This window comes from Podarcis tiliguerta, assembly GCF_965153285.1.
Source record: "Podarcis tiliguerta genome assembly, chromosome: 1".
Taxonomy (NCBI): domain Eukaryota; kingdom Metazoa; phylum Chordata; class Lepidosauria; order Squamata; family Lacertidae; genus Podarcis; species Podarcis tiliguerta.
This window is the reverse complement of record NC_139534.1, coordinates 46,955,750-47,244,107: the sequence shown is the minus strand read 5'-3', so window position 1 is coordinate 47,244,107 and position 288,358 is coordinate 46,955,750. Positions and strand designations below refer to the sequence as shown.

General features: G+C 42.9%; 1 protein-coding gene and 1 long non-coding RNA gene across 2 annotated transcripts; one reads left to right on the top strand and one right to left on the bottom strand.

Annotated features, from left to right (window-relative positions):
• Positions 1–55,540: 55,540 nt before the first annotated feature.
• Positions 55,541–246,886, top strand: GLI2 (GLI family zinc finger 2). Its single transcript, XM_083430377.1, has 14 exons — positions 55,541–56,190; positions 100,401–100,566; positions 185,748–185,853; positions 212,457–212,659; positions 214,452–214,643; positions 222,954–223,155; positions 223,784–223,991; positions 225,247–225,360; positions 230,169–230,300; positions 231,937–232,086; positions 233,589–233,753; positions 237,269–237,550; positions 240,549–240,885; positions 242,215–246,886. The coding sequence occupies exons 2-14, from the start codon at positions 100,422–100,424 to the stop codon at positions 244,584–244,586; spliced, it is 4,608 nt and encodes a 1,535-aa protein (XP_083286503.1). The 5' UTR covers positions 55,541–56,190; positions 100,401–100,421; the 3' UTR covers positions 244,587–246,886.
• Positions 235,112–271,904, bottom strand: LOC310673235. The gene is made up of 4 exons (XR_014508929.1): positions 271,819–271,904; positions 264,548–264,667; positions 247,735–247,846; positions 235,112–236,668 (listed from the first exon to the last, which is right to left on the bottom strand). It is a non-coding gene; the product is annotated as an uncharacterized lncRNA (long non-coding RNA).
• Positions 271,905–288,358: the final 16,454 nt, after the last annotated feature.

Below are 288,358 nucleotides of genomic sequence, written 5' to 3'. Positions count from 1 at the left end.
ATTCGAGCAGTTTTATGGCAAGCAGGACATGACAATTAGGGACATTGGTTGGGGGAAAATATATAATCTGTTCATTAGCCTAATAAAGTCTGGCTAAGCTTGCTTATTCAGCGACTAATAATAATCCTACTATTAGCACCGCACTAGGAGCCAAGGTATTAAAATATATACAGCTTACCGGTATCACAATAGGAATATGGGTCAGCATAGGGCTTATCCAGATGATCAGTTCAAAGTATGCCTCTACCACATTTTAGCCCTGATGGGATAGTCCTGCATTCCCTGTTTGAAGGTAACAGTAAGACACCCAGCTCAGCTATAGACATAGTGGATGGAGCAGTAGCATTGATGCACAGGGGACATGGGAGTAGGCATGTTTCTGAGGCTCCCTATTTTTAAATGGAAGCCCATGGGTTATAAAGCAGAAAGACGCATGGAAGTTGATTAAATCTGAGGCAAAGATGCTGTGGAGGGCAGGGGAGGAGAGACTAGAAACATCACACTTTCCCTTGAGTTCCAGTTCCTGTGCAGGGTTCCCACTTAGCAGACTTTGCCCTGATGCTAGCACAACAACACAGTGTGGGCATGTGGGGAGAATCGTTTTGTTCCTTATCATCAGTGGTGTCACTGGCACTGTCCAATAGATGCCCATGGCGCTTCCCCAATTACATTCCAGCTAACAATTTTTTTAAAAAATCATCTAATTGCTGGGGGGAAAGAATTGTATTTTTCAAGCAACAATAACTGCTGAGAAAACGCCATATCCTGAAATAGAAACTCTTCCTTGTTTGAAACTATGAGGATCCTGTTTTGCAACAAAAGAAGAACTGCACATTTGTTGGGTGATGTGCACACAGTTTGGAAAGATTGTTACTTGTTCTTTTGTTTTTGTTATCAGCTCCATATGTCTCCTGAGAAGTGAAAAACAAGCTTCACCAGGCTAACCACAACACACTACAAAAATCCCAAACTCCAAATGTTTTAGAAGTAGACGCCCCCTCCTTGGATTTTTATTTTTGTTTAAAGGTTGTGTGAGGACATGGAAACTGCTTACTTATAGTGATGGATGGTCTTGAAAAGCAATTGATTTTTTTCCATGGGTAATTCACCCAATTTCAGCACAAAAGAGCTTTGGCTGTATATCAGATATGAACAGAGGCTAATTGTCTTATTATATGGCTTTCCTGTGCTGAGCTGCTCATGGAGACACACGTCTCACAGAGTATGATGAAACCAACATCTAACACAAGAACACCCACCTAAACCACATACATGCCGAGCCTCATTTTTGAGGCACATTGCTTTGGTTTTTTGGCTTACTCTGTAACTTTTATTTCCATGGTGGGGGTGGAAAAAAATCCAGCCTGCATGGTCAGCAGCCTTTTATTAGTTCTTTGCTCATTAAAATGACAAAAATATAACTTCATTGTGTCCGTCTTCTTAAAGCAATGCCAAATTGTTAAGGCCTTTCTGGACACATATGTTTAGCATAATCATTGGGTGCTTGTTAGTTGCCACGCAGGATTCAGATGCTTTTTTTATAAAAACATCATTCTGCCATTCCAAAATACACTTTAGAGCAATGCTTATATCAGATCAACCAAAACATTACCCCAAAAAAAAAGTGTGCAAGCATTTGAGTTCTACAGAACCTTCTATCAGGTTAGATCCTGGTAAACAAATTATATTTCTGGAAAGCCAGGAGTGTGGTTTTTGTATGTAACACTCATGTTTCACATTTTGGTACCAGATTTTGATTCCAAAGTGAATTTGCTTAATTTTAGTGCGTGTGAATTTCTGCATTTAAACATGTGGTATTTTCAGTGTTGTGAACTTCTGCCTGCTTTCTAGTTATGGCTGTAATTTTTACCTATCCCATATGTCATTTGCATATTTAACAGAGAAATAAAATTTGACCTTATCCTTGAGGTTGGTGGAAGATCCCCTCTGACGTACACAATAAGAATGACAGCCATGTGACGTGTAAAAGTAAGCCTGATAAAAGTGACCTCCTCAGATAAACCCCAGATCGCACGGCAGGTTTTTCCAAATCCTGTTACGTGTGCGCCTATTGCATAACTGTCAGAATCTAGCACACTGACCTACAACTGATGCTTTTAAACACTCAAGAAGTGTTCGCTCATGGTACTGGCACCACATGGAAAGATCCTTTGAGTCTAGACTGGAGGGTAGTTTTAATTGGATTCCAGTGGCTTTATATAAGTGTGGGGGCTGGGGCTTAATTCCAAGACAATGAAGCAAGAGGAGTAAAGGCCACCTGCTTGTTTGCACCTGGTGGACAAAGCAGCTCTCGATCGGCACAAGAGGAGCAGCTCCTGTATTTCATTTGTTCGTTCCGCAACCAACAGGGAGCCCAGGCTCTTAGCGCAGATCTGTTTTCACTGGGCACTTAGGAATGTTGCATTGAATTGCTTTGTCATTTTCTGTGGGAAATCATGAACCAGTTCTGCATCCAGGCCATTTTACAAAGGCTTTTTTTTCTTTTCTTCAGAAGAGCATCCACAAAATCACCATGAGATGTTATCTTTGCTAACTTTCTGTATCATGGCATGACAACCGTTTCTATGAATGTTTGAATTCCACAATATTCACTAGGACTTGCTTTTAAGTAAGTGTGCATAGGATTGATTGATTTATTACTTGCTTACCACATTCATATTTCACCCTTTTGCCAAAAAGGTTCTCAGAGCAGTTTAAGGAACTGATTTCCCTGCCCTTAAGCTCACAATCTATAAAGACATGACACACAAGGAAAAACAGAATGAAAATATATAGAGAGAAAACAAGTTCAAACACAGGTTCTTAAAACTGCAGTTCTTAATGTAGGTCTGGAGCTGGTCAGTGAGTGGATGAGAGACGGCCTTAGCGCCCTATGTGTTCTGCCATGATGGAAGAAAGGTGGGGTGTAAATAAATCAGTATGCCAGATTCCACACTGGGCTGTGTGGAAGCTACTGCTTCTCAGATCAATCCCATGCATGCCTGTCTGAATACTTCACACAGTCTTATCTGATCATCCTCATCTACATGTTTCTAGTATTCATACACGAAAAAGCTATGGGGGATTAAAACACAGATAATCACTTCCCATGCAACTTGGTGTTTGTCCATGTTCAAACACAGACATATGCAAAGTGTGCTGCAATGAGGGATGGAGGAGAAATTCAGTTCAGTTTTCATATAAAGTTTCATATAAAGTTTTCATATAAATATTTCTCATCAAATATGCTCTTTTCAGAACAACATGAGAACTCTGAACTAAATAATTCTCACTTAGCTGAATTCTGTTCCGAATTCTCCAACCAATGTTTACAAAAATGCATCTGTTAGGGGAAAGTGTGCCTGGAAAGGACAATATAAGTGAAAATAACATAAAATGCACATTAGGAGAAATTGCTTTCAAAAATGTGTACACTAGTCCAAACATGATACAACAGTGGGTTTATTTGGAGAAATTTGCACTATAATGCTGAAGAATTATAATGATTTAAAATAAATAAATAAATAGAATTGCTGAAGAATGAATTTCAGATTGTGTGTGTGTGTGTGTGTGTGTGAGAGAGAGAGAGAGAGAGAGAGAGAATTGGCAGGTCTTTTCATCCCTAGCTGCAACACTTTGGAGAATTTACAGTTGTAAAGAATTCATTCAGTTGCTTGCCAGATGTTGATAAGTGCTTGTCTGGAATGAAAACATGTGATATAATTAATGCTATGGGCACTCTGCTTGTTCAGTATCTGATATCAAGCAACGAGTGCAGGGGTGTAACTTTCATTTATTTAATACTTGAACGAATCTGATTTTAAAAGTTTGACCCCACCCACCCTGAAGTGATTTATTTCTGCATTCCCATGATGTGACTACCCTCATGCCTGAAATCAGCCTAAGCATTTCAGTGCACAACATGAGCATTCCCCCCCCCCCTTCAATTTGTTACTGGGCAAACTTTTCCATGAAGAGGATCAGATCAGTTTCAAGCTGTCCATCAAAATCCATAGTTCAGACAAGGTAACATTAGGCCTCTGAACATGTTGTTTATTTCACAATATATACCTGACATCACCTTAGGCTAGTGTGCATGTGTTTGTATATGTTTTGTTTCCTTAGTCATCCTTATCTCAAATATTTTGCTTTCCTTATGTTTTTAGATTTCCTCTGACAGTGATCTGGGGTCACTGCAAATCAGAGACTTGTTTGCATGGGGTTTGACGTCACCAAAATAGGCAAAGATGGAAAAGATAGGCCATGGGTGATGGTGGAGTTGTGAAACTTACCACATGCCAGAAATATCTCACATACAGTTCTTCAGTGGGATAATCTCCTAATATCCACTACTCCACCAAAGAGGCCTTTTAAAAATAACGAGGAGCCGAGTGAACGGCCTTGGAGCACCTGATGCTCCTTCATCTTCCAGTGCAAGGAAGACGATGGGATTAGGCCAGGCAGAGGCAAACTCGGCCCTCCAGATGTTTTGGGACTACAACTCCCATCACCCCTAGCTAACAGGACAAGTGGTCAGGGATGATGGAAGTTGTAGTCCCAAAACATCTGGAGGGCCGAGTTTGCCTCTGCTTGGATTAGGCAATGGGAACATGATGGAAGGGGTCAGAACAGCCAGCATTGTTCCCCTCCCACATGCATTTGGTATTATACACCTGAGGATGGTACGTGCAACCTCAGACTTGGGGACCAAATGTAGCCCTTCAGACCTCTTTGGTAGCCCAGGCTGGAGACACATCTCCTCTCTCCAGGCCTCAGACATACTTTGAACCCCTTGAGCGTTCTTGCCTGGCCTAGAATAAATCCTTAAACTCTCTGAATGCCTCTTGCTGGCCTGGGTGGAGGGTACTGTGCTGTGGGAGAGCCTGTGTGGAGATTGGCTTACTGTCCAAAGGTAATTCACATCCGTTGTTCTGCCCACTTTTGCCCCTTGCACCACTTACCGTTGGCATATAAAGCCAACACAAGGGTGCATAGAAGGGAGTGTGGCCCTCAGGCTGAGTATGTTTCCCCATCCCTGGGCTGGTGCCTCTGTGTAAACATGGCTGTATGTCAGCCCAGCGGTCGGCCTACATGTATCTGAGGCACTCAGATCAGCACCGCTGGCAACTGTAAACTTGTTCCTATTATGCCCAAAGCTGTGCCTGAAAGATTTTAAAAGAAAGTGAGCAATTCCAGGGAGTGGGGTATACCCTCCAACATTTCTCCGATGAAAATAGGGATGTCCCATTCCATAATGATCATTTTACTATTTATACCCCACACATCTTACTGGGTTGCCCCAGACACTCTGGGCAGCTTCCAAGATATATAAAAGCATAGTACCGGTACATTAAGCATTTATATATATATATAAAAAACCTTTCCGTATACAGGATTGCCTTCAGACGGCTTGTGGTTTGGATAACTCCATACCCTCCGACATTTCTCCAATGAAAATAGGGATGTCCTAAGGAAAAGCAGGACATTCTGGGATCAAATCAGAAACTGGGATGGGTTCTCTAAATTAGGGACATGCCTGGAAAATAGGGACACTCAGAGAGTCCAGTGGTGCAGTTGGATATTTTTTTACTCTAGACTTGACAGTCTTAACACCACTGCTCCCCTTTAGATGGTCATGCGTATCACTTCACTTCCTTCAAGATGTGTTAAGTCAGCCCTGTGGTGTTTGGAGCCCTCATTCTGCTCAGTGGGGGCGTGGACTTTTGCCCTAAAGTTCTGCCCTAATGGCACTACTGACTGCAGGTCTCCAAAAATACTGTTCATCTGGAATGTTTGTCATTTCATTTTGTCTTTTGGGAAGCCAAAATGAAAGTATATCAGCAATTTCCAAATGGTCCAGTTTAGCACAGCAGTATTATTTATGTGGAATGTTGTCTTTTTCTTTTGGGAATCTGTATCTGTGTAAAAGCAGGCTCAGACACAGCATATTGCACCCAGTGCTGGAATAATTAATATAGACTTCAGATTTCCTGTACTAGCACTCTCAATCCACCTGTGGACTGATGGACCAGTGGGGGATTTTTTTCCCCTGACCCTTTCCGGCGAATCCTGCAAACTAGGGTAACGTTCCCCTGCAGGACACCTGAAGTGTCATTTGCCAAGAGTAATATGTCACCCATGGAACACGAGAATTAACAGATGGCACCCCCTAGAAACTCCAGCTTTAAGAAGCTGCCAACTGTGACAGAGTTTGCATAGGGGGACTGTCAAGGCAATTCTGTTTATCGTCATATTAATGTATTTGTAGGAGGGAAATGATTGCTCTTCTCTGCAACCGCTGACATCTTCTTTCACACACTTTACTCCTTGCCCAGTCGTACCTCAGCAAAAAGTTCTCAGCTTGTCAGACAGCATTTATTTCTCTGTGTCCTAAGAAGTCCTTGCAGGAAGAGTTTTTCAGGTCCTTTGTGGAACCTTGCTACAGCATGGACAGTAATGAATCGAGTATATTTAAGCAGCTTGTCTTGCAGACTGCAAGGTTGTTGCTCTTTGGCAATGCAAATGTTTTTTTTTAAAAATTTACTCATTGATTCACTTTCTGTTCACTCAATCTGATTATTTTACAGAAGTTCTTTATTCCCAAATGGTCCCTCAGTGATGTGTTGAGCTGCACATTCTGCAGAAGAAAATATATGTGAGAATGTTATTTTTAAGGATAACATTGATTTGTATATTTTAACTCACTTATGTTATACGGTGACAGTCATGATCTGGGGTATTTTAACTACTTGCCTAGAGAAACAAAGTTTGTGAAGGATTAGTACAGACATTATACTGCTGTGGGAGATGGTAGGCACAAGTTTCAAGATGGAAGGCTGATCAAAAATTGCCTCCCAAGCTTCTTTTATACAAATCAAATGAAATTTGGCCAAGTTTCAGGTTAAAGGATCCCATAGCTACAAAAATGAAGGCTGCCTGTTGCCTGGATCTTCCCCAACTCCTCACAGAACATCTACATCATGAGTGGGGAAGTAGATCTGGCTGGTTCTTTCCCCCACCCCTGTGCCCAAGTTGGGGGGGGCAGGGCTTCCCACCTGTCAGCTACCTGTCACAGTGGCACCCAGTGACCCACCTTTGCCTGTGTGGTTTGAAATCAAATATTGAGGGCACTAGGAAATATGGTGTCAGGTGTACAGAAGGTGAGAGTGACTTGGCCAAAATGGCCTCATGAGCCAAATGAAGAGAGCTGGTGGATGTAAGTTCTTATCCTCACCTGAAACAAATCCTTAATACGGCATCAGTTTGAGGCTTGAGTGGGCCCTTGGCAAAGCTAGGCCCCTTCTCCGTCAGTGAGTTGAGGCCCTAGTGGTTTTACCTGGTTCTGGTGGTAGCACCCCATGCAATGTGGAACAGCTGGATCTAGTCACCATTTTAATTTCCCACAATGCCCCATAGAGGTGGGGGTCAGGGGGCATTATGGGAAATTAAGAGGATGGTTGTTCCAAACATTTTTTTTAAACTCATTATGGGAAATTAAGAGGATGACTGAACAATCAACTTGGCACTGCTTAGAGTGCTGACTAGAAGGAAAGAGGGTAAGGATAAGTGTCACTGGTGGGCCCTGCTAGATTTCTGGGGCCCTGGTAACTGCTCAAGGATTATTATTATTATTTATTATTATTATTATTTATTATTATTATTATTATTATTATTATTATTATTATTATTTATTTATTATTTATTTTTACCCTGCCCATCTGACTGGGCTTCCCAAGCCACTCTGGGTGGCTTCCAGCAAAGATTAAAAACACAGGTGCTGCTCTGTTGCTGAGCCTGCCTACATGCATGATATTGGCTCATCATTTGCTGTAAGTATAATGAATAATAGTTTTGTATAAACATTTCCATTGATAATTCTTTGGCAGAGAAGTTATGCTCAGGGAGTAAGCTTTCAAACACACACACACACCACAATTGGAAGACAATTTATAGTGCCAGGTTTCAGATTTCTGCATTTCATGAAATATCGCTCATGGAAAAGTGAATGTGGTGTTGCATCCCATCTAATTCCTCACCCCCCACCCCCGGCATCTAGTCTAAAATTACATAGTAAGCTTTTGGGGACAGAGACCTTTCGTTTCCTTTCTTTACTCTACAAAGTGCCACATGTCTTGGTGGTGCTATGTAAATAATCATAAACAAACACTGTGATTCTTTTGCTTCATGAGACTTCTGACTCCATGCGGATTTTACAAGGAGAGGAGATGCCATGTTGAAAGGAGGAAATGATAAATGTTTGTGTTCTGATTGCGCAGAATTAAACTTATTTGTCAAGTGCCACCTGGTGGTTCAAAAGCATGTGGAGTTTTGTAGTCTTATGCAAAAGGTGAACCCTTCCTTTACAAATGAAGTGGCTTTCTTGATTGTGCCTGTATGAAATGCTTATCGGGGATTTTTCTTCACACATTAATTTTGTTTCACATACATGACCAGCTGGAACTGAATCATAGGCAGAATAGGTTCCTGAACTGAAACACACTGTAGCCGGCATGATAAGTTCTAGCATGTTGGTATTATTGTGAATACTAGACCAGGGGTTCCCAAAATGTGGTCCATTCAAGTAGTCTCTGGCATGTCTGTGAAGAATGGTGGGCACAGTGGCTGCTTCATTGTTCTAAGAACCTGGTAGTCAACTTGGAAGCAGAGAAGGGTGGGTGGAAAGGGGGGTACTTGAAAGGAGGGGCGAGGATTAGGAGCATAAAGGACACAGGGAGTGGAGCCAGCTTGAAAGGAGTGGAGAGAATGAGGAGACACAAAAAAAGTGAGAGGACGCAAAAACAAAAGTAATTAAAAATAATACAGCATTACAATTGCAACAACAGGCAGACAAATCATGCCAAGGCCCTCAGCAATTTTCAAGTGGTCCACAAAAACATTTTGGGGGTCAGTGTATGAGACAATTGTTGACGTTACTGCCGAGTCAGACCAGAACAGTATTGTCTGCACAAGGGGTGACTGAAAGGTAGATTTGTGATCTCCTGGTGACACGCAGTAGATCAGCAACTGTCTCCCAGTTGCTTAACTATAGTTACAACAGAATTACTCCTCCTTTGCCCTACATTATACTGCTGAAAGGAAGGGTGCTTCCAAATGGAAGGTTTTCCAGCTGTAAGCTACCTAATGCTTCAACAGGTACATCCTGCTATCTTCCTGTCATGTCCACGTTCACCCACCTTTTACAGGGCAAAGCCTGGCCATTCCACTGTACAATATCTAGTGTGGAAGTACCTGAAGCAACCTGGGGTGGAGGGTAAACCTGAAGTGGATTTTTGTGAATAAGGAATGGGTTCAGTGCCAGAACTGAACTGCTCACTTCTATTCCGGCACTCAGAACAAATGGCTAGGCTCAGAATTCTTTGATTCTAAACATTTGTACCTGACTCTGGTTCTAGTAAAAAAGATTATAGCCCACTGGCCAGAAGCCTTAATCGCCCTTGCTCTAAACTGGCAGGCAACAACTTTCCAGGATTTCGTACAAGTACCTTTCTCAGCCTTCCCTGAAGATGCTGGCAGTTGGATCTGGATGCTTTTGCATGCAGAGACTGGGCTATGGTCCGTTTCATAGAGTTCTGTGGAAAGACCCTTTGCTGCTGCTATCCTGCCATGCTAACCCGGTGAGATTGCTCTGAAAAATAAGCCTCGAGCAAATATATCTAAGAGGCGTTTTCTGTAGTAGCCCTGCCTAGCGTGGCCCTTCACCAGTGAGAAGGAACACAAAGAGGTTAAGAAGGTCAGCCCCCTCGGATTCCAGTTGCCAGGTGGGATATGGAGGATCAAATGTTCTGGTTAGGTACAGCTCACACCTATTTAGGCCTGCACATGGACTTGGAGCGGCTTCATACTCGCACAAAGGCAGGAATGTAGCACATTGTATCTCTCACACGAGAGGAGGGAGAGCTGTGACCACTGGTATGTGACCTTCACTGTTGGGCTGCACAGGTCCCACTCAAAGGTCTCCCTCTTCAGGATGTGATATGGAAACCAGACTCAAAGGGAAGAAAGAGAGAAACAAAGGAAGCTCAGTCATAAGAAGGCTGCTCTGTTTTTCTCCCCTCTTTATCTCCAGGAACAATTTTCCCTTTGATTTTGCTTGGGTTTGTGGGCCGAGACACTGTTCCCTTTTCAAGGACTTACCCTTGAACTGTGCATCCCCCCACCCTCTTTCCTAAGTGTAGCAGTTGACTCAGTGAAAAAGGAAATGGAGCAATTTGGGGTGTATTTCTGTTTGTTCCCAGCTCATTAACTATATAGCCCAATGTGGCTCTATGCATTGAAGGCACATACATCTGCAGCTAATGTATCTACGATGTGTGTACTTTGGGCAAGTCTACATATACAGGTTCATCATCAAGCAAAACAGCCATAAAGGGGATATTTTAGAATCTGTGATCTCCTCCACATGACCTGCTTGTTGAGTAGTCATGCTGATTTGCTTACGCAGAGACGAGATTATATCCAGCTTTTATCAAGTCTTCATTCGGATTCATTTGTGTAGGAGTGGAATGGGTGGGTTAATACAACAAAGAGCATTCGTCCTGATTTGCTTGCTTGCATTGATAACCTGTTCATCCCACATTTTTCAGTGCATTTCCGTGTCATTTTCCTAATCACAAAAGTCTGTTTCTTTTTTCTTTTTTTAAATAAAATTTGTTGTGCTAGTTCAGCAGAGCTGCCGGAGCATGATTTCTGTTCTTATCCTGAAGCAAAGTTCTTAACCTGAAGCACTATTTCTGGGTTAGCGGAGTGTGTAACCTGAAGCGTATGTAACCTGAAGCATATGTAACCCGAGGTACCACTGTATAGTGGTTATCACATGTAGGTTGATACCCGGATGTAAGTGTAGGGTTGGAACAGTGATCAAACCCTATAGTATTCCTGCTTATTTTCCCCACCCCACCCCAAAGCAAATGGTGCTTATTTGTCATCTTAAGCTTGGACTATCTAAAGGACTACCTTCTCCCATATCAAGCTACCAATTGTATAGGCTACGGTCATCAATGAAGTACCGTATTGGAATTCCCCATTTTGGGGCTTTCTTTTGGCCTTCGCTGGTAAGGATACTATCAACAGAACTGCTGCCTGCACATTTGACAGCTGGCAGGAGGTTGGCTCAGCCAGCAGGGCTGAACACAGGGACACCACCACTCAATCCAAACCCTGCACAGCTGGGTGTAAAGAGGGCTTAGCTTACATTGGCTGTCAGGGGAGAGAAGCATGTGAAGTCTGCTCTGCTGATAAAAGATGGAAAGCAGAGAAACCACTTAAAAATCAAATGCATATTCTAGCCAACATGGCCTTTAAATCCACATCACATATGCAGAAAATCAAAATAGCTGAGAGTCAGGTGAAAAAAAGTCAGTGGTATCATTATAGTCATTTCACCAGCAAAAGGAACTCTCTTATGCATATGTTCTCACTTTCCTATCTCAGCCAAGCTCTGTATCTGACTTGTCCTCAAGTAATTTAAGAAGCAATAAAAATCAGGGCAGGTGTCCTTTTCATCAAGCAAAATTCTCAGGTATGGGTGATGATGACCTGTAAAGATCAATAAAGAAGTAAACAGATTTATTTTTCAAGGGGAGTGTCTCCAAACAACTCTCAGCACCCTTAACAAGCTACCATTCCCATGATTATTTGTGGGGAGTCATGATTGTTTAAAGGAGTATTATACTGCTTTAAACGTATAGTGTAGACAGAGCTATTGAAATATTTATTCCACCACCTTATTCTAAAGATATCACAGTAGCTTATGTAGGATTCTTGAGCAGTCGCTCATCAGACAGTACTTAAGACCACACTTACTAAACTTCAACAGAACTTCATAACTCACCATTGGACCATTCTCAGGCTAGCTCCAAAGGCATTGTGCATATTGACAACAAACCTATATGTTTGAAGCTGAGCCTGTGGCCATATTTACTACCTGGGCTGATCATATATTAGCTTTGGATCAGGCTGGACTGAATCGATAAAAATTCTATTTCCTCTATAAGCCCTTAATTTTTATTTGTATTTTGTTTTCAACACTGCTCAGTTTTACAGCAATGTACAGTTGTGCTTTGTTTTTAGGACATTTTATTGAATGTTGAATTTGTACTGTTTTTACATAAACTACTTATATATGTATAAATTTATGAAGACTGGTTTACAAATTTAATAAATCAATGATGATTTCTTAGATGGCAGATCTACCCTCTCAGTCACCCATATCATGCTGGCCTTGATTTAGAACAATAAACAAGATGCATAAAGAGCATCCTGTCAGAAAACAAGATGGTGTCTTTCCTTGACAGCCATTTGGAGTGCACAGCCCCACACTTAAGGCTCATCTACACTTCTGTTTGCCCTGCCAATTTTCCCAGAGGTAAGCTGTGATTTATCTCTGAATCGGAACAAATGGCAATGGAGTTTTCCATGGGATGCTGTTTGTCCCGATTTAGCACTAAAGAATGGGTTTTCTGGGGGGAAGCACTGGGGCAAAGGCAAAACTATTTGGACCTGTACCTAGAAAGCACAGGACAAGTGTCTCTCTCTCCCCACCCCCTCTCAGTCACACACACACACACACACACACCTGCCATATAGATGGGTGTGCGAAAGTACAAGATCAAATTTGTGTCCATTTGGAATTCAGTGAATTATATGCTTACTGGACCCCCTTCCCAATAGCCAAGCATATGTGCCCAAGATATGAGCACAACAGCAATGAAGTAAAGCAGAAATAAAATCTCTCTCAACCACTCAAAGAACTAGAACAAGTCTAAATGTGCCAAACTTTCCCCAGGCTTATATAGCTAAGTAGATGGGATTTTTTTAATGGTCCCCAAAAGCCAGCTTACTCTTCTCACTGCACTGGAAAAGTCTATTTCCTTCCTTGTTGATAATGGCAGTGATGGGTTTTATATAGTCCCATAAAACTCCACTGAGGCCCATGTGTCTTATCTGCATGGAACTTAGATAATAATAGCAATCATAAATACTTCTCCCTTTGACAGTTGGTTCCCTTTCCAAGGCCTCGACAATACACTTGGTCAATTAAGTTTCTCAAAGTTCCCTGAAGGGGGAAGAGAATGAACTATATAGAGTGATTTCTCTAAAGACACACAGGAATTCTGTGACAAAACAAGTAGTAAATAGCCATGGAGCGAAAGCAAATACAGTACTTGCAAGTGTTCGAAATTCATGGGCAGTTCAGTCCCGTACAGGTCTATGCAGAGGCAAATCCCAGAGTTTAGTGGGGTTTATTCTCTGGAAATTGAATTTGGGATTGCATCCTAAATTTTCATATTTTGCCAGATTTAGAAAGCAAAGTTGGCAGTCATCAAATCTCACAAGCTAACGCTACTGCTGACATATGCTCAATACTGTTACTATCAAACATGATCAAATATCTTCATAATCAGAGATCAAAGTCAAAGAGGGATGAGCCAAACCTCTTAATCCCTATTAAAAAGAAACTCCCTGCATATAGAATAGGGATGGGGCCCTCTGGATGCTGTTGGGGTCCATCAGCCCCAACCAGCACGCCCAATGTTTGGGGCTGATGGGAGCTGGAGGCCCAGAGCTTTGCCACCCTGACACAGAAGATAAGCATGTCCGGGAGAAGCCTTCTTCGGGCTGTTTTCTTTCCGATATATAGCTGTGGTACAGTTGAGAGAAACTTTACTAAATGATTTCTGCCCCTGAGGTCATGTGTGACCATGAACTAAATCTGAATCATGGGAAGTGTGAATGACTGGAATATGTAGTGGAGGCTACACCTCCCCTGTCCCACCTAGCAGAATCAATTTTGACAGCATGCAGGTCCATTGAAGTGAGGTAAGAGGCTGTTATTAAGTTAGGTGTTAAGCAGTGCTTTTTTTCTGGGGGGACACAGGGGTATGCATATCCCTAAACATTTTGTGAATCTTTGTACTTTTGTCCATTTACTGTATTTATTTTTCCGAATTTGAACTCTAAAATGGTGATTTTCTTGAGTCAAAATGAGAGTACCCCTAAACATTTTTTAAGGAAAAAAAAAGCACTGGTGTCAAGTATTAAGATATTGTGCTGCCAGTGGTGAAGCTGCATGCTCCAGCACCGGGTGCACAGAGCAGGTGGGGGCTTGGCTGGCACGTGTCCCGGGGGCATGGTATGCATCCCGGGGGCATGGCACATCGCTCCTTGGGTGCATGGCATGCGTCCTGGGGGCATGGCATGCATCCTGGGGTGGGGTGTGTTGCCCACAGGGGCATGGCACCCGGCACAGTGGGGAGGGCGGCACATGTATGGGGGGCGGCTGCAATGGTACCCCCTCCATGATGGTGCCAGGGGCGGTGCGCTCCCCTGCCCCCCCCCCGTTCCTCTGCCAGTGTGTGCTGCAGTGCTTACGGGTTCTTTGCAAGTATCCATTGCAAGGGAAGAGGATGGGGGGCCCCCGAAAATTAGTGGGTTCTGCCTGCCATTGGCTCTGGCACCACTTTGCCTACTGTTGGCTCTCCTACCCTCCACTGTCCCCTAATGGGAACCAGCCACTACTGAGACAACTGACTTTTTCACCCAATTTCATGCCAGACTGGATGGACAGTGAAATTCCTAGACTGCTCTGTTTGAAGCATCAGTGTTTTTTTAAGGCTATAGTTAATGTCTTTTAGAAGACTTCTGAATGCTACAACTGGTGCATAACTGGAGGAGAGATTTAATCAAAGGTTGAAGAGGGCTCTTCAAACAATCCTTTGCACACTTAAGCAACCAAATCCCACCAAACACACTGGGACTTCCTTGCAAGTAACCCTGCATAGGAATTCTGTCTGTTTATTCTTAGGGTGGGGAAACAGATACTCAGGAAGGGGCATTGTGTCTGCTTTTTATTTAAAAGAAAATGGCATCACAAGCCCATTCAGCCACGTGGCATTGCTTTTGTGGGGATATAAAGCCTCTACTTGGGGGTCTGGCATGCAAGATCAAAAGCATCTTCAGAACACTTTGATGTTCGGGAGGTTTTTTTGTGTGTTTTTGCTTATGCTGCCTGTGGTAATGTAATGGCACATGAATCATGCAGAATGGCCTGACATTTGCTTATTTTATCAAGTTCATTGTCAAGGTACAAGTGAATGAATCAGTAAGATGTGGGATACTGTAATCTCAGAAAATCCTGTTTAATAACAAAGTTGATATTTCACATTTCAGAAACACAATGTACAATGCTTGCCTATATATCTTGTTTCCACTGATGTTTCTCAAAGAAAAGAGTAAGGGTGTAGCTAGGGGAAGGGTGGTGGCAGCTGCATAAAACAGCATACGTTAAAAACAGATTATTTTCTGCAGTGAATCCTAGGAACTGTAGTTTACTCCTAACAAAGTTGCAATTCTAAACAGTCTTAAAGAACTCCAGTTCCCAGAGTTCTTTGGGGGAAATAATGTGCTTTAAACGTATGCTGTGGATGTTGCTCCCACACCATACCATTTCTGCATCTGGACTGAGGCTATGCTTGTTAGATGAAGAGGTTTGTTTTACTTTCTTTGCTCACACTTATATACAGACTGTATATAATCCTTCCAGAATTCTCCTAAATCCTTGGGTGGAGGAGTCTAAGTTTAGTTCAGAGCATTCTGAAATCCTGGCCTAGATCAACAAATGGATCTAACATAGCTGTTACATCCATCCTTTCCCCCCCGACATATAAAATGCAAACGTAATTGAAAACTCAGAACAATTTTAAACTCTTCAGCAACTAGATAAGAAACCTACAACTACTATAACAAAACCACACAACTAAAGGAGTAGGACAAGACTGGATGATTGGTATTTGGTTCACAGGCACAGCTCTCTATTGACTATCGTGCAATTTATCCTTGTGATTTGATATGGTGCAGGATAGAAGGGCACTGAGAATTTGTTGCGAGGCTGGATATTCTTAACAAGGGACTGTGTGTCCCACTTTGAATGGCACTACTATGGCTCACCTGCATGGATTGGGACCTTGCCTTTTCATAATGTTGGTGCAGGAGGACATCCTTGATTGGTACATCAATTTGATGTAATTGTGTGTGTACCTGTCTGCCAAACATGGTAGCTGATGTCATGCCAGTGGAGCAACGAGTACTGTAGTTTAAAAACTACTGGGAAATTGAAGCAATTCTTGTTTTATATTGGCTCCCTCTGCTGTAGCAATCTGTAGGAATTTCTTGAGTTTTGTCATTAATATCTGTTTCTCCATTTGCTTGAGCACAACGAGGTTTGATTTTTCAGTGTTTGAATCCAAGGTGGTCTGAAAACAGCAAATTGCAGACCTTGAAAAGGTGGGCCATAGTTAATTTTTGCAATAGCAGGTATGATATAAGATTGGGGAGGGGATCTAATTTTGGGGTGACAGCATTTGTTGTGATGACCATTTTTACCTCTGGATAATAGCTGCAGTCATCAGTAACAATCAAAATGTGTCCTCCATTGGGGAGGTTACAGAAATTAATGCTGCCTTCCACCCATGGTGATAAAGGGAAGAAACATGCGGTGCTGCAGTGTGGTTCTGTGGAATTGTTGCTTGGCATAGTGCGCAGGATTTTACATTTTTGTCCTGTATGATCATTAGTAGCCAGGGAACCAGACTTTCTCCCTCAGCAGAGCTTTAGTTTTAACTTCTCTCTGGTGGCCTTCAAGAGCCAAATTGATTGCATAGTTCCATAGAGAACATGGATTAACAAATGAGTGCCACAAAGAAGGTCCTCGTTAGTACCAGTTGGCTCACTCTTTCTGTTAGCAAATTACTGGATGACCGATTTTGCTTCATCCTAGATTATTCAGGAGGTCTTTCCACCATTCGCTGTGGACAGTCTTGATTGTTGTCTGGATGCATGCATCAGCTTGTGTGGCAGCCTTCATGCCCTGCAGAGAAAGAGCTTTAGGAGTGGCCTAAGAGACCAGGAGGTTGGCATGTGCCCCTGCTTTATTTGTAGATGCATGATCAGCAGCCGTGTCGGATATGGGATGCCTGGAAACACCGTCAGCTGGATTGCCTTTACCTGGTTAACAGATGGTGCTGTAATTTAAGCATCCAGTGCTCAGTGTGAACAGGTGGTTTAATAAAGGATGGATTGTGATCGGTTATGATTGTGAATGGGCAGCCGCATGTGTATGAATGAAAATGAAAGCATGCCCGGGCTACTTTGTTTTATTTTTAAAATTTCTATACTGCCTTTCACTCGATGATCACATTTTACAATATATAAACACAAAAATGTATATCATAGTAAAAAACAACATTACCTTCCACACACACTGTTTAAAAGCCATAGATAGTTTATTTAGCCATAGGCCTGGGAGAAGACAAATGTTTTTGTCTGGTATCTAAGGATATGTAATGAATGCACCAGGGAGCTTCCCTGAGGAGAGCATTCCACAAATAGGGAGCCAACACAGACAAGACTTGTCCTTCTGTTGCCGCCGTCTAGATGTCTTGCTGAAGAGACACATGAAGGAGGGCCTGAGATGATGATCTCAGAGTCTGTGTAGGTTTATGTGGGGAGAGGTGGTCCTTGAGGTATTGCAGTCCTGGACTATTTAAGGCTTTATAGGTCAAAACCAGCACTTTGAATTTGGCCTGGAAACTAATTGGCACCCAGTGCAGTCAGGTCAGTATTGGTGTTATAAGCTCAAACCGTCTTGCCCTGGTGAGCAACCTGCACGGCTGAAGTTTCTGAACCATCTTCAGAGGTAGCCTCATGTATAACCCACTGTGGTAATCTAATCTAGAGGCTACCAGATCATGGACATTCTTTCTGTCTAAGAATATCGCTGTACTGTGGGAGAAAGAGCTTTGCTGGCAAATGCAACAGAAACATGGACATCTTGATAGACCAGTGAGAGTACAGGCAACACGGTCAACAAGGCTGGCATCCACTACAAGTTCAGTTCTCTTGCCTGGATCAAGGTATGACATAACAAGGTTACTCACAAGTGCATTTTTAAACTCAATAAAAGCAGTTTGAATCTTTTCTGGCCATTCCCATGTTTGATCCATTTTTGTAAGATCCCAGAGACGCCGTGAGATTGTAGCCTTGATATAAATTGGCCACAATTGTTTGCAATGTCTAACAGGCTTTGAATCTCAGTAGGATTAGTAGGTACGACAGTATTATGTATAGCTGTTACCTTGTGGAGATTAGCATATTCTTTGGAGAATATGCAGCCAAAAAAATTCAAAAGTGGGTATTTTTGAATTCACCTTTGCTTTGGTTTAGTGTCAGGTTCTCCTCATGCAGTCATTTTAAGACTGCTTCAAGTTGATTATCATGGTACTCTGATATGGTAGCAAACACCAAACACTCTGATGTGGTAGCAAACACTGAAATGTTATCACTTAAATTTAGAATTGTCATCTACAGTAGGAGTTCTATGTCTCATTTGTTTCTTGGATGAATTAGGGAGGTGAATATTCACACAAATCTGGATTTTTCCTGGTAGTTTAGGTATTTGGACCACTACTATTGGAGAGATCAAAAGGGTAGGGCCTTCTTGTCAATAATTTGGAGCCTCTCTAAATGTTTTGATTCTTCTTTAGCTTATTTTCTGATGCGGAAGGGAATAAGTCTTATGTGGAGGCTCACTGATTGAACAATGCCATCAATCTGAAATTTTACCTGTTTTCCATTTAGCTTTCCAGTTCCTTGAAATGTTTCTTCATACGTTTGGAGAGTTTGAGTCTGTCTGTCGAGATGTGCCTGGATCATTTTAATCGGTCCTAGCACACTGGCTGTCTTGCAGCTAAGCAATGCATCAATGATATCAGTTACCACATACATTGGACTTGTAACAGATATGCTTCTGGAAAAGGGGGCTCAGAACATCCCAAACACTTATATTAACATGGATTTCCATTGGCATATATATTTACTGCTGTGCTCTGTAGTAGTGGCTTCTGAGGGAACACATCTTTTGCACATTGAGTCGTCACATTCATGGATGCACCCGTGTCAAGTAAAACTTCAGTGTTACGTCCTTGGATTTAAATGTGATGGCAGCGCAGGCAGTTCTGTTTGTAAGCATTTGTTTGTGCGGAGCATACTGTGCAAACATATGTCTCCCCTTTCTCTTTTGCTTGGCTTGTAACTATTTGGTGAACAGCCAATTTGGCGAGTAGCAATTTCTGACCCCCAAATTGTGGCAGATTGTTCCTGTGACTGGACAAGAGCCTTTATGGGGATACAACCCTCCACAGTTGTAGCAGGTTACCTGAGATGTCTTTAAGGACTTCCACTGTGCTTTGGAAAATGGATGGCTACATTGAGGATGCGCCAACAGCTTCCGGTTAGAATGCTTCTGAAGCATATGTGCAGTTTCTTTAAAGAGACTTCCTCTCTCAATTTCCATGGCATGTCTTTCTGACATTTTGTTTGCTTGAGCAGAGTCCAACGTTTTGGCGAGCGACATCTGGGTGTTATGGAAAATTGGCTTCTGGAGTATTGCTGAAGAGCATCCTTGCATTATTTGTGCTCTCATCTTAGGACCTGTGTTTGCAAAGTCACCAGATTGTGCAAGGAGGCATAAATGGGTATGACTTTCGCTATCCTTTTGGTGTGCCTGTCAAAAACTATGCCACTCAAAGCCTGTATTTTTGGGTGGTTTTAAACACTTGCTTTTTCATAATCATCACTGTCTCCTGTGTCAGGGAATGTTTTGAAAGTTTGGTGCACTTCACCACCTGCAAATTAGAGACATGGCTCTTTTGGTATTGAGCTCATTGTCTTTCATCACAAGAATTAAATTTTCCAAATATTCAAGCTAGAGTTCCCATCCAGGCCATATCATATACATGCAACAAGATTCATGTATAGGAAAGTCAGGAAAGGTGGGGAACGTGATGAAGGCAGGACCTAAATGAATAGGATTGTGAAGAATTAGGAGAATATCCTACACTCTGACTGAAGGTCTAGGCAGGGAGCAGGAAAATCCCATGGAAAATGTCTCCTGTCCCACCTCTGCATGCAGGACTAAGATTATGCGGTATGGAAGATGGCTCCTATAATTAGAATAATTGGGTAGCTTAATGTGAAAGCTTCATAAGCAAAATAGCAAATAACTCATTGGGAGGTGCTGGCACTATGGGCACAAAATGCTTGTGTAAGCAGTTGTCAGGGTGATTCTGTTATCTGTTAGGGTTAGGTAATAAGGATTCCCTTTCTTCCTTTCTTTGAACCTAGACTGAGGCTGCACTTGTTAGATGAAGAGGTTTGTTTTATTTGAGAGCTCTTTCCTGCCCCAGTGTGGTGAAAGCCATTACATTCAACAAAACGTTAGCTCAGTTGACAAAGGAAAACTCTGAGCCGCTGCATAAAAGCAGTCTTTTTTATTTCAACAGGAGCTTTAAATATGTGGGGTCAAATGTTTCTCACTTAGAGATAGTTTATGTGAGCCAACTACATGTAATACTAAATTGTTTTGCTGAAGGGTGGGGATGGGGGAGAAATTTGATGCAGTTTATATTTAAAGGTAAACCTACCAAATTCACACTCCCCCCCTCCCCCCAAAAAAACCAAGCTACACAGCTACCCTGTGAAATTCACACTTCTCTGAATTTTGCCATGCAGATCTCCAGCCAAGTAATGTGTACAAAAATGCATTGCCAGGATTAAAATATGCATTGAAATGCATATTTTAATTTATTTTATTATTTTATTTATTAAACGTATTTTTTATTTTTTACAAAAAGTAACTCAACTTCGTGAAAAAGTGTTTGATTATTGCTGAAAATATCATACAAAAATGCATTGTATGAAGGGGAATGCTTAGGAAAGAGTGTGTGTGTGATTTGTGTGTGTGTGTGTGTGTGTGTGTGTGTTTCTGTTGCTCTAAGGAATCTTCTTACACTTCCAGTGTGAGCAGAAAGTGGTGAACACAATTTCTCCAAGCCAAATTTATAAAAGCTTCTCAAAGCCAAATTTATATACTCAACAATGTTGCAAAAGAGAGTAGTTGGCCTGGCAACTGTGTCAATAGAACATGCCCAGGTTACAGTATCAGCACTTGACCTGAAGGGATCGGTGACAAAACTTGCAAAGGAAAAGGCATACAAAGTGAGATTTTGATGTACCTGAAATTGCAACTTTTAAGGGACTAAACCTTTAAACAGCATCTATTCAAAATGATTTGTTTGCTAAAACTTTTTATTTTGTAATTGAGAAAGATAGTGAAAGATTGTTGTATTATTGTTGCAATTTAAAATAAATTTAGCAGTTTTGTCCTTTTCATTTTTTCTACATCTGTTTTTAAACACTGAAGTTAGCAATTTGTTTTGGCAGGGGGTAGAGGTAGGGCTCTTTGCCTAGGGCACAAAATAGCTTGGCACCTGCACTGACCATACACAGAACCCCGTTTTTGTTTTTTCTTTAATCCAATGAAAAGCTGAATAACATTTCAGTTAGAATAAAAATTAAGCATGACACTGCGTAAGTGAGGCCCCTTTTCTTACCTTTTCCCTCTTTTACTATCAGGTGCTGAAAAGTGCATCTGAACATAAGAATTGTTATGTTGACAGAAAGTACGTATGTTTTCGATATCCCCTGATTTTCATCCAAACATTTTGTCTTTTTAATATATATATATATATATATATATGCTTTCGTAGATTTTCACGGGTACAGGAATGCAGGTTTTGGTGTCTTCGGGTGTCTTCCCGTGTAAAAGTTGGGGTGTCTAGGCGACGTTTCGACGAGGTCTCACTCGTCATCTTCAGGCTGGTGCTTTCGGCTTCTTGTTACTGGAACAGAGCAGGATCTCAGTGTTTGAGTTCCTATAAATACTGTTGAGGAGGTGTGGTGTATAGCCTCCAATGTTCTGGGCAGAGAGGAGGTTCCCAGGCTAGTGTGCCTTTTCTTCTTTTGTTCCTTAATTACTTGAGGGATATCTTGAGTGATTTCTTGAGTGATTTCCTGAATCCCACTTAGGTGGGTCATTAGGTGTGGATTAGTTGCTAAAGCCTTCGTGTCTTGAACTCTTGAACTTTGTGAAGAGTTTTTCTGAGAAGATGGCTGTACTGCACTTGGTTGTGCTCTGGCTTGGCTTCGTGTATAGGGGCGAGCTGTGGTTTTGTGGCCTGTGCCAGCCAGATCTGTGTAGGGATTGCAGGGGGGTGCAGCATCCGGAGGTGCCACCCTGGTTTGGCTACTGGATGGTGTCTGTAATTTATCTGTGGAGAGGGTCTGGGTTTGGGTCTGGTGTGGTTGATTGGTGATGGCGTTCTGTGTGCCTCTGGATCTGGTGTCAGATTTTGTGGGGAGGGCTAATTTCCAGATGTCTGGCAAGCGGGATGTGTCGTCACGCTTGTTCATGTTGTGAGGGTGTTTCTCTATCTCGATGGCTTCCATGATTATTCTCTTGTGGTGATGTTCCATGTTAAAGAGCAATTTGGAATCTGCAAAATTAATTTCGTGTCCTGTTTCTTTCATGTGTTGGAAAAGAGAGGAAGTTTTTTCTTCTTTTTTGACGGCATTCTTGTGTTCTGCGATCCGTGCATTTATTCGTCTGTTTGTTTGTCCAATGTACGTGGCTGGGCAGACTTTGCAGGGTATTTCATAGACCCCTTGGTTTTCCAACTGAATTTTATCCTTGGGGTTTCTGAGGATATTGGCTATTTTTTGGTTGGTGCAAAAGGCTGTTTTGATATTGTGTTTATGGAGGATTTTGCTAATTTTATCTGTAGTGCCTTTGATATAAGGAAGGAGGGCTATGCCATTGTTTTCTTCTGTGTCTTGGTTTTTGGGGGGTGTTTCTTTTTGGATTAGCTTCGTAACCCTGTTTTGCTGGTATCCATTGGCAATTAACACATTTGAGAGATTCTGTAACTCAGTTGTCAAGTGGTCTTCGTCAGCCAGGCGTTTGGTTCTGGAGATGAGAGTCTTGGCTACGGAGTTTATTTGTGCAGGGTGGTGGTGTGATTGTGCATGTAAGTAGCGGTTGGTGTGTGTTTTTTTCCGGTAGATAGTGTGTCCTAGGGAGCCATCAGGTTTTTTGTAGATTAGGACGTCAAGGAAGGGAAGTTGGTTGTTGGCTTCTATTTCCATAGTGAATTGTATTTTGGGGTGTAGGCTGTTGAGATGTGTGAGGAAGCTATCCAGTTTTTCCTTCCAGCCTTGACAGCCATTCAAAACAAATACAATCCCCCCGAATACATCTTGGACCTGACCAACCACTGCCTAACCAACACGTACTTCATCCACAATGGACAAAGATACAAACAGATAGAAGGAGCACCTATGGGATCACCCCTCTCACCGGTCATCGCTAACCTGTACATGGAACACTTTGAAACCAATGCTTTAGACAAGTCAGAACACAAACCCAAACTTTGGCTCAGATATGTTGACGACACCTTTGTAATTTGGCCACACGGGAAGGAAAAACTGGATAGCTTCCTCACACATCTCAACAGCCTACACCCCAAAATACAATTCACTATGGAAATAGAAGCCAACAACCAACTTCCCTTCCTTGACGTCCTAATCTACAAAAAACCTGATGGCTCCCTAGGACACACTATCTACCGGAAAAAAACACACACCAACCGCTACTTACATGCACAATCACACCACCACCCTGCACAAATAAACTCCGTAGCCAAGACTCTCATCTCCAGAACCAAACGCCTGGCTGACGAAGACCACTTGACAACTGAGTTACAGAATCTCTCAAATGTGTTAATTGCCAATGGATACCAGCAAAACAGGGTTACGAAGCTAATCCAAAAAGAAACACCCCCCAAAAACCAAGACACAGAAGAAAACAATGGCATAGCCCTCCTTCCTTATATCAAAGGCACTACAGATAAAATTAGCAAAATCCTCCATAAACACAATATCAAAACAGCCTTTTGCACCAACCAAAAAATAGCCAATATCCTCAGAAACCCCAAGGATAAAATTCAGTTGGAAAACCAAGGGGTCTATGAAATACCCTGCAAAGTCTGCCCAGCCACGTACATTGGACAAACAAACAGACGAATAAATGCACGGATCGCAGAACACAAGAATGCCGTCAAAAAAGAAGAAAAAACTTCCTCTCTTTTCCAACACATGAAAGAAACAGGACACGAAATTAATTTTGCAGATTCCAAATTGCTCTTTAACATGGAACATCACCACAAGAGAATAATCATGGAAGCCATCGAGATAGAGAAACACCCTCACAACATGAACAAGCGTGACGACACATCCCGCTTGCCAGACATCTGGAAATTAGCCCTCCCCACAAAATCTGACACCAGATCCAGAGGCACACAGAACGCCATCACCAATCAACCACACCAGACCCAAACCCAGACCCTCTCCACAGATAAATTACAGACACCATCCAGTAGCCAAACCAGGGTGGCACCTCCGGATGCTGCACCCCCCTGCAATCCCTACACAGATCTGGCTGGCACAGGCCACAAAACCACAGCTCGCCCCTATACACGAAGCCAAGCCAGAGCACAACCAAGTGCAGTACAGCCATCTTCTCAGAAAAACTCTTCACAAAGTTCAAGAGTTCAAGACACGAAGGCTTTAGCAACTAATCCACACCTAATGACCCACCTAAGTGGGATTCAGGAAATCACTCAAGAAATCACTCAAGATATCCCTCAAGTAATTAAGGAACAAAAGAAGAAAAGGCACACTAGCCTGGGAACCTCCTCTCTGCCCAGAACATTGGAGGCTATACACCACACCTCCTCAACAGTATTTATAGGAACTCAAACACTGAGATCCTGCTCTGTTCCAGTAACAAGAAGCCGAAAGCACCAGCCTGAAGATGACGAGTGAGACCTCGTCGAAACGTCGCCTAGACACCCCAACTTTTACACGGGAAGACACCCGAAGACACCAAAACCTGCATATATATATATATATATATATATATATATATATATAAAATATTTCTGGCTCATCAGGAAATATGCCCCTGTCTAGAAAACTGAGTTTGTATGAGGTGGACTCATGTGAGCGGTTACCAGCGGTCAGTGTTCAAAAACACGATGAGAGATTAAAAGACTGTCTTAAATGCAGTGAGTGAGTTCCAGGAATGGACTCTAACTGTACTTTATCTCACAAATAAATCGTCTTCTGCAATGCAAGTGCTGACCTGAAATGGTGCTAACTGAAGAAACAATAACAAAACAGCAGTTCGCTCGAAGATCATTGGGTGAATATTTCCTTCTCATTCACCTGCCATGCGTTCTTCCAACTTTTTCCAGCGTTGCTTCAGAATGAAATGAAGCTGAGGGGGGGGGGGGATGGAAACAGATGACTTTCCAAACTGTCTTTTGGGCCTTTTGAAAGCCTTTTGCTATGGGTCATTCATTCTTCTCCCCCTCCACCACCACCTCTCTCTGGTATTGCATGGGTTAAATAACGTAAGCAAGAACAAGAAAATGTTGTCAAAGAAAAGTTCTTGGTGAGGATGCTGGACTAGATCCACCAGGGCTCTCTTCTTAAAAGTACGTGCCTCGAGTACCTTCTCTGCCACTGCCAACATCCTTGTGACAAGCAGCTATTGCACACTGTGGAAACGTTGAGATATTTAATTTTTTGGAGTTTAAGAAAGTCCAAATAGCTGAGCAGGGTACCCATCCGATGGAGGCTTGACATGGTCGCAGAATCTTTCTACTCAGAGTCAAGTGTTAATACAGTGGTACCTCAGGTTACAAACGCTTCGGGTTACAAACGCTTCAGGTTACAGACTTCGCTAATCCAGAAATAGTACCTCGGGTTAAGAACTATACTTCAGGATGAGAACAGAAATTGTGCCGTGGTGCCGCAGCAACAGCGGGAGGCCCCATTAGTTAAAGTGGTACCTCAGGTTAAGAACAGTTTCAGGTGAAGGACAGACCTCCGGAACGAATTAAGTTCTTAACCAGAGGTACCACTGTATAACCTTTCTGGATGTAAAAATATGTATGAAACACGTGCACTTCTTTATATTAAAACAACACAGGCTTTCAATGATACTGAAGGAATATATTCATGGAGTCCCCAGGGTCTGACAAAACTGATCTACCAGCAGCTTCAGAAATACCAAGGGCTTACATTTGTGTGTCTTTCAGCCTCTGCTTGCTTGAACTGAGGTTCTTCCTTGGGGAGCAACTGAGTGCTGTGCTATTCTGTCCATCTGCTGCTTGAAATTTCTCTTAGGAGCACTCATTTCACTTCCTCATAACTTCCCTAATAACCCTCTCCTGTTGTTACCATTGGGCATCATAAACTCTTGTGTTACGTTCCATGAAACACTGAGGCGAGTGAGTGTCTGTCTCTCTGTGTGCATGTGTGTGTGGTGGTTGTGAATATCTACAGTTTTTGTAGACAGAGGGAGTCTTGAGAGAATCCAAGGGTCAGGAGCCAGGCTGGGAAATGTTGATTCATTTTGGCAGTCTGTGGAGCAGCTGCAAAAATAAAAGAAGCTTTTTTAAAAAATAAAATAAAAAGCGCACCTCGAATAACTCCACTATGATGCCCAGAATATTCAGGACCTATGAAAGGGCAAGGATGTCCACAAATGGAGGGTTGACAGGGTTGGACCATTGTCTAAAGCAGGGCAGCCAATGTAGCACCCTCCATAAATTGTTGAACTATATATCCCATCATCTCCTTCATGGATCACTGCCTTGTCATGGCAAAGGGGCTTGAATAACTCAGAGAAGCTATGAGCTATGCCATGCAGGGCCACCCAAGATGGACAGGTCATAGTGGAGAGTTTTGACTAAACATGATCCACCTGGAGCAGGAACCGGCAAGCCACTTCAGTATCCCTGCGAAGAAAACTCCATGGACAAAGGCTGATCGCTGAAGAATTGACGCTTTTGAATTATGGTGCTGGAGGAGACTCTTGAGAGTCCCATGGACTGCAAGACGATCAAACACATCCATTCTTAAGGAAATCAGCCCTGAGTGCTCACTGGAAGGGCAGATCCTGAAGCTGAGACTCCAATACTTTGGCCACCTCATGACAAGAGAAGACTCCCTGGAAAAGACCCTGATGTTGGGAAAGATGGAGGGCACAAGGAGAAGGGGACGATAGAGGACGAGATGGTTGGACAGTGTTCTCGAAGCTACCAGCATGAGTTTGACCAAACTGCGGGAGGCTGTGGAAGACAGGAGTGCTTGGCGTGCTCTGGTCCATGGGGTCACGAAGAGTCGGACATGAGTAAATGACTAAACAACAACAAATCTCCCATCATCCTGATACTGGAAGGGGCTAATAGGTATTCAACTTCAAAAGCATCTGGATACCTTAGTTGATTAGAGTGTGCTGCTGATAACATCAAGGTTGGGGGTTTGATCCCCTTATGGGACAGCTGCCTTTCCTGCTTTGATGATCCTCAAAGTCCCTTCCAACTCTACAATTCTATGATTCTATTATTCTTTCTTCCACACAGTAAAAATATAATAATAATAATAATAATAATAATAATAATAATAATACTATAGTATTATTCCTGGTGTGTTTACAAATCAGTTAACTGGAAGGAAGCAAAATTGGGGGCAACATGATGCTTGGGTAGATTCTAGCAAATGGCCTGCATACCCTGACTTTCTCTCTGCATATTTAGAATCCATTTTGGCATGATTGAATAGTTTTTCTCTGTTCCCTACCGGCTCATTTGCTGCTGATGCCCCCAAAACTTTGAAATAGCCATGCAAATCATAGAGTTCCTAATGTACTTGCAAACCTTTAAAAAAAAAAAAATCATCTCACACTTCTCCTAGCTCCTAAAGTTGCTGGGTAACTCCTAATTCTTCACACGTTTCTCTCTACTTGTGTTAGGCTAGTCATTGCTAAAAACAAAAGTTCCTGCAGGCCATTCTGTTCTCACCTTCAAAGCTGTGTGACTTCCTTTTCTTCCCTATTAAGTTACAAAGCTCAGGTGAGGTATTTGTGAGAGGGAGAGAAAGATCTGATTCTTTCACTTCTGATCTCAGAAACTCAACTAAAAGAGAGAGAGATATACCATTTTGAACAGCAAAAACAGCCTGCTGTTTTAAGGAATGCCTTGCAAATGTAAATAGCTTTGTTGTCCTTCAAGCTCCACCCCACCACCCTTCCCGCTTCTGTGATAACACCAATGATGGTGCAGGGTTTGGTTCTGGGGTTGAGCCCAAACAACCTTTCTAATGTGCTTCCTACTGTGCAATAGGTCATTGGGAAGTATGAGCATACCCATAGCCTGAGCAAACTTAAATGTCTTCCACGCATACTCTCAGTGCACACTGGATTACTTGGAGAAAGAGCTTCTGTGAGTGCTCTTTCATGTGCAAGTTTTAAAACAGAGCACCCTTGACCCAAATCCAAAGGATAGGGCAACACTGCCATTCTAATCTTGCACATGCCTTGCCCTCCCACTTCATCTTTCTCATTAACATTTATTCCTGTTTTCGTTTCCGACACTGTTTGCAGCCAGCCTGTAAGATTAGTTACCTCTTCACCAAGCTTCATGATTATCTTCTAGGGTTGTTTTTCTTCCTGGAAAAGCTTCTTCAATCCACGGCACACCATTTGTCTGCATGCATGGCTATGGGCTGAAATCAGATTTTAGCACACCAATGCAATCCATCCAAAACGTGAATGAATTCAACCCATGAAAGCGCAAACAAATTAAATGTGTTGCATTCATATTTGCACACATTTATATTTGAATGAACCTGACCAGTTAAGGAGACTGAAAGCAACCCCTGGTAACCTTTTTTAAAAAAAAAAAAAAAATGATGGGTAAAACATCCACTAGACACATTTTTAGCAGACCTTGAGGAAAAGCCAATTCTGCTGTGTAGAAACGTATGCAGAATCTGGAACTAATTCAACGGTGTGGCTTGGACTCCAAGTGGAGCATACATGCATGGTGAGGCCTAGATCATATCTCCACATTACATTAGACCTTACTGTCCAAGTAAGGAGACTTCCTGCTCTTAAAAGATCAATAGCCTTTTAGACCCTTTGACCTGTGGGCAGGTGTCGCCATGTTCCTGAGGTCTGCTGGGACATCTTGAAACCCTTCTGGACTTCCGTAGATGAGCTTGCCATTGAATTAACCCAATAATTTCCCCTTCGATTCCTCACAAACATCAAGGGAGAGAACAGAGCTTGGTCAGGAGAAGGTTACAGTTCAAACTGCAGGCAAAGTTAAATTATGGTGTTTCCAGGGGAAAAGTTAGTGAAATAATTCATTCCCCCTGCTTGCCCGCCATACTTAGATTAGAAGCCCTCTGGTGGCAATAACTATGTCAGTTCTATTTTCTGGGTGGGATTCACCTAACAAGCCCCATCAGCAATGGGGTTTTGCTCCCTCTCCTCTCCCCACACACCCTCACTCCCTGCATGCTGGGGGAGGAGAGGGGGAATTATTCCCATCTGGCAAACTGCAATGCTTGCACAGATGAAACATTTGCCACAATGTGACACTAAACTCCACCCTCTGTACATATCAGGGGTAGGTTAGTGATGTTGCCAAAATACACAATTTCCTGATCCAGAAGACAATCTTCACTAACTCCTGCTGTTCAATTCCAGCTGTCGGCAAGAATTACAGCCCCATGACAGGATTGTAATTCCAGCTGGCAATGCCTACTTACCTGGCACTGGAGACTTCCATTCCTTCCTCCCTGAAACTTTAAATGGTGCTGCTACAACATTCCAGGGACTGAAATGCAGTTTTCCCAGGATGATTGAATCCTTTGTCTGTCTGACAGGCTCATTGGAGACCTCCGGTTTCCAGGGTGCCTAATAACCATACAGAGAGCTCAGAAGCCATAGGAAAATGACACTTCCCAAGGTCCCTGGCATCTGGGGCATTGCCATAGCGGTGTTCCAACAGGCACCATGCCAGATATGTGAGAAGGACATGGCCTGGCAGGCTACAGGGCTTTATAGGCAAGGGATAGGGGCATGAGTGCAGCCAAGATTTTTGTTGGGGGGCAGGACTTTTGTTGGGGGGCACAGAACCGACGCAATTGGTCAGTTAGTTAAGTATTTCTATTGTTTTACTTGACCATGGAGACAGCTGCCCCCTGCCCCCCCCCCCTTGGCTATGCCCATGGATAGGGGGCTTGTGGGCTGGGACATACACTGTCCTGGTCATACCTTCATAGTGATGTAATTGGGAAAACGGGGGGATTAGAGTTATTTATCCGCTAAGCTTGTTTGTCACTTCACACAACTTACAAAATAATAATACAATAGGTAGTACAAAAATATTTAAAACCAGTGGTTTTTTTTCCAAAAAAAAATGTTTAGGGATACTCTCATTTTGACTCAAGAAAACCACCATTTTATGGTTCAAATCAGGAAAAATAAATACTGTAAATTGACAAAAGTTCAGATTCACAAAATGTTTAGGTGTATGCGTACCCCTGTGTGCCCCCAGAAAAGAAGCACTGCTTAAAACCTATACACAGTGGTAAACCAAACCATAAAAACAATCCTTCTATCCTGCCTCCCACCATCAGATACCACCATTTGCCTACTGCAAAGGAAATTAACACTCAGAAGCTTGGAATAAGAGACATATCTTCACCTGATTCCGAAATGATATCGGTGTTGGTCCCAGGAGAGTCTCCCTGGGGAGAGCATTCTATAAGTGGGGGCCACCAAGGAAAAGGCCCATTCCCTTGTTGCCATCATCTACTGCTGGCTGGGGTTGGGCCTCCTTTTGAAAGGAGTTCAAATTTGGGCTTCGAATTTTGGGCTGGTTTCCCATTTCCCCCCGCTGAAAGAATAGCTGTTTTCCAAACCCAATTCCATTGAAGGCAGGAGGGAACACCACCCATTTCTAGTACAACTGGAGTTAAATGCATGTAAAAGTGTATTAGGGCTTGAGAGTGGCCTGCAGTGGTGTGACTGGTGCCAGTCACTAAGTGTCATTCCAGGGCTTGCCTTGATTAGATCTGCACTGTAGGCTGCATGTGTGTCAGCCCCCATAAGCTACTAGGCAAATCTCAAGGTCATTGGGTCTAAAGGCATGGATTCAAGGGAAGGAACTATCCTGACTCGAATGCACTTTACCCAGTGGTTGAGAAAACCCACTTTCCTTTAACTCCCAACAGAAGCAGAAAGTGAGCTGTTTGAAGTAGCAATATAATCACAATGAACAATTCATCTTCATTTTATAGTCCCATCCCCCCGCCAAGGTGCTCAGGGCTGTAAACATTTGTGTGAGCCAACATGAAAACAAGAACACCATATAGTCCCCTGAAATTAACTAGCGCTGCACCAGGTTTCTTCCATGCAGAAGTTGCCTTGGAGAATGGGTGGAAATAAAAGAAGCTTTCCTTTCTGCACTTTGCACAGGTTTAGACTTTTTAGCCACAGTCTTCCAGGTCTCCCATTTTTCAATAAATACTTCAAATGGCTTATTGGATGAGAGAGCCCAGCCAGTCATGGATCACATAGGGAACACAGGCATCGTGATGAGGTGTAGCCATCAAATGTGGCTGTGATGCCACTGAGGGCCGAACAAAGCTGTCGAGATAGGGTGCATTCCCATTGGTCAGGCAATCCGACTGATGTCAAGCTCTGTTGTGCTGATAGTTTCATGGCCTGCCAGCGCTGCTCTTTCACCCAGTTGACAAGATCATCCATATGCCTTACTTTCAATTGGGTGTGCACTGGGATGCATACATTTCCAGCTGTTTTTTGCCCCACCTAATCAATTGTGCACATCTAGATTGGGGTGAGGGAGTTTCAGCCCAGTTGCCTCAATATTTCCTCTGTTATCAACAAACTCCCTGTAAGCAGTTTCATATACTTTCACAATAGGATGCAAAAGGGGGGGGGGGGAATCACCAAAAAGGGGAAATACATTTCACTGGAGGTAAAATTTCACACTCTGCCATTTTATCTCAGCACCAGCGCACACATTCACCAAAATAAGTATCGTGGAGTACAAAATAAAACTGTTGTCTTAGATTCTTATAAAAGCCACAATCTATATCACAGCAATCTCTATCACAGAGTGTATTTTTTAATGAATTCAAGGTGCTAACCTTTATGTTTAAAGTCCTTCCTGGTTTGGGACTTACAAACCGAGACTGCTCCTGCCTCCCTCCCTTTATGAACCCCTATGCGTTCGCTGCTTCTGGGCTTTCTCTGAGTTCTCGCCCAGGACCCCTTAATACCTAGCTCAGATGGCTTTAAAAGAGACTGGACTGTGTATTTCCCTGTTCCTACCTCAGGTAATTAGCTACTGGTGTCAAGGGAACTTGCAGTGATGACATTGCATCACTGTATGACTTGCATAAAAGTAAGAAGAAAAGAGGTTTGGAACAGTGGCTGCTCATGTTTCCATAAAGTCTAGGTAAGGGACTGAATAAACATGCTTAGAATCACACTGTGTGGTGTGACTTTTTAAGACAACTGTGATGACTTCTTTTCGGCTAAAATAGGGAAGCTGTGGCCCTCTAGATGTTGCTGAACTTCAGTTCCCATCAGCTCTGATTGACATAGTCAATGATCAGGAACAATGGGAGTTGTGGTCCAAAAACATCCTTAGCTTCCCCATACCTGTCCTACACACTTAAATTTCTGCTTCTTTTCCTGGAATGTTCCCAGGTTCTTTTATAGCTATACTTTAGTGCCACCTCATGGTCAATGCAAGGATTTTTGAAAAGAAAAATGAGCAAAGTTCCCCCGCTTCTGGTTCTGTGGTCCTGGTACTGTAAGAAGAGAATAGCTTCAACATTCAGGAGCTGGCATGAACTTCCAGAAAAGATACTTGTTTAATTTTCAATCCCCCCCCCCTCTTTATATTCACTGCTAGGAAGGACATCACAGCACTGCACTGCACTGATTTCCCAGTCCACATCTATATAATCTATGTAAACAGTGAAAGGTCAGGTGTAATGTTATGCTGGTTTTATTTGCTCAGAAATCAATAGGAAAGATAGGTGTTGATATCAAGGAGGAGTTTAGATCGGGCACCTGGAAATGATGGCCAAATCAGCCATGTGCTCTGCAGAGTGCCCAGATCTAAGGGAGGTCAGAGGTTTTGCTTGGGAGAGCAAGGGACTTTCTTGGGTTTTGCAGAGTCAGGAATGCTTCTCCGCTTGAATTTGCAGTCTGCACTGAGATAGAATCATGAAGAGTTGGAAGGGATATTGAGGGTCATCTAGTCCAACCCCCTGCAATGCAGGAATCCAAGCTGGAGATAGAGCATGTTTCTGTTTCAGAATGAATAAAAAGTTGGACTGAGCAAGTAGGATCTGCAACAAAGTGTTGCCGTGTGGAATGCTTCTGTATACTGTTCCAAGCAGGCCGGCACACCTCCCCCATGATACTCCATTCCACCTGATCCCCAGGATGTTGCATCACTTTGCAGGCGGTGAGGTAGCTGCCAGAAAAACAGCTGCGACAAAAGCCAGGCAGCCAGGCAACAACACATGAAACAAATGTGACTTCTGCACTTGGATTAGCAAATTAATGGAGGATCAAAATGAGCAATATTTCTGTGCCTCTTAGGTAAATTGGACTAGAAGCTTGGTTCTATTTGCATTTACTCAGTTGTAAGCCCCACAGAATTGATGCCACTTATTTCCAAATAAGTGTACCTTGGATTTCAAGTTTGGTTGAACACTGGGGAATTCTTGGCTGGTAGTTGTGGGATTTACAATTTCTCTTTTCCGTGCTGGGTGACTCATTGGAAGTTTATTCTCTGAGGGGACATAAAAAAAACTCAGCTGGTTTCTCTAGGGCCAACTGAGGACCAACAACAAACTCTCATCTGCACCCAAGTGCAAAGCTGAGAGAGAGAGTGTGTGTGTCTTGACAGTGAGATGCTACTGCTGAATCTTTAGAGATATGCAAGAAGCCATGAAAGAGAGAGCCAGAGAAAAACAAGCTAATTCTGCCAGGAGATATGCTTGTGTGCATGCTTTAGACTGTAGTGAAATCCTGACACTAAGGCTCCCCTTTTCCCTTCCACTCCCTCCTGTAGTTTCCCTCTCCCAATACATAGCTTTGAACGGAAGAATGAAACACCTGTGCTTGTGAGACTCCCACCTGCCTTTCTACATCCAAGGCGCTGTTCGATCAGAGAACCCAGACTCAGGCTGCGACTCTCTGGAGCTTTGCACATCATTGATCTGAAAACAGCTCAGAAGCAACAACCAGGAGAGATGCTTCTGGAGCACCAAAGCCATTCCAGTTCCAGGAAAAAAGAGACACAGTGCATGTCTAGATGGTCCTTTCCTCTTGGGCCAAAGAGCATTCCAAATGCAACATTTGGAATGCAGCAGAACTCTTACACTGGGAGAATAATGCCTTTGGAAAAACACCCCCAAACCTAGATGTCTTTGGTGCCAAGTGGTACTGTTGTTCCCAGTCCAGCCCACTCTCTGAAGACATTTTTTTCCCTAAGGAGAGAGGGACGATGCAGTGTCATAATTATGTGAAACACAGGCTATGTGGTATCAAGTCTTCTCTCTTCACTCCACCTTCCTCAAGCATGTTCTTCCTAGTAATAAAATCAGCTGTCCTCTCACCATCACCACCACCTCACCCCTGGGGAAGGGATTCATAGGCATCTGATAGCTGCAAAACAAACAGAAGGTGAAGCTGTCCCTATCATTGCACTTGCATGCTGTGTGCCAGAGCAAATCGTGTACTGCATTTCCAGTTGTCACACAGCTGCTGAAGGCTGAGGAGGAGCCCGTGTCAGGAATGGAAGCTGGCAACAATAGCCTCTTCTTGACCTGTTTGCATGTTCTCTGCGGTAATGCAGGTCTGTTGTCTGCTAGTAGTTCTGCTTTTCTGAATACTGTGAGCAGGATGCTGACTTTGGCATTCTAGGACTGCATAATAATAATAATAAGGAGCAGCAGCCAGGAGTGCCATCCTTCTTCCTGTGGGTATAAGACACATTTCATAGAATCAGAGAATTGTATTTGTTGGATCTCACATCCCAGACCTATATCCTCAACTACTCGCTTTCACCTGAGGTTGCTACCACCTTTTAAGTACCTTAAAGACATGTCTGTGTCCTCAGGGCTTTTTTCCATCTAGAACTTGCTGGAACTCAGTTCTGGCACCTCTTTTCCTAGAAAAACAGCACTGCGTGTCTTTAATCAATAGTTTTGTATTGTGCAGAACAACAGCAAAATATTGGGAGTGATGCTAAGCTGATTAGCCATATCCAAACGGGTCCACTAGGGGGCAGAGTGGAATCATTTATTTCTTTTTAATGACTGCCGCTGTAGTTGCAAAACTAAAGGGGAGGGTGACATTAATCTCTTAGAATCATAGAATTTTTATTCAGCAAAGAGAGTTACCCATGGAATAGCGTGAGAGTGAGGAAATGAAATTGTATAAATTGGCAATGTGTGGATCTGACTCGCCAGATGCAGTAAATTCCAAGCCCACTTTCTATATTCTGAGTTTTATGAGCTATATCACAAGCCGGGGAAGAACTGCTGCATCTGGACAAAAGCAACGTTGGATATCTGTGGAGTGCTGGTGGGGGGGTGGAGGTATATAAATAATACATTCCCCCAGCACATGACATCCATTCAAAGAATTGGGCTGTGACTGAACTGAGCTGTTAACATCTGGCTGAACTGCTAATGACCCTAATGGGAATCCAAGTGTTGCAAACCCACCTGTGTATTGCAAACAATATATTTATGAAGCACATTGCAAAACAATCACAGTCATGCCATAAAACAAAACAATCAAGCCTAAACCCCTTCCCTCTAACCCGGTCCCTGTCTTGGGACACACCCCAGAGCTACATTCTTGCCTCACCCCCATCTCCTGTGCACCAAGTGCACAAGCCCACCTGTCAGTAGCCAGAACGGAAACCCTCTTTCCCTTTTGCCAAGCATGCAGCACAATTTAAAGGGTGGAGAGGGGAGCCAAGTCCTGCACAGTGAAGCAAGTGCAACAATTATGTGGGAGGAAAACCTTGGAAAAACAAACTACCTGTCTCTAAGCCTCCAATCTTTTCAGACCCAGAACCCACATGTAACCCAAACATGCATTTCTTAAGCTTTTACCGTTTATTTGCATGGTGGTAGTGCTGCTGTCAAGATTCACCTTGGATCAGGGCAGATGACTCATTAACTTTCTGGTAAAGCTTCTGATCATATGGACTGGACCAGTCCTATCATTAGGCAGACTGAGGCAGTTGCCTCAGGTGGCAGATTTACATAGGCAGGGAGCGATGTTGGCAGGGATGGAAGAATCTATCAGTTTTTATTTCTCTTGGTTTCTCATGTTCCTATCATAAGTTCAGTTCTACACATTTCTAAATCATTTTGGGGGGTGGGGTGGAGAATTAAGTTATTGTGAAAATTTGTCAGCCTTCTAGATTAATATTAATCTGTATATGCCTAACCTGTACATTTTGGGCATGTATTCCCCCCCCCCTAATACATTTGTTGTGTGTTCCTTCACTAGTATGTGGGTTCTTATGCACATTGCCCCTAACAAGTGCATTTTCACACACATTATTTGGTTGGAAGGCTGCATTGCAGATTTCAGAAAAGTGTGACAGAGAACTGCATTTCATTTTGCCTATTCAGGAAGTTCAGTTTTGGTGGGTTTATAGTAAAATGTGAACCACACTGAGGTTATGCCCCATCCCGCTGTGTGCCCCATGTCCCATAAGCTAGTTTTCAGGTGCAGTGGAGAAACAGATCCCATTACCAGTGCTGGCAGAGAATTAAACTGGCAGCCCAGTTAGCTTTTGTGAATGGAATGGGGGAGGACTCAATCTTGTCAGCCCTCCAGATAGGTAAGCAGTCAGAGTTTTTAGCTTTTGCATCCTTCCTAGAAAACATTTCTTTCTCTAACAGATACACGTAGCCGTAAAGGCACATCCTAGGGGAGGGTCCAGATCAGGATGCTCAGAATGGTCCACTGTTAACCTGGCTTCTGATTGGCTCCAGCAAATCTCACAAGTGGTCAACACACATTGATACATAGATTGAGGGTGGCCACAAGTCCTGCTTTACTGAGGACAGCTCTTTCTTTGAAGGGCTGCCAGACAGAGGGCAATCCTTTCCTTAAAGAACTGTCCAGTCCAGGTTTGGTTTAAAGATGAAGAACTATGAGATGACACAGGAGGGGCAGTGAAGTTGTCCATCAACAGAGGTCACCTGGTCAGTCTTGGCAAGATGTATTGCATTTCTATTTAATTATAGTAATTTCTAATTTTGCATCAATACATATAAGATGATTTTGTGAAAATCTGTGTCCTCTTTCATCCTATCTGAGTGACCAACTTCATGTTCAGGCCTTCAATCTGAGATGTCCATATCAATGAAACTTACAAGAATATCTTCATGTGCTAATTGCTGCCTCGGAAGTCATACTTTTCTTTTGGCACAGGGAAAGATGCATGTTGTTTGTTTATTGCTGTAACACTTATGTTTTCAGCAAACAACATTTCATTTATTTTTCAAAATACAGTACACTTTTGGAATATTTTGTCTTCTCCACTAGGTGGCAGATTATCATAGTACCTTGACTATTAGACTCTGAAACTTCCAATTAATACAAAGGTAAGAAAGTAAAAACAAAAGTGGAGTGGCTTAGCAAACAACATTTTAATCCAAGTAAATCAAATTCCCAGGCTCAAGTTAATTGAGAACTAAGCATCACTGCATTTATGTCAGTATTCATCCTTCTCTCTCTCTCTCTCTCTCTCTCACACACACACACACACACACACACCTCCATTTACCTAGGAAATACTGAAATATATACAAGTGACTCTCTGCTTATGCTGGAGTTAGTGCATAAAGCCAAAATGGTGTAAAGTCAAAACACAATGGGTGCAATGGTGGGTGAGATTGCCAAAGGTTTATTATTATTATTATTCCTTGATGTTCCTCTCCTGCTGCTCCTGAAGGACGCCAGGGTTGATGGTATCGAAAGGTGCTGAGAGGTTGAGGAGAATTAACAAGGACACATTTCCCCTGTTTCTCTCACGCAACAGACGTCATCATATAAGGGGCCCAAAACAGTTTCTGTCCCTAAACCCTGATTGAAATGGATCTAGAAAACCAATTTCCTCCAAGAGTGCCTGGATCTGATCATGTTTTATCATGCATATTTTATGTAAGTCTTGTGTACATTTTGTAAGAAGTTGTGGTATAAATGAAATAATAATCACAACAACAACAACAATATTTATGTTTCACCGGTGGTCATGGAATAGTTCCAACATTTGTTTTACACATAGTACCACATTGTAGCAATCAGAGTATGTTTCAGAATATACTACTAGTGGTATTTGGCCATGTAGCGAACTAAGCAAATGAGAGCAATAACTTGGATCATTCGTTTGCTGCTCTGGCCTGTAGGAGTCATGCCATTCTGCAGAGGGAGTCATATGTTTCCCAAGTGTGGCATCCACAGGCTTTCCCTCGCTAAAGTCATGTCCCTTATAGCTTTGTGGGTTAATTGGCAGTGATTTATCATCACTCCCATGACAGGATAGAATTCCTCTCGTCTTTTGATGGCCGGGTAATGAATTTAACAGTTTGCAAGGAGGCTAATTAGAATCTCTTTACAGCTTAATTGATCTCCGTTGCTATTAATATGCTATGGAGGCTGTAACAAAGTCTTTCGGGACAGAAGATGTAACGTAACAGACCAACACCCTCAGCTGAATGGAGAGCAGCTCTTGTGTCAGAATTGGGAAACTCTCAGTTTTTTATGCGTTGCACAGTTGTGAACCATCCTGGAAAGTGTTCTCAAAGGCTGGTATATAAAATATTTTTTAAAAAAATTGTGTGTGTGTGTGTGTGTGTGTGTGTACACACAAACATAGATATATCACAAACATACAAACTTTATGAAGGAAAGGTCCCAAAATAGACACAAAGGAGACCACAGAGGAACAGGATGGAAGAATAGACAGCAGTAATCAGGAGAACACTTATTTCTCCCAGTTTCACTTTCACTTAAGGGAGAGTCACATGGAACACACACACACACACACACACACACGGTAAAGCATAGCAGTTCAGCCAGTGTGCCATTTCCCTTATCAGTTATAATGGTTCTTATAGGAAGGAAGGAATTCAAAATGCAACTTTTAAGAATAATAACCCTAGAGTACATTCACATGTGAATAATGTAATCACATCGGCTGAGGTATTCATCCCACAGGATGGGGACCTTGTCACATGGTAACGGTCTCTATGCCACATGGGCATGTCTGAAGGGGGCCTCATTTAAGAGGATTAAACGCTGACACACGGAACATAGCACTGAAAATATGCATCTACAGTTACCTCATTGGTTTTGCATGCCTGCTGTTTTTATGTTTTCTAGGGTGACATCCACACCATACATGTGCTTTAAATTAAAAAAGAACCATGGTAACTGTAGTTTACCTTTCAGAAGTCTACAATTCCAAGCACTCTTAACAAACTACAGTTCCCAGGATTCTTTGAGGGAAGCCATGCACTTTAAATATGCTTTAAACATATGGTATGGATGTGAGAAAAGTGAGGATTTGGCTTTCTTGGGTACAGAGTTTAATTATTCTTAAGTTGACGTAGAGAATGAGTGGGCGAAATTATAGTATGTGAGGGTGTGTGTTTTTTAAGTTGGCTTCCAAAAATTCATGAAATGCATTTATGTAACATAATTATAGGAAAAAGAAAAACACAAAGGGCGATGACATACAATTCTGTTTTACATAATTGAAATTTAGGTTAGACTGGCAGCTGTGGTTGAGGTTTATTTGGGAACAGCAGTCTAAGGATGTTTTCACACGTGAAACTTAAATCAGCTCATGCTTCAATCAGCTTGGGAAGTCTTCTGTTGGCAGAACACCGATTCACATTACAAAGCACCACTCTTGCCACATCAACAATGATTGGAAGATTACAATAATGCTTTAATAAATAACCAGCAGCGGGAAGGGGTTTCAAAGGTGAGTTCAGCCTCATACATAGACACAAAATTGAGCAAAAACAGGGCAGGCAAGGGACAGCCAAACATGAATCCCTTAGGGTAGTGCTTCATAAAAGGAATATTGGACAAAACTCTGGCAGGAAATGAAAGTTTTCTGTAAAGCAGCACTAGTTTGAAAGCAACAAGCAGGCACTTGAACTGTCATCAAAAATATTTAGGTACCCACAGGAGCATCTATTAAAACTCAAGACAATGGAATAAGAACAAAACCAAGAGAGAAATATTAGACATGCACAGCCAACACATTACAGCTTCTCCTTCCTGACAATAACCCAAAATGTCATTTGCTGATGGAAAAATGGGTTATCATAAAAGGAACTCCAGAAATGACCTGACACCACAATCCCAGCCTTCTGTATCACAAGTTGGTGAGAAATGGCTTCTTTACTGCCTAACAATTCAAGGAATAATGACCTAGCCATGCTCCACTGTGTATTGGGGCCAAGAGAGAGATATATTCTTGCAGGGAGCAACAAATAAGAACAAACGCTCATGAACAGCAAAGATGCGTAAATCCTCCAGCACACCAGAGAATTCCCATGTTGTGACAGAAGCAATCTATAAACAATATAACCAATCTGAAATATATTAGGCATGATTGCAAACATTATTTGTCTCCTTGGCAGAGACAAGCGGAACTCTGATTGGCAGAGGTGGGTTAAGGGCAAAAATAAGTAGGTGACAGGGGGCTTCCTCGTGTTTACTGGGCATTGATCCTTGTTGCTTCAAGGAGAACTGGGAGATGGAGTATTGGGCTGAAGGGAGCTTCTTCTGTAAGCACAGCAGTTCCTCAATGAGAGCTAGTGTAATGCAATGGCTAAGAGCCAGGAAGGTCTGGTTCATATCTTCTATTGTGAATTCTATAGGTTGTCTTAGGCATGCTACTAACAACCAGATGGGCAGGGTGTAAATAATAAAATTATTATTATTATAACATTGCAATTATTTACATGTCTGTTCAGATGTAACAACTGGGCTATAGATGTTGAACCACTGGGTTCAATAGGGCTTACTCCATCTCCTAGAAAGTGGGTGTAGGAATGATGGCATTCTCATTCTCATTCTCTTCTACCTCCAGTATAATAAATAGATAGATGATAGATAGATGATATATGATAGATAGATAGATAGATAGATGATAATGATGATGATGATGAGATAACAATATTTTTCCTCTAAGAGTTGTTGTAAGGAACGTCTGTGAAAGAAACACTCTAAAGCAGAGTTGGATAGAAGATAGACTGGGTTCACTAGACGATCACTAGACATCCTGCAATAAATCAGCAAGAGTTTCTGAATTCCAATTGTTTTACAACAGCAGTCAGGAAAGGCATTCCCACCTCCCCCCCCCCCCCCGGCAAATTAGGCTGTTAGAATCTTTGGATCAGTATGAAAGGAAAGTGAAGATTTGTATACAAAGATCATTTCATACAACTGGAACCTGCAACGCGATGTTGCAGTGTGGAGTGCTCCTGTTCACACCCTCTCCAGGGCATTCTATCCCATTACCCCTCATCCCTGGTTCCCATCCCCCTGCTCCAACCACCAGCCAGTATCCCATGATCACTGTCCTTTGACTGTTTGGGGCCTCCCCTTTTAGTCTACCCCGTCCCTTTACTTCAACTTCTGGTATTTTTTGCAAACCTAGGGATTCCCTATATCTTGGAAATGCATTCCTTTTGTGAGTGGATGGTGCCATTTGGGGTACACAATGATCTACACTCAGAGAACTGAGTTTGTTATTGGTGTAGAGGATGCTGAGTTTCAGAGTACTGCTTGAATTGAATATGCAAAAATATACTGGCTAAAGGCTGACTTATGCCATGATTGCCTTGTCTCTAGGACTGGATTCACATGACGCACAAAGAATTGTTTGGGGCATTTCCAAGCATTGCTGGCCCTCAGAGAAGTATGGCACTGGTGGAAGACCCACATGTTGGCCATGGTTTTAACTATGGAAAGGCATCATACAAATAAAATGATGGTGATTGTGATAATGGTGGTGGTGGTGATGAAAATGGAAGACCCTACAGGAATAATTTCTCCCAAACGTGCATCATTAGCATAAAGGGTAATATATGTCCTCTGTTAAACTTTGCATAACTAAATAACAAAGCAGGTTCTGCATCTCTTTAAAGTTTTGTCTTCAGCTGGTGTGTCTGGACCCAAAAGAGCAGAAGTAGAGCCCTGCAGGATCAGACCAAAGCCAACCAGAGTCCTCTGGGAAGTTCACAGGAGGGACCTGAGCACAATAGCCCTCTCCCACTTTTATTCTCTAGTATCTGGCATTTGGAGGTCTCCTGCCAATTCTGGGGCTACTATACAGCCATTGTGACTAGTAGCGAATTGATAGCTAGATCCTCCATGAATTTATCTAATTCCATTTTAAAACCATCCAAGATGGCCACAACCATTACATCTTTTGGGAATGAATTTGACAGTTTAAGTAAACTCTGTGTGAATAAGTACTTCCTCTTGTCTTTGCTGAATCTGCCACCATTCAGCTTTATGGGATGATTTGGGATTCTAATACTATGGAAGAGAGGTTTTTTTAAAAAAATCCTCAATTTACTTTATCCATTTCATTCACCTCAGTCATGTGTTCCCGAACGTTGCAGCCTTTCGTCACAGGGGAGTTGCTCCAACCTCCTGATAATTTGAGTTGACCTTTTCTGCCCTTTTCCTCTCTACAATTACCGTACCCTTTTGCAGTCTATTGCGGTTCACAATAGCCACACTATCACCATACAAATATATGGTTAAAAAAATTAAGAGGTGGGTAAGACTAAATATGGTTCCCAGGTCAGATAAGCTTCTACACACACACACACACACACACACCAGCAGGGACATTTTGAAAATTATGTAAAATTATTATTATATTGAATTATTTGGGGGGGGTTAAGAAAAGGTTTGTGAAAGGCTCCCCACCACCAGCAGAAACTGTACTTGTAGCAAAATAGATTTTTCTTCAGAATATCACAGTATGTATGCCTGCTCCATCATTCTGTCTGATCCTCCTATGCCAATATCCCTGTGACAAGCCTGCTTTAAGTCTACCTAAAAGGGTGGAGTATATTTGTTCTCTTAACAGCTTCCTTATCTCGGTCATATTCCAACTACAGTAGCAAACTATGTTTAGATTAGTCTACCAAAGGTAAATGTTGTTTTCTCTCTCTCTCCAATATTTAAATTACACAGATAGATATCAAACTTTCCTGCCCAAGGCCACATTCCTTCTGTACACCATGCATCATCCCCAGTATGAGGGAAGGCATTCAATATCACACACTTCTGGTTGTTCAGCCAGCGCAAGCATTTGGGCTTGCTAGATGGAGTGGTTCCCCCTCTTCTCCCCACTGGCGTTCTTCTGACTGTCCCCAAACCAATTTTGATGTGGGGGGGCACAGAGAAGAAGGAGAAAAGCCCCATTGCTCAAGTGGAAGTATAACACCCTTCCTCAATCAGGCACAAACCACATCCTATTCTAAGGGATATGAGCTAATGCTTCTCTCAAAGCATTTTTTGCTCTACAAGACTCACTTTTTCCCTCCTAAAAAGTAAGGGGAAATGTGTGTGCGTCTTATGGGGCGAATGCAGGCTGCGCAGCTATCACAGAAGCCAGAACAGCAAGAGGGATTGCTGCTTTCACTGTGCAGCGATCCCTCTTGCTGTTCTGGCTTCTGAGATTCAGAATTTTTTTCTTCTTGTTTTCCTCCTCCAAAAACTAGGTTTGTCTTGTGGTCTGGTGCGTCTTATAGAGCGAAAAATACGGTAATTTATTTTGGGGTGAGGGGTTCCTTTGGGTACCAAGGAAGGTCTCTGCAGGAACATGTGTGCCCACAGCTGCCACCCTGGCAGAGGAGAAGGCTAAAGAAACTACTCATTAAAAAAAAAAAACACCCAAAAGGTCTGAGTTTCACAGGCTCCCTGCTTTTTCCTACACAGAAGGGTGGGATGTGCATGCATGAAAAAATAAATAAAATAGAAACAAGCCCCATTGGAATGAAGTAAACATAAAGAGGAAACAACTGTGCTCAGATATTGTTCTTGGCTGTGAATGTACACGCATCCCTTCCGACTCTAGCATTCCGCATGGACAGTATTGGTTGCCGGTTGAGTATTTGTAATGTGGAATGGGAGCTTCATTTATGTGACAGCTTTGGTTTCATGAGGGTCTGCCCAAATGAACAGGCAGCTCCGGGGCTTAGGGCCAGCATTCTGCCACTGACAGCCATCCAGCTCCAAGTAAGTGGTGAAGCTGAAACTAACCTCTGTATGGGATACTATACCACATCCATATTGCCCAAACAGTACATCTGTTGTGAGGGGTGGGAACTTAACAGCTGCAGTTTCCCAGCATTTTGGAACTTGAGTGAATGTGGGAAACCATTAACACTACAGGTAAGAGAAAAGCAGTTTTAATTTGTTGGTTAATTTGAACACTATATGGCAGGGACTATGTAAGTGGTTGTTTTTTTTATTTTCTTCGTTTTAGCCTTCTAAAATATTTGGTAATCGCTTGAGCCATGGAATAATGGCATAATGGTTGTATATACTTATATTTTCTCCCTTGTGTTGTTTGCAATCCGATAAATACTTCATTTACAATTTACAATTTTATTTTAAATACACTGGAAATGATGTCTCTAGTCTGTCAATGGCCCCCCTCTGGTCATGTTTAGTTTGTAAATGCGTGTGTGTGTGTGAGTGTGTAACACACACAAACAAACACAAACTTAGGGCCAGAGAATTCAGCTGCTGTTTTATTTCCTTTCCAGTCCTATGAAAATACAAATTTTAAGAAAAAGGAGAGGGGGGAACAATGTTCCCCTGGAAGCAAATATGCCATTGCACAATATGGAAATGCTTCATTTATCCCCAGAACTGTGTCCTCAGTCAATGGAGCAAGTGGAGCTACAAATGGTCCCATTTACCACTTTGGGGGGCCTCTGTTTATCTGCGTTTTGTCATAAGAGTAAAAGAAGAGCCCAGCTGGATCAGATCAAAGGCCCACCTAGTCCGGTGATCCAGATGCCAATGAGAAGCCCACAAACAAGGCCAGAGTACAAGAACTCTCTCCTCACTTGTGATGCCCAGCAGCTGGCATTATTGATATGCACACTGCCTTCCAACACTAGAGGTAGAACATAGCCATCCTGGCTAGTAATAATAATAATAATAATAATTTTTTATTTATACCCCGCCCTCCCCAGCCAAGGCCGGGCTCAGAGCGGCTTAGTAGTCACTGATAGGCCTCCATGAGTTTCTGTCATTCCCCTTTAAATTCACTTTTGAGTTGGCAGCTATCGCTCCATTTCCAATGGTTATTTCCATAGTTTTAACTATTGCTGTGTGAAGAAGTACTGCATTTCGTTTGTTCTGAATGTCTCACCATTCAGCTTCATTGGAGGACAATGGATTCTAGCACTATGAGAGAGGGATTAAAAAAAATCACTAGACCCAATCACTAGGCATATTCATAGATCCAGTGTGACTCATGCAATTCATTGGCGATTAATATACCCAGAACAATACGTTATACATTCTTTATCAAACTTCTGAGAAAAATACAAAGCATTAAACAAAGCCACAGAGACTTGCGAACTACCCAACCTAAGATGAATTTATAATGTCTGGTTTCAATAGATTTTTCAAATGCTTAACTCAGTCTTTTAGATAAATTCATGAAGATACCAACAAAAGGTAAGTGTGGTGTTATTCACAATACCAAGAGATGCTAGTGGAGTTGTAGATAGATGTTAATGAAGTTGTAGATGACAGGATGCTGGCGTTTTGCACCTGTTTCGCCCTGGCAGTCCAAGTAATCAAGAGGCCGCTGTTCATCCCCAATGGGGCCCTTTTACTGGGGCTTGCAGGTAGCACACTCCCAAGATAGTTTTCTGGGCTTCTTCAGTGGTCTAATCTCAAAGTCTTGATATGTATATTGATATTCAATCTTATAGAGAAAACTCTTTTTTAGCTTAAGCTTACGAGACTGATTTGCTTAGCATATTCATAGATCCAGGCAGAATTTTATATATATATATATATACATTTCCAGTATGATGTCTTTGTCAAAGAATGTTGACCAACACTCTTTGGTCAAGATAACTCACACTACCAGCCCAAATTGTTGGAGGGTGTGTGGAGGTCTAGGGAGTACATTTTACCACATGTAATGGACCTACCCAATGACTGAGAAGTTTTGGTAGAAGTTTTTTCAGGAGCTCCAATTAATTACAGGGCAGCTGTTGACAACATATACACTTATGGCACTGTTGCCCATTTTGGATGATGGAGGCAAATAGATGCTTTGTAAGAGTTCATCAGCTTCCTTAAAAAAAAAATATATGGCCCATTTGGTGGTAGCATCCAACTGGGAATTAGTAACAGTTAATTTGGTGAAGGAGTGGTATTCTCAGATTTGATTGGTGGCCTTATGGAAAAACTAACTTTTCAACTGAGGGAAAGGAAGAATCCAAGGAGAAGAAAAATATGTTTTATGTGAAATTGTGTTGTTTTATTAAATATAATTCAGTCAAAGAGCATGATTGGCTTCCTCCATCAACTGCTGCGGCTTTATGGAGTGATATTATAATAGGCTGACTGAGTTAATTCTGTCGTCTTTTTATTGCTTGGCTAGCTGATTATTTCTGTGATGGTTCCCTGATGGCTTCACACAGTATTTATTTGTTTGAGTGTTACAGATTGTATATTTGTGGGAGATTTTCTGATGTCTGCTTGTTTAGCTCTTAGGTCTGCTGTAACCAAATGTATATGTGTATATGCTCCGAGTTTATAGTGTTTGTTTGCTTGTTTTTCGTTGATATGAAAAGTCTTAATAAGCTGTTCTTAAAAACAAAAAAGCATGCATATTCATTGGTTTGTAAGGGATTGGAAAGGATTCTAAACCAGCTTGGCCAGCGCTTGTCCTTCTTTAGGAAGACATGCCCCATAGTTGGAAAGTTCAAACTCCCCAGTATGTATGTTTGTTAGCCAGTGTGAGTTACTAATGGAGTTAAATTAAGGATTGAGGACCTGTGACCATCCAGATGTTGTTGGACTCCATCTGCATGTAGACCCAGCCAGCATGGTCAGTAGTCAGGGATGACAGAATTGTAGCCCAAAAACATCTGGAGGGCCACAGATTTCCCATCCCTAGGCCACGGGGATGTGAAACAGGGTCTCGCACTACCAGACCGTGCATCTGTTGAACAGTTAAAGGTAAAGGTAAAGGGACCCCTGACCATTAGGTCCAGTCGTGGCCGACTCTGGGGTTGCGGCGCTCATCTTGCTTTATTGGCCGAGGGAGCTGGCATACAGCTTCCGGGTCATGTGGCCAGCATGACTAAGCCGCTTCTGGCGAACCAGAGCAGCACATGGAAACGCCGTTTACTTTCCCGCCAGAATGGTACCTATTTATCTACTTGAACTTTGACGTGCTTTCGAACTGCTAGGTTGGCAGGAAGTTGAACAGTTAGACTACAATATATTTCAAAAACTGAAGACCCACTTGGGAGCATTAATGTGCTGAAATGGTCTTTAAAACACAACACATCATCAGGCCTCATTCACAGTAGAAGCTAAACTGAATATTTTTTAATGGTTCTGAGTATGAAGCATCATGTCTGCAGTTCAGCTTAATTTACTTGCTCTGGCTTGAGAGACATCCACAGCAATAGGAAAATCAGAATTTTGCAGAAAAGAAGGTAACAGTTAACAGGGCTGCGGTGATCTGGGGGCTGAAAACAGGAGATCTGGATCATATTTAGATGTTGGTCCCAAAGCATCCCCTGAAGGCACATGACACAGCAATTTTGCTGAAGTCAATAGAAGTGGCTGGTGAGGAGGGGTGGCCCTCAGGAACTGGCAATGCAACAGGGGCGGGGCAATGGTAAGGTTTGGTCTCACTGTCAGAAGCACCAGATTGGGTGCATTAGCAAAGCCAATGTGCTCCAACCTCACAGTATGTGGCTGTGCCCCCAATGCTGGGGGCCAGGCCTGTAGCAGCATCCCTCCCCTCAAACCACTCCTAAAAGATAAACAGTTCAGAGCCCTGTCAATGCCTGGACAAGAAACTGCTTTGAGAAATATGATGGGGGGAAATAGACAGGGTCTAAACGAAGTAAATAAAAGGTTATGAATTTTGCCGTATTTGAAAACAGTGGATGTGCGATTCCCTTCAGACTCTGATATCCACATTTGCACTCCAATTGAATTCATTTCATCAGATCACAGGGTGTGTACATTATATACCTTTAAAACACATTCAAAGCACATTTATCCTCCCCCCCCCAAAATAATAATAATAATAATAATAATAATAATAATAATAATAATAATAATATGTGCACTGTAGTTTGTTACGGGTTTCTGGAAGTTGTAACTCTGTAAGAGGGAAACTAAAGTGCCCAGTATTCTTTTAGGGAAAGCATGTGCTTTGAGTATGCTTTACAGGTGTCCGCAGTCATAAATGACATCTAGTCCAATCCCTGCTGATGCAGGAAATCCACTGCAACTTCAGCATCCCTCCTAGGTGACCATCTTAGAAACATCTAACAAAGAAGTCTGTTCCACTGTTGGACAGTTCCTTCTCTCAGGTAGTAAATTCTTCTTCCTATTGAGCCAAAAACCCTCTTTCTTGTAATTTGACTCAGTGGTTCAGGTCATACCCTTGAGAACAAGAGGAAATAACTTTGTTCCTATCCAAATATTTGAAGATGGCTATCATATCACTTCTTGGTATTCACTCCAGAGTCTGAAATGTCAATATGCTGTGGTTGAATTATACGTTGGAGATGTTGGCTTCAGAGATTAACAGGTAGGGAAATTTGTTGAGAGTGGGTGATTTTAAGAAGGAGCTGGTGGGTTGGGGACCTTGATAGGTTGTTTTTAATACAGATAAATAATACCAAACAAACTTTAAAAACAATGGAGTGGGTTGAATTCAATTATATAATAATATTATAACAATGCTAACCTGATGCATCCCTTTTCCATCTTTGTTTTAACCTGGCACTGAATGATAGATAATAGAATCCTGATTAACTGGTAATGGTTAATGAGGGGCAATGGTTAATCAGAATCTTGGAAGAAGAAAGTGGTTCTCCATTTTGGGAACTGTAATTTTGGGTGCTGCTGTTGATTTGGAGCAAAAACTGATTTGGGACTACTTGTTACTATATGAATCATAGAATCATAGAATCATAGAATCATAGAGTTGGAAGAGACCACAAGGGTCATCGAGTCCAACCCCCTGCCAAGCAGGAAACACCATCAGAGCACTCCTGACATATGGTTGTCAAGCCTCTGCTTAAAGACCTCCAAAGAAGGAGACTCCACCACACTCCTTGGCAGCAAATTCCACTGTCGAACAGCTCTTACTGTCAGGAAGTTCTTCCTAATGTTTAGGTGGAATCTTCTTTCTTGTAGTTTGTATCCATTGCTCCGTGTCCGCTTCTCTGGAGCAGCAGAAAACAACCTTTCTCCCTCCTCTATGTGACATCCTTTTATATATTTGAACATGGCTATCATATCACCCCTTAACCTCCTCTTCTCCAGGCTAAACATGCCCAGCTCCCTTAGCCGATCCTCATACGGCATTGTTTCCAGGCCTTTGACCATTTTGGTTGCCCTCCTCTGTACACGTTCTAGTTTGTCAGTGTCCTTCTTGAACTGTGGTGCCCAGAACTGGCCACAGTACTCCAGGTGAGGTCTGACCAGAGCAGAATACAGTGGCACTATAACTTCCCTTGATCTAGATGCTATACTCCTATTGATGCAGCCCAGAATTGCATTGGCTTTTTTAGCTGCCGCGTCACACTGTTGGCTCATGTTAAGTTTGTGGTCAACCAAGACTCCTAGATCCTTTTCACATGTACTGCTCTCAAGCCAGGTGTCACCCATCTTGTATTTGTGCCTCTCATTTTTTTTGCCCAAGTGCAATACTTTACATTTCTCCCTGTTAAAATTCATCTTGTTTGTTTTGGCCCAGTTCTCTAATCTGTCAAGGTCGTTTTGAAGTGTGATCCTGTCTTCTGGGGTGTTAGCCACCCCTCCCAGTTTGGTGTCATCTGCAAATTTGATCAGGATGCCCTTGAGTCCATCATCCAAGTCGTTGATAAAGATGTTGAATAAGACTGGGCCCAAGACAGAACCCTGTGGCACCCCACTAGTCACTCTTCTCCAGGATGAAGAGGAACCATTGATGAGCACCCTTTGGGTCCGGTCAGTCAGCCAGTTACAAATCCACTGAGTGGTAGCATAGTCAAGACCGCATTTTACCAGCTTCTTTACAAGAATATCATGGGGCACCTTGTCAAATGCCTTGCTGAAATCAAGGTAGACTACATCCACTGCGTTCCCTTCATCTACCAGGCTTGTAATTCTGTCAAAAAATGAGATCAGGTTAGTCTGACATGACTTATTTTTCAGAAATCCATGCTGACTATTGGTGATCACAGCATTCCTTTCTAGGTGCTCACAGATTGTTTGCTTAATGATCTGCTCCAGAATCTTCCCTGGTATTGATGTTAGACTGACTGGGCGGTAATTATTTGGGTCCTCTTTTTTCCCCTTTTTGAAAATAGGGACAACATTTGCCCTCCTCCAGTCTGCCGGGACTTCGCCTGTTCTCCAGGAATTCTCAAAGATGACTGCCAGTGGTTCTGAGATCACATCTGCCAGTTCTTTTAATACTCTTGGATGCAGTTCATCTGGCCCTGGAGACTTGAATACATCTAAACTAGCCAAGTATTCTTGTACTATCTCCTTAGTTATTCTGGGCTGTGTTTCCTCTGCTGAATCATTTCCTCCAAATTCTTCAGGTCGGGCATTGTTTTCTTTATCGGAGAAGACTGAGGCAAAGAAGGCATTGAGGAGTTCAGCCCTTTCTGTGTCCCCTGTTTGCATTTCACCATCTTCTCCTCTGAGTGACCCCACTGTTTCTTTGTTCTTCCTTTTGCTACGAACATACCCATAGAAGCCTTTTTTGTTGCTTTTAACCTCTCTAGCAAGCCTGAGTTCATTCTGTGCTTTAGCTTTTCTGACTTTGTGTCTACACGTGCTGGCTATTTGTTTGAATTCCTCTTTGGTGGTTTCCCCCCTTTTCCATTTTTTGTACACATCCTTTTTTAATCTTAACTCAGTTAAAAGTTCTTTAGATAGCCACCCTGGCTTCTTAAGGCACCTTCCATGTTTCCGTCTCATTGGTATTGCCTGAAGTTGTGCTTTTACTATCTCCCTCTTAACAAACTCCCAGCCATCATGAACTCCCTTTCCTTTTAGTATTACTGTCCATGGGATCTCACCCAGCATATGCTCATGCTTCTTACTTGCTCAACCTGTACAGCTGTAAATAAACAAAAAACAACAATACCATAAATATCAATTGATCTCACACTAGGCACTGATACTGTAAAACAACCCCAAGCTTTCTCACTGTTTAGGAAAACACAACATGATATAAAATCCTATTATAAATTGCAGATTTTGAAAATAACAGTAACAATAATGTGTTACCTGCATGGGAATCAGTACCTTCATCTTTGATCTCAACACTAACATTTCTAATTCAATAGTTCACATCCAACTCAGAAGGCACAGCTCTTAGGTTTAAAACAGTTTGATCCAGTTTACAAGAAATAAGATAGAAGTTAAAAGTGAGAAATTTAAAATCTGAAGGGAGGTGGATTTATCTGTCAATAAAATCATTTTCCTCCTATCAATAATTTTTTTTCTTCTAAAAAAAAAAGAGTGAGTGATGAATGGTTGATTGAAATGGCAAGATCTGTTGCTCGCTTCTTTTTCAGTTCTGACACTCTTTCTCTGATGCCTGCTTGTCTCTAGTCCTCAAAACTTTATCTGCAAATGCTTCAGGTCTAATGCTCTTTGCAGCAGCATTAGACTAGAGGGAGGGGGAACATGGCAGCTCAAGGCTTGCCCAGCCTCATTCCCATGGCACTAAACTATGGCCTAGGATTCTTGCAATAGAAAAGCAACCATCACAACAACTTTGAAACTTTTAAATAATCCCTAGATTGAAGCCAGGTCAGCCTGACAATTTAATGAAGCTTGATTTTAATAGTTGCATGGCAATGTATATTTTCAACAACAACAACAAAATCCAGTGGGAGACTTCCATGTGTGCAGCCTTTGGGGGAGCGTGTTATCTAAAACTGGTCCCAGGTGATCATAGGTAAACTCATTTTACATACCTAATCAGGCTCAGTACAAATGCCTTCAGTGGTCAGCACCACTGCAAAAATGAATGAAGTCCACTGAAGGGAACTTTGAACATGTATGGCATCTTTTCGCCTCCACACGATAACCAGGCTCTAAGTGCCTGAGATCAGATAGAAGATAGTGAGTTGATTTGATCCATCTTCTTTGATCTGCTTCTGCCTCACATACTTCTGTCTTCAAAGTAATTTAAGAGTCATTCCCTATGGCCACTTCAGTTCAGTAAGTATGGTAGCTTGGAAAAGCGGGTTAACTCTAGAAAAGTGGCCTTTTTATGTGTGCTTTCCATCCGCAGTATGAAATATGGCTTGGGTTTCCCATGCTATGCTGTGACAGTGCATCATAAAGAAATTCCACACAGTGAAGCTGCAGCAGAAATGGCACAGCAAATCGTCGCCATCTGCAGCCTCTATAGAATCATAGAATTGTGGAGTTGGAAGGGATCCCGGGGGTCATTTAGTCTGCCCCCTGCAAGGCAGGAATCCTGCCCACATCTGACCCTAGGTGGGCTAAAACCACCAACCTTCTGGTTAACAGCCAGACACACCTACCCATTGCGCTACTTGATGTAGGATAATTAGTTTAGCCCATGTTGAGCTCACATTGAATTAGAATAATAAAATCATAGAGCTGGAGGGGACCACAAGGATCTTCTGGTCTAACCGCCTACCTGCACAAGACATTTGTTGTCTCAGTATCCCTGATAGGAAGCCCTCCAGCCTCTGTACAAAATCTAATGAAGGACAATCCACCCCTTTCTGAGGCAGTCTGTTCCGCTGTTGGAAAACAAATTTGCTCTATCATCTGACTCATCTCACTATCTTCACGTAGGTGAAGCTGCACTATCTTCACATAAGTGAAGCTGCACAGGTACACAACAAACTGGTTAAAGCTTTGCACAACTGCAGCATGTGCCAGAATAGCCATGCTTCCACCAGTGACATTGATGGACCATCTCCACTGGGCTGTGATGTGTCTGTGCATTCAAATCAAAGACCACTTTATTGGTCACCACCTGAAAGTGTTAATCTGGCTCCTCAGTTGCTCACCATTTCCCACTAGTGGCAGAAATCTCCATGAATCAGTTTGATATGGTTTGGGCGCTGCACATCTTTGAGAATCTTTGGGGTGAGCTTTCCATATGGACTGGCCTTGGATTGCATCAGGGGGATGAGGCATCTTTTTCAGTCCACAGGCCACATCAGCCCCTGGGCAACCTTGGGGTGGGAGCACATGCCAGTAGATAGTGGACCAGAAGCAAAATGTGAGTGGGGCTGAGGCAAAAAGTGGGAGGATGAGTCTTTCTGACTTACTTTAGTACACTAGGACACCTTCCATCTACACAAGTCAAAGGTTTATACAGTGATATATATGTGTGTGTGTGTGGTGTTGTTGTTGTTGTTTAGTCGTTTAGTTGTCTCCAACTCTTCGTGACCCCATGGACCAGAGCACGCCAGGCCCTCCTGTCTTCCACTGCCTCCCGCAGTTTGGTCAAACTCATGCTGGTAGCTTCGAGAACACTGTCCAACCTTCTCGTCCTCTGTCGTCCCCTTCTCCTTGTGCCCTCCATCTTTCCCAACATCAGGGTCTTTTCCAGGGAGTCTTCTCTAGGGGTACTCTAATTTCCCTACTCATTGAAATGCTGCCCCTCAATGAGGCCAAACGTAGATACACAAAATGTTTAGGGGTATGTGTACCCCTGCGTGTGTCCCCCCCAAAAAAGCACTGGGTTTATATACACCCACCACACACACATCCTCCAGCTAGCAAGAAAAATGCATTTATCACAGGTCAAGCCAGGCAAAAGCACTTAAGGAAGGACTGTTCAGGGTGTGGCCTGGGGATGAGGAGAGACAGAGGCACCAGAAGGGACACATTTGGCTGCAAACCTGAGGTTCCCCATCCCCGGATTGCATGTTAATTACCCATGCCAACACCACTGGCTCATGACTGGGAAATTCTGCTTTGATGAGAGTATGGAATAACGGGATCAGCCACTCCTCATGGAAGGCCAATTCACACATTCCGCGTGGTGTTCCAGCAACACAGACATTTTACTACCAAAGGTCAAGATAACACACACACACCCTTCATTCCTTGTATAGAAACTGAATGGATTGGTATTTGACTCTTGAATTGTAAAGCGGGGGAAGCTTCAGAAAAGGAGTACAAAAAATGATATGGGCTAGAGCAACTCTGCTATGAGGAAATGATACAAAATGTGTGGGCTTTTTAGGAGAAGGAGAGTAAAGCAGAGGTGTACTGCTTTACTCTCTTTCTCCTAAATGGTGTACAAGACTATTCAGTTTGGAGAAAGTGGGTAGAGTTTTTCTCCCTGTCTCATAACACTTGAACCTGGCGCCATTAGCTGAAACCGAATGTTGGAAGAGTCTGGACAGGCAAAAGGTGTAAAGTTAAAGTATGGAATTCCCCCTGCTGCCGCTGCCCAAGACAGGCTGGCCACCACATCGGATGACTTTAAAAGGGTTTTAGACAAAAGCATAGAGGATAAGCCTATAAATGGCTAGTAGCCATGATAGCTATGTCCTCCTTCAGGTGCCAGAGGCAGTATCATTCTGAATACCAATTGCTGGGCTCCCCATAGGCCATCTGTAAGGTCAGGATGCTGAAGTAGATGGGCCATTGGCCTGATCCAGCTGGGCTTCCTTTCATCTGATGTTCTCCTCTCACTTCAGAAATGGAGGCGGGACAGCATCCTCCACCATAATTGCAGGTGCAGGGTAAGCAATGTGGCACACATGGAATTGCCATCCGGCAGAAGGGAGTACATGGGAGTCAGAAGGAATGGCTGGGCAGGTGACGGTAGTGTTGAGAAACAGTGGCAAACAGACGACCCCCCCCATCCCACACCAGCATTCTGGCTCTGACTGAGCCAGCTGCCCCACTGTGCCTAACGGCAGGGCCTGCCCTGCACAGAATTCATTTCAGCAGCCACTATGCCACTACAGGCATGCACCACTTGGTCAGTCTGTTCCCCTTCACATGTTACCCCATGGTGGGCTCCCAAGTAGCCAGAGCTAATACCTACTTGGGTAGGACCCTTCCTGACACAGGAGCTAAAAGGTGTGCCTGTTTATGGGTTGTGTGCAAACGAAGTCTCCAGCTGTGTGTGCTTAACACTCATCACCTGCATCCCTTAGGAGAGATCAACCTGCCCAGCTGTGATCACCTCTCTGCTCCTTCCAATCCAACCTCACTAGCTGCGTCCCGCTTCCAACTTCGGTTATGTGGAAAAGGAAAAAGTAAAAGCGGAAGGGGAGAGAAAGATCCCAGCCTATCTGGAACAGCTCATGGTGCAATTGACGAAGGGCGGGGAGAAACAGGAGGCGCAGGCGTGGATTAGAATGAAAACAGATCAGTCAATGGATTTGGACTCCGGAGATCATCTGACTTGAGTTAACAAACCCCAACTGGATTTCGAAGTGTGGGAGAGAGAGAGGAAAAGTTTCTTTCCCCCCTCCACCTCCTCTTTCTTTTTTAACTTTCCTCCACTGGCGGCGGCGGCGGTAGTGGTGGTGGTGGGGGAAAAGCAAGAACCCTCCGCTCTCGCGCGCTCTCCTCCCCCTGCTGCGTTCCTTAATTTCTCCCCGAGCGTGCGCGTCCGGGGATGTCCTACGTTGGGATGATGGATGGCAGGAGGGCAGAAACGCGGCGGCAGCCGAAGAAGCGCCCAGCACTTTTTTGAACTCTCCCTCTCTCCCTTTCCCGGACGATCCTCAATGAGTCTTCGAGAAGGAGGAGAAAGGGGAAGCTTGCGCTCCAGCCGGGATTTTTGGTAGCGGCAGCAGCAGCAGCACCACCATCAACAGCAACTCCCGCTTTTCAAGAAGGGGTAGAAAACGACGCACAAAAGGACTGCAAGCGGCAACAACCCTCCCTCCCCCCAAGCCCTGAAGTGGACGATGGGGCGCTGGATTCGCAGCCCTCTCCTGGAGCCGGAGCAGCCGCTGGCCCTTTGAAAAAGCAAACAAACTTCTCTTTGGGTAAAGTTGCTTCCCTCCGTTTCCCTCCCCCTCCCCACCCCCACATTTTGGAATGCTTTGGGATTGTAAAGAGAGGTGACTGTCCTTCAAGTGTCGATTGCCTCCCCCCCCCCGTTAAAGTGTGTTTGTTTGCGTGTTGGAGCAGACGAGGGGGGTCCGCGCGCTCTTTCCCGCCGCCGCGCCCCCCCCCCCCTTGGTGGGTGTGACGGCAAAAGTTGGTAGCAGGCGGGTCGGTGCTGCTGTGGATTGATTGATCCGAAGCAGGGAACCTGCGCACGTGTGTCGTCTCTCTCTCTCGTGTGTGTCTGTCTGTGTGTGTGTGTGTGAGAGAGAGAGAGAGAGAGAGAGAGAGAGATGCATTTTCAGGAACTGTGGCGGTGCCTTGACTTTCCTGCTACAACTAGGCAGGAGGGGAGGAGCAGCAGCAGCAGATGAGAGATTGACCAACGTTCGGCTTGGAATGTTGGGAGAATTCCTCCCCCACGGGGGTGCGTGGGTGGTGGGGAAGGTGGGGGCTGCCCCAATACTAGGGAGGCTGCCGCTCCTTCTGGGGAGATCCGTGCTGCTTTCTCTCTTCCTCGCCTTCCTCCGCCTCCCCCCCCCCCCCCGCAACCTGTGTGTATCTGTTGATTTGAAATCTCCCATCTCCGCGGAAGACGGGCGCGGGGGTGCCTGGGTGGGAGTCAGTTCCTTCCACAAGAAGCGGCTTTCCTTGCGCTGCTCCACTCCCTGCAGCTCCCACCCACGCGCCCCAACTTTCCAGGAGTTTGGCGGACATGTGACGGGCGGTGTTGGTTGCTTTTCCCCGCTGCACACCTTTTGGACTGCAAAGCGTGGCGCGGATATTTCATAGCGGTGTCTTACGCATAAGCCAGATATCCTACGTGCATCTCTCTCTCTCTCTCTCTCTCTCTCTCTCTCTCTCTCTCTCTCTCTCTCTCTCTCTCTGTGTGTGTGTGTGTGTGTGTGTGTGTGTGTACCAATCCCGCAGGGATGCGTGTATAGGCATTTTCCAGAAACAAGACGGTAACCTGGCGGGGGCTGTGAGCCTGCGATTATAACGGGGAGTGAGTGATCACTTATTTGCAACTTAAATTTTGGTGTGCGCGCCATTCCCTAAAATCTTTTACAGGGAGAGATGGAGAGGCTCCTGGGTTTGACTTAACTGCTCGCAATTGTCTCCCTCTGGCCACTTATCCAACCCCCCCCCCCCCCCACTTTCCCAAAGCAATCTTTCGGCAAGTATATTTGCGAAGGAATTTCAAAAATCCACCCTGCAACTTGATCCCTGTGTGATGGGGAGCGGCATGGAGTGAGCTGGGCGCCAATCCTATTAAGGATTTGGAGAGCTGAAGGGGTGCTTACCCCCCCCCTCCAAGAACTCAACGGCTTGAAGACAATTGTGGAAGGAGGGAGGGAATCGTTTCTTCTTGTTTTTCTTGTTGCCCCCTCCCCAAAGAAACCCTCCACACATACTAAATTGCTGTCATTTGTTGAGATTTTCCAGGTGCACCTTTGCCTAAAATAGTTACCTGATTTTCAAACTATTATGCTTGTGTGTGTTCAGATTCTGGCATTAAAGATGTGTTGTTTGGCCTGTGGAACACTTTCCATCCAAGTTGCACGGGGAGTCAATGTAGAGGTTTTCAGGCAGCATGATAAAGAATATAGCCAATAACAACTTTGGAAAGGGTGGAAAAAATGCAGAAGTTTCACATAGGCTATCCCTGGGGTGGGGGTGGAATACAGGGACCCTTTGGAGCCGTAGCACTCAACCAGATAGGTGCTGAGGATCTGCAATGTTCTTGCTGCTTATGGTCCATGAGAGTGTAAAGTTGTTAGGATATTCCTCAATGTAACTCACCAAGAGCACAAGACAACTTTTAAAAGACTGTTGGTCACCTTTTATTGCAAGTGCCACAAAAATAATGTTGCACTGGCCCATCAAAACACCGCTCTTAAGGGGTGTAGAGACTGGCAAGATAAGTCTTCAGTTGTAGGGGGATTCTAGCTTTGTGTGTGGCTGTATGAGAGGGAGATCCCTATGGCCAAGATCCCCACAAAGAGAAACACTCTAAATGCATAGGGCATTTGCCTTGTAATGAGAGGTGTTGTGCAACCCAATACATGTTTACTTGAAAGTTAAGTCCCGCTGTGTTCAGTTAGTTTTACTTCCAGAGAAATGTGTGTGTGGAACTGCAGCTTAGCAGCACAATCCTATGCATTTTTACTCAGAAGTAAATGAAGTTGTATCCGATGAGAGCTTTGGCTGGATTGTGCCAATAAATTAAATAAAAGTAAAATGCAAATGCATAAAGTAATACATTGGTTCCTTACTCTTTTTTTAAAAAAAATTGACAATGCACATAGTCTGTTATGATCTCTCTTATTTTATGTCGTTTTTCAAAACCTGCACATATTGGGGTACCCTTTCCACAGCTGAAGCATTTTGAAGTTTATGTATTATTGACTGTTACAGATAAAAAGAGCAGTTGTAAAACTTTCTCTCCTTTTTATGCAATAGAGGTCTCTGGGGATGTCCAAGAATTTGAAAGTAAACGTTGCACTCGCATGCTGCATAAAATAGCATTTAAACAAATATTGTATTGGCATGTCCCATGGACCCAGTGCCAAAAGAGTAGAGTAAATAAACGGCGAAATCCAAAATATACAGACGTGGAAAAGACTGATTTCTTGCAAAGACTTACTGATTTGATCTGTTTGTTCTAGCTACCTTAGATTTAAGAGAGAACCTTATGGGGGAGAGGGCTTAAAAACAAATTTACGTACCTTTTGCTGCAAGGAAAACAAATTGTGCTGCCTACTTTGACCCGCAAAAGGAAATCTTTTAGATATATAGTACATCATTTACAGCATTGTAAAATGCATGTTGATTGTTGCATATTGCTCAAGCAGTAGTTGTTGGGGTTTTGTATTAATATATCTATATATATCTTGATATTTGCCGGGAGTTATTTATATTTTGTTCAGAGTGCCAGGAAACTTTGACACCTGTCAAACTTTGACTTGCCCTCAACATAAATGGCAGATTGAGTATAACTTCACATCTGGCTATATATAATCTAACAAATTACCCACAGTGGAACTTTTTGTGGGGCAATTAAAAAATAAGGCAAGTTTCCAATTTGACAACCCACCCACAATTTTGAAAAGACAGAAAATCAACTTATACTGAACTGTTTCTCTTTGGTGAACTTTTCAGTCCTCTGGGGTGTGTTTGTAAAAGAGATAATCTTTAAAGCAAGGTGTGGGGGAAGATTCGCTTGATGCTGAATCCTGTTGTTGCCTTAAGCGCATAACTTTGAAGTGCCCAGAAATGTAACCACTGCACTGCATAGGAAAACATATCCCGGGGACTCTCTCCAACTTCCTTTTAATGTCTTTATTTCTTCATGCGTCAAAAGGTTTGTAGGTTTGGGCAGATTCATATGGATAAAAAATGGTTGCAGCTGGACATTTGTGTATATGGTATGTGCACTGAAGGCTGGGACATAACACTTATTGAAATCCGATGGTGCTGATTTAAAAGTGATCATTCTGATTTAAATCTAGAGGCCACTTGGAGGATATTTCCCATCTTATTATGAAAAGCTGCGCGGGCATATGCTAAGCAACTGGTGTCAAATTCTTAGCCTGTTTTATGTGGGAAGAGTCTTGAGAAGCATCCTTATTTGAGCCAACTGGAGCCATTTTAGAAAGGGTGGGGTGTAAATGTTTAAAATAATAAATGAAAAACAGTAATTACAGAAACCAGGCTAGAATTTATATCTGGCTTTAATGTGACAAAGTTTGAAATGCTATCATAAATGGTTGCAGAAATCAATTGCCTTTTGTTTATGCTAAACAAAATTTGAATAGCAACAAACGGTATAGAATATACCGTTCTGTCAATATAAATTGGAATGAAATATTTGAGATACTTGACAGTAATTCCCCCCTTAATTCAGATTTCTTAAAATTATTTAGTTACTTGTTTAATAAGCACCTGACGATGGGTTGGGTGCCGTATGTGGGTGAACTCAAAGGAGAGATCTGTCCGCTGACTTATAATCAAACATGGCACAGGTAAAGGGAAGAAGACATTTATTCTGAAAAGTAGAGCCAAAATAAAGAAGTAGGTTTTAAGCCACTGGAAGGAAAGGTAAAGGTGACGGCAGCGGAGATGGAGCTGCACAGCGGGTTCAGTCCTGTCTTTTAAAACCTGAGATGTGCAGCCCAATCTATGCACGTCTGTTTGAAAGTAAGTAATCTGAATTCAATGTGACTTAGTCCCAAGAAGTCATGGATAGGACTGCAGCCTTACAGCCCAATCCTATACTTCTTTACTCAGACATCCTACTATGAGGGGTGTTGCTCCCAATAAAGAGTGTATACAGCTGCAATCAAAGGAAATCACTCATAAAGAAAATAATGTTGTGCTTTTACAGTACTTTATTTTAAAATAAATGCGGCATACTGCATTGCCACATTGTTACCAGTGCCTGATTGCTATTTAGGATCAGGATGTTAGGAAAAAGGCTGTTCCAAGGCATCCTAATGTTAGATTATTTGGGGGTTTGATAGCTTCTTAGAATCACCCTTCACGCATTCCAAGCTGCATCTTTTACACGGACAATCTCTTTCCCAAGCACATAAGAGTTTTGTAGAAAAGTGCATGGACATTGCTACCCCTTGCTCCCTCAACTCCTGGTGGCCTACTGTAAGCCAGTTGTTTGCACTGCATCCTGAAAGATACACAAATCCTTCAAGCTTTTTGTGCTCTCAGAAGTGCCTTGTTCACAGTGGAGTTTCCAGTACGGATTAGCGAAGAAAGCAAATTCAGCCAGCAATCACACCAAACTCTATATTTATTTGTGTAGCAAACACCCATCCATTGCTGTCCTTAGAATGAGTACACTTAACAATCTTACTCAAGTTGAAGTAGAGGGTTAAAAGGAGAAAGAGGTGATTTTGAATGGTTTGGATTTTTTTTTTAAAATACTCCTATTCCCTAAAAACAGCTTCTCTAACACTTCTTTGGACTGTTTGCACTTGAGCTACTTGTTCTGTTATCTGAATTTCTATGAATGAAGTTGACTGCACTGCAGTGTGTTAATTTACTTGAGCAGTGTTTGACATACACTTGAAAGCAGGGTAAATATAGAAAAGAACTGGGGTTTATTTTGTTAGCATTTCGAAGGAAAAGCAGCAACCCAAAATTGAATCTTGAGAGTTAATTACTTCCTTTACCCACACTGCCACAGCGCAAAAACATCTTATTTAATGGTCTTTGGTTAGATACCTGCACACTTTGTGAATTCCCATTGGACACTTACAGATCTTATATTGGGCAATCATGAAAGCTCGGAACATATGGCTGCATATGTAGAACTCAAGGGTAAATTGCTGGAGATGATCTCTTTACTTTATTTGGAATACCCAATGAATGGGGAACCAACAATAATAGTTTGGATAATTAACAAAAACTCTGTGTTTTGTCCAGAAATCCACTTGAAGTATACCAGAGTTAAAAGCTTTATTGGAACCTGAAGGAATGGCAGGAAAATGTCCCTGAATCTGTTAATCCTAGTGCAGTTGTTGGGCTTTCCTTAAATGAAAAAGTGCTAGGAACTGAAAAACAATAAGCCCAAATTGCAGCTGAAAAAGAGGTGCCTGGTAATACAATCCTATGCATGTCTACTCAGAAAAGGTCCCATTGAATTTGATAGGACTTTTCTTCAACCTTAGTTGGTCACCAGGATCTGTACATACTAGGCATCTGGACCTGAATCCAGAGTCTACTAATGATGGTTAGAAGCTTTGTTTCCACCCACTCCTCCTCTTCTCGATTTATTGCATTTTTTTAAAAAACTGGCCATTACTATTTAAGTTCTTAAGACTGGGTGAAGCAAAATAATACAGGCCAGAGTACTAGACACTTGCTGCTATGTATCATTTCTGTTCCTTTCCCACTTTCAAGGTCTGAAAGGGCATTTAAAAGAAGCCTTAGCCCAGCTCGAGACTTTTCTCCCTGTTCCCTGCTAGAAAGGGGGAGAAATAGAGAACCCACATTAATTTTGTGCATCTGGGAGGATAAGCTTTTAAAGCAGGCTCTGGCGTTTTTGGGTTAACTTGAATAGGTTAATGTTTAAAAAAAGAGGGGGGTGGACACATTGGTGGGGAGTGGGTTTTAACTGAGTACCCAATCCCATTCATTCATTAGCATAAGAAAACCAGTTTTAGTGCATTTACTATTGTATTGAGTGAAGAGTTCCAACAGTCAGGAGGAGAAAGAAAGTGAAAAGCTGCAAAGAAATGATGGGCTATTCAGATTATTCAGCAAGCCCCCCTCCTCCCCAGCTCCGGTCATCTGCCTTCGAGATCGGGGGATCGGGGATCTCACTTTTATCTCCCCCCCCCCTCCACTTTCGCCTTTCTTTTGCCTTTTTCACACGTTCACTTTTGTCAAGGTTTATTGGTCACGTTTTTTTCTTCTCTGCAAATCTGTGGAAAATTTAATGAACCAAAAACAACAGTGACATAAAAGGAACTTTTAGCACCAGGGCTGAATTCTCTCTCTCTCTCTCTCTCTCTCTCTCCACATTTCAGCTAGAAATCTGCCTCTCCTCCTCATTGTGCAGTTACTGTAGGAACATACAGTAGAAACTGGGGGAAACAGCTGCACTGGTAACTGTTCATTGGGGGGGAAAGTTTGTATAATGCGTGTGACCTGACAGAAAGCCCAATTATAAATGCCTTTCTCTCTCCTTTGATACCTTTGTGAGGGTCAGATGCTAGACACTGCTCCTGCTCCTGCTCACAGGACTGCATCTGATAAAGTATTTCCTTTGAGGGGAGAATGAAGCCCATTAGTTGCCTGGCATTTCAACCCAAGTCGCAATGATTGCGGATTACCAGTCCTTATTTACAGCTCCCTCAATTGTTTTAGTGGCCTGATCTTTGCTCGGCCCACATCTGCCCTGCCTCTGTGCTGTCTTGGCGTGTTTTATGATGCAAATGTTTTTTTGTTGCTTTACAAATAGTTTCAGTATCTGGATGATCTCAGGTGGCGTAGCTGAAAAGCAGCTTCTTTTCTCCCAGTTGGACTCAAACCCTGTAATTAAGCGGGGCTTCCAGGGCGATTATATATTTGGTTCCAGTACCCTTTCGGAGCAATTTCCCTTTAGGAAACCAGTTGAACTTTCGGCTCATTAGGATTCGCTTGTGGTTAATCTGAAAGGCTTTGGACAATAGCAATTCTTAGCCCTCCTTCTCCACCCTACTGGCTTTTCTCTTGATTGCATGAGTACCAGAATAGCGGGGAAATGGAACTGAGCATATTTGTGACAAACCACATTAAGATGCATTCACCTGGATATACTGTAGAGTAGTTCTCTTGGAGCTGTTATCTTGCTTGTTTCACAATAACTTCTGAATTCTTGTTTAACTTCTTACTGTGCTTGGTCTTATGTGCTGACTCCCCAAATGTGAATCCATATATTCCACTTGCATACAAGCACACATACTCCTACTGTTACAGATCTAAGCTAGTGAGTGCTGGTGAGTGCAGCTATCTGTCAACATTTGCCAACATGGTCCCTGTTCGGATGATACGAGCAAGATTTGAAGGGCCACAGATTTCTTCATCCTTGGTCCTAAAGTGGTACCTCAGGTTAAGAACAGTTTCAGGTTAAGAACGGACCTGCAGAACAAATTAAGTTCTTAACCCAAGGTACCACTGTATTCACTGATGAGCATATGTTGGGGACGGACAAAGGATATAACTCTCTTTACAATGGCCCCACTTCTTAGCTTCCCAGGAGCATCTGGTTGGCTACGGTTGGAATTACTATGATGGGCCAATAGGTTACCCTTTGGTCTGGTCTAAAAAGGGAATAATTACTGTGGATCATAACTTCTTAAGATAAGGGTTTGAAGCCAGAGGCTTCAGAGGTTCAACTGTAAAACCTACATCACTGGTAACAATTACTTTCAATCTATTCATGAGTGGGGCTAGGATTCTTCCCTGGAACAAATGCATAGCAAGAGAACTGGTACTAGCAAATAAAGCTTTCACCACAGATCAGACTAAGGATGGTGGAATCACTACACCATTTTATGAGTGTTTGTATGTTATTTGCATTTATATTGTATGGCAAATTGAACACCCTCCCATAGAGAACATTGGTTAACTAACCTGTCTTGTGAATGGTCCAGGATATGTCAAGACCAGAATAGCCAACATGGCAGTATCCAGATGTGGATGGACAATTCCCATCATCCCTGGCCATTGGCCATGTTGTCTGCTGGGAATGTATTTATTTGAGCACCTGAACCAAGCCTGAATTTCAAACATCTAGAAAACTTTTAAACATGGACCATGGTGGGAAAGAGGAGCTAGGAAGCTGGCCCAGTTTACTGCACCAGAAGCTCAAATTTCCTGATCAATTCACAGTTACCTCACTACCTAACCACTATATAAATGATGCTGGGGAAAGAACAAAGATGTTAATTTCATAATCACTTTGTTCAGCATTTGAGTATTTCCCTCCTTCCCCCGAGGCCTCAAAAGGTGCCTGTCAAAAGAGACTGAATGTTCTACAGGGCTAGACAAGTGCTGAAGTTGAAAATGAAAAGAAAATACTCTTGCCTGTATGTGTGGAAAGGAAAAGAGGCTACAGCTCAAGGAGTAGAGCAGACGCTTTGTATGCAGAAGGTTCTGACCACAATCCAGTTAAAAAGAGAATGAGCAGTCCCTGCAAAGCCATGGCTAGATAGAGTAGACCACTGATCACCATATCAGATGCTAGAAGGCATTATTTACCTAGATTAATTAGGCTATTAATGATGCCTTTTTAGGAGATACCTCTTCCTCTCATAGAGCTACAATTCTCAGAGTGGTTTTATTAGTCAGTACTCCTTCCCGGAGAACTCTGGGAATTGCTGCTTTTTGTCACCAGGGGCTGGGGTCCTTAACAACACTCAGAATTCTGAGCAAATTTTTTAAAGTGGTATGATACTGCTTTAAATGTAAAGTGGAGATGGGGGCATTGGATTCTATGGATGAATGTAAATGCCTTTTTCATCATCCTGCATCTGCCCTTAATACTTATTTTTCTGCATTCATCTGTGAAAGGAGGAGTGGGATCAAGCCCACAGGCCTCACCCCTCACTTGCCAAACTTTTACCCAAACGCAAGCAGAGCCTAAGGGCAAGCTGTGTGAGTGTAGGCTCTCCTTAGAGGTTCAGGTGAACACTCTCAAGTGGTGCCAGCAGGCATGATCTTGCTCTCTCAGTATTCATCTTCTACATGAATGAAGATATGGCCCTGTAGCAAATGATTCTTTGTACCTCCTGCATGGCAGTTCGAGGCATTCAGAGATGCGGTCAGTCTTCACTAATGACCTATTTGGATCATTTTTTCACCACATAGACTGATGACAAAAAATGTAGGGGTAGTCAAGTACGGTAAGTTTTACTCAGAGTAGATGCACTGGAATTAATAGACCTAACCTAGTTGCGCTTATTACTTTAAATAGATATACTCTGACTAAAACTCACTTAAGTGTGACCTTTGTTGTACTTTTGTAATGCTGTACATGAAAGTCATCAGAACCAGTAATGAGTGATTTGATTGACTGATGTTTATTTCTGAAGCTCAGGGCAGTTTATGTGGAGAGGCCATCTCCCAGTCCCATCCAGAGACCTTTGATGCTGAAACAATAAGACTGTTCAGAGACAGCCATGCGTTCAGCTAAAGCAGCAGTAGGCTGGGCTTTTTTTCAGCCAGAACTCAGTTCTGGAACCTTTCAGGTGGGCGCCGTTGCCATTATAAGAGCAAGGAAGGCGTTCATGGTGAGTTCTGGCACCTCTTTTTCTAGAAAAATAACACTGCCGGTAGATGACCATGTTTCTTGGGCATCATTCACCTTCAGCAAGGTGAATGGGCGCAACCAAAAGAGGGTAAGGCCACAAGGCACTTTCCTATGCATACTCTTGCATGCACACACACAAAGGCCACAGAGAGCCCCTGATGTAGCAAGTTAGTCTCCCCATGTTAAAGCATGAAGGGGAGCAGGATTAGATTCACTAGTCTTTCCTCCCTGTAGTCTTGGCATTAGTCCTCTCAGTGATGAGTGTACAGCTGCTAGGCTGTGGTGCACTGGCACAATGGCAAGTGAGCATGATTCTGTTGGATTCACTGAGTGCATGGGAATCATTCATGTAGATAGCCCTAATGATTGGTCTCATATGCTCACAGACCATACTCTCTTTAGATTGATCGCAAATATTGCATAACACTAAAAAAAAAACCAAACCCCCTCCCCACTATTTTTATTAGGCTTTTATGCTGAAAAGTAGTTTGATGTCACAAATGAAAAAACATTCAAATATCCATTCCACTTACCCCCACTCTACATGAAAAGAAACCACATTAATTAACATACACACACTAATCTGCGGGGCTTTATTACAGCCCTCCTCTTCTTTTTCTTGGTAGCTGAGAAAAAAGAAAACCCTGTTGATTAAGGACATATCTGTTAAAAGAACATCAGTTTTAAAAGACTGCGGTTCCTTTTCAGGGGGACCCTTAGCGAGCCCTTTTTGTGTGCGGAGGACAATGCAATAAGTCAGACGGGACTTTTTGAGCTGCATCTGTAAGGAACTGTAAGGGCCCCTGAAGTACACTTGTGTTAAGTTGAATTGATTGAGATTTAATGGCCGTTAGTGGCTATGAATGGTAATGATTTTCTTGAGTGTCTTCAGTGCGCTTGACATTAATAACTGGCGGACTTGTATATGTGCATGAACCAACTGCATGATTTACTTATAGAGATGCTTTCGCCCACCCTCCTTTTTCATAATTTAGTTGTTTTGATGGTTTGTTGGGTTCTTTTTGTAAAAAACAACAACAACATTGGCTTCAAGGAGCATGTACATCTTGTCAATTTAATTTTGTCCTCTTGATATTTCACCCGCTTTCCAGCATAAATCAAGCCATTATATAGCCGGGTGTGATGAATTTGTTTTACATGCCATCGTGAATTAATGTTATGCAAATGGAAGCTTTACAGGTACCATGATTTACTTAATAACAAGTTCCAATATTTAGGCTCATTCATTTTGTTTTGAAGGTTTATAGGTTGTATGCTTGTGTGCCTATGCGTGTGTGTGTTTGCACACAGGTACATAATTACTTTTTCAAATGTGAGATTTGTTTGTGTTTGGTGTGTAAGCACATATTGATGGTTGTGAATCATGGTTGTAACATGCTTTGCCTACCAAGGCATTTCAAAGAGAATATTCAAATACTGTGTGTGGGTTTGAGAGAGAGAAAAATGGCACCCGTGATTATTTTAGGTAACATTATGAAGAGGCATCTCTTGTATATCATTTGAAGCTTTTCTTGTAGGTCACTTAGATAAACAGCAGATTTTTTATTCTTCTTTACTCACCATGAAGGCTAGCCTAAGACAATCCATGGAACTGCCATATATTCAGAATGCTTTGAAAAATCTGCAAGAGCTATAAGAATGTCTATATTATTGCAGATTTTCCAACTGATCATACCCCCACCTGTTCTTACTCAAGGTTAAGGACAGTGGAGAGTGACACCTGACACATAAATACACCTCAAATTGCTGAAGATGAGAATAAATTTTTAGCTTTGCTTTCAAAAAATTGAGGTCTTGCAAATCCAATGATTGACAGTCTTTCAGTCTGTCATTTTCCTTCTCCAGATATACAGACACAAGGCACCTTGGCTTGATACATTGGTCGTGTTTGGGCTTGTGACAATATATTCTGGTCTTGATATTTCAGTGGCCTCAGGCTCAAGGTTTTAAGTCTGGTTTTCCCTGTCCATCTAGTATTAAGTCTGTGACAGTTTCTAAAACTTGCAATAAAGTTAAGAATACAAATAAAGTGAACAGTTTGTAAAATTCAGGACAAGGGTCCAAATCAGTCAGCAACTTGACCAATAGAAGCCCAAGGAAAATGACTGAGGGTTGTCTAACAACACATCTTACCATGTGCTTTTGAATGCAGCATTTGTTCCAGGCGATTTGAACAGAAATGGATCCCCGTGCATTTTGTCTGCTGTTAACACATCAACATTGGGCGCATGTGATTATGAATCATACCTATCACCCAGATGCTGGAAGCTTGTCTGGACCTGGAACAGGCACATGCAAATTGGATGTTGGGGGGATACTTGTAGAGCAGGATACTGTAATAAGTCAGGATGGGTGATCACTAAATAGCCTTAAAAGTTATACAATAGATTTAATCAAACAATAAGCAAAAGAACATGCCAAACCTGTGAGGGGGAGGGAGTTGCACCGCTGGAAACTGGCTATTTGTGTGTGAAAGGGAGAGTATAGGAAAACTGGCAGTTCTTAAATACAGCAAAATATTGCTTATCCGGTGCCGTCTAATCCAAACACTTCCTTGTTCTTTATGGACACACTTCACTGCAAACTGTCCTGCTTTATGAACCCTCTTTTGGACATCCCGTTGTAGCAGACAAACTTCATGTTCTCCCCGCTCTCTCCCTCTCCCTCACACACCCCAAGGACATCGGGGATTTCTATTGCAACTTGTTTTGCCCTTCACCTCCGAGGTGACTACCCTAGAGTAGATGTAGTGCCTTATTTTCTTCCGCTGCGTGTCATTACTTGCTAAATTAAAAGCTGTGTTTCCTATACCTTCTGGGTGTACTAAAACCACCCATCCTTAAGAACGGTTGTGTAACTCTTGCTGTGTATGGGCTGGAGGAGCGCTCAACCCCTGGTGGAGAAGTTCAAACAAAGTGCATTGCTGCAGGGGCCGCTGCTTTTATTGGCCAGCTTATGCTCAATGTCACACCTTCTTTGTTCCTTTTTATATCAGTTGCGTGATACCATCACACAGGGATGTGGTGGGCACCCTGTGCTGCTTCGCCATCTATTTCCTCCTGGCGATTACTCTCTCCTAAGCATATTTGCATCAAAGACACAAGTTGGCACTTTTAGGTTGCAAAACTGCAGCGTATGGCATCCCCATCTTCTCACCGGCTAACTGCATGACAAATTAGGGGTGTCATGTTATCGCATTCTTTGTCCTCCATTGAGTTCTGCTTTAGCATTATGTTTATTCTGGGCACCAAATGTTTCCTAAAGGGCTCATGATCTAAGGAATGAATGCACAATTTCCTGCACTTACAAGTAATTGAGGGTCTCAGAGGAATCCTGGGGAACTTAATTCATTATCAACTGATAATACTTTCTAGAGTCAATATGCCCAGGTAGGTCTTACGTGCATCATTACAAATGCATCCAAGTAATCACTCGAAAGAATTCAAACAACTGCCGAGTTGGAGGCATCTGGGAAGCATGTGGGATCACTGCTGAGCTTAGACTGGCACCATCCAAAGAGCAATGAGAGAAGTTCTCAGGTGCAGTAAAATACCATCCCACCATACACTTGTCATAAGGGCCACCGGAACCCTAGATTTCTATATACTCAGCGGGAAACTGATTTTATTTTAAAGAGAAGCATGGAAACTGAATAAACCATATTTTTAGTGCATTTGTGAGCTTCTCTCTTCTGATCTGATGCCTGTGCTCTGTGCACTGTGAGCCAGTGTGGTGTAGTGGTTAAGAGCAGTGGACTCGTAATCTGGTGAACCGGGTTCGATTCCTCCACATGCAGCTGCTGGGTGACCTTGGGCCAGTCACACTTCTCTGAAGTCTCTCAGCCCCACTCACCTCACAGAGTGTTTGTTGTGGGGGAGGAAGGGAAAGGAGATTGTTAGCTGCTTTGAGACTCCTTAAGGGGAGTGAAAGGCGGGATATCAAGTCCAAACTCCTCTTCTTCTTCTTCTTCTTCTTCTTCTTCTTCTTCTTCTTCTTCTTCTTTTGTCCAGCATTTGCATTGACGCCATTTGTAAGAAGAATCTACACTTCTTTCAAGATGCTATCTATATGTGTGATTGAAACAGCTCAAGGTCTGAGCACAGTTGCGGAGGGCATATAAACGCTAATAAGAGATAATTGATTTTCAGACCCTGTTAAGACTTAGTGACTTAAAATACAAGTTACTTCAGGGGCAACCGCTGGTCTTGCAACCACAGGTAAATTTAGAGGTGCCATTCGTGAGAACGGGCACCTGTGCCTCCACAGGGATACTGTCTTCATCAACACAATCATGGGAATGAACTTGTTCAGCAGGATGGAAAGCCCCCATGAGGATGTTCTGACACCATTTCCACATCTAAATCCTTAAAAAAAAAATCTCATTAGATGAAATCAGAAATTTTAAGCATATCTATGTACATTTCTCAGATGTGCCCCATAACAGACCCTAAATTTAGCCCCCCCTCCTCTTTTTGACTACATGAGGTTTTTTATCTTCTGTCAAAATTCACAGTATTCTGTATTGAATTACATGTTTATTAATGGGTAAATAAAAACCTCATTCGAAAAGCCTCGGACTTGAAAAGTGCTCATAGCGGAAGCGTTGTTAAATCAGAGTGTTGTTAAGTGTTGTTAAATCAGAACGTCTTCACCCAGCTTCCCTTCATTTGCTTACTGCCTACATTATGCCTCTTGGTTTCTCACACCACCAAGAGCTCCCCAGTCCTCACTAACTTCTTTAGACCTGCCCGTACAGCATTGTCTTTTCAGATGAACCTGCCAGCCTTCAAATCAGCCGAAGATCCTCAGTCCTGCAGCCTATTGTTAAGGACTCATGTGGCAGAAGCAGCACATGTTCAGGTTGTGTTTTTGATTAACTCCTCGGCATTTCTCAGAACGCCCCGCCCATTTCTCAGAATGCCCTTGTAGAACATTCCTCCAGGATGGCAAAGGCCGTTGTGGATTATGTATATAGTATGTCGGTCAACGTCAGTTGCCTCTGACACATCCACAACTTGACACAGTATTGACTTCTGATTTGGATAAACTGGAGTTTTGTAGAAAATGAGGTTTTTGTTCAGAGATGCCCTTTCCAGCTAGACAACAAGCTATTCCCAGAACTCCAGGATAATTTGAGAGTGGTCTCTAATGCAGAGTGAGGAAGTGTTGATTGGAACTGGAACTAGGGAGAGGCCTGGTGGGGTCATGTGAGTGGGAAACTGTCATGTGGGCGAGACTCTTGGATCTGTGCAAGCACACAACGAATGAACTTGCATACCTGGGAGAACCAAATGGGACAACTGAGGTTTTAAATGTGCATGTCGGAAAATAGGGTACCATTAAACTGTCCCATTATACCTTTTGTAACTTTATCATGCTGGGCACTCTGCGTATATCAAAGCCACCTGAGCAGTGCTCTTTCCCCCTCCCCTCACCACTTCCTCAAGTTCTGATGACATCTGCTAGTGACAGATGCTTTTTGATAAAGCCATCAGATCAACATGCCTTTGGAGATACCAGGCAGGCAGGTCTCCATGTTGGTACTTGCAGACTAGAGAGGGATCCAAGAGTCTTTCTTTAATCACCTTCTCAAGTAGAGAATTAAGCTCTGCGTTTCAATGGCTGTGGTGCCAAAAGGCTTCTTACGACAAGATCTAACATAGTCCCTGTGTCTTCTTTTCTTCTCGTTTTAAAGAGCCCGTTTCATTTTAATTATGTGAAAAAAGGAACTGGAGCATAAACTCAAATGAGAACAATGACTAATATCATATATGGTACATAAACTTGGATTTTATAGCCCTTCCCTTCAAATGTTATTTGAAGCTTTTCGGCTCCAGCGTTTGTGATGATTTCTCAAATCAAAACCAGAAATCCGAACTTTTGCCAGACCACAGGCTCCTTAGCGCCAGACTTGGGAGACAAGCACCACATGTTTTGGTATGATTTGAAAGCGGAACATGTGTTATTTTTAACCCTCCCCCTTCCCTTCCCATTCCAGCTGCATAATCCCTTCCCCTGCTAATCCAACAGATTAGCTTCAGTGAAAGCATTGATGATTTTTAACAACCCACTCCTGAGCTGCAGTGGCAAAGCAGCCTACGTGCAAGGGACTGGTAGCCTGATTGTATGATATCCCATCAATTGCTCAGGTAAAGATGAAAACTCTCTGTTGGGTTTTCAATCTGCCTTGAGCAGGACGGAGCCTCTTCTGCTATTAATCAGAATGGCGTCAGATTCATGTGGGAGCCCATATTGTGATTTAAGATCAAGAACTCCCAGAGAACTAAATACATATTATAATTTTCTCTTATGGGATATAATTTGTTCCAGTTTGGCTTTAGATCTGCTGTACTATTGTTTTCTAAGTTCCATGTGAATGTTGCAGTTGGAATGACTATATTGTAGCCCTTAAGGCTGGAATTCTCTACACACTGACCTGGGAGTAAGGGCCCTTTGCACCCAGTGGAGCTTCCTTCTGAGTAGGCAAGTAGAGGATTGCTCTGCCCATTGCACTCAATGGGGATTACTTCTGAACAGGCTTGTCTAGGCTTGCAGTAACAGGATCTGAGGTGTTCATAAAAGGCGCAGGTTGTGTCTTGAGATACTTCTTTAACTACCCACCCCTGTTACTCCATCTGTTGTGAAATAATGAAAAAAGACCCTAAATACTCAGAAATCCTTGAATATCTCCAGACCCAAAATTTATCCCGAAGCAATATGGTTGCAAAATGCTTCTGCCTAACTTGTACAACAAGGCAAAAGCTGTATATTTTTGTGCCAGCATTAAACCCATGCTGAATATTCTCATTTTAGGGCATAAACTGGAAATTCCCCTGAGGGGAACAAAAACTTAATTTTTCTCAATCCAGTTTTCTTCCATTACTCCCCCCTTCTGTTCAACTGGGGCTTCCTTGTGAGTTAGTCACATGAGTGATTCTACCGAGAGGAGGTCATGCAGTACATAAGATGACATCACACAGTTATGTAACCAATCAGGTTTCTTTACATTGATGATGTCACTGTTGGTAAGTGGGGGCAAGTCAGAATGAGGCCAAGTAAATTAATAAGCTAAAGGAGAGGGGTGTTAAAAAAATACCCATGCAATTAAAATGCTTTTTAGTATTCCCAATGACGTTCCTGAAAACTGAGTAGTTTTGGCTTAGCTTTCACTAATATTGCTGTAGCTTAGAGACCACTGGCTAAGAACTTTGGTCTATCACACCTTACTAGTGTTGGGCATCAGACAGTGGGCAGCAGTGCCTGCTTCATGTTAGTAAATAATTATAGGCCTGTGGGGGCCAAGTCCCCCTCCCCCACAATATGTAGTTTGGGCACAAAGGGCAAATGTCATATGTTCTTGGGAAAACAACAAGAGCGCAAAAAGATTGTGATATGTGGCAAGAGGTGGGAGAAAGGAGGGGAAATCTACCAATGTTCTGTGAAAAAAATGGTGGGAGATGCAGTAGACCCCAAGGCTGAGCACTCTTGGTGGAATTTCACTCTGTTGGATGTCCAAGCTGAACCTGCTGGGCATCCGTAGTACATGATCTCATTCCTTAGCAATGTCAGTCTGGTGCAACTGCTTTCGCACAGCGAGCAATTGTTTAAATTGTGGTTTTACAACTCATGAACTATTTTAAGGACCGTCCCGGTAATATTTGTTCAGATCACTTAATTAAAGCTAACATGTAGCAGGACTTTTCTTTTTAATTATTATTTTTACATGATGGAAAAAGCAGCTAGAGATTTATGACAGGCCAGGTGTTGGACATATTCCAGGTCAGGTTATGAGCTTACATTATGTGCTGTTCTTTTTATTTTTATATGGCTATTAAGCAGTTGCTTAATAAGCAGGTAAGTAATGTAATGAACTGTGTGTGGATCGAAACCTGCACCTGGGGGTTTCATGGCTCTCTTGGTCCACTTTACACATTTGGGCATTAATAATCGGAATTTTTCTTAGGGCAAATCAGTACTCGGGAATGACTAGGAGTGCATGAAAAGTTGGTTGTGCTTCAGCCTTATCAGTATCTATGGGGCAGGTTAGTAATGATCAACTTAAACCCTATTTAGTTGGATATATGAAACTGCCTTATACAGTATCAGACCATTGATCCATCTAGCCCGGTATTGTCAACTTTGACTAGTAAGAAGCTCTCCAGAATTTCCAGCAGAGGTTCTTTCCCATCCCTCTCTACCTGTTTTAAGTTTTCAGTCTGCGTCAACTTCACATGTGTTCCTTCATGAATCCATTCTGTCTCCTTTTTAGCGTCTCTGTTTTTCTTTTGAAAAATGCACGAAAATTCACATGAGCTTTGTACACATTTGCAAGCAATGCCCTCCCCACAAAATTCAAATTGTATATGCTTTTTCAGTGCTTTTTTAAGCTGAGAACTGCAGAAATCAAGGGATAATTGTGTTCCGCTCTAGGAGACGTGGATCAGGTTCATTCACTTAAATATGCAGACTGAAAACAATCCTCAGGCATCTGTAGCTGTAGTCCTCTTCCTAATTTCAATGTGCCCTAAATGTGACTAACTTTCTTGGAATCAAAGCCAAAATGTTTTAGTGAGAATGATAATTAGTTGCGTGACAAAACTTGCAACACTACTAGACATTTATTTTTTTGTTAAGCACACAAATATCTTTCCAAATTCTGCTTCTGGATGACTTTTTGAAGACCAGACATCTTCTTTCAGCTAGTTTGGAGCCATTTCATATTAATAACTATAAAGAAATCATCACTGTAATTAATAAGAGACAAGTAATAAGCCAACACCCTAAAATTTGAGAGAAGTTCAAAAAATCTGGATCCATTTGCACTCAGAAACAGGATTTTTCTTTTCTTTGCGCTTGCTCAAAGCAAGATAGCACATGTCTTATCAGGAATCCACTTTAAAATATTATTTGACTTTAGGGACTTTGGTTAGAATCCAGGATTATTTTCCCCATCAAAAGTCTGCAGAGACACAGACAGACCTAAGCGCTCTTGCTGTTGACACTTCAGAGCAGATTTCCTGCCAAAGGCTAATGTATTGCTATCAATATTATGCACTGTTGAGACTTAAAATAATCGGCATTGTGCAGTGGGACTACATCGCTGGCTTCCTTACACTGGCTCTACATAAGCTGGTGAGAACTGCCCACTGGAATAGACCATAAGAGAAGCTTCCCTAGGCTCACCTAGTCCAGCATCTTGTTCTCATGGTGACCAACCACATGCTTATGAGAAGCCTACAAGCAACATCCGTTACTCTGCATCAATCAGCAGCCATTCAGGATTTCATGGATAGCCAAAGAATGGGCTGAGAAGCTACTATGAACAGCACAAAGCTATAGTAATGCCTTGCTTGCATTACAAAGCTTGTCCAGAGTCCTAAGACTGGGCATGTCTACCATTCTCTAGTCTACCCACTTCTAAAAACTCCCTGTTTTACCTCGATGTAACCTTGCATATGTAACCTTCCTGAAAATGTGCCACCTGACAGTCATTGTATGGGCTGTTACCCCCTCATCCAGTACATAATGCAGTGACTTTGACCATATATGACCACTCATTATTTACAATGCTAACAGAGCTGCTAAATATGGCATTTAACAGTGGCTTTCCTGCTCCCTCATAACAAAGATTCTCTCTGAGTAGGGGAAATAACAGATGTTGATTGATATGCCGTGCAAATGTGTGTGTGCGTGTTCATCCTGTAAATACACAGGTATGGAAAAGGGTGCACTTCCTTACCATGTTTTCCCAATGGAAACCTTTGCATGTTTCCTTTGCGCTTTGCTACAGACAATATGGTGCACATCTTTTCCTCAATGGAGCTGAAAGTAACATATGAAGTGACCTCAGCAGAGCAAGTAACACAGATTTCTCAGTGAAGGCGGGAGACAGCATGTGTGGTAAAGCACAGGCAAAGCACTGAAGTAGGCAACGTATTTAAAACCCATTATGGAAGACAGTTTTAGCTGTGGATCTAATTTGTGATCTAAGCCAGCCGACACTTTCATGTTTGTTTGCCTGTCTCCCCCCACCTTCCTTTTCATGGAAGAGCCTGAATTACTGGTGTGGATGTTAAGAGCTACGGCTGCATTTGTTTCTCTAATTACATGAATCTCCACCATCCAGCTTGTGCAGAAGATAAACTACCATTTTGCCAGAGATGCTGTAGCTTGATTTAGATCCCTCTTTTTGCCTCATTTCCTCAGTTGAGGTTTTCAAGATATGGAAAAGCAAGGTGCGATCTAGGAGGCACACTTTGGGGCTTCCTGGAATCCAAGAAAGCAGCTCTTCCCTTTGGCCTGCACAAAGGATGTTTTAAAAGGACTGGCAAGGGGTTATGGGCAGCCTGTAAGAGAGGGAGCCTTTGACCTCCGTTTGCATTTCAAGTGGAGCGAAAGGATATTGAAGCAATAGGGGTTTCTGAAGCAAAAGTGAAGGTATTGCATTGTAGGTTTCATAAAAGGCGTGGGGCTTGTTTGTCCCCATTTCTTTGAAGCAAAGTGGAAGATTCCTTAGTCTGAACAAAGAGCAGAACGGTCCACTTTGATTCCTCTTTGCTCCAAAAGTGCCAACTGAACTAAACTCAAAATGGCAACGGTAGAATACCCCAGTGGCCAGAAGTGCAAGATCTGAAACCTTGAAAGGCCCAGATCATTATGGCTTCCCAATGTGTGGCTGAAACTTTTTATAAAGGTGAGGAGGGGAAAGAGCAAACTCTTGAATTCCTTTTTTTAAAAAAACTTTTACCACCAAGTTCTTCTCTTTTTCTCCAGTGTCATGAAATCCTCATTTTGTTAGTGATTGTAGTTTACTACCCTTGTTCTCCTGACTACCTCAGGCCAAATGAAGAAAAGAGGCGCCAAGCTTAAACTGAGGAAAGGTATTGATTGTCATTTATGATTACATTTTTATCCCACCTTTACCCCAAGCAGCTCAAGGTGGCGTACATGGTGCTTCCCTATACTGCTTTGTCCTCACAACAACCCAGTGTGGTAGGCTAGGTTGACCCAAGGCCACCCAGTGAGCTTCATGGCTGAGCGGGAGTTTGAAGCCTGGTCTCCCAGGCCCCAGTCCAAACACACTAACCACTACACTAACCACAGCTAACCACAACTTCAATGGAAGTTGGCTAGAAAAAGCCTGAGCGAGCCAGAAGAGTGTTTGACCACTAGGACCATGTGTAGAGCAGTGGTTTTCCAACTGGGTGCTGTAGAATCAATGTGCTTTGAAGTTGAGATAGGGTGGTCATATGTCCTGTTTTACAGAGGATGGTCCTCTATTTGCAGGTGCCCTCTATTTAGGACTGTCCAGTCAATGTCTGGTATAAACAAGGAACCTATGAAAGGAGAGTGAGCAGGAACCTTGAAGTTGCCCATCAACAGTTACAGGCAGCTGGTCAGCAGATAGAGCAAGTACAGAAGTCATCTGGTGACTTCTTCACTGTGATATGACACATTGTATTTCTATTTCTATTTAAATTATTTCTAAATTTGCATCTATACATAAAAATAACATGCCAATTTTATGCAGTTTGTTTCCATTTTTTTGGCCTCTTTTTGTGGTGCATAACTGGGCAACATAATTTGAGGGAAGCTTGAGAAATCCATCAATTAAAAGCTCTTGGTATGTCCCTTTTCCAGTGAGCTTCATGTAGAAAGAATGGCTGGTGCAGAGGCAATTAAGAATGAGGTGCCCTACAGGCAATACTACCCACCCATTGTCTCTGTGCATGAGTCACTGCTCGGGGTATGCCTCTTTCCCGTTTTTTGTGTGAGTCAAGTGTGCCTCCAATTTTAATTCCAAGCAGCAGCATGCCTCTGTTTAGGGAACACTCTGGTGTACAATGGAATCATGTGCTCTGGGAGGGACTTAAGCAGCATCTGGAGAAGCATCTGGCAGGCAAGCTTTAAGTAAGGGATGGGGAATGCACAGCCCACAGGCCAGATCCAGCCTGGGAAGTAATTTTGTCTGGCTCCTAATGAAGCTCAAGTTTTAATCAAGATGTGAAAAGTGTCGTCTGCATTTTCACCCCCCAAAGAAAAGAAAAGAAAAAATTCTTTTTTAAAAGTTTGTGAGAGATTCAAGTTCATGCACTAATTGTACATCTCCCTGTGATTTTGTGTGCAAGGCTGACTTTACGGTGGAGCTTGACTTCTCATTTAAAGGCTGCATTGTGTAGCAAAGACTCTCTTAGCCTCTGGACCACTGTCCAAAGAGCTGAGTGACTCTTGGCTGGGCAGAAGTTGGTTGCCTCTGATTTCTCAGTGCTTTGACCAATTGGAGGGCCATGTGGGTTAGCAGAGGAGAAACAGTGGCACACATTTGACCCGCAGAGATTGGCAGGACTGAAAGAACATGTCTGACCTCCAAAATTACAGCCAATTATAAATGGTTTATTGATTTGTTTTATGTTTTGCTTTCCTCAACTGCTTCTGTGGTTTTTAAAGAAAATATAACAATATAGATGGAAATGTTGTTTGTTATTTTTAAATGGGCTGTAACTTGGTTTCTGGAAAAGTGGCGTGTAAATATTAAATCAAATTGCCTATCTGGCTCGGCTCAAAATGGCCAGCATGTTAGCCTGTGCCTTGCCATAAAACGATGTGAGGAAAGGAGTGTGGTTGTCCCACTTGTATTCTCCACACTTTGCTTTGTTTTGTTTTGGGGGAAGTCTAATAATAGGATTTTATAAGGTATAGCTAGGTCAGCAGTTCTCAGAGTGGTGGCCACAAGTATAGTCAAAGTAAGATCATGGTGGCCACAATTCTGAAAGATGATGTGTTTTCTGTATGCCTGTAATGGGACATTCTTGGCGTTTGGAAGCTTGTGGATTTTGCCGCAACCTGATAACTATCAGCTTTGTAGTAAGAGGCTGGCTTTTTCACAGGCAGCACCAGTGTTGTGGAATCCTCTCCCTGCTGAAATATGAGAGCCCTGTTGGTATTGACATTCCCCTGGCTCCTGAGGGTACACACCTGCTTACACAGGCACCCCCCTGATCTCCTGACATGAAGTGCCTGTTTTAATTGTTGTTTTAACTGTTATGCCGTTTTAATGGGCTTGTTTATTATGCCTTTTAATTATGGATGTTTTACTGATGTGATGAAATCGTTTTACTATATATTTTAATTATGGGTAGCTATATTTTTATAATTGGTTTTATACTTTTGGTTTATTTTTTGATGTTAGCTGATACTTGTTTGGGAATTGCCTTGCTATTTCTTCTCTAAATGAAAGGTTGTATATAAATCCTAATAATAATGTTATGAGTTTGTGGGTGCCGGCACAATCCTAGCAAGTGTTAAAAGCTATTCAAGCCGGGCTAGCGTCCTGATGAGGTAACCGTCTGGGTGATGGGCCATTAAGAGAACAAGAGGGAGGGGCAGCAAGTTAACTCCTTCTGAAGCTACAGCCCATTCTCTTCACTCCATTAATTTGGATGAGATAGGAGAACAGGGGAATACACTGAATACGGGGTGCCAGGGTGTTCCTCACAAGGGTATTTCCCAGTTGTAGCTAATTCTTTTGCCTGTAAGTCAATAGACCAAATGAAGTCCTCTGCATATCAGGGGGAAAGGTTTGACAGTTGCATGAAATTCCCCCTGGTGAGCGCATTTGAGAAATCACTGTCAAGGTTTGAAAGTAGAAGCAAAGATTCACTTACCCCCATTGAGTTTCCTAGTTGCAAACTCCCAGGGGATTGAAATGCCAGATAAAGTGACTTGTGGGTTGAGGAGACAACCAGGACCAGCTCACCGTGGGGTGGAATTGCATCAATACCCTACCATCATAAGCACCATTTCTGCTTACCAGGAGGAGGAGGGTGGGCAGGAGTGGCAAGACATTGATGCCCTGGTGCTCCTACTGGTGCATCCATGCAGCCCTGATCTCAGTGTTGCCACATTCCTCCTCCTCCTTGTAAACAGCACTGATGCTACTGCTAGAAGGCTATTGCAACTCTACCCCACCAGGTGAACCACAATCCAGTAACAGCTGGGAGTAAGCACAATTCAGCTCCTAGGAACTTACCTCTGAGCAGACATGTATTAGGATTGTTCTGTCGGTTTTGTTGAAAACCATGGGCCTTAATTTAGTCATGGTCATCTTGTTCCAACAATTTCAGTCCACAGATAACCTTTTAGCTGGGCTGGAGCTCCTACCAACAACTCGGATGTGTGATTAATGGGATGCTCTTGAGAATAAAACGCTGAAGAATTCAGCACAGATACCATATCCTGGCTCACATCAGATTATTATCTATTTAACACTGACATGATTCCTTATTTGGCAGTGTTATTCGTGTTATTAAGTTCCGCCCCCTGAGTAAAATATTCATGAAACTATTCAGATGTCCAAGTATGATGTGTATCCAGACCTCCCTTGTTCTGAGTAAGATTTTTTTTCCTTCTCCCCCTTCTTCCTGTGGTTTAGACATTATGAAGCCTGAAACCAGTTTAAGCCAAACTTTATGATGTGAAAATTAAGTTTTCTCTTGTAAGCTGCAGTTTGTCAAAACAACAGCATGCATTCCAAGCCAGGGCTGCAATTTGGCAGGCTAGGAAGAGTTCTCCCTCTCCTGCTGAATATCTCTACAAAATGGAAACCTGGTCTCTTAACTCTTTGTCAGTTTTGATGCATTCCCCTCAACAGCTGGGATCAGCTTCTTGCCATTTCCCCTTTTGGAATTGTGACTCACTGCTTTAACACTGGCCGGTTATCACACAGGATCCTTCCCTGCTTCAAAGCTCCTCTCTTTTGGCTAAAGTCTTTGGGATCTGTTCAAGGACTTTGTGTGTCTCCCAAACAGATTAGATTAGAACATGGTTGCCTTTTGTATCAGGGCGGCCAACCCCAAATATTACAAATAGTCACGAATCCGGCACTTTAAGATGATTCATTCATCTTTTCAGTGGCGTGGGTTTTTTTTAAATAAACAATTATTATTAATTCTTCTTTATAGTTTGACTTGCACTTCCAAAATAAAAAGAAAATGCTGCAGAGTCATGAGGTTCTATCAGTGATCATAAAAACTAGTCTTGCTTGACTTAGGCTCCATCTGCACTATACTTTTAAAGCAGTATGATAGCCCTCTAAACAGTCATGCCTTCCCCTAAAGTTTATTAAGGGTATTGAGAGGCACCACCCAGAACTTCAGTTTCCAGATAGACTGATCATTAGAATGCTCTGTGAAACGTAACTCTGTGAGAATAGAGGAGTATCCTAAGAACTCTCAGCACCCTTAAGAAACTACAGTTCCCGGGATTCTTAGGGGGAAGCCATGACAGTTTAAAGTGCTATGATACTGCTTAAACCCTAGGAAGGAATGTTACATTTTTAGAATCATTCAGTGAATAACATCATGGACGTTGGGTAGAGAATTGTGTAAGGGCATCAGAGTGCCAGTTCTTTGCAAGCTCAATTTGCCAGGGTGTGATTGAATCCCACCGGAAAAATAACAACAGTCTGGAAGCCCCCTCAGCCTGGATCCAACCCAACATATTTCACATCACACTGGAAACGGTAGTATCACACAACATAGGAACAGCAGAAACCACAATTTTTACAAGGAACCGCTGCATTCCCATTTGTGCCCTTTGCCATATGCTTAAATATTTTACAGTAGAGTTAGAAAATGGTCTATTGTGCGTTTAGGGAAAGTTACAGGCTTAGCCAGATGAGCTGTCAGCAAAGTCCTCTGTTATTAACATTTCATTGAGACCTGGGAGAAACATGCTATGTCATGTGTAGGAAAGAATTACAGGCTGTGGGGCTCAGCAACATGCAAGTTACAGTAGCTTCGTGGTGCTGTTTTACCTTCTTACTATTGTGCGAGGGTTCAGAAGTTCACTGGTTGTGCAGTTTGTGGGGCGAGGGGGGGGCGGAGGAGAGAAGAAGGAGAAGTCTGGTCTGACTTATTTGTCCTGTTAATAATGATGTCTGGAGCAGAATAACCCCTGGTGAACTTGTATCCTCCAGCCCAGCTGCAGCTCTTCAACAAAGACCCATCACTAAATCCAGGAAATGGACTGGCGTGTGGGTGAGTTAATGACTCCACAATCACACCCTTTCGACTGTTCCTGAGGGGATGGGGCTCATCCGTTATAGATCACCTGCAAACAAGTGTGTGTGTGTGTGTGTGTGTGTGTTGTGTAAGGTGTGTGGGGAGACTCGTCAAAGTTCGTACACATAACTTTTTAAAAACATTCCCTTCCTGTTTGGCTATTGTAGAATTTTTTTTATTCTTTGATATTTATTCTGTATACAAGCTCAAAGCAAACAGCTGTATATTTTCCTGAAGACTGTATTTATAGACATAAGAGGACTGCACACACTTTAAAGGAAGCTAATACCAATTTTCAATTTTCAACATCAGCATTAACCTGGAACACTGGGGGTATATTTCCTTCTGTTTGATGATTCTCAAATATTTAGCTTCTTGGTGCCCATGTGACTGCATCTACACAGTACACACATACCCCCCCCCACAACATAGAATTATGGGAACTGTAGTTTACCCCTCACATAACTACAATTCCCGCCACTCTTAACAAACTACAGTCCCTACAATTCTTGTGGGAAGGTGCTTTAATCATATGGGGGGGTGCAGCCCATGGCACCATCTTTTCTAGCTCTTCTCTCTCTTGGTATGCCTGCTCTCCTATACTGACGAAGATTGAAGGAAGTGTATGCTGAGATGTAGGCTTGGACAACAGTAACTGGATTTATTCTGGCAGAGAAGAAGCTTCTTTTCAGTGTTTGGGAGGGAGGAATATTAGTACTGTTGACTCAAAAATGCCAAAGGATTATGGTCAGTTGTTTCCCTCCTGGGGGGAATGCAGTGAATACCAGAAATGGGTTTCATGGCGGGGAGCTTAATTGGTTTTTGCTTCACCTATCACAGAGTTTCTTAAAATTCCTTCTTCCTTCCTCTAATAAAGCTTAGAATCTCTTCCTTGGCATCTTAACAATGTTTTTTTCAAAAGAATGCTCTTGATTCCTGCCCTGTCAGTCAAAGACTGGACCACCTATTTCTGGTGATTAACTTGTGCTAGTTCTGTGTGGGCCAACTTGTATTAAATCAGTGGTTCACAAACTGGTCTTTGATAGGTGCCCAGGATGTTAGTGTTCTACATTTGATTCAATCAGGGATGGGAAACCTATGGCCCATCAGACGCCAGTTAGCACTGCTTAATAGCCAAGGATGATGGAAGCTGTAATCCAACATCTGGAGGGCTCACTGGTTCCCCATCCTTGGAACTTGATCATCTTCTTGGAGGTGGAGGATGACTAGACACTTTGCTGCACTACATTACCTGGCGATCCTTCTGACCCTCCCTCATCCCGGTTGCAACTTGGCTGGGGTCAGGAAATTGCCCCCTTTCCATCTCCCACACATCTAAAATCCCATTTTTATCTCATCCTTCCTCCAAGCAGACCAGGGTCACACCTAGAACACGAGTTCACCTGGGAAATAGTGATGGGCCCAGGATCATCCAAGGAGAGCTTCATGGCCCAGCTGGACACCATGGACATGCGGCTGCCACTCTAAAGCATTCACAGCAGGCATTGTAGGCATCTGCTGCCATCTTGGGTTGTGGTTCAGTGGCAGAGTGTCTGATTTCTGTGTGGAAGATTCCAGGTTCAATCTCTGACTTCTCCAAGTAGGGCTGGAAAAACCTGGAGGGCCACTGCTGGTCAGCATAGATAGTACGTAGCTAGATGGACCATTGGTCTGACTCAATAGAAGGTAGCTTCTTATACAAATAACTAGTGGCGGAGCAAAAAGGTGTCAGCAGTGGATTTATTTCCAGAAAGTCTTCCTTTAATCTCCCACCCCAAGGAGTAAGCTTTTAAAATAACCTAGCAATTAGAACTCAGGGCAGAAAAGGGTTGCATGTTGGAGTGATTCCCAATACCCACACCTGCATCTGCATTATATCACGTCAAATTCTTTACTGAGTGATGTTTCCTGCCTTGTCACCTTTATCCCAGATTAATGAATCACTTTAGCAGATCAGCTTAGCGCTGAACTGAGCTCAAAGGCCGTGTCGGCTTTGAGTCACGCAGGGGCCTGTGCCTCTCTTGGTAGGAGATGCGCTTTGCTGTTGCTGATACTTGACCCACTGCGTTCAGTGCCCTGCCACCAGTTTTCTCTCTCCTCCTCCCTTTCCAGATATTAGTGTGTGATTCACCTTGAGTGTTTCATGAGCGGCTTTGCAGGGAGCCTCAAGTATGGAGTGGCACTGGCACTGAAAAATCTCGGCACCTTGTAATTAATTCAGAGACGAAAGGAAATGGTTTTGTGACAGCTAAATGGAGACCAAGTAATGTGATGCAATGAAAGATAAGTTTAAGTGGGCTGAATCAGAGTTTGTGGAATATTTAGTGCTTTGGGGTAAGATGAATGGTGTGTAAAGGAAGCACTTTGGGGAGTCCAACTCTACCACAGATTTTTAAAAGAGCAACCTGACATGGGGGTACGATGCAGAAACTGCAAATGGCCAGTTAATTACAGTATAACCTGAATTAGTCAAAGTAGGGCCGAAAGATGCCCAGGAAAATTGTTTTACTGAAACTCTGTAACCCTAGCCTGGAACTTATAATTCACTGCTTTTGGCCCAGCCATCGTTAAGTTTCTCCCAACAATGCTGAAAGATTGGCATCACTGCCTCTTGAGGGGGGGGGGAGTAGCTCTAAGCAATTTAGCCCTCAAGTACCTTAAGGATGCGGGTGGCACTGTGGGTTAAACCACAGAGTCTAGGACTTGCCGATCAGAAGGTCGGTGGTTCAAATCCCCGCGATAGGGTGAGCTCCCGTTCCTCGGTCCCTGCTCCTGCCCACCTAGCAGTTTGAAAGCACGCCAAAGTGCAAGTAGATAAATAGGTACCGCTCCAGCGGGAAGGTAAATGGTGTTTCCGTGCACTGCTCTGGTTTGCCAGAAGCAGCTTAGTCATGCTGGCCACATGACCCGGAAGCTGTACGCCGGCTCCCTTGGCCAGTAAAGCGAGATGAGCGCCGCAACCCCAGAGTTGGTCACGACTGGACCTAATGGTCAGGGGTCCCTTTACCTTTTTACCTTAAGGACCACCTGGTTCTTTAGGCTCCACCTAAAACACAGTACTTTTGGTGGTCCCCTGCCCCTGCCCCTGAGGTTCAAGAAGTTGCGATGGCCACCAGCTTAGATGACTGAAAGAGGATGAGGCAAATTTATGGAGGAAGAGGCTATTGACAACTACTAGCAGCAATGGCTATGCTCTCCGTCCGCTGCAGCAGTATGCCTCTGAATGCTGGTGACTGGGAATCACAAGTGAGCAGAGTGCTGCTGTGCTCAGGTCCTGCTTGCAGGCTTCTCATAGACATCTGGTTGGCCAGAGGATGCTGAACTATTGGCCTGATCCAGCAGGCTCTTCTTATGTTCTTAAAACATGCTGTCTTAGAAGCAGCTCATTTGCTGCATTTTTATTTTTTGTCCTAGGGCAATACAGCATCTAGACCAGGAATGGCCAAGCTGTGGCCTTCCAGATGTTAATGGGTGACAAATCCCACCATCTTCGGCCATTGGTCATGCTGGATGGGGCTGATGAGAGGTGAATAATACCTGTAGGGCCACCCCTGCTCCAGATTTTCCTCAATGGGATATGGTCTGTTGTGCCACATAAGAGAAGACAGCATCAGTATTTCTAGGAATATAAAAATGATAATGTTGGGATATGTATAATGCAAAATTACAGTAGATGTGGTTTCTTTTCCTAGCCTTGATTTCAGATGTTCCAAGAACCTCTGCTTTTGATTTGCCTGCTTTCCCAGCAGAGGTCTTGCAGTGTGGTTTGCTTTGGTCTAGCAAACGCTGGCTTCAATGTAGCAACTTGACCCTCGGCGATGTTTTATCACAATTGCTGAAAAGAAAATGGTTGAGGAAGATTCCCTTAGGAAATGACACATGCAGGCGCAAACACATGTTTACAAGCCCACACACTCCACAGGTAGATTATGATAATGTTCGATTTCTAAGCAACATCCTCCGCACACCTGAGATAACGATGGTGTATTGGTTAACCAGTCCTACACTACTTCAGCTGTGTATTGTTTATATTGTGTTAGGTCAGGCATAGGCAAACTCAGCTCTCCAGATGTTTTGGGACTACAACTCCCACCATCCCTGACCACTGGTCCGGTTAGCTAGGGAATATTTGTTTTTCTTTTCTTTTCTTTTCTTTTCTTTTCTTTTCTTTTCTTTTCTTTTCTTTTCTTTTCTTTCCTGCCAGTTATTTGTATTTCTGTTTCACTTCCACTTTCCCCTTCTGTGTCTGCTACTGCTTCACTCCTCTTTCAGGCACCTGTAGAAAACAAGGCAGGCTGATTTTTGAGTTCATCAGCTTTAGCTTCCTGTGATTGAATCTGCTGCAATTTAATTTTAATTGAGACACACACTGCTTAAACAGGTGCAAGACAGCTCCAGCTGATGCTAATTAATTTTCCACCAAAAAATGACAACATTTAATAATTATATTCCACATCATTTACATTAGGTATACAAGGTTTAACTCTGGAAATAGTTTTAAGAGGGCATCAGCTGTGAAAGTAATATTGCTGTGACTAGATAGGATCTTTATTACGATAGGACTTGTACAGTGTATTTGGTACTAGGTGAGACATCTTGCACGCTACAGGTATGTTCCGGGTTCCCAATGCCATAGACCTACCCAGTCAACACAAAAGGGGAGCTTTTTGGCCACTGAGAAGAAGGCATCTTTGTGCTCATTGGAGCCAATCAGAGTGAAAGGGCACATCAGACAGTCACTGAGGATTGGCTCCTAGGGTCACTCTGGAGAAGGTGCATAGGAAATTGGGGTGTTCCAGCCAAGTTCCTCTTACCAGAACTTCTCATGAGTGGAGCCCAGTTAACATGTACGAGGTCACCAAGCAAGTGATGTGGTGGCACCTCTCTCCCCTATGCAGGATGCAGTTTTGCCCCCCAGGATGTGTATCCCCTCTTTCCCCCTCCTCAATCTGGCCTGCCAAAAGGGTTCTATGGGCCCCCCAAAACAAAATCTGAAAAAGGGTGAAGTAGGATCACAGCAGGATCACACCAAAATTAACCAAGTTGCAGACTTGAAGAAATAAGGCAAGCAAAGAAGGAGGCATGTGAACTTCCTTGGGGAGGTTTTCCCAAAGATGTTGGCTCACCAGAGAAAAGGCCTTGTTTATAAGTAAGACTTTTGAGAGCTCAGTCGTGTGAGAAAGCCTAAAGCAGAGGCGGAGGTAGCTGAGCCGGCACATGCTGTGCACCCAGGGGCAGGGCCATGGGGGACGAGTGTCCCAGGGGGGCGAGACACCCAGGGGGGCGGAGTGAGACACCCATGGTGGGCTGCTTCCTGGGCGGGGGAGGGAGCCGTGCCACTTTGCCAGCAGCCTTCCTCCCTTCCCTCTTCCTTTTGACAGCTCGGCGGAGGCACCCCCCCGAAGCAGCTCAGGAGCGGGGGGCAACGACACACCCCCTGCGACTCCCAAGCCTCCCCTGAGCTGTCAAAATGAAGGGGGAAGAGGGGAAGGGGCGGAGCTGCGCCGCCTTCCTGGCGACCTTCCCCTCTTCCCCCTTTATTTTGACAGCCGATGGCTCAGGGAAGGCTTGGGAGTTGCAGGCAGGCGCCGTGCTGAATGTCACCCCCCTCAGTGATGACACATGGGGCAGACCACCCTCCCGCCCCCTTCCTCTGCCCCTGGCCTAAAGTATAGGCATGTGGTGTAGAAGTTCTGACTCATACTTCCCCCAAGGTGAATGCAGCCCACTAGCAACGTGCATTAGCCCACTAGAACTTCAGTAAGTCCCTTCGGTCTTCTTCCTGCCTGAGACTGCAAATATGAGAGCTTGCCAACATGGTACCATAACTGGAAGGCTGCACTTGACCTGGGAGCTCACAGGTTGCACAATCCCACCCTAAAACTGTTCCCTAATCAGTTACAAATAATGCTGCAGCAAATATGTGGCATTGGCTGTAATTCCAACAGCTTGTTAAGGAGACTTCACAGAAGGGACACAGTCGCTGCCAACTGTGAAATATCTGTTTTTACTATTCTTATTGTCCCCTCTAGAATGCAGGATGAAATGTCTCATAGGCCTAAGAGGCTCCCTGGGTATTTGACTGGTATGAGGTAAAATGAAGACTAAATGAGGAAGGAGGGAGGGGGCTCAGCTAGTTTGCAATACTGTTATAATGACTTGGGATCAGATGCCAAATGGCTTCTAGCCAACTTTGCTTTAAGTTGGAAAAATGCCCTCCAGGGCTGTTGTTCTGGGTTTTTGTTTGAACAGGGGTATGTATTTATGTGTGAGGGGTGTAATGGAAATACTGACAGAACTCCTAGCCTCAGAACAGAACAGCTCATGAGGTGAACAGATCCAATTACATAATGGGCCAAATTGAGATCTTTTATGAGGGATAATTCTCTGGCCCAATACTCTCCTTTTATGTGCAAATAAGTGAAGGCACCTGTGTGCGTTTGCTTATTGAACAATTCTACTGAAAAATAAGCTTTTTGAGCTTATGAAATACGGTGTAATGGACCTCTCCTGCTCCTTCTCTTCTTCCTCCTACTTCTAGACAACTGCTGCTACATCCTCTTCTCTTTTTCCTATGTTAAAACTTTTGTTCAAGCAAAAGTCATCTCTTATTAAGAATAGTGAACCCTCCTCTTCTTTGGCTTTCCTTCCAGTCCGCTCTTCCCCCATCACTTGATGCCCCAGAGCAGCTGTGATAAAATCACCTTTTCCTCCAGTGTGGTACAGTGGTACCTTGGGTTACATACGCTTCAGGTTACATATGCTTCAGGTTACAGACTCCACTAACCCAGAAATAGTGCTTCAGGTTAAGAACTTTGCTTCAGGATAAGAACAGAAATCATGCTCCGGCGGCGCAGCAGCAGGAGGCCCCATTAGCTAAAGTGGTGCTTCAGGTTAAGAACAGTTTCAGGTTAAGAACGGACCTCCGGAACGAATTAAGTACTTAACCCGAGGTACCACTTTATAGTGGTTAAGAGCGGTAGACTCGTAATCTGGTGAACCGGGTTCGCGTCTCCTCCACATGCAGCTGCTTGGGCTAGTCACACTTCTTTGAAGTCTCTCAGCCCCACTCACCTCACAGAGTGTTTGTTGTGGGGGAGGAAGGGAAAGGAGAATGTTAGCCGCTTTGAGACTCCTTCGGGTAGTGATAAAGCGGAATATCAAATCCAAACTACTCTTCTTCTTCTTCTTCTTCTTCTTCTTCTTCTTCTTCTTCCTCTTCCTCTTCCTCTTCCTCCTCCTCCTCCTCCTCCTCCTCCCCCCATTACTGTAATAATTGTGTCAGATTCATCCATCACAAGATCCCATACTAATTGTGGCTCCCCAGTCATAAATCTTCTCATCCAGATCAATCTTCTTGCAAATAGGGCTTTCAAGCAGAAGTAGAGCCATTCATGAGGACACAGACATGTGGTTTGCTGAGTGATGGAAGGTGACTCAGAGGTCTTGGGAGAATCCTCTACTGGAAGTAAAAGGCCTGGTCACTGGGTACAGCTGCATGCTGGTCCTATAGCAAATACTCTGCACAATGTTCTCTGGGGGAGAGCAGGATTGAGGCCTAAATGCTGAAAGATTATAAGATTTCCTTAAGAAGAAACCCTGTTGAGGCATTTATTAACTTAATGCATAATCTATATTAAAAACTAGCTTATGGTCCACTGCTATGATGAGCCATGACTTCTGCTGGCCCTGAACAACCTTCCTCATTCATGTGTCTTTGTCTTCTATGATTGCCCAATTTCTCTTGAGGCCATTGGTCCAACATCTTCGATGTCACATAAAGTTTGTATTGGTACATGTGGGAAAGGGCACATTTATAAACGTAGTGTAGTGAAACGTTTTCTATAACAAATTAAGTGTTGTATTTTGGATGGGAAATGGATGGGGATGGTGACTTCTGCTTGCTGTCTGGAGGTGATGAGCAAACTTTTTCTTTCATAAGCACAATTTGCCATTGGGAAGCGGAAAAGGTGCAACCCATTTGTCCCATGCTTTTAAAAACAGTGCTTGATTCCTGTCCCTATTCCTGATATGCAGGTTGCATGGCGATCTGACAGCATTTCACTGTCTGAAATCATAAGCTCATTCAGAATGGAATCAATAAGCCCCCTATGCATGTGTGCATGTGCGCACACACTCTGCACATGTTGACAATTGCACAGCAGTTAAAATAATGTCAGCGCCTTGGTTTGAGGTTACACACACACATGTTTTATACCTGATGGGTGTTCACTTAGGTTGACAAAGTTGCTATTATGCAGCCCCTTGTCGTGGGAATCCTATTAGTGTCAGTAGAACTCCTCTGGGGCAAATGGTTCCATTTCCCAGATGCAGGAAAATCCTTCAGTCCATAGCCCTGAGCAGGTATTCTAGGCAGTTTTGCACAAGCCGAGCAATAAGAGAAAATCCTCTGTCGCCTCTTGTCATAATAGTGTAGAGCTTAATGGGAGGTTGGTAATAATGATGCATGGTTTCAGAGGCTAGCTTGCACAGCTTGATGGTAGGAATCCTCTTAAAAGCACACATTATATTAACCATATAAATAAATGAACAAACACCAAAGAGCCTGCCCTCCCCATGAATCCCTGCTGGTCTGCTCCCTCAAACAGTAACACAGTGTGGTTGCCATTCACCCACTTCTACACCCAGAACATGGAAAGCAGGGGGAAGAAGCTGTGGCTTCTGGGGTGGGGTGGGGTGGGGAAGCACCAACCACCGTGGGTTACAGGCAGAGTATATTCATCACCACTAAGTGAATTGCTGACTTCCTCCTTTAGTTGCACCACAGATTGCTGCCCTTTCCCTCAGAGAGCTGAAAAGTTTTACATCTGTTGAAAGAGAGCAGGATCATGCAAGTTCCTCATCTCCGTGGTTTTCCCAGACTTTACCCAGTCCCCTCAAGTTTCAAGAGGTGTTAGCATATGGTGCCTTTGCTATTTTCTGTGCATCCCTCTGCAATGAGGAAAGCTAGATTCCTGCTGTATTTTGGAAATGAAAACCAAGGTTCTCCGGAAAGTGTGTATAAGGTGACAAATATATGGTCCACTTCACCATTCCAAACCAACAGTGAAAGTTGCTCACAAGGTACCATTGCATAAGATTGGGAGATGCATCAGGAAGGGACTTATATCTCCCAAAGAGCAATATACAAATGTCTTCAGAAGACACTCAAGCTTGGCTTCCTGTAGGCACCAGAGCGGAAGGAATTTCATACCTGGGATCTGTTGCAGGGAACGTTTTCTATATGTGGCATGCCAGTGGTCTTTGATACATCATTTTTGATGTGTCCTAGGCAACACACTGCTGTATCTCTTCAAGGCATCTTGACCTCAGTTCCAAGAAACACACCAGCAACCTTGGCTCTCTCTGCTTTGACAGTTGTTCAGCTTGAAAGAATTTTGCAGGGGAAGAATCTTTTATGATTAAGGCATACTACTAAAAGTACAAGTGTGACTTTGTTTTTCCCCGTGTTCCATCACAAAAAGGCCCTTTCCTGCCTCCCTGTTCTCCCTCCTCCCCAACAACCTCTCACCTCTTCCCAAGAAGGGAACAAAGAAACTCCAAAAAGAGAAGCAAAAGTTGTCCCCCCCCCCCCACCTTCCAAGCCTGCATGTCTAGGCAAGGACCTTGGCCTAATCTGTGTCTGTCTCTTGAGCCCTTTTATGTCTGCTCATAGGTTGAGATGATTTATTGCTATAGGTTCAAATCAGCATGTGAAATATAATTTAAGATCACAGCTTAATGCCAACTTCTCAATGGAAGTTGCTGACTCAAGCTTAAGGCGACTTTTCGTTTGTTCTGGGTTGCTTATTCACATAAACTTCCAGATCAACATATGGCTCTGATATTTGCATAACAACTCCTCTACTTTCTAAACATCATGCCTTTCACTCCATTATTCAATATTTGTATGCCTTATACATGCAAAAGCTTACATCCTCCTCAGTTACAGTTGCTGTATTGCTTCCTGGAGGAGACTGCCATTGTATACCTTTGAATTTCTTGATTAATCTTCCCTCTCTGGGCCAGTCATCCTGCACCTCTCCTGCCTGCTGTAGTGAGTAGCGCATCAGAAGTGCTGCAGAGAGGTATTGGACTAAAGCACTAAGCTGCAATTCAGTGCATGATTCAAGGTGTAGCCTCATTTTGGCATACAGCTAATTCCAGCAGTCCTTACTCCTAAAAGTAGAGGGCAGATGGATTGTGGGAATCAGTTTGTGTGTCCATACAGATGTCCACAATGGACTCCACATATGGTTTCCACTTTAAGTCTCTGTTTTGGACATTCTACACACATATAAGCTATGTAGAATGCTTCTTTCAAGCCTAATTTCATCAGGGGGAGAGGCAATGGGGTGATCCTGTGGGCATCACATGAAGCCTCTGTGGGCACATGTGTGGCTCTGGGTGCCATATTAGAGAGCTGTTTGCAACATCATACATCCACTGACTCACCTTGTTTACTGTTGTGGGAGACAGATGAGTCAATGAGCATTGAATACTTTACCTTCTTAAATAACAAAGGCTGTAGCCTTCAAACAAATCCCAAAGAAGTCAATGAGAACCTTCAGCATACATAAGTATGGTGAGGGTTCAGCGGTGTTGTTGTTTTTTATTTAAAAAGGGTACCTAAATTTTCTAAGTTAGTTTATCCATCTATAAGCTTCACTGATAAGGTGTTTGGAAATAAACACTGACAGATTTACCAGAAGCCATGTGGTCAGTCCCACCATCTCAATCTCTAAATTTTAATTTAACACCTACATTTCCCAAGTTAAGAACAGTTTTCTATCTATGAGTTTCAAAATCAGCAATGTGGAAATAAGCAATGACCACTGAAGCCCATGTGGCAAGCCACTCTCCCACCTAATCAAATTTAATAACACAGTATTTATGGGATTAGGGATTAGAAAACCAATCCCAAATCACAGCATTTTCCATACTAATCTCCTTGCCAGTCATACGTACTCCAGCACAATGCCTTATTTGTTTTATTTTGCATGAAGAAAAGACCCTCCTGGAGGTTGTCATTCTTCATATATGACTATTGTGCTGATGTCACCTTAGGCTGATCCTTTCTCCATCTCAGCATTGCAAGTACACGATGCTGTTAATATGTACAGTAAATAGAAAGAAGAGTCCTGTTTTGAGGAACCCAGTAGACACTGCTAAGAGAAATCTGTGAGGTACAATTCTGTTACATTGTACCAAGTTAGATTTGTTTTTACTTCTGCAGTGTATCTGGCATTGCACAGAAGAGTGAGATGAAGAAACGGATTTTGTTCTGGAACAGGATCTTACGAGTTGCAAAAGATAGCACAGCAGTCACTGTGTTGAGTCAGTGTTAAAACACTTGGCTGGAACTTTGCTTTATTCATAGGAAGCTAGAGAAGTATGGCAAGGCCATTTCCTCTTATAAATAGCCCCTGGAAGAGAACAAATGAAATAGAGACGCCACATCCTTTCATTTAATTTTTCAATGAAAATTTTGTTTTGGCATCACTGAGAGTTTTAGTTAAAAAGTCCACCCCCCTATTTATTATAAAAGGTAAAGGTAAAGGTACCCCTGCCCGTCAGGGCCAGTCGTGACCGACTCTAGGGTTGCGCGCTCATCTCGCTCAAGAGGCCGGGAGCCCGCGCTGTCCGAAGACACTTCCGGGTCACGTGGCCAGCGTGACTAAGCGGCATCTGGCGAGCCAGCACCAGTGCCACACACAGAAACGCCGTTTACCTTCCTGCTAGAAAGCGGTCTCTATTTATCTACTTGCACTTAGGGGTGCTTTCGAACTGCTAGGTGGACAGGAGCTGGGACCGAACGATGGGAGCTCACCCCGCCGCGGGGATTCAAACCGCCGACCTTTTGATCAGCAAGTCGTAGGCTCTGTGATTTAACCCACAGCGCCACCCGCGTCCCGTGGCCTATTTATTATACTTTTTAATAAATCCACATTGGAGGAAGGAACATGTCTAGCACGATGAGCTAAAAAAATCACAGAATGTTCACATGTCTTGAAAAAGATAGATAAAGTTGGCCTGGAATATGTCATATTTTCCAAAAATTCACATGAAAGTATTGGCAACATGAGCTAATGGCTGTAGGAATATAATACCCCAAATCATGGTCAAAAGAACAAGCCCTCCATAGTTTGGAGAATTATATGGATGCAGCCAGTGTATGTGGTTGAAATGGAAACTCCTGGATTCATCCATACTTAAGCATAGCTTTGTTAAAACTGTGTCTCTACGAAAAAGGGACTGTTACTGAGGGATGGGCAGTGTCAGACTAGCTGTACTTCAGCAATAATTAAATTGGTTCTGATTTTGTGTCTCTGCTGTGTTTCAGATATCATGGTTCTGTACACTGCTTAGAATATTTTTCATGAATGGGCAGTATGAGAATGTTGTAAACAAATAAAAGACTCCTTTAGCAGGCAGCACATGCTGTTTTGGACAAATCCAAATGACATGCATTCTTCCTAGGTTGCTTGTTGCTCCCTAAACTTGTGATTTGTTTCCGTGCTCAGAAAACCGTTCTGGCCATTATACGCAGACCAAGTGGGCTGTGCTTAACACGCTTTTGTTTTCCTCCAAACGTGATTCTGAGTTGTTTTCTTTGAAATCCCGTTGGGATATCTCTCTTTCATTAAATATAATGCAGCTGTTAAAATAGCTGGGGTCATCCAGGGCAAATCATAAAGCAGTTTCCTTATTGAGATCTTGGGCATTTCTGAATATTTTAGCATCACAACAGATTTATATACTGCAGCTCCAAAATGCCACAATCACTCTTGGTGTCAAGATCAAGTGCCTAGCTTTCTTCCTGAAGAGATGTGGTTAAGATTTTTTTTTAATTTTGAGTAATGACTGAGGAAAGGGTCGTGTCTGAATACCACACAAGGTCTTCTGCTAGGTAGCTACTTCTGAATTACCTTTACTAGTAAATAAAATGAAGGTTCTTTTGGATTTTTTCTCCCCATGCTAAATGGCTCTCTGTAGGGATAATCCATCAGTGGGTTTATAAATTCTGTTTTACATATAGCAGTGGAAAAACCTGAGGACTGAGTGCATAAAAAGCAATGTGTGGGTAGGAGGAGGGATGCTAGAAAGGTTTTGTTTTTGTTTTTGTTTTAAATAAAACTAACTTTATTCCTCCCTCATTAAAAAGATACATTTGGCATCCTCAGAAATGTAGACTGGTCTGATTTTGTAAAAGAGAACTTTGTACATTCTTCAGTAACAGAGAAATTTAGCCACTGTAATGATTGACAATAAAGCTGCCTTAGTATTTTTATTAATAAAGCCACCACAAATTTAGCGTCAAGATGTCAGGCGAGATGAACAATTTTAAAGTCATTTGATGTGTCCTGCCATGAAAAGGAGAAATGGAAAATCCTTGACATGTCAGCTGGCTGCTCATAAGCAGTGTCTCATCGAAATCTGCATGCTTGTCATGGTGCCACCAATCGTGGGGTTGGGAGGCTTCATCAAACAGTTGGCATGTATTCCTTCTCCTAGTATAAAAAAAGCAAAGCAAGACATGTGTCCAGAATTTGGGGGAGGGAACCTGATTGTGTGCAGGCTTGTTGTCCTGGGTAACATTCTGCCGACAGGTGGACTTTGTTTCAATCAGGTCAGGGAAGCCTATGGAAGTTTCAGTAAGCAGAATTATATGATTATCCATAATCTGAACTCCCATTCTATTCCTTAAGAGACTTGTGACATGGATTTGATAGTATTGTTTAGCAAAAAATAATCTCTCACAAATATATCAACTGCACCTCCTATTTCTCTTTCAGGCCAGTATTATAAACTATAATAAATAATTATAGCTTTGGTCAGGATGCTAAAAATTGACTCTTTAAAAAATTGACAGCATAAACAGGCAACAAACATCTTGACTGATTTTGATATTTGCAAAAGTAATTTCTGAAGCTCCCATTCTTGATATGGTTTTGTGATGAGTTAAATATCAAGGATAATTTCAGCGAGACAAACAGGCATGTGGAAGTCCTCAATGACTGGCTGCTTTCCTTCAGATTGCAGAGTGGCTCAATTTGAGCCTCATTGCAGCTGGGTCACTCCTTGGCCCATCGCTCTAATTACTTTCAGTTATTGCTTCTTCGATGGGGCTTGGCTGTCAGTTGGAAAGAACTTTTGGTCATTACTGACTTGCTGACCCCATGACCTAGAGGTGAAAGACCGTGTATTCCCTTTCTAATTCGCTCAGTCAGCCAGTACCCTTAAATCAGCAAATAATTATAGACTTATGTATACTAAGTCGCTTAAATCCCAAAGATTAGGCGACTACATTCTTTATATATATATTTCCTTTCAGTCTAGCACTTGAGAAGGATTTAACTGTTAAATACAAATATTTAATAATCGCTTTATTATTTCTTGATTCACATACCCTGAGCACACTTGCTAAGGTCAGTGGGACATACTTCTGAATACATTTATTTATTTTTGTTTTTTAAAAAAACTACCTCACCTCTTTCTCAGAAGAGACTCAAGAGGGCTAACAAAGGATAATGCAAACAGATTAAAATTGTTCTGTTTGTTTTATAACACCAGAAAAACCAGAAGTATATACTCCAATTAATAAATTAACAATAGCGCTAACAAATAATTCTGCCTATGTGTTAGTAGCTCTGAACAGTCAATTCTTTATAGCCCAACCTTGATGGTTTGGTTTTCTTCTTATTCAGCATTACTTGAAATAAACACATTTAGGACCAAACTGAAAGATGCTGCTCTAAGGCAATCTTGCATCCCCTACAGCAGCAGTCGAGGGTGAATCCTGGCAATCACTTGATGGTGAAGGACTTGAAGAAACACAATTGGGGCTGCAGCTCAGTGGTAGAGCATCTGCTTTGCCTTCTGAAGGTCCCAGGTTGCATCTGCAGCATCTTCAGGTAGGACTAGTCATGACAGCAGCCTGGAACCTGCAGGGTAGACAATACTGGACTAGGTGGATGAATGGTCTCATTCAGTATAAGGCAGCTTCTGATGCTCTGGTGCTTGAGATCATTATGCAAGGATTCACCTACCCCGTAAAAGCTCTCTCACTTCTTTTCAATTTCCTCCTACAACAAAAAACAAAGAAATGGGAGTAGGAGGTGAATAAATTTCTCAAGAACCGTATCTTGTATGTTCAGCCTACTAACCACAAATATAGAAGAAGGGTGTCATTTAGACAAATATTCAGCTGAGAAGCTTGTGCAATCGTATTTCTGCGCCAACATCTTACGGCTTGTTTAGAAGAGCTGATATCTTTTCATTTGGAGGTTAGAATAGCCTCTATGAAGGCTTGCTAATTGTTTAGGAACTAATATCCAGGTGTTAACTCTTTGGATCTTTTTAGGGTTTGTTTGTTGTGGGTATACCAGAAACCACAGAAGATTGCAAAGCCGTGTCATCTTTTTATTGTGCTCTCAAGTTTTGCATCTCTCAACAGTGAAAGTCTCACTTATTCTGACTTACTTCGTGTGCTTTCCAGGAAACATAATGAGCTCCAGTCCTAAGGATTTCTAATGTACTACTGATGTCCTTGGCTAAAATGTTACTCTTAAGAGTTGTGTGTGAAAAAGGGGGAAACATGCATGATCCATTTTTAACAAGAAAAAGACGCTTTCTTCTTTATCTCTTCAATATAAGAAAGAGTGAAGTGTTCAACAAATTTGAAGACATGCATGGTTCCTTTGTAATCATGAGTTTTTGATTAAGGAAATCAGGACAACTCTGCCTTGCTTAGTATATAGTGAATTACTTTGTTTTTTTGTTTTGTTTTTAATATAATCTTTATTAATTTTTCCATTTTAACAATCCAATAAAAACCACATTAAAACGTTCCAAATTATAATACAATCAAAAAAGCCAAATGTTCAGTGCCAAATTATATATCTTTTGGGTGACTTCCCATTCTCTGAAGTTCGGGGGGTGATGATCTAATCTCATACTGCATTTCTTAATTAGTGCAAATAGCCCAAATAAAACATTTCCTATGTTGATCCTTCATTTTATAGTGAATTACTTTGAGTGGTGTGTTTGTTGCTGCTCAGTTGGAAGCTTTTTTCCTGTTCATGCCAGAAAGGAAGTTAGAACCTCTATGGCATCCACTTTGTGAGCACTCTCTTGCAACTTCATTGAAGTCTTTGTAGTTGGTACAAACTTTGGTAATGAATATGTCCTGTACTCCTCATACTACTGATTGGGGGAATAAAAGGTAATGACAGCAGAGTATGTTAACCAAGGAGAATATTTAGAAAGCAATGCATGGCAAAATGCTTTTGGGCTCATACTATCATGCCTGAAGTCCTAACTTTCTGTAGGAGTCCAGCATTGTACAGTGGTACCTCAGGTTAAGAACTTAATTCGTTCTGGAGGTCCATTCTTAACCTGAAACTGTTCTTAACCTGAGGTACCACTTTAGCTAATGGGGCCTCCTGCTGCTGCTGCTGCCACGCCACCGCCGCCATGCGATTTCTGTTCTCACCCTGAAGCAAAGTTCTTAACTCAAGGTACTATTTCTGGGTTAGCGGAGTCTGTAACATGAAGTTTCTGTAACCTGAAGCGTCTGTAACCCGAGGTACCACTGTATAAGTTCTTTTGAAGTACAGTTCCTTATAGCTAGTACTTTTCTGTCTTTCAAATTGTACAGTGAGGGTAGCTGCCTCGGAATTCTCAGTGGGGATATTCCCATGTCCTGCCCCTGCTTGAACCTGGATACTGTCTCTTTTGAGGTTTACATCATGGGTGCTATTTTAACATTTGCAGAAGCAGCATCAGTAGGCAAGAAGAAGAAGCTTTCATCTGGCCCAGGAAGGTTCTCCTTCAGAAAAGTGCAGAGAGTCCAAGTCGGGCAGCCACTCTCAATAAGTAGCCTCAGAGATCACTCTAAGCCTCTTATTTACTAGGTGGATGTACATGTGTCTGTTAAAACAAATAAATACATTGAGGATTCCAGGGAGGCAGTATCCCCCTTTGCTCCCACCTGAGACACCCATGAGTATACTCAAGAAGTTAAATTGCCATTTCTGTTGTGTGTGTGTGTAAGGTTGTGTTTTCTGGGCAGGATTCACTGAAGGACTCCCATTCCACCTGTGCAGGGGGGCTTCACCTTGCCCACTCTCCACCCCCTCATGTCTCTTGAAATTGACTCTGAGGGGTTTGGGGAAATTCCCAGAACAGCACACAGTGGGAGGAGAGGCAGGATCAAGCTGGGATGCTTGTGCAGATGAAACATTTGTAATAGCGTGACATTGAATTCCACCCCATGTTGGGATGCGGATAATTTTTTCACATTGTATAATAATTTCTCTCATATGCTGAAATGTATAAGGCGTGAGGATCCAGCCAAAGTTAAGCAAATTTGCCCTGTCAGGGTTGGCCAGCCCATGACGCAGGGTGAGGCAATTGCTTCAGGTGGCAGATCTGCCCAGCTGCAATGGATTTGCTACACCACTGCATCCCCACTCACCACTGTCTGTCTCATTTTACTCCCCTGGCTGCCTCATGTGTGCATATATACAGCGGCATTTTTAGTTTTGCCTAGTGTGGTAAAACGTCCTAGGCTGTGTCCTGTTCATTCAGTGGGAAAGTTAAAGTACAGCCTTAGTTGAATTATAAGATCTAAAATGCTTAAAGTTGGCAGAATCATGTGCATTGTTGTTCTCCCTTTAAAGTAAAATAAAAATAACAAAACAAAGTGACAGTAAATTTTATTTAAGCTCAAAATCCGTAGACGTGGTTTCCCAGAAGTGTACTTTCTTTACTAATATCATTAATTCCCGCAATTTTATGCAATTGCTATGGCTGCGGAAAGCTTTGAGAATGGACAATTTTCAAAGAATCCCCATTGAAGGATATAAAATGTTTTAAGATTCTTAAGTGATGTTACCTATGCAATTTTTAATAAATAGTCCAGACCAAAAGCTTTTTCTTTTTACCTTGGCTGCTGGCACAAAAGGCAACTTTAGATTTACAAAAGTAAAAATACTGTTGGCAGGAAGTCAACTCTAAATTATTATTATTATTTTAAAGTTGAAAGCTTGGCACTTTTGGGGATTCGTGCTCTTTCTGGTAATAATTACAATAGCTTAACGAAGACTTGGTGAGCAATTAAACAGATCTATGAATGTTTGTGTTTTTAATTATTTTTTGGAATGGGATCAATCGTCCTCCATGAATCCAGTTTTTTTGCATCTTTCACAGAAGAAATGTCTGAACTGCTATTTTTTTCTTTGTTTTTAAGGACTGGGGAGCTGGAATATGTATGTCTAAGATGGAAACATCCACCTCAACTGCTGCTGGAAAGAAAGAAGGGAAAAATGCCCTTCTGGAAGGCAATGGTTTTAATGAAACAATGAAGAAAACAACTCCTTTAGGAGCAGCCGCAGCAGCAGCAGTGACACAAGGAGGTACTTTTTTGTTGTTGTTTTGTTTCCCACACTTTGAAAGCAACAGGGGCTCTTTTTCATTAGACTGTTAGGTTTTAATATGAACAGAGGCATATGTTCATGTGTGAATATGCTGAGTTTATTGGGGCTCTTGGTCTTAGAAAGTTAAAGCAACTGAAAGTTGACAGACTGCAGATCCCATGCCTTCACAGAGAGTATATGTTTAACGAAGCAACCTGGACCTGTTTTGAGACGCATGTGGCTTTTGCATTCAAATTAACTCCAGAGATAGTACTGATTGTCAGTTGTTGCTGTTTCCTGGATTCCTGTGTGGAATGAACAGAGCAATTCATCTTCAGGAGGGGAATGCAAAATGTTCTGTCTTCCAGCAGAGAACACCATAATTTACAGGTTTTGTGGTTTATTTTGCTATTGTCCTGTCCTGTCCTGCAGCAAAAATTGAACTATTTACCCAAACAGCTGATTGTTGTTTAATTTAGGTGTGTGTGTGTTTTTAAAGTTATAGTTAATATAAAAGGAATTCAGATCATGATGGCCCCATGGTGACTAACGTGAATCAGAAAGAATATGGAAAAAGTGGCTAGCCTGAAAGGACTAAAGACTCTTATTAACAGAGGATTATATCCAAAAGATCCATTGAAGTTAGTCTATTGATTTAAATGGCTCAACTCTGAGTATGACTTACTTCAAGGGGCTCATTTTCCACAGGCTGCATAGAAATAGTTGTCGTAGCAAAAGTGAGTGTAGCCAGACACACAACTCTCCACCTTCCATCCTGGCAAGCAAAAGATACTATGACAGTTGAAGGATGCATTCCATCCAGGTAAAACGACTTGAGGGGAATGCAAAGCAGGGCCAGTAATGGTTCTGGTCCAAAAAGAGGGCATAGTCTGGGCAGAGTACAGAGGGCCAGTCTGAGAGGTCTGGGGGGCTGCATTTGGCCTGTGGGACTCATTAATTGGGTATCTCCCAGAGAAACCTAACTCTAGTAAAAATGGGGTTTTGCAAACCGGAACTGCCTGGGAGTATGCTGTGGATTGCTCACTGAACCCTACATTTGTGTACAACTGACTGGGAAATTGTTGGTATTTGCTGTTGTAAGAGAGAATCACACACAGCAAAATCAGAGAACTGTTGCTTGCTCTGGTTAGACACCAACCACTCCTTGTTTTCCTTGCATGGGACAGAATGACCTCTCACAGCAGGAAATGAAGGAACAAATTAGCTGAGACTTGACCGGTGGAATGTGACAAGTGGCATTTTCAGCTGTATAAACTTTTTCAGCTGATTTTCGGCCTTTCAAAAATATTTCTCATTGCTGGACATGACTGTGTTTCAGAATATATCTTTGCCTCATTCTTTTGACACTACATAGTCCCTTGAACAGAAGAATGTAGGGAAAGTTCCCCACCCCCCCTTGCCATCAGCTTTCTTTGTTTTCTTGGCTATTTGGTAGATAACATGGGCTTGCCAGGGGAAGTGAGAAAGTTTCCCATCTCTTTCTTTATAACTACTTACAATTTCAAAAGGTGTAAGCCTATATTTCACCTGTTCAAAAAGAAACCCCCCAGTTGTTGTTTTTCTGTAAAAGCATCAAATATGCAGGACAATGGTTAAGGGGTGGGCAGTGGGGGAAATCTTTTAGAGATCACTGACAAAACAGAACAACAACAAATGTTACTCATAAGCTCTGGACAGAACATTATTGAGAGATGCCTCAAATACAAGATAAAACCATTAAAACCAGCCACACAACTGTATACCATGGGTTGTACTCAACATAGTTCTAAGGCGAATGCTCCATCAATGCAAGGATTTCTCCTTGTGTAGCAGAAAGTTTTTCCCCTACGTTACCTGTCCCCTGAATCTGTTCTGGGGTTTCCCCCATCCTCTGTAGCAGATTTGTGGACAGCGCAGGGGACTAGCAGGGGTGGGAGAAGGAAGGAAATCAACTTGCACTAGCACAAAACATTTGCATAATACCACCCCATATTTTTGAACAACCACATAATACTGCTATGATACAACAGTGTTGTGCTTACCACCCACTACTCTAGGGGAAAGCCAGGCCCAGGTCATGATGCTTTATATTGGTATAAAAGCACTGAAATGTTTAGTGTGGATTATAAAATGACAGCTTGAAATTTCAGGTAATTGGAAATTTAGAAACAGTAGCATCCAAACACCACATTGTGATGGTAGTCAGTCAGCAACATTTCCCAGATCTTAGTTGAGGGCTGTAATATGCCTGAGAGACTCCCACCAAAAGAAGTCAAGAAGTATGACATCTGATATTCTAGCTGGCTTATCCATGGAACCTTACTGTCTAATACAGCTGAAAAATGAGTAACTGGGGCAAGTATACTCCATCACCTACCTCCAACCAAGTAGGTGACACACAGAAGGCATTGCTAGCCCTGCCAGTATGGTTCTAGGCTTCAAACTTACTTTGAAAACCATTTGAAAAGGATCACTATGTCATACTCACCAGTATCTGGTTGGTATTTAGTAGTATTTGATGGCTAATATGTAGTAGTGATCAGTATTTGACAGTTCATATGTGAATTCTGTCAAGCTCAAAACAATCAAGAAATACCATATTAAAAGCATTTATATTTTGAAGTAAAAGAAGAATCACATTCAAAATATAAATTTGAAATTGAAATACCTTGTTTTAAAATCTGGCTGGTCAAATTAGAAAAGTTAATGAATGTTGAACGTTTGTAAATATTTGTTTCAGCTCTTAATTGAAAGTGTCAAGTGCCTTATCGATAACAGTATGCCCCCCCCCGAACCCCACAATAATGCACACCCCTCATGACACAAATACCAGCTTGGAGAATTGATGGTGTTTACGTTGGCAGCATTTCCCCCCTGATGTCTAGCTCTGTCAAGACTAATTTTAGCATTTCTAAAGCTGGGTAAAAATATGGCCTCATTACTTTGATGTCAGAGCATGGTTTACTATTAGTATATTCTGGGGTTTATCATTTTAGTCATGTTTAACACGGCTACAGGAGGCATGCACTATTAAATCTGGCTTATTTTACATTCCTGTCCGGGATTATTTATTTGGAACAATTTCCTCTCTATCAAAAGACACAGCTAATGCTGAGTTTTAATGTGTTATTTACACACAAAATAACCTATTTACAACTTGGTATCTGCCGGAGGGAGAATGAATGGGCTGGTGCTCCCTCCATTCTGTTCTATCGGAGTTTAACAATCTGGATTGCTAATAGAACCATTTATCATGGGGTGGTAATTTATTTTATGTTAGTTGCATAGGTCTCACTGCCTCTGATCTATGGAAATACTTCGTGTATAATGAAGTCCAACAAGTCATTTGGTGTAAACATGGGAAAGCCAGGGTTGGAGCCAGTGAAAACCAAGATGTACTCTTTACCCTAGGTAATATTTCTCAGAAATTAATGCCTTGGTTGATTAAATAAAAACCCATCACCTTGCACATGTGCTTTTAAGTACAGAACTGTTGGAATGGAATATTGTACAGGGTACATTAATGCTGCAGAACGAAGAATATTCTGTGTGGTGTTTTTTAATTTGAGGCTCCAATAGACTGCTTCTTCAGATCAAAGGTCTAAAAGGCTGTTGTAGATGAGGTCAAGAAAGCATTTTCTCCCCTGTCCAATTGATTTGATATCCCAATTGAGTTGATATCCAATGGCACGCCAAGTCCCCCCAATAAAATATTTGAGGGGGCTGGGCCCCCTCAAATTGTGTGCTGGATATTACATGAATTGGCTGACTTCAGATGCACCATCGCTGAGTGGACTGGATGACCAGCATGCCAGTTGGGCAGTGGGAACAGGCACATCCTAACTCAGCTGCATACAGTGGGTCTGATCTGCCAAAATTATTGTCCAAACCTTTCCCTTTGCTGGGCTGAACTATCAGCCCACAGAAATGTAGTTGGTACCCTAGGAGACTCTGAACACTAACATTTCCTGAGGGGAGACTGTACATTTCAGGGGGGACAGACAAGCTTTATTTCAGAAAACCTTGCCCACCATTACCAAGCTTCTCATCAATGAACCCCTAATGTGCTTCTAAGGAATATCTAGTTTTGTGGGACACACAGTTTGCAAAATGGCTGCAGTAAACTCTCAAAGAGCTTTAAAATTATATCCAATGATAAACGGACCAAGAGAGACACTTAGAATCACCTGTTCATCCTCAATGATACAATTGGAGCTAGAAGGAAGCAGCTTTTCCCACTCTGATTCCCAAGCAGTCTATGTAAGCAACACAGATTGAATCGTCCCCCCAAAAGTCATGAGGATTGACAAGATAGATAGGTGGGTCAGCCATGAGCATGGGAAAGAGAAGGTAGAAGGAAGGGAGAATCCCAGCAGACCTCATATAAACAAACCAATAAAAATGTCAACTGTGTGTGTGTTCCTTAGAATTAAAGGAATAAGAAAATAGAAACTGCCACTTAAAGTCGCCTAACCTTTCCTCCTTGGCAAGCCAGTGACGGCTCTAGAGAATTGTTTGCCTGGTTTCGCCAGAAAAGAGCAGCAGAAGAGATACTTATATATTGCAAATTACTTCAAATTCTAGGCCTCTAAAGTTCTTTTCTCCTTAAGCTGTTTTCTGTTGGAGTAGATTGGAATGTGTTAGCCTGAGAAAACTGTGTGAATAAAGTGTTCAGATCTCTCCACAGGGTTCACATTGACTAACATTGTTCAGGCCACCTTCTGGCCCTTTCCCCGACCATCTTTTGGCTCCTGCGACCTCTAATAAGCAGTCTATGCCATCTAAGTTCATTCTTCTCTTATTTTTTCTTATGATGGAACAGCCCAGAGGACCAGGGGCTGGGACAAACCATTGAATCAGGTGCTTTCTACCTCCTACCCTGCATCTCCCCTGAGAAAATTTATTCCTTCTACCCAGTGGCGTAGCGTGGGTTGTCAGCACCCGGGGCAAGGCAAGTAATTTGCGCCCCCTAACCTGTGGGTTTTAGTAGGTGCAGAGAGGTGCGAGTGCCCGCCCCCCCAGATGTTGCGCCTGGTGCGGCCAGCCCCCCCTGCACCCCCCACGCTATGCCACTGCTTCTACCTCAGTCAAGGTGTCAGTGCAAACATTAATTCGGGTTAACCAGGCTTTCAGAACTAGCTAAGTATCTGCTTTAATTGCAGCACTTGATTGGTTTTAACAATGAATCCCTTAACTGCACTGCAGATCAGAAGGAAATTCATTCTAGCAAAGGAGCACTCAGTCTCGTGGCTTGTTCCTAAACTCTTAAACGTAGTTAAGGGAACCCCAGAGTTAACATCAGCACCAGTTCTTCCCCCAATTAACTGCATAACAGATGTAGCTAATCATGGCACACTGTAGAACAGAGGAAATGGCTACAAATTTAGACCAATTCCTCTGGTGTTGGAGTCATGGAAACAGACTGTAGTAAGAATGCAGGATAAGGAGATACACTTTGTGAATTATTGGCAGGCAGCTGAAATGTTGTTTGAAGCTATCTATCTGGCTGTAAAGTGGTTTAACCGATACCCATCCTAGGTGCATCTCTGAAGGCTGAACAGAAATTTCCATGGCCTTACTAAATGCCTTTTCCATCCATCATCTCTGTTGCTTTTAGTATGTCCATCAGCAGCAACATCCTAAAGTGAAGTTCATTCTGTATGACGCATATTGCAAAACATGCCCTTGGCAATTTGGAAATGGACACTCCTAAAAAAAGGTGTGTGAAGTCTTGTTCCATGGCCTAGAGACATTCAAAATGTATGATTTCCACTCTAAGGGTTTATAATCTGCAACTGTGCATTGACGTGTACTGGATTGCCATAGACATGATGAAGCGATCAGCCTCCCAGTGGAGGAGAAGCAGATGCCAACACTCTATGGATCTTGGCTGGGTGTGAAGACATTTTTATTTCAGCATGAATGGGGGGGCATTAATTTTATTTGATTGCACATAATACTTTCTTGTTGTACCTATGACGTTGTCATGTATTTTAGTTTGTTAGAGATTGTAGATGATTCAAAAAATGTTGTAAGTTACAGAAATGTTGTAAGTTACAGAAATAAATTAGAAAAGTGTGGTGTGGAGAAGTGCTATGGCTGCCATATGTCGGGAATACTGCAGCCGCAAGCAAAAAAAAAAAGCTCAACAACTTCTTTTCTGTCCAGAATTTCACTTTTTGAAATATGGCAACCCTAGGATGGACAGAAGTTTTTCTCCTTCTCCTTTAAGACTAGAAATGGGGACATGTGATGAAACCGAATGTTGGAAGATCCCAGAAAGGCAGAGGGAAGTTTTACCTCCATCATCAGAGGCAGTATGACTCTGAGTACCAGATGCTAGGAAAAGCAAGTGAGGAGATTGCTGATGTGCTCGGGTCCCGCATCTGCTTGTCCATTGGGAGAACAAGATGGTGAACTAGGTGGGCCTTTGGCCTGATTCAGCAGGTTTCTTCTGATATTTTTATTTTTTTGCTGCCAGGAGAATTCCATTATCAGGTAATGTAGAAGAGGGAAGAGTGTAATAAGAATGAGTGGGCAGTGAATTTTGCTGTAGATCTATCCTAATAACTACAGTATAGACTTGGGCGGTTCCTGTTCCTTTTCCTTTGCAGTTAATCTGAGGGCTTCTAGACCTTGTGAGTCTTTCTTGATAGAGCACATACTTGTCACATGTAAGGTCCTAGGTTCAGTCCCTGCCATCTCCAGTTATTGGATGTTAGGTAACAGAGCTGGGGAAACCTTCCATCAGATGGACTATGCAGTATTGAACCAGGTCAGGGGTCAGCAAACTTTTTCAGCAGGGGGCCGGTCCACTGTTCCTCAGACCTTGTGGGGGGCCGGACTATATTGGGGGGGAGATGAACGAATTCCTATGCCCCACAGAGATGCATTTTAAATAAAAGCACACATTCTACTCATGTAAAAACACGCTGAGTCCCGGACCGTCCGCAGGCCAGATTTAAAAGGTGATTGGGCCGAATCTGGCCCCTGGGTCTTAGTTTGCCTACTCATGAACTAGGTTGTTCTTCACCAGCATGGTACCCTTTAGGTGTATTGGACTGCAACTCCCATCAGCCCTAGCCAGCATGGTCAAGGATGAAGAGAGTTGCAGTGCAAAACATCTGACACACACCACGTGGGGGGAAACTGAACATAAGTTAAGACAGCTCGCACAATGATATTAATTATGACAAAAATCAAAATAGGAAGAGCTCTCACCAACCCTCATCCATGCTATTTCAGCAATACACCTGGCTGAACATATGAGCTGGAGGCAATTTTATTGAGGACCGGTGAAAGAATCTTATATGGCAAGTTGGTCCTGTTAAAACATCTTCATCTTAAAAAATCACAGGTTACCATGTCCTGGATATCCCGCCCCCGCCCCCACCTTTAAAGAAAACAGATGCTTTTGTTTTAGTCAGTTTTGCTTCACTGAAATTTACTACGTTTCTTAGTCTGCAATCCTAAACCCATTTACCTGAATGCAGTAGGACTTACTTCTTAGTAGAAACGGGGGCAGATTCAACAAAACCAGTTGCACTGGCAGGAGGTCATCGCAACAAGTCCCACTTCCACCCATGGTTAGGATTCGCACTGTATGTTAAGTTCAAAGTTCAGTTTGGTTTCTAAGAGCGGAACTTAATGGTTTAAAGCATTTTCAGAGGCAGCCCTTCTACAAGCTACAAGTCTTGCAAAACCTGAGCTCCTGGATAAAGTACAGCTCCTTGTAAGACCACAGCTCCTTTGCAAGTTAAGTAGAATAAACTCTCTGAAACCACAATTTCAGGGTTGGGATTTGAGCAAGAATATGGCTTGCTATTCTTTTGGAAGGGCAATTCTGTTATTTCTGTACCGGTAGAGTATAGTCACTGATTACTCCCTTGGATTTTCTCCAGCTGTACCATAATGTTACTTAAGGACTGCTCCAGATGTTCAGAATTTCTTCAGTCTCCAGAACTCTGAAGTTGATGTTATGCAGCAGGACAACTCAGGGGCTCTTTGAGATTAAACGTGTATAAAGAAGATTGACTGTGGAAGTTGCCACAGTTTAAGGAAATTATGGGTGCCTGCCCATACACAGTGTTCTCCATAGCATGTGAAAGGCATACATGTATTTATTGGGTATGGAGGCCCAGGACCAAGCACCAGTTTCCAAGATATATGTTTGGCATCCCTTTTTACCTGCTGTCAAGTATCAGCATGGCTCTCAAGTGCTACAGTGAACACTGTAGGTAAATGAAATGTCTTATCTGCTGGTTTTTGTTCCATGTGATGCAGACCTTAACATCCACCACCCTATCTATAGATGGATAACTCCCATGCATGGAATAAATATTTTAAGGCAAAGTTTGAATGAGCTGTAAGACTTGTATTTTTTTTCTCTTCAAACAGTGAAGCTTTATTTGGGGGGGGGGTGGGAATCAATAGGGATTTAGTGGGTTTCCCCTTCTCCTATTTAAAGGCTGCAGCAGATAAAAATAACCCGAGCTGAAGGAAGGCCGCTAACACAAAATAAATAATTACATTATGGAAAAGGCCTGGAGAGATTGCTTGTGTAAATCACTTTTAAACGAGAACAAGCTCCAGATAAAATCCATTCTTTTATCACACAGATTAAGTCTTTTCCCTTTGACGCTAAATAATTGATAGGGTTTGGCAGAGCGTTCCACAGCTGCCTTTGCGGAGCAGTGGGACTGCTCTCGGGGTCAGGCAAGTGGCAAAGAAGAATGCTCTTAAGAAACGCTGCGCTTCCACTACTGACACCTAGAAATGGGGCTTGAATTCCCCACCCTCCTTAAAGAATGGCCGCCGTGCCTTGAAAAGACAGTGGAGCGCCAACAGAGCAAAGGGATGGATTGTGTTACTTCCTTGACACCTAACGGCAAAGCCTGAGGTGGATTTGGTGTGGTTCTTTTTACCCAGTGTGTGAGTTTAATTAAGCACAGTGTAACACCTTGCATAGATTTTGTATTTCGTGTTTCTATTAATGTCGTACCATGTGATCTCTCTCTCTCTCTCTCTCTCTCTCTCTCTCTCTCTCCCTCCCTCCCCCTCTCTTAATGCTTAATGTGGCTCTAGACAAGGACTTGTGGGACCCTCACTTCAAGGTCAGAACACTTGAGAGGATTTATTGAGAATAAATGCAAGTAAGCCCCTCCCACCCGCCGGCACTTTCCAGTTTCAAAAGTGGCCAGCGTTAACCATTACACAAGCCACACTCCTTCCACTGCCACTGCTTTCTCACTCGGCGGCTTTTGCTACCACTGTCTTCATCACAGCAGTGTGGAAGCAAATAACTGAGCAACAAGTCCCAATAAGGGGTGCTTTTTTGACGCAACAAAAACTCGTACAGCTGCTGCACAGCTCTGTAACTTTGACCCCTTGCAGTCAACTATTCCAAAGTGAGTGGTCTCAGGCAACACACCAGTTGCCAAAGTGTGGCAGAAAGCAGTTTGCATGGATCTATCTAGGCCTTTGGCCCTCTAGGTGTTGGTGAACTACATCTCTCACCATCCCTGGCCATTGACATGCTTGCTGGCACTGATGGAAGTTATAGTTCAGCAACATCTATAGGGCCAAAAGTTTCTCATACCATCTCGTACCTCAGATTACATACGCTTCAGGTTACACACTCCGCTAACCCAGAAATAGTGCTTCAGGTTAAGAACTTTCCTTCAGGATAAGAACAGAAATCGGGCTCCAGCAGCATGGCGGCAGCAGGAGGCTCCATTAGCTAAAGTGGTGCTTCAGGTTAAGAACGGACCTCCGGAACAAATTAAGTACTTAACCCAAGGTACCACTGTAATAATTTCCTAAGGGTGGGTGGAATGATTGACACTTCAGTGCATAACATTTTCTCAAAATGGGGAGGGTGGAGAAGAATTTGGCAGACCAACCTTTGTTAGCCTTGTGCCCTCCAGATGCACTGCTTGGGGCTGTTGGGAGTTGTGGTCCAGAACTTCTGGAGCAAGGGTCAGCAAACTTTTTCAGCAGGGGGCCGGTCCACTGTCCCTCAGACCTTGTGGGGGGCTGGACTATATTTTGAAAAATATATATGAACGAATTCCTATGCCCCACAAATAACCCAGAGATGCATTTTAAATAAAAGCACACATTCTATTCATACAAAAACTCCAGGCAGGCCCCACAAATAAGCCAGAGATGCATTTTAAATAAATGGACACATTCTACTCATGTAAAACACACTGATTCCTGGACCGTCTGTGGGCCGGATTGAGAAGGCGATTGGGCTGGATCCGGCCCCCAGGCCTTAGTTTGCCTATCCATGTTCTGGAGGTTGGTGAAGGCTGATATATGTAAAGGCTGAATGATCCTGAAAGTTTTAGAAAACTGGCAGGAGGCATCCCGTGATCTGGTTCAGTGGAGGCTCTGAGGCGCCTCGTGGCTGTCTGATTGGCGGGCTGCTTATTTATGTAAACAGCTTCAAAACTTTTTAGCATCTTTCTGTTTTCACAGAGTTCCAAGGGGAATTCTGAGCAGGCATTCTCCAAGTAACATCCTGAGGAGATCAGAATGCTGTTTGTAAAAGAGCTTTTCAGTCTGGGGATCCACAACATTTATTCCAAAAGAAGCTTTCTGCCACATGAATTTACTCTCTGCTCTGAAACAGATCCAAGAAATGCTGCTCAGAGCAGATGCATTTCTAAATAAACAGCTAAAGTCAAGGTTTTGATAACTTCCTTTGTATCACTATAGAAGTCCAAATGTGGAGTTTAAAAACAAAGCATGCCGTACTGGGGGGGCCAGTAGAGGGCTTTTTTTCTCCCTCTCCCCTTCCCTTGAAGCTTTCACCCTCTTTCTGTTGTGCTGAAGACTAAATGGACTAAAAGGTCATAGAAAGTTAAAACCAGACGTTAGATATTTCTGCACATAATTAAATTATCCGAGCCTAGCTTATGTCTAAAAGGCCCAATGCTATAAGTGGCTTCGTAGTTTCAGATCGGTTTGTAGACATAAAGGAAATGTCAAATCATAACGATGAAAGAGGTCAAAAGTCATGTAATCCAAAACATACGCGCCACCGCTGAAACCAGAGATCCACAGAGCTCTGGATCAGGCTCCTTAGATAACAATGTGCTGCAAACAACCAGTAAGCAAGCTTAGAATCAGGGCCCCAACCGAATGCAGAAATACATTTTAAGCCCAACTGAAACCAATGGGATTTAAGCGCCTTTAATTCTGTTTTGGCATTTGGCCAGATTCTCTATTAATCTGTGTGTTCTGGAGGAGTGAATAAAGGGAACAGACTGCATTTCTACTTGCCTTTATATTCCTTCTACAGTGTGCCTCTAGCTACAGTCAGGTACAGCATTCTGAGATAGGCAGGGCTTTACTTGATCTTTTGGATGCGTAAGTTTAATCTAGATCTGTTGAGTGTCCATGAGTCCCAGCTTCTCGGAACTAATTTTTCAATGTAAAATGCAAAGGTTAGGTTTAAATATTCAGCAGAACAGTCCTGACACCCATAATCCATGCAACTGGGGAAGGGTTAGAATGCAATGGAAGACCTTTGCAGGTCAGGGTCAATACTACTGTGCAGGCTCCCATTTCACTAGAGTGGTGTGAGCTGTTGGCAGCCTGGGGCTACAGATGGTAGGTAGACAGTGTAGAGCTGGACCAACCAAGGATCATTTAGATTAGGGCTTCCCAAACTTGGATCTCCAGCTGTCTCTCAGTTGTTTTTGGACTACAACTCCCATCATCCCTAGTTAACAGGACCAGTGTTCAGGGATGATGGGAAGTGTAGTCCAAAATAGCCCAGGACTGAAGTTTGGGAAACCCTGCTTTAGATCCTCAGTTTGCCCAGCTCCTGGAAAGGAGCCTGATCTCAGTCTGCCTCAGCTGCATCAGCCTGGAACTGGTTCATCAAAAATCAAATACTGTCTCCCCAGCCACACCACCATCTTCGATCCTGGGTGGCGCAAATGGCAATGCTTGGCAGTGCTGCTTCATTCAGCCCTGTTGTTCCTTGAGTTAGGATTGCTTCCTTAGATTAGGCAATTACAGTGGTACCTCAGGTTAAGTACTTAATTCATTCTGGAGGTCCGTTCTTAACCTGAAACTGTTCTTAACCTGAAGCACCACTTTAGCTAATGGGGCCTCCTGCTGCTGCCGTGCCGCCGGAGCACAATTTCTGTTCTCATCCTGAAGCAAAGTTCTTAAACCGAGGTACTATTTCTGGGTTTGCGGAGTCTGTAACCTGAAGCGTATTAAACCTGAAGCGTATGTAACCTGAGGTACCACTGTATCTAATAGTTACAATGGTTCTGAGAACGATTTTGCCCTTAGTTACTTTGTACTGCTAGTTTCATTCACAGATAACTGGAGTGAATTTGTGTGCCCTCATATTTTACGTAGGCTTTGCCTGTTTTAACCAAAGTGAGCAACATACAAATTGGTCGGTATCCTGTTTTTGCCAATGGGGACTTGATTCCTCCCACTGTTTATTCAGGTAACATGTTGCATCTTGGCGCTGCTATTCATCGTTGCTTCCTTTTGCATACAAGTAGGAATACACTGAGACAGCTTGCTTGCTAGAACAGTACTTGGCACAGGAACTTACCTCTCTAATGCTGGCCTGTAATTAGAGCCACTGGTGCTCTCTCCAAAGTGTTAGCAGCTGGAGAAAGTAGCAAAACAAAACAACACAAAGGTGATGATTTTGCTAAGTGTTGTTTTTTATTGGTGTGTGTGTGTGTGTGTGTGTGTGTGGGCTTTAGTGAAAGTATTATGACGTACTCTCTCTAGTAAACTTTCCTCCTTTCCAGAAGTTTGCTTTGGGAAAGGAATCAAACTGCATTTGGATCAAACATTGGTGATACTTGTTGTGTTACTTTTTGCAGCTGCAGGATGTGAAGCCTGTGAATTTTCCTGTGTCATCTGTATGCACATGAAAATGTCTTTTTATATATAAAAAAGAAAAGTACAAAAAAGTGCTGTTGGCTCCCTGACAGACCCTTGGTTCAGTCAGGCTCACAATTCGCCAAGCTGAGTGAAATCAAAAGCACTGTTCTGCGTTAACAAAATATGTGTTTTTTTAGTTAGTTAGTTGGTTGTGATCCACCTTTCCACAAAATGGTACAGAAGGTGGCTAACAATAACAACACTTCCTGTCTGACTTTCCAGACAAATCACGTGGGGAATAAGTTTCCAAAGGCCAATCATAGGATCAGAACAGTGGAACGTGTAGCTCTCTTAAGACCAGTTTGTTTCCAGTTGTATCATTAATATGAACAATATAAGAACAAGAAAGATCTGTTGACCTCAACAACAGCAGATGACCAGAACTAAAGGCAGCACATAAGGTCTCTGTATGGAGTTGTACTTGACGCCTAAGAACTTTTTCTGTAGAGAAGCTCAGCTCCCAGGTTTTGCTTTGGTGGTTTAATTATATACCTGACATTAAAGCTAGGTTCACCAAATGATTTGCTGAGGTTCCTGAATATAGGCAAACCCGGATGAGCATATGGTTTTGGGGTCAAAACCACATATGACTCCATGACTTTAGCTTTTAAATGAGGCAGCATTTAGTGGTTGAACGTGAGCTTTTAGTGGTTAGACAGTCTGAGCAAATGCATTAAGGTGAGCATGTTACTTTGAGGGAGAGATGTTCAGAAGGTCAGACCATGTTCACCTTTTGCCAACTCTTTTCAAAGCCAAGTATGAACAGCAGCACCTGATACTTTATCTTTCCATAAGTACAAGGACCTGACAGTATTATCCTCCCCTCTCCCCAGAAGACATCTGACAGATTTCATCATTGAAACAATGCCAAGGTTTAATTAAGCCTTAATCCATATTTGAGGATCCTGAAGGAAAGGGCATGCTGCAATGCTGCCACTACTAGTACTGCCCCTATTACAAATATTGTTAATAATTGCTAACACATAATTATGAAAGACCACCTGCATCCACACACACCTGCCTTAGCTTTATGCACTGCCCTCTGATCCTGTGTTAGGCTAACAAGTACCAAGGACAGGAGCTTTTCAGTGATGGCCCCGCACTTAAGGCTCATGCTTCCTCAGGAAATATGACTGAGGAACACAGGGGTGTTTGGATTTTTTTTAAAGAAACTTTCAAGCACTTTTTAAAGCACTTTTATTTCAGTCAGCCTCTTACTAATTGCTGTTGCATTTATTAATTTCTGCTATGGTTCAGTTCTAAGGGATGATAATGTGGTTTTCATTTGATGGTTATTTCATAATTTTTTAGCAACATTATCTACTTTATGAAATTTTGTACATGACCTTGAAGGAGCAATTGTGTCCAAAAAGGCAGTGTATCAGTCACATAAGTAATAAATGTGTAAGTGGCCCAGGATGGAAGTATCCTGGGAAGCAAGTCTGGGCATCAGATTTTCCAGGGCGAGCTTCTCTCAAGTCACTTACTCCCAGAATCAAGAGACGGAAGGTTGTTTGTAATGAGCACCACAAATTCTTCCACAGGGGAGTGCTCCAGTTTAAAGCCTCATTTTCAAATACTCAGTTAATGCATTAATTGGGACAGTTGTCTGAATGATTGCATTCAGTTCCACAGATAAACAATATTTATAACGAACTGTTTGAATGGAGGAGGACAAAGTGTGCTAAGGCCAATTTGATTGCTGCCTTTTATAGAACCAGCTACTAAAACAGTGCCTAAGCAACATCTGGAAGGCAACAGATTGTCACAGAGTCACTAACATCTGAATCAAACCAAATTTATTGCTGGTTGCTAAAAATATATAGAGGAAAGTAAAAGTTCCAAGCATTAACTATGTGCATTGTAAAGATAAGTAACGGCTGCTATAAGATCACTTTAAAAAATTCCCTTTGGGACATGAAAGAGGTCTTTGAAGGGAGCAAGTTTTAATGCAGAAATGTTTGGGTCATAAATATATATTTGAGATGGACGGAGTGGGGAAAATATTGTTCTTATTAAAGTGAGGATGGGTTTCCTTTTATGATAGGCAGTAACAGCTCTTTAACCTATGTATCACTCCAACAAGCTAGCCTGGGCATTAGAGTTTTCCAGAAGGCCCCATGTCTCTTGTTTCCATCATAGCAAAACTACAAAGTCAGTTACGAAGATGCTTTTCTGTACATTATGCTTTGATATAACCAAAATTTTGCTTACAGGGTATGAAGCTTATTTTGCTTACAGGGTATGAAGTCTTGAATCACTAAGTATTTCAGTTTATTATTAGAAAAGGTGTGTGCATGTGATGTATTTGAATATTTATGTGAAAAAGCAATAAGCATGCATAAGGACATATTTCAAGTGCACAAAGGTTATCTCATGTATTATCTCAGCTTTAATCTTTACAAGACCCCTGCAAAATAGATCAGTATTAATATCTCTACTTCTGGAAACGTAGCTGCTATGCTCAGTTTAATTACAGTGGTACCTCAGGTTACGTATCCCTTTAGATACATAATCTTCGGGTTGCGAATGCGGCAAACACGGAAGTGCATACTTCCGGGTTTCATCATGCGTGTGCCCACAGAAAGGCGCTTCTGGTTACAGACTTTTCAGGATACGGCCGGGCCTCCGGAATGGATCCCGTCCATAACCAGAGGTACCACTGTATATTGTTAGCAAAGAGCAGTAACAGATCTATTGATTTCTGCCTGTGTCATTTTCCCTTCATGAAGAGGACGCTGGGGAAAATAATATTACAATCTGATCATAGACAATGATCCATTCCTCTATGGTCTTATGTATCCAACAAACAAGCCAGAGAATGGAGGGGGGGAGCCACATTGGAGCAAAAGAGAGCTATATCCACCGAAATAGGAAATGTGAACACACAAATTGAAGAGGAAGAAAGATCACCCTAAAAACAGACTATCGAAAGATATGAGCTGTACAGAGGGAATCTTTCCAGCTGTTTATATTAAACTCTGTTCAACCCAGTGGACCCACTGAAAAAATATGTGTTAATTATTTGCTTAAATGCAAGTATTTGCAGGATCAGTTATTCATATACTTGCAGGATCAGGACAATATCACTCCTTAAAGAGTTATAAGGGTGGCAACGTCTGCAGTATCTTTAGCCCAGTCCTTATGAAAGTTGCAGCATTGATAGTAGGTAGTCATCCTACACTGTAGAACTTACTGTCTAGTAAATACCTTCGAAAACTTTGTGTTTTGGATTTTAACTCCCTGATCATTGTTTATTTGTTCTGATAACCTTTCTTACATTCTTCAAATCATCTCTTCAGTGGTCTGTACTCTGCAGCCTCCCTGGGTGCCCACATTTACTGGGGGGGGGGGGACAATGAACATTCTCATTTGGTCTCAGTGTGTGACTTCAGGGAAGTGCTGGCAGCTGGATGGAGGCAGCTGGCAGCCAGAGGTTCCTCACGCCCACTGTAAATCATACCCATAAAACTGCAGTCTGTGCTCATGGTCAGAGCATGCCATCTAAACATGTCTGAAAGGACTCAAGTGGGTTCATTCCAGAGCTCATGCCCCTGTTTGGTTAGAACCAGAAACATGCAGAGAAAACAGAAAGGGAACAAAAGAGAAGCTACCACTGGATCCTGCCCATAGGAAAGGCTACAGAGCAATAACACGGAAAAGCCAATTTACTGGCGTGGTTTCTAAGTATATGTTTTCAAAATCTGTTTGTGACTAAAAGGATTTTTAAAGAGGATGTCATCTGCTTACGCTGTAACTTCTGTGTGGCCTGCAAGTGGTTTCAGATTCTTAGCCAAAACCAAGTAATCTCTCCTCAAGGAAAATTTAAAAGTATGCTCATGTTGCAAAGAGTCTCAGATTGAAATGACATTTGTTCTCCCTGCCCTGTTCTCTTGCATGATCATGGCACTGTTTTTTTGTTTTCTGTAGACCTTGCAGAGCTGTGGTGTGTCTCTTGGATAGCATTCTAGAACCATGATGTTATGATTTGTACTTAGCTCAGATAAAATATAGACTTCACCGGATTGTTTTCCCCCAAAGTGCTAATGGAAGAAAATGCCCAGATATATGTTATGTTTTGGAACGTAACAGGGTGCTTGTAAAAAACAACCCAAAACCCCCCATAATATTTCACATCAGAAAAATAACAGAATGGAGCAAACTTTCTAAAAGGAATGAACATAAAGATAAAGTTGAAATTTATGATAGTAAGGCAGATTTCCAGTGTAAAGCTTTGATGCAGGGATGGGGAACCTGTGGCCCTACAGATGTTGTTGGGCTTCCATCACCCTTGGTCATTTGCCATGCTGGCTGGGGTTGATGGGGACTGGTCCAACCACATCTGGAGGGCCACAGCTTCCCCATCCCTCCTTAATGCCTAATCTGCCTTCATACCAACAAGTTTATACATCTTGTTTGGGTTGACTAACACATTTAGGTACTTGTTATATATTCATATTATAAAAATCACAGCAGCTAGTGGGCTCTGATTGCTATTTGGACCTTTGATTCTAAATATTTTAGTAAATAAATTGCTCCACAGAACATTGTCTTTTCTCAGAACCTAGTTATGAGATCTTTGTAATGTTCTGTTTTGGGTGCTGCACAGCAAGGAACAGGCACACTCTGAGATTGCTGAGGAACAAAGAATGCTTTACTTTGGGACATTTTACATAGTTCTGGTATCACTAGCACTAACAAGTGACATTAACTGTAGCAGCACTTGCTTTACAACTACCAGATCCCATATATTACAGTCTCTTCACTTCCTTAATCTGGAGGTTGGTTCTGCTTGTAAATCTAGACAACTTGTCTCCTCCAGTAGCTTCATCAGTGGAGGCCTATCCATTTCAATTGAGCTTCAACCACTGTATTATTGTTATTATTATTTCATTTATTGAATTTATATACCGCCCTATACCCAGGGGTATTTGAAGGTTGCAATAGGTTTTTTGGGGAGGGGGGGAGAGTAAGAGTTTTCTTGTTCAGGGATTTCCCTGATTTAGAACATTAATAACAAATACAAAGTATCTGTCACTAAAACTTTATGCGATCCAGCTCTGTTTCATTGTAAGCAGAGCATATACTTTTATGACAGGGAGGAATATGGAAATCTTTAATCTGGAAGCTTTTCTAATATCTTCCCACATATTCGCTCCCACAGGAGGCAGTGATGGTCATCAGCCTAGATTAGAGGATAAGGAGAGGGCTATCAATGACTACTAGACATGATGGCTGTGCCCACAGGAGGGGAGAGACCTCTTGTGCTTGAATCCTGCTTGCACAGGCATCTGGTTGGCCACTGTGATAACAGGATGCTGGACTAGATGGGCCTTTGGCCTGATCCAGGAGGCTCTTCTTAGGTTCTTACGTTCACAGTTATTGAAAGCTAAGAAAATGGGTTGGTCCACAAAGAACAAACCAACCAAACTAGTCTCCTTAATATGACAAGGTTTGCAAATGGATGTCCCATCCCATATTCTTCCCAAATGACTCAAGTTATTTATATTCCAGGTGTATCACTTTTTCAAAAGCTGTAGTTTTGCCTGTGTAATCTTTTCGGTATGCCATGTAATCCCCAGAGTTAATGAGTTCTGCAGGGATGCACCACGGTGGCTAAAGATCATTTACCTGAATTGCTTTTTAATTTCTAGAATGTGAAGTCACTTGTGCAGCAGTATAATTATAATATAATTTACAGCAATCCTGAATCTATAAATTTAGTCATAATGGGGCAGTGGAGGAGGGTGAAAAAATCCCCCTTTATTAAATTATCTCACATTCTGAGGTTGATGTTCCAAGAACTTGACAATAAAGTGAGGGCAGTAGGAGGGATGGAGAGGCATTCCTTTAGAAATCCTGCGTAATAAATCATTCCGTGCAGCCAAAGAGCTTTTGCAGTGTGGCTGACAATGCAAAGAAACAAATGTTGCAAAGAACTCAATCTACACATCCATATTGAGGTAATACATAGAAGTTACAGCAATGATTGGGTGAAGGTCCAGACATGGTTGGGGAACCCTTAAACAGTGTGAAGGGTGGTGCAGGGGGAAGCTGGAAGTCAAGAACTGCACCCCCATCTGTTACATTAGTGGACTTCTCTACCAGATCAAAAGCCATTCTACAAGAGGAATCGTAGCATTTGATCTCAGTGGCTGTTGAGTAGTGTGGGAACGATGACGTAAATGCTACCTATGACAAACTCACTGGGCATTCACCCACAGTAGATCTGTTTCCAGAATTGCACAAATCAGACAAACTTCACATATACATCCTGGCGCACCATGCTAGGTCTCCGCAAAGGCTCTGGTATACGCCAGTGATCTCATGTCAGGACCTGGAGCTTAGTGGAGGGCGGGTAAGCAGTTTCCTAAAATGTTATCACTGCACATCATGCTTACTTAACTCATGGTGCCAAGAGGAACAAACAAAAATACCACAGGCATGTGCCTGTAGACTCCCTCCCTTGAAAGTAACATGTCTGAAATGGCAGCTCAGCAGTGCATGATGCCTAGTGGCAATTTCACCTGAGCAGCGCTTCAGGAATTGAGCCATGAGTGCCCACACAAGTGAACAATGCATTCTCTGGCTGCTTTAGGAAGGACTGGCATTGCCGCCTGCTCCTATGAAAACAGGACTTTGTGGCTATGGCTGTGAACAAGAAAGATCATGACGGCAACAGAAATGTTTAATTGCACGTTCTAATACCAAGCACAGGTGGTACGTGCCAACAAATGAGGTCAAACTGGGTCACTGGGAAACAGGAAGAATTGGCATGATGAAGCAAACTCTGAATACTGAAAACTTCTTTTAAAAAGACCCAGAGGAGGCAGATTGCACACACCTATATATGTACCTGCATGCACACAATCTATGGATCTAGTTGAAACCCCAAAGAGCAGCACTCCTGTTAGGAGATGAGGATACCCTCTAATATTTTCCTTGCAGCTATTAAGGAAGACCTTAGATGAATTCACTATGTTGCCTTTTTGATTTGTCATTCAGCTTTGAGCTTTCTTAGATGTCAAGGCAAATGAAAGAAGCTAATCTTGTGGCTCTGCAGAGTACAACAAGGGCACGTTCCTACACCAAAGCACAGCAGGCAGTTGCCTAGGGCAGCAAAAAAGGTTTAATGAATGTGGCCAAAGCAGGCTGTGCCTTTTCCGGTATGTCTAGAGAAGCAAAACTATACAGCCAACACTGGCTGCTGATGACTCTTTGGCATCTGTTCCTTATTCAGCTCTTTACAACAAGAGACCAGTGTTGGAGATGCCACAAACCTCACTCATCCTGGAATTTTGAAGCTTGATCCCTTGTTAAATAGAGACTTGGACTTCTGTTGATGTTTTTCTTGCTTGATGATACTTTGGTAGAACATTTGTTTCTACTCCCCCACTGTTACTTGGCAGAGTCACCAACTCCTGGCCCTGAACGATGTACCTGGACCATGAATAAGTTAATATGGTGCTGCTTTCCCCCATCACCTTAGTTCTTTTGCTGAATGTGCTGCACCTGTTGAACTTCTCCCACCTTATACCTAAAAGGGAGATGTCTTTTATTAGAATTTGATACAGTCTGCCAATAAAGGTCTGGTTGGCTGGGGAGGAGGGGTCCTCAGTTTTTGCAGAAGACTGTACTAAGTGTTGGCAAATTCCAAAAAAGAGAAGCTTTCTACAAGAGACAACAAAAGCCAGTGTGACGTAGTGTTTAAAATATTGGGCAGATCCAAGTTCAAATCCCCATCTCAAAGTTAATTAATTTGCTGCCTGGGGCAAAATGGCTCTCCTATTCCATGTGCAAAAGCTGACTCAGTTGGTAGCTGAATCTTATTTCAACACTGGCAACAGGACAGCATCCTCCACTGCACCATAGGAGGATATCTAGGAAAGTGTAGGTCATACTATCCCTGTCCACCAACAGCTCACCACTGTTCCCCACCATTCATCATATGCAGCCTGAGAAGGTTGTCTCACTCTGCCAAATGGTAGAGCCGGCCCTGGTTGCGATGATAATATGAACGGGAGAACAACGTACACTGATGTGGCTACTTTGAGAAAGGCTGGGATAAAATGATGTTTGCGATCATTCACACTTATACCAGCATTATATGTACTAGTTTAATTCTCATGATTTTCCTAAAGAATCTTGGAAATTTGTAGGTTTTTTGGAGAGTGGATTGCCTTCATTCCCTGTATGAAAAGTGTAAACATACTTGCCTCTTTACTCCCCTGCGTACATGCTCCATAATCTCTGAGCATTGGCCATGCTGACTGGGAGGGCCACAGATCCCCCATTCTCTGTACAGAATGCTGATGCTGGTTTCTGCATTTCTTGGAATCTGGATAATTTAGTGAAACTGCTACAGTTCTTAACAGGCACTTAACAAAAATTGCAATAGGATTGGTGCTCCAGGAGCGGGGTGGGATCCTGTGAACCTTTGCATCAACCCTCTTTAGAATTCTAACAAAACACACACTGGTGAAACTGTTACATCTCTCTTTCAGGACCAGCGAGAGGCCAGATAATTCAAACACACTTGTATGTCGTCCCTTCATTTGTTACATCTCTTCCTTGTTTTTGTTACCCTCTATTCATCTCACAGGAAGGAACTGCGCTTCAGTGTACATTTTTTAGTTTTTCAAAAGCCGTGCCCACCTTAAAACTCAACAGCATTTATTTTTCCTTTCAACCACAGCTACACCCATGATTTCATTGTTTTGAAACGAAATCACTTTGTTGTATTTGAGAAGGATTATGCTCTAGCATGAGCTCATGAGGGCATATGTAGAAATACCAATTAAATCCTCTCCCAGTCTTAAGTGCCTCAGCAGCATGGGTGAGGTTTGTCAAGTCCACTTCTGCTTTTTGAGAGAAGTAAAAATTTTACCCAGGTGTTGTCATTTGTACTAATAATGAGAGACCTGTTAAACTAATGAGACCTCTAATGTTATGAAGCAGGATTTATATTAGCCTTTCCCAAGCTGATGTTCTACAGATGTTTTAGACTCCCAACTTCCATCAACCTTGACCAACACAGCCTAGAGTCAGAGATGATGAGAGTTATAATCCAAAACTTCTGGAGGGCACCAGAAGGACGGCTGCTTTAGATGGACAGAATGTGGAGATGTTCAGCGGTATATTACCATTTGGTTGTGATACAGATTTAGTGTTGCCAATTTCATAACTATTGTTAAGAAATCTAGAGCAAACCAGGGTCTTGTGCTGGTTTAGGGTTACTTCTGCAGTAACAACAGCCACTATCAGTGATACTAACCAGGGCACTGATCAATGGTCTGGTCTGTGCAACCTCTTAAATTTGACCCTCTTGTGCAGAACTTCCCCTGTAAGAACTTTCCCTGTATATCAGTTCTCCTGCCCCCCTTTTTTGGTGGTGGTGCGTTAAATGGGTGCATATGGGGCATTAGGGTATACTGCAAAGTACAATGGTGTCAGAACCCCAGACAATCATCTTAATTTTCAATTTTTTGTGCCCCTAGTCCTTTAAGTATCTAGCAACACCTCTGAATTGTATTTACCAATTATACCTAACCCTTTGAATTATCATATGTTAGGGTTTGTTTGTTTGTTTTAAAGGTACTCTTTTCAGACAAAATAATTAAAAAAATTCCTTCCAGTGTTACCTTAGAGACCAACTAAGTTAGTTATTGGTATGAGCTTTCGTGTGCATGCACACTTCTTCAGATACTATTCTTTTCAGACAGACTTTTTTGTTCTGACCTGAATATGAAGTGCAGGACTTCAGAAAAAGACTCTGAGGCAATCTATACATCTCAGTAGCCATGTGTGACAGCAAACTCCAAAGCCAAAAGTGCTGGCAATGCATGAAGACTACCCATACTTTCTAATGGCTCTATTGCATCGCTGCAAGTTATGCTTAAAGTTATGCTTAAACTAGAAGTGCATAAGCAATAATGAGAGTCAGGGAATGCAAGTCTGCAATTTTTATAAAGGATCACTGAAAATAACCTGCAGCTCGCTGAACTATTAACAATGACCAAATAGTTTATTCAGAAGCAATGGCATGGAGTTGTTAGTGAGAATGAAAACTAGGTTCATTCATTTTGGTTTTCATATTCTTTTAACCTCTAAGTGCTATATCTTCTGATACACCAACATTTAGAATAAAAGGTTCATTATTTTTTTTAATTGTGTATGCCAGAATGCTGAAAAATGTAATAAAACTGGTGATGGGGGGGGCGGTTCAGGAGACAGGATTTAGTAAAAGACCAAAAGTGATTCACTGATTTTAAAAAATGAAAGTCCCATTCCTCTCAAACCAGGCAGAAATTACTGCATGCCGCCAGCCTTTGAAATGAAGCCTGCCTTGCTTCCTTAACGTCCAGATGGGGAATTCCAAGGGTTTAGCCTAATCCAGGCAAATCTGAAATCTAACCCTGTTGGGAGGAAACAATGTGGGAAACAGATTCATATTGAGATCTGCTTTTGTGCCTTGAAAAGTGATTAAGATAAACTGTTGAGTGTCCTTCAATAGAGTTTGCAAACTCAACAGTGCTTATATTTCAGTTTGGTCACAGCCCCTGAAATATCAGATGGAGCTGATCTGGTTACACTGCTAATAGTACCGTCTCCCCCACCGCAATCTACCGTTAATAGTCATTGTTGAAAATGCTGTTGATTTAGATCTGCAGATCATAGAATTACAGAATTATAGAGTTGGAAGGTACTCCAAGGGTCATCTAGTCCAGCCCCCTGCAATGCAAGAATCTTTTCCCCAACGTGGGGCTGAAACACACGACCCTGAGATTAAGAGTCTCGTGCTCTACCAACTGAGCTATCTTGACCTAATTCCAGCCCCTGCTATGTTACTTCAACCTTATCAATCCCTTCTGAGATACGATGGGAGCAAGTCCTCCTCCTTAACCATTGCAACACTGACAGTAAAAGCTGTTCGACAGTGGAATTTGCTGCCAAGGAGTGTGGTGGAGTCTCCTTCTTTGGAGGTCTTTAAGCAGAGGCTTGACAACCATATGTCAGGAGTGCTCTGATGGTGTTTCCTGCTTGGCAGGGGGTTGGAGTCGATGGCCCTTGTGGTCTATTCCAACTCTATGATTCTATGATGTGGCCATCCCATGGCAATTTGCATTACAAATGGACAAGCACAAAACATTTTGCTTTCTAAAGTGTTTATACTGCAACTCACTGAAGCACAAATCGGCAGCCAACAGGTTGAATGGGGACGGGCACAGGTTCCCCATTCTCTTTATACCTTTTTTTTTAAAAAAAGACATGGGAGTTGTCTTTAAAGGGATGTTGTAGTTTAAAAAAAAATCTAAATCAAGTTAGTGTAAGCTATCTATTAATTTCAAAACTGGTAGCTCCAGTTTCCTGGTAGTATAAGACTCTTTATCTCGGGGTTGAATGAAATATTAATTGCACATCTAAAGAATGGTTTCAATTGTTTTTAGAGTTTGTTGGGATGGTTTTAATTGTTTTTAGAATTAGTACCATAATTTTCTTCTCTTGTGTTCCATTTGGATGTTCGAACCCCACATTGGGTGGAAGATTCCTGCATTGCAGGAGGTTGGACCAGATGACCCTCATAGTCCCTTCCAACTCTACAGTTCTACGAACTGAAACGTTGGATATGTACTTAAATATCCTAGTTTAGATGGGCCATTGGTCTGATCCAGCAGGCTCTTTCAGTGTTAATGCAGCACACATGGTTCTCTCCTCTAACAACACTGCTCCCCATGCTACCTAATGGTAAGGCCAAGCCTGTCTCCGCACAATCAGTGACCCTACCTTCCCAGTTGTGCAGAGAGAGGTCTCCCCCTGTACACCTTTACGTACAGGGGCTCTCAATAGATGCTCTAATGAATGTGAATAGCTGTGGAGAGAGTCCACTGGTGCTGCAGTAGCACTTCTCTCACCCCCCCCCCTGCACATCTGTCGAACCCAGTTAAGAGTGTCTCTAAGGAGCTATTATGTGTGCTGCTCTCAACTAGTTCCTGTTCTGTGTGACACTCAATGAACGAAAATCAATGACAGGAGAGTGGCGTTTTATGGAGCAGTTCAGCAGTGTCACAACTCCATGATGAGGCTAGCGGTGTCTGCCACAAAAGAGCTATGCATACACAGTACACAAAGAGTTGAACAGTAAGTGGCAGAGAGCTTTAAAAATATTTCTTGTACACTGTTTACTGAGCCAGCAAGAGCAGGGGGAGACTGAAGGGCCAACTAACTTCTCTTGCCCTCTTGACTCCCCTCTGACCGTCTAACTTCTCACAAATGATTTTTTAAAAAGAAAAACATGGTGTGATTTGCTTGCCAAATCTTATAGCTACATTGGGATCAGTAGACATTTATTTATTTAAAACATTTCTATATGACCTTACATTAAAACAAATAAATTCCAGGCACTTCACAAACACTAGAATAAAATCTGAATAAAATCAACACATAGCAAGCCATAAATACAACAACATCCACAATAAGGATTACATATAGTGATTTCACTGTAAGTCTGCTTTTGTTCTATTTGGATGCAGACTCCAATTATATTCCCCGCAGACAAATATGTAAGCCTCCTCTTAATGTTGATGCCTTTCCTACCATCTTTTAACAGAAAGTGGTTTCATGAGATGTTCAGTCTATCTATCCACCCCGAGTTGGTGGTCCAAATAGAATCTCAAGCAGAATATGAGGACTGGTTTCCCTCTATACTATATTTGCAATAATCTTCTATCACACTGTTTTCATTGACTGTTTCCCAAGTTTCTAAAGGGGGGGGGGGAGGAAGAAAAAATGGGGAGACTTGTCTATAGCAAATGACTGTGGTATGATTAAGGGAAGGGTTTGGTGTTGGGAAAGAAGGGTTTCTCTCTGTGTTAGTCCTCCAATGACAGGGGGAAAGGCAGATGGAATTGGTGAAGGGGCAGGCGAAATATGTGTGGGAATATGGGAAGTAGGGAGGAAGATAGGTTTGTGTCTGTGTGTGTGTGTGAGAGAGAGTGTGTGTGTTTTAGGACATGTGATGGGGGAGAAGAAATCTGGAGAGGAGCTGGAATTGGGGGGGGGTGGAAATGGATGTGGTTAAAGGGGGCACTTGTAGTGGGGCCATTGGGAGAAATCAACAGGAATAGGCCAGAATATCAGTGTCCCTCCTTTCTCCCTCTCAGCTGCCTCATATGAGAGTAATAAAGGGCGCAGAGCCCTCAAATATTCCATAATACTTTCACAATGTATTTCACTCCTGGTACTGTGTGTTGTCTTCAAAATGAAGTTCCAAATTCTATGTAGTAGCTTACAGTGGCTATTTCATTAAAAAGTAAACATCCATGTATGTACACCATCCATCAGCTGAAATTGATCTCTAAGAGTACAGATTCTATTCATCTTAAACATACAGTAACATAGGGTGTGTGTACAAAGGGGGCTGAACAATAGGAGAGAGAAGGAGGCCTGGAAATAGGGCTGGTCTATGTGCAAAGGAAGGGACGCGGGTGGCGCTGTGGGTTAAACCACAGAGCCTAGGACTTGCCGATCAGAAGGTCGGCGGTTCGAATCCCCGCAACGGGGTGAGCTCCTGTTGCTCAGTCCCTGCTCCTGCCAACCTAGCAGTTCAAAAGCACATCAAAGTGCAAGTAGATAAATAGGTACTGCTCTGGCGGGAAGGTAAACGGCGTTTCTGTGTGCTGCTCTGGTTTGCCAGAAGCGGCTTAGTCATGCTGGCCACATGACCCGGAAGCTGTACACTGGCTCCCTCGGCCAATAAAGCGAGATGAGCGCCGCAACCCCAGAGTCGGTCACGACAGGACCTAATGGTCAGGGGTCCCTTTACCTTTAACCTATGTGCAAAGGAGAGTTGAAAGGAGGAGGAAGTAGGAAAAAGTGGGTGTTGGTGATAATGATTTGTGTCATAAAGGGAGGGCTGCAGAATAAGGGAAAGGAGTCAGCATGGAAATGGAGGTGTTTGTACAAGGGGGAGTTGAGAAAAAAGGACCCTTGAGAAAAAGGGTGAAGATGAAGCTAGGGGTGCGAGAAAGGAAGGAGAGGAAAGTGTGGGTGCAAAGGGGGATGCAGAATAGGAGGTGGTGGTGGCTTCATAAATGGGCAGAAGGTGAAAAGGGTGCTCAGTAGGTATAATGTGTGGGAGGAGGTAACTGGGATGTGTGTGGCATGTATGTCCGTGTGGGATTGTGACAAAGGAGGGTGAGGAAGAGACATGGGCATGGGCTGCACAGGTGAAGGTGAAAATGGGTGCAAAGGGGGATTGCAGAATAGAACAGAGAAATAGCTTCAAAAAAACAGAATTGGAAATTTGACAAGGGGGTTCGTGAGGTGGGAAGTGGGGTGTGTGTGAGAGAGAGAAAAGCAAGCAGGTGACAGAGTCCTGCCTAGTAAAGACCATACAAAGAGAGTAAAAACGAATGATCGCAGCCAACAGTTACATATACAATAGTTACAAATCTATTTAATCCTTGTCACTCTTATCTTTATTACCCCGGATAATTAGGGCTGCCTGCAGGTGGTAGAAATGTCTGTCAGTTTGTGTTCTGCAATTTTGCAGTCTGCAGTATTAAAAGCCTTTGCAACAGCTGCGCAACCCCAGCTGTACCACCATGGAAATCCAACGCTTAACCCAATTAGACTGGAATGCTTAGATTTAAATTGGTTATGGTCCCACTTACTTCAGTGGGAGCAAATCAGTTTTAACCTGAGGGTTAACTGGATGCTGACTTGTTTTAAAAAGGCATAACTTACGGATATGGTTAACCCAATACAGAAATAGCCCCAAACCAATTTTATCTGTCTGATTCTTTATTAAAATATTCTTAGTATGCATGTTTCCTGGGAAGATCATTCCATAAGCAGGGGGCCCACCACCGAAAAGGCCCACTCTCATTTTGCCACCCTCCAAAACATCCATGGAGGGGGCACACAGAGAAGGGCCTCAGATGATGATCTTGGGGTCCTGGTTGGTTCATGTGGGGTGAGATGATCCTTGAGGCATATTTCCCAACTGTCTCTACTTTCCAGAAAATAATATTGTCAGCTTATTGGTTTATACAACCAGCCTTTATTGCCCCACCAATATCACATCACACTTTGGGCTGTTGAATTGTTATGTATTTAAATAAACAGTTGCGTGTATCAATCTTTTTTCCTCAGAGAGCCTATAACAAAGTTCTGCTTCCAACTAAGGCAAATTAAGCACTGGCAAATTAAAAGCCAGATTTTATTTTCGCTCTGAAAGGAAATTATCATTTTTACATATAAATTAGCATATACATATTTTATGCAAATTTGTGTCATGGGCCTGTGTTAAGTTCCCTGCCCTGAAGACTCTTCCATTGGTGGAAACCAAAGACCTGCACCCGGAATTACCCGGAATTATGCTGTCAGTTTCAACTGGATTCTGCTGACCCACACCTCACACATTTCAGCTGGAGATGTGCTGGCACCATGCTTTGAAACTAGAGCATCCTGCTGCTATGGAGCCTTTAGAAACTTCCCTTAAATGTTGGAATGTTTTCAGAAAATAAAATGAGCAGCATTGCTTGTGCACGCACTGTAAAAACATGTCATGGTTCTTTGAAGAGCATCTGTGTACCACATTGCTCACATTCCTATGTATGTTTTTTCCCCTATATTAAGGACTTGATTTGCACAGAAGGCTGCATAGTAGCCATTTGCATTTAATATGCTTCCACAGAAGCCATCTTATTCCCACAGTACATGGTTTATATGGCTGGTTCTTTCATCTGGAGAACCCGCTTGGCTGGATGGCGTTCAGGTTCACAGAGTTCTGAATTTTGCAGAGCAGAATCCCACCCCTTACATGGTAAGAACTTCAGAATGCGACCTGCTATTTGTTCTATACAAGATTTGTTTCACTTGCAGTTGCACATCTTGCTCATCGATTGCTGCGGGATCATTGAAAGCAAATCCTTATGAAGAAGACTTTAGGCTTTCCATGAAAAGTCAGCTTAGTGGTTTTATTACGGTAGTTGTTTTCTACCACGAATGACTCCTATCAAGTTCATACTTCCTTTTCTTCTTTAGGTGGAGGAGGGTGTGGAACTGGGAATCAAATATATATTCCAGAATATATCATTCCAGGGCATAATACTTTAGAACTCACCAAAGGGACTCATTTGTCAGGATTACGATCCACATAAAATTGAAAATCAACACCAGCCTCTTCAGAAGCTTTCAGGCAGACTTCCATCTTTCCTCGGAGTGGATAAGAATTCATCGTTAAAGTTAGCATAAAGGGGGGAAAACATATTACCACCTGTGAGGACATCACCTCTGAGTGCAAAACAGTGTAAGTGGAGGTGTTGGAAATAAAATGTTGTAGTAGGATAAAAACATCCCTCTCCATAACTATTTGCACCATGCCTGAATCTCTTCATCTTTTTATTTTATTTTAAATAAAGCGTTTCAGCTTTTACAAGGTTTATAGAGCTACGAACAACAAGAAAATCCAATAGCCAATAAAAGAACAACTGAGGTCTAGAGCTTTCCACAGCTCTGACATGTACTATTCATGCCATGAATGAATGCAACAAACAGCAGCCCTTCCACACAGCCCCCGTCTCCAATGCTGCGGATTTGTTCTACCCACCTCTGAAGCACATGGCAATTTAATGTAGACCAGAGTTGAAATACTAGGTACCTATTTCTGCCTAGTCTGACTCATCATCAAAGCAGCAGAGCTGTTGGCCTGGTGATGCTGGAACTGGAGAAGTACTGCAACCTAAACAAAATAAAGAGCCAGAGGCTGCAAGTGGGGAAAACCACCCTCTGACCTGACTTGGCAAATCCCTCTGTAAGAAACTTCTCTCCCCACCACCGCCACAGCTTAAGCCACAAGGCCTCCCAGACTCAAAAGCAAGAGCAGTGTTACGAGAACACTCGGTTGTTGTTTCCTTTCAACGTGATCCAAGTGGGACCATAAAAAAATATGCAGATTATAGCTAAAAACTAAAGCATAATGTAATTTTAATTTTGCTTTGCTGTCAGCTTGCCTATTATGACCTTTTACACTGCATACTTGCAGTCTGAGGTTACGTTTTCTATTGGCATAGATTTCTGGCAGTATGTCATGCATTCTCAGAGTATCTACTGATCTGGGAGTCAATTGTCCTACTAAATGTTACTGTATGCCAAGAAGTCATACCTGTGAGCTTTCAGGTGTGGCATTTATTCTCACAATGAGGACTAGGCTTTCCATATTGCTACTTTGAGCTGAAGTACAAAGGGATGAAGAGTGGCCAGCCAATCAGGACTACTTTATAATATGACTACTATAGGTCAGCTGGTAGCTCAGAGTCAGAGCTGATATTGGCCAAGAACCCTTTTTCAGCAAACTGTAACCTTCCTCTGACGATCAATATTTATCAATTCATCCTGGCAGGTTTAGGAAGATGAGTGTTGGAATGGAATGGGAATGGGGAAGGAAAGGAAAGGAAAGTTTAACTTCATAAACCTTTTCGGCACCTTTGATGACAGTTGCCTCATGGGGCATAAGAGTTTCCTGGATCAAGTTAATGGCCCATCTAGTCCAGCATCATCATCATCTCACAGTTGCCAACCAGATGTTTGTGTGAAACCAGCAAATAGAATGTGAACACAAGAGCACTCTCCCCCGACTCTCATGATTTCCAACAACTCATATTCAGAAGCATCACTGTCTCTGACTATGGAGGCAGAGCATAGCCATAATAAGTAGTAGCCATTAATAGCTTTATCTTCCGCAAAATAGCCTTATCCTCCATGATAAGCTTTCTGACTTCACTTGTGGTGTTTTGACCCTTTTTGGTCTCTGTGGTCTTGGACTTGACTACATGTATCCTGATAGGCGAAAACTGAGTAAAAGGGAGGAGGTGAACCAACAGTTAATGTATCAATATATGATAACTGAATTTGAACATGTACCCCAAGTATATCAGTTCAGCCATGAATTATACTTGGAGTACATGTTGAATTCAATTATCTTGTTCATAACAAGAAGTTTAGATGTGGAAGTTCCTTATTTAGACTTGCTTACACTGGCTTGGGATTATTCTTAGTAGTCTTAATGAGATATCTAGCTGCTGAGCATTGCAAAAGATTGCGCACTTACAATACCACTTCCAGCAGGTAAGCTAGCCAACCTAACAGAGTTGTTCCCCTGCACATTCTGGAGTCAAGGTTTTTGACACAATAGTTTTCATATTAAGAATTCTTTTACACTGTCAAAGATATTACCGATGGCAAATATTCTTATAAACAAGAAAATTAACACAGTGAGAAGCCAAAGGAATCATCTACTCTGGATTGTGGAACCACGGCTCACAGTCATCTGCTCCTAAGACTGGTTTGCTGAGTGCTTAAAAAATATGCTAGGCAGAAAATAAGTTCCCAGGTAGGACCAGCCTGAGGCTGATTTGGCCCTGTACTATTTGGCCAAGATTGCACATCTATGCTGAAGGTGGAGAGAGGGAAGAAAATGTTTTGGTTTTTTTATGCTGTTACAATGAAAATCACAATTGCAATGAACATCTGATGTAATACTTCTGTCTCAAACCTCCAGATGCACATCACTGCAATCCAATTTTCCAAACGTTCTTCAGTGCTGGGATGTGTCTGTCTCCTTCAGCTAATTTTATTTAAAGCAGCTCTGGCCAGAAACTAGCAAGATCTGTTTGGCTTGCAACTGCATTGCCTTGTAGGTCCTCTTTTTAGTGTAAAAAAAAGGAGGAAGTGAAAGAATCAGTAGGTGTTGTTTATCTCGTATTTCCTGGAGATATTTCTACAGGGCAGGTCACCATTGCTTTTGCGCATAAGATCCAAAGAGCAGCAGGTTTTACTAACCAGAGGAAAGTAATATGAATAATGCAGTATTCTCTGTATATTTATTGACAATGTCTAGGCGACTCCCACCAGTCCATTTAAGGAATAAAAGAAGAGGCTTTGAATTTCTTCCTATTTGCAGCTTGTTATAATTCAGGTTCTAGAGCAACTTGCAGACTTCTCTCACATGTTAGTGAAGCTCCAACCTTTGTCGTAATTCACCTATGACTGGACCACAGCACCCGGACCTCCAGATTTTCCACCTCATTCATTGTGATATTTGCCACCTTCCTTTGGGATATCAGTTCCCAAGTTGTAATGCATCCAAGTTGCGAAAACAGAGAGCAGCTGCAACCTCAGTGCAAGCCACTGGCTATAATGGCTTCTTCACAGAGTGTAAGCAGATACTGGATAGCTAAATGCTTCTTACATTTGCAGTAGCAGTGGGCACCAACAACACTGAAACCTTGCAAGAAAACCTAAAGGAGAAAGTTGCTGTGATGGGAAACACTGATCTAATTGGTTGATTCCAAAGTATTTGCCTGAGCTCCTTTTGCTGTTTGGCCCATCTTTTTTTCTTGTCAGCTTTCAAGTCTCATTTTTCTTTTCAGCCAGAATATTGTCCTTTTACCATACTCTCTCTCTCTTTCATATACCTCCTCCGCATGTTGTCATTTATTCTCTTAATTGTGTGAAGCATTTTAGTCTTCAGTTTGCATGGAGGAAACACTTGCCAAATAAAGTTTGTGTCGTATATGTGACATTGTGGTCTGTAATTTGTATTTCCTTTGCCGTAAAGCTCCCAAGATTTATTCAGATAAGGAATGCATGTTGCCTAGCAGAATTATTAATATCAAGTAGACACTGCAATTTGTTTTTTTATGAGTTCCCCTTGCCAATCCCTCTTTATTACTTCTCTATCTCCCTGGTGATACGGAATGCCTGATTAATTGCATTGTGAGAATTGTAGATATCTGTCCAGCCTATAGTAGTGAGAAGCAGTTTAGACAGATCATTGCCAAACATTTATTGCCCTGACTAGCCAGCTCCTGGTGGAAAAGCTCTGGGGGGACCCCCCCCCTGCCCCCACCACCTCTGCAGCTTTCCCTCTCCTTTTAATTTCCCTTAAATATTCAGACATTCTGTATTTCTGAAATGGTCTTAGGTGGCATGACGAGTTGGGAATGTGATGGCCCATAGAGCTCATTGCTATGGCATGCTGAAGCAACTTTTGTTTCCTGGGGCATTCTTATGACTTGGTGACCCTGACGGTACCCCCGCTAAGGCCTCTGATCCCTGTTCTTTGTTAATGCGGTCGGGGAAGTCATTAAAATTAAAGTCATATAACTGTAATGAAAAGGTTATTTCCTCCTCATGCAAGTTAAGCTCTATTCACTCTTCCTTTTGTCCTCTCTATGTAGAAGCTTCATTATTTGCCTGACCACAGAGGAATTGGGGGGGGGGGGAGTGGAGGGAGGGAGGGAGGGAGAGAAAGAGGAGGAGGAAAAGGAGTGAGGGACTGGACGGGACAGGGTGTCTTTTGAGAGGCAGATATTCTGGCATGAGCTATTTCACCACAATCATATTTTGTCAATTTTTATTGATGAACAGTACCTAATTCAATATAGATCTGTGGGTCAAGCTCAGGCAGTAACAACGGGGACTGCATCTGTTGTTGAAAAGACCCCTTTCTGCCCCCCTTTTTCCCATCTTAATGTTTTAACGATTTATCTTAGAAGACATATTCTTTGACACAGAAGAGGGGACAACTAGGTATGAACAGGAGTCCTTGTTTCCTTCTGTCTAGATCAGCAGTGCATACCACATACAATTCACAAATACCTAGAAGCAAAACAGAATCATAGATGTTATTATCCAGCTCTCTGGCTGTCAGTTGAATATCCAAAAGTCTGAAGCTTGGAGCTGTTTTCTCCCCTGTGAGCCATGGGAAGGATTCAGAAATCACTAGCAGATGGGTAAACCAGGGTCATAGGAACTTGGAATACAAAGAGGGATTAGGACTTTGTCCTGCTGTTGGCCTCTGAGATGGTCCAGACACAAAGTTGAAATGTGTTTCCATTCCAGGGAAGGCTTCAGTGGCACAGCTGTACCAGGCCTGCAAAGAATTCTCCATAAATGGAAGCTGGCATGGGAAACCATCAGGAGCAAGAGCTGTTAAGGGCACTGCCAGCCTGGCACTATTTTGTGGCAAGGATTCAAGGGTATACTGAGAAATATAGGTTTGCACAAGTAGATTAAAGCCCTATGTCGACCTAACACTACAAATTCATTTTTATGGGCTTTTTGCAGTTAGGAATGTGATGGGGAAATGCATGAAAAGGTGTAGAATGAACAAATGATTAATGAGAAGATGCATAAGAACCCCCACTAGCAAATGAGAATGAATTCTCATTGTCGTATAAGCTCCCTGCAAGCAGATCAGAATGAGCGCTCAATATCTAGGTCATCTGGAGGAGTCCCTCAAAGATGGATAATGAGGTAGGGAGCATCAGAAGGAGGGATTCACTCTCTTTAGGTATCAAGGAATAAAACCAGAATAGTTTGGTATTAGCTTTTCTTCCAGATCCCACAAGCCAGGGTGACCCAGGTGGAGAGGCAAGCAGCCACAGCTGTGGAAGAATTGTGCAACATTTAGGTTGGTGTTATTGACAAACAGTCCTGGGTAGTATACAAGTTTGTCAATAGGTCTCCAATTCAAGCAGTACAAAGTTTAAGCATGCCCCATATTAATATAGCCAGTAATTTATCAAGCAGTGGGGTATCTTCAGAGCTATAAGCTATTTGGTTTGCTCTGTGTTGTCTGTTTTGTCCAAATGACTTGTAATGTGCACCCCATAATGATCACCAAAAATCTTCATTAGACCAGAAGGTTATCTCTGAATACCTGGTTCTGTGCTCTTTCTGGCTGTTGTTTTGAGTCTGCTCCCTTATGAGAAAGGGTCTGCATCCCTTCTGATGACAAAAAAGTGGTGTTGAAAGTGTTGAAACAGACAGTCATAAAGCAATCTTGTCGCCCCTTGTAAAAATATGCAGTAAGCACAACAACACAATATTCCTGAAGTCAAGGTCTCCTTTACGTTAGTGAGTGTGCTGTTCCTAAAGCTTTAGCTCGCCTAATAAATGATTCATAATAGCCACACCTTTGTGCACAGACATCCACTTGATGTTCAGTCCATCCTGCTACATCAAGAAGGCGTGTGCATGTGCTCTACAGTTCCAGTTCAGCCACATCTTCCCAGTAACTGTAACAGAGTGAGAGGCGTTGGGGTAACAAATGAGAAGTCAGAGAAAAGGTTTCTCTCCTGCCTCTTAAAAGTGCAAATTAGCAATGCTCCTTTGTACTTTCTGTATAGCCAGAGCAAGATGCAAGCTCATGAGAATTGGGATTTTGGAGGGGAGGCGGCAGCTCAGCTTATCCTCGGAGAATTCTAAAAGTTATGGAAAATAACCCTTCTGTTTCCCCTACTGCCTTGAAAAGCACATGACAGGATTTCCAACAGATAGATTTGCCAGATAAGGCTATTGCCAAACTCCAACTGTCCGTTTCATTACCCTCCTCGACTGCTGCCATTATGGTCATCTAAAGGCAAAGTGTTTTGGGATCGGTACAAAACATGGGAGCTGTTTTACAACCCACAATGAGCAAATACAACAGAGATGAAACAGGAAATCTGTAGGTATACCCATGGCAGGAAATATGAGACAATCCTGGTTGTTAATGAATCCTCCTGATATCACTGGGAGATGAATAAGGAAAATGCATATTCCACCAACCTGATGCCCACGGGGGGTTTTGGACTACAATTCCCATCAGCCCCAACCAGCATAGATAATAGCTTGGAGAGCACCAGTTTGGGGAATGCCGTTCTACAATTTGACCAGACAAAGCCCAGCCCCGTGATCATTTCCTGAACGAAACGCCCTCCAGGCAAGCGTACACAGGATTTTGACTTACAGTGCAATCCCATAGAGGGTGACTCAGAAGTCCCACTGAGTTCAGTGGGGTTTACTTCCAGTTAAGTGGGTGTAGGATTGTCAGCTGTATCAATGCACAGGGACACATTTTCCCACAGCATTTTTGAAGGGCATGTGAGAGAACTTTTGCCAGCACATTCAGGGCAGCGAGGTTGGAGGGCTGAATTCTAAAATGCTCCTCTGTTGCTTTTCTCCATCTATTTATTCATTCATGAATTGTAAGCATAATATAGTTTTACAAGGACAGGTATAGAAAAGTCATTAGAGACTGCCATGCATAAGAGGCATAGCTCAGACTTAGGTGCTTCCAGTTCAAAACCAAAAACAATTTTCAACTACGGAAAGTATATATAATTTTTTTCCTTCCTTGCAAGACCAATCACAAACTTTTGAAGCATGAAATGATTTTCACTGGCCCTTGGCAATAAGATTCTTCCCCCTGATACTGTCTTTTTCTGAAATGGCTATAATATTTTGCAAGTATTGCATGAAAGCTATCCTTTGCAGTCCCACCTAACATTCTTCTTACTGACTGATGGCATATTGGTTTTGAAAAGTAAACCAGTAGTGATTGTGAAGTAGCGATCAAATAAGTCATTCTGGGATGATGTGTCTTAAGCGGTAAAACAAAAACAAAAAAACAGGAGGGGAAAGGTTTGCAACTGATCCGGTGTGACATCCCAAAATAGTGAAGATTCTATAAAATCCTTGTTAAATTTAATTGAACATTGAACATTTATTTTTGTGCATAATTAAATATTCATCTTGCAAGTTTGGAGCCTACCTTTCAAACCTTTCAATTTTACTTCCTCTTAAAAAAATATTATTCAGCCTTCCTTGTGGCACTTGGATGGGGAACCTGTGGCCCTCCAGAGGCTGTTGGACTCCAACTCCCATTAGCCCCAGACAGAATGGTCAATGGCTTGGGATAATGGGAGTTGTAGTCTAACATAGTCATGGGTTTCTCATCCCTTCTTTTGCCTCAGGTGAGTTATAAAGTAAGTGTGTATCTTGCTTCTATCCGTTGACATTTGGTGGTCTCCCCGTCCCACCCCTCTGCCCCTTCCAGATGCCTCATGGGTTTTTCTGTGTGGGATTTTCACAGACGAAATACACCTGTGGAAAAGGAGTACTGTGGCACATGCACTTTACCTCCCCCTCCAAAAATGGGGAAGAAAATTCAGAGCACCAGAATTTGAAGTCTGATGTGCCTGACACTTCATTTTGTTAGTGAAAACTTTGAATTTGTTATTTATATAGCACCATGAGGGTACTCATGAGGGTACGAAATACACCATACCAAAAAAAAACAAGAGAGTAATGGCTGGTCATCTGTCTATTGTGATGTTAGCACTTATTACAAATTCCAAAAGCAGTTGTCTTGCAAGCTACTAAGATGCAATGTAGTGCAACCACCCACGACTTTGATGCTGACCATCTGAATTGCCCAAAGTAGGGCATACAAGATCTAGTTTTATTAATTCCTGATACAAGTGGTAATTCCTTATTCAAGTGGTGTCATCAATAATACCATAAAGACCATTGCGTCTTGTTTATTTCAGTAGCCCAATGGGCCAATTGGCTTGAAATGTGTAAGAGATTGCAGGGCTAGTCCCCAGGTGCTAAGCATTTCTTGGCGATCCTGTAGTTAGTCAATCACCAAGGTAATGCGATACCCCCTCTACTTGCAATTCAAAGTGAGATTCGTTGGGCAAACCCTTTGTTGTCTTGTCTTATAATGAACCTTTTTCTTCCTGGCCTGGATTTGGTGCTAATCTTCACACCGTCAAGCCAGCCCTGATTGGTGGGAATTTGCAAAGGGCCCCTTTTGTTCTCGTTGAGTATCTAACCTCTAAATCTATTTAATACTCTTTCCGTGGTTGTCCATCATTATGACACATGATTTTCCAAAGGATTTACTATTAGTTAGCGGCACGGGGCTTTCTCCCTGGGGTAGCAGCTCCATGCAGTGAAGAAAATGCATGTTCAATGTAGCAATTTGTCTTTTTTATATATTTATTATAAGAGTAAATGAGTTATCATGGGGGGACTTCAATATTATTGCAAATTAGGTGCTACAAACTGAGCTGCACACATTTGTTATGTCTCTAGACATACGCAGCTTGCATAGTCGCTCAAAAATCAGCCGTTGTGAGCAGTGTAGGTCCCTTCCTCAGAAACTATGCAGGTATCTGTGGAGCGGTGTTCATTTTTAAACCTGTCAGAGCTCCAAATAGGGGAGGAACGGGGTTTATAGAATCACAGAATTGTAGAGTTGGAAGGGAAACCGAGAGTTATCTAGCCCAACCCCCGGCAATGCGGGAATATCAACTAAATCATACATGACAGATGGCTATCCAACCTCTGTTTAAAAAGCTCCAATGAAGGAGAGTCCAACACTTCTTGTAGGAGTCTGTTCCACTGTTGAACAGCACTTACTGTCAGAAAGTTCTTCCTGATGTGTAGTCAGAATCTCCTTTCTTGTAAATTGAATCCTTCGGTTTGGGTGCTGCCTTCCGGAGCAGGAGAAAACAAGCTTGTTCCATCCCCCGTGTGACAGCCCTTTAGATAGTTGAAGTTGGCCATCATGTCTCCTCTCAGTCTTCTCTTTTCCAAACTAAACATACCCAACTTTTCCTCATAAGGCTTCATTTCCAGACCCTTTTTAATCTTGGTCAGTGAGAGTACACTAATGTACATCATGCTGTCTTATCATCATGGCTTTATTAATTCTTTTCTGCTTTGCACCTTCTCCAACTGATCCACTCTTAATTGTCATGATTATTTTCTTTCTTTCTTCAAGTGGTCTGCATTCCTCTTATCTTTTTCAGCATTATTGTTTTCAGTACAAGAGGACAGTTGCCAGTTCCAGATGGTTAAAAGGGTAACCATTATCTAGTATTGGCAGTGATGAAGGTAACCTACAGTATTTAAACCAGTCAACTGGAAAAATTTGCTTGCACCAGTGCATTCAGTAATAACATTAGTTCACCCTGAACTCATCGTGTGTGAAGGAACCATCATGGATCAAACGGAAAAGACAAGAATCTACTTCTACATCGCCTCGTACACAATGACTGGAATCCAGTTTGTGGTCTTGCACTCAGGTAAGGGCATTTGATCCAGTGGAAACATCTGCAGATAGAACAGGAGAAGTGGTTTTTGTTGATTTTCCTTCCAGCCTCCACCCTGGACTACTTTTTCATCCTGTTCTGTAGAGTTCCCCAATAATCAGGAGCTGGTTTTCAGGGAAAGAAGAAAGGGGGAACTGACAAAAATTACTTCTCCGTGTCTTCTATTAGTGGACGTCTTCACTAGACCAAAAGAGCACTAATTGGATTCCACCCAATGCCTTTCAGTCAAATCAGTTAAAACACTTAGTTGTGACAAATCAAATGATGGGAAAGCATGTGATGCATGTGCATATGTAAACTAGCCCTAAGCACCACTGATTATTTTGGCAGTATTCAACTACCACATCCCATCAGTGCATGAAGGAGTGGAGGATAATTGTTGCGCAAGTAAAAATCATTGCACTGACAGAACGTTGAGGTAGCACTATGTTGGATACAACCCTTTACTAATTGTTTTCTGATATTCTATGAGTCCTTGAGCTGGTTTTGAGCTAGCCACAATAGCATCCCCTTGTTTCAGGTGGTATATTGCTATCTGACAAAAATCTGGAGTATATTGAGATTTCCCTCTTGCTCTTATTCCTCAATTACATCCATCTTTCAGAACTCTGCATTTTATCCATCTCTTTTGAAATACATATCTTCTTATTCAGTCCACTTCCTCGCCATTAAATATAAAAACTGATTAATATTTTGCATGGGAGAAGGCATTTAGTGGAACTGAAATCTGTTGGGTCTCTCAAGCAATAGACTGATTCATTGGAAAAGCCCACTTCTTCTTGTCTATTTCACTCTCCTCCTCCTCCTTTTTCTTTTCATTTTTTAAAGCCTGGGTATCGTATCTCATATTTCATGTAACACTACTTACATTTATCATAGATGACCTGTATCATTTGTACTTGTTTTTTATTGTCTCCTGACGTGCATTGTTTTCTCAGCGTTGAAATATAGTGCATGTAATGAGGTAGCTATCTCTTCAGATATAGTCAATCAGTTCATGAAAGATGCTTCTGTAAGCCTTGGACTAGTTTGTTTTAAAAAGCCAGCGTTTTGTCAGGTCTTGTTCTACAAGGACTACATTAAACACACACACCAACACAAACACACACAAATACAAATCTACCTTTTTGTAGCCAAAGAACACAACTTTTGCAAACTTAAGCTGTTCTGAACACATATAGTAGAGGGTCCCCTCTCTACTGTGTTTTGGGGGATTTCTCCTGACTAGTGCCAGCATGAACACTGACACTGGTGGTTTCTGCCTGGCCAGGACGGGTGCACTAGTATTCTCTTTGCTGGTGAGACTTGCCTGCTGGTCACAGCTTCTTTACAATGGAGGCTGGCAGCAACAGTCAGGAAATAGGGACACCCCACCTCATCCAAACCTCATGCAGCTTGGCGGGAAGCAGAGGTGTTAGATTGCTCTTCCGGCCCTACTGAGCACAGTCTTACTTCTGAGTAAGCATGCATAGGATGGCTCTGTTAGCGTGTCTGTTCTGAACACAATGAATTTGAGCTGCAATGTTTGTAATTTCAGCTGCACCTAAAATTAATATGTCTTTGTTTCAGTTAAAGGTGCAAGAAATAAAAAACATAGCCTGCTGGTTTGTTTTAGATTTGGGGATTGATTTCATTTTGCACAGCTGTGGGACACTGTGGCCAGAGCCATGCACTTCTGAGGTCCACTGATTTCAGTGGAACTGTTACTCCTGAAGACTGCCCAGAAGCTGAAGTTTAGGACCCAGATACATAAAACAGCATGCACCAGCTCATGTTCTAAGATCAGCAGAGGGGATGCTACTTGTCAGCGGGCATTTATTTTTATTTAATTTCTATACTGTGCTTCATCTGAAGAGCTCAGGGTGGTTTATATTATAAAAACACAAAAATATATAGCATAATAACAATAACACCACCTGGCCTGACTAGTACGTGGAGACATGGGACAGGACCTTCTCTGTGACTGTGCTTGATTGTGGAATTCCATCCTAGAGGTGGTATGTCTGTCCCTTATATTGTTCACTTTCAGATGTCAGGTGAAGGCATGTCTCTTCTCCTAGGCATTTGGGAGATGGATCTGGATCCAGCAGTGTCACTATTGTGCTGTTGTACTATATTGGTCATTTAAGTTGTGTAGCTTCAAATCTTTTAATAGTTGTAAATGTTTTTTACTGAATTGTGCAGGGCCATAGGCTCCTCTTAGAGGAAGGGTGACATCATCATCATCATCATTCATTTGTTGTTGTTTTTCTACATTTTGTTCATTCTTTCAACAATTATTATCAATAACCAACAAAGCTCCAATACAAATTCACTCCATATCACAATATTATGCAAATAAATGCAAATTAGCACATTACAATATTTCTTCTAAAAATATTCAAAATTGGCTTTTGCAGGAGGAAATTGTTTTCATGACAGTATTGTACAAAGGGCAACCAATTTTCCCAGAATTTATTTCTCTATGCATTTGCCATTCTTGCTCTGAAATAAGATTTTTATTTTTTATTTTGCCATTAGAGTCAAATCCCACTCTTTATTAAGCCATTATTTCCAGTGAGGGAGCAATGTAACGTTCCATAAATTATACCATACTGGTCCAAAGGTCTCTTCCTTTGGCTGCATTACCACTCAGGTTGCTTTTCCCCTTTTAGGGCAGCGCAGTTCTGACGATGGGGAGAGGGATAAGGAAGCTGCATTTGTCACATTCTTCTATTGACACAAGATGATGGATACGGCATAGCTGAATAAAGCAGTTGATGCTGAAGTGACAGGATTGATATGTTCAGTAAGGGGAGCTTCAAAGAGCAGCAGCCAGGAAGAAAAATGAAAGGGCAGCGAACAGCCTTGAAAGGCGGCTCTATAGTATTGTTTCAGTATTGTTTCAGCTGAGATCTTAAGAAGGCAAAGGCTCACAGGCCCAGAGAAAGAGAGTGAGTTTGTACAGTCTGTCAACCTCCCAGTACTAGCATGTGAAACACCTCTGCAGCTTTTATTTCCCAGTGGGGTAGGGACTAAACTGTGCAGTACACAGGGCCTAAGACTGCAGCTGCCGGCAGTGTTAGCTCAGTTGCTTCTTCTGTGTTGCAAGGCACCTCCAGGACGAGAAGGGGGCCTTTTGTGGCACAGGAGCAGCAGTTATACAGAACCCCTCTCAGCCTGAGAGGCTGCATTCCCTCTGGTTGAGGCCAGAGGGGGAAATGGGCAGAGCAGTGGATGTGACGCTTCACCTTTCTGTGTAGCCTACATTTTAACCACACCAAAGTCAGGGGGTTGTGCACACACACACACAAGCATACGCGCGCACACAGAGGTGCCAACTTGTGAGGGAGATTGGGCGGCTGACATTGCGCACATGGCGTCGTGGCATTGGAGGAGGCAGGGAGTGGGACACAACAGCAACACAGCTTCAGTGGCCAGTGGCTCCTTGTTGTCGTCCTGCTGCTGCTGCTGCCACCAGCCAGAGGCTGCTACCGCCTGCTTCCACAACAGGCCCTGATTTTTTTTAACATTGGATGGCCAGCCCCCCCCCCCAATATTAGCCCCTCCCCAAAGGGTTGGCCCCCAGGAGTTGACGCCCATGCACATAAACCTCTCTTCATCCAGAAAAGAAAGAGGCATTGCCACAGTTCAAGGATACTTTCCAGCTAGGCAATTTTTTTCAAAGAGGGTTCTCTCTGCCATTGCACCCTCACCACTTTACCACACCCCTGTTGAGAGGTAAGCAGCTTGGCACCACCCCACTGCGCTGGCATCTTCTGGATAACGGGCTTCCCAGAGGATGGTGGACTAGATGTCCTTTGGTTTCACCAAGAAAAGTTATTCTTGTGCTGTCAAGTAATTATTCTACTTCTCATTCCTTACCTTCCATTAGACCAGTGGTGGCCAAACTTGGCCCTCCAGCTGTTTGGGGGCTACAGTTCCCATCATCCCTGTCCACTGGTCCTGTTAGCTAGGGATGATGGGAGTTGTAGTCCAAAAACAGCAAGAGGGCCAAGTATGGCCACCACTGCCTTAGACTCAACATTTAAACAGGGAACTTTCTCAAAGACACTTCTTTTTAGAATGGTCATTTGGACCCAGGGTTTTTTTAAATTATTTTCATAACGTGAAAGACAGGGAAAGTATATTTGTTCCCCCAAGGAATTTAAGCTCACACTGTGAGGTTGCCCACCCTAGCCTTAATCCTACAGTCAAACCTCTGTTGTCAAACGTAATCAGTTCCGGAAGCCCATTCAGCTTCCGAAATGTTCGACAACCAAGGCACAGCTTCCGATTGGTTGCAGGAGCTTCCTGCACTCAAGCGGAAGCCACGTTCAGAACATTCAGAAACCAGAGCATTTACTTCCAGGTTTTCGGCCTTCGGGACCCTAAACATTCCAAAACAGGGTTTTTTGGGATCTGAGGTTTGACTGTAACTTCTATAGTTGAATGGAGATTCAACCCTTGTTTTCTCATACATCTAAGCCCAACCATTTTGCTGACTCTCTTACTGGAAAAAATAATCTGTTGCATATAAGTTATTGCTAGATAATTTGAAGGTTGTGGGTTAAGCAATCACAAAAGAGCACGGCTCATTCAAAACATTGATCTTTAAGTTGAAGGGACTGACTGACTCTCATGTAATTACTGCTCTCAAATACTCTCAAGTATTTCTCTAGACTGTCTAAAGGCCAATGTTGTTCAGTTCTGTAAGTAATTTATCAGTCAGTTGTAATTAAAAGGTTTTGCTCTTCATTTATGGCAACTCATTTTGCAATGTTGAACCTATCTTTTTGTCAGTAGATCAAACAAAATCTGTCACATATTATACAATAGGCTCTATGTAGCCACTTCCCCCCATTCTGAAATCCACTTTGTGGATATATACTTTGCCCTTAAATAATTACATTTTCTTAATTTCTTTTAACTTGTTCATACTTCTTACTGTGGAAGTTGTGATATTATTGATCTTAAAGGAATTACTCTATATAGCAAAGTAAGGGGAGAATAAAAAACTGAAATACCATTTTGTAATTTCTTTACCAAATGTCATAATTTGTAAAATATGCAGTAACAATTTAATTTGTGTGGTTATTGTGAAAGTATTAGGAACTCCCAGCATTCTATATTATCCCAGTCTGTTATTTCATCCTTTGTAATGGACAAAACATGAAGAGCTGCCTTCAGTCAACCCAATATGTTGCTGGGAAGCACCTGAAATAATAGAGTGGTTCTTTAGACATAAATGGCTTTTCATTCAGGTTCCTGACTTTCCAGAGAAATCTGATACTCTGCTTATAATTAGCAGCAAGGAATGTTGCCCCATAATCAGTTTGTCACTCTGAAGTCCACTTAGCTTTCTGAACAAAGGGAATATTCATCCCTGTGAAAACACTTTGCAGTTTGATGTGAATTGCTCAAAACAAATGTTATTGTACAATAAAGGATCATCCCCAACTACAAATAAAGTATCCCCACTATCATCACCAAGATGACCAAATAGAAATGTGTCCTATTTATGGTTTCAGGAAGGCAGATAATAGGAAGTGTAGGACCATGCATATTTGGTTTCTAGTGTAGTGAACATGATTTAATATATAATCAGTTCTCAGAATACAGAAACTGTTGGCTTAAAAATAACTCTAAAGTTCCTGTATATTCACATTTATATAGGTGGACTAAAAATATGGTATATACATTAATATTATACATCTGCATCTAAGGTGGGGGTTATTACTAGCTTAAAATGTTTAGAGCTCAAATTACTGGGGTCTTGTTTATAATGCAAGTTAGTGTAGTGTAGGGCTATCGACTGTCTGGCTCCGAAGCGCCCTCTCCGATTGCATGGAGCCCGAACAGCCCCGTGGTTTTCTTCGGAGCTGAGGGCGATGAAACAATCGTTGAGACGGTTAGAGCGTCGGTGGCAGAAAACTCACTCCGAATCTGACCGGACACAGGTTAGAGCTCAACGTCGAGCCTACCAAGTGGCGATAGCGACGGCGAAGAAGACTTTCTTCACCGCCTCTATTGCATCTGCAGAAAATAGTAGCAGGAGACTCTTTCAGGTGGTTCGCAATTTAACAGAACCACCTTTACCACCGGGGCCTTGTAAAGACCCCAAGATCTCCTGCAACGATTTTGCAAAGTTTTTTGCAGATAAAATCACTCATATTCGGAAGGAGCTAGACACCACCGTGGGAGCAGGGCCGGGGCGGGAGAGTGCTAGAGCTCTGTCTGGTCAAGTTGCATGGAATCAATTTCAATCCGTTACCCCCGAGGATGTGGACAGGCTGCTTGGACGCGTGAAACCAACCACCTGTCTCCTTGATCCTTGCCCATCCTGGCTAATAAAAGCAAGCCGGGAAGGGCTGGGCGATGGGCTCTGCGGGGTGGTGAATGCTTCCCTCTGTGAGGGAACATTCCCAGATCCGCTGAAAGAGGCGGTCATTAAACCGCTTCTTAAAAAACCATCTTTAGACCCGGCCAGTATGGCCAACTATCGCCCAGTCTCAAACCTTCCATTCTTGGGCAAGGTGATTGAGCGCGTGGTTGCTGAACAACTCCAGGCACGCCTGGAGGATGCGGACCATTTGGATCCCTTCCAATCGGGATTCAGGCCTCACCATGGGACTGAAACTGCCTTGGTCACGCTGGTTGATGATCTCCGGCGAGCTAGGGACAAAGGTGAGAGTTGTTTCCTGGTTCTGCTGGATCTCTCAGCGGCCTTTGATACAATCGACCATAACATCCTTCTGGACCGTCTAGAGGGGCTGGGAGCTGGGGGCACTGTTATACAGTGGTTTCGCTCCTTCCTCCTGGGCCGTGTTCAGAAAGTGGTGGTGGGGGATGAGTGTTCAGACCCCTGGGCCCTCACTTGTGGGGTGCCTCAGGGTTCCGTCCTCTCCCCCATGCTTTTTAACATCTATATGAAGCCACTGGGAGAGATCATCAGGGGGTTTGGACTGGGTGTCCATCAATATGCAGATGATACCCAGCTCTACCTCTCTTTCAAATCAGAACCAGTGAAGGCGGTGAAGGTCCTGTGTGAGTGCCTGGAGGCGGTTGGAGGATGGATGGCGGCTAATGGATTGAAGTTGAATCCTGACAAGACAGAAGTACTGTTTTTGGGGGACAGGAGGCGGGCTGGTGTGGAGGACTCCCTGTTCCTGAATAGGGTAACTGTGCCCCTGAAGGACCAGGTGCGCAGCCTGGGAGTCATTTTGGACTCACAGCTGTCCATGGAGGCACAGGTCAATTCTGTATCCAGGGCAGCTGTCTACCAACTCCACCTGGTACGCAGGCTGAGACCCTACCTGCCCGCGGACTGTCTCGCCAGAGTGGTGCATGCTCTGGTTATCTCCCGCTTGGACTACTGCAATGCGCTCTACGTGGGGCTACCTTTGAAGGTGACTCGGAAACAACAACTAATCCAGAATGCGGCAGCTAGACTGGTGACTGGGGGCAGCTGCCGAGACCACATAACACCGGTCTTGAAAGACCTACATTGGCTCCCAGTACGTTTCCGAGCACAATTCAAAGTGTTGGTGTTGACCTTTAAAGCCCTAAACGGCCTCGGCCCAGTATACCTGAAGGAGCGTCTCCACCCCCATCGTTCTGCCCGGACACTGAGGTCCAGCTCCGAGGGCCTCCTGGCGGTTCCCTCATTGCGAGAAGCAAAGCTACAGGGAACCAGGCAGAGGGCCTTCTCGGTAGTGGCGCCCGCCCTGTGGAACGCCCTCCCAGCAGATGTCAAAGCGATAAATAACTACCTGACATTTAGAAGACATCTTAAGGCAGCCCTGTTCAGGGAAGTTTTTAATCTGTGATATTTTACTGTATTTTTTGTTTCTATGGAAGCCGCCCAGAGTGGCTGGGGAAACCCAGCCAGATGGGCGGGGTACAAATAATAAATTATTATTATTATTATTATTATTAGTTCAGTGGGTAGAGAATGAATGGGGAAGCTATGGCTATGCAGATGTTGCTAGACTACAAGCCCCATCATCCCTGGACCCATTATCCAAAACCCATGCTGGCTGAGGCTGATGGAAGTTAGAGTTCAACATAATCTGAAGGGCCATAGGTTCCTCATCCCCAGGGCAGAGGGCCATGCTTAAATGTGGAAGCACAGCCCCCCAGAAAAACCCTGTGCTTCTGGTTGTACCAAATATGTTCAAAGGGGAATAGTCATGGATTCCCAAGCTTTAGATGCCCATCCAGCAAAAGTAAGTAGTGTAACAGCTGGAAGGTTGGGCTTTTGGATGGGCTGCACTGGGCAACATCTGAAGTAGGGTGGCCACATGTCCTACTTTGCAGGGTAGAGCCCAGTATTTGAACAGCTGTCAGAGGACAGTCCTCTATTTGAGGGAATCCTCTACTTGAAGGGTCAACAGGTCTGGTCTAGGTCTGCGTTAAAGGTAAAGAACCACCTGGGCAGCAGACTGAGCAAGTATGAAACACACCTTGTAACAGTCTTCCTCGCTATGATGAAATGTATTTCTGTTCTTTTTTAAAAAAATTGTCAGTTGGCATCTATGCATATAAATCAGCATGTGGAAATGTTTTGCAAAGCACTGTCATTTACTCTCCTATTTTTTGGTGGTACATTCCCCCTCAGTCTCTCAAAGGGAGTGGTGGATACCCATATGTGTAAGTGTCTGGCCTTCCTTTTGAGGCTTAGCTGGCTGCTCTCAGCCTCAGTTTTCTGTCTGAGAAACAGCAGTTATAGCAACCTACTTCACCCAGTGTTGTGAGGATAAGCTCCTTCTTCTTCTTTAGTTCTTAGAATATTAATAATATAAATTCCCTTGCAACATAGAAATTGCTGTATCATTTTCGTGTTTCAGATTATCCCTTTACCTTTCTGTCTCTTCAAAAGGCAGCAAATAGAGATTTTGGGAGCTTTTTCACCCTATGAAAGAGAGAGCTTCAATAGGTCATACATATTCCATTTTCTTTGGACCAGATCCAGGCTGTCTAGTCTGCTTTCATGAAGGTTATGCCCCTGGACATGGATTTTACTGACTGGCATGTGGAATATGCATTCTTGCTTTTAATCACACCCTCCTCTCACTACAAGTTGCCTTGTGCAATCACACCCCAAGGCCTAATGCTATTTTCTGGAACATTTGTTAGCCAGACCTAGTAATGATTCTCTTGTCATAGCAAGTTTGCTGGAAACAGAAAAGAAACAGGAAATTAATTTACTGTCCATTTTTTCCTGAACTTCAGAAAGTTGTGGCCCTGTAGATCTCAAGTGGCATTTAATTTGGATTGTGGAGGACTGTTTATTCATTTTTGTCACCCTAGGCAGACCTTTACAACCCATCTAGTAAAATCATTAGTAGTAGTAGTAGTAGTAGTAGTAGTAGTAGTATTTATTGCTATATCACGTAATGCCCAGATGGCTTCTAAGTGGTTTACAAAACATATAAACCAGTTCCACAACATAGTTAAAATACAGAAGTGTTGAAAAAATAAGCCAAAATTAAAATACACACTTAAACAACCCCAGTAGAACTTTAAAATATAAATAACCATGATAAAATATGTTATGGAGCCCATTACTCAAGCATGGACACCCATGTTCCTTCCCAGTTTGGGGAACGGGGAGGTTATTATACCTGCCTATTAACCTGCATTTGATTTCCTGGATCTCAAGTTCTACATGCCCAACAGAGAGGGATGCCTTCACTGTTGGAGGCAGTTTCTGAATACCAGTTCCTCGAAACCAGAAGAGGGGAGAGTGCTGTTCAGCTTGTGTCCTCCTTAGGGGTTCCCATAAGCGTTTGGTTGGTCACTGGAAGAACAGGATGCTGGGCTAGATGCCCCACTAGCTTGATCCTGCAAGGGGTCTTCCTGTTGGCTATTTTCAAGTGTTCACTGGAAACATAAAGTCTGGGTGACACGGGTGTGTCTTTCCTTACTTGTGTACACAGAGTGGAGAGCCAAAACCCTGTGAAGATTCTCAGGTGAATATAATACACAGGTTTGTAAAGAAGTTGTTGTGTGCACCCTCTACATGTTTGCTGAAGGAAACACCAGTGTGACAGTCATACTGATCTGATAGTCTAGCTTTCTCCAACCTAGAATCTTCCAGTTGTTGTTGGACTCCAACTCCCATGATCCCTGATTATTGTCCAAGCTGGCAGGTGGTTCTGATGGGAGTTGGTGTCCCAACAATAACTGAAGGGACTTGCCATTTGGACTACTAGATGTTGGTCTGGTCCTACTGTGGGTGTTGGTCATGCAGAATTTGCATGACTAGCCCACTCGGGGGGAAGAACTCCATCTGAGAGCACCGTTAGCAGACAGAATACTTGAGTCAATGGGAAGTGCTTGGTGATTCATTTTCTCCAGGACCTCTCCGCGCACCACATGCAAACAAGATGAAATTCCCTCTACCCCCATCGCTTTGGAGAATAAAAGAACTTAATTGCGCTGAGGTTTAAGGGGTGTGTGTGGCTAATTTCACAATCTCCTTTGACTTTGAAAGCTCCCTTCCACTTTGTTCAGATCTTCGTGGCTTTCACCCAGAGACTTAGCTCTCATTCCAAAAGCATCCTTTTAATTAAGATCCATCTCCCACATAAACAAGAATCCCTCCTCCTCCTCTTAAAGCCCAAATTAAAACAAAGCCTAATTTCATTTCTGCGTTTCATCTGCTCACCCCTCCTTCAGTTCAGTTTATGGCTTTGGTTTCGTGATTTACTTCGGGGGGGGGGGATGTTGCAATTATTCTCATATTCCTCAGACATGTGATGCTGGGAGGCAATGTGAAGCAAAGCAAGGGAAGATCTTTCTGTTACAGGAAAATGGCGCCAGGTTTTGTCCTTTTGAAACTGGCATCGTGTGCAGAGCACTTAAGAGCAGAGCATCATAGCGGAGGTGTGGTGGGGCTCAAAAATTCCTATACGCAACCAGGGTTAATAGATCTGCAAAAACAGTTTTAATGGGAAGTGTCACATTAAATGATCTGCATTTTGCACACACAGAGATACACACATAGTGCACATTTGATTAGCAAAGTACAAGGACAATAGTTTAATAATAGAGCACATGCTTTTCGTGCAAGAAGACTCTGGCGTTTCTAGGTAGGGCTGGGAAGGACCCTGGAGTTTGAAGACCCTGGAGAGTCACTGCCAGTCAGGGTAGACCAGGGTGGAGAACCAGTGGCCACCCAGATGTTGTTAAACTACAATCTAGCAACATCTGGAGGCCCATGGCTTCCTCACCCCAGTGTAGGCAGCAGTGCTATCTGGCACTTGGGATTCCCTTATGCCTCACACCCCTCTCCACGTTGCATCTCTTACCAGCCCTGCTTTGTCTGTTTTCAGGGGAAGACATGCAACACTTTATAATGCCTCACTCCATCTTGAATGATAAGTTTACTCAAGAAGCCAAGAAGAGGTGAAACTTCCATGGAGATTGGCTGTAGCTTAATGGCTGAGCATCTGTTTTGCATTCAGTAGGTCCCGGCATCTTCAGGGAGAGAACCTATTCTGAAATCCAGGAGAACAGCTGTCTATCTGTGTAGTCAATACTAAATATGATGGATCAATGGCTTCACTTTGTATAAGGTTACTTCCTATATTCCCAGTGACCTCCCTGTTTTTCATGACACAGAAAAGGACTATTGCAAATCAGTGATTTCCGGTGTTCTCATTCTGTCTCAGCATACCTGCCTCCAAACTCTGTTTGACTATTCAGTTTCACACTCTTGAATTCCTCTTTATTGCTTAGCAGAACTTAGCCATCACTTCAGCTATTTAGTTCTTGATTCAGTATGCTTTCTTAACAATGCCTCCTGCTTCCTAGGTCACGGCTGAAGTTCTGCTACTCTTCGGCATGGAGCATTATGCCTACTATTAAAATATCAAAAAGTCCCCAAAGAGAGTTTTTTGAAGAAGAAAAAAGGAAATAGTATTAAATTCTTCCTCCCAAAAAATGTTTTATTTTATCTCCACATTCTTCATTCATCTGCAGTTTGCACACTTTCCCACAGCAGTAAAATGTACTGTAATGATCACCAGGTTTCCTGAATCTGAGACCACCAATTTGTGTCTCCCTGCTCAACGTGATAATGAAATCAAAATGGTTCTGTCTGGGGAGCTCTGCAACACAATAGTCATAGCACTGCAAGCATTGCCTCCTTATTAGCTACATGGTTGAAAAGATGACACAGATGAAGTGCTTGAATACTCCCCTTCATCATTTGAACCTCTTTTCAGGCTGCAACTGGTTCCAAGATGTTTTTTGGTGGGCGGGAGACATGAACATAGCCATGGGGGCAGCTGCCCCCCCCCCCCGATCAAGCGAAACAATAGAAATACTTAACTAACTGACCAATCAAGTCAGTTCTGCCCCCCCTAACAAAAGTCTCCCCCCTTAACAAAAATCCTGGCTACACCCATGGTGGGGGATGTTCTTTTTAAACTCCGCTTTTAACTTGGACTCCTTTAGAATATCTCCTTGAAAGGGTTTCAGATTGGGATGCAGTTGCCTAGGTACTACTGCGACTAATTATTAGTATACTATTATAATTGGGTTGATTGCCCTTGTGATTGTTATCATTTATAGCAACTGCATTTGTTAGCATCTCAATGTATCCCTGGGTAGAAGAGCCCAAGCACTCAGCAATATAACATGCTGCCTGATACTCAGCCGCCGTCCTGGTGTTGCTAAAGGATTCTGTGTCCAAAGAGAAAATAAAAAGGAAGATGGGTCAAATGCCCCTTTCAGGTGTTCACTGCTAAACACAGAACGGAGCTTTTGTGGGAACGTGCAGGGTTGACTCTGCCCCCTGGGGTGGGAAACAGATGTGCAGGCAATGCTCCCAGCATGATCCGCCAAGTCTAAAGTGGGCTCCAAATGGTTTAGACTTGTTGGATCACTGGCTTTTGGGCTTCATTGGGCATTGCACATGTCCTACTTTTGCACTCTAAAGGGCTCAGAATGTGGCTGAGAGTCTTGTCAGCCTTTACCAAAGGTGTCATGGGCTTTGAAGACACTCGAACTCAGGACGCAAGGGAGAAACGTGCTAGGAGGAAGGCACGTTTGGCAAATCCACACCGTGATCAACTCCCGCCTGGAAACCAATGTCCCCACTGTGGAAGGACTTGCGGATCCAGAACTGGCCTCCATAGTCACTTACAGACTCATTGTTAAAACCGTGTTTATGGAAGACAATCTTACTCGGCTACGAGTGATCACCAAAGAAGAAGAAGCTGACGATTGCTGCATTCATTACCAAGGTCTGCTGTACCACATTTTTATGCTATGTGATTGAGGAATATGCAACGTTTGGTTACATTTACTCCAGGACATGAATATGTCAAGAGGGTTTAATTTTTTTCTTTCATCGGTGGTCCCTCCTCCCTGCAAAAAAAAAGGGGCTTTTATAAAAAAAACATTGTTGGTCTCTCTGAATATCTTTTCTTTTTTTTAAGCCTGCTGTTTGAGGCTAGCTCTGAGTCAACTTTTTACCGTTTACTTTGGAGCATTTCAAAGGGAGCACACACACCAGAACGAGACTGAAGGAGAAGTTTGAATGTGTACACAACCATCATTATTGAGGAAGTCCTTCTCCTTGGGAGTACATTATTCCTAAGCAGCATCGCTGTTTGCCTTGTTTTGTCTAGTCCACAATTTGCATTCACTTGATGGATTGCCAGGGTCGGAGGTGCAGCGCTTGGAAATGCTGAAGTGCCGTCTCAGCAAACTCTTAAGAGGAAGGGAACACTGATACAAGCCTTTGCCCAAACTCTTGAATCTTCTTAGGCTGTGCTAGATCAATATGACAGTTTGCTAAGAAGCCTGGACACACATCCATAAGTGCGTTCTGCTGGATTACCTGACGTGTGATTCAGAAGTCAGCCGGCCACTGCCAAGGGCTCATTCACCTGCAGAGCCGCTAAGGCCATATATATAGCTATCACCTGCTAGTTATCAAAAGCCTTCAGAGATTTACAGTGGCCGCATAAGAGAGAGGACACAAAACAGACAATGGGTATTCTGTAATTATTTATAGGAAACCCACTGAGAGCGCATTTCAGAGCACCAGGGAAGTATTTTGGGTGACCTTATGCTAACTAATTAAAACATCACAATTTAAAACAGAAGTGGGGAGAGGTGTGTTGTTGTTGTTGTTGTTGTTGTTGTTTTTGCTATTAGAGGCTGCGTTTCCTTGGACAATGATTGTTGGAGGATTGTTGGATCCTTTCTCCTGGGATCCTTATTCCCAACTGGTAGTGTAGGGCATGGGTAGGCTAACTAAGGCCCGGGGGCCAGATACGGCCCAATCGCCTTCTAAATCCAGCCTGCGGACTGTCCGGGAATCAGTGTGTTTTTACATGAGTAGAATGTGTGGTTTTATTTAAAATGTATCTCTGGGTTATTTGTGGGGCCTGCCTGGTGTTTTTACATGAGTAGAATGTGTGGTTTTATTTAAAATGTATCTCTGGGTTATTTGTGGGGCCTGCCTGGTGTTTTTACATGAATAGAATGTGTGGTTTTATTTAAAATGTATCTCTGGGTTATTTGTGGGGCCTGCCTGGTGTTTTTACATGAGTAGAATGTGTGCTTTTATTTAAAATGCATGTCTGAGTTATTTGTGGGGCATAGGAATTTGTTCATTTTTATTTTTATTTTCAAAATATAGTCCAGCCCCCAAAAGGTCTGAGGGGACAGTGGACCCGCCCCCCTGCTGAAAAAGTTTGCTGACCCCTGGTGTAGGGGCCATATAGCTGTGGCAGGTTAGCTTCGATGGAACTTCAGGATCCTTGAAAATACTCTATTTTTTTCCTAATTCATGGTGATTTCGCTCAAAAGCACCCACAAGCGCATTGTGACAGTACTACGTTAACACAAGTCGCAAGCCACCACCTAAGGCTCCCCATGGAGTTGGTTTTCGACATCTTATTTAAAACTTTGAATAACTCCAGTGAAACATTTCCTCTGCAACCATATAGGCAGTCACACGCACACTGTACATTTGAAGCACAAGGCCTCCATTAAAGAATCCTGGGAACTGTAGTCGTTGTCATCCTGTCCCGTCCCCCCGTCCCCCCAATTTCCAGCACCCTTAACAAGAATTCTTTCAGGGGAGCCATATGCTTTAAATGCGTGGTGCATGTGATCAGGGTCCTACTAAACTTATGCCTTGATCTACATTCAAGGTTTTTGGTGGAGTTTTTCTCTTACCATTTATGTGCTAATACTTAAGTATTAAGGAAAGAGCTTTGAGCTCTGTTGGGAGGGGGGGATGTGCGTAGACAGAAAGAGAGACCGAAAACTCTTCATCAGACATAGCTCTTTTAGATGCTAGCAGTCTTTCTTAGCCCAGCAGCAGAGAAGCTACCTCCTTCCTATTCCTAACGCTCTTCAGCAAATACTTCGGCATTTATGTGAGTTTGTGGGCATTTGGCATGAAATATTTGGGGGCACCGTAAAAACCATTCCGCATTGTATCAGCCCTGCCAAGGTCTAAGCACATGTTGAATAAATTTTGAGGTGGTGGCTGCGGTGTATGTACCTTGGCTATCATACATGTGCTTGCTTTTGCTTTTTTAACGTTTTATATCTCTGAGGAGGGTACCAGCTGTGGAGAATAGCTCTCCTTCCATATGGCAGGAGGAATTTGAAAAGTTGTTTTAAATCATGGCTGCCTGCCTGTGGCTGAGTTCGCAAGGAGGCATTTTCAATCAGAGGTCAGGGCTGTGGTCAAACTTCTACAGTTGTTGTTTTTCTCCTTTTTTTAGTTTGCTGTAATTTTCCCTCAGACCATGGCCTCCGTCAGGCTCAAAAGTATCCAGACACTCTCTGCACCTAACCTTTCGGGGCCTTTTAGCAAACTGTCACATTTTCCATTTGAACTTGCAGCTAGACTGTGGATGAAGAAGCAGTATCTTAAGTGTGTGTGTGTGTGTGTGTGTGTGTGCGCGCGCGCGCGCACACGCACTCAGCTGAGCTGAGCTGAAAAATATTTTGTCCTATAAGCCCCTCTCACCTATCGTTTCCTTCAAAATATAATTACAAAGAGATTTTATTTTACCAGAATTCTTCAGCATACAGTTTTGAAGACAATATATTTATCAGATTAAACTAGTCTCAGCATTTTGAGTTTTACAGTATTCATGATCAGATTAAAGGATATGGGAAATATCTATTTTCTCATTCAGATTGTACATTCTGGATTCCTAGGATGTGGAACCGCAGGCAATCTTTCTTATGTGGCCAGAGACACAGCAACCGCTTCCCATAGCTGAGATTATTTACTACTTTGTCCAAAAATGGACAAATCTATTAATTGATTAGGATAGCACAGTTAGTCAAGTCAGCAAAGGAGCTGGAAGACTTACTTGAAATCAGTGAATTTCATTTCCCACCTGTGGGTAGTTGTGGTCAAAACCCCAATCTAATTCCAGGTGATTTTCAGAGATCCAATTTTCAATTCATCAGAGTCAGTGCTTGGTGTCGGGTCCAGAAAGGCCAGATTTGGGCAGGCAGGGCGGAGTTTTTAAATGATTTTAAAGCCCCTGCATTACACTTTGCCTGTCAGAGGAGACACATGAAGCATACTTGACAAAATGGCATTAATTAAAAGGGAGTCCTTTTTTTCTTTTCTTTTTCATCAGAAAGGAAGAAAAATCAAGGCTAACAATATCCCAGTGCCATTCCTTGAGGGATTTAATCCATGTCTTTCATATTGTTCTGGGGGAGCAAGAAATCATAAAGAAGACTAAAAAAATAATCTGTTTTATTTTAGTATCCATGTGTGTGAGAGAGTTTTAAATCTAAACTACTAAAAACAGATATTACTCAATAGGGGCTTCTTGGCAACTACAACCAATTTATATTAACTGGACTTTGCCATTCAGAACATTGTTATTAACACCAACACCTTCATGATAAAGAACCATAAGCAGAGAGATAAGGGGCCTTGAGGTTGCCCATCAGCCGTTTGCACCAAGACAGCAGATTGGGCAGGTGCACAGAAATAATAATAATAATGATAATATACCAGCCCATCTGAGTGGGTTGTCCCAGCCACTCTGGCCATTTCCAACATATATAAAAGCATAATAAAACAGTACACATTAGGATATTGCCCCTTGTGACAAAGTACACTGTATCTCTGTTTCTACTTTCATATTTTCGTAAACTGCTTAGAGTGGGATGGTTGTTGTCCACCCCCCACCCCCCCCCCCACACACAATCAAGCAGTACATAAATTGTGTTTAAATAAATAAAACTTGTTATAACTAAATCTGCAGATATACATCTAAATTAGCATACACAGATTTTCTGCAAATCTTCTTTTTTTCCTGGTCTAGGCCAGAAAATGAAGAATCCAATATTTTTACAGTGCAGGAATGTAATGTCCTATATCCGAAAGGATGGTTCTCTTGAATACGTGTGATGCTTGTGCCTCTGGAGGTGGAGGCAGGAACAACTGCTAGACTGAGGCATAGAAATAGCTAGTAAACAGAGACAGCATCAACAGTTGGCCTCTTTTGGCAGCTGCCAGGGCCCAAAATTCAGGCAGGACCCATGCGTCTCTTGGGCCTTCCTTAATTCATTTTTCTAGACAGGTGCTCCATGCAGCACCAAGGCGGTTGGATCTAGTCACCCTCTTCACTTCCTGCAATGCCCCTTACCCAGCAACACCCCAGGGCACTGTGGGAAATATAAAAGGTGGCTTGATCCAGCTGCCCAGTACTGTTTGTAGTGCTGCCACTGCAACCAGGTACGCCCATGAAGGGCCACAGACAAAGGAGGAGGGTGCTCACCAGAGGTCATTTTGCCCAGTGGCCCTTTAATCCTGGAGCTGACCCTGCTATGAAGGACCTCAATTTACCTGTTGCAGCTGCCACAAAGAACTTCCACATGCCCACAGTTAATGCGTGCACCTTCCTGCAATTAACTTTTTTCCACCTCCTGTGCTAAGAAGCTTGTTCTGCCCTCTCTCCCCAAACCTCTGTACATACGTCTTGAGGGAGGCCCCCGAGAGCTTGTGTTTCTGTGGGAGGCAGATACATTATAAGAGATTTCTTATGCCTGACTTCACCTGTAGAAAAGAGAATTTGCTAGCCAATGTAGTTCAAGGAAGAAACTGAATTAGCAGGAGCAAGTACAGGCTAAAGGAGGTCGGAGAGGCTGAGAATATGGCCTTGCTGATTAAAAACAATCCACAGAAATATTGAATTGCTACAGTTCAGAAAACTATGCTGGGGGAAAGGGCCAGAGTCTCCTGGGTCCTGATGGTTTGCTCCAATTTTCCTGTCTTCTTCACATACACCCCCCCCCCCCAATTCCCCTGCAACTGGAATCTATTTTTTCCTTTGGTCAAGTTGTTAGTTTTGCATAAGCCGCCCAAGTAATAACCCAGCCTTGGGCGAAAAAGAAGCTCAAGAGTGGAGGACAGCGGTTTGATTTAACGATTAGCCACCTGACCCGATGACACCTTTTGGAGCCTTAACTGAAGAATAAATTCCCATTCTTCTCTAAACACGGCCTGCATGTTAATCACTTGGAGAAAGGCAGGAAGGCCGGGGGTAGGGGGGTGGGAAGGAGATTGCAATAGGGCCATTGTTTGCAAGACAGGGCGAAGTCTTGAAAAGAAAACTGGCCGTCCCTGCTGTTTTGTGCTGGCTTCACGCTGAGTTTTGGACACTCGAGTTTCTTTTGCTGGGCCTCTGTGCCCCTATTGATGCACTGCTTTCCAGTAGGCGAAAGTCTCTTGAGCGCCTTCGTGTCCCCTTTAATTATGATTATATAGATTTCCATATGCATGGTTGAGTTGTTGCTAAAAACCGCTGCTTCATGTCAAATGTAGGGTTTTCTCGGGGGGGGGGTGCGCGCGCACACACACACACTTATTTTTCTTGTAAAGTCATGCCTTCCCACACAGAAAGCAGCATTTTAAAAAAATTCATTTCATTTTTAAGAGGGCTGCTGCATCAGCATAGGGATTTTGAAGGGAATTGTGCCAATTAGAGGAAGCTCATGCTGCTTTGCCCCTTCCCCCAAAGCGTGGTATTGTGTTAGTTCTGTAATCGTACAACTGTCTCCGCCACTCGCTTTCTCAATATTAACTGTAATCATAGCTCAGGAGAGCTTCTTGATATATCTAAGGAAGGAGAATTATAGCAGACCTGTGAGGGCATTTAGCAAACACCAGAGCAAGCATCCTGGTGCTTTGAAAGTATAAAACATGGATCAGACTTGCCCAAAGAAACTAACCTTCTGGTCTTAAATTTGAAGGTGGCAGTAACTAGAATTGTTCAGTTATAAGAGAAATGCACTCTGCACATGCTCAGAAATACTTTATTATAGTTGCATTCAGTTGTGGAACTCCTTTTCTTTGAAGGCCCGTGCGCCTGTTCTCCCATCAGCATTCAGTCTCCGTCCAGTGTGGCAAAGCTGTTTAGATCTCAGCCATCTTGAGCTAATTTATGAGGAAATTTGTAATGAGCTCACAGCAACTTGGACATTTCCTTTCCAATTTTGACATGGCAAGTCCAGTGAATGTTTCGAAATGTGGCAGGATCTCAATTTATTGCACAACCTCATTAAAACTAGTTTTCTAACAAGCTGCATTTCCAGACTGTTGCTGTTTTCAGGTGAGATTCAATCACATGCCAGGAAATTCAGGTTGAACAATTGCTTTTGAAGTTTGGTGCAAGAAGCCCGCTTGCCCCAAATATTAAACTTTTGCAACCAGGAAAGTGACTGGGAAACGCGCTGAAAAATGTGGGATAACATTTGCTTGATGCAACATTCGGCAACAACCTTGCAAACAAAACAAAACGAATGCTTGATAAATATACAACGTCGGCTAACTTCTCTGCAAACAAATCAAGACAAATGTTCAATAAGCAGGTTGTCTGCATATGATCAAGTTTCCATAAAGGGATGAATGGCAATATCTTCTCATTCCATAAATTCACCATTAAAAAACCTACGGAATGATACATTTTGTGATTATTCCACCGCGTCAACATTTTGGGTCCTACCCTCCAGAGCAGGTGAAAACTAGCTTGACCATCTTCCATGTGACAGCCCTTTAGATATTTGAAGATGGCTATCATATCTTCTCTCAGTTTCCTCTTTTTCAAGCTAAACATACCCAACTTCCTCAACTGTTCCTCATAAGGTTTCATTTCTAGACCCTTCATCATCTTGGTCACCCACCTCTGCACACCTCCAGCTTGTCCATGTCCTTCTTAAACTGTGGCACCCAGATCTGGACACAGTATTCCAGGTGTGATCTAACCAAGGCAGAATAGAAAGGGACTATTACTTCCCTTGATCAGGACACCATCCTTCTGTTGATGCAGCCTAGAATAGCTTTTTTTGCTGTTACATCACATGGTTGCCTCATGTTAAGCTTGTGGTCTACTAAGACGCCTAGATCCTTTTCACATGTACCGCTAGTAAGCCAGGTGTCCCCCATCCATCCTATATTTGTGCATCTGGTTCTTCCTGCCTAAGTGCAGAACCCCTATTGAAATTCATTTTGTTAGCTTGCACCCAATTCTCCAACCTGTTAAGGTCATTTTGAATCCTGATTCTGTCTTTTGCAGCATTAGCTACCCCTCCCAATTTGGTGTCATCTGCAAATTTGATGAGCATCCCCTTGATTCCTTCATCCAAGTCATTTATTTTTAAAAAAATAGAATTGTCCTCTGTTTTGAGCATATTGGCTCTATGTCACACACTAGTGTATTGCAGTGAGAAATTCAACAGGGGCAGGTTTGCACAGGCTGGAGATGTCTCACTCCAAGGAGTTCAAGGAGCTGAGGCAAGACATACATTGCACTCCCCCATCTGACCTACACAGCAACCCCGTGAGGTAGATTAGACTAAACAATATTGGGGCCAAGTGAGGATTTGAACCTGAGTTTTCCCAATCTTGGTCCACAGTCAAAAGCATCACACCATATTGCTTTTGGGGAAAAAATCTGAAAAAGGGAAGAAATACACTTGGCAGTGGGTGAAAGTAAGAAATGCCTTCTAGTCTAAACGGCCATCCTATTTCGGACATTTTAGGTTCATACTGGATTAACTTTTTGAACCCACAAACCAGAGTCAGGTCACCAGACTGCAAATATCAGGTTGCAAAACCCAAGTAGAATGGAATCTTTTTGGGGGAATGCAAACTTCACATATCCCCTACTTCTTTCATTTTTGAAATGTTTGCAGTAATTTGAGTGCAAATATTTAAAGGGGCAGTAACCTTTATGTCCTTTTGTGCCCCACAGGTGCAGGCAGGATATAGAAGACAAGAAGTGGCCATAATAAAATGGCTCAAATATGGCTAAAATGCTGTGACTTGCACCTGCTGCTGATTTCTCAGATGAAATTGTTAGCAGCTGTACTCACAAACGGCTCAGTTGTGTATGTCAAGGTCCTGGGTTATTGGCATGCTTTGAAGCAGTGATGGGGGAACCTTTGGCTGTCCATATGTTAATGGACTGCAACTCCCATCATCCTTGACCATTGCTGATGATGGCTGAGGCTGCTGGGAGTTGGCGTCCAACAACATCTGGAGGTTCCCCACTATTGCTCTCCAGAAGTTCTAGAGGAATCCAGTGTTGCACAGTGAGCTGAAGAAAATGTCCTCTGCAAGTGCACATGGCTGTCATAATAAGCAGGAGGGGAGAGTCAAAATTAAATATCTATACAACCATATGCGGGTGGCGCTGTGGGTTAAACCACAGAGCCTAGGACTTGCCGATCAGAAGGTCAGTGGTTCAAATCCCCACAACAGGGTGAGCTCCCGTTGCTCAGGCCCTGCTCCTGCCAACCTAGCAGTTCGAAAGCACATCAAAGTGCAAGTAGATGAATAGGTACTGCTCCAGCGGGAAGGTAAATGGTGTTTCCGTGCACTGCTCTGGTTTGCCAGAAGCGGCTTAGTCATGCTGGCCACATGACCCGGAAGCTGTACGCCGCTCCCTTGGCCAGTAAAGCGAGATGAGCACCGCAACCCCAGAGTTGGTCACGACTGGACCTAATGGTCAGGGGTCCCTTTACCTTTACCTTTTTACAACCATAGAGCTTCAGAACTGTTCCCATTCCCTCTTCCCCTGAAGTCTATTCTGCCAATGGAGTACTTGAACAGAGAGACAGTTGATTGGTGGGAACCATCAAAGACCATCATTTAACTTACACTTCTTCCCCAAAGTTCAGTGCTGACTACTTACCCTAAGTCTTGTGCCACAAAATCATCTGGTAGAGAAATACCATCCCCCACACACACACTGCCTTGCATTCTGCCAAGTCATTATCATCATTTTTTAAATTAAATTTCTATGCTGCCCTTCATCAGAGGATCACAGGGCAGTTCACAATATAAAAACACAAAAACACATAGCATAGTAACAAACAAAAACAATACCCCCACACAGTTTAAAAGGCCGTGGATTGTTTAATTAGCCAAAGGCCTGGGAGAAAAGGAATGTTTTTACCTGGCACCTAAAGATCTGCAGTGCAGGCACCAGACAAGCCTCCCTGAGGAGAATATTCCACAAATGGGGGGATCCACGACATGTCATTAGGACATCAGGTTTGTTGTAAGTTCAGTTCATATGAATTTGTACTTTTTGGTGGGGAAAACCCTTTGTCCCCCCACCCCCAAAAAATACAATGGAGGGGTTCAGGATCAATGTGATTTTTGTGATTTTGTTGATACAGGGCAGAAGTGGGGAACCTTTCTTAGCCCAGAGGCCGCATTCCCTCATGGGCATCCTTCCGGGGCCACATACCAATGGTGGGTGTGGCCAAAGTAGGTGTGGCCAGTCCCACGCTGCTCTCCATCCTCCATCAAGGCAAGTGAGATTATCACAGTTTGAGGATGCATTCCAGGCAAAATCACAAGAGGAGGGTGCAGTGCAGGGTCAGCAAGAAGTGTCGCCTGGGCAGAGTCCTGAGGACCAGATAGCAATGACTGGAGAGCTGCATTTGACCCCGGGTTTTGAGGGTCACATGAAATGTTTTCCTTCGTGCTCCTTTGCGAATCATAGCTGTTGTTCCCTATTAGAACTGGTCATTAAACACATGGGAGGGGGTTGTTGTTCAGGTGTGTTAAGCAGATGAGCAAAATCTCTTGGAAAGGTTGCCAGTTCCTGACGTCATATTAGGTCCATTGTTTATATACGGATAGTGTCTTCATGGCTTTGCTTAGGTCATCACATATCACTTAGGTTCTTCTTCTCAGGTGGTCACCATATGGACACACACATGGAATTCTGGGCCTGCACTTGGGCTAGGTCAATCTGTCAATTTCACTTTCAGTTTTTCTTATTTTCAATCTTAAATTTGCTTTACCACATTTCCATAATAAGTTGCAATTTTTATTTTTAGCTTTAAAAAAGATGGATATTTCAGCCTGGTTCACTAAATGTCCTGTTCACCTTCTAGAATAGTTCCTAGCACTTTCATCCTGTTCTTTGACTTCCAACAGGCTTAATGGTTTGTCACGTTTCCTCATAGTTTGGAATCAGTTTAAAGAGTTAATCTGCTGTTTGAATGGGGTAACAGCACCTACAGGTCCACAACAGAACATAAGACACATTCCCCTCACTCCAATACCCACTGTATATTTTCCTGACTAAGGCTAAGTAGAAATTATAGCAGGGGTAGCCAACTTTGAAACATTCCATACAAACCAATATTGGTGGACTTTAACTCCCCTCAGCTCCCCTCAGCATGGCCAGTGGTCTGGCAAGATGGAAAATGTGGTACAGCAACATTAAGAAGTTGCCATTTTAGCTACCCTTGATTTATAGGAATAGCCTGGAGATGTGTCCCCCCCCCCCTTTACAATCCATAGTTTATTATGCAGACCCAGACGTTATGATAACAGTTATATTTCACTGCTGAAATTGTTGCAAGACTTTTCTGTTGGCTAAAACTATAGGGCTTGCAGCATCTTTCCTATACGCAAAAAGTTAAAGATCTCCGATGGCAATCCCAGAGAGGGAATCCCACATAAACTGGCAGAATGTTGCTTCTCATTCATTCTGTGCTAGATTAAGAACAGTTGGGACAACAGTGAAGTAGGAAATCCTCTCCTTCCATCAAGCAAAGAGGTTCCACACAGGCTGAACAAACAACAGTTGTTTGTTTTGAGATTCATGATTTCAGTAGCTTTGTGTGTGAGTGTTAACCTCCATGATCTGATAGCACATTTGGTTTGTTTAGCCAGCTTGCTTGTAGGCTACACACTCATGCTGAAGCCACGGGCCTGTCCAACATCCATGATCCAAAAAAAACAACACACTTTGCCACTGGGGGAGGGGGGTGGCCAAAGCTACATTCATTCATTCTCAAACTGGTGTTTTGTTCCAGTGAGATCCCTTCAAAGGGGAAACAGGTCTGTCATGGTTCAGTGGGGGTTTTTGTGTGAAGTGCATTAAATTTGCATGGAATTCCCTTAATCTGTCTTTACAGGAAAATGCCACCTTTTTTCTTGAGGGAAAGGACCCGTTCGTGGGTGTACCCAGAGGGGGCCAGCCCCCCCCCCATCAAGTCAATAAAGAAAAATACTTAACTAACTAAACAACTGAGTCACATAAAGCCTGCCCCCCCCCAAAAAATCCTGGCTATGCCTGTGGACCCTTTGGTGCTGCTATTGTTGATGGGAACATTCTTTAAACTTGGATATCATTGATTATAAAAGATCATGGAGCAGGGCAAACCAAAGGTACCTTAACTCAGATCAAGGTTATGGATTCCTGATAACTTGTGATAGAAAACGAAATATGGAGAACTTTTTCTGTTTAATTCAAGCAGGAGCTACAGCTGGCAAACAGATACCCTCAAAGCACCCCAATTTAAGCGGGATTGACACAGAAGCTGCCATGGTCCCAATCCTGGATGTGCCATTTTGGTTCCCATGCTCTGACCGTGCCGGAGCGCAGGACCAAAAGACGAGCATTTTTTGATTCTGCACTTTGGCGCAAATCTCTGGACTCACACCAGAGCACAGGACCAAGAAATGGAAGGGAAACCCCACACGTTGCCACTCTTTTTCCTTCATCCATCACGGTGTGTGTGTGTGTGTGACCTAAATTGCCCTCCCAAAATGTTTGCAGTGCCAGAGGAAGAGGAGCAGCAGGCCAGCGCAGCGTCTCCCGATGCCAAACAGGCCAACACAGCCTCACACCAGGCACTGCCAGTCCCTGTTGCATCTTCCGGTGTTGTGCAGGTCGGTGTAGCCTTCTGCTAGGCCACGCCAGTCTGCACAGCATCTCCTGATGTTGCATAGGCTGGTATGACCTTGTGCCAGGCCACACTAGTCCTGCAATGTCTGCAAACGTGGTGGAGGCCAGTGCAGACTTCAGTTAGGCCACGCCAGTGTGCAGGCTGAGTATGTGCTCCTTAATTCTGTGTTCCCTGAGCTGCTATTTTGCACCTGTCTTCGATTGTTGCGTATCCTCAGAGATCTAGAGAAAAAAGCAAAGCAGTTTTCACAGACCTGTAGTCTAAATGTCGAGGTGCTATGATTCTAAAAAGCTACCTTGAATCCTGTTCTGGAAGAGAGGTAGGATATCCATGCAATAAAATAAATAGTAATAAAACAAATAGTTAATAAAACATATGGCATACAGGGTACTCGTGAAATAAGAATATAAAAAAGCCTGCCATTGCCCCATCTAAACCAGCATCCTGCTTTCACAATGGCCATCCAGATCCCTATAGGAAATCTGTAAGCAGGAGCTGAACACAAGAGCCCTCTCCCTTCCTGTGGCTTCTAGCAACTGGTGTTCAGAATATGGAAGCAGAACACAGCCATTATGGCTAGCAGCCATTCACAGCCTTATCCTTTGTACAACAATACCTCTTGAGATGGTCAGAATTTGGGAACAGAGGCTGGATCTTCAATAAGATAGGATACTGTGCCAATTAGATCAGTGGTCTCAAATTCCTATGGTAGTATACACATTCTTAAAAGGATTTGTCTGGTGTTTTGCTTTACATACACTCAACAAATCCCAACTGCTTGCTGTTAGCCTGATCAAACAAACTCATTCCAGACCTAACTTGGTGAATGTGGTTTTGCGTGGTTCAAACCCTGCTCACCACGCCAAAAAAAAGGGGGGGAGCATTTGTATCCACTCTAAGAGTCAAGGCCCCAGGAGAAGCCTCAGCTGCATATCAGAGAATGTGGTGAAGGAGCTGCATGAATCATCTGCTGTCTGTGGCTGGACTTGGTACCAAGCTGTGCTAGGATAGGAGGCGTTATCAGTCACAACTGAAGATAGGGGGTTGGGGGGGGAGTTTTTTGTGAGCCCGAGCTGGGAAGTGAGGAAATGTGCTGTGTGCACTCAGCTCATAAAAGCCTCCTTGGTGTCAAAAGGTTTCTGGCAAAATGTGTGATGTTGCTTGCAACAGACTCCCAGCCCAAATCGATGGGATGTTTGTTTGTTTTTTAAAAAAAGGGTGGATGTTTATAAGTTTACAAAAGGATGCAAGATGGAAGAATCTGGGAGTTGTTTTTTTAGGATGCTGACGAAACAAGCAACCACACACTCTTCAAAGCATAGCCCTATAATTGCTTAATAGACTCCTTGCAGTTGGGCCGAGCAAATCCAACCCAACCACATTTTCTGTTTAGGAACTTTGAGACAATAATGGCACAAGTAATTTCTCTCTCTCTCTCTCTCTCTCTCTCACACACACACACACACACACACACACACACCACTAGCCCTATTTAGTATAAAGTATCTAATCCCCATTAACAGATAATCTTCTTCGCCTGCAGTTCAGGGTACTTCACCTAGTCTCCCTATTTCCAGTGAAGAGTTCTGCTGCTTCGTGGTATGGATTGTTTTCAGGGATAGGGAACTTGTGCACATTCAAATGATGTTGGTTTACAGCTCCAATCATCCCTGATTATTGGCCATGTTGGCTGGGTCTGATGGGAGTTGGAGTCCAACAACATCTGGAGGGCCACAGCTCACCCATCCATACTTTAAAGGCAATGGTATGCACATTTTTTAAAAAAAATCTTCCTTAACTAGAGTTCCTGCAAGCTGTGTGTCCCCTTCTCCTTGTGCCCTCAATCTTTCCCAGCATCAGGGTCTTTTCCAGGGAGTCTTCTCTTCTCATGAGGCGGCCAAAGTATTGGAGCCTCAGCTTCAGGATCTGTCCTTCCAGTGAGCACTTGGGGCTGATTTCCTTAAGAATGGATAGGTTTGTTCTTCTTGCAGTCCATGGGACTCTCAAGAGTCTCCTCCAGCACCATCATTCAAAAGCATCAATTCTTCTGCGATCAGCCTTCTTTATGGTCCAGCTCTCACTTCCATACATCCATTTTCTGCAAATCTATGCCCTCTTTTGGCTTCTTCTTTGGCAATGCATAACTGACTATTGATGCATTATAAGGGCATGCGGTTCTGGTAGGGTAAACATTCACACACACACACAAACATAAGTCCTGAAAGAGATTTTGTAGATCTGATCACATCTCAGTGACAGGAAAGCAATCCATCTCTACAAGTGCCAACCTGCTTCCCTCCCTCAGAAGGGGCTCTTAGGTGTCTAGCCTCATGGCACCAAAGATTACATCCACCTTACAAAGAATAATATTCGTGAGTCATATGCCGCAGAAAACAGTTTCAGCAGTTTTCTCATGGGAACAAAATATCCCTACCAATTCAGGCAACCTTGAAAGCAGGTTGCATTTCTCCCCAGCAGCCTGATACCACTTGATGTAGTAACTGGGCTGACACTAAACAAGTCTTGTTCTGGGTAAGGGCTAGTTGGAAGAGCACCTATGCAGCCATGGATGCTTCCTTCGGAAACAAAGGTGGGATACAAATGTAATAAATGGATAAGAACAATAGGTCAGTGGCTCTTCTGACTTGATGGCTCTAACAGGACTTTTTGTTTCAGGAGTTGTATTCTGCCCCCTCCCTGTTAAAGAGATGGGCACAATCTCTGGGTGGATACCTGAGAAATGTACCCCGATCCAGATTTGAGGGGGGCCCCTGTCTTCTGATGAACCCTCTCCTCTGTCACTAGGTGAGCTTACATGGCTGCTCTGACAGCAGACACACTTTTTTCACAATGCCTAGAGCAACACTTGGCCAGAGGCACTGTGGGAAATTGAAAGGATGGCTAATTCCAAACAGATCGGCATCAAGTTCAGACACAGGCTGTGCCAGTCAGCTTGTAACAGCACAACTGAAGACGTTAATGAGCCAGGTAAGGCCGCTGTGAAACTCAGTAGGACCTTTTCAGGGCCTGTGGGCTGAGTTTTTTAGTAGAACATAAATCAAAGGGTTAAACAGATAAAATATTGTGCAACTGTAGCTGTGAGGGTCGTAGGAAAATTGACCCAGGTCAGCAAGGCTCTTAATGGACTTAATAGTCTAGTCTTCTTATAAATCTCTTGCAGGCCTTGTTGGCTGCTCTCAGAATTGTCTAATCTTTCACAGAACACATTCTTTCACTTAAAAACTTCGGCATGCACTATCCTCTGCCATATTATGCATACGCTGAGGGGTAATATGAGCATGTGCTACAGCAGCCTAGTGACAAATGCCAATAAAGTGAACACCATACATTTCAGACACAGACACACACACACACAGAGAGAGAGAGAGAGAGAGAGAGAGAGAGAGAGAGAGGAATCTTGGGAATCCTCACAGAGCTACAATTCCCAGCACCCTTAACAAGCTACAGTTCTCAGGTTTCTTTGGTAGGGGGATGTACTTTATACGTATGGTGTACACACAGCCTTAGAATAAAAGCTTTGTTTAATTTAGGACTAGGTTGCATGACCAGCTTTTGAACTGTAAGACTGTGCTGAAGCAACCCCAATTGGCATTTGTAGTCCAGTTTGGAAGAGAGGGTTCCCCAGATTTTGCCTGTGCAGTCGATTTCATCTTTCAGGAATACTCTTGCTCTGCATGCAAAAACAGACGACAAAGGGCATTTTTCTATCTCTTTACATTTGTAACTAATAGACCACCTTCTGGATTAGTGCTACAGGACTTCAGTTTTTTGTGGGGAGCAGAAGGGAGAAGGGGGAAAACTGACAAACTTGCTAAGTTGATATGCTCCTGCTCTCTGTGACTTTATTTATTAGGCCTTTCAAAGAGGGCTGCAATCACTGAACCTTTTGCATATGAATTTAGCACTTGGCAAAATAAATAAACCACCAGGGAGTCACAAACTTCTACAGTGGCCCAAGTAATGTGATCTCTATTCAGCCTGTTGTGTGTGGATTCCAGCACAGTTCCCAGGCATCTCTTTTTTTAAAAGTGTTGTTCAAGTTGCCATTTAGGAGAAAACAAGTGGAAGCCTGTGAGAAATTGCACATGGGATTGTATACGTATGCCTGTGTGATGGGAGGAGGAGTTAGTGAAGGTTGGAGAGGCAACGTAGAAGGAGATGGCAGCCTGGGCTACTGAGGTTCATTCATTTGCCATAGCTACAAAAACTAAAACTGAACCAAACACGCAACATCAAATAGCAACCAGGAGGTGTCTTGAATGTGTGAACCTCCCCCCACTCTTTGAATGTACCAGACGGAGCTCTATTTCCACCTTACATAATCTCAGACATGAGTCCTTTCAACAGAGGGAACATCCACTCTTACTTTTTCTCCACACTTTTTAGGCATGGGTCTGGGCTTTCCAAGTTCTGAGTAGTGTTGTTGTTGTTTTCCCAGCATTTATGCTGGGAAAACCTGCCTTTCAGCATTGAAGCAAACTGCAACCTGCAGAAAATCCAATTGCTGTTTGCTCTGATTCAACGGTAAAATGTGGGTTTTTCCAGGGAAAGCGCTAGGACATAAACAAACAAACCCACTTGGACTCAGACCTGGAAAGCCCAGGCCTGTGCCTAAAAACACAGCACAAAAGGAACTGTGGATGAGCCTTGAGACAGTTTGCACAGTCAGACCTGCGCTACACACTCAGCAGAATCACGTGGTGGAGTCCTTCCTAGAGTGCACATACTGCAAAACTCATTTCTCATAGCTCTTCAGTTTTCAAAGCTCCTTAAGAAAACTGGAACATTAGGAGAAAGGTGACCCTGATGTGCTAATTTTCAACAAGCAGAGAGAATTTTGTGCTTGTTTTCTGGAACGGTATCGTTCACAAAGGAATCTAGCAGGTGATTTTTGCACAGCGTGTTTTGTCAGCTGCAAGTCACGAAATGGTATCAACAAGTGATGGTACACGTATGTGAAACACAAATTGACCATAGTTCAGAAGTGGAGAATTTGTGGCCTTCCAGATGTTCCTGGACTCCTCCATCCTTGATCCTTGGCCATGCTTGCTTGGGCTGATGGGAAGTGGAGGGCCACAGGTTCTCTATCCCTGTTTCAATCGCAACAAAGTGCTTGCAAAGTATATGGAACCATAGTAACAATAGAAGCAACAGTTTGAGCTGCCACTAGCTGTTCAAGAGATATATGCCTCCTTTTGCAATTAACTCTATCATGTTTTTAAAACCTCATTCCAACAATGTTTTTGTTTTTAAAGTGTGTGTGTGTGTGTGTGTGTGTGTGTGTGTGTGTGATGGGAGAGAAATCTCAGATGATCTATTACATGATTTCTCCAGCACCCATTCATTCATCAGCAAAAGACTTAAAGATAATAATTTTTTTTTGTTTAAGGCAATTACTTAATCTCAGCAAACTCCTGTGTTAAGCACGGCTATTAACAGAGCAGGCCATAAATCAACGCCCAACCAGGTGGGTGATTATTCTGAACTGCAATCACTCTTCGGGACCTTCTTAAGACCCCTCGCAGTCTTAAGCACCCTAATTGCATTGCACAGGCAGCATGCTAACAACCAGCGCTTTGCATGAGCAGCAAGGAGGATGTGCTGTAAAAGGCGCCAGGCCCATTTTTAATACCAGTCAGAACATTTACTTACCAAGGCAGGATGATACATGGGGGTGATTAGCTAGCACCAAAACCACAGCTGGGTGCAACTGATAACTCCCTCATTCTCTCCTCTACGCCAAGACCATCCTGGCTGTCTTATGCTCATTATAAAATGGCCACAACTCCCTGTTCTTAAGATTTGCATGTACTTCCTGGGGGTGGGGTGGTAGGGAGAAACAACATGGCCTTTACCATGTGGCTTCAGCAAAATGAAGTGGTTCCCTATGTGGAGTGATCCCAGGCCCAATCTTGTGCCCTTTCTATTGAGTACAGCAGTACACACGAGTCAGTGATGTGGTGTGTAGGGAAAACTGGATACCAAAAATCCTATTGTCCATGCAACTCTCTGAATATGATATCAGCCTTTCCCAAAATGGTGCCCTCCAGATGTTTTGAACTACAATTCCCATATGTTGGGGAATGCTGTATTATATCTATTGCACCTTTGAATTTTTATTAATTATGCCCCTTCAACATTTATGGTCTGTTAACAGCTCTTAACTATAATAGCTTTGGGGTGTCATCATGTGCAGAGCCATTGCAGCTTTGAATACCAGGGGAGATCAGCAGACAATATTGTAGGGAGCGGGGGCAAAAGCACTGTTGCTTTCATGTTCTGCTTTGGGCTTTCTGAAAGGATCTGTTTGGCTACTGGTGGAAATAGGATTGTGGACTAGGTGAGCCTTGATCTGATCCAGCAGAGCTGTTCTTATTGAATCAATAACACAGGAAACTGCCATATACCCTATAGGTTTGTTTAACTCAGTATGGCAGTGGCTGTCCTGGATTTTAGACAAGATTCTCTCTGAGCCTTACCTGGAGATTGAAACTGGAGTACTTTGCCCGCAAAACAGATGCTCTTTCACTGAACTATGCCCCTTATATGCTCTTACCTTTCATGTGCTCCTATTAAGTTGGACAAAGGTTGGGTTGCATACACACACACACACACACACACACTTACGCTGCTGCTTTGAATGGTGGCATTCCCTTTGCAATTTGGGACAGATTGCCCCAAGGGAATGATGTCATTTCTTTGTCTAACATTGTTCCCAGGGACATTCTTGGGATTGGGAGATGGCTTCTCCCATTGACCAATGGACCTTGCTTGATGCAACAGTAAAGTTTTTTCTCTTTTTTCTTTTTTTGGTAAACTTTATAAACTTAGTTTATATATATAAGCAATAAGTTTATAGATAAGCAATAGCAGAGATCATTCCATGAGTAACTTAAAGGTTAATTCCATTCTTGGCAATAGTCAACTAGCCAAGGCAGCAGTGGGTGGAGGTGTTCCTTAGCAGCCAGCCAGAGTGTCAGGATCTTCACTGAGGTAATAGGGATCCAATTGCCCTAGAAACAGACAACAAGCGTCTATCAGTTATTCAGAACAGAATGGATTCCTTCCATTGATAATGCTATTATGAGCATGAATTATGAATCTCTTTCTCCATCTTTCATGATATATTTGACTTCAAAAGTGGTGCTAGGGCTTGTAATATCTCTATGCCAAACCACAGCAAGTAAGTTTGCTTTTTGTATGACTACAGCATATTGCCCAAGTCTAGTAAAAGATACCAAAACAAACTCAAATCAAAGTTTCTGCTATAGACGTTGGCCTTCATATGTTCTCCTACAGTAGAAACCTCTTTTATATTTTCTTTAGTATGAAAGAAAATGAGAAAACATGCTTGAAATCCTACCTTGCTTGAAGTTGTGCCATTGACACGGAGTGTGTGAATTCCTTCATAGATTCATCGATGGTAATGAGTGAAATGCCTTCATAGACCTAAAGAACTGGACCATTTACTTTTAATATACAGGGAGTCAGTATGTTTTTCTTTTGGTTCAGTTCAGATTGTTTCAGCTCTAGTCAAACACTGGTGTGATCCCCTAGCTGAAAAGAGCTACAACCTATCTGCGCCGTAAGTAGTATTCTGTGGCATTCGGTTTGACGTTGTCTTGTGGTCGTTATAATGCAGCCCTCATTCCAGGTGATCTTGGCACTTTATGGAGTCAGGCCTTGCGAACAAGGAGGGCATCTGCACAAGGATGAATTTATTCCACATGTCTACAATTGCACCATGGAAATATAAAATGTAATACATGGCCCTGTGGCATTTAGCATCCTCAGTTTGCTTTTCAAACAAGACATAGATTTTAAAAAAAAGTTTAAGACATAAAGGAAAAATCTGGTGAAACTTCAGAACCTTAAGGAGCCTGAACATTCCAATTACTGACAACACTCAGGGGTGGATTCCAAAGCTCTCAAGAGCAGCTGTGTATAAATATTAAAAGGAACCAGCGGCCAAAAAGGAACAAGTGGTACCTTATATAAGAGTGGTAGCCAACATGGTTCCCTCCAGATGTTGACTGCACTACAACTCCTTTCATCCCTGACTGTCCGCCTTGCTGACTGGGGCTAATGGGTGTTGAAACCTATAGTACCTGAAGGCACCATGCTGGCTGCAGGGAGTAGAGTTAACTGTGGGCTGAGGCCTATCCTGTGGAAGCAACACTACTGCCAATGAGACCTCCCCAGCTGTAACACATCTCAGGAGTTCTATAAGGATTTGATGGTAGGATGCATCACAGCAGCATATTGAACCTGAACAGTTAAACTATCCCTGTCCATCTCTACATGTGGATTGCTGACAAGGTAGAACAATATGTTTTCAATCTTAAACCCATTTTTTTCTGGCATGGGTCCAAAAAAAATCCACCTCATCCCAGAATTCCTAGAGCTGTGCCACCACAAGGGTAGACAATTTGGGACTATAACTCCCATCATCCCTGGCCATTGTCCTTGCTGGCTGAGGCTGATGGGAGTTAGAGTCCAACATCACTGAGAAGGCCACAGGTTGTACTCCAATCATTTTGTCCATGAAACAGCCTGGTAAGTATTTTCTTCTGTTTTACCAGTGGCTCTGCAAGGAAGTGTGGAATCATTTCCCTGCATTGACAAATTGCATTGACAAATGGCTGTACTGGCAAAAATGGGGAGTTTGCAGGGAATGTTTGAAAAGGTGCCCTCAAAGTGGGTGAGCCAGTCATGGTAATGAGTGAAATTTCTACACTCCTCTATTCATTAAGTTATGCTTGGCTCTAGGGCATCTCTGCAAGAATGTATTCCTTGGCTGCCCATGCTTCTCCACTGTAAAAGCCATGCTAAATCCTTTATAAGCAGGTCATTGATTTCAACCAAAATGAGAATAAGAAGGGGATTGTGGCTTAGCCCATCTGAAGAGGCCCATTGCAGGATGCAGACTAGGTGCGACTCTTGCTTTGATCCATACATGCAGCCCATTTGCAAGTGGATTCCAGGAATGCAGCTTCCACCATGAAAAGCACTTGGCTGTGCAACCCCAGGAGACTGCCAGTTAAGGCCTTGATCCTTTTGACTTCACTGAGCAGTTGTTGTTTCATTTCAACAGTACCGCTGATCTGGGCCATATTCATACCGTACATTAAAGCACTGTTATAACCCTTATTCCCTTGCAGAGCTACAAGTCCCAGAGTTCCCCGTGAAGAAGGTTTCATTGTTAAACCACTCTGGAAATTGTAGCACTGTGAGGGTTTCCTAACAACTCTCAACACCTATAACAAACTACAACATCCAGAATTCTTCCATAGCTGTCAACGGATTTGAAAATAAGGGACCAGCAGCCAAAATAAGGGACCTGCAGCCTCACCTGTTCCAGGCATTCCAGTCTTCCTGTCCTCCTGCAGTCTGGTCAAACTCAGGCTGGGTAGCTTCGAGAACACTGTCCAACCAACTTTGTAACCAGAGGTTCAACTGAATAGAATCTGAATCACATGCACCACAAGGCCTATGCAGTCTCAACTTAAGATGGCTCCCCGGCCTGGCTTTGCACTGCAAAGTTTGCAGCAGCACGTGCAACAAAATGGCGTCCAGCATTCAAAAAACCCCTCAGCTTGCATTAACTAGCCACACACAAGGCATGCAAGCTCTACCCCCCAGTCGTTCTTAGACTTCTTATTAGGTGAGCAACACAGTTGGAGCCTCCCTCCTCCCTGGCCGGCAGGGAGGGAGGGAGAGGAGCTGCTTCTTTTGAAATTTAAGGGGCATCATTTAAGGGACATCCATCAATAAGGGACAGCAGCGGGACATGGCACTGGAATAAGGGACTGTCCCTTCAAATAAGGGACACTTGCCAGCTATGAATTCTTCAGAGGACACCTTCACTGTAAAGAGGTGTAACAGTGCTCTAAATATATGGTGTGAATATGGACCTAGAAGCATCTGCCAGAAATGCAAGCACTAAGGCCTCACACAAAATGTTTGTAATTCTGGGACCCCAGAGTTGCACTTCACCTACCTATTGAGGACGGTGCTGTGAAACCATTCATTTTGCTTATTGAATGGACACAACGGAACAAAGTATGGAACATTCATCAGGTTCCATACAGATCTGTGCCATAAGATGGCGCTCTGAAGAATCACCAGTTGTGATGGGTAGATACCAATGGTCATTTGAACTGGCCTTACGACCTGATAAGCTTAACGTTTGATCAATATTTATTGAATGTAATAATATGTTCAGAACCAGCACTATGATGGCACATGCCTTCTGCCTGTCTGGTGGCCAATTGTGTTTTGATGCTGTATGCTTGCGATGGTAGAGGACAGAGTGGGGCTCTTTGTTTTGATAGTTAAAACATGAGGAAATATAAATATTATATTGCAGATATTCACTCTCACACTGCACCAGAGAGAGAGAGAGAGAGAGAGAGAGAAATACTCCATATGGAAACCTTTCCTGTCAACCTAAATTCAGCAAAGGCTGTTTTAAAAGTACAGATTCAAGCTATTTTATGTTGCCACAACAACCCATTCTGTGAACAAAAAAAAGGTTGATAGTAAATCTATATAAAGTGATTTTACAAACTCTGATGGAAACAAAAAAGAAAAAGAAAGAAGAGCTTTCCTTTTTTATTCTTTTTCTTTTTGGGGAAGATAAAATCAATCTTCTTCCTTCAATAGTTTTGATTCTTCAATTAAGGGATTTGATCCACTTTCCCCATTATCCAGCACACTCTTAAACCTCCACTAACATTTGCGTGTTTTTGACAACCACCTGCCTTCCCTTTTCATCTTCTCTTCTACCTTGGTTCACTCCAGGAGTTTTGCTAGCCAGTTGGAACTTCTTTCTTATTATTTTGAAGCAGCTGTTGGACGAATGAGCCCTGGATTCCATCTGGTTCTTTAAGTTCAATAGTCTTCCACACTAGCTTTCTACACTAAAAGACAGCAACCTCTCTTTACACAATGGCCACATTATATAACAGTGACTTCCCAGCAAAGCAAACTTCCTTTTATTCAATTGTGTCTCCCTTCTCTCTTTTAGAATTGCCTCAGCAGTCAAGCTCACAATATGTTTTCAGATCTGAGCTAGTCTAGAGGGCCTCCCCCAACACCCCTCCAATTGCTTTCTGGAGGAATTGGCAGGGGCCTGTATTATTAGGACAGCAGCCAACTTGTTCTAGTGGAATTTCCTGTCTGATTTTAATCCTACCCACCCCCCAGCTTTCATTTTTTCCCCCTCCCCTCCTTCAAAGTGAGCCGAGGAAAGCTTTTTTAATTACACTGCCGTGGGTTACTCTTTCAGGATATTATTATTCTTATTAAGTACTTCCTCTTGGGAAGAAGCAAAAGAGCGGAGCCTAACAAGGATGGTGGTACAGTCAAGACTTGTGGCCTTATTGTTCCTTAATAACTTTCAGATTGGAGGGGTGCTTAGACATACGTCTTGGCATGACAGCCAAGCAATGGAAGTGATTTCCAAGGCCCTTAGCACTCTGCAGCTCTGGACTTGTGCAATTAGCAAGCTGCTGATTTAAAACCCTCCAGGTCGACTTTCCAGCTTCTCTGGGTTTGCAGTTCCTTAACAGCTCACGAAGCCATCCTAGGCATGTTTGCTAAGTCCCATGGTATTCAGTAGGGCTTACTCCCAGGTACATGTGCACAGGATTGCAGCCTTGGATCCAGTACAACAACCAGAAGTGAATTTAAGATGTACTTGTGGTATCCTATGGGTTTGGGAAGTGTACTCCCTGTGCGAGAAAACCTCACAGTGAGTCTGCCCTAATACTAGGAGGCAGCAGAGGAGTCAAGAGAACTTCAGTATTTATGAAAAACAGAAAAGAAACTCAGCATGGCAGCTAGGACTTGTTACCCAGGCAAGACTAAGGTTCAAACTAGTTCCCACTGAGCTATGAAGGGAGAGGGGAGGGGAATTTCTATTACAGACTAGGAATCTTGGTTAAAGATACAGGCCATACACACATAGGATTTCAAGGTCATCAGCCAGAACTCATGCTGTCTCTTTAATAACCTGGCAACCACATCATGAGGATGAAACAGCTGCTTCTCCTCCAAAATCCCATCTTCAACATTCCCCTCTTGCAAGCTGCAATAAGCAGGACTCACTTCTTCTCCCTACAGCAGTTGGAGAAGGGTGGCCTAGGAAGTTCAAAGACAATGCCTGGCAGAGGAAGGTGTGGCCCTCTAGACATTGCTGGACTACAACTCCCATCATCCATGACCATTGGCCAGGCTGGTTGGGGCTGATGGGAGCTGGAGTCCAGCAACATCTGGAGGGTGGCACTTTCCCCGCTTCTGATCTAGATTGTAACTTCCTTACAGAAGGGTCAGTTCTTGCTCTGTAAAGCCTTGTGCACATTGATGGCACCATATAAACAATAGATACATAATCTAAGAAAACCAAAGCTCCATCACATGGCTCCATCATGATTCATAAGAGCTTTTGCTTCTCCAAAGGCTTCACCTTCCGATATGCTTCAAGCAGTGTGGTGATACCACACTACACCATTATGAATTATTTAGCTTCATGGGGGTAGAACAAATTCAGGGACACCTTTGCATCCTTTCCTAGCCCTCCCCATAACTGAAAGCATCCAGAACCTCTAGTAGAACAATAATGCTCTGTCTTTCTGCCTAGACTTTTACCAGGGGGTGTTCAAGCAGATTATAGGCCAGAGCTAAATTTCACCACACCTCCAGTGAAGGTTTTATGACTGCTAGTTTTACAGTGAGTCAATGGCATAGCTGAGGAATAAAACCTAGAGGTTCAACAGAAAAGATCCAATTTTTAAAAGAGAGTAATAACACTTCAATTTGCAGTAAGTGGGTCTGAATTAAAGTGTATCACTGACCCTCAACCGCAGGGGATGTTAGGAAACTGTGTAATGGGGACATTATTCTCTCATTATTCATGCTGGCATTTCCTGTGTGTCCATCAGAAGCACGGGCTACCAGGGCAGAACAATGCCTGCTTAAGCTGTCTCACACTGATGTCTTATGGAATAAACATCCTTTGCTTACAATTTCAGTCGTCTTCTTTGGCGATCACTCGTAGCCGAGTAAGATTGTTTTCCATAAACACGGTTTTAATAATGAGTCCGTAAGTGACTGTGGAGGCCAATTCTGGATCCACACGTCCTTCCACAATGGGGACAATAGTTTCCGGGCAGGAGTTGATCACGGTGTGGATTTGCCAAGCATGCCTTCCTCTTAGCACATTTATCCCTTGCGTCCTGATTTCGAGTGTCTTCAAAACCCCTGACACCTTTGGTAAAGGCTGTTCTCCAACTGGAGCGCTCGCAGGCCAGTGTTTCCCATGTTTATACTATTTTTTTTAGATTTGCCTTGAGACAGTCTTTAAACCTCTTTTGTTGACCACCAGCATTATGCTTTCCATTTTTAAGTTCGGAATAGAGTAGTTGCTTTGGAAGACGATCATCAGGCATCTGCACAACATGACCAGTCCAACGAAGCTGATGTTGAAGAATCATTGCTTCACACTGGTGATCTTTGCTTCTTTCAGTACACTGATATTACTTTGCCTGTCTTCCCAAGTGATGTGTAAAAATTTTCGGCGACACCGTTGATGGAATCTTTCGAGTTGGAGATGACATTTATAAGTGGTCCATGTTTCACAAGCATATAGTAAGCTTGGTAGTACAATAGCTTTGTAAACAAGCATTTTTGTTTCCCTGCGAATGTCCCAGTCCTCAAACACTCTGCACTTCATTCGGGAGAAAGCCACACTCACAGAGCTCAGGCGATGCTGGATTTTGGCATCAATGTTGGCCCTTGTGGAAAGATAACTGCCTAGGTAGGAGAAGTGATTGACATTTTCCAATGTTGCACCATTGAGTTGGATTTGTGGCGCTGCAGAGGGGTTATTTTGTACTTGATCATAGACTCTAGTGTGTGGAGCTACCTGAGTCCCCTTGCTCACTTTTCAGATGCAACTTCAACTGTTCCAACACAAGCCTTGGAGTGGTAGCTAAAAAGGCAGCATGGGTGAATTATGTCAGAGTGGATTATGCATTCACATCTAATTTGCAGCCCCATATAAGGCAAATCCTTAGGGCAGCTCCAAATATTATAATTATTGTGGGTAAACACTGATGTGTCCTGGAGCAAATACATGAAGTGTGTCTGTCTCTCACATGCATACATATGTTTGCACCCCAAAGCAGCAGTGAATGAATACAAGTCCCACAACTCTCAGCACCCTTAACAAACCACAGTCCCTGGGATTCTTTGGGAGAAAGCCATGACTGTTAAAGTGGTATAAGAGTGCTTTGAGTGTTCAGTGTGGATGTGACTTAAGGTTATGAAATATGATGACATCAGTATATGGGTGACATCCACCCCTGTTTATCCTTTCCTTCAGAACCCTTCAGATTGTCTAAAATATCCTTTGAGGAGCCAGCCATTTTCATGATTGCTTTCTGTTGCTTTTAATTGTTCTTATGATGCTGTACACTGCTCAGATGGTTTGTGGGAGGGTGAGATATAAATACTTTTAAAAAAATAAATATAAATCCAGTTGAGCACCCTGAGTCAGTGCTTGCAGTCAGCGATGAACTGGATTAGGGAAACTAAACCAAAACTCAATCCAAAGAAAATAGAGATAATGATGGTAAATGGTGATGGATGCTGAGATTAAAATGGAACAGGCTTGTTCTGGATAAGGTCACATGCCCCCTTAAGGATCAGGTTTACAGTTTGGGAATAGGCCTGGGCCAAGCATTTCTCCTGAGCTCCCAGAAATTTGCTGTGACCCAGAGTACTTTTGCCAACTGAGGTTACACCCCCACTGTTGGAGGACTTGGTAGGAATTTGAAGGCAGTCCTTGACTTCCTGCCTCCAGCACCCATTCTTCCATTATCTCAGTGGGTGAATGCAAAAGTCACACTCTCCCTGTCCTCCTATGGTAAACTGGTTCTCTGTAGCATCCTGCCAAGGTGCAAGGGGAATTTTACAACCTATTTATTTATTTATTTATTTTATTTTAAAAACCTCTCTACTTGGATGACAGGCTTATCAAGTGATTGGATTCACATCAAAGTAAGTTACCATTTAAAGTTGCCTATAATCACCCAAGAAATAGGGGAAAGTGGGAAAGTAGTGTATTTCAACATTCCTCTTGGCAAGCAAATACAGCCGAACACTTATTTACTAAGTTCTTACAAACACACTCTGGTAAGCTTACCACTAGGTAAATTATTACCTGTAGTCATCCTGGATTTGTTCCCTTCTGCTGCCTCAGACCTACTCACACCCTCCTACTGCTTCTCTACTCTTCTTCCCCTGAAGCCCTCCCTGGGCACTTCTTGGCTTTTAAATTTCGCTGTCCATGGTGGCACCTAGAAGGGCTGGAAGGGGAAGAACTACTGCAAGCATTGCATCTTCAGCTGTGAGAGAAAAGAGAGGTCAAAATGCTGTAAAGCCTTGTGAAAAGCTAGCAGTTGCAACCCCCCTGTTTCTTGTCCTGCCATGCCATTTTAATTTCTGGGTCTATGCAACTGAACATTTATCAGGTAGTAACTTGCCACGTAACCCATATCATCTCCATCTCAATGAAGTACCCTTGGTAAATGATAAGAGATGGGATGCAGCAGGTGCCCTTGCACTCACAGGTGGGCTTTTGTTCCACTGGAAGCACCCACTAAGAGAAGAAGAAGGGAGGGGTCCCCCCCCCATTTCCTCTCCTCCTTGCAACCCTCAACATTCCCTGAAAATCAGCTCCAGAAACAGGGTGGGAAGTGGCATGGGAGACAGTGATGGAAAGTGGGAATTTGTATTTTTTTTAAAAAAAAAACCCTCTCCTCCTCTTCCAATAGTGATGCCTCACTGGATCAAAAGCCCATCCCTGCATTCAAGGAAACCAACTGCATTCCACCCGTAGCTTAAAAATAATGCAACAGGAGGCAATGCAAATCTCCAGATGGTTAAAAACAACCAGCAACAGTAGTTTTCTCCAACATCTTTTTGTCATGGATGATTAAAGCATGAATGATCTGTAGAAGGCAATGCTAAGAGTGCGGAATGCATCACACATGGTTCTCTGTGTACCTGTATCCTCTTTTGTTTTGCTAGGAGGGTGGGGGTGGGGATGAGGGGGGAGATAATTCCTACCACTGATGCAGCAGCGCTGGGGGAGGGAACCAAAGCAGCAATTTGAATGAGGCTTTGTTTTATAGCTCAAGTTACACATTCACCTCTGGCTTTAAAATGTGCAGACAAAGTGTAATTAGCAACCACATAATTACCTTCTTTGGCACAGAGTGCATTTGTTCCACACTGGGCGTATTTTGTAAACTGCTTCAAATAAGTCATCTTACTTGAAGCGCTATTAAATGTAAGCCCTTAATGGAGTTTTGATTGCAGTTTAAGTCAGAGCTACTGTAAGTTTGGCTTTCTGCTCTGCTTCTCACCCACCCCCTTAGTTGGATGGGGCTCCTGCAGATGACTTTCCCAGCACGTTCCAATTCTGTGTGGTAGCTGTGACTTCATCTGCGGAGAATCCCACCGGCGTACCCATAGGATATGCTCTGTCATGCTTGCTGTGACCCAGTTCCCCCCACCCCCCGCTCTTTTGTCTCAGACCTTCTCTGACCCCTTCCCTATTCTCTCCTCTGATAATTCACCCCAGTCTATTATTAACGGTGCATTAAGCTGGAGGTTGTGGCGCTTTCAGGCAAGAGATCTTTCTTCTGCCCATTCAACTCCCTTAAACAGCAAGATCATTATTCGGATGACATCATAAAAACACTGATAACCTGGGGGCAGTTTGCTATCTAGGATTCTGATTGAATCACAAGTTCCTGAACTCTAAGGGACATCAAATGAAAATGAGGCCCGTGCCACCAGCTATAACTGCTTAAGGAGGAAGGGGTGTGTTTCCATTTTGTTCGTCACAGCAAAACTAGATGTTATAAAGTGAAGTCTCTTCTCCCCCCACCCCATAACGTCTGTAAGAGTTTATCCCACGCCTTGCATTTGATGTCATTAGACTTTTGTGTTTGTCCACCCACACCACCAGCAGCCAGTAATGTGAACGGAGAGTGGACAGCCCCCTTCTTGCATTAATTACATAAAGGAGCTCCACACAATTAAAGTGGCAGTGGGGCCATGAACCCAATGTTGTGCAGCTCCAACAGCCATGTACTGAGCGTAATCATCTGCAGTGGGGAAAGACTGCACACACAGACTCCGTTGGTGTTGAAACCCTGTTAGCACAGAGTTACAGCTGCCATGGATTCCACACATGTACTGGTGTCAGCTTACACCACTGCACTCAACACGTGGATGTGGGAAATGTGGACATTATCCAACACCAAGGGGGCAATATCAGCATAGTAGTTCAACTGCCCCTTTAATCTCATGGAACTTTTGAGTTCATGCACTTTTAGTATTAATCTGCACGTCCTGCTTAGCAACCTGTAAATCATTGTGCTGGGTCTCCAAACCTATGCCCACCTAGCTGGTAGTAAGGACCATTGAACTCAGTGGGACTTACTTTGGAGCAGACATGTATAGGATTTTGTTGTAAGATGTCCAGCATGGTTCCCATTCATTGCAGTAATATGATGTGTATTATACAATATTCTAGATAGGAAAAGGCAAAATGTGTAAATAAACTTAAAGCAGGCCTTCTCAAATGGTGCTCTGTGGACCACTTGGTGGCCAGTGAGCTTCATTTGGGGAGTCTGTAAGTATGTCTGTAAAAATACAATTGAAAAGTACACAGCATGTGGCACAGCAGATTACAATTGCTAAAACTGGCAAAAAAAGTCATTACGTGGTCTACCAAGAACCTTAGCCATTTTCAAGTGGTCCATGGGGGTGGGGGAGTTTGGGAACCACTGGTTTAAAGCTCTCCACTTCAGTATTGTCTTTTCCCTCATTTATTTGAATTCAACATTCAAGGAAGAGACACCAACAAGGGCAACTTAAGAAATTGCATTTTCTGTTTAGACTGCTGAAAGAGATTTCTCTCTCTCTCTTGAAATGTATGCTTACCCTTTGAGAAATCAGGCAATTGTTTCTGTCTCCAGAAAACAAAAATAAAAATGCTGATTCTGATCGGTATTCCCATTCTGTGATTGGTAGTGCATGGAGATCATCTTTATATTTACCTTGTTCTATATCCCTTCTTTGTCTGAGGCTAGTGTTTACATGGCCCCTGGAAAGTTACAGGTAACAAGGTTGCAATCTTCCTAATACACGAAATATTAATAATGTGCCCAGGCAACCAAGGACAAGAAAAAGAGGCTTTTCTACAGTCAGAGAAAATGTCCACATTTTCAAGAAAAATATGAGATCCTGTGCTTGTTTGATTTCTTAAGTACAATCTCTCTGTATTCTCCTTCCTTTAATGCAGAGGTAGCCAGATGTTGTTGGACAACCACTCCCATCAGCCCCAGCTAGCAGGGCTATTGGTCAAGGGTGATGGGATTGGTCATCCAACAATATCTGGAGCGAACAATGTTGGGTCTTCCCATTTAATTATTATGGGCTCTTGTAAACTCAATGTCCATGCTACAGTACAATTTATTTTGTCCTCTTTATCCACGTGACCTCATACATCATTCCACACACCAATACCAGCTTTCTAATTATAATATCCCATATTTATTTGTTTGTTTGTTTGTTTGTTTGGTAGTTAGTTTAATTAAATTTAGATTTAATTGTTTTAGATATAATCTTGCTCTTCAAATGATCCCAGGGCCATTTATATACTAAACCACAATAAAATCATTTCATACACAGTTCATCAACAAAAGATCAGCAATCACACTAATAGGCAGAAATACGCAGTGAATGACCATAGCAAAACCATACTAGAGGGTCAGACCCATCATTTCATAAATAAACTTGTGGGGAAGTAAGTCTAGACGGATTTCTTGGGAGCTTGCTTCCATGTAAGTCTTTAGTTCTTTATGTACACTGGCTAGAGGACAAGCAAAAAATGTCGTTAATAACTAATAATTAAACATTCCAAGGATGTCCACCTCTTTTAACCCCTGTGTGTATAACTATGTAACTGCCTCACACCTGGTAAGAATACTTGTCCATTGAGTAGTTATCATGAAAGGCTTAGTGAAAATGCCAGTCAAGAAGCTAGACAAGAACTTTATTGTCACTTTCACTCCAGCAAGAGCAGAACAGTGACAAGAAACTCCTGGCTCCATCCTGATCCAACTAATGACTAATCTATGTCATGACATGATCCACATAGCAGCATCTATCCAGGGTTTCACCTGAAGCCATTCTCATCACCTCCTACCTCTTATCCTTTTGACTGGAGGTGTCAGGGATTCAACTTGAGTTCTAATGGCTACAGCACATGTTATGTTTTAAAATGCATACTAAAGCAACAAATGGATGTTTGCAAACATGTGTGATAAAGGTTCTTTCAGCATGTATATGGAGTATGTAACAGGTGTTTGCTAATACGTCATAATGCATGAGCGAGCTCTTACCTCCATTTCCCCATTGGGACTTAAGCATCAAAGTTTGCCGTGACAGATACAAAAGATGGGCCAGTTTCTTTAGTCGCCGGTACTCAGTTAGGCATGGTGCTGGGCACATGTTAGCGTCCACTAAATCAATGTACTGGAGTTTAGCTTTCCAAAGCTGAGTGTACCACTGAGGTGGTCACCCAGTATGAGACAAAGGCCTTGTTTGCACAACTCTTTCCAGCGAGGGACTCCCCAGCTCACTTCAGTTGGAAAGGAAATACATTCTACACGTGTTCTCTATTGTTGATTCTCTCAGGGTTAAGCCTTGGCACTGAAAACTGTTAAGTGCTTGTGGACTTGGCATCGAGTTGGACAGAGGTTGGCACTGAAGAGTCTAGCGGCTATAAAACTGGAGTGTGAATGAGATTTTGTTTTCATTTGAGACCAAACAGGGTCATGATGCCCTTTCCACTTGGATAGACACTAGCTGCATCTTTATTTAAAAGATTCCTACTACACAGGCCCTTTGAGCAGTGTCAAATCAATGTTTACATAGAACCTGGAATGGCTGGGGTTGGGGAGGTGGTAGTGGACCCATAATTCATTCATATTAACTCCATAGTTGTTGTTGTTTTTCTCTTTGGAGGTTTAACAGTTACTCTACTGTGTGCTGACATTGGCCAGGCTGCAAAATAGCTGCCAGGATTCCCCTGTGACTCTTAGAACAAGGCTGCTATGGAACCTTGAACTCTTTCTACACCATCATCTCTGATTTTACTCCTCTCTCAACAGCCCTGGCAGCCAGGTGGTTTTCAGAGGGATGGAGATAGATGATAGAAAGATAGATGATAGATGATAGATGATAGATAGATATAGATAGATAGATAGATGATAGATAGATAGATGATAGATAGATAGATGATAGATAGATAGATGATAGATAGATAGATAGATGATAGATAGATAGATGATAGATAGATAGATAGATAGATAGATAGATAGATAGATAGATGATAGATAGATAGGAGGGAGGAAAAATGGGGGGGGGAAATAAGGATGATATGTTTTTGGATAATATGTTTTGTTTTAATTTTGAATTGATTTTTTTTAAAAAAAGAGTTCACATTGGTGCTTTGCTTGCCTGTACCACTCTTAGATAAATATTTCCAAGTTGGGATGTTTGTGTATATACCTTAGGGAAAGGTGCTGCTACTGCTGACAGTGGAAGCAATTCTGGTCTGGGTTCCGCCAAGCTCTGTCGACTCTGATTTGCACTGGGATCCGAGTATTCCTTGGTGCTTCCTATAATCTCCCTGAGTTCAAAGAGCGCTTAGCTGCTTGTCTTTGTCAAAAACCCTGTTGGAGATCTTTTATGTCGAAGATGTAGGATTTCTCCAAATGGCTTTGATTATTTATTCATTCTCCTTCTCTGGCGTACGATAGTACAGATATCTCGAAGACCCCCTTGTTTGGCTCTGCACTTGCTCTGAAATGCACGGAGCTTTAGTGCTTTTGAAACTGTTTTGTGGGGCTTTCCCCCCCCCCTTCTTTTTAATAAAATGAAGGAAGTTTTTTGAAGCCGTTTTTCTTCTTTTTCCTTCCACAGTGCCACAGCATCTTTTCCCAGCCTTCCATGCTCCTTTGCCAATTGACATGCGTCACCAGGAAGGAAGATACCATTATGAACCTCACTCTATCCATGCCATTCATGGGTAAGTTTTACCAGTTTGCTCTGGTGCTGTAGCCTCCTCCTTCCTGTGTTGGACTTTAATGACAGGAAAAAGAAAGAAATATGCTACAGCATATATAGCAAGGCCTTTCTGCAAGGGTAAGCATTCTATTCTTAGCTTCCTCAGAATCTATCTCTTTTGTATAAATTTGTTAACTGGAATATAGACTACTCTACAGGTGTTATCAAATCGCAGAAATCACAGAGGTGTGTATCTTTATAGTTTGCCATTCAGCTGTGTAAATAGTTCCATTGCTGATCGTCACAGCTCTATAAGGTCCTTAATTTGCTCTTTCCACTTTCCAACAGAAATGGAATAAATCATACAGAAATATGCCAGAGAGATGGTGTGCTACAGCACATGCAACCATTCTACTCGCTTACTTGGGAGTATGTCCCATTGGTCTCAATAGGACTTACTTAGTAGACATGTGTAGAAGGCTGTTAGTTGGCTTTCTTTCCAGCTTCTCAGATTCCAGGAGGTGCTGCTAAAGACTAGAAATCCGCAAAAGAAAGAAAGAAATTTGCCAAAGAAAGGCAGAAAACTGAAATTCTCAGGAAACTGAGTCCTGTGCTTTGGTACCACATTCTGCTATGTTTTCTAATCCCAGCTCAGGAGAAAGGTGGGGGATAAATAAATATAATGACAATGCTAGTAATAAAATGTTTTTCTGCTCTGCTGCTGCAGAATCTTGGCACATACACACGGGGATCTTTGTTCCTCCACTTCCAGTCAAATACAGGGCTTCACTGCCTTTCATAAGTATTTTCAGTAGGCCCTCCTCTGTGTGCACCCCAGAGGCACAGCTACACTTTTAGGTGTTCATACTTTTGAAACTTACTCAGCAGCCAGTGATAGACAGCAAGTTACTCACTAGAGATGAAAATAAAACTTTGGAGAAAGAGGAGAAAATGTCTCTAGAGAGGGGTCAAAATCCTGCTCTGACTGTTTCCAAATCCAGCTGCAATCAGTGAAGAGAAAAATATGCCGTCTCCTAAGGACGTGATGAAGAGCAGCACAGCTGACAGTTTCCTCCCCCTTTCCTCTTCTGGAATGCCCTGTTTCCGGATATCCCCCTTTTTAGGCAGGAGAAGAACTGCTGTGAGGATGAAGGCGAGTCTGAAGGTCTGACAGCTGGGCAATTTCATGCAATGGGGAGTTGCGGAGGTCTTTGAAAAGGGTATTAACTGCTTCATTGTTGCCAAAAAATACCAGGCACAGCGCCTGGGACAAAATGTGCCTCCCTAGCTGGCCTGGAATATCCCTCACTGGATTTATCACTGCATGGTCAGCATGTTGATCACTCTAGGGAAATGCCCCCATCAAAGGGAGCTGAGGGGAGCAGTTCAATAATAAGACATGGCCACCTCTATCATGTCAGTCAGTTTTAATGCAAGTCACTTTGAGTTCCCTTGGAAGCAACCGGCAAATCCAGTAAATAATAACAACATCCATGGCTTCTGAAACTAAAACCTAGGGGTTTCATAGTAATGGATTTGGAGCAGCAACAGGAAATGCTCTGATCTTTCAACTGTTTAAAACAAAGCAAAAACTATACATTGCTCTGGAGTTTCATTCCTTCCATGCAAAATGAAGCATCTAGGGTGGTAGTCAACTAAGAGTGGTCCCACTGAAATGAAGAAACATGACTAAGTTTGGTCCATTACATTCAGTGGCTCTCATTTGAGTAAATCTTAGTCAAATACCAATCATAGCATTCTAGGATAGCTCTCTGCTAGTGGCAATTGCAGGTTCTACAGTATGACGGTGAATTAACAGGTGTAACCCCTCATGGAGTCAAATGGGACTTACTCCCACGTGAATAAGCATAGGCTTGCCACCTAGGTACTTATAGATTGAGAACTACTCTGAGCTTGGATCTGCCCATCCTCTGGATCATTCAAAAGAGCAAGCTAACATGTGCATATCTAACCCAAGCTGAGCCAATGCATAGTACTAAAAAACAAGAGTGCATGCATCAACCTTGGGTCTTGTATTCAGTATAAATAACTCCTGTCTTGAGTTTGCCCTACTGCCAAGAAATGCCCTCATATTAACCTCTGTACCTAAGACTGTCTTAGACCAAGGTGATCTAAAGCAAAGAGATGGATGCTGTCCTCCAGTATCTTCATCTGATTGGGATCTTAGACTTTGGTTTCCTTTTTGCTGCTCTTTCCCCCAGCATCCTAGGGGTCAAGGATGCTACTAGATCCCCTGCATCCCAGGGGACAAGGATACCTAGATTAGAGGGTTAAGTTATTCCATCATTACCACTTGGACTAAATCACCCTATAATTGAGCAGTTGTTTTTCCACATGCTGGATTATTGAGCTGTGTGGACTCTTTACTACCAAAAACATTGGGGCCTGCTAAATCAGGCCAGTGGCCCATCTAATCCAGCATTGTGTTCTCACAGTGGGCAGCCAGATGCCCAAGGGAAGCCCATACATAAGCAGGACCTGAGCACAACAGCATTCTCCCCACCTGCGATTCCAGCAATTTGTGTCCAGAGGCATACTGCCTCAGACTCTGAAATCAGCAGCAAGATCTACCTGGGTTACATCAGTGATAATCCTACCAGCTGCCAGCCTCTGACCCTAACCCAACTCCCCAGAGGATTATACTGTACTCTTTCGTAGTAACTGACTTGGTTGAAAGAACAATCAAAGGCATTAATGTCGGGTAAGATCAGTCTTTGCTCTCTGAAATCAAAACACAAAGGTTTGTTTAAACAAGTTTATTATTTTGCAGACTTAAAATTGCAGCCTTTTTCTTTTTTTAGCAACATGTTGTTTCTAACTTAATACTTCCCTACGTGGCATAGAAGTTTACAGTTTATTTTGCTACTGGACAATCCATAACAAGAAGCAGTGCTTAAAGGAGTTTAAAGTCAGAGGCCTTCTCTGTTTCCTTGGCAGAAACCTCTGGTGGAAGTGAGGGAGTGTAGCCTTTCTGGTTCCACATTGAAAACAAGAAGAACAGGCTTATGGGCAAGGGTAGCTATCCTGTGGCCCTTCAAATGTTGTTGGACTACAGCTCCTTTAGCTCTTTTCAGCTCTTTTTTTTACTGGTAATTATATTCTTTTTTCCTTGAGGGCTTATTATGATCGAGCGTTATATAAATCTTGTGAAATACATATCTCCACAAGTGCATTTCTAAATCCCGAAGCACCAATTTTTTAATGCACCGTGGTATGTTTTGTGAGCCAAGAACTGCCCTATAGAATTCAGGCTAGTTTTAACATTCCAATATGCACGTTGGTCTGGGGTGTGTGGATCAGGTCAACCTGAATCAGAATTCACTGAAATGTAATTCCACAAACCTCCATAGCCACAAATGGCACAGGCAGAAGGCTCTGGTGGTGACATAGGCCTTGCATAGTCATATGGAAGGCCTTCTCCGTGGTCAGAGATGGTTTAAAAGTAGTGCGACCACACTGGGCACCAGCACCACAGGGGGCAACACAACAATGATGTAGAACAGAGCAAGAGAGGCGGGGCACCAAATTTTAGTGGTAGTTCCCTTGTGAAATGATCTCCTTTTGGAGGTGCAGTAGGCAAGTGCTGCCTTGCTGTTTCACCACTGGCTAAAAGCACATGCGTTTACTCAGGCATTCTCGGACGGTCAATCCTGAGTATCAGATTTTACTAAAGCTTTGGATATCTTTTTCTAAATTTTAATTTGTTACAACTGTATCCGCTTATTTTTGTAAACTTGCTAGTTATAATTCCGGTGAAAAGTTGTAGATAAGCGATTTCAAATAGGCTTTCAGTGAAATAAATTAGCGGTTGTGCCTGTTTTTGCAGTGTCGTGTTCACTGTCTCTGCAGGAGAAACCTCCTTACAGTATGTGCAGGAAGGAAAGAGGGCTTCCTATCTACTATAGTGTACACTGATAGCATCCTGTGCTTTAGATCAGATTGGTAAACAGAGTGGCCACCACTGTGTAGGTTTTCTGGATGCTACAGTAGGGGCTATTCTTGTTTCCTGGTGCCATGAGAAAATAGAATTCTGCTGCAGAATTGATAGGGCTATCCTGTGCTTATACAGTGTACAAGAAAATCTCCTTATTCAAACAAAAGGAATATTTCTTATGATTATTCTACTTTAAACACAACAAGTGTTTGTGTGTGTGTGTGTGTGTGTGTGTTTACACAAGAATTCTAGTTCAAAACTAGCATATTTTCCCTGTGGAAAAGAAAGTAACAGTGCATACTCGGAAGAAAAATTGAGTCACCAAGCTTTGGCCTTATGATTAATATGATCAGAGCCTGACAGAGGGTCCCCCAATTCATCATGACCATATTCTAGCTGTCTACTTCCTTGCCTGTACCAAATGTATCTAATTACATGAACACTGCACAGCAAATTAAGTGTAGTCTCATTTGTTGTCAACCACAGAGTCTTATTATCTGCCTGCTGCTTTGTGTCAAAGGTTTGTTTTCTGACTGCTCAACGTGACACGGCTCTACATTCCCTTTCATCACTGTTTGCATATAACCTAATGAGCACAGGAGTTAGTTCATCACAGCTGTTGGGGACAGGAGCAGCGGGGTTCCAACAAGCGAGTCTGGGCGGGGACAGAGCATAAGCATAGAAAGTTGCTGTCTGGGCTTTTGTGTATCTCTAAAGTGACCCTAAACTGGGACAGTCAACGTGGGACACATTTCTTAGTGTGCAGTATGGGGTATCAAGTAAACAGATTTGCAAAGCAGTATCTTCAGCAGAGAGAGAGAGCGATATGGTTTCCAGAAAGCATCTCTTAGGCAGGAGAAAACTATGAAGTGACTATTTCTGTGCCCAATGAGCTGGGCAAATGAATGTCTCTCTTCAGACATTGTTCTATGCAGGCAAGTAAACACACATGGGGAACTGCCATGTAGAGTTTCTTCATGCATCCAGTTGAATGCATTGTAATAAGTTTCACTGTGTAATAAGTTTTGCACTCTCCTCCACTGGCTATAAGTAAATTCCCGTGTCACAAATGCTTTTCAGGCCCATCTAAAGAGGAGACCGCTGAAAACGGTAGGCTTGGTGGAGGATGTTAATAGAAGAACCAACACAAGGGTTCCTCCCTTGACAGTATCATGTCCGTTTAATTCTGTGGGGCTGCCCCTCTAAAATTCATCCTAGACAATTTAGAATTAAATGCCTCCAAAAAGCATGAAATTATATCAGGATCTGCCGAGATAGCCTTGGGAGCTCTGTTCTGTCCCTCACTTTTAGTTTACGTTTCTTACTCAATTTCATTTGTTCTCCTGTCCCACCCACTCCCCAAAAAAACTTCTGAAGAAAAACCCCTAACTCAGCTATTTAAAGAAAAAGAAAAAAGGCTGCTGACAATCCCGGAGCCCTGAGGGCTCAGGCGTCTAAGCTCCATGCCAGAGCTTGACTTAGCAAGAGACTTCTTCAAAGCAGCTTCTTTCCTGTGGTTAAAAGTTGTCAGACACTATGAAATGTAACAAGAAAGATAGTATTGTGTTTTGGGGGGGGGCAGGTGGGAATTGATACCCTGGCATGTTTTAGGATGCAGCCTCAGCACTGTTGTTTTTATTCAGACGGAATTACAAAGCTGCAGGGGTACATACCTGGTAGAAATCCTCATTCGGTGGTGGGGAGTCCCTCAAATTTCCCCATAGCTTTTCCTCTGTGCCACCCCACCCCAGTCAATAAAACAGCTGTGTAAGTCAATTAATATGAAAAGAAAACAGACAGGGATTTGTCTTCGAACATGTTACCTTTGCTTTGTGCAGGAGAAAAGTGGAAATGGGGAGGTTACAGTGGTACCTCGGGTTACATACGCTTCAGGTTACAGACTCCACTAACCTAGAAATAGTGCTTCAGGTTAAGCACTTTGCTTCAGGATGAGAACAGAAATCATGCTGTGGCAGCATGGCAGCAGCAGGAGGCCCCATTAGCTAAAGTGGTGCTTCAGGTTAAGAACAGTTTCAGGTTAAGTACAGACCTCCGGAATGAATTAAGTACTTAACCTGAGGTACCGTTGTATATGTTTTTAACAGAGACGTTGGGGGTCGGTGTCTTCTGCATGACAATGTTTTACACACACATACACAAGCTGTAAAGAAGAGCAGAGCCAGCCCAAAGGCTCCTCCAAGTAACATGTTTATTAAGCATTCTCCCTGATTTACTTGCCCATTCAGATTTGTTAGCAGAGATGTTGTACAACAGTGAGCTTTCATCTAGATTCGTTTGTACAGAGGCCGTACATCTCCCATCAATTGATCATTATCTCAAACATCTTAGTGCATTTTGCCACCAGTTCCTAACCACAGAAAAATCTATTTTTAAAAGTGCAAAAGAACGTTTAATCTAAATTTTTCCTCAAAAGAAAGTGACAGCCCTGAGGTAACCTGAGACATTTTGCTGCCTGAGATGCAGCACAAATGGCTGCTCCCTCCCAGCTAAGTCAAGGTGTTTGGCATGCAAGGCCGGCCAATTCCCACAAAGACCTCTTCCTTTCCCTTGAAGCAACAATATTTAATAATAAGAATAATAGTAATAAATAAAATTACTAACAATTCACTACAATTTCACGACATCCAAAATCAGCCACCCGAGGCAGCTGCCTCACTCTGCCTAATAGTAGGGCCAATGCTATAGAAGAGCAAACAGCAGAGCAGATGAGTTGGAGTGATCCAAGAAGGCCATGGGATTCAAATCTCAATAAAAGACTGTGCAGTTTGGGGATGAGCCATAAGTGTGAGCAATCCCTAATGTTAGACTGCTGAAGAGTGCCGGGTGGGGATTGTGGGTTATTCTCTAAATGTTACATCCCGTAAATAAGTTTTGGAGGTGTGTTTTTTTTCTGTACACAGTCTCTAAAAACTGAGTAGCTTAGGAAAGGGGGAAGGTTGCTCTATATAATTTCTGAATAGTCAAACTCTGTGTGTCAGGTTTACACCTAAGCAATTCTAGTTTCTATCTGCAGTTACAATAAGAATACAGCAGTGTATTGCCCCAAGCAGTCTACTGAACTTTGATCTGAGGGAGGATTAAGATGCAGCCCTGTGCACTGACTAAAGGAATAAGCTCCATTGAAGACTGTAAGTGAATAATATTTTACTGTCTAACACAAAGACATTAATCTGTAAACATGAAGGGGGCACACACTACTTTGAGTGCCCAAGAATTTAGAGATACACAGCTACCTTTCATGTCCGATGGGAAGTCAAAAATTCCTGCTGTATGGGTGATAGATATGACTACCTGTAAAAATGTGTCATATAAAGTGTGATTCCCAAGGTGAATGCTATCTCCAGATACTGTTAACTGTCCTGCCATTGCTGTCTTGTCCCAATGTGGCAATCTGTGACCAGATTCAGATGTAATTCTAAACCATAGTTTTGTGGCAGATGAACAAACCTCAGGCTTTCATGCTCCCGCCCTTTCTTCTTCTCCAGGGTGGCTGCAAGGAAGAGATCAGAAACAACCACTTCTATATTCAACTGACCACTGAATGTTGTTTTGACCAAAGTGAGGCTGCTGTTAGTTTTAATAAACCACAGTTTGATCTTGGATTGTTTGGACAAACTATTGTTTAAACTAACCATAGCTTTTCCCATTCAATCAAATCACAAACTGTGGTTAGTTGAAAGTGGAAACAGTTGCTTTCAACTTCCTCTTCATGACTATTCCAGAGGAGGAGGTGATCGGAAGCATCTCTTGCTCCTTGAGGCTACAACAGAGAAAGAGTAGGGAGATGTATTGCACACAAATCACTAAACTATGGCTTAATGTTATGTCCAGTTGCAATTATATTTGATGGAAAAGATATTTGTCATAGGGAAAATGAACATATTTCAGAGCAGCTTCTAATGTTAATTTTTGTCATATTCATCTTTTAAAACCTCTCTTCAAATCATAAGCTGTTTTCCAGGCTTCTCTGAATAAATGCGCCAAAATATGGAATTTGCACAACTAACATGTATGTATCTTATAGTAATGACATTGTCTAGGCTCTTATGACACCTCTTATGATCCATATCAGCAAAAGTTAATTTAGAAGCACTCACTGTTGAATTATTTTTCTTGATATTGATTCAGTGTTTTATCCAAATAAGATATACTCAGAGTAGATTCATTGATATCAATGGACTTAAACTAATCTTGTCCATTAATTCCAACCGGTCTACTTTGAGTCAGATACAACCGTCAAAATAGTTTCCAGATTATATCCTACGTGATCTGAATTTTTTTTGTTTATATGGGTGTTCCAATTGTACACTTGATTTCCATTGTGTGAGGGAGAGTGGGAGGTGTGCTGCCCAGACTGCCTCTCCTGCCCCGCCCTGCCCCCCACCTCACACAAGCATATATCCTCCTCCTCTCTTCTCAGCCCTCCATGTTTTGGAAAGCAAAGGTCTGAAGCAAGGCGCCTTATTGTGCAGGAAGGGATTAAAGAAGGGGTCGGCAAAGTTTTTGTGGCTTGGGCCGGTTCATGGTCCCGCAGATGCCGTGGTGGGCAGGAGTGTGTGTGTGCACACGCATGCGCAAACACTATTCCAGCATGGAGGAGTCGTGCACAGCTTCCCATTGGCTGCAAGAGCTTCCTGCAGCCAATGGAAAGCCGACCAGCGGTGGTCCACACTCTGCTCTGCGCCGGTTTAGTGCGGCGCACAGGAGCTGACTGAGCGGGTGGCAGGGGTCCCCAAGTGGGTAGCAGGGGTCCACGGGCTGGTTAAATGGCCCCCATGGGCCTTAGGTTGCTGACCCCTGGATTAAAGAGTAGGCTCCCTGCTGCATACATTCAGCCTTATGGAGGATGAGGAAAAAGAAGACTGGGAGACAGGGCTTGACAGCACTTTCACGGGTGAAAACAAAAACTCACATACAAACTTAACACCCAAGTAGGGCTATGACATCTACCCTCCCCTTTTTAAAGCCAAGCAACTGGCGTGATGTGAAGCGCTTTCCAACCTTATTGATTTCAGCAGCAACTTTGCACACTTCTCCAAACTGAAATCAATTGCTGTAATAGGATCCTTATGATCTTTGCTTATTTACAATTATATCTGCATCTGCATGTTAAATTGGCCAAGTAATTTGTATTTTGAAATAAATTTCCAGGACAGAAAAAGTCCCTCCCCCAGCATACTAGACTGGCACTTATTCTTACTGTGTTTGTGGTATCACCGTATCACTTTCCACCTCTTGTGGGAACTTTACGTTACACCAGTCTTCCTTTCTAGCCGCCTCTCTTCTTTTTATAGGCCTCTTATCCCTTCCATATGTTGGGTGTACATTACTGCTATCAGTTTATCGAATGGTATAACTATTAATTGGGCAGCATTCCCTATTATGATCTCCCAGATTTGGTCTGTGGGGACAAACCTTATATTTGGCAAATTAGGTTACAGGTAGCACATAACCTTGTGCACACAGGCTTTCCATGGGAAAAATCTGTTTGGAGTTTTTTGTGTCTAGTCCATTACATCAAAAGGACATATTTCTGTCAAAAAAATATGGCTTATCTAGTATCCACAGGCAGATAAAAAAGGAACGCACCTGTCTTTAAAGTCACTTTTTATAAAATGAAACTTATAAGCAAGTTTAACTTCATAACGCACATTTTGACAACGCCACAGTGTTCACTCTTATGTACCTTTCTACAGGATTTGCTTTTAAGTCTTTGGCTTTTTTGATCGATGTTTCTTTGCTGGAAGAGCAATTCAAACTCAAAGTTAGCAATTGAATGTGCAAAGAATTATTTTATTGTAGCTGTTTGGTCAACCTCATGGCATTTGGTAAAATCTACACCACTCACTAGGGCTTTCTATGAAGCTGCCATTAGATAATGTAGACTTAAACTAGTTCTGCTACCAGTTTCTCTCCCTAGAGACCCCTGGAAATTGTAGTCCTGTGTGAGAGAGAGCAGGGGTCTTTAAAAGGCAAATTTTTGCTCCGTAGTCAAACTACCGTATCTTTCGCCCTATAGGACTCACCGTCCCATAAGGTGCACCTAGTTTTTTGGGGGGGAAATAAAGGGGGGAAATTTATTTATTTTTCCCCCAGGCGTGGGGCTGGGGTGGGGGAAGCCCGAGCTTCCCCCGACCCCAGCCCCCAGAACAGGCAACTCTCCACAAGCCGTGGGAGCCCGGCGCCGGGCTCCTGCGCCTTGCAGAGATCTGCGCAAAGCCTGGAGAGTGAGAGGGGTCGGTGCGCACCGACTGCTCTCGCTCTCCAGGCTTCAGCGAAAGCCTGCATTCGCCCCATAGGACGCACACATATTTCCCCTTCATTTTTGGAGGGGGAAAAGTGTGTCCTATGGGGCGAAAAATATGGTACTATTCTTAAGCTTTTTGAGGGGAAGCCTCAGCCATTACAATGGTATAAATGTTATCTAAGGTTTCATCCCTAACCACACTTACCTGGAAGTAAGTCCCATTGAATGCAAAGAGACCTACTTCTGAGTAGACATGCATACTGTAAGTCTGTGTGATAAATAGGCCCATTATTGCTGTTGTTGGATCCTTGTTTACGTTATTCGTTTAGTAAGGGTGACAGTAAAGGAGAACAGAAGTTAGATGACCGATAAAACCAGGGGAGTACCTTGTGACCTACATACAAATATCATTGTATGTACTGCATTTATTGGGAGTTGGAGTAAAAGGAAATAAATTGCTTATGTGTATTTCATTGTTATGTGATCTCTATTGAGCTCTGTTCCATCTCTGACTTAGTGCTAGTAGCTATGTGATAATCCACTGGAGGACATCTTTTTTTATTATTTCTTTCCATTTATAGCTCTCTCTAAAAGCACAAGTTCAGAGTGGCTTACGTTTTTTTTCAAAAAGTAAAACAGTAAGATAAAATATACTAGAGGTATAAATATACAGCTAAAATGACCCTTAACATATGTCAGTACACTAGTCTAAATAACAGCCATTTGCGTTATTGTACAGGCTGATTTGACGGCTGCAAAGTATATATATATGAGAAAGAGAAAAGATGGCAGCCATCCTTCCAGTGATAGGAGAAAAAATATTAATAGCTCCTGCCACTGCCTACATGGGATGTTGCTGTGGTTCTCATGATATAATCAACACATATAGTTCTAGCTGCCCATGTTTTTTGTTCTGTGATCAAAAATATAATGCTCAAAACAGCTTACAACCATTAATAAATCACAAAATCACAATCATAATTTCACAAGAACCGCAATAACAAAGCAGCCACATATAGCAAATGTAACAGCATACAAAAAAACCATACCCATACTATAAATGTAGCAACATTAGATCTCCTGGCAGTAGCAGAAATACAAGGGGAGTCCGAACAATTCGATTTTCATCTCAGGCAATCAAGATTCTGTGCAGGGAAGCACAGAAAAGTTTCCCCCACTTCAAACATTATGTTGACCACAGTGGTAGTATTAGAAGGGGCAGGGGTAACTGGGCATCCCCAGGCCAACACACTTGCCCTCTGTACACAAGTAGTGTGCCAAGAGGGGTTCATGTCAGGCCACAAACCAAAGCAGACATGTTAATTTGTGTGACATCAGAGCTCATGTAGACCCGTGTGGAATTAAGTTCTGTGTCCTTCAATTATACTTCTTTAACAGGTACAGTGTCTGTTTTCTATGTATGTGTACAGATTGCTGATTTGTATTTTTGTGTATGCCAAAAACTGGAGCTTATTTGCCTTCTGCACATATTTCTGCAGAACAAAGTTTGTTTTCAGAGAGGGAAAGCTCACAATTTGATTTAGTATGCCATGAAAGTTGGGTTTTTTAAAAACGAAATTGTTTGAGAATGAGATGTTGCATGACAATTAGAAATATACAAACAGAACGTGAAACTAAAACACAATATTTAGTCTGTGTTTTAGATTTGCAAAGTTTCTGTGTTGGAATTTGGTGGGGTTATACCAACAGAACCAACAGAAATGGTGAAGTCACCGGAACCCATGGGTCAGTCAATAAGTGTGCAGTCAGTCACAAACAGAAGAACGTGGTCTTCTCCAGAAGATCCCCATGCAGTTCCATGCTGCAAAACATCTGAAAGGAGGAAGAGATGAGTCAATCCAATTAGACTATGTGGCTTGAAAGATCCTACAGGCTGCAGTCTAGTGCTGGACCACCCAAGTGGTTGTGGTTAAAAGCAGGCCTGATTTGGCAGAGGTCTGGATCTGAATGCTCTGCCAGAATTTCATTGAACAAAACATGCTCTTGGAAAAAAAATTAAAAATAGAGTTGGGTGCCCATCAAGCTAATCGTCTCCATATCTGCACTATGTTTTGGCTCTTCCAAATGATTTCAAGTGGGTGTCTGGAGGCCTCTAATTTGATGCCAAGCCAGAGGTGCATCATTGTACATTCCATGCACCAGATACTGATTAGGCACAAGATAGTGCCTTGAACTAGGTACTAGATTGCTATTTTAAGAATTGATATGAAAATGGGCTAATAACACAAAACATGACACATTTAGACTGTACTCCTAAGCATGCTTACTTGGGAATACATTTCATTGAAGTCAGCAGAACTTCTGATAATTGGTCTGAGATTGCTCTGCCTGTCTATTTCTTCTGATATGGTGCTCTGTAACAGCTGCTGCATCCATTTAAAGAATCTTCCTCAATATGGTTTCTTAAAGTTCTTTAGTTGCTTGTTCTGTTCAAGCCAAATGAGGGCTAGGGAGCGGCTGACCAAGTACCTCACTTAGAAAACCTCTAATAAGATCCCACAGTGTGACCACATGTGCCAAATGATTGCTGGTAGAGCAAGGGATGCAAACTTGTGGTTAATAAACAAATAACATAAAAAGGGCCACTTTTGAAGTTAGTTTTTTACTTCACAGCTAAACTTCAAAATCTGTCTCTTTGCTTCTTCATCATTGTGCTTGCATCTCCTCTTAGCTTCATGGAACTTTACCATGTGTTAAATTTCAGATTTAACAACTTTAAGGGTGCTTTTGTCACTGTTTGCTTTGAGGCATAAAATAGCTCACCATGAATATTTCTCATGACAATCATAAGAGAAATGCATTGCAAAAGAAGGCCATAAGAGTAACCATGCCCATCAGACCAGCATATTCATTCTCTCTCCCTCTCTTTCTCTGACAGTGGCAAGAACCAGTTACATTAAATTAGGTGTTTCAAAAGACCTAGCTGGCTTATCCTGCCAATTTGGGCCTGCAGAATATAGTCTGCAATGAATCCCCTCCACAAATGATGAGTACTGCAGATGAACTCCATGCACAGTGGGCAGGAAATCAGCAGAACAAGGAATGAATGAGAAGAGATGGATGTGAGGGGTGTTGATTGGCCAGCCTGGCTGCCTAATTTACTCCACTTCCTCTTCCCCCAGCTCATACATGGCATTTGATGGGCGTGCTCCTCCCCTGAGCAATCCAGTGGCCCAGACCCTACAGGCAGCCATTTCACCCTAGGACCAGGTTGCCAAATGCAGCCAAGGAAGCAGCACATGCACCCAACAAGCATCATAACTAAGGAAGGCGAGGGTTATTATGGAGTAGGGCAAAATAGCTAATCATCTCATTCCTCCTTATTTGCCTTCATTCTACCCTCCAGGCACAGGAGAGATGGATCATAATATGGTTTTATTATCGTTTTCTTTCACTGGACACAATCCAGCCTTGGTGAAGCATTTTAAGTTCCATTGGTTTAAACTGTAGGTGGGAAGCCTGTGGGGCTCCAGATGTTGCTGGATTGCAGCTCCTATCATTCCTGACCATTGGCCATACAGCCTGGGCTTGATGGGAACTGCTGTCCAGGGACATCTGGAGGGCTACAGGTTTCCCACTCGTTGTTTAAATTAAGTGCAAAGCATGTTCTCAGTGGGAAAAGCAGCCCTGAGAGTTGAGGGGGGAAATCCGCTGATGAAAAATGGTTATGCACATGCTAGGAGGGTGCATCAGTTCTCTGTGTGGGCTGAATAATGAAGTGAATTGGGGTTATTCAGGGGTCTCTCACCTCCTCCCTGTGTGAAAGTAAATTGTCAATAGCCACTCCCCTCCAGCTCAGATCAGAGCTGCCATGAAGCCTGGTGTCACTCTGTTTCTGTGCTTTTCTGTGACATTTCCTATACACTGCTATGTTTCTGTAGGTCTTTGGGCTTTGTAAAAAGTGAGGCTGTCCCAAATGTTGCTTGAAGAACACTGAAAAGCTGTGGGTTGTTGTTGTTGTTGTTTGAAGCCCAGCAGCAGAGGATTTTTCTACAAGTTAAAAGCTTCATTTTTCAAAAAAAATCCTATGTTGCTCTGCTGTAACAAAACAAAATTCAGAACTCTTCAAAACTCTTCAGCCAGTGTTCCAAACAGCCTCATATTGTGGGTTCTCTTGGAGGACACAAACAACCTTTCACTGGAAAGGAAGGCTGGCATGAAGCTGCAAAGTCCCCCCTCCCCTTCCTTAAAAAAAAATATGCATCACTCAGATACTCATAATTTTTCTAAGGTAAGAATGAGACAAGGCCTTGTTTCCTACTACCCAGAAAAGAGATAAAGGAGGGAAGAGAAACCATTTAACTTCCCCTGATCTATTTGAAATTAATTTGGGAGGCTTTATCCACTCTGAAGGGCCTTATGTGCCTGTAAATTTCATGCACTTTGACCAAAAAGGGGAAAGTTTATAGCCATTTCTCAGTCCCTCGTGATAACAGGAATCAGGAACAGAGAGCTTCCTTTTATACAAAGCAACTCAGAACCCAAAACACAGATCAAAGTTGAAAGAGAATAGAAATAATCAGAAACAGAACACAAATTTTTAAAATGCAGTTACAAGACAAATCTTGGGACTCATGCACTCTCTCGCACATGAATGCATTAAGCACCCCTCAGTTTTATAGGTTAAAAAGAAGGGGCCCCCTAAAATAAAATACTGCATTTTGATTTAAAGGCTCCGTATTCCACCCTTGTATGTTCCTCAAGGCCTTCGTGCAATCTGATTATTCATTAAGGATCCTTTGAACTTTATCCTTTGACTTCTCATACAACTATTCATGGAAAATCTGAGCTAAGTTCAACTTCCTAGCCATAAGTTTGCAAATAATCTGATGATGCTAAATGTTTGCTTGTTTTCTCTCGAGACAGGAAAAAATGTAAGGGCATCCAAGTTCAGCATTCTTTTAGAATTACTCCCAAGGTGATTGCAGAAAATTGTACTGTGGAAGAAGAAAATGGTGCAATGAATGCACCCTAAGATTCTAATTTTGGCTGGTTTCTCCCAACCCAAAGCCAAATCTCTCATTCAGTGTGGACATTTCTACTATGCCAGGGGTGACAAACCTGGTGCTTTCCAGATGTTGCTAGACTCCAGCTCACATCAACTCTAGCTAGCATGGCCAATGGTAAGAGATTATGGGAGCTGAAGTCAAACAACATCTGGAGGGCCACAGGTTCCCCACACCTGTCCTTGGCAATACAATGTTGTGGTCCTCATGTGCACCAAGCCATAAAGGTTGCTCCCAACTCCATGGCTCACTATGGGCTTCTGTGCCTATGTACAAGGTTTTCCTGCATTTAAGAGTTTCAGGTTCCCCAATTTAATTTCCGCCGTCCATGATCACTCTTGCTAGATATAAGCTACACACAAAAAGTAATCTTCCTGGGGTTTATCGAGTGCTAAGCACTCTTTGATTGGATTAGAGTTTCAAGTTAGTGCTGAACTGAAATGTAAGAGTTCATTTCATGAGCATTGTCCCTGTCTGTGAAAGGCGCCACCTTTTTGTGGTGCCTACAACGGCATTTCCTCCTACTACAAAAGTGTAAAATAAACAAAAGAACCAAATACTTCAAAATACTTGCTGTCTTTTCAGTGACTAAAAAAAATATGGCCTTTGGGATACAGTCCAACACCAGTAACCAGTAGTCCAGACCTAACTTTATGCAGCCCTCAGACCAACTGCATAAATGGTCTGCATGCTTTCAGTCTCAACCTCTGGCAAGAGGAATCTGCCCCTCACCAGCAGCCTACTGGATGGGAAGAAAGAAAGAGAGAGAATGAGGTGGCAGAAAGAAAAATAAAATGGAGTGGCTCCAACCACTCACATGTGGCCTCCAGCAGATTTCCTCCAAGGGAATGTGGCCCTCAATAGAAAAAAGGTTGCCCACCTTAGCTACACCCATTTACCTGGGTTGAAGTCAATTGTATCCAGTGAAATTTTACACAGAGTATACCCTCTGAACTTAATGGGCCTAAGTTAGTCATGCCTATTCATTTAAATGGGTCTCCTCAGATTATTACTAAGATTGAATACAACGTATTGTATTCAACCAGGGTTACTCCTGGGTTGACATCTATAGGATTGCCCAGTTAAATTCAGAACTCTGGTGGATTCCATAAAGAGACCCCTGTTCTTTATAATTTAATAGCCAGCAACCCACTAGTATTTAACGCTCTATTCCTTATAAACGTTGATTGGGTTAATGGCTTCATTCCAACAACCTCATTTAGGGAGCTCCAGCTGGCCTCCTAGCCCTGTTTCCTGGTATGTAAATGTGGGTTTAGGGCTGATCCTCACCAATCTGCCTAAAGGCAGACAGGCACCTTGTTAGGCTTTTGTTCATGGGGGGGGGGGAGTTTCCCATGGCAGTAGTATTCCACTTTATGGTTCTTGGAATACAGCACAGCCTTATTATTTTCATTTTTTAAAGAAAAAAAGCCAAGCCAGAGAGAATGATTGAATAAGAATGGTATGCATAGGGGGTTAAAAGTAATTATAAACAGGTTTGCAAAACTCCAGTTACTTAGTTGCCATGGATGCCTTTACAATTCGGCCCGGCAACCAGACTGCGCTAGTTGGAAAAGAACAGTGCCAGCTCCACAGATCGAAGTGGCCAAGTGGCCATATACGGGGTAAGGTGGCCCTGCCAGTAAATGGCTGTCAAGGTTTTGGGTTAATAGTAGCACTTGGTGCAGTCGCAGATTGGCAGCCAGTACAGATCTCTGAGCAGAGGTGTCGTATGCTGATAGGGTCTCACTCTAACATGCCGCAGGGGGAAACTGGGACATGTGTGGCTTGCGTCTTTCGCTAAGAGAATCATAGACTTACAGAACCATAAAGTTGGAAGGTCTCCTAAGGGTCTACCCCCTGCAAGGCCAGAATCTCCAAGTTGCAGGTTTCCTGGAGACTGAGAGTGCACACTCTCTCCTTAAAGCCAGCTGCCAGTGAGGAAAGCAGCCAATCAGGAGGCAGAGAGGAGGCATGGAGGGAGCTGGAGCTTGCCTTCTTCTCCTCTAACATTGGACAGAGGTAGTGGCTCTTTAGGCACCACCGCCACTGCCACTCAGGGACTGTGGGCACCCACTGGACGACTCACCTCCCAGACAGGGCAGGGTACACATCCCAGCCGAGCACAGTTTGCACCACTGCCACACACTCCTCTCTGCTCACCCAGCATGCACCCCACCACCATGCTGAGATGGTTCACACACTGCGCTCTCAAGGGTGCAAGGGGATCCAGGTGCCCAGCAGTGTGCAGAGGAGTCTGGCGGTATCTGCCAACATCCAAAATTCAGGGTGTCCCGACTAAATCGAGACACTTGGCAAGTATGTGGCTGCAACTTCTGAATCAAGTGCAAGGGAAGTCTCATACAAAGTGCCCATGTTCCAAAATATACCAGCAAGAGGTTTGAAGAGGAATCTTTCTATACTCTGGTTTCCATCTCTCCCTCTCTCTGAGCTGGCTGCTCAGAAATCTGGCTGGCTTTTATATTCTGTAAAACTGTAATACATATACAGTCTTTTATTTATATAAGTACTCTTTATATAGAATTTAAATAGGATGGTTTTCAGTAACTGGCAAATGGCTAAGCTGTTAGGATTGCAGCCAAATGTCTCTTTTTAAAATGAGTCATATTTTACTTTAAATTAGCAAAAATGAATGTATTTTCTTTGCACTCTAGACTAAGCATGCCTTTAAAAAAAAATTTGCTGAATGCTTTATGTATAGAACAAATAATATCTATTTGGCTAGCACTGGAACTTACGTCATGCTACATGCTGACAGCCTACTGTAAACATTATACTGTGTATAAGTAAGCCTTCTGTCCACTGCTAAATGGTAAAAATCATATGCCATACATTGCAGAAATCTCAGATCATAAAAAGAGCCCTAGATTTGGCCAGTTTTCCACTACTCTTTCAAGCATACACAGTCTTAAGTGCACAGATTCAGGAATGAACACAAAAGACTCATTCTCCTCCAACATGGCAAAAAATCTTTTTTCTTTCAGTTTCCGTGTTCAGACATAACGATAAACCAGAGGGTGGCATCCAGTTGGTGTATTTACACGGATGGAATACATCTATCCATGAAATGGGGAATGAAACCATTTTCAGCAATATCCCCTCTCTCTTTCAGTTCCTCACCCTCACTGAATCTTCTCAGAAGGATTGGAAGATCCCCCAGAGCTGATAGAGGGGCAAGGGGTTGCAGGGGAGAGGAGGAATCACTGAAAATTGCACACCAATCGGACATCACCCTGTGGTTTATTGTCATGGTTAAACAGGGACACTGAGAGAAAATAAATCTTTTGACGTACAGTCGTACCTCATGTTGAGTCCGCTTCAAGTTGCGTTTTTTCAGGTTGTGGACTGCTGAAACCCGGAAGTACCGGAACAGGCTACTTCCGGGTTTCAGCAGTTGTGCATGTGCAGAAGTGCTAATTGCACTTTGCGCATGTACGCCAAATCTCAACCCACGTGTGCGCAGAGGCGGGTTGCGAACATGCATCCCACACGGATCACGTTCGCAACCGGAGCGTCCACTGTATTGGCTCACACACTCCCCCTCTCTGGTGCACCCAAGTATTTCATATTGCAACCAAAGCAGGCCATCTAGCCTTATATAAGCAACACCATATCTATCTACATCTATCATCTATCATCTATCTATCTATCATCTATCTAGCTATATCTATCTATCATCTATCTATATCTATCTATCATCTATCTATCTATCTGTTTGTCTGTCTGTCTCTCTGTCTATATCTGTCTATATCTATAATCAACTAACTAACTAACTACCCACCTATAGAACTCACAATTCACCTGTGTGGATGGTACCAGATTGTAGTGTCTTAACAAAGTCCATCTGTATGAGTCAGTTTCTCTTTCTAGAAACAATTCTATAACTTAATTTCCCTACCAAAACACCAGTGTTTACTCAGTACGAAATCTGTTCTTTGTCAGCTTAAAACAGCGATTTCTTTATTACTGCTCCGCAAAGGGAATGGCATTCTAGGCCTGGCACTGAAGCAAGTCTGGTTCAGCCTACAACAATGTTGTAATGGAAGCAGGGTGATCTTGGGGTCAAGCAGAATGGGATTTGTGTACAGATATGTGTCTGCATAAGAAACAGAGGCATGTGCTGAGAGAATGAGAGATGAGGCCTGGCGGAAGCCTCTGCTTAGACAATGGAAAGCTGTTACCTTTATAATGGAAAGCTGTGATTGGCTGGTAGGTAGGTTGCTTTTCTCCTATTGATTGCTACAATCCAGCCACAGATAAGCATTAAAAAAAAAAAAAGCTCTGTTGATTTCAATGAGAGAGTTAAGCACATAATTATAAGTATGCCTCTCTGGGGGTGCGTCAATTTCTGCACAGTAGTTTTAGGCAGTCTTGGCACTTACAGAAGCATTTCAACATTACACAGGGACATGATAAGAGAGCCCAGTCACTGCTGCCTAGTCTTTTCTTCTAATGATGTGCAACTACAGTGGTCACTTACGTATTTGACAGGCCCAGAGCTGTTGCTCCTAGGTTGAAGATGTGTTTCATGATACATGATGTATGCTTAGTCTAACTGCCCCCTTTCCTCCTGCACCTTTCTCAAAACATTCTTTTATAAATTCATTTTGCCAAAGCCTATAAGTCCAAAGAGTATTTTGCTGCCATTAGCCCATCTAGCCCAGTATTGTCTGTATTCACTGGCAGAAGTCTCTCCCAGTCCTACCTAGAGATGATGGGGATTGAACTTGGAATATACTGCATGCAAAAGAGATGTTCTACTACTGAGCTTTGGCCCTTCCAAAGTGCGGAGGTCCTGAATTCACAAGCACCCCTTGGTGGGGACCACATGCTCTCTGTACATTAGGGGGGTGGGGTGAACAGAGTCCATCACTACCATTTTCAGAGGTGGGCACACATACAGTAATCTAAACAAGATTACCAGAGCATGGATACAGATACAACTTGAGTTCTCTTGTATAAGTAGAAGGTTGTCATTCATTCCTCTGGAGAGAGAAGAAATAAAGTGCTTCACTTGGGGACACTGTCATAATATGGTGACACCTGTCTTCCTGTCCTCCTTTGGGGTGGCCCAGTCCCAGAAGGGCCAACTTCTCCACAATCTCACTGGGTTAAGAGTACAGCCTTAATCATTCTCGTATGACAGAATGTTGGGAGCTGGCTTTAAAATGTACTTAAAACTTTTATGGATTAAAAAAGAAAAACATTCTGCTAAGAGGAACTTGTGAGTCGTCAGCTTAACTCTCATTGTTGCAGAAAGGTTTGTTCCAAAAAAGTTAGGGCTTGCTGGACTTAAAATAGAAAGAACATGTAAGTACGATAATTAGATAAAAAAAAGGATATTAGGACCTGAAGCAGAATGTTTACTTCCTTTGATGTAGCATGGAAACATATGCCTGTAAAAGTGGGTTGTGAGGCATGTTAAACAGCAACAAAAATCACCATTATTAAGTTTGAATCAAAGTTCTGTCTTTACCGCATTAATTTAATTTGGTTTCAGAGGTCCCCATCGCAATTCTAATTTCTGCCTTTGATGTTTGCCTAGGAGGGGCAGGGGCTACGTATTTGAGGTTCACCTTCTTTATTCCAGTGACTTAGCCATACACTATTGGTTATAGCAGTTAGGCCTGTCACTGCCTGTTGAATTTCATGTGCTAAGTTTGATGAGGGACAAAGCACAATGCTATACATGCCGACCCAGAAGTAAGTCCCATTGTGCTCCAAGGGGCTTCCTCACTGGTATAGGATTGCAGCAAAATTTGCTATCTTGAAAGAGTTTACAAGTACAGTGGCACCTCAGGTTACATACGCTTCAAGTTACATACGCTTCAGGTTACACACTCCGCTAACCCATAAATAGTACCTCGGGCTAAGAACTTTGCTTCAGGATGAGAACAGAAATTGTGCTCCGGCGGCGTGACAGCAGCAGGAGGCCCCATTAGCTTCAGGTTAAGAACAGTTTCAGGTTAAGAATGGACCTCCGGAATGAATTAAGTACTTAACCTGAGGTACCACTGTATGGGTACACATAAGACCACACAAATTGTCACCCATGGTCCACCAAGGCCTCAGTAAATCTGTTTTGTTGTTTACCTTTGACAGCAAAAATAAAGGGGCTTTCAAGCACCTATCTGGTACATGCCTGGTGGGCTGCAATCAGCATGTTGGAACACAAGTTTCCCCAGGTCAAAATAAGGCCATGCACTCATCACACTAACTTAACTTCGTGTGATGTGAAAAAAATGGCTCTTAGGTATGGTCTGCCCAAACAGCAGAATGAAGTGGGAATGAGATGGTAGCAATCTGAGCTAGGAGAATGGATTTTCCCATTTTGGATTGCAGGTGGTGGGCAATATTTTAAAATATTACTTCATGTAAAAACAATAATTCTCTGCAAACAAAAAAGTAGCACAGCAGTGAATGAGTGGGGCTACCTTTCCCTATTGTGTAATTCTTTCTTTCAGGGTTTTTGATGGAGGACCATTCAGAACTGGTGGTCCCCCACTTCTCATCTAAAAAAAGGTACAGCCTACTATAACCATCTCAGGATTGTTATCACCATAATGCTTAGGTGGACAAGTAGACCAAGCTGGAATTCAAACTATAATCGGCAGAAGGACAAAATCAAGATTCACATTAAAAGTCGCGTGCCTGTTGAAAACTTAATCCTGCCAAACTAAAATGATTTCTGTGTTGAGCTCTGGTGCAGTGAAGGGCATTCCATATTTTGGGAGCAGACACCAGAACACTTTTCTACATGTTCTCAAAGAGTTTCCTTGATTTAAAAAATAGCATCATTTGTAAAGGCACAAGGCAAGCTGAGGAGGATCACTATGTCCACATCTGTATGTCCCAGGATCATACAGTGGAAACCCCCAGTGGGGTTTCCTTCCCGTGACTGTGCTTCCATCTATAGCTCTTGGTGTTGTTGCATTCAATTTTCTGACCCAGGAGGCAGTTTTGACCTGCTCTACTTCAGCGTATTTGACATTGACTACAACATGGGTTGTATCCAGCAAAGTCATTCTGTTTGCTCAAAGACTTCTACTTGCACAGCAGAACTTCCTCTGCTCCCTGCATGCATCCCCCAAATCTGTTCAGGAAGTTCCCTCAGTCCTCCAGAACAGTATGGGGTGGGCAGGGACAGGAGAGGGAGGGAAGTGATGTCACACAAGTGAAAGTCTTTGCGCAAGCAAGGATGGAGACAACCCCATACATTTACTCTGGTTTTCATTGTGCCCCATCAAAGAATCCACAGCTGTTGAGAAAATTAAGCTTGGCCTTAGCCCACAAGGATGCAGGGAATTGATTGCACTCCTGGAAACAACTGACATTCCTGAGGTCCTGCTGATTATATGTGTCAGGTGTCAGGTCCTAGTATATCTTACTGGCAGTAGTACACTGTTCCTACACCCCACCACATCCCAACTGCTGAGATCCCTCTCTTCCCTGTGTCTGTGGAGGAATGTACATCAAACCTTAAGACAGCAGGGTGGCTTTCAACATTGACAGGTAGCTCAGAATATGGCACCAACAAGGGGAACTATTGACAGCTGGTGAAATAATCTGAGATCTCTTCATGGCTGCAAATTATGCTCCAAGAAAGATCGTTCCTTTCTCCTTGTGATCCTTCCCCCGCTCTTCAGTTCCCAGGTACCTCATCTCTCCCCATCATAGATGTTCCAAGGAGACACTAAAATAAGCACTGGTGATTGAGCGGAGGTGGGGGGAATTGATAAAATTTGCCAAAAAATATCCACAACTGGTGCTGATCCTCACTTCCCAGTGAAAATGTAAAATCTGATTATTAGGTTGTGTCTAGTGGTGGCCTTGCACTTCCACTCAAGCACTCCAATTCCCATGTACCCCTGAAAAGCTGTTTCTGAAGGTAGGAACTTGGGAAATCTATGAGATATGGCACAGAGGGCTGTAGTACGTAGATGGGGGAAAGGGGTTGGTGGAAATTAGGACTCTGGTTTGTACAAGCAGAAGCATTTATTTTAGCACAAAATTGCCTTTGGACAGAACTCAGTGCATTTTATTCAAACAGGCGGTTTTCTGGAAAAGACTGTTATTGGGATCCAAGCCAATATTTGAAAGTTTGAATCACTGGTCATCAGAGACAGGCATCCGGCATCACAGCCGTAGCCATATAAAATTAAAACAAGGTTCTGATTTCTTAAGTTCAATTTGTTTACCATAAAACAATTTCTTTCTGTCATTACAAATACATACTTCATGCTTAATAAGAGTTTTATTTCAGTAAGATTGTCATGGCTCCCCCTGCCAAGAGTCATGGGAATTGTAGTTTGTGAGGTATAAAGTATTATCTGTTAGAAATCTTCATAGAACTACAGTTCTCAGCATTATGCCTGGGGCATGAATGACCAGTTGAATTCTATAGTATAGGTATATCCTTCATTAGATTTAGTTGTACCATATGAGCTTAGCCAGACTTCCTTTTCGGGAAAAGAAAAGACTTAAGAAGTAAACACCCAAAGAATAGGTGCTCTTAAATTTTCTCCAGTTGTTCTATAGTTTGTTCTTCACTGGCACCCTTCCCTTAAGAAGACCCCAGATGTTGTAGGTGGGAGATGAAGTGGCAGCCGGTAAATGATCCATAAATACTTAGGCTTGGGAGCAATTTGGTTCAACAGTGGAAATGGTTTAGGCAGTAATTACATATTAAACTTACTGATGCTATTAAAATGGGTCTGCTTATGACAGCAGAGACAGAGATTAACTCCATGGTACACCTCTCCTTTTCACATGAAACTATAAGCAATAATTATATGAAAGTGGTTTTCAGTTGTATTAGTTTGTGCTGTTCACACACCTCCTGCTCATTTTTTTGGAATGCCTTAGTGGGAAGGGCTTTAACCCAGGGGTAGAACATCTGTCTTACAAGCAGAAGGTTCCAGGTTCAATCTGGTTTTTCCAGGTAAGTTTGGGAAAGACCCCTGTCTGAAACCTGAAGAGCTGACTTCAGTCAGTTTAGACAATACAGTGGTACCTCTGGTTACAAACTTAATTCGTTCCAGAGGTCCATTCTTAACCTGAGGTGCCACTTCAGCTAATGGGGCCTCCTGCTGCTGTTTGTAACCTGAGGTGTTTGTAACCCGAGGTACCACTGTACTGAGCTAGACAGTCTGACTTGATATAAGGCAGCTTTCTATGTTCAGTAACCGCCAGTGTAGATTGTTTTATTACATCCTTGGTGGTGCTCTCCCTTCTGAGGACAGAGTATTCACAGTCCTTTTTGTAAATAAATTAGCTGGTGGAGTCATCTTGATTTTTCAGTTGTTGTTGGATTCTCCATCTATGCTGCATGTTGAGGTGTTGAGCAGGTGCTTCCAGTTTCAGTGTAAACAATGACCTTCCAAAGTGACAACAAGATATTTAGGTGATGACACCCCCCTCATACACACCCATTACTTTCCCTAATGTAGCACACATTCCAGCTAAAACCTTGATGCTGTCATCGTGCATTCCAATTTTTAGCCAATGCAAAAAAAGTTTCAGTGAAGGACTCCACTTCCCCGTATAAGCTTTGGGCAAAAATGAAAAGCAAGCCCTGGGTATTGTTAATAGGCTTTAGATGCTGGCCTCCTAGTTTGATCGGAATGGACTCAAAAGAGTCATAAACCAAGTAATACATAGTTCCAAGCCGGCATCAAAGGCATTCACAATCCTGTTGGGAGAAACTGGGTATTGATGAAAGGGGAAGCTTATTGTGTATGTAAGAGAATTTCTTTCGAGGCTTATGCATGAAGGCAGGCTCCGTGGGTCAGGGTAGTCTGGGACTGCTTTTAATTTACATCCCTCCCCCTCCTACTCCCACCTCCCCAATGTAGTCACACACACTTGAATTTAGCTTCCTCAGCATTAAAATGTCAGATGTTTTCTTAATGACATCACTCCTTTTATTTTTAATCCTGTTTCATTTTTTCCAGATGGGGCTAGAGATTATTTGTAACGATCTCAAGCCAAATCTGAAACACAGGCTTTGATTCGCTTTTCTCTTCCCCTGCCAGCCCTTTCTACCAATATGAATTGAATTGGTACATTTTGCACAGTTGCCTCATTATCTCCAACCTTTCCTGAGACAGGAAGCTTGCACCCTCACAGAGCTTTGCACACACAGATCACTGGGGTGGGTGATGTCATCACAGCCGAAATCCCAGAGATGCTAGCAAGCTGTGTGCCACACCATGGCATAAGCAGGCCCCAAATAGGGAAGCCTTGTTATATTCCCCATGTAACAAAAATTACATTGTCTTGCAGGTAGACGTTGGGAATCGTTATATAATGATAATGCCTGTTCCCACCCTCTCAAAAAACGTTATTTTAGAATTAGGGCTCCATTTGTCCCATTAGACCTAGCAGGACCCTGTAGAAACATACAAGTAGCCTGCTGGATCAGGTCAAAGGCCCATCAAGTCCAGCATCCTACTTGTCACAGTGGCTAACCAGAGACCTAATCAAAGGCAGTGTGGTGTAGTGGTTAGAGTGTTGGACTAGGATCCAATAGACCAGGGTTCAAATCCCCACTGGGTGACCTTGGGCCTGTCACTTACTCTCAGCTTAACTTTCCTCAGCGTGTTTTTGTAAAGATAAATGGGGGGTGGGGTATGCCACCTTGAGCAACTTGCAGGAAAAGTGGGATATAAATGTAATAAAAGAGATACTTTCTGGGAACCCACAACAATGCTTGAAAGCAATAACTGTTTCTCTAGTGGGCACTTGGACATCACCAGGTGTATTGTCATCCCCAAGTTGTCTGAAGGAGAAGTAGTTTAAACAGGAGGTTGCTCAAGCATGGAGCACAGTGGCCATGTTGTCCCTGCCCAGGAATGGCTGTAGCCAGTGTTGTTGTTGTTTTTTCTATTTAAAAAAACGTTTAGGGGGTACTCTCATTTTCCTACTCATATTGAAATACTGCCCTTCAATGAGGCCAAACTTAGATTCACAAAATGTTTAGGGGTATGCGTACCCCTGCATATCCCCAGGAAAAAAAGCACTGGCTGTAGCTAATATGCAGAAGTATGTGCATGTAGCCACTTAACTAACTAATCAGCTGAAAGGCATTTAAATAACATGTATTCAATTTACAGCCCTTGGTCTGTACTGTGTAGAAATAAGACACCTCGATTTTTCTCTGCCTCAGCAAATGATCCTGTGGCCACGAAAAAAGGCGGCGTTGGCTAGATTTGAGAATGGTTAAGCTGGCTTAAATGTTCTGTCTTAACTAATATTTGTTTTGGTGTTTCACAGTATGCTAATATACCCAAAATATGCTAAAGAGGCTGAACAAAACTTCCCACTGACGGGACTTCTTTCTAACTCCTTTGCAGACCTCCTACTCTGAGTGGTAGCCCTGTCATCTCCGACATCTCTCTCATCCGCCTTTCTCCACATCCTGCGGGGCCTGCAGAGTCGCCTTTCAACCACCCTCACGCGTACATGAACCCCCATATGGAGCACTACCTCCGCTCCATGCACGGCAGCCCGACCCTCTCTATGATCTCAGCAGCTCGAGGCCTCAGCCCAGCTGACGGTAAGTGGGAATGCAGGCTTGGCTGAGCTGCCAGCTGAAACCTGGTCCTGTGTATCGATGCATCTCAAGGATAGTCTCCTCGATGGGAGCTGCCAATAGGCAAGGGCAGTTCTGGATGAAGTAAACTCTCCATTTGAAGCATTTGAAAAGGACGCGTCTTATGTTATTAGGATGCTTCCTCTTATGGAGGAGGAGAGGTAAAACACCCATGCTGTGTGCTAGGTTGGAGGAGAAGAGAAATAGGATCAGATTGAAGGGAAAGGTTGATTTTTTAAAAAAGAAAAGAAAATGATGCTTGGGAACGCTGCTGGCCTTAATATTCCTGGGCACTCTTGGTCCTCATCATCTATTCATGTCAATGGTAAATAGGAAAAGACACTATTAGGTAAGGTAAAGGTAAAGAGACCCCTGACCATTAGGTCCAGTCGTGACCGACTCTGGGATTGCGGTGCTCATCTCGCCTTATTGGCCGAGGGAGCTGGCGCACAGCTTCCAGGTCATATGGCCAGCATGACTAAGCCGCTTCTGGCAAACCAGAGCAGCGCACGAAAATGCCGTTTACCTTCCCGCCGGAGTGGTACCTATTGATCTACTTGCACTTTGACGTGCTTTCGAACTGCTAGGTTGGCAGGAGCAGGGCCTGAGCAACGGGAGCTCACCCCATCGCGAGGAATCTTCTGATCGGCAAGTCCTAGGCTCTGTGGTTTAACTCACAGTGCCACCCACATCCCTCACTATTAAGTAGTCATACCAAAAACCAAGTTCAGTAGGTAGCAGCCACCTGCCCCAATACCTACATGCAAATGCTCAGATGACAGCTGTATGGCCCATAGTCTGTAATAATTATCCACTTGAATTATACATTTGATGAAGCCCAGCATCCAGGCTGTGCAGAATCAGAACTAGAATCCAGCCTGGCAGACTTAACCAATCTGGTAACGCCTGGCTTTTCTGTTGCTGCTGATTTGGTTTTGCTGGTCCCAGAGGCCTCTCCCTCCAGCAAGTGTTAAGATTCCAAGTCTCTGCTCTAAGCAAACTACGGATGCATTTTATTGCTCTTGTAGTCTTTCTCCCTCTTGCTACTCCCGAGCCTCCTTCCTGCCGGCAAAAGAAAAATTCTTATTACTTGGCGTTAGAAAGGGGCCTTTGTGTTGCCTTTCGGTTTTCTTTCTTTCTCCCTCCCCCTCTCCTTCAAGCCACAATAAATAAGTTAATGGAGAGCGGACGGAGAAGCAGGTTTGAAAATTCACAAATGGGCAAAAGTGAGGATAATTGGTTCTGGCAAGCCAAATGGTTTTCTACTGCCAGGCACTAAACACACAACCCCCGCCCCCACTCTGCGTATTAGAACCCTGCTTTAATTTTCTTATGCTGCTTCTCGTTAACTGGGCCGTGTTTGTCTTTTTCTTTCATAATAGCCTGGGATGTTAATTCTGACAGCGTTACTGCGCTTGGATCCCTCACCACCTCCCCTCCATTTCTCTCTCTCTCTTGCTCTTGCTGGTGAACTCTGTGTTCATACAGAGGGATTATTAGAAGGGGGGTGGAAATGAGAGATTGTTTATAAATTTGCGGAAATGGAGGAATGTGGAGGGCCCCAGCCTGGTGTCTTTTGTCCACAGAGAGCACACACGTCCTAAGCATACGTCAGAGTTGTAACTGCAACCTTTTGGCAGGGAGAGGGGGAGATTCTAGTGTCACGGCAGCGGTTTTACTCTCCGGAAATATTTTATTCTTGTTGTTTCTTTCTCCCTCTCCCTCCTCTTCCCCCTTCGCTCTTTCTCCCGTGCAGTAGCTCACGAGCATCTGAAAGAACGAGGTCTCTTTGGCCTGCCCCCTCCTCCTCCAGGAGCCAACCCTGCGGACTACTATCACCAGATGACGCTCATGGCCAGCCACCCAAACCCTTACGGGGACCTCCTTATGCAGAGTGCGGGAGCAGCCAGTGCAACGCACCTTCATGATTACCTCAGCCCTGTAGATGGTGAGTAAGGAAGCAGAAGCAGAAGCCCGAGGGCTCACCCAGACTTCCCCTTGCCCTCCAGCTTTCCCCTGAGGAAATTTGGTCTTCACCCCTGAATCGGAGCAAACGTCAATCAGGCTTTCTTCTGGTTGATGTTTGCTCCGAATTATTGCTAAAGAGTGGGCTTTCCAAAGGAAATCAGCGGGGCAAGGACAAAACCACTTGAAAGCGTGGGGCAAAGGGAAAACCGTCCGAACCCATGCTTTCTAGGCACGGGACAAGCGCAAGTCTGGGCAAGCCCTTGGTTGTGTACACCCTGAGGGCATTTTAGTCCCAAGGACTGTTCCTAGAGCAGATGGCAGCCATCATGCGCCTGATGACTATAGGGAGCACACTTAGCATCTGTAATTAGTAGTGGATTTCACGATAGTGTCCTCACTGCAAAAGTGTGTGTGTGTGTGTGTGTGTGTTTATATTTTTGTAACAGGAAGCTTTGTACAGGGTGATGGATTATCCAGCCAGGCCTCTCTAGTTTTTGTGCTTGACTGTAGGTCCTTTTTTTGTGACAGACACAGATGGTGAAACCAGGGCAGCAAAGGGCCCCACCCTCATTTTTTTTGAGATTGTCTATCAAAAGCATACAGCATACATTGCAAACACTCCGGTGCTGTTGCTAACAAAGCACCCTTCATTAGACTCGTCAGGTACTGTGAGGCTTCAGAGTATGAGTTGTAAGAACTTTGTACTGTTAATGAGGGAAGGCCCCCATCAGGCTTTATAATATGCAAACCAACACAGGACAACCTCCTCTCACAGAGAGAGGGGGTGGGAATAGTTGTAGTCCAACATTTTGCCTGCTTTGCCTATTTAGGTTGCCTGCTTTGAAGCAGCGATGGCCCTTCAGAACAGTTAAGAGGGTGAAGAATTAATTCGCCGGTTTTGTCATAAGTGTTTTCTCCAGTTATTGAAGTCAGTGGGGTTTTGTTTGCCTGCTTGCTTCTTTGAGCACAATATAGCCTAAGTTGAAGCACTTGTAATCTGGGTCCTGTTGATTTCAGCACATGCTTTATGCTTCCAATGAAAGAAATGGGACTTAAACGTACTTAACCTTGGCTGGATCAGGCACTTGGTATTCCTGCTTTTTTACAGAAGCAGTAGAGGTGGTTCTGACTGAAAAATGAGACAACAGAAAGAAAGAAATGTCTGGGGCTGTTCACCTCTGAAACTTGAGTAGCTTGTATCCTGAGTTGCTAAGTGATTACCATATTTGGTCTTGGGTGGAAGAAAGTTTACCACAGATTAGCCAGTCAAACTGGGTAAAAATACCACAGCAGTCATTGCATTGCCATAGCTGTGTGGTGCATTTGATGGAGTCCTTTAGGAAAAAGTCTTTGTTGAACAAGATGTTTTCTGTGGATTTATCGGTACATAGGGGCAAATTGTAGCAGAGTGACTATATTGTGGCATGTTGTTTTGGTAGGCACTCCATCAGTTCCATGAAGTGAACTGGAAAGATGGTGACTATATATGCACATATACAGGTTCAGTGCACATGATGTTTAATAGAGGAGAAAAACACAACACTTTGTTTTTGATGTTCCAGATTGTTGAATAGCCAGGCTTATGTTTTCTTCCTGCATCTGTGTGCACGCCACCGCTTCATTTCACATTGCACATCTGTTGAAGCCAGATCTTGTCTACTGACGCTCATGCCCACAATAAACTAGTCAGCCTTCAACATGACTCTTCTCAGGAGGCAGCTCTGGAGTAAAATTTCCAGTTCCTCACAGCTGCATTTATGTTAATGTCACGCAGAAGGACAGAACTTTGGCAACCTCTGGAGAATGAGATCAGCTTTTAAGACTGCTCCTCTGAGGAAGCTCTTCTGTAACCTTTCATGGACTATTAGCAGCTACAATAGGCTGCCAGGATCACTGCCTTTCTATTCTCCCTTTTCTCAATTGTTCATTTCCACGCCATACATTTAAAGCACTCTTCTGCCATATTCAACCATCCTTGAGAATCCTGGGAACTGTAGTTTGTGAAGGGCACTGGAAATAGCGACACTTGTAACAAATTGCAGCTCCCACTCCATCCAGCTCCCATGTCTGTCATCCAGAAGGGCAGCAGTTGGGTCGCTGTCATACGGCACTGGCATCAAACAAGCAAACAAAAGTATATGTATGTCTCTTTCCCAGTGGACTAAAGTTTATTTGCAAAGGACCTAGAAAAGAGTACCTGAAAAAGAAAGAGTGATTCAAAGAAGGGGGGGGGGGAGTCCTTCCATGAAAAAACACATTATTTCATTTTGATCCTGCCTTCCCTTCAAGTTGCTCATGGTGGCACACATGTTTCTCTTGTGTCAGTTTTGTGCTCACCATCACCCTGTGGGCTACGTCAGGCTGTGTGTGGGTGAACTGAGGTTTGAGTGATCCAGAGTCACCCCGTGAGCTTCATGCCTGAGTGGAGACTTGTACTATGGACTTCCCTGTACAGCCGACTCTCAATTTACGCAGGGGTCATGTTCTGGGGAATAGCATGCACAGTGGTACCTTGGGTTACAAACACTTCAGGTTACAGACTCTGCTAACCCGGAAGTAGTACCTCGAGTTAAGAGCTTTACCTCAGGATGAGAACAGAAATCGTGCGGCGGCAGCGGGAGGCCCCATTAGCAAAAGTGGTACCTCAGGTTAAGAAAGGTTTCAGGTTAAGAACAGACCTCCAGCACAAATTAATTTTGTAACCAGAGGTACCACTGCAAAGCCAAAAGTGTACATAGTCAAAACACCGAGTTCAGTGGCAGGTGTGACTGCCAAAGTCTTTCTTCCCAGACAGCTACCCTGATTCTGCCCCCTTTTTATTTATTTTTTTGCCGAGCGCATAAAGCTGAATGCATGCAACTTAAATGTCTGCAAGTTGTGAGTTGCCTGGACTAGGCTCACGAACCAATACACCAATCTGACTTAAAAGAGTACCCTTTATAGGGGGGTTGGTGGAAAGGTATATTTGGAGATCTATGGGATGCTTAAGTGGCCAGTCACCAAGTCCTGTTTCCACAGCTGCCAAAAAAACACACACACACACACACACCCCTTGGATTGGTATCTGGAATCAGATGACACACTTCAAGGGTCAAATTGCCTCCAATCACCACAAGTTGCAGATCCTTACCCTATGTCATCATATGTGGAGAGAGAGAGAGAGAGCGCAGTCTGTAGAAAGTGTCTCCTGTGCAAGTTTTATCTCAGCTTGGCATGTGCAAAACCCCTTGAGGGATTTCACTAGTCTTGCCAAAATTCACTTGCCTTTTCTTGAAATTCCTCAGATGTTTCATCTGAGGAAGAACCAAAAATTTTGCTTCAGATTTTATTTGAAGCTAAGCCTTCAGGGATGTGCAGAAGTCCCTTTAGAAACTTCACAAGCCTCAACAAAATTCTGCAGCTAAAGTTTCGCTTTCAGTAAAAAGTTCACTTTCATCTTTCCTGCTTTATCTTGTACTTGCTGGGGACAACATAAGCGCTTAAAGGGGACCATAGTCCCCAGATGCAAATAAAAAGCACACATTATGGCCATCATTGTTCATGCATGTGTTTTTAAAATATGACTTGGTTCTTATCAAATTCAATGGATTTTTCCTGTGCTCATTTGAAAACAAGATTTACAAACTGAAGAGATAGCCCCTGTCTGCAAGAGCTCTTCCCTCAGATCTTTTGACTAAACTTGTGCTGAATCCCAGGTTCCAAACAATCCCATTTACTTATGCTGGTTTAGGGACTCCTAGACAACCACTTTTGTGGATTGTGGAACAGAAAGCAGCTTTCTTGTCTCCCAGCAAGGATCTTAAATATCTTGAAATGCAAAGCTAAAGGGGCCCTCTGTGCCGTAAGAAATAAGGCGTCTAGGACATCACCTGGTGCCAGCACAAATGCTTGGCATTTGCAGCAGTGTAAACAAGACATGAGGAGATGCCACAGTACAAAAAAATGCTAATAAGGAAACAGTCCAGTGAGGTTGGTGGCAGCTATTTGCTGCTTAGTGATAAGGGGGCTGCATTGTGCCCAACAAAACTCCTTTTGACGATATATATTTGCCACTTTTGCATATGAGTGGATGTCAGAAAGATACGCTTCTGGCTCTGCATCCTTTGTATATTTTTAAATAAAGGTGGGGTGTGGAGTGGAGTGGAAAATAGAATATGTTCTATGGTTATTCTAGATTCCTTTTCCAATTCAATCACCAGGAAAGCCAGGGCAGGGCTGAATAACAGCAGGTGGCTGATGTGCTTACCTTGAAAAATTCCATGGTTCATTTCATTTCCTCACTATGGAAAGTAAAGTGTTTTAGGAGCAGGACAGTCAGAAATTGGAGATGGGAGCATAAGGGGAAGGGGGTGTTGGGTGGAAGAAAAGGCATAAGTCAGTCTGAATCAGCAGAAGGTGTAATATAAGTAGGCTAGGTTGCTTAAACCTACTTAATTTTTTGTTTATATTATTAATGAAAAGGGGGGGATTAAGTACCAAACACCGCCAGTTTGGAACAAGGTTGCTTTCTTTTTGTATATCTGAAATCAAAACAAAAGCAAGCAATTCACAGAGTACTGAAGCCTTACTTAGCATGGATTCAAATGGGGAAGTGATGTGTGGAAACCCCATTAGAGGAATACTTCCAAGATGTATGTTAAGCTGATTGTAACTTCAGGTGTTCTGCTGCTGAACATGGTCAGGAAATAGACTTCCTGCTCCTCTGCACAATGTCATTTTGCAAACCCACATTCCCACACTACCGTTCCCTGCACTCCACATCTCTCTCTGAGGAACCTGAACATCTCTCAGGAGAGGGAAATGCAAAGGCTGCATTCCTGCCTTGATGTTGTTGCAGAGGGTCAGGAAGCATGAGGAAGCAGGCACTCTCTGCTTTTTCACTTGGGAACCAAACCTTTAAAGCCACCTTAAATGCAGAAAGACCCAAGAGGAAAGCTTTTAAACTTCCTCTATTTGCTCACCTCTCACCACAACAATCAGCCTGACATTGTTTGTTGCCTCTTCAGCTGTCCAGCCATCACAAGGCAAACCCAAGAATGTTCCATTAAAAGGGGTTGGAGGCAACTTACTAGTCATTAAGCCTGTGTGTGCAAAACGAAGATTGTCTTGGAAAGGGTCTGAGGATCAACTGGATTTCAGAGGATAGGGAATGAAAGCACTGAGCAGAAACCTAAAAGAAAAAAAAACAACACTAGCAGATATCCCCCCAAAGCAAAATTATCCAAACTTTCTAATTTGCATACTTTTCATAACATAGAAGAATTTAGCTTTGGGGGTGGGAGAGTTTTTAAAGTGTAGAGAGAATATACAAAGATTAGGCTGTTTTAGGCTGTGAGACTTTATTCACATTTTGAGCCTTTCTCAAAGGCTCTTTATATGGTACTGTGGAAGATAAAGTGATAAATATTTGTAATCCAAATTAGCATTTTGGCCAACATGGTTTGTACCATATTAGAAAGTTGATATGATAGAAGAACCTCATGTGTGGTGGGGGGCGGGGGGGAGACTACCTTTAAGTTCTCAGAACTATGTGAAGGAAAACAAAGCAACCTTCCTATTAGCTTCCCTTCTTCCTTCCTGCAAGAAAAACGGAGCCAAGAAAGAAGAAGTAATTAATCTGTAGAATAATCTGAGGGCAGCCTTGTGATTTCAGCACACACATGAACTCATCATAACAGAGAGACCCATGTGGAGATGCTGCATTGAAAACAGAAACCCCAATCCCTGCAGAAATATCAGAAGGATTTAAATTAGAGCAGGCAGTAATAAAGTGCATATTACTATATTTGTACCGGAAGAGTCCCAGGCCAACCTGCAGAATCTGACAGCTTCCAGCAGAGTTTTACACCGGGGGGGGGGGGAATTACTTGTGTGTGTGTATAGCAAAGGGGTGTGTTAGACGGCTGCACCAGGCTGCTGTTGGACATCAAGACTTCTTCCTTCATCAAATTAATGGGGACCAATGGCAGAGCTGACACTGCGGGCATAAATCACAGGAAAGAGCAACGAGGAATGAGTACAAGGCTTTTCTTTCTATTTAGTAATTTATCAAGGGAAGTGGCACATTAATAAACAGATCTCCCTTGAGGTGTGGGAGTAACAGAGACAAATATGACTGTCAAACCCAGTCTGCTTCCTCCTCTTAGCAAGATAGGTGAGTGGACACAGAGAAAAAACTCTCTCTCTCTCTCTCTCTCTCTCTGTGTGTGTGTGTGTGTGTGTGTGTGTAGTTATAATCAAAATCAGGCCTCTTTGGTGCAAGACGCTTCACAGTGCCTCATTAGCTCATAACCACTGTTACCCAAGGGCACATTCACACCAAAGCTTTGAAGGAGGGGGGCAGATATACATTGGAAGCTCTCCAGCCTCTGCAGCTTCCTGAGATGCTTGTACTGTACTGCTGTGGCCCACAGAACCATGCCACAGATGGAAGTGATTGCTGGATTTGCTACAATGGTATTGGCAGCCTACACTGATCAAATTTGTTAGCATGGGAAATCAGGGGGAAATGAATGCCTAGTTTTTAAAAGGAGATATCTGCTTTAGTACTGTTGGTTCAAGGGGAAAAATGGGTATAGATATTTGGAAATTCCTTCCAAAGTTTCCCATTTGCCCTAGCATAGAAAAAGGCCACACGTTTGGTAAGTTAAAAATGGTTTACTTACCAACTTTTCAAAGGTCAGGCTCATGTGCTTTTCTGTACATTAGTGAGAATGCACAGGCAGTGGTGAAAGTTCCTAAATTATTGGTATAGGAGCACAATAATGGCTTGTGAGAGCCATGTGGCTAAGCTGAACCAACCAGCTTAGCTTCCTCACATGCTGAGTTTATCTGGTAGACTGGAGACTTGATTACTCATTTCCTGCCAAGGTAAGGGGAAGTGACCTTGCTAAGCCTGACAGGACAGCTTACTCTATGGTATTAACCTATCCATGCATTAATTTGACTTAAGCATGTAGATTATATGAGGCTGGCTATTCTACAAGCCCTTCCATGGCAGATTAGGTGAAGAAGAACTCAGCCATACTCCATGTGTCTTCCATGCTGCCGTTTACCAATAAGTCCCATGTAAATAGCACCCCCATTGATACAAGTAATAATCAAATCAAATGTTCTGATGCCCTGTAGGGCATTTCTAATAAATCATGATTTGTTACTGCCTTAAATCAGCCAGAGTGCATAATTGTAAATCCAGTTTTTCAAATTTTTATAGTACTTATGTATATATACATAAGTGTATTAGGTTCAAATGTTTAAAACACATAGAATGCAGGGTGTCTGAGCAGTGGGTAACCTGTGAGCCTCCTTTGTGGACTGATTTCTGTGTAAGAGGGCCCCTTTTTTAATTGTAGAGGTGATGAAAGAGTCTGATTGACAGCTCTGCCGAATGAATATCTCTATTTATTCTGTAAAAGTGGTATAATCTTTCTTCTTTAATAACAAATATTATATCCTTCCCCCCCCCTTTCCCCACAACATGAAATTTCCCCTATTTGAAGGGAATCCCTTCCTAAGGATCAAAATGCAGTCCAGCAAAATGGATGACCAGTCTAGCTAGACTTCAACGTTTTCTTTAATAAGCAAAGCAAACACCCCAACTATTAATTAAATACCAAACGCTTACTGCATGGAGTGAACGGAGAAAGACGGGCCCAAAACGAAGGGTTTTACACTACCTGCCTCCTATGACTTTGCTTATTTTCAAAACAGGAAAATTATTTGAAGAGCGTTAAACGGCCCCTTTGAGAACGGTGGATTTGCACATACCTGCCAGAAAGCCAAGAGTCTTGCCTGCTGCACAAATAGCCCCTGACTGCTACCAGCCTTGATGCTTTTTTAAATCTTGCGTTTGCCCCTAACAATCAGGCATCTGACCCTATGAAGCTGGTTTCCTTCAGCACCTGGGCTGCTTGGTTCCTCTAGCATACTCCTGTGCCACTTAGATTGCCAGTTTAGCTTCACTAAGGAGGAAGAAGCAGTTGCTAGAGAGGAAGGCATGTCTTCTCCCTCATGCACACAAAGACACAACCTAGTCCAGATTCAGTGTGTATGTTGACTAGAGTCCATTGAGTTAAGTGGGTCTGTTCTGAGTAAGACTCAACATTGGATATCACCCTTACAGTGTACTTCTGTGCCTATTTACTCGGACGTAACCCCCAACATGTTCCTTGTGTGTTTCCAATTACAGCCAAAATGTTTTTAATTTCCTTTAATTATGCTAAAATAACAACATAAAACAAACATTTCCAGCTGGATCCACAGCATTTCCCTTTATTTCCCTTTCATATAGTGTCAAGATTCTCCAGTCCACGAGTGACTCCAAGACTAAGTCGAAAGCGAGCGCTTTCTATATCTCCGTTGTCCGATGCCAGCATTGATCTTCAGACAATGATCCGGACCTCGCCAAATTCATTGGTGGCTTATATAAATAACTCCAGAAGTAGTTCTGCAGCAAGTGGCTCTTATGGGCATTTATCAGCGGGGGCAATAAGGTAAGGGAGGAGAGCAGCTCATGCTGAAATCCTCATTACCAGGAGTGGTGATGAAACAAGTTTGCAGCCATTGAAAGACGCTAGAGATGTGGGTCCCTAGTTGTACATAATGACCTAGAGTAACCTGTGACTCCCAAGATGCCTCAGCAGTATATGAACAGTTAGCTTTGGTTCACTCTGAGTTTTGGACCTGCCAATGGGTAATTCGTATTCTGCCAGTGCAACACAGGCAACAATGAAAGGCCAGGCCTAGTGAGGCTGTCGGGTCTCGTAAGAAAATAAAAGAAACTGCAAAAGTGGGGCACTTGCTCTATATGGACCTCATGGGAAAATCAGCAAGAGGGGAATGTAATAATCTAGAGTTGAGATGCACCTTTGGAAGTCCCCCCCCCCAATCTTTTAAAACCACAACCCCCTCTCCCAGCTTTGTTGTGTTTTCAGAAGGCATACTCATGAAGCAGCATCCCTTGAACACACCTCTAAGAGGAGAAAGAAACTAAGCAATGTTGACCTTGTCCTGGTTGCTTCATTATCAGGCTGCTTTGCCCTTAACCAGCCATTTGGAGCATCCCAAATGTTCTCACTGCATGCTGCTATATCTTCTCCTTCTGATGTTCTCTCTCTCCAGCCCAGCATTCACTTTCCCTCACCCAATCAACCCAGTGACGTACCAGCAAATTTTGAATCAGCAGAGAAGCTTGAGCTCAGCATTTGGACATACGCCTCCCTTCATCCAGCCATCGCCGACGTTTCCTTCACGGCAGCATGTGGCCGTCATCTCTGTCAATTCCACTCCGGCTCAGATCAGCAGCAACTGTGTCTCTGATTCCAACCAGGTAGGACCCACGTCTGCTTCTGGCAGGATTTTAACTGGGCTGGTTGCAGACACCTATACAAAGTCCCACTGTGCCCATTGCAGCTAATCTGTTTCAGTTCCCCTGTCAGTTTCACTCTAAGGATTCATTGCAAGGTTGGGTGTTCACTGTAAACACACAGAAGGCCACAGCTGTGAAATAGCAGTCTTCGCATCTCTGCTCATTTGATTGCACTGATCCCTCTTAAGCCAATGTCTCCAAGATCATGACACACACACATCATGCAGCAAGAGCTATATGATCTGTAGCAATTCATTGTGTGCTTAGCTGAAACTTGGTCTTCCACATAATTCAGATGATCAAGGAAAATTAATATAATCTGCGTATTTGCCCTATGAGATAACATTCAGATAAGACAGGGCCCTCTGCCCCTTCTTTTTTCTTACTTGTGAGAACTATTTGAAACTAGGCATATTTGCACCCATTGCACAAATGACTCAAACACTATGAGCTCAAATTGCCATCTTGAGTTCTGTGAACTGGGTGGGGAAATCCACAGAGCTTAGTCTAATCAGCAATTTGTGCATGAAACAGCTGGTTCAAATGATGAGGTTTCCATGTGCACATTTATCAAATGAAGAATGTGGAAATAAAGCTTGAAAATGATTGTGTGAATCTGTAGGGTGTTTTTTAAAAAACAAAAAAACTGGGAAGCAAATTCACTCCTCAGTAGCAGTCCACCGACAGAACAGTGATTCCTTTTTGGGAAGCGCCACAGTATACAGATGAACAAACAAGGATGGAAACACATAAGTAAACAAATAATGGCAAAAAGCACTGCATTTTAATACTTTAAATATTTATTAAATGTGTTCCAACTAAGATCTCAAGTTTTAAATCACGAAGAGTGAATTTGCTTCTCAGGTTTAAAGAAACAGAAAAGAAGTTTTCCATCCCCATGTCACTTTCTGAATGAGGAACCACTGGCTCCTTCAAATGTTTATCCCCATTGTGATACACATATGAACATACATGTACCTGTTGCTGACATGGCTCAAAGTGGATTGCATTATTCAGCATGGTCAAGTTTGCAAAACTGACATCCTTTTCAAAGGCAAAAAATGAACATTCTCTCTGAATTAATTCTTACCCTGATCTAAACTGTGTCTCCTGCTGTTCAGTTGCTGCATTGTAAGTAAAAAAAAAAATTAAAAAATGCTGCTTTTCCTTTAAAACACTGATATAACCTCCCCACTGCCCCTTTTTGTTTCCCCAGAGCAAGCAGAGCAGTGAGTCAGCTGTTAGCAGCACGGTCAACCCAGTCATTAATAAACGCAGCAAAGTCAAGACTGAAATGGAGACTCTACCACCAGCTTCCCCGCCCACTCAGGTAACTCCTTGGTGCAAACTTGTCTTGAACACTTGAGCTGATAGACTCCAAAATTTTACCAACAAGAACAGAACTAATTGTGAAGACTCTTCGGAGAGTAACAGGGCAGCAGTTTCTAATGCTATTATTATTATTATTAGCAGCTTTGGAAACATGGAAGGCCACAACTGTGTCTTCACATCTGTGTCCATTTGGATGCTTTTCTTTTAGGGCAGTAGGTGGCTTGTGCCCCAAGGACATTTCATTTGGGGAAGATTTGGTGAATTGGATTTTGCTGGTTCTAAGCTGTACCCTTACATATTATCTCTGTGTCCTGGTACATTCCCCTGAGGTCAGTTCCCCATGTCTCGTCAATAATATCTGAAGTGCTTAGATCACATGGGTTCTTCCTTTGCCAGAACCACACCTCAGACAAGGCTATTTTTGCCTGGGAAGTAGCAATATGCTATAAAAATGAATGGCAACCACACTGTAAAAATAGTAAGGTGTAAATTAAACATAAGAGGTTTCCCCTGGATCATTAGGCAAAACGTTTTGCTTAACTCTACAACATGTGGTTTGGCTTCTTTGCCTGAGTCACCTGAAGCTGATCAGACAACTTATGGTGCTATCTTATATTTATGTACTGGGTAAAAGCCCAACTAAGTTCAATGGGACTTGCTGTCTCTGTTAAGTTTGTTAAAGTTGCAGCCTCAATAGCTTCAGCTGCACTTGCCCTCCAGTGGAAGAGAGGAAACTGTAGTCTGATGTGCCCAGACAGGTTCATCTGAAGTGAGGTCTGTGAACAGATTATTCTGCCATGCAAAGGGAGAGGAAGAGAAAATGAGAGTAGATTTTGGGGGTCCCTTCCGACCAAGAAAAGAATGCTAACACTAGGGAAAAGGGGATGCTCAAATTTCTCTGCCACATGATGATCAAATGGGAGCATGCACACCTAGAACAGCTCCAGCACATGACCGAATCTGCAGTTCAAAATTTGTAAATAATTATGGGGACGGGGATTTAAACAAGGCTGCTGTGTTCCACTTTGAAAGATGCATGGGTTGTTGGACAAAACAGATGAGCGGGAGTGTTTGGAGGTTATAGATTGCCTACTCTAAGTCCCAGCATGATGGGTCGGTGCTAGTTTTTCATGAGTGATTGGACTGAGACACGCTGTGGGTTCCTGGGTCATGGAATCCTCCTGCTGGCTTAGGCAGAAATGCCATATTTCAGCCAGATGCCTTTAAAAATGATGTTTGCCACTTGTAGACTGCAAAGCAAGCAGTAATGGTGTCTCAGAGCAAACATAGATTACAAGGAGATCTTGTGCGCAGCTAGGAAGCTCTCCAGCAAGGAGCTGCCCCTATTCAGGGAGGAATTGCTCACAGCAGCATCCTTTACCTCAATGACACCACATTTGACACCCACAAGAGCCCACCGGCTTCTGTGCTCTTGTCGGAGCCGCACACTTCCAAACTGTTTAATGGCTGGCAGTATCTATCTGACCGTTCTTTATCACAACTGTAAACTATTGGGAGTGCTCTGGGCACTTCATTTTCATGAAATATGAGGCGATGCTATTGTCAAGCCAACAGAAGAGTTTATGACAAATTTCTCTTTCAGCTCCAGTTCAGAAGCGGGTTTTGGCATGATGCATGGGGACAGCAACATGTGCAATCATCAGGGGGCTGGTAAAATTGATGAAGATAGCATATCTGGGAAAGATAAACATGCTGTAGTCAGCACGATTAGGGCAAAGAGGCATCTCTCCAGAGCTTTGGGTTTAGGAACACCTCAGCACACAATGGCAGGAAGCAGCACATGACGTAGAATAACCAGCCTGCTTTACTCCCAGCTTAATCAGGTCACGGATTGTGGTCTCTTACATGGAGAGAGTGCAAAGGGGGATTTCCTGAGGTTAGGAATGGGGCAATATTAATGTAAGTGTCTTTTAGGCAATTCCTTATGTATCTCTAAATTTTGCCCTCCTAAAACCCCATACCTAAGATCTAAAATTTATTTCAATGTAAAGGCTTCTTCACTTATGGTTGTTGTTGTTGGTGGTTTATAGCTCACCCTTCACCATAAGGTCTCAGGGTGGGTCACAGAAATGTTAAAATACCAGGTAGAAGTCAATGCGCAACAGGGATTTCTCCCTCTTCCAAATGTTCTGTCTGTGCAAGCATTTCAGCTTGCCAAATGGAATGATTCCCTGCCGCCCGCTCCTCCCTCTGTGTGCTGTTTTGGGGGTTCTCCACCCCCAAGCCAATTTCAGGAGACAGGCAAGAGGAGGAGAGGGGGGAAAATCCCTGTTGCACAAGTAAAGTCCTTACGCCATCCTTCCATTGACAGGGTTGGTTTGGTGAATTCTACCCACAATATTAAAAAAAAAAGGTTTAAGATTATGTTTCCAGCTGTACACTCACAATATTCTTTATGTACACCTACATAATTTTCTGACCATGGCACACACTGCAAATGCATGTTTCACACAGGTACATTTTTTTGGTAGTAATAATAATAATAATAATAATAATAATAATAATAATAATAATAATAATAATTTATTATTTATACCCCGCCCATCTGGCTGAGTTTCCCCAGCCACTCTGGGCAGCTCCCAATCAAGTGTTAAAAACAGTGCAGCATTACATATTAAAAACTTCCCTGAACAGGGCTGCCTTAAGATGTCTTCTGAATGTCAAGTAGTTGTTTATCTCTTTGACATCTGATGGGAGGGCGTTCCACGGGGCGGGCGCCACTACCAAGAAGGCCCTCTGTCTGGTTCCCTGTAGCCTCACTTCTCACAATGAGGGAACCGCCAGAAGGCCCTCAGCGCTGGATCTCAGTGTCCGGGCTGAACGATGGGGGTGGAGACGCTCCTTCAGGTATACAGGACCAAGGCCGTTTAGGGCTTTAAAGGTCAGCACCAACACTTTGAATCGTGCTCGGAAACGTACTGGGAGCCAATGCAGATCTCTCAGAACCGGTGTTATGTGGTCCTAGTGGCCACTCCTAGTCACCATCCTAGCTGCCACATTCTGGATTAATTGCAGTTTCCGGGTCACCTTCAAAGGTAGCCCCACGTAGAGCGCGTTGCAGTAGTCCAAGCGGGAGATAACTAGAGCATGCACCACTCTGGCGAGACAGTCCGCAGGCAGGTAGGGTCTCAGCCTGCGTACCAGGTGGAGCTGGTAGACAGCTGCCCTGGACACAGAGTTAACCTGCGCCTCCATGGGCAGCTGTGAGTCCAAAATGACTCCCAGGCTGCGTACCTGGTCCTTCAGGGGCACAGTTACCCCATTCAGGACCAGGGAATCCCCCACACCCACCCGCTCCCTGTCCCCCAAAAACAGTACTTCTGTCTTGTCAGGAAGTACTGACAAGTACTGGTAAGATGTGATTGTCTGAGGTTCCCTGTTTGAGTGCAAACTTAGCAGATTTGCCACTTTTTGACATGCGGAACAGTCCCAAGTCCCGGTTGAGTTGAGGCTGGGTGTGTTTGTGGATAGGTGTGGCACAGAGAGCGAGAGAAACTAGGGAGGGGGCGATCTGAGCTGTGAGTGAGTTGATAAAGATTCTACTCTATGCAGTAAAAAACATGGAAATCATGCAAATCTCTTCTAGCCCTCCGATAGAGGTGGCATTTGGGAGGACTGGAGGACTGGAGGAGAAACCAGTTTATAAAACATATCAGTAACTTAAAACAGGACAAAATCAACTGTTCAGCCAACACAGAATTAAATTCAGTATTACAAAAGGAATAATCTGGAATTAACTGCTTAAGCACAGTGCAAAAAAAACACACAACTTATCACAGCCAAAAATAAAGATCTAGGTACTGGCCATACTGGACTCCAAAGAGCCTCAGCAGTGTGGCTTAAATACAGTTTAGAGGGGTAGGGGGTCTTCCCACCAGCAGCTGGATTCCTCATCTCTTCCTCCCAGGAGGCTAACAGCAGCAAAATGAAAATCTCGTGGGGGGGGGATCAATGAGGGTGAGTCCTCTTCCCCAGCTTCCCAGAGGTTCCAGCTGCTGGTGCTGTCCTTTCCTCATTTTGCTGGCCAGGCAAAAATGTTCTTATTTACCTAGGCATTTTCAATCATTTTTTTTCACCATCTGAAATACTTTTAAAAACTCTCTGCCTTAAACAGGAGGGGGGGAACTGTGCTAGTTGTTTTCTATGTATTTATTGTTGTTTTCATTTATGCAAACTGTGTCAAAATCACCAATCAAAAAATCTTGCAAGTGTCTTGAGGTCATCAGTGAAAAGTGGTACATAAGTAAGGCCAGTTGTTTGGCTCCAGGGTAGCAGAGGTGGCCTGCGGCACAAGTCAGACAACCAGGGTGCTTTATTGTGGGGTCAGTGCTCATCATACAATGAAGGGATTTTATTATTAATAATTTTTTTGCAGTTTCTACAGAATGTGGTTGGCAACAAAATGCCAGCCTGCATTTCCCACCTCCCATCTGATTCAGAGTGCTTCCAGACAGGGGAAGCCTGATAAGTAAAAAGGGGGGGGGGACTACAACTATTCCCAGACACCTGTCTGCAGTATCTCAGTGACCCCTTGGCAAACAAAGCCCCTGTCTGGAAGCACCCCAGATTTCTATATTCAGTCACCTGGTCTGCGTGTAATGCTTGGCTCCTTGCTTAGATGCCATTTTGGGGCAGGCCCTTCTGTGACTCGCCAGCAATGCTGTCGCTGTCGCCCTGCGATGGTGCTTTTCTTTCTTCCACAAGCACCTGCTGTGTAATCTATGGGTGACTGAGGAGTTCAGGCAAAACCAGTCCATCTTACGCAGAGTGCTTTGTATCTTGCAGGAGCATCTGACGGACTTGAAAGAGGAACTTGATAAGGACGAATGCAAACAGGAGCCCGAAGTTATTTATGAGACCAACTGTCACTGGGAAAGTTGTGCGAAGGAGTATGATACTCAGGAGCAGCTTGTCCATGTAAGTGGTGTCAGGGAAGAGACACTAGTCATAAATTTCAGGGGAAGGGGGTGTCGTCCTCCCTTCATATCATGACGCTGTGTAGCCAGAAGTCATGCAGCGAGCTACTGAAAGGGGCCGGTCAGGGCACAGCATATGTAAACCCTGCCAAATCAGGTCAAACTCCCAGAAGGACCGAGCTACTGACTAGCTTTTGATGGATTATTTTGTATTTTTCTCAGCATTCCAGCTGCTAAGACTGAGAAACCCTGGTAACGATAAACAACCTGCCTAGATAATAATAAACAACTGTTGCCTGATGTTGAGGCATTCCCGACCCTTATTGTTAACTTGGAAACACTTGTCTTGCTTTGTCTGTTCCCTACAAAATGATGCTCAGGCGGAGGAAGTACATTGGATCTTGGAGCTTTGTCAGCATAGCTTTGGCTCTCTGAGAACATACAGGACCTGAATGATTTCTGGGCTAGAGTATTGGTTGCCTACAGACTGTGGTTTCCTTCTCTGACCTGGACCACAGGGTTTAAGCCCTGGGCCCCCTGTTGTATTCATGTCAAAAATACTCTCTGTGGAAACAACAAAGTGAGATAAAACTGCCATTTTTCCTTCTCTCCATTTAGCAGAGATTTTGGGTTTGTCAGCTTTGCAAACTGACAGTTATCATCAATTTTAATAATGGGTGTAATGGTAAGAGGAATGGGGGTGGGGATAGGATGCACATCCCAAACATGACTGGCTTTTCTATTCTTTTTAAATCTGGCAAGATAAATCAGCATTAAAACTAGTCTGCTTAGGGTGGATCTATTCTATACATACACACACACTACTTAAATTCAGCTTCCCCATTCACCACCTCACTGTGGAAACAATCTATAGCCTTTTAGATCAAGGGAGGGCAATTGTTTTTATTTGTTACTTTATGGTATGCATTTCCTTGTTTTTATATTGTAAGCTGCTCCATGATCCGCAGATGAAGGCTGGCGTGGAAATTTAATAAATAACAATAGCCTGCATTTCCACTCTGGTTGCTATAGAAAATGTGAAGCCATCATGGAAAAGCAGTCCATTAAGCACTTTTAGGAGGCTAGGTAATAGAAAATAAGCAGACTTGTCCCCTTTTCTCCACCAGCCTGCTTGGTTTCCGTTTTGCTTGCTGAGGAAGATACTTTTCTTTCTTTGTGGCTAGCATGGAAACAGTCCTCCTTTGGGCTGGCAGAGAAGAGACAGAGAGATCCATCAGTCCACTCACAGAACTGCTTGGAATTCCATGTATTTGCTGGAATGAAGCGAAATGAGCCACTGTTCTTTGATGCCCTTTCCCAGTAATATGTATTGTGTGGGTCTTATTGATGGAAGGTTAGAACTAAGAAGAGCTCTTCTGGATCAGGCCAGTATCCTCTTCTCAGAGTGGCTAAGAAACATGCTAGTGGGAAGCCGGCATGTGAGATGTGAGAACAGCGCCCCCCCCCCACTTGTGCTCCCTGTTCTCTACCAACTGGCATTAAGAGGCACATTGCCTGGGATATTAGCAGTAATATGTAGCCTTTGATAGCCTCCTCGTCCAGCAAGAAAGTGGCGCTGTCTTCCTTCTTCTTTTTTTAATAGCCCGACTACTACTACTTCTTTCCTCTCCTTCCAGCATATCAATAATGATCACATTCATGGGGAGAAGAAGGAGTTTGTCTGCCGTTGGCAAGAGTGTACACGGGAGCAGAAGCCATTTAAAGCACAGTACATGCTGGTAGTGCATATGCGAAGGCACACTGGGGAAAAGCCACACAAGTGCACGGTAAGATACTGACACCATCAACATGCACACAGATTGATGTATTGGACTGGTCGCATCATGTCCATTTAAGCACAGAGTAGAAATGAAGGTGGGAATCTTAAGACATATATACCTACTTGGTAAAATGTATAAAGCCTATGTGTGCTGGTCTAAACCCTGCCTTCCCCATGTTTGCATACATAGCATGTAGATTCCTGCACATGCATGCCCAATATCTTCCCTACAGAGGATGTGTGTGTGTGTGAAGATTTTCCTTATTGGATGTACACTACACTATGCCCATGTGTAGTGCAGACTTGAGCAAGGAAGTATGGTGCTTTATCCAACACAACAGGCACTGAACTCCTGCAGACCCACATAACACAATTCAGACCACAGATTCCACAAGCAGAGAGCAAATTGAATTGTGAAAGGACTATGCAGAACAAACATCACCCAATGAGCAGGACTCCAAAACTGCCCTTCTCCTGTTCTGGTGGATGAGCAAGCTAGTTCTGTCTCTGATTTACTTCACCCACAAAGTATGGTGTTTCCTTGAAAGCCCCTCTGAGTAATTTAATCTAGGGATGGAGGCAATCTCCTTCTGCATTCTGGAAAGTTGCAGTCTAGCCAGGTTATCACCTCATAATCACTTGGCTACTACTCCTAACTCCCGAGTTAAGAACTCATTCCATATAGTGCTGTAATGTAAGTTAAAACCTCATCTGGTGGAGAGTTTGCTGTCCAGGTTCATTGTGCAGTGATTTTTCAACGTGTGCTTGGTCTTTAAAAGCAAACTGAGATGTGGAACCTGATTCAAACTGGACTAGAGACTAGGCTGGGGTGCAGTTTTTTTAGACACATCCTTTTTGAGAGAATTTATGATGGGGTGAAAGAAATGCCTAACAACTTTTCAGATCTCAATTTTTTGGTACTTAGATTAAGATCAGAGCTGCCCTTCATCCATATTTCTGCCCAGAATCAATGTGTACTGCTTCAGAATAGCTAAACTACTAGTTATCTCTATCCAGTAAGATATATTTTTCAATGCAAAGAAATGGCACCTCAATGCACATGGAATGTCAGGGCAGCTCCACAGTTAAAGTGGCAGGATCTGTTACCATTGCTGCACTAGGGATGTACTTGTTTTATTGTAAACACATGAAGCATAGATAAAATACTTGTGTCACTAAATTAGGGCCTTCAGGCACATGTGCATGGCAGTTTGAAGATACAAGTGTGTTTACTATAGGAAACCCTGGTGTCTCCACAACTGCCATGCCTGCTGTGTAGAGAGTGCCTTAAGATAGTCATACAGAGTTGGCTGTGACTAAACATTCAGGCTCTCTGCTTTAAATCAGCTGCCCAGATTATGTGCATAGGGGGGTGGGGAAGCCCTTTACCCCCACAGCCTGCTCAGGAAAGATCTGCCTAGGAAATAACGTTCTTGGAGGAGGTGAAGATTGAAACCAGATGAGATGGAAAAATGCCTCCAGCTGATTAACACTCCTCTTTTGTTTTAGTTTGAGGGTTGCTCCAAAGCCTATTCGAGGCTAGAGAACTTGAAGACACACCTGAGGTCTCACACCGGTGAAAAACCTTACGTCTGTGAACATGAGGGCTGCAATAAGGCCTTTTCTAATGCTTCTGACCGAGCAAAACACCAGAACAGGACGCATTCCAATGAGGTAGGTAAAAGCCTTCACCAAAACAGGTAAAGGTGTTTCGTTTTTATTTAAATGCTGCTAATAATATATTCTTTACACACTTGGATTGTGTGTGTGTGTGTGTGTGTGCACATACACACACACACATATATATACATACAGCAAATTACTACCATAATGATACACAACTCTTTTTAATATTTGCTGAGCTACAAATGTAGACTATGCTAGTTTGATATTTATGAATGCCAGCCTAGAAACCACCACACCATTGAGCAGACATCCTCCCAAGCTTTGAGCCCACAGGCCGGTTCTTGCCACATCCCAAGCCCTTCCTAATCCGAGCAGCTCCTCGTGTTTGCTGTTTTGGAATGAAGCCCCACGGAGCTAGGATCCAAGCCTAATGCAGTTCCTGCCTTGTGGACACGCAAGGCTAGAGCACAAGGCAAATGCTTTGTTAAGCCTTGCTAATGAAGATCCGTTATTAGGAGCTGGGGGAGGGCAGGAAATTGCATTTATTGTAAAGCATGTGATGGTCTACTGCAAAAGGCTAATGCCGAGGTTGAAATTTATATTACCACTAATTAAGAAAATGGCAGGAAGGTGGGGTGCTCCAAAGTTCTGAAAACAGCTGTGACCGGGCCAGGTTTAGCCTCTAGCCTCATTTGTAATGATTAATATGAATTACTATGAGTAAGTAGACTGGTATGGGGACTTTTAAAGTGACAACCTCAGCCTAGCCAACTTTGGGTGGCATCATATTAGGGATCTCAGACTAATATGCCTCTCCATCTATTTTTAATCTCCTCTGCAAATGCAAGAGTTTCCTTTCGTACAAATATGGCAATGTGCTTGTTTCATTGCACAGGAGGGCTTGGAGGCAAGGTAGAGGGAGGATGTTTAGAGAAAGAAAAGGGTTACAAAGATACTGGTAAGAAACGTGGCATACGCTGTGCCAGTATGAGGAGGGGGAACTGAGGTCTTTCTTTATTTTGAAAAATTAAGGTTGCAAAGTGATATGGCCATTTCAGAAACAGAACATATAATTTGCTTCATTAAGTAGTGCTGCATTTGTATGGAATGGATTTGTTCCAGGCATGGCAAAAAATGTTGTTTGAATTTTCTACCCAAATAATTTTTATTGGTTTTCATGTAAATACAAGAAGTTTGAATGGGTGGAAGGGGAATTAGAGACGCTGCAGGTTAGAAGTCAAGGGTAGGCAGTGGGGAGCTCTGTGTGAGCATGTTTCGTGTGTGTCAAACCAGCGCGCACACACGCCCCAAAACCCATTGTGTATTACTTCTGATCAACAACTACTTTTGCAATGTTGTGGGGAACCTCCAGGCTGCAAACCCAATGCTGTCCTCTTTGCCTCTCTAGGGCACTGCCCCCTTCCCCATGCCTCCTCTCTCCATCCCATACCTCTCAGCCACCCTCCTCCATGCACTTTTTGAATGTGGCCTTGAGCTGCAATAATGCCTCTTACTTGTCTGGATGGAGAGAAAGCTGCATTGCAGGGCATGTAGAAATCTCTGGGTTTTCCATAAATGGAACGCAACCTACTATGCAAAAGTAAGAGTCGCATCATTGCTCATCATTACCTTTTGGTTCTGGAGCACATGAAGGAATGCATGAAGGAATGAAGCCTTCAGGTTCCCCACTTGGGTTTTACAAGATGGTCACACTGATGAAGAAACAGGGTGGCTGGCCAGAGCGTCATCTATTCTCCACAAAAGAGAGCCAGGTAAAATTCTCCCTCTTGACAATTGGCTGGACAGCAACTGTTACTCATCAGGGGAACTTCGATACTCAGTTCCCAAAAAGACCAGATGTAATGGTCAGAACTGACTCTGGAGGACTCTGCAGAGGGGAAAGTTCAGGAACTTTCTGGAAGGAGTGGGGGTGAATTGTTTTTGGCAGAATTCACAAGGTTGGCCCTAATGATGTGGAGTATGAGTGACTAATGAAGTCCTTTATTTCTTGCTTCCGATGCAAACCATTCTTCAGGCTTCAGTCTGTTACCCTCCACTGATCTTCCCCTCCACTATTCAAGCCAAACTGTGCAGCAGCCCACCTAGCGTAGGAAGAGATAATAGCGCACATGAATTATTCTGGGTAGAAAAACATAGTAAGCTGCTTTATACAGAATCAGACCACTCACCCGTCTCAGTATTGTCTACACTGACTGGCAGCACCTGTCCAGGATTTCAGGCAGGGGACATTCCCAGTTCTACCTGGAGATGGTGAGGATTTAACCTGGGACCTTCTGAATGCAAAGCACAATGCTCTGCGTCTACCAGGCAAAGAGATACATAGGAAAAAGTAAATGTTCACTTCTTGCTAAAATTGGAAGAATGTATACCTGCTTATTCTTTGGGTGGACCGCTTCCAAGGTCCCAGTGGAAAAGTACTTTAAGCAGCTAGTTAGCCTGAAATGGCATTTTAAAATATGAATTCAGCCCTTCAGAAACAGTATCTCAGGGGCTATCCTGCTCTAACCGCATTTGTGCAAACGCACTCTGGATTTGGGAATGGATAAATTGCTGGCAGGGAGGTGAGGGGCAGGATACCTTCCTGTTTTCTTACTTCTCTTTCCAGCTGTGCAGTCCTTAACTTTGTTTGTGTTGTGGTTATCGGTGACTCATAGCTCCAATAGTTACAGCATTATCCTCTTCAAAAGCACTGCACGTCTGTGGATTCCACCATGCAGCAATAACAGCTTACCCTCCTGACAGGTGATGGAGATGTGAGGGAGATCTGATGGCTTGTAAATCCAGTCTGGCTTGTCTCTCTGGCTCTCTGTAAAATAGGGTTCCTCTTTCCCTCCTGCTGGCCTCCCAGGCTACCATATTTCAGCAGAAAGGTTTCCTTGAAGAGATTCCCTGTACATCTCAGCCATATCCCATGCTAATCCTTGTTAACATTCCTGCGGCAACTGGAACAAATGCAAATCAAGCAAAATACTATTAGGCAAGGTGTTAGAATATTTTGGGTTGGCACCCCAGGACAATTTCATCTATCCATCTGTACACACACACACACACACACACACCCTTCCTTACCAGCAGCCCAGGACATATCAGTCCTAAGCAACTCAGAGAAAGACACTACATCTGGGGTATGAGAAAAGTTTTTTGGCACAACTGCATTTCAGTTGATTTTTTCAATGGTTTTTTTCAGACCCAGACTAAGTAACGCTAAAACTAGCCCCAGTGAAATTAATGGAACTTAAGTTGGTCACTCACAACTGAGTTCATTATTGATTTTGGTGGCCTGCTTTAACCATGACTAAGCCCAAACCAATGAAACTAGTCTGTCAGAGGGAGATATGCACACAGCTGTCACAGATTCTGCTGTATGTTGGATCAGTGCTTGCAAAAATCACTGCCTATTGAGAAATGGCACATTCAAGCCGCTCCCATGTCCGCTCCAAATTCACACCAAATTCACATTCAAGCAAAATTGTCATTGAACTGTGTCTCGTATATTTCTGTCTGCTTCAGGTGTCTAACTTTAGATGTGTTCCCATTGGCAGAAACCCTACGTCTGTAAAATTCCGGGCTGCACAAAGAGATACACAGACCCCAGTTCCCTCAGGAAACACGTGAAGACTGTGCACGGGCCAGAGGCCCATGTCACCAAGAAACAACGCAATGACGTTCACCTGAGACCACCTGCACTGAAGGAAAATAGCGACAATGAAGCAAGTGCCAAGCAGAGCGGAAAGGCTTCAGATGAGCGGGCTGAGGCAAACAGCACCACCAGAGGCATGGAGGACTGCTTACAAGTCAAAACAATAAAGACGGAGAACTCTGTGGTAAGAGATGCACTTGCTTTGAATTGCTGGTGATGTCATTTAATGTGCCAAGTGGCAAATGAAGTTGCCCAATTTTCCCTACCACCACCTTTTCAAATCTCCCAGCTCAGATTTCACTAAGGCCCACCTACGGTCCTATGCATATTTTCTTCTCTATGTGAAATATTCCAAAGGGTTGCAGCAATGTTGCAATGTTAATGAAGGCATTAACTGCTGTAAGCATTTTGAAAAGCATTCTCTCACACTCTCTCTCCAGCTGGGTTTTAACTTTTGACAACAGAATTCATTCAAGATTTGCCTACACTTCCTTTTTTCGTAAATCAGAGCTTGCTCTTAATAGACGGCACTCTCAATACCTTGCATTCAAGCAAAATATACCATGCCCAAAACATCTTTGTGATATGACCTCTTGCACTCTGTAAAGTGCTGTGCACACTGATGATGCAATAGAAATAATAATTAACTATGTCTACGTATTGTATTTTAAGAGGCCAAACGTTCATTTACCTGTGTTGTGGATGTTGCTTACCTGCCATTATTTTTTGGTTCTCTCCATTGCTCCATCCGTACCCTTGGCCCTTTCCTTTTGTGCTGTCTGTGTTCTAACAACCTGTTCTTTCTCCTCTCTTAACTTTCTCTACTCTACTTCACAAGGACAGTCGGTACTAAGGTGAGCAAATACACTGTCTTTGTCATAGTCTCTGTACAAAAGACATAAAATGTGCATATCTGTCCAGGTGCCAAAGTAGAATGTGTAGGTGAAATAGCCATGGTCCATATTTCTTTCTACTTCATCCTTTCCATACTGGCATTTCACTAATTACTCCTTTTTATGGCTTACTTTCAATTGAGGGGGCAGGGTTAGGATAAAGCACAGGCTGGAGCCAAATTTATCCAGGCACAAGGCAAAGCAGATCCGTTTAATATTCCAAGCAGTGGCAGCAATTATTAAATAAGACTTGTGTCACACCATTAGCCTGTGTTGCAAACATAGCTGTTCTAGTGTACTGCTGGGGCATTACAGGTCATAGATTTCATGCATGATGACAGTCCTATGCTGTTGTGCCTGTTTCAGAGTTTACTTTGCTACAGATGGCATTGCCAACATCTCCTGGTTGGCATCTCACCACTTCTCTAGTAAATGTGGGGCTCTATGGAGCCCTGTGACCTTCTCTTTTCACAGCAAATCTATTGTTCTTAGGTGGGCAATGGAAAGAACTGTCCACCCACTCACCCTGCTGTATTTTGTAGAACTGAGATGTTGTGAAAAAGAAGGAAACCTTTAAACCAAGTGTCATCTGGCATTCCAGCTCTACAGCCATCTAGGATCAGCAATCGTAAATCATCATTCCATAGCCTGGACAGCAAAGAGCCTTTCCTTTGAGCCAGCAGAAAACATTTAACCTTTATTGCAAATAAATTACTTAATGTGAAATATACCTCCTAATAAAAAAAACATTTACCAAACCTAAGCCTGCAAATCATGCCCTTATCTGTCTATAAAGACTGTCGGACAAGCATGTAAGGGTCCTTTGAACCACGAGTCGTGCACTGTGCCTGAAGCTTTTTGGGCTTGATTCTGCTGCAGACAAACAGGCACACTATAGAGTTTGTGGAGCGGGGAAGATCTTCTAATGTTCCAGGTTTATCTCAGAAAAGCATCAAGAGCTTAAGTTTCTTGAATGAGCACATACAGTTCTTCCAAGTTAACAGAAAAGAAAATCCACCCTCAGGGCTTTTAGCTCCCTGATGTTTACGTACCCGAGCTTGAAAAAGGCATAAAAATTAGCTTAATCACTTATCTTATGGAAAACCTGTGTCCACACTACATTGCCATCACACTTGTGGGCAATAATGAACACATTGGCTTTATCACCTAATGAGGATTTGTTTACACAGAAAACAGACCTGGCTTAGTTAAGTTTGATTGAAGCCTGGGGCTGGGGTGACTGCTTGGTATGGCTTTTAATTCTTTTAATGTACAAAATTCCAGTGATGCAAGATAGACACTAAAAAGTTCTACAACTGTTTCAAAACTGATGATTGCTAAGTTAAACATTATCATGAGTATCCTGTTTTGTAGTACTAGTTGTATAAATAAATACAGTACAAAAGATACTGTAATGAATAATACACATTTTAAGTATATGCCAATCCACAAAGCCCTTTGTATAGGCCAAGTGGTGAAAACAGGTTACCCAGCTAAAATAACCAGTCCCAATTCATTCAGCCTGAGCAACAACAAAAATAAAACAAATTTTCACAATGAAATTATGCTCTTTAAAAAATAAAATAAATGCAGGGTTAAGTTGTACAAGTTTGCCTTTTAAAAGGTTTGTTTTCATAAATCGCCCGAAGTGCCTCTTATTTTTAAGTACTTTTTGGTGCTATTCATTTCAACGCTATTTTTCTTATTCGTATTTGAGTAATTTTGTCTCACTGGAGGGAGACTGGAATATTACATTATGAAGGTTATGAAGGTCTTTTATGTTTCTTCCTGTAATATTGATTCACTATTATCATTATCATCAGATAATGGGTTCTGCCCCCCAAAAGCACCATATAAATATTTTTAAATAGGTTTTGTTAACACTTGTGGTTTTTGCCAGCAACATTGCAAGATCACATCTGATGCGATGATGTCATGGACACCTCTAAACAAAACCATGCTGGTCACCATGGCTAATCGGAGTAACGATGTGGGCAGAATATGGCAGAAGGCAGGGGTGAAGAGGAAGAGAATGCTACAATGGTGCAGAGAAGGAGGAGCAACCACAGGAAGGAAAGGGTGGTGGAACAATGGAAGTTTTCAGCAAGCTTATGCATTTTTTTCTAGTAATTTGCTTGCCTTGCCTTGATCCTGCTAGTTTTGTGGATGTGAACTGTGAAATGAGAAAATTCGGTGAAGCCGTAATAGATGTTAGCAAAGCAAAGCTGCTACTGGGGAAGAACCATCACATTGATGCAAACCTCCTCCTCTTTCTTTGTTTTCTCTAAGATGTATCAGTCCAGTCCTGGTGGCCAATCCTCATGCAGCAGTGAACCATCACCACTTGGGAGCACCAACAACAATGACAGTGGAGTCGAAATGAACATGCACAGTGGGGGAAGTCTGGGGGACCTGACCGCGTTGGAGGATGGCACTCCTGTTGTAGACTCGACGGTCTCATCTGGCAATTCAACCGTCAGTCTGCAGCTGAGGAAACAAATGACAACCATGCAACGCCTTGAGCAGCTCAAGAAAGAGAAACTCAGGACAGTGAAGGATTCTTGCTCGTGGGTGAATCCGGCCCCACAAGTCAGAAATACCAAGCTGCCTCCCATCCCAGGCAATGGTAAGTCTGGCCACTGTTTGAGATCTGTCCTTAAGCATTAACTCAGCTGAGTTGGTTAAAGCATGGTGATGATAATGCCAAGTTGCAGGTTCAATCCCTGTATGGGACAGCTGCATATTCCTGCATTGCAAGGGGTTGGATTAGATGATCCTTAGGGTCCCTTCCAACTCTACAGTTCTATGATGTCACAGCTTACCTTGCTAGTGTTTCAGGGGCCTGCCATTATAATCCCCTGCACTTCCTTCCTTCCCCACTTTAAAACAAATACAAGGGTTGAGCTGGGATCCAAACCCAAACATAGAATATGCAAACAGACTTTCATTAGTTTGTGGAACTCTCCAACTCAGATATTATATTGCAAGGTGGTTGTATGCACTTCCTTGGCTCCCTGAGAAACTGCTGCTGAACCTGACACTGCCGTACTAAAAGAAGGCTCTTGCCTTCCCAGGCAAATTTCCTTCCTCTTGCGCTCAGTTTTTTCTCCTAGAGTACCCTGGGCTCAGAGGGGAAATCTAAATGATCTATGAGGAACTGTTTCTTTCACCATGAAAATGGCATTGTTACATTTTTGTGGCGTATATTTACAAACTCGGTAAGTGTGGAGTCCCAGGAGTATGCTAAGTCAATAGGAAAGACTGGACGTGGGAGGTCCAGTTGAATAGCACTGCATTATAATCATCTCTGGGTAGGAAGTGACTCCTCTTTGTAAATCTTTGAAATCATTCTTCATAGCTGATTGATGGTACTTGTTTAAAGGAAGCTGTGCCCATCATATTTTTCATTCTGACACAGTATAGCCCTAAGACATTCTCTCATAGCTGTTTCGGTGGTAATTTAATGTGTGACTGCAACAGTCACTGTATTGCTTTTTGATGCCCAGCTCCCTGTTCTCCTTTGCAATCTACATTTCCTTTTGCTGGGGAGAGAATGTTGTTTCTCTCCCCACCCCCTTTCCTAGAGCTAAGCTGATATGACAGAGTCATCCTATGTGCATTATCACAGATCAAACCTATTTGCTAGCACTTCAAAAACCTGCAAAACCTGTTTGACCAAACTTGGAAGCCAAGCAAAGGATATGTGTGTGTACAGCAATGGGCAACAGTGGCTCTGTCACACCATCTTCACATGTTTTCAATACTATTTGCTGTCCCCAGCACATGGTAAGCAACCCTGATAACAGCCTGAATATGTTGCACGTGGTAGATGCTTGGTAATATGGGGAAACGGGGAGGTAAGATGAGTTCAAGTAACGAAGTACTAGCAACCAAGTTGCCCTCTCCACTATGATCACTGAATAACAAGCCTCTTTTCTCTACCACTCTCCACCAGGCTGTCTACTGGACAACATGGGTGGTGGTGGTTCTTCTGCAGCGCTGCCTAACCCAAGGATAACAGACCTGTCCATCAACGAGGTCACAATGCTGAACCAACTAGCAGAACGTCGCGACAGCTCAACCAGCACCATCAGCTCTGCCTACAGCGTCAGCCGCAGGTCATCAGGGATATCCCCTTACTTCTCCAGCCGCCGTTCCAGCGAAGCGTCACAGTTTGGAACCCGGCCAAACAACACAAGCTCTGCTGACTCCTACGACCCCATTTCCACGGATGCCTCTCGCAGATCGAGCGACGCCAGCCAGTGCAGCGGAATCCCAGGTCTTCTGAACCTCACACCGGTGCAGCACTACAGGCTGAAAGCCAAGTACGCTGCTGCCACAGGGGGCCCTCCACCCACCCCCCTGCCTAACATGGAAAGGATGACCCTGAGGAATAAAATTTCCCTTCTGGATGGGCCAGAGCCTGCTCTGCCTTCTTTTCGCCTTCCTCCTGGGCCACGGCGTTGCAGCGACAGCAACGCTTATGGGTATGGTGCGTCCCTGGGATTTGCTCACGATGGGCCTGGCAACAATGCAAGACGCGCAAGTGATCCGGTGAGGAGACCTGCTGGAGAGCCTGTTTCCCTCCCTAGAGTCCAACGTTTCAACAGCACCAACAGTATGAACCCACTCCACCCTCCTGCAGACAGAAGGAACTTCGGCCTTCCAAACTTTGCACGTTCCGACGGAAGCCTCGCCAGGCACATCTATTCCCCACGGCCTCCGAGTATCACCGAGAACATTGCCATGGAAGCGATGTCTGGCGAGGCCGATGGCTCTGTGGGAGATGATGACATTGTGCTACCTGATGACGTAGTGCAATACATCAAATCGCAAAATGGTGTCATGGCCGCAGACAACTCTTCCACAGGCTATGGCAATGAAATGCAGAACTTCCAAGTGAATGCAAAAATGCAACAGAGCAACCTGGGAAGCCAACTCAGCAGAGTGGCTGCTCCAGATGTGGGTATGAATCATGCAGCTCCAGTGATGAGTGAGTGTCACATGAACTTCGGAGCAGATTCTGACTTGAGCAAGAACAACATGCCTGTCCAGTGGAATGAAGTCAGCTCAGGTACGGTGGACGCATCCTCTGCTCAAGCAAAGCAGCAGTTTCCTCCACGTAACTTAGCTGTGGTTCATCAAAAGCACAATTTTGGCCAGTATCAGAACTTTAGCCATCAGCAGATGCAGGTGGGTCAAAACAACATGAATGGAAACCTGCAACAGTTTGTGCAGAAAAACACAAGCATAGATGGACAAAGGTTAAACTGCATGCACTTAAGGCAGCAACAGGTGAATCCGGGACCCAGTAACAATCCAGATTTGAACTCCCATGAAGCGTACCATCAGGTTCATCAAATGCTGAGCCCAAACACAATGGGGGGTGACCTCAACCAGCTTTCTCCTCCCTGTAACAACATGATATTGAAGCCTGCATCCCATGCTCATCCTCAGCAGATAGATATTATGGCTGATCCCACTTCAATGGTTGACAGTAGCAGAGAATGCATAATGCACAGCCAGGTCACACAGGAGCCAGGACATCAGCAGGGCTTTTCGTCTTCTCAGCCAAATCACATGAACTTCCCCATGACACAGGAGGTCTTCCATCAACCTTCTGCATTAATGACCTCCAGTCAGCAAGACTTTGAGCCACAACAGGATATGATAGGTACCGTTGCACAGAGCTTCCCTTCTGGTCTAGTTCAGCCTCATCCTCCACCTAATCCCAGTCCAGCAAACAGGCACCGAGGGACGTGTGCTATGCAGCACTTGGGCTACATGAGAATATCTCACCCAGCCAATGATGTGAGCCAAGGGCAGGAAAGGGTAGAGTTCACCCCCAAGAGAACAACTGGTGTAGCATCATCGCAGCCACAGCAATACAATAACAGCATGGGGGGAAACCATTTGATGCACTATTATGGCCAAATACACATGTATGAACAAAATGGGAATTTTAATACCCATGCAGACTGTAGTGTAAGACAACAGCAGTGTGCACTGAACATCAAGCCAGCCACAATGCCATCTCCTGGGGCTAATCAAGTATCAAGCACTGTGGACTCACAGGTTCTGGAGCCTCCTCAGATAGATTTTGATGCCATCATGGACGATGGGGACCATTCAAGTCTGATGTCAGGGACCCTGAGCCCTAGCATCCTACAGAATCTCTCCCAGAACTCTTCCCGCCTTACAACTCCCCGAAACTCTCTGACACTGCCATCCATACCAGCTGGAATTAGTAATATGGCAATAGGGGACATGAGCTCTATGTTGACAACCCTAGCAGAAGAAAGTAAATTTCTGAACATGATGTCTTAACGCTTAAAGCATAACTGTCTAGAAGTATCCAAGAGATTACATGCTAAGCAATTTTATGATTCTTTTTTAAAAAAATTAAAAAACAGGTTTCCATAGAGTAGACCTTTTTTTTTACATGTATTGAATACATTAAAGGGATTCCAAACACAGGGAAAACGTCTTTGTACAAACATGTATAAACCTCATAAAAGAAGTACTGAAAGGGTGCACCTCTTGCATTATTTTTGTGCTTGTTTTTCAAAAACATTTCTCTAAAGTATCCATCTTTGTATAACAATGGCACATTTGGCATCATTTTTAAAAAAATCTGACCATCACTTCTACTATTTTCCCTTGCCATAGGCTGAAAGTCTCATAGGTTGCAATCCAATGTAGCAAGCCACACTCAGCTCAGCTTACTTCTGAGTCTATTAGGATTGCTTCAGTAGTTTCTCAACCCTTCAGCTACAGAAAAAAAGATGGGACTTGTCCAGATGTGGAACACTAGAGAGCTATGGGCAAAAATACTGAAAAGCATTGTTTCATATGAAGCTCTGCTTTGAAACTGCACCTGTTTTGCCATCTCCTTTTGGTTTCCCCTTAATTATCACTGCAAAAATGCAGTTTCTTGCCCACTTCAGTCACAAATGGATGGGTGCAGTTTTGACCCAAACCCAAAAGCCATACTGTGTATGCTTAACGCTTTGCTTTGTGACCAGATGGTGCAGGCATGCACACACATGCGTGTGTGAATGCACACATACACAGCATTGTTTATGCAGCCAATATAGCTCTTTGCAGCTTGCAGCTTAGCCAAGAAGCATCAGCTCCTGAACAGTTTTGCAGCAAAGTGCCTTACTGTGCATTAGTTGCTGAGTCGTCAAGGCATCTCTTGTCCATTAACGTCAACTAAAGTGTATCTTAAAGCATATATAAAATAAAGATGCATTAACGTAAGGCACTACAGTCTATATAATAAGACATTTGAGAGGGACACATTGATGGGGAGGAGATGTGAAAGATGGATGCCCTGTGTGGAATTGTTTGTTTTTTAATCAGAGGGTAATTTTTACAAGTTGGTTTATATCACAGAGAATTTAGTGGAGGTTTGAAAATGCCACTAATTTAAAATCATTTCTACACTAGTAGGATAAAGTTCCCTGCCATGCATAACACAAAATGGTTATTAAAGACTGCGAATCACTTTCTAAACATTGAAATTGAAAGCACAAAGGGGATGGCCGCATCAGAGCCACATTTATCACTTTGGGGTACTTTTTGATTATGTTACAGGCAGAAGGTGTTTGCCCTCCATTCACTAGTCTCTCCATGTCTGGTATATGGTGCCACTGAAAAGGAGCACAGTTCTCCTTACAAATTTTTGGCATGGCAGAGCTTTCAAGGGGTAGATTTTCACATCAGTTTTGCATTGGTTACCCTTCCCCCTTATTATAGTGGAACTCCCATACATCCTAAATGCTAAATCTAATCATACAGGAGCAGAATCAGCATGCCAAAATGTCAGGAAAAGATCACTTTGGTCGTGACATTAATCACATCAAAAAAATTAAGATGAGAATTAGGCATGAAGTCCCACTGAAATTCGTGAAAGATTTCAAAATTGCATTCTTTATTATTTTCTCATTCACAAAGGCTAAATACAAGACCTTGGGGGGAAGGCAGAGAATAAAATCCACAGGATTTACTGGGTTTTGCAGTATCATGTGTTCTGTCATTGCCTATCTAACTGTGAAACCAGAATGTAATCAAAAATTGTGAATGAACTTCGATCAAGTGAATTTGATGTTCATCCTTTATTTCAAACTGCAGTGTAACCTGTTGGCCTAGTCAAGACTGGTGAGCCTCCCCACAGGGCATGACCTTCAAGGGATAATTATAAAAGGGTTGCAGAATGGCTTGGTTGTGTGAATCATGATCACTGAACTTTTCGTGGAATTACAATAATCAAGAGTGTTAGTGGGCCGAGTCCATTCTGGATGCCCCTTGAATTAATGGATCAGAACTTTGCCTGGTGGCAAGCTGCCATCTTCCATGGATACATGGGGGTGGGGGAGTCACCCACTTACTCATTGCTTTCTTCAGCTTTACAAAGTGGTCTTCCTGCCTTTACTGTAATAGTATTATAACAACAATACTGGCTTTGTATATATATTCTGTATATTAATAAGAGTACTGTAGCTGAATTGTTCTGTCTTTATACCTTCAGGACCTTTTTAGCTGTTTTCTACATCATAAGGATTGCAGTCACATGCTGTAACTGTATATAAATGTTTTTGTACATTAAAAAAAGTAATTTTTTTTCATAATTTCCATTTGTTATTACTTTTTTCTTATCCAGGCTGCAGTCACAGCAGAAGCCTTGCTTAAAGCACAGTGCAGATTCCTTGATGGGCCACTTCACACACTATAGAGTTAAGTGCATAGGCAAGATGTTAAAGTTGTACACCTAAAAATGTAAAGTGCGAATATGACAAACATCTTTGCAGAGCAGGGGGCTGTGATTAGCTACAGCTTACTAATGAGTGGACTCTTGGAGAAATTGGCATGAGGTGTGAGATCATGGCCTTGATTCTTCTGGGTCAAATCCTGACCATCAGAGGTTACAGCCAGTGCAAGGAAAACTCTACTCCCTGTTCCCAGATGAATGAATGGCTGCTCAGTTAAGAAAGGGTGCCACAGCTGTATCCCTTAAATAGGCTAATATATGCTTGCAAACTCTATAAATGGTGCAAATGGCACTAGCAGCTTCATCCTCAGTGTTGCTTGGGAATTCTAAGAAATTTAAAAAACAACAACAGTGCAGTTTAGGAAGCTTCTGTCCTCCATCTTGATTCAAAATGGCACCCAACTATATCCAAACATGGATGAAAACCTGCTCAGGAACCACAATGCAAAATTTGATTACACACTCTTAAGAGACGTCCAAATGAATAGCAAACAAATAGCTTTGCATACCGTACTTCCCATGCATTTTTCTTTTGTCTGACTATTGTTGCTCCTTGCTGGAACAAACTCCTGGCTTTTTAAACCTGCAAAAACCAGTTTCTCAGAGTGGCTACACCACCAGAAGTGATCCCTCTCATACATTATACTTTGACTATACACATTTGGTTAAAATCTGTACAATTTTAAAGGTTCTGTCCATTACCTTGGATTCAGATGGCACACAGTTCAAACGTAGATGAAAACCTGCTCCTTGATCTCAGGAAGTTTGTAGCCATTTTTTGGTCCTCGGGAAGGGTGAATTATTCATCCTGTTTCTGGACTGACCAGATGCAAAGAAAGGGAAAGAAATATCAGCTGCACTGGGGATTTCAGCAGGTGCAGAATATCTTACTGCTGCTTGACAAGCTGTAGTTGCAAAAAAAAAGTTTTCTACAAAACTATTAAAAGGAGTCCTTTTCTCCTGTGCCTCCTGTCATCCTGGGAGTAGCAAACTCTGTATCCGCATAATATGAATGTGGAATTATGGTCTATGAACATCTCTTCTTTGTTCCTTTTGATGTCAGCAGAAACAAATGACCTAGGCAGCAGGCATTTTACTTATCTGGACAGAAGCAGCAGGAGGACACTGGACTTGGCTGCCCAAGCCTCTAGCCTTGCTTGTCTCTCCATTGGTGGGAGCACTGCTGATACCAAGCTAGTTCAACAAGTTAGCAACCAAAGCAACCACAAGGCATGGGGGAGGAGGTAGTTGAGGAGCATACAAAGCTGCCTATTACTGAGTGAGATCATTGGTCCACAATCTTGTCCTGTGTCCTTTGCCTCTCCTGATTGGCAGCAGCTCTCCAGAGTTTCTTTCAGAGGTTAACTGATAAGTTTAATTGGAAGTACCAAGGATTTCACTCGATACCTTCTTCATGCAAAGAAGATGCTCTACTACTGAGCTAAGGCTCCTCCCCAAAGAGGAACTGCCATCTCAGATTTTGGATTTGACATGTAGCCCACGTTGCAATGATAGAAGAGTTTAGAGACATCCTTGCAAAGCATGTTGCCAGGATGTTAAGGCTTGCAGGATGTACCATTACCGGAAATTGAAAGTTGATAAGCCAACATCCACACAAGAATCTCTTCTTTGTATTAAAGTTATTCTTTCTCATTCATTTACTGGTTCGCATTTGAAACCTAAAATCAGGACAACACATTAGCCAAAAACACTAGCCACCAGAGTGGGACATTGTCACACTCTATCCAAGAGCAGCCATTCCAGTGCCCCCCTGAATGGTCTCAATCTTCTACCAGGAGTGCTTTTGTTCTTTAGGGACTGTTGGATCCATTTGGAAGAAAAGCTGTATTATAAATCAACAGAGCAGTCTGTATTATTGGGATGGCAATTTATGACCAACCAAGGCCTCTTGCTGACAGCTATTTAACGTGTGAGTAAAATGGCCTAACAAAACAAACCTGTCCCTGTAATGGTAATTTCTCCCTCCAAGATTTATGTTTCATGTAAACCTGCAAACTGCCACTTTAAATACGTGGCTGTAAATGTAAGATAAAACAAACAAGACCAAAGTTAAGCTCTTAAACTTGGGGTTGATCTTGACTCCTTGGGCTGCATCTTCAAGGCACATCAACTCCCCCTGTTTACAGACCCTATCTTCCAGTCCCTTGTTTTGCCTTCTGGGTAGATGCTGTGGAAGCATTTTGAAAGTTGCAGTGGCTTGCAGATAAAGGACTTTTGCAGCTGCACCTGGAGATGCCAGGAACTGAGCCTGGGGCATTCTGCAAGAAGAGCATGTGCCCTACTACTGAGCAGCAACCCTCTTCTGCAAAGTGCACTGCTCACCTTCCACCAGCAGCCAGAAAACCAATGCAAATAAGAAGGATGATATTTCAATTACAGCATGCATATCTATCTATCTATCTATCAAGTAAATTATGAGATTAACCAACTAAGCATTCTATTAAACTTCTTTAAGTGTTCTGAAGGGAACTACTATTCCGGTAAATAACTAACAGTCCATCCTTTAGAACTCCTCCAAGACAAGCTAAGCATTTAGAGTAAATGAATACTGTGCACATGATGCACCAAAGTGCCTCCAGCAATGTGTAGTGGGGGGAACTGTTGAAGATAGTGATTCTTAGTGTGAGAATAGAGTATCAGTTTATTTCCATTGTGTGTCAGTTTTGCATGTATTCATAAATCTGTTCTATCCATGAATCCACATTAATTGAGATTTCTTGTTAAAAAAATCAGTATGAAACTTTGTACTCAAATGCATGGTTTTATTACAAAATTTTAATTCTATCCAAGGAAGTCATCCCATTAGCACATGGACTTGCACCTGTGCAACTGGACTACCTCTCCCTTGCCTCTCCCCACATGCTCTCATGCCCCCCCATCTACTCCAGGGGATTGGGGGGAAACCCAGAACAGATGGGGGACATGGGGGAATACAAGGAGATGGAGAGGAAGTCCTATTGCACAGGTTGTTGCACCAATGGGACAATTTCACTAGATTCAGCCCAGTGTTTTAAAATACATACTTTATCTCAGTGTCTGCACTTCTAATCCCATTTTATCTTTTTTTTAAAAAAAAACCCACCATTATTGTATGTTTTTTGGCATGTTTTTTGAAACAAGGGTGTTATTGCAAAATTCACAGAAGTGAGCAGTCCAAAAGATCTGAGCTGTGTATTAGTGTGGGAGGTTAAAATTAGGTTTGGATAAAAAATGTAGACTACATGAAATTCTCTCCCATCCTTAGTTGTGAGTACTCAAGAGTGTTCCGATTTTCACCCATAAAATATTGGATGGTATGGTAGAAAATTAGATCCACCAAGAAATGGAAAAAGTGGCTTCTAGACTGATGCTACTGTGAAGGCACTGTAGGAAATTAAACCAGTGGTTTCTTGGCACTGATTCTAAGAGGGCTCTAGCCACTGAGTGAGCTTAGGGGGGAGGTTCACCGGTGTAGGAGGGCTCAACTCTGCCAAGGGCCTCCCGAGGCCTTAAGCTGGCCCTGTGTCCTCACAACCTTTTCTGGGAAATTCCAAAACTCATTCAAACCATCTCTCTCTACTGCCCACAGTCACACTGTACAATGTGAATCCCAGTGTACTGGCCACTATCTAGTGCCTGGCTATATTAAAATCTACAGGGTGCAACCCATATTGAATATTTCCCCCACTCAAAAAAAAAAAAGTTCACACCCCTCCAAAAACAAAAATCAAAGTTTACAACAGTCACATCATTTTCTTTCATACCATAAATATATGGTGTCAGTATGACTGAGCTACAAGCTAACACTGAAAACACCAAAATCTGGAGCTCCAAAGATTCTCCACCCCTGCTTTACACATTTGCCAGAAGTGAAATCCTATTATTTATTATTTAATGAGGATGAAAGAGGAGAGCGCAAAATATGGTCTGAAGCTCAACATCAAAAAAACTAAGATCATGGCCACTGGGCCCATCACCTCCTGGCAAGTAGAAGGTGAAGAAATGGAGGCAGTGAGAGTTTTTACTTTCTTGGGCTCTATGATCACTGCAGATGGTGACAGCAGTCACGAAATTAAAAGACGCCTGCTTCTTGGGAGAAAGGCAATGACAAACCTAGACAGCACATTGCCGACAAAGGTCCGTATAGTTAAAGCTATGGTTTTCCCAGTAGTTTTGTATGGAAGTGAGACCTGGACCATAAAGAAGGCTGATCACTGAAGAATTGACGCTTTTGAATTATGGTGCTGGAGGAGACTCTTGAGAGTCCCATGGACTGCAAGAAGATCAAACCTATCCATTCTTAAGGAAATCAGCCCTGAGTGCTCACTGGAAGGACAGATCCTGAAGCTGAGGCTCCAATACTTTGGCCACCACATGAGAAGAGAAGACTCCCTGGAAAAGATCCTGATGTTGGGAAAGATTGAGGACACAAGGAGAAGGGGACGACAGAGGACGAGATGGTTGGACAGTGTTCTCAAATCTACTAACTTGAGTTTGACCAAACTGCGGGAGGCAGTGGAAGACAGGAGTGCCTGGCGTGCTCTGGTCCATGGGATCACGAAGAGTCAGACATGACTAAATGACAAGTGTGTGTGTGTGTGTGTGTGTATGCAATACCCCACAAAATTTTCAAAGAAACTCATACAACTCAGTAGGGCTCACTGCTGAGTAGACATGCATAAGATTGCACTGTTAGACAAGTTCCTAAGCGGACTCCTATCAAAGCATTAACCAGGCTGAAACCTGTCTCAACTCAACAATGTAAGTACAACCAATGCTTTCAGACCATTGTCAGAATTAGAAGTCTTTCAGAAACATAGAAGCTTGACCACTGGTCCACATAGATCAGTATGGTCTATATTGACTGACAGTGGCTTTCCAAGTTTTCAGACTGCAGTTTCTCCCAGCCCCACATGAATATGCCATGGTATTGAACCTCAGACCTTCTGCATGCCAAGCAGATGCTCTGTCACTGAGCTATTTCCCCTGCAAAGTCATACAGAGCCAAAATTGGAACGCCTCATTCTGCTTCCAGTTTGCTAGGCAGAAAATGACACTGGTAAGGATGGAGATCAATCTAGAGAAAATATGTCAAAAGGGAGGGGGTTGTTCCAAACAAACGCACACCAAATCCTACTTCTGCAGAGGCAATTTATTAACCTTTTACTTATAAATTAAGCTCTGATTTGAAAATTAAGGCATTGTAATTTAATATTAACCCATATGTCATAAAGTAATGAGACAAACTGCAGGGGAAATTGCATTCCATATTGCAAAAGACCCTTGTTATTTATAATGACCAGGATTACAAGTTATGCCAACATTGATGGATCATACTCTAAAAATCTTGATAGCTCATTCATTTCTCTAATTGCATTTATTACAAATTAAATAAGTTGTGCACACCCTCGGTATACAAAGAGACAAAATTAATTTGCAAATCAGTATGAATCTGCCATCAAACTAAGCAAACTGGTAGCTACTTGAGTACAATATGGTGTGCAAAGGATTTTGCAGCATGGGTGTGTAGCACAGAGGCATTTACATCAGGGTGGCTAACCTGAGCCCCTCCTCCAAACGTTGTTGGTCTCCGATTCCTATCAGTCCCAGCCATCCTAGCCAATGGTCAGGGATGATGGGAGTTACGTCTGGAAGGACACAAGTGAGCCACCCCTGATTTAAATGAAGATCTTTTCATCCTGCGAAAAGAGAGAAGTTCTCAGAAAGGACAAAGGCTTCAGTGTATGAAGTCAGGTGTTTTACCTTTTAAATTAGCACAAATATTACTTTACATTTGCATTAGCAGAGGAGTGTTGCCTTTTTCCTAGCCTCATACAAACTTGAAAAAGGATTAGACCACACAGCATGAAGAGCAAATCAATGCTGGACGAAAGCACTTTCTTTTCTCGAGCCCAAAAGAGATGGGAACTGTCCAATAATGATGATTTTCCAAAGAGAAAGATGAAATCGAGAGGCTCACAGATGTGAAATGCAAAAGGAGGTCAAGGCAGAAAGATGGTATAGAGCGAAAGTCTTGAAGAGTCATGACGTTGATGACTGCAGCTGCGTGCAAGACTGATCATCGCTCTTTGGCAACCATTGTGAATTGGCACAAGCTCTTTGGTGACAGGGGAGTTACTGAAAAGAATCCCCTAGCTTTTTCAAAGGATACACACAACCCAGCATGATCTTATATGTCAATCTTCTACAGCATCCTAATAGTTTTGTGCATCTCAGGGGCAGTTCTAGGGGCAGCTATTTACATGGGTAGTTGTCCTCGTATGGAGACAGTGGTGGAGCAGTAGCAGCAGTACAGAGGCAGAGAACTATATTAGCCCCAGACATCACATGGCCAGTGGTCAGGGATGGCGAGAGTTATAGTTCAGCAACATCTGGAGGACCAAAGTTCCCCACACCTCCAGTAGCATTTATTCACCTATAAATATGGACCTAAGCACAGGGGAAGAGGAAGTCAACTTGACAAACAGTGCTAATTTACCCAATAAGGTAAAGGTAAAAGGACACCTGACCATTAGGTCCAGTCGTGACCAACTCTGGGGTTGCGGCGCTCATCTCGCTTTATTGGCCAAGGGAGCCGGCGTACAGCTTCCGGGTCATGTGGCCAGCATGACTAAGCCGCTTCTGGCGAACCACAGCAGCGCATGGAAACGCCGTTTACCTTCCTGCTGGACCTATTTATCTACTTGCACTTTGACGTGCTTTCAAACTGCTAGGTTGGCAGGAGCAATGACCGAGCAACGGTAGCTCATCCCGTCGCAGGGATTCGAACCACCGACCTTCTGATCAACAAGTCCTAGGCTCTGTGGTTTAACCCACAGCGCCACCCGCGTCCCTTACAATTTACCCAATAGTATACCCATTAAGCCCCACAAGGTTCCTTGGCCATCAACAGCAAAAGCCAGATTTGGGTCCCCTTCACTCACTGCATCTGGCTGCCAAACATTTTCTAAGACCCCCATCCAAGCAGATGAGGTTTGATCAGCAGCTACTAGTCAAAACGTTGCACTCAAACATGCATCTTCTAATCACTGAGGAAGCATTGAAGAAATATCCTTAGCTATTAACAATACAAAAGGCTAGAGAAAAGGTCTTAGGACTATTCCGTCCTTGAACAAGGGTGTGACTCTTTATAAAGCAGTGAACATTTTTTCTTTCATGGCTGATCTTTAAGACATTCACCGGATGCAGAACTTTCATCCTTCACAATGTGTTCGAACATACTGAGTTTTGCTTTTTTAAAGAAGAAATATGTGTGGGGGTTTTTATAATTAAAGAAAAGTGTTTGAATTACTGTGCTTTATTTAACTTTGCAAAAGAGTCAAGCAATGTGGCTTCCATTCTTGAACAATCTAGGAAAGGAAGTAAATCCAGATGTGATTCCCACTTGCACATTTAGTGACATTCTATGCATAAGTAGAATAGTCGCCAAAGAGACATGCCATGCTTTTGTACAATCTCACACACACTTTATGCTATGTATTGTCTCCTCAAAAGAAAGATGCAATTCTATTATTTTGGATCCAACACAGATACCAATTATTATTAAGAATCTCCACTTAAAAGGTTTGTTGAAAGTTTCATTCATTTCATTATGCTGCTTCATTCTTTATATTCAAAAGGCAAAAGCATAAATAACTATTCTGATTTTCCTGGCAAGAACTGTAGCTTTCCAATGTGTAACATGCTGTCCCTTCGGTCAGCTTAACTATATATCCATCTGTTATAGTCTATTCTGCCCATTTGATTCAAAACAATATACGGCGTGATCAATTGCAAGTAACATTCTGGAAGCAAACCAATGTCATACAACATCACCAACAAACAGATTTTCAGCATGCTGGTAAATGCATGGAAATATTTCCAAAAGCTTTATTTTGCCCAATGTTTACTACTGTTTCAAAACATCGTATTTGGCACCAGAAGATGACAGTGGAAAGCCTGCAATGTAATTGCATAGTAGGTGACACTAAGCTACAGTGAATTTTTGTACAATTTTGAATTTGAGCAAAATTTCAGTATTTGGATCTTAATGAAGTTGTCATTAATAAATTGAATTACTATAAGGTAAAAAATCCAAATGGTAACCATATTGCAAATATTGCACAAAACTGAAATTAAGATCATATACATTAGAATTTATGGAAGCAAAGTTATGTATTCTTGTGCCTCTCTCCCACATAACTGCCTAGTGATCCTCAGATGAAGGGAAGTACCGTATTTTTTGCTCTATAAGACTCACTTTTTCCCTCCTAAAAAGTAAGGGGAAATGTGTGTGCGTCTAATGGAGTGAATGCAGGCTGCGCAGCTATCCCAGAAGCCAGAACAGCAAGAGGGATTGCTGCTTTCGCTGCGCAGCGATCCCTCTTGCTGTTCTGGCTTCTGAGATTCAGAATATTTTTTTTCTTGTTTTCCTCCTCCAAAAACTAGGTGCGTCTTGTGGTCTGGTGTGTCTTATAGAGCGAAAAATATGGTATATAAATTTAATAAACAAACAAAATTTACCTATATTATGCAATAAACATGAGATTACTAACACTGATGTACCTAGAATCACCAGTAGAATCACCAGAAGCAAGTGCTCATATCCCTTGTCCCCAAACAAAAGATTGATAATTCCACATGCAGCAGACTGCCAATGATAACCTACAAAGAAACAAAAGCTTACTAACCTAACCCATACATCCGGTATACACCAACAACTGGGAAACACTGGCCTGCAAGCACTCCAATTGGAGAACAGCCTTTACCAAAGGTGTCACAGACTTTGAAGATGCTCAAACTCAGAACGAAAGGGAGAAATGTGCTAAGAGGAAGGCACGCTTGGCAAACCCTCACCATGATCAACTCCCACCCAGAAACCTATGTCCCCACTGTGGAAGGACGTCTGGATCCAGAATTGGCCTCCACAGTCACTTAAGGACTCACTGTTAAAACTGTGTTTATGGAAGACAATCTTACTCAGCTACGAATGATCACCAGAGAAGAAGAATATATAGCTGGTATTCAGCCCATGTAAACAGTGCCCGGGTGGAAATCACAGAAGTGTCCTGGAAAATCCAGACATATGGCAACCCATACATATGTCAGAAGCGTAGATTTTGGCGAATTTCATTAAAAGCAGCTCAAAAATTCATTTTATTTTTTGGAGATTTTTTAGAGATTTTTTTGTGGGGGAAGTTCAACAACTTTGCCAAAAGAACACAACAACTTATGTGTTCGGGTTTTCTGATTGAACTACTTGAGAAAAAGTCTTTTCTCGGATGGCACTTTGATTGTGGAGCTCCCTACCACAGAGGGAAAGCAGATGATATAAAGAGGATTGGGGGGGGGGCTCATGGGCTAAAACCATGTGTGAAACGGTAGCAGTTCTTTGTAGCCTTGTCCTGTTTTCCCACATGTACACCCCAGTCACATGTAACAGCTGTTGGTGCAAAAAAATAATAATCACAAAGTATGCAACAAAGTAAAGCATGGAAATATAGATTGCTAGACCTTTAAAATATGTTTCTCCAAGTGAGTTCCAAAATGTTCCCTTAAAAAGTTCATTTCCACACGTTTGGCAAGTTTAAAAATGATTTACTTACAAACTCTCCAAAGGTCAGATTCATGTGCTTCAGAAAAGTTGCATAGGCAGTAAAACATAGCTTTGTAAGTGGAAAGTGGCAAAAGTTTCTAGATTATTGGTACAGGAATTTAAGTGTGGCTTGTGAGAACCATGCAGTTGAGCTGGTGCAACCAGCTCAAACCTCTTCACATACTGAGCTCTTCAGGTGGACTGGGGGGAAACAATAAGTTTGATTGACCTATTTCCTCCCAAAGAAAAGGAAGTGACATAAGCCAAGCCTGGTAGGACAGCTTGCTCTATTAACCCCTTCATGTTCTAATTAGACTTAAGCATGTTGGTTATATGAGGCTGGTTATCCCACAACAGCTGCATGTTCAGAAAGCTTGAGAAGAGACCCTATCCACATGCCAAGATATGCACAAAGAGCAAATGTGGGTGATGCAGATCCTGTTGGCCCAGAATCCCTCATTGCATGCGCGGAAAACATTGGCATAGGGCCCTTTCTCCTGCTCATCAAATGCGCAGTCAGCAGGGGGCATAAGAAGATAAGAAGAGCTCTGCGGGACTAGAGCAAAGGCCCATCTAGTCTAGCACCCTGTTCTCACAACCAGATGCCCATGGAAAGTCCACAAGCAGAATCTGAGTGCAAGAGCACTCTCCTCACTCATAATTCCCAGCAACTGGTATTCAGAGACATACTGCTTCCAATAATAGAAGTAGAGGATGGCATGACAACATGCATGATCATGGCAGGTGCAACCCCATTCTCGCCCTCCATAGTTATGAACTACCCTAGCAATAGCAACAGCAATTCTCAGGGTTGCTACCTTGGTAAAAGGCCAGACTGAAACCATGTGGGCAGAAGATGTTACCAGACGAGCGTGAGAGCAACTCAGCAGGGGAACAACCATACCAGAGCTTTTAATATGGAAAAGGTGTTTTAGACTCACCCAGCAACTCTCTCTTGCTAGCAATAATACCAAGAAGGCTTGTTCATTCCAGTCTCAGCCTGTCTCAATAAGTGCCATTTTATCTCCTTTGCAGATGAAGCAAAGTCTTTAAGGCATCAACTGAAAATGGCCTGTCATTGATTACAAAGTTATTTAGTTACGGGTATGTAACTCTAAACTGCAGAGCTACGTATTGCACTTTATTAGTGAATGCCGGCTGCTGAAGGATATGGAGAGATCAATAGGATATGACAGGGTGGCTGGGGCGATTTTGCTTTCATTCAACATGTTGCAGAATTATGGATTTGCAAAATGCTTCCCAGATGTTATTAAGATTTGCATCTGCTGTGGAAGAGGCTGGGCACTAAAAAAACCAAAGTGGGGGGGGGGAATATTACTTTTTCTGCATTTCCACAAAATGATAGAGGACAAAGAAAGCATTAACAGTGATTAATTTCTTTAAAATATATAAAAAAATTGTCCAGTAGCACCTTAGAGACCAACTAAGTTAGAGACCTTAGAGTTGGTCCTCTAAGGTCCTACTGGACAATTTTTTATTTTTTAAATATATTTTAACTGCATCAGACCAACACGGTTACCTACCTGAATCTAATTTCTTTAATGTAAATGTGTTCAAAATATCCACATTATTGAAGAGTGGGGGAGGGACCGAGAAGCCCAGGATCTGGGGGCTGCTGCTGCAGAAGGCATATTGCTTTGGTTGTTCTGAAGATGTTTGTAAGGGGTTTCAGGGAAAAGCAGAGCCACACATTCTCTGTTAAAGGGTAAGGTGTGAAGGAATAGCTTTTCAAGGAACCAAGAAGCTTGGTCTAAGGTCACAAGAAGCAGCCACATGACTGAAACTAAGGAAGCCTGAATCTGATCCGGTCCTAGATGGGAATACACCTGGGGAACCCCTTACACATTGCCTTGAATTTGATGGAGGAAAGTTGGAATTTAAATGAACTAAGATTGCAAACCTACACATACTGTATTTAACTAGGGAGTGAAACCCAGTTCAACACACTGGGACACAGTTCCAGCTTATCATGCACTGCACATATATAAATAGGGGAGGAGGAGGGAGGGAGACTTGAGAGAAGCACCTCCCACTCAGAGCAGAGGACTGTTGGGAGGGAAGGAGGAGCCAGGTCTGGTGGAAAGCACAGAAGCAGGAAGCAGCGGGGTAGTGAGGGAGAGGGAATCTCTATTACCACAGAGTCAGTGAACATAATATTGGGTACTATCATGGCAAATATGGGATCTGGGGATCTGGCAGTGACCTGGAACAGGAATAAAGAGCACAGGACTAATTGGCAGGGACTGTGCATGACAACAAAAAGTAGAATCTGTAAGCAAAGGCGGTCAGAGACAGATCCTTCAGAACCCTGGACAGGACCCAGGGAAGAGACAACTTGTTCCAGAGAAATGTTTAAGGGCTGGGGAAACTTTGGCCCTCCAAATGTTTGCTGGACCATAACCCTCCATCATCTCTGACTGTAAGCCTGGGACTGATGGCGGCTGAATTCCAGCAACATCTGGAGAGCCACAGGTTCCCCAAACCTGCCTATGAATCCTCAGCCTAGCTAGGCCTCCTCAAACCCACCTCCTTACTGGAAAGTGGAGATCTTTAAAGTGGTTGTCCTCTGGCCTGAAACTTGGAGCCTGGCACACCATCATCTCGCACTGGGCACACTGCCAGCTGAGATGAGCAGCCCTGGTGGCACATGAGGCCTTGGTGGCCTAGCCCCTCACTGGGTTTCAGCTCAGGGACTGAAGTCATTCATGGTAATGGGCCAAGGTCTCTGATTCTTTCAATAATCTGTCAGCAATTCAGTAAGCTGTGCCCCTGGACATTCTGACTCTGCAGATTCCCTTCCTTCGAGTAATTGTCCAAATTACTAATACTAGCCTGGGCCATGTTATGGAGTTTATGGAAAGATTTTTACTTGAGGGTTTTAATCCCTCAGATTATTTTTTTTGTGGGGGGGTGGTAACTGTTACCTGCTTCAAGTGTTTAGAATACCATTGCCTATATAAGATGTGTGTGTGTGTGTGTGTGTGTGTGTGTGTGAGAGAGAGAGAGAGAGAGAGAGAGAGAGAGAGAGAGAGAGAGAGAGAGAGAGATGTCTCTCGGTTTTGTAGTTGGGAGTCACTGAAAACATGGGAAAGTGGAGGGAAGGAACAACCTATTCGGAACTCCAAAGGATATTTTAGCTTTGCACAGAAGAGGTCTAACACCTCATAACTCATGGGAGTATGCCAAGAAAGCCAGAAATAAACCCTGAAATACCTTTCCTTAATGTGTAAGACAAAAACTAACCCAAAGCACATTACCCTTGGCTCATGTCTCTCTTGGAACTTCTCAGGTTTGGGACAATGAATGGCAGCAAATGCAGAACGGGGATGATGGGGCCTCCCTTCCCTCAGGAAGGCCACGTGAAGTACATCTAAGTTGCCAAGAAGTTGTTTTTAATTCACCTTTCTGGAGCATTTCCTTCAAAAGAAGTGAAACACGTACATTCCTGTTGAAGCAGACTAATGCAGCCCAGACAATAATACCCTATAAATATTCATGATTTTGTTTTAACATTAAGATAACATCTGTTTGAAAACATCTGCAATCTGTTTTCAATGCTTCAGTAACATTTAAATTAAGTGTAACTAATACAATAAAGCTCTATTAGGGATAATGATAATGAAAGATGCCCATTAAGAGACATGAATAACATGGACTGCAGGCCACAGCAGGGGAGCAGGAAACAGACTCAGGCAAACTTAAGCTCAACCATTATCAAGGCTCTTCACCACCACCACAGCGGATTACTGGTTAGAATGGTCTTTGGCAGCTTTTCAGTTATCTTGAGATGACAAGAACATAGATACACCTTATATTCAGGTACTGATCAGATCTGCATTCCCATTCTGACAATATTCACTTGGAAGGGGCCCTGTGTATTTCAACAGAATGAGTAGGAGGCTTGAGGCAGGCCTCTGCAACTTGAGACTTGCCACATTGAAAATCAGCCCACCAGCCATGCATGGCAAGCCACCTTGATGGTCATTGCTCCCCAATATGATTGTAAAAGCCCACAAAATAATGGATTTGTCAAGCGCTCAGCAGCTCAAAACACCTGGCTAGTAGGTTTGATTTGGTTTGGTGTGCCACCAGTTGTGTAGGGCTGCTTTAGATTCTTAGCCCTACTGTATTTTGCTCAGGCTCAACTGTGATCTTTGAACATCTTCCTGAAGTACAGCATCTGTATCAGAAGCCTGAGACCCTAATATCGCACAAGGCACATTTATGTACCACGTCACAGGGCTAAACAATATAGTTGCTGCTCCCTCTAGTGGCCAGACATAATTTGATTTTCCCTTAGGAGTGGCCTCTTGTACCAACCTCTCATCTCTGTGATTTATGTGATGCATGGCTCTCTTGATGCATTACGGTATTTTAATATTTTGTTGGAAGCTGCCCAGAGTGGCTGGGAAAGCCCAGCCAGATGGGCGGGGTATTAATAATAATAATAATAATAATAATAATAATAATAATAATATATTATTATTATATATTATAAATTATAAATTATTATATATTATAATATATAATATATTATTATTATTATCATTATCATTATTATCATTATTGTTATTGTTATTATTTATTATTATTATTATTATTAGTTTCCCAGTAAACAAGGGACATGTGTAAATATGTTTTCGTTGTTTTACAAGTAGGGTGGAAAATAAAACTGGATTATAAACAACACAAGTAATCACAAAGGGACTGCCAATGGGTAGGTGTCGCTTATTTCAATTGTGTTTGTTTGCAAGCAATGGCCGCAGTCCACCTTTTTTTGTACCAAGAAAGAAAGAAAGAAAATTCTGATTTCAAAAAAAGTGGCCCCTAAATCAAGAAACCCCTCTTGAGGTTCCCGAAAGCTCAAAATGCAGTCTGAAGTTCAGGAGCAAGAGCAAGGAGAGATTTTAGCAGCAACAGCAAGTTGTATATAATTTATTATATATTATCACAATAATTTTTAAAAAACAAATGTTTAGAAGAGCAAAGAGAGCTATGCAAACACCTGCACCAGGTTTCCTTTTAAAGTCTCCAAACTGCTTATTTTATGTTCAGGTGCGTTGAAAGAGAAGTTTGGCAGCTCTGAAGGACACCTTCTGAAAAAAGTGTCAGATCAAAGTCTGAAGACCACTAGCAGAGTATAAAGCCATCTGAGATCAGCACAGATTAAATGTGATGCAGCTATTAAAGTGTGTTCTCATGCCCACCTGGAGATGTAAAGCATTTCCTTTTCAAGTACAGTGTTCTGTGTGAAAGCAGAGCTCTAACCAAGTGATGGAAGTCCACATAGGCATAGACTCAACTGTAAACCCATAAGCCTTGGGTCAGAAACAGTATTGCTACCTGTGTGTTCTGCGCAGAGCCAGGAGTGCTTGGTTTAGTGGGAGGCAGAATAATGCTGCATCCACAAGATTCCAGCCAGACAGATGCAGAAAAGAAAAGCATTGGTGGAATCTGAGTTTATAAAGGTTTATTAATCTAGATTTCATATTATTTATAGCACACTCCTCATGGACACATGTGAAAAAACAGTACTAACAACACACAGTCCTCCAAGCATTGCAGACAAGCCACAGCAATTCCAGTTGCCCAACTCTACTTAAACTAAGCAAAGTCAAGTCGCAGGCAGTAAATTGCTCCTTTTTCTTTTGTGTGCGTGTTTGCATGTGTGCGCATGTGTGGTGATGTTTCACAGTTTGATTATCAGTCATGAAAAGACATTACTTAAAGCAGCAGTGACACTGTCTAATCATTCTTGTGAAATATAGACTTCTCTCTCCCCTTCAGACAGAGCCGGCATTAATACACATTTATGCAAAGCAGAGACAGATCTGTCACAGGCTAATCTTTGCAAGTATGATAGATGATGTTTATTTTCAGTGATGGAATGAAACACCCCGGCTGACAATAATTGTAATAAAAAGGACAGATCAACTTCTATAAAATGATTGAATTACCAAGTCTATTGCATTAATGCCTTCTCTCAGCTGTGTCATAAACCTGCTTTAGGTTTGTTCCAAGTTACGGTACACTGGGAAGCATCCACCTTCAGCGAGACATCCTGCCCTTGACCTGCACTAATCAGAGGGCAGCCGTGTTTGGATGCCATTTCTGGCCATGGCTATTTGTATTCATTTAGAGCATGAAACAATGTTTCCCAGTCCCTGGCAGAAAGTAAGAGAAGAGCACTACACTCAAATTTACAGGGGTTAGACCAGAGAGTCTGGAGGTGATTAATAAGGTGCCCAAATTCCATACATTATTTGAACTCTAATAGGACATCTTGCACTGTGTTGAATGGGAAAAAGGGGGCTTATCAATAGTTATCTCTGCCTGCTAGCTATCAAGCCAAGTGCAAGGTTATACTGCTGGCATTTAAAGCCTGAATCAACTCGGGACTAGCAGACCACCTCCCTTAGTCAATCTTTAAGATCTTCCATTGAGACCCTGCTGGCCGTTCCATGGCCAAACTTGATGACAATGTGGAAGGGTATGTTTCTCAGTGATAGCACCCACCTCCCAGAATGCCCTCCCATGAATAAGAAGCAAGACAGAGACAGGAAAGACCTTTAAACACCTCCTAAAAGCAAATACCCATATTTTTAACTCTGTCTTGTACAGTGCCCAGATCACACACACACAGGAATGGAGAGAGAGGAAGGGAAGGAAGGGGAGAGGAGGGGCACTCTCAATCTGCCAGCCCAAGGGCTATTATGGTAGCAGATGGGACAGTTCTACTGCTGCACAACAGAAGAACACAATACAGCAGTTGTGCTGGGAGAAACATATTTCGTGGGAAGAAGGGCTGCTTGCTAAACCACTGCAGTAACTGTTGCTCTGGGAGGGAAATAGGAGGTCTCCTGAATACTCTCGGCAAACTACAGTTCCCAGGATTCTTCTGTCATGGCTGTTTAAAGTGGTATCATAATCTGAACACGACCTTAATCAGATTCAGCTCATATATGTCAGAAGCAACATGCCTTTATAGATTTTATAGCATTTTTAATGTGTGTGTTTTTTGAGGAACTGTTTCATTTAGCATTTTGTGTAACCCATCTGTGCATCTGTACTATGTGGACGTCAACACAATCTTGCTCCCACCCACCCCATCTGTCCCTGGATGCAGCAGTGACACAGGCAACCAGAAATCAGGTGAAACCTGCTGCACCACCCCACCACCCACGACAGTATAGGGTAGAGCAATCAATCGATTGATTGATTGATTGATTGATCAATCAATAGATAGGCAGATGTGTTATCTTACCCAATATTAATGTGAGGGTTGCATTTGCAGTGTTGCTCATAGTACTACTGTTTTTAAAAGTGGTGATCATTCATACCAAAGTTACAACTATTACTTAAGAGATGAAATGACCCACTACTGGAAGGGGTTGGCATTAACATGTTTAAAGGGAGAAATTACATAATTTTTACATAACAAAAAAAACATCGAAAAAGTCTCTAAGCCTTTTGCCTCATATATCCTTGAATGTTTTTTCCCCCTCCTCACATAACATTTCTAAGGCATTCCTCCAAACATTTCATAAATATTGCAGAAGTAATTGGGGTTATAATAAAGGCAGAGGAAGCCTGAGCTCTTCAGCTGGCCTGCATATGCTAGCCTGGATTTCTCTAGTGTCATTTGCTTCCCAGCCAGTCCTGTTTAAACCCGATACAGCCTCGCCTTTGAACACACAAAAACTTCCAAGTGCCTTGAAGTGCGATGAGAGGCTTGGAGCACTTAGAGCTTCAGGCATCTGTGAGACATTTTGATGTCTTCCCCAAGCACTGGGGTGCTTTTTGTTTCTCTGTTTGTTGTCACCACTTTCATTAAACTTGCATTAGATCTGAAAGTGCAGTGGACTCTACCTGAGATTTTTCAGAACTATGTTATCATACCTTCCTTGAGTTCTTCATGAAGAACCTTGGCAGACTCGTGTCTTCCAAAGTCCCTGTAGACCCATGCATAAGAGGCTGGCATGAGAAACCTCCAAGCAATCCTGTTTGCGTTCCGCACCCCTGTGGATAAAAAAAAGGCATGTATTATTTTTTCTGGAAGCTGAATGTTATGAAAATTAAGTGCGTAGGTTGTAGGAAGCCGCATGTAGACAGTGCTGGGGAAAGAACTTGGGACTAAGGACCTTTCAAATGTTTGAGAATGTGCAGTTGGTTTAGTCTGGGTCCAGGGAAAGGTTGTGTGAGGTCTGGTGTCAGCAAAAGGGGTTCCTATGAACCAGGAGAGTGAGTAGGAATAGGAACACTATCAGGAAACTTCAGTGGAATAAGTTTTGTTTACCTTGCATGCTGAGAGGTTTGCACCTGCCCTAGAAGATAAATCAGATTTTCCATCTTGTGTTCCTCACACTTCAGTCTGAAACCAGTTCACTGGTCTCTTAGAGCTAAAGTATATATCAACTTCACTACTACTCCAATTAGAGGAGGCCTATGAAAAGCTCCATTCTATTCTCTCACCACTTTGATGGCAAGTGTGTTTTCATGGGTCTTAACAACATAAGAAAGAAAACATATCTTAAAGTGTCAGGAAAAATGTGTGGTATTCATTGATTTTTTAAAAAAAATAAAATAAAATGCCCAGCTTGTTTTCATTGGGTGTTGACACAGACAGAAAGTTTCCCTGTCCCACTCCAGGAAATTGGGGCAGGGTTGTTTTCTTTCCCATTTGCTGGCTAATATATATATTTTTTTAACTTTTGGCATTCTGAAACCTGCGAAGACAGTTCGGAGGCCAACACATTTTCCTCTTCTAAGTCAGGGCATTCCTGTTAGCTTGCTTCTTTGAGTTAAACACACCTTCTGTATTGTTGTCAAGGGGGTGGGGGGTAGGTCTTCCAGAGGAAGCACCACAAGTGGGTGGCTAAGATGGTGTGAATGGCTCTCAGATTCAACCTCTATCCCAGTTCTTGAATGAATGTTGATTGGCTGATTGACACGAAGTGTGTACGGAGGAGTGGAGTAACATTTTCATATCAATGGGCAGCCTCCCTGGGACCACATGACAGTGGTGGGTGGGGACAGAGGCAAAAATGGGTAGATCAAGAGATGTGACTCTTACCGTTGTATGATAGGCCACATTCCATCCAGGCAAAAGCAGTACTGTACAAGGACACATTTCAGCCTGGCAAAAATACTTGAGGGGTTGCAGAGCAAGCTCAATGGGCAGTGTGGTCTGAGAGGAAAGGGTGAAAACTTTGGAAAGTCCTAAGGGCCAGACAGAAATGTCTGGAGGGTCACATTTGATGTCCAGGCCCAATATTCACCAATTCACTTTGATATTACCTTACCCTGTAACCCATGCCTTAGGCCCAGCCTTCCAGTGTTCTAGATCCAAACTCCCAAGAGCTGACTGGCTTTCCCAGCTGGCTTTCCCATGGGCCTTTGCCATGAGTGTCTCTGCATGTTGGGCTTTTGGTCTTGTTTTAAATGTATTTTTTGTTTTTTATTATCTTCTGTGTAAATTGCCTTGATAGTGGTTTAGAAGGTGATGATAAATCAGTGGTAAAATAAAATAATAACCCTAACCTTATGGTGAGTTTTCACCCATATTTTCAACTTTTAGAAACACTCACAATGCCCATTCAAGATTAATGGTGGATTCCAGTGAGTGGAAGGAAACAATGTGATTACTTTTACTTCACATGGCGAGATTTGTTGCTATTGCAGAACATGAATGGAAACTCACCACAAAGAAAAAGTCTGAGTACAGAGTAGGTAACAGCTAGACCAGGAGGCCTTGCTTAGTTTATTTAGTCGAATCCTGTGGAGGGAACTCCTTGGTAGATTCCTCCCTGGAGTACCAGTGGCTTTCTGTTTGTGGGATATAGAGCCTGGATTACACAGACTGATCTGTGGGACTAATGAGAGACTGGTTCCACCTTTGACTCAGTGGCCTTTCATTTCTTTCCAGCTCCTTAAGTATACAGGTGAGGGATTGCAGGCTGAATTCTCCTTTGTTTGGAAAGCGCCCTGCTTGTAAGAAGCTAGCTTGCCCATTAATGAGGGCTTAAGCCATGACTTCTCTCTGATATGCCAGCTTTCTAGGTGCAGAGAGAGGACATAGACATACAGAGAAGAGTAAGAGAAACATGTGGTTTTCTGACCCATATGGTTGTACCATATAATGTTCCATGTTTGTAACTTGGCACTGAAGGCTTGATTTATGAGATGCAGAACTGCCACTGCTCCATGTGTCTCACCCTGCTCTTACTTGCAAATATGTTGCAGGACATGGTGTCAAGCCAGCTATGCATTGTCCCATCTCCAGTGTTCGAAACTCCCACTGTTCTAGGCACATTTTGTAACAGGGAATTTCATTAGCGCAAGCAATTTCTGCACTCTGGGCACAGTACTCCGCTAAGATTTCAGATTAATACTGGAAGGAAAGGAGGAACTTTTTCTGCCTCCCCACTTCCAGCTACTCTCTGAAGACAGGAGAAGAGACCCTCTTAAGAATATTAGAGGGGTGGGCAGGGGAAGGACTAGACCATGTGAAAAATGAACCTAATATTTTAGCTGCAGTTCAGCTTTGAATTCTTGTTATTAAAAAGTGTGCCTAGACATTCCGTTGTTGTGCCCATAACCTAGGCTTAAGTTGCCATTTAGCTCCTAGCTTTCATATTTCAGTTTCTAACACTGCCCACGACAAACCTAGACAGCATCTTAAAAAGTAGAGACATCACCTTGCCAACAAAGGTCCGTATAGTTAAAGCTATGGTTTTCCCAGTAGTGATGTATGGAAGTGAGAGCTGGACCATAAAGAAGGCTGATTGCCGAATAATTGATGCTTTTGAATTATGGTGCTGGAGGAGACTCTTGAGAGTCCCATGGACTGCAAGAAGATCAAACCTATCCATTCTTAAGGAAATCAGCCCTGAGTGCTCACTGGAAGGACAGATCATGAAGCTGAGGCTCCAATACTTTGGCCACCTCATGAGAAGAGAAGACTCCCTGGAAAAGACTCTGATGTTGGGAAAGATGGAGGGCACAAGGAGAAGGGGACGACAGAGGATGAGATGGTTGGATGGTGTTCTCGAAGCTACCAGCATGAGTTTGACCAAACTGCGGGAGGCGGTGGAGGACACAAGTGCCTGGCGTGCTCTGGTCCATGGGGTCACAAAGAGTCGGACACGACTAAATGACTAAACAACAACAACACTGCCCACCTCACATTACTGACTGACAGCAGTTAGAGTGAGGCAATGACATGGCCTGTATTGTGCTTGTCTAGACACTGCACAGAGGATGGATGGGGAGAAGACATGAAGAAAAAGAAATTCCATGCATTTATAATATCAAGTAAAGCCCCATGATGCAAGGACTGTGTGCCTCCTGCTTGTTGAATAGCCAGTGCTATAACTTCTACGGAACAGAGCATATTCCTGTGGTTCTGAAGGAGACCCACAATGGGCTCTTGCTGAAAAACCAAACTACTGTATGTTCTGCTAGCCTTTAGTGTTGTGTTCATGATTGTGTACAGCCTTAAAGTTTCCCCATCACCACTAGAATCAATTATCTGGGTCCCAAGAATGACTCTGTTAATATGATACAAAACCTAACCGATATTAAATTTACATCACATAAAAGAAAGCAATGCTATACCACAGTTATAATAAGGATACAGAATGGCAAATGGAGGGGGGGACATGCTCTATTGTAAGCACACAGACCAGCACAAAGTAAGGGATACTTAAACTCCATTTATGCCATTGGGTCATAAGCACATGTAACTAGGCTGGCTGCTTGAACTGGATTGCTGAAGTGGGCCAGTGCATACTGAACAGGTTGTTATACTCCAGTTGTCCCGAGTGGCTGGGGCAAACCCAGTCAGATGGGGGGAGGTACAAATAATAAAATAATTGTTATTCCTGGCAGGCACTGGCTGTTTCTAATACAAACTCTTGTTTCGCTGATCCCATGCACTTTGTACTAGTGAGGAAACATGGCTAATTTGTTTTGGTATACAACATATGCTGTAAAAAGGTAAAGGTAAAGGACCCCTGACAGTTAAGTCCAGTCGCAAATGATTCTGGGGTTGCAGTGCTCATCTCGCATTACTGACCGAGGGAGCCGACATTTGTTCGCAAGCAGTTTTTTCGGGTCATGTGGCCAGCATGACTAAGCTGCTTCTGGTGAAACCAGAGCAGCGCACGAAAACGCTGTTTACCTTCCCGCCAGAGCAGTACCTATTTATCAGTACAGATGCTGTACTGATACACAAAAGGTGAGAGCACATAAGCATCCCCATGTCTTGGGGTCTGAGGATGACTGATCTGATGTCCTGGGCTAGGAAAGTTCATCAGCAAGGCAAAACAGCAGTAGCAATTTCCATTTATTCCCAACATCTGGGTGGATAGGGGTCCACCCTTTCTAAATATGGAGCCTGTGTTTCATGTTATTACACTGAAAAAGACTCAATATAATTTTATTTCATTCAAAGGCCTCGTTTTTCGCCCACTTCTTAAAACAAGCATTGTCAGCACAGAAAACGAATCGCAAAAATATCAGCTGCCCAAAACATTCTTTTTTAAAAAGAAAAGTAAATGTTTGGCGATACCTGGCTTCTTGAATCTAAAAGACACCTGGCTTCTTGAATCTAAAAGATTCCTTGAGAGCATAAGCTGGAGGTAAGAAAGTTCTCTGACAATATCCAATGCCATTTCAAAAATATTAATGTGGAATTATTATTATTAAATAGCTAATAATAATAAGAAGTAGCTGTTGTAAGGATTACTGACATAATGCTTATGCAGCACTATATCAAGTGGAACCAATGTGGTGTCATCCAGACACTGTCAAGTTCCATGGGACATACTCCCAGGTAAGTGGGTACAGGATTGTACCCTTAGTCCAGATCCAATTGGCTCTGCAAATGTGTATTTTCCAATGGAGGATAAGGCCATCATTGACTACTAACCCAGACGGCTATTTTCTACGCTTTACGATACCAGTTGCTGGAAACCACAGGTGGGCAGAGTGCTGTTGCGCTCAGATCCTGCTTGAGGGCTTTGCATAGGCATCTGGTTGGCCACTGTGAGAACAGGATGCTGGACCAAAGGGGTGACTGTCCTGATCCAGCAGAGCTCTTCTTATGTTCGTAAATTTATGTTAATGTGAGTATTATCAAAAACACTCACATGGAAGAAAATGTTACAGACCCTGACCCAAACCAAGGTGAATGATGTTGTGGCTGCCCCCTCTTAAACCTCCTTCTCTTTCCCCCTTCCTCCCTCTGGTAGCATAAAGGGAAATTAGGTCCTCAGTTTCCAGCCTACCCACAAAGTCCTTGAACTAGCAAGAAACGTTAGCAGATGTTCATTAACGCACAGGCAACTGGAGGATTGGAGGCGTTTGCTAGTGATCCATGTTATGAATAAATGTTTGAAAGTCTCTACAGGGGAATAGCAATTCTGGTTCACAGCCAGTTGGCTACATATTACCGAAGGGCTGGGTGGGAAAGGGGTTAGGCTGAACAGATTTGGTTTTGTAATTGTAATTGTTATTATTATAAATCTGAAAAGTAAACTGCCTAAAACATATGGAAATTTACATGCATTAACCCCCCAGACGCCCTGAACATATGAAAGGGAAATACTTGCGTGAGAACAATGATTTCAGGTTAAAAGGGGGGATTTTGTAAAGGTAAAGAGTTTCCGATCCCACTCTAAATTTGTTGTGAATTTGCCTCAAAGGCTATGCCTTATTTAAAAACATTACCAGCCCAATTGTAAGATTCACCTTTACACATGGCAGCCTTAACTTGTGAGTGGGGAAGAAACATTACTTATTTACCCCCTAATTAGAACAACAACAAGAACTGTTTGAAGGCCGCTTTGCCTAATGTAAGTGGCAAGAGTTTGGAAAGAGGTGAAAAGCAGATGGTTATGTCTGAGGAGATTGCAACTAGTAGCTTCTCCTTTTTTACACCTATAGGTTTAAGAGACCTAGGTAGATTCATCCTTAATGAAGATCAAAATAAGCTGATGGATGTAAAACATTCCCACCCAGCCACCTTACAAGGAGGTACATAGCCCTTAGGCAGATCACCTCCATTCTAAGAGCCATTGCATTATCATGGTTAGTGTTGGAAGATCAAACGCATCCATTCTTAAGGAAATCAGCCCTGAGTGCTCACTGGAAGGACAGATCGTGAAGCTGAGGCTCCAATACTTTGGCCACCTCATGAGAAGAGAAGACTCACTGGAAAAGACCCTGATGTTGGGAAAGATGGAGGGCACAAGGAGAAGGGGACGGCAGAGGATGAGATGGTTAGACAGTGTTCTCGAAGCTACAAAAATGAATCTGACCAAACTGCGGGTAGCAGTGGAAGACAGGAGTGCCTGGCGTGCTCTGGTCCATGGGGTCACGAAGAGTCGGACACGACTGAAAGACTAAACAACAACAACAAAGACTTGGGAGACCAGGGTTCAAATCAACACCGAGCAATGAAGCTCACTGGGTGGGTGGCCTTGCGCAAGTCACTGCCTCTCAGCCTATTCTACCTCACAGGGTTGTTGTGGAGATTGCTAAGGAGATTAGCATCCCTAATTAACATTTGCCTAAGCAAGATGTGAACTGAACCACAGTCATCCTTCAAAACTTGCACCTCTCCAAGTTTTGCAATGCAAATTCTCCCGTGAAGTTATATGTGCAAAATTGACCATATGAGTGTAAAATGTGCATAATAAATACATATATTAGTGGAAATAACACACCAAATTTCATAATATAACAGAAAAATGCTTTGCACAAATGTGTATATTAGGCAAAACTGCACACATAAATGTGCATGTATTAGAAGAAATTCACGCTAAAATCTTACAATTTTTCATGAAGACTTTTATTTTTTTAGATCGCAAACTGATGTGGAAATTTGCAGAACTGAATTTAAGATTGGATAAATGGGGGAAATGAGAAACAGAGAAACTGAAACTTACATATTTCCCCAGCCCTAGTTATTTCCTCATATTCCTGACATGGGTGGATCTGAGGTCAACAAGGAGAAAAATGCAATCCCAACCAGACTGACATTTGGCTGACCTCGACCAACCCAAATCAGCATGGCAATGTAGGAATCAGTATTTTGCTCCACCCAGAGAGCATTCTTTCCCACCATATGCTATATTGGACGGCAACTTGGATAGCTGGACACTTACCTTTTAAAGCTTGTCCATGCAGCATTTTGGACTTGTATCTGCCTCCTTCAGAAAAGGCCCTGAAGGCTTGGCTCGTATTATGGACTAGGGAGAGAAAGAGAAAGAGAGAGAGAGAGAGAGAGAGAGAGAGAATCAAAATGATGCTATACAAAAGCAAAGACCAAACAAACAAACAACCTTTTCACTTTCCTGTTTTAATTATCACAGTTGCCTGTAAAATATAAGAGAGATGTACCATGGGGGAGCTGTGGGAGTCTGCTTTTAACTTGTAGCTCAAGGCTATAACTTAAGCTCACCGTCTGCTTAGAGTAAAGTGATAGGTTTTGACTGTGAGATGTGATTTTTACACACCAAAAGAATGCATAGATTAAATTAGCGTAAGCCAGGGCAGGCTGAATGCCACATCCGATCAATGCATATGGTTAAACTGATTGCAGTCAGATGAGCAGGCCATAGAGGAGGGGTGTGATTTTACATGGAAAATCCTCAGCAGCACCATTTTTTAAAAAACTGCAACAAGAAAAATAAATGAAAGAATGTAAACTGAAATAAATTGAGACATTTGGAACAAGCTTATGCAAATGTGTGTGGCTTTGAATTGCAAAATGCATTTCCGGGTATGCTATTGCTATTGTTTCAGAACAAGGTCCCAGTTCAAAGTCTCTGACACACTTTCCTATCCTGAAAATATTTTACGCTGGATCGTTACATTCAATGCTGATACAAATGGATGGAAATGGGTTTTGTAGTATGGTTATTTTCCAGTTGTGCGGGGCAAGGAATTTACATGGGGAATTTACAGTTGAAAGATACTTGGAAACCTTTTGGTTTCTAGAAGTTCCACACACAACACTGCAGTATTAAACTTCACTGGGTGGACAGAATGTTCATAGGAATATACTTGTTCATTCTCGCACTGCTCTGCATTTCCTGTTTGCAGCTGGGATCATCCCCTGAAGAAGCTGTCCTTGTGGTCTTTCTGGCTAGGAGGGAAGCATAGCACAAATTTCCTTCCAAGTTTATTTTCCAGAAGCAGGCTCAAGAGAGCTGGAGGGGTCAGAGATGAATCCAAATGTTTGCAAGCTTGCCTAAAGCCATGCTGCAGCTGCCTGGACATTTCCAAGGCCAGACATGGCCATTTCCTATTGAACACATGGCCCCACTCTAGTCAGAAGGCTCTGCATAAATGACCCAAGTTTCATCATGAAGTTCAAGATGAGAAGCTAAGCTGTTGGTGAGAGAACACATGTAATTTCTGGCAGGAGGTGAGTTATGGGGGCCAACATGTCCCACCATAGCTCCTATGGTGCCTGTGAAAGTCTTGGTAAATATCCCCTCAAAATTTCACAATACCCAAGAGACTGTTTGACCTTTCTGTTTAGTTCCTGTTTGCACTAGCTCAAGCCTTTCCTGCATGAAATTCACACCCTTAAACATGCCTATTTTTCATTGGATGCCAGAATTGGATAACCACCCTCCGATCCGTTTTGAAGAGAGAAGAGCTGTAAAGAGCTTTTCTCTGTGAAAAGTGGTGCCTTTCCCCCCATTGATGGAGTAGCTGATGGGAAAGCATGGGAGAGCATTTTCTCTCTGCTTATTTCTGCTTTGCAGAGGTGGCAGCCATTTTGCATTATGCCACACCCCATTAGCAGTCTCTTTTGTTTGTTTTTTAAAATGTTTTTTTAACCGAGTTTGCAAACATGACAAAAAGAAAGAAAAGAATAAATATGCAAACCCATAGAACGTCACAGTCTGAAAGGACCAAAGTACAAAGATACAGAGCAGCTCCAAAGGGATACTAAATTATTGACTCATGCAAAGATTTCCTTTACAAATGATAAAGGTATATAAAAGTATTCACCAATGGTGAATTCCATCATTATTGAAAATAAAGGTTCTATAAAGTCTTAGATGAGCCAGATGTTTGCATATTTTGGTGACACTGAGCGACCGTGTGCCTCAATATTCATGTAAGAAATAAAATCATCCCACAAAGCAAAAAAAAAAAGGGTCAGCTGAGCTCTGCCCTTCAGAAACATTCAATTTATGATAGATTTTTTCAAGGAAGCTGATTTGTCAAACCCTAGAGTAACAGCAAACCAGATTATTAATATTGAACATAGCCATTTTGTGACTGGTGCCCATGGCACTCTATCAAAATTCCAGATGTGCCCACTGGCCCCCAAAGGTTGGTGAACCTTGAGTTATAAGGAAATCTGCTAACAGAGACTAAATCTGCTAACAGCTGACTAAAGACCAATCATGCAGCCATTTGGTATGTCATTTATTTATTTATTTTATACCAGAGATGGGGAATCTGTAGCCCTCCTGCTGTTGCTGGACTACAACTTCCATTATCCTTGACTTTTGAATATGTTGGTTGGGGCTGATGGGAGCTGAAGGGCCACAGGTTCCCCATCTCTGTTTTATATTAAGATTTCTATCCTACCTTTCTCAAGTTTATAGTTCGTTCAGGGCAACAGACAACAATGAAAGCCAACTATATGATGCAATGCATGTATACAAAGATACCCCGTAATATAAACAGAGGTAACATACAAAACAAAGGCATCAGATTTTAAAAAAATCTGAGAAACCAAATGCTTCCTAAACAAAGAGGGTTTTGCCATATGGTAAAACAGTATAAGCCTCTCTGAGCTAACCTTGACTTGTGTTTTTTATGATTGACTGTAGTTCAAACTGTATTTTTCATTCCATCAACACCCTACTTTTGAAAAATTTATAGTGCATGAGGGCCGAGTTATGATCTGGACTCACAGACAAAATCACATGACCACATTTCCGTGAGGCCATCAGCTTTGATATAAATCCACTCAATGTCCCTGAATGTCAGGGCTGCCGTCCCAAATGCTATGACACAGGCTCTTATGGACAAGCAAGAGAGAAAGCTTTATTCAAGGCTTAGAACCAAACAGGTTAGCCCATGGCATGGCTAGAGAGAATTTGAGAACAGCATCGGTGATTAGAAACCAGACAAAAGCTGCAAATATGTCCCAACAAATGGTCATGCCCTTCTTCCCAGCTTTAAAAGGTGAGACATAGCACATTCACTCATGAACCTCTCCCTACAAGACTGGTGCGTTTGAAGATGTGGGTCTGTTGCCAATGGCAGAGGTGCTGAGTTCTTGATGACAGGATAGAAGTCAGCCCCCAGCTTCTCCTCCAGCTGTCCAACCACCCTTCCTGGATGGTTGACACTCTCCTATGTTGCTAGGGAATCTCTCCACTCCATGGAAGAGGCAGAACCAAGAGCTGGTGGAGCTTCTCCCTCTTCCTCAGCATCTAAAGGCAAAGGTGCAAGGTCTCTTCCTCCCTCTCAGGTTGTTTCCCACCACTGGGGTCTTCCACACCCTACGTTCTCATCTGAAAGCAACTGGCCCCCCAACCCTGTGCCATTCTGGACCATAGGGCTCACAGCTCTGAATGCCAATTTGATTGTACCAGCCTTTTGAAAATTGTACAGGCAGCTATACAAGGGCCAGTTTTGCCAGTGAGGAAATAAAGGACTGGATAAATGAGCAGTGTTTGGGAGAGATGCAGCAAGTCTGATACATCTTTTGATCATCACCCCAGCCTGCCCCCCAATGACCGTTCTGTAAGCAAAACAATCAAAACCATTTTGAAACTGCAAATTGCTTTATAAAGTGAAAATGGAAGTGAGGCAGTCGAGGGAAAGAAGTTAATTTCAGGGGAAAATTATAAATGCAATGAAGCATGCGAAATGAGCAAGTTGGATGTAATGCCATTATGCACCATGAGTGAAGCCATAGGTGTTACGTCTTCAGGAATCCGGAAACCGTATGAGTTTGCAGTCACTCTTTGCAAAGTGTGTGTGTGTATGCGTGTGTGTGCACACGCGCAAAGTATTTATAATGCATGTGCAATTAAGAGGCAAAGCCTAGTTCCACAGCATTTACTGAGAAGACTCTGAAAAGGCCATAAAAAACTCACAGGTGACAAGACAAATGAGCAACCTGCCTGTTTTAATGGCTGCATAAAGAGTTGATATTGCAGACAGAAACTGCTGCTGGCATGACAGTTTAGCCAAGTAAGAAGATTAGAATTGCATGATAGCGAGATGCTGATGTCCACATTCCTGCAATCGTTCCCCCCCCCCCCCCGCAGTAGGGATGATGCATATGACAAACAGCCGTTCCCCATGGAATCTCCTCCAGAATGCTTCCCATGTGGAAAACAAGAGTAGATCCATTGCTCTGCCTTCTGCAGGCTGATGAAATCCGCAAAGCATTCCACTCAAGGCAACCCATTTGGGCTGGCAAACAGAACCTGCCGTTCCATTTCCATATGTGCAAGGTTCCCCCGCCATATGTTGTGCATGTCAAAATGAGTGCAGTGCTAGGCGGTTTGCCCTCCAGTCAAAGGATCATGAGCAATATATTTTTGCATGTGGGTGTCTCAAGTTCATACACTCTGAACAACCAAAGAGGAACCGTAACTCAGTGGCAGAGAGCTCCTACTTTGCATGTCCCAGTTTCAATCCTTGGCATCTCCAGGTAAGGCAGCTAAAGACTTCCTTCTGAAAACCTGGAGGTCCACTGCCAGTCAGTATAGAAAATATTGAGCTTCATGGCCTGATTCAGTGTAAGGCACTTTCCTATGTTACCAGAAACACATGTTACGCTAAGAACATTCCATCTAAATATTGAATAATCGACTCAAGATGCAATTGGACTACAACTCCCATCAGCCCTGAATATTTATCATGCTGGCTGTAGCTAATGGGAACTGAAGTCCATCTATATCTGGAAGATCACAGGTTAACCACTCCTTTTTCATCTCCAGGCAAATGTGTGTACTGAAAATGTTAAGAACACAACAAGACCTGCTGGGTGAGGCCATTGGCCCATCTAGTCCAGCATCCTTCTCTTACAGTGGACAACCTGATGCCTGCAAGCAGGAGTTGCATACAGCAACGCTCTCCCTCCACTTGTGATTTCCATCAACTGGTATTCAGAGGCATACTGCCTCCAACAGTGGAAGCAGAGCACAGCCATCGTGGGTAGTAGTCTCCGAAAAATTTTACACTTGGGAAGACAGGCGAACTAATATCAGTGTACTGGAAGAAGCAAAGATCACCAGTGTTGAAGCAATGATTCTTCAACATCAACTTCATTGGACTGGTCATGTTGTGTGGATGCATGCCTGATGATCGTCTTCCAAAGCAACTACTCCATTCCGAACTTAAAAATGGAAATCTTAATGCTGGTGGTCAACAAAAGAGGTTTAAAGACCGTCTCAAGGCAAATCTTTAAAAATATAGTATAAACACTGACAACTGGGAAACACTTGCCTGCGAGCGCTCCAGTTGGAGAACAACCTTTACCAAAGGTGTCATGAGCTTTGAAAACACTCGAACTCAGAATGCAAAAGAGAAATGTGCTAAGAGGAAGGCATGCTTGGCAAATCCACACCGTGATCAACTCCTGCCCAGAAACCAATGTCCCCACCATGGAAGGACGTGTAGATCCAGAATTAGCCTTCACAGTCACCTACGGACTCATTGTTAAAACCGTGTTTATGGAAGACAATCTTACTCGGCTACGAGTGATCGCCAAAGAAGAAGTAGTATCTTGCATAAATTTGTCTTATCCTCTTTTAAAGCCATCCAGGTTGGTGGCCATCACCATGCACACAAATTCTATAGTTTAAATGTGTGTTGTGTGAAGTACTTTCTTTTGTCTATCCTGAAGCTTCCAATACTCAGCTTCACTGTATGACCCTGAGTTCTATTAAATATTGAGTTCTATTAAATATTCCAGGACAGCAACCATCTCCTTTCACTTCCTTGCTGCCCAAACCTGAGCTGCTTGCTTGCGTAACACAACATAACTGCCTCTGGCCTCCCATGTATGACTGAAGGGACAGTGACCAGAATGAATGGGGTGTTGTTGCCTTTATTCCCTTACTTGTGTCTAAAGCAGTAGGAGGAAAAATATCTTCAAATAAGCTTCTTAGTGCCACCTTGTGGGGACATGCCATTTTTAACCTTATGCTAAAACTACAAAAAACTTCCATTACTTTCCAAAGTTTGCAAAGAACAGGTCACATAGCACTCATATCACAAAAGAGCTCCAAGAGCAGCATCTACCATGCCCAAGTTTTCCCCTGGCCATGCAATATCTGAATATCAGTTCAAACATTCCTGAGACAGCTCAACTCTCATAAATAATCATTGATTGTGGAAGTGTTCAGACTGCATGGGTGAGCTGAGGAAGGTGAATTGCTTGAGATGGCAGTAGGCCCACCTCTCTGGGCTTAGAAAGAGTGAAGATGTCTGTTCTAATATTACACTATTGTTATTTGCAAGAGTTTGGCTGGTGTGGAGGATTTTGCTCCATCTGAACTGGGCCTGAAGCAGACATTTTAGTGCCTGGTATACATAATGAAAAAAATAATAACTGCCAGTTTGCTGCCTTTTGTGTTTAGCCCTCTAATCTGGCATCTTAACTGAGACAGGCCACTTCAGTCTACCTCATGGTAGGGCTGGCCCTGATGAGATTTTCCTCACGAAAAGAGGCACTTGAGAGCAGTGCCCCATAAAGTAAGTTGACTGCTATTCATACCGTGGTCACTGTGAATCAGTGTTTGTGCATTCGGCTGTGCCATCATTTACAACACGTCTCCACTGGCTCTGCCTTATCATTCCATCGAGGCTCATTCTCAGCGCAGCTTTACCACATCGAAGAACAACGCAACCAAAAACAAATACAGCTAAAATCACACCAGTACAGCAGAAACACACAACAGCAGTGCTCATCAAAATCTTGTGATGTAGTGAAGTCGGTACAAGAGCAGAGGACCTGGTCAAAATCCTTGCAGCTGCATTTTATTTATTCAGTAAATTATCAAAACAGAAAAGAATTTATAAGCACAGGATACAAAGGGATTTACATGCCCATGAAAACACAAAAGGATACTAAAAAGAAGATGAAACAAACGCTTGCCTTACAAAGAAAAAGTGTTCAGCTGATAATAAAAATTATCAGTGAAGGGGTAATATAAACCCCTCAGGGCACTGAGCTCCTTAATTTGGGTGTTTCCATAGAAAACGCCCTTACCTTTGTTGCCAGTGGCCTCATCTCAGCCAGTGATGGGGGCACACACAAAATATTATTATTTATTAAACAAAATGTATATATCACTGGATTCTTTAAAAAAACAAACCTCTAAGAGGTTTACAAAAAATATAAAATAAACTTTAAAATTATATTAAAAACCAGTATTTAAAATATTCAGAAGACTGAAGTACTTTTTATTAATAATATTAAGTCTATTAATTGATTAGCCTTCTATCCTACCTTTATTCCAAAAGGAACCCAGGGTAGGAAACAGCCAAACAATGCAGTTTATAGAATAATAAAATATACCATATTTTTTGCTCTATAAGACTCACTTTTTCCCTCCTAAAAAGTAAGGGGAAATGTGTGTGCGTCTTATGGAGCGACGCAGCTATCCCAGAAGCCAGAACAGCAAGAGGGATTGCTGCTTTCACTGCGCAGCCATCCCTCTTGCTGTTCTGGCTTCTGAGATTCAGAATATTTTTTTTCTTGTTTTCCTCCGCCAAAAACTAGGTGTGTCTTGTGGTCTGGTGCGTCTTATAGAGCGAAAAATACGGTACATTTAAACACATCTGAAAACTTTTAAAAAAACCGTCTCATCTTCACAGCTAATAAATTCAAGGTGCCAGAATGCTTATATTTCATTCAACCCTACTATTAGACAGGATGAGGCGACCACCTCAGAGGCAAGGATGAGGACAACCCCCTACCTGTTCCCCTCTCTTGGAGGACAGAACTGTGTATACCACACGGCCTAACCTGGGCTCCTGCTGCCTCAGGTGCAGCGGAGGATGCTATCTCCAGTTTTGAAGAAAGATTCAACTGCCACTCAGATTGGCTTTTGTACATGGAATGGGCATGGGGTGCCATTTTGTTCTTCAACTCAGGCAGCAGAATGTCTTGGGCTGGCCTCATATACCTCTGGAAAAAGAGTCAATTGGAGAAGTACCTTAGCATAAGTTATTAAAGCATGGACAGGCTGGAGTGAAAACAGCCCCTCCATCTGATGTTTGAGTCTTTCAAGCAGTGTTAGAAACTCAGATATATAAAGCTAGGAGCCAGATGGCACCTCAAACCTGGGATACGGTAACCACAGTAGAATGTCTATTTGCCAGGGGCTTGGGCTAGATGACCCTCAGAGTCCTTTCCAACACTACAATTCTGTGATCTCAACTACACTGCTTGACTGAAGCTTGCTTTTACTATTCACTTGCCCCAGTATGCAAGGAGAAACACACACGTGGTATTAACAATGGACTAAGGCAGAGGTTTTTAAACTGGCTTGATGGAGATGTCAATCGCCAACCTGGTGCCCAGAATTCTCCACGTAGTCGCAATTGTACCCATGCCAGTAGCAAAATGTGCCTGGCACCCCGGGAATTTCTAGCGCTGCCTTCAAGTCTTTGACATTTTGAATCCAATGAAGTTTTTGAATGTGCTGAGGGGGCCCACAGTGGGAGCGCCTCCTGTCTCCTACCTTGCCACTTTTAAAATAGCTCTGCTTCAGTGATACAAAATGCACCATTTTAAATGTGCATATTTTCAAACGAATTCACATACATGTATAGCATGCCGCTTTAGGGAGATCCCCTGAGCTTTCAGCCAGTGACTAAATACTTCAGAGAAAACACTCTGGTCTGGTTCTACAAACAGTCAGGCAATTATCTTACATGGCAGATGATGAGGGTCAGGAAGAAGTGAAGCCCCCTGCCCCACCCCGATCTGTCCTCCCTCCAAACATGGATAGGGTCAGGCTCCAAAACGAATTCCTCATGTGTAAATGCAGCAAAAAATGTGGGATAAAATAGAGGATTATACTGTATTTTATATTTCAGTGTTTGGGTTTAAGGAGGCACATTTTAGGAAGGAAGGCAAGGTGCATATTAGTATAAAGTGTGCCTTGAAAGTGCTTAATGGGGATGATGGTGATGTTTGCTTCCCCTAATACTCCAAAATAAAATGTTCCTTTCAAGTCAAGTCTGCTTATATACTAGACACCATGACTTTGTGGGTGGGGGCACCATTTGCTGCTCTGACTCAGCCACATCACATTCATGCCATACATTTAAAGTGCAGGATTTCCTTCAAAGAATCCTGAGGAACATAGCTCTTGGGAGGGGTGACCTACAGTTAACAGGATTCTTTGGGGGGTGCCATGTGCTTTCAATGTATGCCATGGATGTGGACTCATTCAGCAAAATGGTTTCGGCTGGGTCTGAACATCCTGGGCAACAGGAAGATGTCACAATTCCAAAATTGTCAGGCTTAAGCCTTCTGCAGGCTAGGTCGTGATCCCAGAGGGGTCTCCAAGTACTGCTGGGGAATACTGCAGATCAGAGTCAAAGTGCCTGATGAACCAATCTCTATGTGGCGGGGGGGGGGCAGACTGTGGTACAGAAAATTCTCAAAAACATTTTTTTTGAGGTGTGCCTACATGACCTCTGGGGTTCTGGCCCAAATCCCATCCAGGCCATAAAATCCTGCATTAAGGGGGGGGGACACCTCCTGAAAGATACAGCAAACTTAATTTCCTGCCCTGAACTCTGGCACAGAATTGCCAGCCATTTCCCCCCACTAAACAACTACCGCCGGCCACCCCTGAGAGTGAGAGCTCCATTGCTCAGGCAGGTCAATGTGAGGTCTGTGTTCACTCTGTACAGCACTTATGAGTAAATACACTAAGCATGCAGTATGGATTATTCTGTCTGCTTCACTTTGTACAGTTGTTTAGGGGTTCCTGGTAACCTGCCAGCGCAGCTCTTCTACAAGCAGTCATGTCCTATCACTAGCAATAACTGAACGTCCCCAGACTGTAAACCTAGAGGCAGCGGCTGGAGGTCATTTACCCAAAGGGTTAATGATAGGGCTGCAAGGCATTCTCTTTGCAGTCTTGGCATGCCTGTAAACTGGTGGTTGTTAGTTTTACAGGGGGTGGAAATAGGATTTTCTTTATGGCTTTGACAGGAACTCCCATCATGGCATAATTATAGAAGTAAAAGAAGGTTGAGAGTAATGAATACCATATGCTCCAGTAAAAATGAAAAGCCAAGAGGTGTGTGTGTGTGTGTGTGTGTGTGTGTGAGAGAGAGAGAGAGAGAGAGAGAGAGAGAGAGAGCACTGTGTGTATCCATGTCATACACAGTCAATCATGGAATTATATTTGAAATTTTAAATCATGGCTGCATATCAAAAATTAATAATGAAGGGTTGGGTATCGAAACAAATGTAAGATGCTTTAGGGAAAGGCTGTAGCTCAGCAGTAGAGCATCTGCCTTGTGGAAGGTCCCAAATTCAGTCCCCAGCACCCTGCCAAAAGAAGATGCCCTGCAAAGCTCGCAAAAGATACAGCAAAAAAGTTGACATTCTAGGACAACAGACTGTATCTGATGACAAGAAGGTGGTGGAAAGGGGAGAAAAGAACTGGTCAGGAATATATACATGGCATTTTATTTAGAAATGTACATAGGATAATATGCATAACCTGTATAACTTACTTTTTTTAAAAAATAAGGACTTACTAGAGAAAAATAATTGCTTATGTCTTCATTACCTATATATACTTGGTACCAGCAGGCATTTAAAGGTTAAAAAAGAAGGAACATGCTGAATCTCTATGGGCAGAGCATCCCACAAGACTGGGCTGATGACAGTTCCTTGTGGCTGTCAGATGAGACAGATTCCTCCTATATCCCTAGGTGGCAGCTATGACGCTCACTCAAAATTCTAAATACGCCCACAGCCCGTAAAGGTTAGTGACCCTTGCTCTAGGGATAGCGCAAGTCAGAAACTGGCAATTAAACATCCGACAGAGAAGGCTGCAATGGCAATGCGCCAAGTGTATGAAAAAGGTCTAGATTAGAGAACAACAAGCATGTTGTAGGACAGAGAGCTAGCATCAAATCTGAAAGCAAGTAGTTTCTGAAGTCTAGTGGCAGAAACAGGAGTCCTCAGAGTAACTAAGGAATAGGTTTCAATTTCCAATGAGGTACACACATGCTCCAGAACATGGACATGGAAAATGACAGGAAGCCTGGAAGAAACACATTCTCCAGCATTTCCCCCCACATGATCAAAAATGCTAAATTTGGATAATAGTTAAAAGGCAGCCAGTAATTTTTCCAGCAGTGGACACTTCTGTTTATATAAAAATGCATCAATCACTTTTCCAGAATGCTCAAAATAGTAAACAAAAATAAGTGGAATCTAAAAACATGATAAAAAAAAAAATTTAAAAAACCTGAAATTGTTTAACTTGTGATGTAAACATAATGTAAACTGATTAATCATCACACATAAGCATAGCAGGCCAACACATGTAATCATCATCATCATCATCCAGCATAATTTTTCATTGAACTCTCTACCTGGTATCAAAAAACCAGAGATGATGTAGGCTTCTTTTTAGGAAACAGCTCAATAGTTTCAGCACCACCAATGGAAAATGTACAAACACAGACCAAGCTTCTCCCAAATGAATCAAGAAACAGAAGGATAACATGTACAAATAATATTTTACATAATACAAATCTTTCTCATACCATGGTATAGTCTGGAGGTACATGAGGCCACCAGCTTGCTACAGCTAAGCAAACCCAGGTCTGGTCAATGTTTGCATGGACCTGAGAACCTCATGTGCACCAGCTTGGGTTCCATGAGCAAAGAAAGGTATGCGCATGTACAGTGGTGCCTTGGTTTAAGAACAGCTTAGTTTATGAACAACTTGAATTAAGAACGCTGCAAACCCGGAAGTAGGTGTTTTGGTTTGTGAACTTTGCCTTGGAAGCAGAACATGTTCTGCTTCCTGTTGAGTGTAAATTGAGTCCCCCGCTGCTGCACACCTTGGTTTAAGAACGGACTTCCGGAATGGATTAATGTACCACTGTAATTACTAAAGTGCATTGCCTCCTCATCTGCAACCTGCACAAGAGGAGAGGATCTCTGATGGTTTTGGTGTTGGGCTAGTCTCGTAAAATAATCATGCAAAGTTCAAAATTATCCCACCTCAAACCTCCAAAACTGGATCTGGTCATGGATGTTAATGCATACTTTCCTTGCTGTTGAGATATTCCCCTCAGTGTAAAGACACTACCTCTGGAGCAGGGAGAGGTGGTCAATAGTATCAACTGAGTGGGAAATGAGTACAGCGTGTTTCTCTCAGAACTATTTTCTTTATGTTTATACTGCCCTACACACATGTTTACAGGTCTAGTTCTGTCTACTGCAGGCAATGGAGATACCAAACCAATTTGCAACCCTTTCCATCTGATGCCTGCTCCATTTTACAGGGGCAGGCTGCCAGGATTTGTGATGCGATGAGAAACAGTGCTGAGAAGCAGCACAGTGGGGGACGCGATGCAGGGAATTTTCATGGGCTCCCATAAACATCTGAAGATTTGCCTTGTGGAAGATAGCTGTCATGCTGAGGCACAGCACAGGTGCGAAACACAGGCACTGCTCCGCAGGACATGGCATGTGTGCAAAAGTGACCTCTTCCCTTTGCTGGTGTCTGCTAAAATCCATGCTTCCCATCATGCACATGGTGTGTCATTTCCCATGAGTGTCTGCCTGTTTCTGCCATCTGCTGTGATTTATTGAAAATGGGCAATGATTAATAGCTTAGTCAATGCCGAATGAAGCCATTTTCTTTCATTTACCTGCTCCCTGACCTCCCTCTGCAGTCCCAGACAGGAGCTAGGGAAGTGTATTAATCATGCACTTAAAAATATTTAGAAAGGGAGATTGGCTTGGAGCCCAGTCCTCTCCCCCCACACGCTTCCCTTAATGGACTTGCTTTCTACAGAGGGTGTATGCTAATTGTCAGGTACCAAAAAAAGGACTCTTTGAAATGTAAACGAGTCACTGGAGGTATTGCTTTTTTGATGGTCTAAATCCAAGATCACTCTGGGACTCTCTGCAAAATATATGTTTTAAAAACAGTGACAAACAGTGGGAGGCAGTCAAATACAAACATGCATATGGAGTTTGAGACTATGGGGAGGTATTCCAAAAAAGTGGGGGCAAAGACCAACGAGGGTGGTTACGTATGGGATAAAGCTGGAGTTGATTGAAAAAAGGCTTTGAGGTTGTTGTGGATAATCAAAGCGAAGTACATGATGCTGTGTATTAAATGGAAGATCCAGAGTTATTACACTTCTCTCCCCACTGCGCACCTGGGAGTTGCCAAAGAAACTCTCCCTGCAAAAATAAAATATAATTGGGGCTGTAATAATAATAATAATAATAATTTTATTATTTATACCCTACCCATCTGGCTGGGTTGTCCCAAACACTCTGGGCAGCATCCAGCAAAATATTAAAAACACAATAATACCTCAAACGTTTAAAACTTCCCTGTACAGGGCTGCCTCCAAATGTCTTCTTGAAGTCATATAGTTGTGTATCTGTTTGGCATCTGATGGAAGAGTATCCCACAGGGCACAACTACTGAGAAGGCCCTCTGCCTGGTTCTCTGTAACTTCACTTCTAGCAGTGAGGGAACCATCAGAAGGCCTTTGGAGCTGGACCTCAGTGTCTGGGCAGAACAGTGGGGGTGGAAATGCCTGCCAAATGTTCTGCAGGAGTCAGGCCTATTTTAACTGCCAAGTATATGGCTCCATAAGGGACGCAGGTGGCGCTGTGGGTTAAAGCCTCAGTGCCTAGGGCTTGCCGATCGAAAGGTCGGCGGTTCGAATCCCCGCAGCAGGGGTGCACTCCCGCTGTTCGGTCCCAGCGCCTGCCAACCTAGCAGTTCGAAAGCACCCCTGGGTGTAAGTAGATAAATAGGGACCGCTTACTAGCGGGAAGGTAAACGGCGTTTCCGTGTGCGGCTCTGGCTCGCCAGAGCAGCGATGTCACGCTGGCCACGTGACCCGGAAGTGTCTTCGGACAGCGCTGGCCCTTGGCCTCTTTGAGTGAGATGGGCGCACAACCCTAGAGTCTGTCAAGACTGGCCCGTACGGGCAGGGGTACCTTTACCTTTACCTTTACATGGCTCCATAAAGTTGCTTTCTAAAATTAAACTGCAAGGAAAAGGGAATTTTGCCTCTTTAAAAAACAAAAAATGACTGCAGAGCAATAGCATTGGTGGATGAGTTGAAATGCAAAGTTTCCTCTTGTTACTCACATCTTTAACAGCAATAATGATGGAGCAGCCATATTGGTTTAAGCAGGGCTGGGCCGGCCCGTTTCTCTGCCTGAGGTGAAATGGGAAGGTGCCAGGCCCTTCCTGCCACCTGCCCAAACCAAAAACCACATTTATTGGGATCTTACAACAGTGGCTTCCAGTGCGATCTCATGAACTCTTGCAAGATCTTGCCGGAAGCATGTCCTAAATGAAAATACTTTCCCCCGTCCACGTCTGTTTTTAGAATTGTTTTTACAATGTTTTTAGGATTTTGTTTTAAATGTATTTTTTATTGTTTCATTACTTGTTTGTCAGCCTGGGCTTCTTTGAGAGGAAGGGTGGGATAGAAATTTAATAAATAAACAAATGCATATCAAGGATTTGATACATAATCTTCTCTCTGCTTTGTTTCCTGGGTCTACAGATAGGGAATTCATCTGATCTTCCAATGTGTTTCAGTGTGATTGCCTTGTCTTTTTCTTCAGAGTTGATAACCACTGGAGGGCTATCGGACTGGTCTTTTGTAAGGTGTGCCTGTGTCCACATGTCCATTTCTCAGTGGCAGACTCCACATCAGCCACAGGAGGGGGGGGGAACCCCACAGAATATTCCCTGCTTGTTGGAGACCAAAGCTTTGTTGACAGCTTAATTAACTGTGTTCGTAATGAATTTTTTAGCCACATGTGACTGAGTAATTATCAAACAAGCCCTAATCTCTTTCCCAACACATCAAAGTAGTACGAGCTCAAATAACTGTTTAGACCTATCTTAGATAGCATTCTTTGCATGCTAATTCTAATATAATTAAAAATAAGTCAGGGCTCAGGTAATTATGGAAGGTGCTTACGCAGCATAGCAATACAACATGAGCCTATGTTTTTCATGATTAAGGCATTAAGATCTTAGTTAATCAAGAAAGTTTCCAAACACTTTTGGGGGGGAGGGGGATAATCATAATACAGCCTCTCAGCGGACTCTTGAAAGGTTGACAACTGCCCAAAGTCAGTACGTAGTTCCGAAATTTGTCACTTCATCTAAACTCACAAAATGTTTCTGAAAGGGGAGAGGGAAAGGTACCACATTTTTCTAACATTGCTATGGAGGCTGACCATATTCGCATAGACCTGACTGGTCTAACACTGCTTTGTCGTTTGTCTCCTTTGACGAAACCACAGGGGACCAGATCAAACATCTCAGAGAAGACACACACAAAGCCCAGTATCAGAGTTCTCAGGTTGCATCATAATGAGCACTCTTAAACTGAAGAAGTAGCAACCCATATTTCTGTAAATGTAAAATGGTTAGCTTTTCCATGTCATTAAAAAAGGGGGGGGACATGATCCAGCCCAAAGTCAAGTACCTGGGGAGCCTCAATTATTTCAATAAGAGAGAGGGAATTGTGTGCTTAAATCTCTCACACTGAAATCAGTGGGGCTTAGAAGTGCTTAATATCCCCAGGATTCAAGCATAGTTCATTGGCCCTCATCCAGTCCATCACTGCATTCGGACACCAATCCAAAGCTTCCACTGGCTTGATCCAGCAGGCTCTTCTTACATTCTTATGCTTGCAGGCAGAATATATTTTATTTATTTTATTTTATAAATTTATTAAACTACTTTACTGCCTGAAAGCCCAGAAGCAATGTACAAGACAGAAATGAGATACAAAAAGCTGCAAATGCTAAAAGCAATTAAAACTGTTCCTACAAATTCTAGAAAGCATAACACCATTTCTACGGATGTACAATAAATGTTCCATAAATAACTCATTCTGCCATCATCAGTACTCGAGGGTCACTTTCGACAAATTCCACTTGAAAAATGATTATGTCCATGTGGAGACAGCAGTATCAAATCTGCAGTGCATGTACTCCTAGCTTGCTCTCTTTATAAAGATCTGAGTAACAAGGTTATTACCCCTCTTCTATCATCCATACCAGGTTGTTCATCCACTGCCACAGTGTCCTCCCTTCTTGCAGACCAAGATTACCAGGTGACAGCAAACATGGCAAAAAAATCAGATGGGGCAATTAGAATTAGATCTACCATCTGACTAACCCGTTTAATGCCTAGTAAAGAAACCCACTCGTTCATATTTTTTACTTGTGGTCAAGGACAGTTATTAACTCCCTTATTTGTAAAGTTGTAAACTTTCAGAATGCATTTTGTATAGCCAACCATCTAGCTATATCTGTATTTGATTGTATTTGATTCCTTTGCTATGGGCTCATGGCTTGTTAAATTAATTTGAAAGCCTGTAGTCCAAGTCAATGCCACAAAGTAGAACCATTGTTCATAATGCCACACACTTAATGCA

Excerpts from the sequence above, each read along its gene's own strand:
- GLI2 (XM_083430377.1), top strand. The coding sequence starts at position 100,422 with ATGTCTAAGATGGAAACATCCACCTCAACTGCTGCTGGAAAGAAAGAA. Across the intron at positions 185,854-212,456 it reads TCTATCCATGCCATTCATGG|ACCTCCTACTCTGAGTGGTA; the intron begins GTAAGTTTTACC and ends ACTCCTTTGCAG. Across the intron at positions 232,087-233,588 it reads AAAAGCCACACAAGTGCACG|TTTGAGGGTTGCTCCAAAGC; the intron begins GTAAGATACTGA and ends CTTTTGTTTTAG.